The sequence below is a fragment of the Neocloeon triangulifer genome, unplaced genomic scaffold, assembly GCF_031216515.1.
Source record: "Neocloeon triangulifer isolate White Clay Creek 2 clone unplaced genomic scaffold, ASM3121651v1 ptg000022l, whole genome shotgun sequence".
Lineage (NCBI taxonomy): Eukaryota > Metazoa > Arthropoda > Insecta > Ephemeroptera > Baetidae > Neocloeon > Neocloeon triangulifer.
The window spans coordinates 6,664,622-6,908,414 of NW_026775562.1; the positions used below are offsets into that span (position 1 = coordinate 6,664,622).

The following is a 243,793-nucleotide window of genomic DNA, read 5'->3' on the forward strand; positions in this document are numbered from 1 at the left end:
AAGTAAAACACGTATATTAATTTTGCAGAAATATCGTGAAAGAGTCCAAAGGTCCAGTGACGAGACTATGCAAATATGTGACTTTTAAATACCTTTTTTGATTTACGACGGAAATTATTTTACTGCTTATATTACACACTAATGATTGTTGATGTTGGTTGGAGACTTGAATGTCCTTCGGTCGTTGATTTGAAATTTGAATTTACACACATAGAGTTAAGTTTTGACGATACTGTTGTTTGCGATACTTTTCAAATTCCATTAAATATTATATATATCCCCAAAACTGCGATAAACACAGAGAGCTTGTTTTGAAGTTTCCAACTTAAAAATGATGTTTGATGGGTTCAATTTTTGCCTGCGCCTTTCTGTACACACATATATTATTAAGGGGCTAAATCAATTTAGCTCGGGAGTGTTTTTTGGAGCACACGAAAATGAAAGAAAAAAAAATCATGTCCGCATAAAGCAGGCAACACTGCAAATTTTAGTGTTTAAAAATAAAATGTAAATTTTTGCCAAACAAATTCCGGACCCAAATAAAAAACTTTTTTGCAGTTTCAAAAATTCAAAAGTGTATATTATTTTTATCCTTCAAGGCTTCAATTTGATATATAAATAAATGAAAAAGTTTTGCATGTAGTTGGCTCCGGTCAAATAAACAGGGTATTGACTATTGAGGCGATTTGAGCTGCGTTTTTTTTTAATTCAACGCAAATAATCGAAACTTTTTGGGATTGCACGATTTTTTATCATTAAGGTTAGATTGGGTTATATTGTGTAAACTTAATGAAAGCATAAAAAGCTTGAAAAAAATATTAACGTTTTAGTAGTTAATAACGTGCTGTAAGCAAAGAGAGAACGTATGTTTTGGCGCCAATGGGAGCGGCGACGCCTGCGCCCTCCGCGGCAAAAGCATCGATCTTCGATTTCAAGAACGGAAGGAAAACGAAACGTCAGATTTTTTGGACCAGCCTCACCAGCCGACGGGTTCGGCCTTCGGACGGGCTTTCAGCACTCGTCCGAACTCGTACACCCCGAAAAAGTTGTAATCGGCAGTTGGAATTAATTGGCCTTCATGCCAATCACGAAGCATCGGTTGTTCTGCCTGGGGGTGGAGTTTGTTTGAGGAACGACGAGAGCAACACGGCGAAGAGATCGAAGCGGAAGGAAGGGCTCTTGCTCGGCCCTTGCTCGGATTGCGGACGCTTTTCCGGACACCCTCGACCTTCTGCTGATGAACTCTCAAAAGGTGCCAATACCTGAAATTCTGCCAAAACCACGAGTGACCTACATTCGCGGAGAAGGCATCGCCTCTTCAGCGCTCTCGTAATAATTCGCACTGAACCATTTACTTTGGGAATATAGAGTTAATTTTTTTGCGTAATTATGTACTGGGTGGCAGTCGATTCCCTTATCTCTGTTTAGTACACAGCTGGGGGAGTCGAGCGGAAAAAGGAAGGGATGAACTCTGACGAAAAATATAATCACTGGCGCATTTTTTCACAAGGAAATTCCAATTTTTATAATTTATTATTCAATTTCTGTGTATATAAAAATTTTATTTTTTGATATTGTATTAATATACATTTTTTTTTTATTAATTTTTCTTCCATTCCGTTGGTAATTTGGTGCTCGAATAGTGAGGAAATTCTAAGTGTGCCAATTAATTGAATTGAATCAAGGTCACAAGCAAAACGAGCGCAATTACAAGTCCTCTGCATTCTTTTGCAGGCAAATTAGGACTAAAAAATGAAGAAGCTGTTCTCCAAGTTGGACAGCCGGGCCGACGGTTCAGCCAAAGAGCCTCAGTCGTACGTGGGCAAGGTGTTCACCGTGGGCAAACACTCGGTGACCGTCGAGGACGTGCTGGCCGAGGGAGGATTTGCCGTCGTCTTCCTCTGCAAGGGCCCCTCCAGCTCCAAATACGCCCTCAAAAGGCTCTACGTCAACAATGAGATTGACCTCAACGTTGCCAAACGTGAAATTCAAATTGCTGTAAGCTATTTTTTTTTTTAATAATCTCAATAATTTAACCCAATGTTTGTTATATTTTTTATTTGCAGAGCAACCTGAGTGGGCACAAAAATATCATTGGATTCATCGACTCGAGTGTGACCCACACAGGCAACGGAGTGTACGAAGTCCTTATCCTGATGCCCTACTGCCGCACCCACGTGCTCCAAATGATGAACCAGCGGCTGCAGACTGGCTTCAGCGAACTCGAAGTTCTCCAAATATTCTGTGATGTTGTTGAAGCCATTTCCAGGCTCCACCACTGTCAAACCCCAATCATTCACAGAGATTTAAAGGTACAAAGTTTTAACACTTTTTCACTATTAAGTTTGAACTTTTAACAAATCTTTTTACTTTTAGGTTGAAAATATATTGCTGGATGAGCATGGCCACTTTGTCCTCTGTGACTTTGGCTCGTCCACCGGCAAGGTGCTGAGCCCAGTTGTCCACGGGGTGACGGACGTCGAGGAGGAAATAAAAAAGTACACAACTCTTTCGTATCGAGCGCCTGAAATGGTTGACCTTTACTCAGGGCAGCCGATCACAACCAAGGCAGACATTTGGGCGCTCGGTTGTCTACTTTACAAGCTGTGCTTTTTCTCGTTGCCGTTTGGCGAGAGTACTCTGGCCATCCAGAGCGGCCACTTCACCATTCCAGACCACTCGAGATACTCCAGAGGACTTCACTGTTTAATTAGTAATGCCTGAATTATTCAAGTTTTTCACCACAGAGAGTGCAATTTTGACCTGTTTGCAGAGTATATGCTAGAGTCCGATCAGGATAAGCGACCAGACATATTCCAAGTAGCTCACGTAGCGTTCCTGCTTTTGGGCAAAGACTGCCCAGTGCAAAATCTTTATGTACGTAGCTTTAAATTATTTTTACCCTTTTTGGAATTTCTCAAGTATGTTTGGGAATAAATTCTCAATTTCAATTTTTGAGATCATATTATAATTTACAAACAGCGTCACTTTAATTTGAATCAAAAAATTTGAACTTTTCTTATGTCCATTTTTTGCATACAAAATTGCCCTTTTGCAGAAAGTAGCTCCTATTGATGTCGAAAAGCTTCCTTGCCCGGAGAGAGAGTCTGAGGTGAAGAGCGCCTTAGGCAAAGTACCAAAGAGTGTGCCTGTGCAGCCGGTGGTGGAGGGCACCAGTGTGACACCTAGACAGCGGCCCAAAGGTGGTCAGCAGGTCAACGTGGGCGCCTTGCCAATTCCACCTCCGCAGCAGAGCTCTCGTCGGCAGCTGGTGCAGCCGCCAGCTGTGCAGCCCAACTTTTTCGCGGAACCTCCTGTTGATTTCCAACACCAGCATCCTGCAGCCGCTCCTTGCAGTAAATTGGTGCAGCCGGCCGAGAGCATCGTCGACGAGGCTTCCTTGGGCGCCAACACTAACCAAGCTTTTGAGGATCTCTTTGCATCACCAGGTTATTTTTTTCTTCATTTCCATAATTGGATTTCACAAGTCACTTGAAGAAAACGCTCTTTTCTAAATACATTTTCATGTCACATTTATAAATATGGAAAGTTAGTTTTACTTAAAAGTGTAGTAGAATTTATAAATTATTTCATAATTGGAAAAGTTGAAGACATCATTTTTTTTGTAGTTATTTTACTTTCGAATATTAAAAATTATTTCAATTTCAGAATTTCCGGATCCCTTTAAGGAAGGCGTTGAAAAATTAGAGGAGGTCAGCAACTTTCCTGTTTTCCAGCCACCAATCAAGCAGCCAAGTACCCAAAACTTATCCAGTAGCGATTCTCCTCCGCAGCCTTGTAACTTAACTGTGTCAAAGGGACACCGCAGGAATGTCAGTGATACTTCAGCTTTCAACAAGTATGCTTATGAACATGGAATTCAAAATTTTTAATTTGTTTTGGTTCCCAGAGTATTTAATTGCGACTCAAGTCAGTTCCCGACAGTCTTCGACATGGCTCCCATGAAAACCCTGTCCGGCTCAAACCTCCCGTCTGGCGAATATTGTGATAACAAAGAGACCGTTGGCTCCACGCAGAGTTTGAATTCGGGAGGCAACTCGCTGACAACCTCGGTTGCCGGGTGGAACCCATTTGGGACGTCGCCCTTTTCGCCCTTGTCAAGCGGGGATTTTGACCAACAACTTCCTAAGGGCTCGAATAGTGGTAGTTTTTTTTTTTTTTTGAAAATAGCAAGACCAATCCAATTGGCTTTTTAGGTATTAATATGAGAAGTCAAGAAAGCCTAGTCATGAGCCATGAGATACCTGACGACCCATTTATTTGTGCGCCATTTAGTATGCCAGGTGTGTAATTAGAATAATGCAAAATTAAGAAAACTAGTAAAATGATCAATAATTGGCAGATAAATTAAAAAAGAGAGGTGCATCTTTAGAATCTTCCGAAATTAGTGGTTTTCCACCACCAAGCTCAAGCAATACAGGTAAAGCAATTTTGTTTCGAATGTTCCAAAATTTTCTTATCAATTTGCGTTTTATTTTCAGCTCGGCGGCTCTTGTCTGCGTCAGGCTCCACGCGAACCACAAACCAATGAACGTGAAAAACATATATACCAAATTCCAGCGATATTCTTTAAATAATGGCACTTATTATATTTAGTTGCTGTGCAACGCAGGCTGATGATATATAAACTATGTTCCAGTTAACCAAATAAAGCCTAATGATATATGCATAACTCTTTTCACTTTAGTACTTCCTAAATTTAAGGTTGAAAAATATAAATGCAGTTCATTAGCTGCACAAACTCCAAAATTTATTCAATTGATGAACACAAAATTGTTTTAGGTGTGATGAAAATATAAATTTACTCCAGCAAATATTTATGTACAGTCCAATTTATTCATGCGCATTGATCAGCATGCTGGGAAAGTTCTGCAGGAAATAGAACATCAAATAAATAAGTTAATCAAAGGCAGAATCTTAATTTACCTCTCAAAATATTCATTAGGCTCGGCCAGTTTGTGTCGCACTAAGAATGTAGATATTATTGCTGCCACTTTGTCTGGCGTGTCTTCATGAACAGTGTGGCCACAGTGGGACAGGACTTGCATTTGGAACTTGCCTGTTTTATTTTATGTAAGAAAAAAGTTTTATATATTAATATAAAAAAATAAATACCTTGCATCTGTCCGACAGTCAGTTCCTTGTCAAGCCTGTCAATTCCAGCTAAAAGGAGCATTTTGGGCACAGGCAGGTTGAGGAACTTTTGAGACAGCCCCTGGAACCATCCTGGCCAATAGTTTTCAGTCTTTCGGAGATCTATGCGCCATGTAAACTCATTTTGCTGAAACATTTATTAATTAAAACATGAATATCTTAGAATTAAAATAAAACCTCTTTGGGAGGAATAGGCGCTGGAGGTTGAAAACCCTGATCTTTTGGATTTTCCAGCTCCTCGTCTTCCTCTTCCAAGAGAGCAGTTGTGGCTCCTTGGCCTGTCAAACCGGTGCTTTGACTTGCTTCATTTATAAAGCCAACTCCAACCTGGCCTGACTTAATGCTTTTCAGCTGTCCTGGCACAGAAACTTGGGCGGACTCGCAGTTTCGAATTTGCCCGCTGCGTACACTGAAGATTCAAGAATAGAAAATTGGGGCAAAAATAAAAATTGCAATCTCAAACCTCCACTCGATGGCGTTTTCAAGAGAGCTGAAGGTCGATGGTCTGCTGCGGAGGAAGCTCTGCATAGAGGCAAGTGCATCCATTGCAGTGCCCTCCACCACGTCGATGACCACCACTCCAACCAGGTTGGCAATCAGCTCGAGGTGGGCTGCATGCACAGCGATGGCGCCGCCCATGGAGTGACCCATCAACAACACAGGCTCTGTGCGCTCCTTGAAAAGGTGCTCAAGCACCTTGCCAACATCCCTAGCCAGAGTATCGGCCGACAGGTCATCGTCATTTGAGGTCACTGTCTCACCGTGACCTCGAAGGTCGATTGCCACTACTTCACAGTGTACCATGCTTGTTACGTGTTTCTAAAAAGTTAAAATTTACCAACTAAGTGAAATATTTTTAAATAAAAATTGTATCTATAAAAAAACAAAAAAAAATTATTTATACGTACCGCAAATAAAGACCATGTAAGGCCAGAAAAACCACCGCCGTGCAACAGACACAAAATCGGATTTCCAACTTCGCCGGCTGTGTAGGCGCAGAAGGTGTCTGTGTCAGACACTTTGACTTGGTGCTTTTTCTCAAAGTACAAGTCCCAGGATGCAGGCGTATAGTCTCGAGACTTTCGGCTAGCCATCCTGAAGTAAAACAATTAATTAATATAAATCTGAAAGGTTCAGTATCTGATAAATTCTCACCTAGGGTACGACAAACCAGTGGGCGGCAGTCGAGACTTCAAAACAGATTTTTGCAAATTTGACATGCCGAAAACCTTTTCCCGTCAAACTGTAATCCCTGATTAGGCCTGAAATTACAAATTTAATTACATTTATGTGTTTATGGAGCTTATATGATATTATATTCACGTATTCGAACCAAGTTAAGAAGATTTTTATGTATGTATTTTTCTTTTTCCACCGTGCTGTCAGTTGCTCATTTTACCCCCCCGTCTGATGAAAGTAAAATTCCAATCTTGGCGCACAGGCGAAACCATAAAAATCAACGATTCGATTGACACACAGTCAAGTAGATTGATCACATCTTTTTCTAATGAACACTAATCTCGATCTGAAAATTTGATTGCTAAGTGCAAATTAAGATTTGAGTTTTTATTTTGTGACAACAGAAACAGAAGATAGCACACAACTGAGAGGGGCGTGGTAGAATCAGAAATCAGAAGCTCCCCCACCGCCCCACACAAGGAGCTTTTTCACAAACTCATGAGACCTCATTATTGCGATAAGCATTGCATGACCTTGTAACGTTATTCTTATGATCAAGGTCAATGTCAATTCGTGCTATAATGAGGTCCGAATATTGACAAAAACACTATATTTGTGCTTTGAAAATATACTGAATTTTATATTTCTTATTGGAATTTACAAAATCAAGGTCATTTATCATACTTAGGAATCTCAGTGATAGGTTTACAGTCGAGGAATGACCATAATTTTGGAAATTTTGAAAAAAAGACCTTGAAAATATATAGCAAAAATATTAAATCAATCCTCTAATAATTATGAGGACAAAATAAACCAGTAAAGTCCAAATTTTGACAAAAACACTATATTTGCGCTTTGAAAATATACTGAATTTTATATTTCTTATTGGGATTTACAAAATCAAGGTCATTTATCATACTTAGGAATCTCAGTGATAGGTTTACAGTCGAGGAATGACCATAATTTTGGAAATTTTGAAAAAAAGACCATGAAAATATAATGCAAAAATATTAAATCAATCCTCTAATAATTATGAGGACAAAATAAACCAGTAAAGTCCAAATTTTGACAAAAACACTATATTTGCGCTTTGAAAATATACTGAATTTTATATTTCTTATTGGGATTTACAAAATCAAGGTCATTTATCATTCTTAGGAATCTCAGTGATAGGTTTACAGTCGAGGAATGACCATAATTTTGGAAATTTTGAAAAAAAGACCTTGAAATTATATAGCAAAAATATTAAATCAATCCTAATAATTATGAGGACAAAATAAACCAGTAAAGTCCAAATTTTGACAAAAACACTATATTTGCGCTTTGAAAATATACTGAATTTTATATTTCTTATTGGGATTTACAAAATCAAGGTCACTTATCATGCTTAGGAATCTCGGTGATAGGTTTACAGTCGAGGAATGACCATAATTTTGGAAATTTTGAAAAAAAGACCTTGAAAATATATAGCAAAAATATTATTTCTCTCCTAATAATTATGAGGACAAAATAAACCAGTAAAGTCCAAATTTTGACAAAAACACTATATTTGCGCTTAGAAAATATACTGAATTTTATATTTCTTATTGGGATTTACAAAATCAAGGTCATCTATCATACTTAGGAATCTCAGTGATGGGTTTACAGTCGAGGAATGACCATAATTTTGGAAATTTTGAAAAAAAGACCTTGAAAATATATAGCAAAAATATTATTTCTCTCCTAATAATTATGAGGACAAAATAAACCAGTAAAGTCCAAATTTTGACAAAAACACTATATTGGCGCTTAGAAAATATACTGAATTTTATATTTCTTATTGGGATTTACAAAATCAAGGTCATCTATCATACTTAGGAATCTCGGTGATAGGTTTACAGTCGAGGAATGACCATAATTTTGGAAATTTTGAAAAAAAGACCTTGGAAACATATAGCAAAAATATATTATTTCAATCCCTAATAATTATGAGGACAAATGACCTTGATTTTGTAAATCCCAATAAGAAATATAATATTCAGTATATTTTCAAAGCGCAAATATAGTGTTTTTCTTCAATATTCGGACTTTTCTGGTTTGTTTTTTCCTCATATTTATTAGAATAGAAATAATATTTTTGCTATATATTTTCTAGGTCTTTTTTTCAATATTTCCAAAATTATGGTCATTCCTCGACTGTAAACCTATCACCGAGATTCCTAAGCATGAAAAGTGACCTTGTTTTTCTAAATCCCAATAAGAAATATAAAATTCAGTATATTTTCAAAGCGCAAATATAGCTTTTTTGTCAAAATTTGGACTTTACTGGTTTATTTTGTCCTCATAATTATTAGGATTGATTTATAATTTTTGCTATATAATTTCAAGGTCTTTTTTTCAAAATTTCCAAAATTATGGTCATTCCTCGACTGTAAACCTATCACTGAGATTCCTAAGTATGATAAATTACCTTGATTTTGTAAATTCAAATAAGAAATATAAAATTCAGTATATTTTCAAATCGCAAATATAGTGTTTTTGTCAATTTTCGGACTATTCTGGTTTGTTTTTTCCTCATATTTATTAGAATCGAAATAATTTTTTTGCTCATGCTTTTTTTATGGTCATTTCTTTACTGTACGAGAATTTTGCTACTTTTGTCTTTAGTCCTCCTCCAATCTAGAGCTTGAAATATAGCAAATCATTTATCATACTTAGGAATCTCCTGCACAACACCGAGGAGCCGCCGCAGCCAAGCAATTTCATCAGCGGCCTGCATCGCAATGGCCACGCCGCGGCCACGGCCGCCTCCACTCAAACCGGTCAAAAAACTCCTCAGGTACACGCCGCGGGCACCAAAGCGGCCGGGGACTCGGCAAAAGCCCCTCAAAATACCAAAACTACTCTAGAGTGTTACGCAAAACCAAACACAATGCAACAGTTGCCACGCCTCCTTTTTTTAAATTGTGAACCAAATTTTCCCTTGTCCCATATTGTTTGTAATTTGAAAATGCAACATTCTGTCCTAACGAAAGATTCTCAGACCCAAACGGACCCTTTTGAAGCCTCTCAATCCTCCACGATGGCATCTGGCGGAAGGATGACGACTCCTGGCGGCAGGATGACGACTCCTGGCGGCAGGATGACCGTAAATGGCGACAGAAACATCATCATATTCAACAACCAAGGCTCCATCTCGAACAGCAACCACCAGTTTTCCATCTGGTACATCATTCTTGCTGTTGTTCTTGCGATCGTCATGTTGAGCAACGGTATTAATCATTAATTAATTTTATCACAAAATCTAATTATTTTATTTGCCAAACAGCTGGCACATCATCTTGTTCGTTGGATGTGAAGGGTCTACACTTGAATGATCGTTTCTCTTGGACCGAGATGCTGGGGAGCCGTGCAAGCTTGGTGGACTTCCTAACGCCGGGTGCGAACTTTAACTTGAGAAAATATCCCGACTTGGCGCGCTTCACTTTTCCGCTCACCCTTGCTCCGTTCTCGCTCTTTGGACATACCAATCGTTACGTTTGTTAATGAGATTAATTGATTATTGTATAAACTCTCCACTTTAATCGTTAATAATTGTTCTTTGATTCTAAAATTAATAATATAAAGCAGACAATCATCTTCACAGTATTAATTTCAAGGCTTTTTAATGAGACGGGTGGGTTGGGTGTTTTCATTATTCTGCCTGAATTAGAGCGAATTAAATTTATTCATTTAATTAATTGAATGTAATCTTGTTTGACGAAAAAGTTTTCTGCGTCAAGCTTGGGCATTTTAAGATCTGCCCCCTTTTCTGTGTAAAATTTTCTTTCCCTCCTTTGTGTTTTAATATTTAGTATTACTTTTGCTGAAATCCTTTTTGTCGCGAGTTTTTTTTCTCATTTATCTCTCGTTTTATTTGTTTCCCCCGCTAACAGTAATATAAAAAGTATCGTGCGCCTCAGGGAATTTCGCCGCCGCGTCTTCTCGTTTGCATTCCTCCGAGGATCTCTCCTCTTCCCTCTATACTTGAGCCGCGCGCTGTCATTGTAATCTGGCTAAGCGCTCCTCTTTGTACCACAACGACTCACCGCGAATCATAATTCACCACCGCAGAGAAGCAGAACAACTCTCGGGGTAAAAAAAAATACAAACCTCCCGTTTTATGGCAGATATAAATTAAACTGACAAGTACTGATAATGGGTTTTAGGGGAGCGAGAAATGGAAAATTGGAATAGATTGCAGTCATTTTTATCTTAACCAGTTTAAATAGGAATTTTTTTTTTAAATTTGCAATGGGCGTAATTATGTATAAAATCTCAGCAACGAAAATATATATCGTTTTGTCTCATTTATTTGATTGCTTTATTACTTTTTCATTCATATTGCATCGCATACAAAAGTATACTGTAAAAATATTCTGATTTATATAGAAATAAAATTATTTTTGACACGAGAATTTAAATTTTTATTAAGGAATTAGGGAAAATTTATAATAAAATGCTCAAATAAGCTGGCGCATCTGCTGTGCATGGACTGGCCTACGTCATAAGTCATTAATGAAATGTATTTTTTTTTTAATTCTTATACTGAAGTTTGTATATGGATAAGAAAATTATTTATTGATTAAATTTTAAATTCAACGATAAAAAATTTTAATGTTTGATTTTGATACCTGCAAACTCGCTTCATATAGATGATGAATTTTCATGGCAAATTTTCAGCCGATTTTGTTGCAATTCAAAGAACTGATCGAGTACGTGGAAAATTGTTGAACCACAACTTTCTACATCAATTATTTTTCTTATGTGAATGTCTTTTGAAAAATTTACGAGTCATGAAAAGACAATTTTTTCAATATGGAGAAAATATTCAATGTTTACGAAATGTTAAATATTATTTTAGATTTTGTTGTTAGTCATAAAAATAGGATTATGTTTTGCTGCAATAGTGAACATTTTCCGAGGGCTTTCAATGAGAGAGGGTGGAAATCCCGCCGCCGCTGTTGGCGACCAATATCCGCGCGACGGGAGCTGCGGTGGAATCAAGTCGGCGCGGGAGGTGAAGCGGTACCAGGCCAATAGAGACAAAGAGCATAACTGTGTTGTCGGCAGAGAAATTTTACACCCGGTTTTATTATGCAGTCGCAAAAAGTTTCGAGCGAGAGAGACAGAGAGGAGCGAAATGAACTGGTTTGTTTGCGACTCGCTCTCCGGCTTTTACGAGCCACCCACTTTAATAGGAGGCGCGCGAAACTCTCTCTCGAATGCAGAGACGACGCGGCGCCGTAATGAAAATGCGCCGCGGCGACACAGAAAACACGTTAGTATATATGCATTGATTTAGCCTCGCCGTGTTTTCGCTTGTTAGCAAATTTATTACCAGAGGCGGCCGACAACACTAACAATAAGCAGTCCGTAAAGTAAAGCTCATGCGAAATGTGCAGCGAGCGCGACTGAACCGAATGGAGCTAATTTTTGTCCCTGCAGAATTAATTGTTAGATACTTCATGACATTAACATTTATTTTTTATTTTCAATGTATATTATGTTAGTAAATAGCAACCTTAGCTAAAAATAATATAACATGAATGTAAGTATCGGACTTCTAAAATCTTTCAACAATAACAAAAATCACTCTAAATATTTTGTCCTGATGCATATGGAACCGATTTTTTTAATGAAAGCTCAATTTTGTAAGCATATTTCGTCTTTTTTGATACAAAATTGTTAAAAGATATCCTTGAGTGACACAAAATTGGCTAAAAAAAAAAAAAATAGAACGGCAATAGCAAGCAATAATTATGCATTAAGTCAACCGAGCCACAAATTTGACCAAGGTGGATGTCTTTTTTTGAGAGAAGAAGCAGACAGCTTTTTCTCGAAAACGCACACTGTGCCTGGCGACAATCGACATTCGGCGCTCCTGTGGAAGGCGGCGCCGGGCGCTAATCACCCAATAAAGATCACCTCTCCTGATCAATCCATCTGCCAGCTCATTATTAGTTAGCAAGTAGCGCTGTACACATGAATTTTTAATTTTAATATTCAGATTTTATTTTAATGTGGTTATCATTTTGCTGATTTTTTTTTTTTGTATTATTTTCTTGCTCATTAAATAGGGTAGCAGACTGAGACCGAAACTGATAGAGCAACTTGTTTTTTTTTTTTTTTTTTTTTTTTTTTTAATAGAAACAATTTTTCAACATGGATGAAACCAGTTTTCTTCACTTGCATTATCGCCTCTCCTCAAGTGCCCATTTCTGCATTTTCATTGTTTAATTGATTCATTTTCTATTTTTCTATTCAGATACATTAAAATGCATCAAATCAATAGGTGAACTAAAAATGAGATAGTTTGAAAAATTTACCAAAGAAAACATTTTTTTGTTATTTAATCTTCTCAGTCGATACCAAAAATTTAAATCAGAAAAAGCGAAGAAACAAGCTAAAACGCTAGACCTCAGAAGAGGCTTAGCCGCCGCGTAATTATTATTTTGTATTTATTCTTTACGTCGCCACGATGTAATTACGATTGCGACGCGCCCTATTTGCAACATAAAAATAATATTATAGCTGAAATTTTCCTGGTCAGGTATTAGCCCTTATTTGAGAATTGCTCTTGTGCTCCACCGTTGAAAGCCACACCTAGTCGGTTCATCGGCACGTTTACGACGGCGGCGCCTGTTGTGTGTGCGGCGACGAATGAGGCTGCCGCCTGCCATATAATGATATTGATTCTCGAGAACACGCAATATTGCTCGCCGAGAGAGCAGATAAAAGAAGAACCAGAGAGTGCAGTGAGAGGAGGGTGACAAAATCAAAAGAAACTATAGCGGCGGCCGATTGGGTAACTAACCTGCTGGGTGAGCGTAAAACGCACCTTGTCACCCGAGAGACGCAAATTACAGGTTAATTTGGGTGGAAAATAAATTGGCTAAGTCGTCTCTTTAGACGATTCTATCATCAGATCAATTTTTTTAATTGTAAATTCAAAATATAATATAATAACAAAAATGTATTAAATTATTATTTATTATGTATTTTTTTTTTAAATTTTAGATTGGACCAAATAAACTTATTAAAAAGAAAAATGCTTTAACCAATGCAGTTTTATAGTTTGATTTTGATTTTTTTTTTGTTCGTCTCAGGAAAAAATAAATAAAATCAGAAATACGAGGTTTTAAATTTCGTGAATCGCGATCATTTTATAATTCTAAAGCACACAATTGCTTTTGTTTTAAAAGTAAAAGTTTCATAAGAACAAATTAAACGGACAGAAATAGTCAGTCCATCATTACAGCATCACTGTTTTGCTGTTGGGTAAAAATTGGTCTTAGGTAGGCAACCTGCGCGACGCGTTTCCTGAGCGTGTTGCATAAGCTATTCTGTGCTCGAATTTTATTTTGACAAAATAACGATTTCCAGCAGCAAGGCAAACAAAAACGCCCTCTCCTTAAAAGACCTCAAGCGGCACCTGACTGACTGTCTGGCGAATTAATCAAGACCCTCCGCGCACTGCACTTTCATGCTCGACCAGCAGCTTTTAATTTTGTCAAAAAAGCAATCAGCCAAATGAAAAGGCCACAACAGCGGCGCGCAGCAGCCGGGGAAATCTAATCTGCGATGCACTTTGCATTCGACATCATACGCGGCACTACTTATTATATGCGTGTGTGTTCTTTGTGAAAGCAGCGGGAAATGATTAAAATCCACTCTCCCCCCATTACCACCACGACTTATATAAGTAATGGGTCGATTATTACCGACCCCTCTCTCGCTTGTTATTCAACATCCCTCAGAGCGGCAAATAATAATGGATCTGGGGTCATCTCGCGTCTTCACCCCGGCCCCCCTTTGCTTGATTACTCTCTCTCTCCGCTAGAAACGAAGAGAGGCTCAAACTTGATCAATTTCGAGTGCGTGATTAGTGATTTGCTATTCGGTCGTGGTGGTGGGAAATTGTTCGACAAATTAGAAACAGGAAAATTAGTGCGCATATCCGGATATTAACACGTGCCACCTTTTGTTTGTGGAAATACTTAAAAGTTGTGCGGAAATCTTCGCGCCGCTCTTCCGGCCGAGCCTTTGAGTGAGCGCTCTATCAATCAGAGGAGGAAAAATCAGAATTTATGGCACAATCAAAAGGCTTCTCCGAGAGTGATTTCAAAAGCAAAACGCCCTCGCACTTGCCACTTGAATGATTACATTGCGGTTCTGAAAATTATTTTTCAAATGAAAAAATAATATTGCCTCATGTTCGCTTTCCATTCTTTCAGGTTTCTACTATTTTTTCAAGTCCCCATTATTGCTATATCTAAGTATTTTTTTTTCTTTTAAATTTGGATTTAAATTTACTTTTGCCATTTATAAAAAATCTTCAATTCATAGGCCTGCTCGATTTCTATATTTGACTAATTTATCTCACCTAGTTTACTGTTAGACATGTTTTATGTGTATATTTTTTCCGCCAACAGTAAATCACCCATTGCACATATTTGGAAAGTTGGGGGCGAGAGTAACAACAATATTAGTGCAATTGAGTCGTCAGGGAGCAACATTAAAAAAGCAGCAGCACTCACTCCGCCATCCCTCTCTTGTCCCTTGACGCCAAAGCAGATTTCTAGCCAGGGCCATATGGCGCGCGCGAATAAATGCATTCATTCATTTTATTATCGCGGCTGCCGGGATATTAGGAGAGAGATATTTGATACTCGCACAGGCACTTTTGTGGGGTCGTGCTCTGATGAGCTTGCTCTTCTCCCGCTAAGGCATTACAATTCACCATTTGAAGAGATCAGACTCTATTTAAAAATCGGGATTGCAATTTGTCATTCTGCAGCAGCTTCAGTGGTCTAGAAAATCTAAATGAAAAAGAAATTACGAGTTGGAACAAGTGGAAATAAAATTTAAAATTAACGTAGAATTTCCTACCACTGTTTTTTAGTGATTTGAATTTAAAATCGGCTTTTCCTCGATGGGTTTTTCTGAGTTTTTTATTGTTTCAGAAAAACAATATCCTGCTCTACATGTTTCGGCTGCGGGCTGCAGCCATAATTCATGAGCTGTGAAAACATTTTGACAAAAATTAGTACAGAAATAAATCTTTTTTCAAAAATTATTCTTCTTTCAAATTGACAATTTTCTGAGAAAAATTGTCAATTTGAAAGAAAAAATTTTGTGAAGAGATGTAAATTTAAATAATTTTTCACAGAAAATTGTCAATTTGAAAGAAAAATAATTTTTGAAAAAAGATTTATTTTTGAACTAAGAACTAATTTTTGTTAAAATGTTTTCACAGCTCATGAATTATGGCTGCAGCCCGCAGCCGAAACATGTAGAGCAGGATATTGTTTTTCTGAAACAATAAAAAAACAGAAAAACCCATCGAGGAAAAGCCGATTTCAAATTCAAATCACCATGAATCAACCCTCGATCGTGAAATTCTACCACAAAACTATTTTTTTACTTTGTTGGATATTTCAATATTAATTAAATAAAAGTATTTGCATAAATACAATAAAATCCACTTTACAGTTTTATTATTTGTCTCAGTCTAAAAAATTCTCAATTCATCATTGAAAATTACTTGATGTTTGGTTAGAAAATTCGGTTTGTAAACCAACGCTACATGCTATTTACGAAAGAAGAACTAGTTAGATGCAAAAATTAATCAACTTTTATGTTACATTCTGTATAACTGACATCTGTACCAGTAAATATGTATTTTGAAAATTATTATTCCTGTATTTAATAACTTGCATATTTATAAATAACAGCCTAGGTCTTGAAAAAATAATTATTTATTAATTTAAAAAAACTTACTATGTTTTTGTCTTAAATTTGTTTTTCCTCTTCAATAAATAAATGCAGAAAACTTTCTGAAAATGTTTAATTTGGCTGTATTTGTGTGTATTTTTTTTTTTTTAATTTATATTTGAAGTCACCAATTCCTATTTGACAAGATCGAGATAAAAGAATAAATAACGGAAAACGGAGCACAAGAGGAAACAAGATCGATTTCAATCGGGAATTAAATGAACGCACTTGAGCCCGAGACCGGATCTGGGCGGATAAGAAGAGAATGGAACACAGAGAGCTTCTTTGCTGTGCGGGGCCGGCTATCTAAAGTTAATAGCCTCGCTGTTGTTAATTCAGCGCAGAGAAAGAGACCAACTGTGTGCGGAGAGAGAGAGAGAGCGCGGGCGACGTTTATTGCCGGGCAGAAGCCCTCTTTGCGCTTACGTGCCAATCATTGGGCCAGAAAAAGCTTTTCCGTGGGTGGAGTTGGCCGAGTCCATCGGGAGAGATTAGACCGGCAATGGCTTTTACAAAAGTAGCATCCAGAGTGCACTTCCAGAGGCCCGTGCTAATATTTCAGGGGATCGACCAACGGCCCCCCAGCTGCCCGTCGGAAAAAAGCAGTCGGCCGATTAACGCCTGAAAATCTCTCTTGCAGCTTTACGACGAAAAAATCAAGAGGAGGAGATAGAGGCCCAGCAAATTTGCACTCGCTCGTAAAACTGTCTGTTCTCCGCTCCGTTTCAGTTCTAGCGGCCCGATAAATTCTGCAGGGCGTGTTCGCCGAGAGAAATGTACTTTCAAGAGGAAAAGAGGGAAAATGGAAGAGAGAAAGAAAAAGAAAAGCCTGAATGATGTTGATTGCACGCAATTTGAAGGAAAAGTGAGAGGGGAAGTCAAATGAAAATAGGGATGAAGAGGTTGAGGCTCAATTTCCCGATGCAAGCAAAAGAATAAAGGTGTATAATTTGTTTTTATGACTGGCATGAAACACGGAGTCTAATCTTGTGGAAATAATTGAGAATCTCTTCTGAAAATTTTCTCTATTCTAATCCTCTTAAGTAAAATGTAATTTTCTCACATGGCAAAAAAAAATTCAAAATCGGATTTAGAAAATATTTCTTAATTATAGCCATGATACTTACAATATTGGTGGATAAAACGGGACCAATTCAAATCTTCCAATGAAAGAAACAATGATTTTAATTGTTTTCACTTTACTTGAGGATGTGCAGGGAGAATCAGTGTCTCCAAATATTGACAGATTTAATTTATTTGTTTTCCAAAGATCGCTGCAAATATTTATCTATATTGAATTGTATTGTATTTTAATTAAATTTCTATACAAAAATACAAATCCTCAATTTTGATTTAAATTACCTTTGCAGCAAACGCTTAAATAATTTAAGCAATATTTCATAAGGATAATCGTTATGTAAAAAAATTGAAATATTAATATGGTGATTTATTATTTAATAAAATTCCAAAATGACAATTATTTTAGAAAAATGACCAAATTAAAAAATTACACAAAAGGAACCACAATTTTTTGAGGAGGCACTTTTTATAAATTGCGATGTAGAAAATAGTAATAATAAAAAAGCCGATTTTAAATTCTAATCACCAAAAAAAAAACTGTTTAAATTCGGTGCTGTCAAATGGAAGGTAACATGTGATAAACACATAAAACGCAAACGTGCATACAAGTCAGGGGAGGTATATCGTCAATAGAGGAGGGCGGCCGGAAGATTTCTCGTTAATTAATTGATAAAGGCGTTTTTGTGAGCTGACCACACGCGTCGCTCACTCGCACGCACCCACTAATTGATATTGAGTCTGGATAAAATAATTACCGCCGGTCAAAATAGCCCCCAGGTGCGGCAGATGCACTCGTCGTTATACTTAATATGTGAAAAAAAAATTACGCGGAGAGATGGGGTGATAAGGTGGTCGCGTGTGCGGCGGATGCAAGAAGAAGTGGCCACTCATTATCGAATTGACGGCTCGATGACCACGCGTGGTCATTACCGAGTCATCTGCTGCGTTTTGTTTGTTTATGTTGTACACGCAGTGATGTGTCCGACATCTGATCTGACGATCGAGCCGTCAGATTTCCGAGAGACAAAAAACACAACACACGCCAGAAGAGTTGACCTCGAACGTTGTAACAAGAGCCAAATTATCCTTATACTTGCTGCGTAAAATTTGACCTTCTTATCATATTCCCATTTCCTTGAGAGTTTTTCTAAAGTTTACGAGACCAATTTTTATTATGTTGATGAAAGCTAAAGAGCATAATCTGGAATTAAATAAAATTGTTCAATTCAATTCGTTTATTCTCTCACAACAGGTCAAAAACAGGTTATTTGGAAATCCACATTGGGAGAGAAAAAAAATTTGCTAGTAAAAAAGGACAAAACTCCATAAAAAATAAACTGTTATTCATTTAATTTTCTGCAAGTCTATAAAAAAAAATTGACAATTGTATTTTATTTTTGATTGAAATCAAACCAAATAAATTAGTTTATTCTTGTTGACGCTGACTGCACGCGAATATGACTTAGCAAAACTTATTTTTGTGGTAGAATTTCACGATCGAGGGTTAATTCATGGGGATTTGAATTTAAAAATCGGCATTTCCTTGATGGGTTTTTGTGAGTTGTTTATTGTTTCAGAAAAACAATATCCTGCTCTACATGTTTCGGCTGCGGGCTGCAGCCATAATTCATGAGCTGGGAAAACATTTTGACAAAAATTAGATATTGTTTTTCTGAAACAATAAACAACTCACAAAAACCCATCGAAGAAAAGCCGATTTTTAAATTCAAATCACCATAGCAAAACTTAGTTTAATAATGTTCAAATTCGCTATAAGAAGGGGAGAAAATATTCATATTTTTTTTCCGCGGGGGTGCAAATTTGCGTGGGCGCAACTTGACGAAATTCGGCCGCACCGGCACGCCCTGCCAATTAAGGAGCGCGCGAGTAATAAAATATAAAAAGGACGGATGTTATCAAACAGCGGCGGCGCGTGCATGTTTATTTAATGCGTGCTCGCGGATCGAGTGCGAGAGCGGCTGTTGATTATTTTGTTATTAGCGAGCATTACGATGTGACGAGGGGGACCACCCCGCGCGCGGCTCTCCCCCCAGAACTTCGAGTGCGGGCGCATGGCTTTCTTCCGTATACGCGCAAAGACCAACAGTTGCTGCGCCAAGAGGCAAACAAAATCATGCACGAGCGACCATTTAGTCAGGGGTCAGTGAGAATCGAATTAGCATTTGACAACAACATATTTGTGGTGTCTCACAAATACACACACACACGCACACACAACACAACACGCCACTTCCTCTGCAGATTGCTATCGCAAATGATTTCACGCATTAATTGTTCCCTCATTTTTTTTAGCTGTAATTTTTTTATTTCAATGAGAGCATGTAATTTAAATTGATTTCGAGGAAAATCGAAGGCGTGCTCTTTTCAATTCTTCTTGATACGAATAGAAGGGGGAAGAGGTTGTTGACGAGAGCATTTAAGTAAGCCCATATAAGCTGCTTATTTTATAAACTAAAGTTTCGAATTTCGCGCTGCTGCAGAAGTGGTTCGTCTCGCACGCACGTCTTTTGATATTGGATTACCTGCGTCGAAAACCACGCAGGAGGGATGAAATTATGTATATTTTCTAAAATAAGATCAGAAAAATCTATTCCAGTTATCTTTGTTATTTATTAAGTTTTTTCTCACACATAATTTTGTTTGTGACTTATTAAATTCTCCATTTATGTTACAAACATGAAGTCCAACGGAATCGATGCAGCACAAGGTAATTTTTAATTTCTATATGCGCTCAGGGTATTGTACGTACATTATATGGCGTATTTACAAGGAATCATATAGTTACAATTACTGCGTACATATTTTCGATGCCAAAAATATTTTTCATAATTTCTTTGAAATAAATTTTTTTAAGAGTGACAGGCAAATAAAAGAATTTGAAGTACATCTTTTCTACGTTTTGTATTTGTTATACATTCTGAGCTTACTTAGCGGATTGAAACGGCTGAGCTTATTTTCGTCCTTAATTCCTAATTTAATAATTTATAAGAATTGATTTAGCAGTTTTGCGTTCTTATACACAATACTTTTAATTTTGTATAACTTTAAATGACACAAAAAACATTTCGCGCAGCATCTCACTTATCTATACAGAGCAAGGAATGTTTGTTCTGTCAAGTGCTTGCCAATAACGCAATTTGATAATCACAGAATATTTTGCAAAAACTTATTTGAGGTTCATTTTTTTTTGTTATTCATTTTAATAATGATATATTTGCCCCAAACATTGGGATTTCTGTACAATAAGAAATCTTGCCTTTTTGTCTAATCAGAGCTGATTGTGAGAAGAATACAATTTGTCAGAATTTCGCAGTGTTTTTTGATTAAGTCAGTCTACCTGTTTGCAAAACTTTCAAATATGGGATTCCTTCGGAATGAAATCGGTCAATTTCTCTTATATTTTGAGGTAGTTTATAATTGTGTTAATTGCAAGAAATGCGAATAGGCGGAATGAAAAACAATCATAACAATAGAGGACCTTGATACCTTTTTTTTATAAAAAACAATTTTATACTGAATTGAGTGGAAATGTTAAAAAAAAAATAATAATGACATAGCAAACTTATAGTGGTACGTTTCAGTGAATTAAATTTTTTAAATTAAATCAAAGTTTATCTTAAAAATGTTTTAATATTTATACTTAAAAAAGATTGAGCTTTTGAAAGAACTTGACATTATTTATTATATTTTATTCTAAATAAAATATATCCACTTTCATCATTTTTGTTTGTGAGGGATAAAAAAAATATTCTGGATTAGAATAATTGAAGAACAAAAATCGATCTGCATTGTGGAGATTAATAGTGAAATCTACAATTTTTTATCTTGTAAAATATGAAAAACAGATCATAAAGGAATAATTCTAAAGGTATCAAGCCTTTTTGGTGAATTAAAAACAAAATCGTGGTGGCCGCTTTTGAGTGACGAGAAGAGCAACAAACCTCAACGAACACATTGCACAACACTTTTGAGAAACAGAATCGCGTCCTTTTCTTTTCAACATGGCGCACACACATAGTCACTTTTTATTTGTCTCAACCGTCCAATAAATTATTCATTTGTTCGTCCTACGGTCGAGATCGAGTGATGGCTAGACGAGTCCAGAGAGGGTGGCCGGAGGGGGTGGGGCCCGACTCACTGGACTAGATGAGCCGAAGGCGGCCGCCGCGGCCGCGGCCGCTTGGTGTTGGTGGTGGTAGTAGAGGGCAGGGTAGGCGGCGGCACCGGGTGGCGGCCCGTCGGCGCCCGACGACGCGGACGCCCCCGAGCCGCCCTCGTGATACAGGATGGGCACCCTGACCAGCCGCTGCGCCGCGTGAGCCATGTTGGCCGCCTCGAGCTCAGCGGCCAGCTGCCGCTTCCACTTGTTCCGACGGTTTTGGAACCAAATTTTGACCTGCGTCTCTGTCAGGTGCAACGAGGCCGCCAGTCCGGCCCTCTCCGAACTTGACAGGTACCGTTTCATGTCAAATGTCGACTCTAGCTGGAAAACCTGTAGACAAAAATGACAAAAAATTGTTAATTTATTTTAATGCTTTGACGTGCTTGACGAGCGCGCCCAAAAGGTGGATTTTTCCTGACATTTTGAGCAAGAATGCGGTCTCCAATAAAAATTCAATTTTTTTTTAAATTTCTTAAAAAAAATACACAGCAGTTTTAGGCACATTAGAGATGAGGGGTATTTGGATGTGTGGGCCGAGTTTTAAGTGGAAAAAAAACACGGACTGTATAGTTGCAAATGAATGAGTAATCATCTTCTACAGTAAATATTTCAAACGTCTACATATAATCTTGAGCCCTGGAAACAAGCTTTTGCTCACAAAAGAAAGCGCCAAAAAAGAAGCACAACGCTTATTGCGCTCACAAGCTCTAAAATATTAATTATTAATTATTCCTCCTTCTTCTGGCAACAAAAATTTAAAATCTTTCCCGTTTGAAATAATTTGAATTAAAAAAATCAAATTATCAACATCGTAAGTGTTGATATTCAATCAAGAGGGGAAAACTTTTCATATGTTGAAATTTTAATATTTTTTATTTCAAAGTTTGGTAAAAAAATTAAAAATTCAAATGTATATTATGTGATTAAAAATCCCGCAAACCAATTGGCGTTGTATCGCGTTACCTGTGATCTTGAAAAGACAGTGCGCGTCTTCTTCTTTCTCTTATTTTGGCCGGCGGTGCTTCCGCCACTGGAGGTGCTGCTCGGTCTGGCAGGTTTGTTCTTGTTTTCGTCCTGCTTGGGACTCTGCATGAGCAGCGGGTGATGTCCGTGGTGAGGTAGGGGCGAGGGCAGAGGTCGGGGCGACGGTGCCCCTGGCGACAGCACCACACTCGAGTGCATAGAGCCGCTGGGCGAGGGAACGTCTTCGTTTCTGTTTACGCCGCCTGGAGAACTGGGGGCACTTTGGCTTTCGCTTCCTGCGAACATGGAATACCAATCTTAAAATTGGCAAAATAACAGAGGTTTAGAAGAATAGCTATTGATTTTTTTTATCGAGGAAACATGGTAATGAAATTTAAAATAAATTAATTAATTGTGGTGTGAAAAATAAATTATAGCCAAAGCAATAAACTATTCATCGATTTCTTAATTAAATAGCATATAATTATTTATATAAAAAAAACTTTCGGAGGATCATTGTCAAATGTGGTGTATTATAATTTTTGAGTAATATTCTCAATTATCTAATTTGCACTTTATGAAATTTTAGTCCTATTATTTGATTAGGTTTGTAGTTTTATTTAATAAAGAGCGTCAAACGATTTTGCAGCATGAATATAAGAAGCTGTTTTCCAGTCACAGTGTTAAAGAATCGTTTGTTCAGCACAGTGGCAAATGAGCCCAATTTAGGCCGATCGGCTTTCAAGTCGCGCAATGAGGAAATAGCTTCGGTCGTGTGTTTTGCGAGGCTTCTAAGGTTTCCCGTTTACGTTTTATGCAATGTTAAGTGCTTCTCTTGCCAACGATTTTCTTTTCCCCGACTGCGACAGCGTATATACTACAGATAACAAACAATATTTCATATCATTCGGACCAAAGATGCTGCGAGCGAATGGAAATTGGCTGCACCGCACCCCTGGCACCGTCCAATCATGTGCATCCATTCTAGTGCGGGGTGAGATTTCGTCGGAGGAGCATATTTGCCCAGAAAAGGCGCAGACGCGGTGTATTATTCTCTCTCTCTCTCCAGTCGGCTCTCGAAATAAAATCAATTCTTAACAAGCGCAATATCGCTCTCCGCCGGCAACTTCCCCTTTCAACTGCTTCTTTTATTTGTCTGCTGCTATTGAGCGGTGGCCCCCGGTACGCTCGGCCAAGCAATACAGTCGGAAAATTACCTGTGGGGCTGGGTCGGTCGCTGTGCGCCACGACGGCCGCGGCCGCCGCGTTCAGGGCGGCCACGGCGGCCGGAGAACGCTGCACCCAAGAGGAGTACCACGAGTTGGCGGGGTGTTTGCTCTCGGGGTAGATTGAAGTGAGGAATGAGCTCCGTCCAGCGACGGCCAACGCCCCTAAATGGGACATAAGGCCTAATCTGAAACACAAGTCCAAACAATTCAGGTTTCGCACTGTGGTAAAATGGTAAAAATAAATACTCAGAAAATATATTCTGCCTCGATTCAATGAAAATTGCATTAATTTTGCGTGCACAATTAATATTTAATGAAACCTCATGGCTTTATTCTGCAATTCAATACTCTGGGAACCAAATTTTCAATGTGGCTAGAAAAAATATCATTGGCTGAAATAAAAAAAGAAGCATATGTATCTATACCAATTTTACAATATTTCACATTAAGCACGTCATGAAAATTTAATTAATATCTTAAATATCAGAAGAAAAAAACACTTATTAAAAAACTCGTGAGATTTTTTTACCGCCGGCAATGCTTTTGATAATTTGAGTTAGTCTTCCTGCACAACACATCTGTCAAGAAATTGCCTAGTTCAAACCAATTCAGGCAAGAAAGTTTCATGCATCAAAAAACTAGTGAAATTGATTACTTTGGAATTTGTTTTAAACACCTTGAAAAATTAATGCAATAAATAAATCCAGTCTATACGCCTCTGTAAACCCACACTTTGAAAAAAGATCGCTACCCTTAAGCTGAAAGCTATGCTAAATTTTTTTTCAACATATTAATAATTCCTTTAATTCTTGTATTAGTCAGCGAGCAGCGCGTTTGCTCATGAAATAGGGTTGTAGACTGTGACCGAAACTGGTAGAGCCGTTTGTTTTTGAATAAAAACATTTTTTTGCAACGAGGAAAAGCCCGATATCTTCATTTCCAATTCTTTTAATATTTATAATAATTGTGCTGTCAAGTTTCTATATGACAAATATTTTTCTTCTAATAAAAAAAGAAAGTCAATTTAAGGCTGACGTTGATCGCCTCAGAAGTGAACTGCGTGTCTTAAGATTTCGCATCAGGAGTCCAAAGTTTTGCGTGAAACAATTGTGAAGGGGCGAACAAAGTTTCCTTGCGAGTTGGCAGCGGCTTTTTTCTTTCTCCACGTCGCGGTGGCGGCGACGATCCAATCGATGCTGCAGAGAAGTCTTTTTCGCTCTCTCGCTTGCTTGAGTAGGTCGTTTTACAAGGAACATGACACCTCCCCCAGCCCACCCTCTTAACTTAAAAGCAAGCGACCGAGAATGCATCCCCTCCGTCTTCACCGACGAAAAGACCAACTTGGAGAAAGAGAAGAGTCTCTTCTGTTCCAAGTCGCTAAGATTATCTGCATATAAACTGCTCCGCGCTAATGCGATCTTTTTAACTCGGAAAACGGTTTTAAATTGGCAAGGGGAGAATAAACAACCCTGATCATATTTTACAAAAATAAAATCAGGAGTAAAAAAAAAAGTGCGTCAAATAAAAATTGTTGTTTGTACACAACATTTGTAATACAACAAGTCATTAATTCGACGTTGAAAATGAATAAGTAAATTATGCAAACAAAATATTAATATATCACATATTGATCAATAGACATTATATTAATTCATAATTAAAATTTCAGAGAGCACACAAAAATCAGGAGAGAGGAAATATACTCCAGCAGAATTAAATGGATTTCCAGAGGATAAATATATAATTTCTTGATTCCTAAAAATTCTCAAATCAGAGCACTTGAGGCAACAAAATAGTGATTTAATAAAATCGATTATTCTTAAATTTTAAGTTGACAACAACCTTTTTAGTTTTTACCAGTTAATTTTATTGTTGTAATTGGAAATCTCCATGCAAATACTCTGTATATCTGTATTAAAAACCATTGAAACTTCGATCATTTTTATAATATTTAATCCTTTTTTGCATGGAAAATAATCTGCCATTGTTGTCGGCGGTCGTCTGGGGAGTTGAACAGGCGACGCCTGGCGCTTGCTTCATTGCGCGCGGGAGGAGGAGTGCGCGGTGCAGGAATAATTAATTTTGATCGCGGGGGCGCCGTCGGCGCAGAAAGAGAGAGGGAGAGAAAGAGCAGAGAAAGCGGCTGTGAGAGAGAGCGGCGGATAAAATCAATACTCGTTGGCGGCGGCGGCGGCGGACGGACACGGAACGCTCCTTGTGCAAAAATGCTGCCGCGCCGCCGACCAATATCATCGCTCCCCCTCCCGCCCCTGATTTAAATCTGTTGGTGCTGGACACGACAAGGGAGCACAACAGACCAAAAAGGTCACTAACAAAATTTGTGGTGCAAAACGAAGAATTTCATAAAATATTTTTAGTTTCAATGTTTCACACAAAAACTTCAACTATATACAAATATATTTGAAGAAGTGGACACTCAAGGATATAATCATGGAAATGAAGAGATCAGACTTTTTCCTTGTTGCAGTTAATGTTTTTTATTCAAGAACAAATTATTTTATTACTATGTATTCCACGATCAGCGCGTTTGCTAATGAAATAGGGTCGCAGACTTTGACCGAAACTGGTCGAGTCATTTGTTTTTGAATAAGAAACAAATTAAGCAACGAGGAAAAAGCCCGATCTCTTCATTTCCTATATAAAAATAATATGTATTTTAATATTATTATTCCTTCACTTTGAATGTGTCATTAGTGATATTACATATGATGTCTCTGTCATTGCATCGTAAAATATTTATTCTAATTTTTCAAACAAAGACGACGAAAGAAGGAAATGGAATTAATATTCTGTTGCAAAAAAATGTTCTTTGACACGCACGAGCATTTTTTTTTTTTTAATTCTATATGACAGATAATTTTTTTACATTATGTCCACGATGTACACGAAAGAAAAATATTTTTTTGAATCTGAATTTATAAAATTAATTAATAAAATCGTCTCGGGTAGTCCTTTCGGACTGTGCTATTCTTTTTTGATGCACCAGAATTCTACCCAATTATTCAAGTCAATATGAACAAATTATGTAAAAATTTAAAATTCTTATTTTCGGGTCGGAAAGAGCAAAAGAATGAACTGAACCGCAAAAATCTGTTTGCAAAATCGCTTCTCTCAGTCTATACGCTGCGGGTAGGTAATAGGCGCAACCAAATCTTTGGCGAGAGGGTGGTTGTTATTTGCTGAATTTTGGTTAATCAAGGGAGAGCGCCGGTAAACGAGGGTGGAGGGAAGAGTGCACGCTTGGGGGTGTATCGGTGGAAAATGATCCCATGCAGAGAGTTTCCCCGTTCAAGCCTTTATCGGCGGCCGGCGGAAAACTAAGTGGGCCGTGTTTTCCACTCGAGCTGCATCTCAGGTGGATGAGTCATTAGGCCTCGTCTTGTTCCATTAATCGTGAGCGCGCGTCCGCAAAAGGACGAGCGAATCTCTCTTGGGTCGGTTAGTGATGGATTTTGTTTCCCTTCGATAGAGGAGGGAATTCGTCTGCTCCACACAATATGGAGAGGGACCTGCTTGTCCGCGCTCGGTTTTGATTTCGTCGAAAATCGAAAATGCACTTAAGCTAAGGGGCTGAAACTACACCCTTGGCTGCTGGGGTGGATGCTGAGCTGTTTGTTACATGACGAGCGCCATTTTTATATAAGACGGGGGAACACTACATCAGGAGTTTCAGAAAATAACTGCAGATTTCTGGAAATTTAGTGTAATGAAAACTCATATAAAATTTTGTTATTGTTTTTAAATTAATTAATTAACTCTGAAATATTTTTGGTGCTAAAAATTTGAGATTCAAATTAAATCAAAAAGAAGAACGAGGCCATTTGGATTAATTATTTTATACAACGTAAAAATATCAGCTCATTATTATGCATAGTTAATGACATGATACATGACAAATTATTAAGTTGCAAATTAGGTTTATTGGTGTACCACAAGGCAATCTCTCCCTATATAACGAGATACATCATCCAGATATTCAAAATTATAAATGAAAACTACAAACAAAATTGGAGTTAGAAAAAAATACACATTTTCTAGAAAAAAAATTAATGCATATAAAATTTACTCTATTTTTAGAAAATAAAAAATTTGAAATCCAAATTTCATTACTTTATTTTGTGCATTGTTATTTACTAGGTGAACGGTCTTAAATTTTAATCTACAACAAGTTAAATTTATTCATAAAATATGGCATCATGCTGGGCGCTCAAAAAGCTCTCGACTCTGCGGCCACACCTAGCGCGGATGTTTGTGGCCTCCAGTGATGCAAGGGGTGTAATATTATTTAAGTGCGCACACCCGCCGCTGGCATTTTAGAGTCTATGTTTTCCCACGAGTAACGAGATAATTTAAAATTAAATAAATGAAATTTAGCTTTAAGTCAAATTTAATTTAAATCGACCAGAAAAAGAAAAAAAAATCATTTAAAAATAAATTTCATTTTTTGGAGAATTTTTTTACCCTTCTTGGCACTTATTGAGTTGAAAATAACTTTCAATAAATCATTTTATCTTCGGTGTTTGAGTGATAATTACGTGAAACTTTGTGTGGAATAAAGTAAGTAATCTTTCAAGTCAAAAAATTATATTTCTTTACAGCCAAATTTTTTATTTGCACTCACCAGTTTTTGTTAGGGATTTCTAATAAAATTCTTGCTTTCTATGTTGTTTGTTGGGGCGGTTTGTGTTGGCCCCTTTTTTTGCAGGTTCTAATTACATGGCAAAGCTGCTTTCGGTGCAACTAGCGAGTTGATAAAATACACTTTGTCAAAAAGAAGCGCAGAGCGAGAGAGAGAGACGCGGAGGCAGAAATTTCGCCTTGAGGTTTCGCCATTGTGGCGCAAAACGAGAAAGAAATAAGGGAGAGAGCAGTTGATTGAAAAGCTCGCTGGTGACAACCTAGCAGAGAAGCAGTTCTGTTAACAATCGTGGCCACTGAAAGCGAGCAATCTTTCTCTCTCTCATAAAAATCTCTCTCTCTCTCTTTTAATTTTTCCTTTTGGAAAGAGTGAGCGAGCGAGGACCATTTCTATAACATAATGAAGAGCGGCGGGAGGAAAGTAATAAAAATTTTGATGACTGATGCTTTGCTGGCGAGACTCCTTTGTTTCCGCGTTTAATTCAAACCCTTCTTTCTTCCCCCGGCCGCGAAATAAGCTGCTGTATGCGATTTTATTTAAACTTGTATAAAAGGAGGCATTTCTCCCCCATTATTTAAAATTTTTCAAAACAAAATGCGGAAAAGGACAGCCAGAACGAACAGCAGGTTTATTTTTAATTATCCTTCCTGTCACTGCTTATATTTTTATTATTATTGTGAATGTACTCCGCGGAGTAGAAATATTAAAAAAAAAAAATATATACACAGACATAACTTTTTTATACTTTTACACAATGTTCTTCCACCACAACTCGATGTCTCATCCGTGCAAAAAAAAAATTATATATATCGTTCCCATTTTCTCTCTGCATTGTGTGCTGCGACATTTCGAGGCTTTGTGCAAGATTTCGCGGAAAAGCGCCGCCGTTATTATTGAGTTTCCATGCATGCAAATGATAATAAAACAGGGAAGCTCATTCGTTATTGCGCCGTCGCACCGGATGTATCGGAGTTTTCCAGAGGAAAATCGCGCAGACCTAAGAGCAAAAACTGCCAGACGTGTTGACGTGTCACCCTCAAATTCTGCTATTCTTTCCCATTAGGCAAGCTATTATTGTCTTTTGTAGAGAATAAGAAAATATAAAAGCAGACGAGAATCAAAAGAATGGAAGTGGCATATATTTTAACATAAGAAATTAGCTAGTTAATTAAATAAATGGCTCTAGTTATTATTTATTGTTCTCGGATCGGTCAATACAAAAATTTTAAATTGGAAAAAAGAGAAGAGTAAATTTTTTCAATATATTTAACTTGTCTTGTCAGTGTTTTTTTTATGTATTGACTATTCACGTTAATCCTGTTGCGGTGAAGTTTGCATAACACAATAAACAATCAATAATTTCGCATGAAAAAATAAGCTTCTGGCTTCTGATACAATATGTATTATCTCTGCTATTTTTTCTGCCATTATAGGAATTAATTAATTGTTTTAGTATTTTCTTTTGGAATCGCTAATCAGTGCGGAATTTTCTTCCACCACGCTATTCAGATTTATGGCTTCCAAAAATGTTGTTCGATTCCTTGTGTTTCAAAAATAATTATAATATGACTTATATTTTTATTTTGCTTATTGGCTAGTTTAACTCCTACGACCTTAGCAAGTAGAAGAAACATTTTTCTTTTCAAATTGGGCCTGTGAAAAAAAATTTTCTACCAGTTTCAGTCACGGTTTGCGACACTATTTCATGAGCAAACGCGCTGCTCGGCTGACAATTTACAAGAATATATTTCATACATTAATTAAAATTGTATCGCAGAAGCTTTTCATTACCCCAAATTTCTCCTTTAATTTGAATGGAATTGCAAATAAAAAAACACGTGATTCTTGTACCGACTTTCATATTCCTAGAAAATTAGGCTTTCCGTTGGTCATACAAGTAGCATTGAAAGATAGCGGATTTTGCCATAATCCATTGACATAAGCAACTGCTTGACCTCTCTGACCAACGGTAATCCTATTGTGGCTATACGGGCACCTAAATTTTATTTTATTTTATTTTGCTTTTTCCTCATTCTAATTTGATGATGCAAGGATTCAAGAAGAAAACCATAACTGAATTGTGATTGTCCAAACCGCGAAGAAAAAAATTGAAAATTATAAGTTATGATTTTCGAATTTCCTACTTTTGAATAATGAAAAAAAGCTATTATTTAGTAGTAATAATTTGTTTAATTATTTTTATAAATTAATAAATTGTGATTTATAATACGGAATAAATATTATCTGAATCTGAACAAGAAAAATATTAATTTCTTTATTATATAATGAAGTAATTAAATTAATTTTATAATTCTTATTATTTATTCTTCTGTCCATACAAAAAATTTGAAAAAGAGAAGAAAAGGATTTACAACTAGCAGATGTCTGCTAAAACGCCCGACAAATTCAAATTGATTCAAACTCGAGGTGGATTTGGATTTCAAGAAAAATTTAAACCTTAACGACATATATACGTGTTATGGTCAAAATTTTAATAATTTCAATCGCATATCAAGAGTCACTTATCAATAAAAAAAAAATCCGCTCCCGCGGTATAATAGAGATTGCAGCGCATAATGTTGTGAAGCGTTTTTCGAGCAGTGATATCTATCGAGCGGCGCAAACGCGCCGGCTAAAAAAGCTTTTGCACGAAAGCCAGTCAGCCGCAGGCTTGTGATTTTTCATCTATACCAAAGCGAAAGGGTTTTATTTTTATATTTATCTTGCCGTTGTGAGCGTATTTAACAAAAGCCGCTTGCTGATATTCCAGCGCGATTTCTAGATTATTTTTAATTTTTAACCATCGGAAATATGATACATATGGATTTTGGCACGTAAAATATGCATGTGATAACTTTTGCAGAGATAAAATAGCAATAACATGTTCACCAAGGCACTAATCAAAATCCCCTTAGAAAAACAAATCACTTTTTGTTCTGATAAATGCACCCCTATGGCTTCCTAATTCCCAATTCACCTCCTTAATTTGAAATAAACAACAACGCAAAAGTCCATAAGTGCACTGGTGAGCTAAACTTTTGTGTTTTTTTTTTTCAATCAATATTTCATAGAAAACTTTGCAATATAAAAAACCAAACGAATGATAATAGATTGAACTTACTTTGAAATGATTCATGCGACCATATAGAAATTATTATTTCTAAACCTCCTGTCACAGATTTTAAAACGTTCTCAGAAATAATCAAATGAAATTTTGATCCAATATTTGATATTCTTCTTCTGCTCCAATTGGTAGTATTCATATTTAATTTAACAGAAACTAGAGGCGGCGCCTTTTCTTGTCCAAAAACATTTCCCTCCCAAAAATTGTTATCTCAATTTTTCTTTGTGATCTGTGCATATAACATGTATGTAATATTTGTCGGACAAGAATAAACAACAATAATAATAAAAACTCCGCGCTCGGACCAAATGCGCAAATAAAAAATCATCTCTGATTCGGATTATGATACAAGTTAGACAGAATTGAATAGGCAGAGCAATGTGATTGGCCGGATTATGAGAGAAATGCCGATATCCAATATCGACGACATGCAAATTTGTAATACGGTATATAATAGCAAGAGAATTTCCCTATTCGCGCACAACTTACAACGCCGAGTGACACCCGAGAGAAGCCGCGGGCGTTGCGGGGTTTCTGTTAAAAACGACACAAGCACACGAAATATAATTGGGGATGAGAAGCCCCAGAAGAGATTGACCTGCGAGAGCAATATCAACATTTTAGCTCTCCCTTGTCACGGCCGGTTAAGAAGTAAGCACGTCTAAGGCTTATTTTAAGTGTGCATGTTACACACTCGTCGCACCAATTTGTGCTGCACACTAAATGTACACCCCTTCCAACCAGGCGAGACAGTGTGGAAAAAACACAAGGATTTATTGCTGCTATAGCAATTTGAAATGCTTCTCTTAATGCCTGAAAAGCTGCCATTTAAATCGATCCAGCAATTCCAATCAGAATAACTCAAAGTTTTGGTTGTTGTTGAATTACTTTGATCAAAATTTTTGGTTTTAAAGAAATAAAGGTACACAAACCTGGAAAGCATTGCGGGGTCGGCGTGCAAATGGGCCGCAGGATGCGGCGAGAGGGGCAGCGGTGCCCTGAGGACCCCCGAGGCCAGGCCCTTGGGTTGCCCTTTGGAGTCAGCGCGGCTGAGGATGCTGGAGATGGAGAAAGAGGTGAACGCGGCCGCCGACGAGACGGGACACGACGACGTCTTGTCGGCGGGGCCGGTGTCGGCGCCGTCGGCGTCGCCCAGCTGCAGCACTTCCGCCTGAGAATCCATCGGCAGCAAACTACAAACTGATCGCCGCTGCATGCGTCTTCCATGCTGCGGAGAACCACCCTGTGCCGTTCAACCCCCTCCCCCCACCCGTCACCGCAGTACCGGTTTTTCTTTTTCCGAAACGGTGAAAGCGGTTTACACGCAGAGGCAGGTGACAGTGTCAATTATTTGCCAAGAGACGACCCGCGCCGGGGATTTTGCGCTTATAATGAGCGATTGTCCCACACGACACAGGAAAATTAAATCTACTACAGCAAAAACAAATAATAAATTTAATCTTAATTTCAAACAATATTTTTTTTATATAATCCACATTTATTCAATTCTAATTTCATTGAATAATTTTTCAAAAATTAATGTAACCTTAATTCAAACCGCTTTTTTATTATTGTTCTTTATGTACTTATACATAAAAATTTGTCAAATTAATTTTCCGTCAATTCTTTAATAGCGAAAAATTGCCAAAGAATTATTTAACATCATTAATGCGAGAAAATAATTGTTCTACATTTTCTCATTAATGGGCTGAGAAATTGAAAATAAAATCATTGCAAACATTGTTGAATACCATTCAATTTAGTAATTTTTTCTATCAATTTTGTCTATATTTTGAGAAATTCCAAAGATTATTAGCATATATTTTTGTAGCTTCTGAGCATTATATAATTTGCTCATTTTAATTTTTAACAAAATTGTTTATTCCATTCCTTTATATGATTATTATTCTTTGATCACTGGTCCTTTAGTCACAATTCAATCCACTCAACTTGGAGATATCAATTACCGGTTGAAGGATCAGTTCGCAGCACAAGGAAATAGGCAGCGTGCAATTTGGAGGACGTAATCGAGGAAACATTTCGTAATGTCATTATCGAGCAACAGTTACGACAGAGAGCCTTTTAAGCCGACAAAGTAATAGTCCCTATTAGAGCTCGATCCCGGTTCATTTCGCTGGAAAAAAAGAACCGGTTGTTCCGTTCGGTGGCTCTTACCCTCGGCGGACAGGGCGTCGCCCCTCGGTGCCACACGATTTTGGCCCTTGGCCAAAGGGGTCGGTAGGACGGGAAGGGCGCAACGCGATCGGGCCGCTGGTCGTTGATTGGCCGCGGGGAGCACCGGGGGTGGAGAGCGGCGGAACAACCCCAAATGTGCTTAAGAGTTTTCCATTATGATGGTTGGACGGGGGTGCAAAAAGCAATTTGGTCGCGCTTGTAAACGCGAGCGGCATATTTTCCCTGCGCTTCTTCTTTTAAACTATAACGCCGCTCTTAATGGGGCCCATCCTATCTCTCTCTCGCTCTCTCTCTCTGCGTGCAAACAATAATTACCTTCTACACAGCAGACTACGTCCCTGTGCTGCGTTTACATTATATAACACACACTCACCACTCCCAAACTCATTTTCATCCCCTTTTGTGTATTTTTTTTCTGCGCCCATGCCGCACGTTTAAGGCAAAGTTCTCCCCGGCGAGAGATAGCTTGCTGGAGGAAGTTCTTGCTACGGCTGATGGAAATAAATCCTCTGCCTGCCGCCTCCGAAATTGGGATTTATATCTAATCGGTCGTTTTTCACACAGAAACACTGCTTTTGCTACACTCACTGGAGGAGGAAAATTTCAGTTCCTTTTTATCACAGGGAAATTTTTTGGATTTCAAGAAATAATAGAGTAACTCAAATTGTGATTAGCACTCAATTAAGGTTTGAGGCTTATTTTGCTAAAAAAATTATTGGTGTAAAGATTTTTTTTTTTATTTAAAAAGATATATATTGTTTTGATAATAATAAGGACTGCTTAATATTTTTTTTTTTGTTCTGTGTCTTTGAGTTTTTTGATGTATTTACTCGCTCTTGTAAATTTATAATGTTCAATTTATGGATGATGTACTTGGGCAGAGAATTCCCGGTGATAAACGAAATTTGCAACTAAAATTAAGTAGATAACACAATTATTATTCAAAGGAATAAATAGCTACATCCTTCTTTGTATTTCGATCTTAAATTGCTAAAAATTGTTTTTCTCCAAACACAGCTACCACAATTACATTTCATTTGAATTTTTTGGCACATTAATAGTACAAAAGAGACCGGAAAATTTATCTCCCAATTTTTGGGAGGTTTTAAAAAGTGAAGATAAATATACTTGTAGGACCCATATTTTTTATATTATTAAATTGATATTAAACAAATTGACAAGGACGCTAGGCCCGCATTTCATTTCTTTATCGCTGTTTTCCACTTTTCTTTATTAGGATTTTGCCTTTTCATGAAAAATAAAATTGTGCAATTGCATTAAATTAAGTCTATCTAATTTCATGTAGAGGTGTCAATTATTTTAATAATATTTTTGAGGCTTAAACTAAAATCAAATGCATACATTTAAAATGAGAAATGGTGCAGAAAATATAGATAGATACATAAAACATTGTTTTTTAAGTTATTATTCGGCTCCACGATATGTATTGTACAAGTCCATTTTTGACGTGTCGCAAAATTTCAACTGATTGTATATTCAAATAAATTTTGATTCAATAGTTGATTGGACTGGAAATGCTTTGGACGTCAAACAACAAACGCCGCACACGTTCGATGGTTAAACCACAGAATCCGTTGCCCTCCCCATAAAACGCAATTGCCAAAAATAAATTGGAATTGATCGTCGACTCTTGCGCGCGACAATTGCGTCGCTCTCCTTGCCGGCAAAATATTATTGACCACAAAAGCGGAGCCACTCATCCGCAGTAGCAACACATGCGCGCGGGCCGCACAAAGCATTAATTATCGCTTGCACGCAGCCAGCCAACCAGCAACGCAGTATCGTTTAATTAAAAAAATCGTCCTGCGTATTTTCCGTGAGCGGTACCGAATCGGCAATAACCCTACAAGGGAGATGTAAAAAAATTTACAGTATGAAACCAGCTTTTAAAAAATGTTGAAAGAGCCAATTTTCGTTATTCAACTCAATTTATGACATTTTTAATGCGTTGACTTTATTTTATCCCGTGAAATTCTCACTGCAAATAAAAAAAACTGTAGTTTTGCAATTCGCATAAATTGCTGCGTTCAAGATAAAATTTCATTTATTATTTATCAATTAAATTTTTATATTATGGTTCCACAATTTTTCTTGATGTGTTGCACGTTGCATTTGTTTCTTAATATTTCAATACAGTGCTAATTAAATTTCTTTGATAAAGGAATTGCTAAAACAGATGAACCACCACTAGCCAAGATAAATAATAATATTCAAACTCCCGCGATCAAAAATACCGAAAAATACCTTATATATCCGCCGCAGTGAGTCGCAAGTAAGTTTATTGTTTATTCTTCTTAAATTAAGTCGTACATGAATCAAAGAAAATAAATAATAATATTTATCATTTCACAAATTAAGAATTATTTTATCCATTCAGTGTGTGCACAGATTTTAAATAAGCACATAAAATGATTTTTAGGTTGACCTTTTTAGGCACATTTTATCAAGGATTTTGCAGGGAATGAAAGTAATATTCAATATCTTTGTGTAGGAATAATAAAAATAAAATACAAAATTTTCTCTTTGAGTACGAGTGTGCTTACGATTGAAGATGAATCCGAAAGAAAGATCTATTTATACTTTTGGTTTGCACAAAAGGAGCAATAAAGCAATCAGATGGTATCTCTGCTGAGCGAGTTGACAAATCGCAGCGAGTTGCTCTTTTTGAACGAATTGATCAGTTACGATATCGGTCGGCACGCGTGATGTTTGCACCACGTTCAATTGGAGGAGAAGCATGTATTGAACTGTACAGAAAATTATTTTCGCGCTAGAGTGGCGCAGCTTGAAAAATATATGGCAAGAGATTCCAGCTTCAAGCTGGACGCAATGAAGCCTACCCAAACTGTTGCCGCTGATCCGATAAGGCCCGGTGCTGGAGAAGGGGAATTATTATTTATCCCCATCGGTCCAGCGATTAATCTGGGCCGACAACAACCATAGTGTGCCGCCGCACAAAGGCACTAATCCGTCTTGTCGTGCGGAAAAAAGATGAGAGGACACATGAGCACCTTCCTTTTTTCTGATAAAAGAAGCGGCCAGCTCCCTTGTGTCCGATTTCAAAATATATATATATTTATTGCGTGAATTTGTAGATTTTGGTCCTGCCGGCGCCGCCGGTCTGCTCATCACAATTGTGCGCGCGGAATAAGCGGCTCTTAACGGCGGCGGCCAACAAGAAAGAAGGAAAAAAGATTCTTCTATTCTCATCGGCGGTTGCATTTGTGCTCACGAAGAACAGATATACACTTACGAGCAGGTCCACTGCACTTTTCTTCTGTAGCATAATTTTCAATAGATTTGAAAATCGTCAAATATTTATTATTATAAATTAACAATATTTACAGTTACATGGCGGTATTGGAAAAACAAGAATTAGCATATTTAAATTAAATATATTTTGGTGTCCGCAGTGCTTATTTTTTTCAAGTTATAAAAATAACAAAAAAATGATATAATTATATAGAGCTCATAATAAAATAATAAAATCCATAATGGAAATGAAGATATCGGGGTTTTTCCATTATCATCTCCTCGAGTGTCAACTTTTTCAAACAAATATCCATAATATCCGTAAAAAAATTGAATTGAATTGACAAAATATCATAGCTACCCGCACAAAATTAAAGAGATTTGCAATAATGTTTCCATTTTTCTCTCTGATTTTCTTTGGAAATCAAGAAATATTTAACAGTTTTTTTTCCAACGAACTCTATTTTAGAATTGAAACAAGTTGTCAAGATAAAAAAAAGAAAAAACGTTACAAGCCAATTTCATGTCTATGAACGATACATGATAGCGTTCCTGCAGGAGTTAACAAATAATTTTTTTCCGTCCGCGGCACAAAACTCGTTCTGCCTGCCAAGAAATTGACTGAAATCTTTTGAACTAACTGCACTGCTGGGCGTCCAAAAGGCGAACAGCTTGCATTCAATTGACAGGAACAAATCGTACAATTTCCACGCGATACAATATTTCTTTCCACTGTGTTCGTGCACTCCGGGTGTTTGTGTTGGATTGAGATGCAAAGGAGGGCAGCGGGCGGTGAAACTCATACCCCTTTTTGCTTGTTTTTGTACCACCCAGCGCTGAATGGGCCTTTTATGGAGAAATGTGCAGCTTGATTTCCCATTATTCCAATACAAGCGCACAGTTGGATTCTTTTTATCCGGAGCACAATTGAAGCAAAGTGAAAGAAAAACGTCGTCAAGTTTAGTGATGGGAATTTTATTCTGCTCTGTATGTGCGAGTTTATTTTTTTATGTGAATGTTTTTGTGACAGAGGTGAAATTGAATTGAATCGAGAGGTTTGTCACATTAGGGCGGCTTGTCAACAAAAGGCGGCGGCGGCGGCTCCCATACAAGCAGCATCTCTACCACTATTAGGAAATAGATTTATTTGAGATGCGCTCTCTTGATGTTTTATTGTATTTATTGTCACAAGAGAAGTTTGTACATTCGCGGTTTCGTCTTGAAGCACTCGTTGTGACACACGAGATTCTTATTTATTTCTCCCTCTTCCGTTAGAGCGGTGTTACATAAAAGAACAATCACAGGAAGTTTTTGAAATTCAAGGCGATTACACAAATTGGCTAATAAAAATTGTCAAAGGAAACAATAAATCCAGAAAATCAATATTTATGAAATATAATTTAAAAAAATTTCATCTTAACCCGCCTCAAATTGTAGTCGGCTTTTTCATTAAAATCGTATCAATTAAGGCAAATTAGGACATTTAAAAATCAATATCAATTCAACGGAGCCTTCATTATGAGGAAAATTAGTTCAATCATAGCGGAGACAAGATAAATAATTAAAATCAAAAAATTTATTGAAAGTATGTGTGTTTATTTGTCGATTTTGAAAAGCATCTGCAAACAACATCATCAAAATATGGTCGATGGAATAAAAATTGCAAACAATTGGAAAAAAAACTAAGCGCGGCAGATCAAAATGCTGCAAATCGATGCGAGATAAATTTTCCCACAAACAAAGTTTCTTTTGTCGTCGTGGCTGCGCTGAGAGGAGTGCGTGCGCGCGCGTGCAACAATGTGCTTGGTGGAGTAGGTGATTAATGCGAGCGGAAAATCAATTGTTGCGCCACTTTTCGTGCAGTGTGTGTAAGCGAAATATTATGTTCCAAATAATAATTCATGGGAGCACTTTTTCTTCTCAGTCGGAAATTATTAGATCAAGAGCTAGGGGGCTCCGTTGCGTTGCAAATAAAATAATAAACGTGCTGGCCTTTTGAATGGGTAATGGGGGTTGATGTTTGCTACCCCCCAGCGAGAAAATCTCATCCCGGCGTTTTGTGTTACTCGATGCGCCTGAAAAGACGAGTAATTGATAATGATATGTGCTCTCCTATAAGCAGCCAGCTTTTCATTATTATTTGTGTGTATCAAAGTTAAGGGGCGCGTACGTTTTTCATTCTGGCGCACAAAAAGTAACCAGAGCGGCACAATACACAGGCTTTTTAATTTGTGTTTGTCGAGAGCGTGCGGATAATGAGATGAGAGCTCCGTTCGAGGGCTCTCCAATTTGCCGTCTAAACTTGCAACAAATATATATAAGTGAGTTTGTCGAAAAGCGAAACAGCATCATTATTATTTCCACAGCAAATATAAAGACCGCTAAAGGAAACAGGAAAGTTATATTTTAAATTAGAGAAATGCAGAGGTAATCAGGAACGAGAGAGAAATGTTTATTTTTCTTGTCCAATTTGACGTGAATGATAAATGATGCTGTGAAGTGTATGAAATATATGTATGATGAATGAGTGTCAATTTGAAAACAAATTTCTTTCAATGTTGGAAGAGATCAAGAAATAAACTTTGATTGTTTTATAGAGGTATACAATCATTTAAATATAATTTTGACACCTTATATTGGAGTGATCAGCAAACTTAAAGGCGTCTCCCATATGTTTACTAGGCTGAAATATAAAGTTTCGGACGATATTCTGTGCCTTCTCTGTACATTCTCGAGTGTATTAAATTTCTAGTGCAAAACCGCAGGCTTTTTCAAATAAAGTTATAACGAAGATATGAGGAGGGTAACTCGATACAATCAAGCAAATATCTGTGGCAACGATCTGATTAATTGTGAAGGAAATTAAGCTTAAGAAATCGGTTGAAAATCCCGAGTTTATGATACCAAGAAACTTAAATGCCTTATTACCTATATTATTGAAAATCCTCGAAAGTGACGAGGTCCTTGTAAAGGAGGTTAAATCTGTTGTACAATTTTATGACCTGAACGAGTTTTATCGTTTCAATAATGTTCTGTACTATGACTTATTTTAAAAAGTGTTTGATACTATAAGCAATGCTTAACAAATTTTAATACAATGAATACTTGTAATAAAAATAAATAAAAAGATTCGTAAAAATAAATTTTTAATTAAATTGGCTTATCTTGCCAAAAAGGTAGAGCTATGATTAAAAAATCAACCGAATTCGGTTAGAAACTTCCTTGCTAAAATTTTTCAGATGCATTTTTTGGACAAAACGGCCTATATTAATTTTGGTAAAGCAGATTCAAAATTAAAAAATAAAAGACTTTTCCAAAATTTATGACGAGTTATTATAACATTTTGCTCTCACAAAGAGCTGGGAGAGGAATTTATTGAACAAAGAGCACAACATATTTGGAGTGGATTTTGAATAGCCCTGAGGGGGCTTGAGCAGCAGGCGGGTAAGGCGGTACAGCTACGCGGCGCGCATGGCCGGGCAATCATAACACATGATAATTACATAATAGTCCGCTCATTACTCAAGCGCTGTAATCCAACTTTGCGGATTAATCACCTCTGAGCTCGGCAGCGGTGCCTCCCCTCTCGGCAGCACCCTCCTTTGCCGTAGCCGCCGATTATCATTGTTATTTGCTCGCTAATTGATGCGCCGCGCAAACGCTGCATCCGACTTGCCGACGTGCAATTTAATCCGCCGCGTGTAATTCGCCAGCAACAGAATAATCACCTCCTTTCCCACTATCTACCTGCGCACCAATTATAAGTATAGGAAATTAAAGGATGGATCGAAATTTACCTTAAAAAAAAAACTATCGCGATGAAATTTTTTATAATTGAATTAAGTTGGAACTCTCTTTGCAAGTTAAGAATATTTTAAGACAAGCGCTTGTACTATTTAAAAAATATTTCAAATATTATTTGACTGGAAGTGTGTCCGTCTCATTTTTTAATATAAACAAATTATGTTGCAAATAATGTTTATTGGTGTACACGAGATACATCATCCAAATATTCAAAATTATTATATTATTGTTTTTTTTTTATTATTATTATTTTTTTAGGGTCAGGCCATGACAAAGTCTTGTCGGCCTGTGCCCTTTATTGGTGGTACAGAAGGCACCACCCAATTAATTTTTATTTTTTTATTTTTGGGTTTTTATTGTGTCGCATTCACCGCGGCGGCCATATCTCTTTTGACGTGAGGCGTTTTAACAGATCTCCTCTAGTTGTGTCTGAGAAACAATTTTGGCTCAAGGTTCTATTTTTTGTATTATTTGTATTTTTTGTAATGAATTAAGTATAAAATAGAATAAACAATAATAATAATTTTATAGAAATTACACGGCAATGGATTTTGCTTTGAAATCGCTAAAGTTTGATTCAGCACATAAATATCTTGGCGGCAGCAAGTATAGCATAACTTTGTACTTGTGAAGTGCGCACAAAATAATTCAGACTCTTTCTAATAAATTTTAATTTATTTTTATTTTTAGAGTTATCTAAATCTCTTCTCTTGACTAAAAGAATGTTATCTTTTTTCCAATTTCACATTTGAATAAAACGAGATAATTGAACTGGAACTATATGTTGATTCATCCCCCTCTAGGTCTTCGTGTTATCTTGTCTCATTTAAAAGCAGGAGTGTTGATTAAATAAAAAGTAATGAAGGTGGAGTTTGCTGCAAATCCCTCGGCAATTAATGCACTCAAAGCTCCTCCTATCGTTCTTCTCTCTTTCAACTTTACGCTCACTTCTGTTTGTCGTTGGACGAGAGAAGCGCGGCGTGAAAAAATGATGGCCGTGTGGAAAGGGTCTTTTAAGATAAATGGAAAGAGAGTGGCGTGTCTGCTACTGGAAACACTGGAAAGAAATATTATTCAGAGCAGCAGAAGGTTTATCACCGTGTGATCTTCCTCCTTTTGCAAGGTAGCTCTGCTCTCTCTCTCTCTCGAATTCCTTTTGAGTCAGTCGGTCTCGTCATATATGCTGCTTTTTAATATGTTTGCGAGTAAGTGCTGTGCTCTTGCTCTCTCAGCGCTCTCTCTTGCACAAAAAGCATCTTCAAACATATCAAATCTAAAATGTAAGCCGTAGAGTGGAGAGAGAAAGAAAGATCCCCGCCGAGAATCTCTCTCGAGGCACCACCCAATCTTGTTAAATTGATGAAAAGAAGATGCGAGCTGCCCACTCGTTTCCTAGACATTTGCCACGTGGAACCACCTAGGGAGTGCAGTTTGGCATTGCATAAACTGGACCTTTCTAACAAAGATTTTTTTTTCTTTTCAAAAGTGCAAAGTCAATTCATTTTGCATGCTTCATTTTTTCCTCTAGATTAATATTTTTTCATTGTTATTTTTCTCTAAACAAACGTTATATTGCAATAATCAGGGCCTTTTCTTGTCCAAAATCATTTTTCCTCCCAAAAATTGTTTTTTCAATTTGCTTTTCGATATTGCCATAACATTTATGTAAAATCTTCGGACGAGAATAAGCAATAATAATAAAGGCTAATTCCAAACTTTAATTAATATCCAATAATTTGCGCCGTCCAAAATCATTTTCTGTTTCAAATAAATAAATAAATGAGGATGAGACTTAATTTAACAGCACAAAAAGCCCTCAAATAAGGATCTCGCAAATATTTAATCACCTCCCAGAGAGAGTGAGAACAATCAATGATATCAATGATAAGAATAATAATTATATCAAGCTGCTGAGAAAAGTTTTTTGACAATGTTTTATGGCATGCATGAGTTAATGCTGTGTAAACTTGAATATTATTATTATGTTAGGGTACTGACTTATTCTAATTAAAGATCGCTGTAAACATTTTGATCTAATGCGGATTAAATGTCTTGACTTGATATCAGAAAAATCGGTGCGTTTGAAACTCAAATTAGTTTAAGAGGAAATGGCTCACAAGTTTGAATCGTTTCATTAGTCATTTTTGTTTAATAATTAATCAATCATTTATAAAAATAATTATAATTTTATTTGTAAACGCTACTAAAAAAGTACATTTTTGTTTCAAATATCACAATAGCGAAAATCGTGAGCCGATGCTGCTGTGCATATTTTTGAATCGTTTCAAATTACACACGCATTAATTATTGTTGCTGGCTGATGAGGCAAGAGAACATTATCCGCTTCGCTGGAAATAAAACTTTGTTTCCCCGCTGCCGTGTTTTTGCTGTGCGGCCAGATGGAAAAATTCTGCGGCAATATTTTCAAATTTAACCATCATTTGCTCCCCCCACAGCATTTGATGGCGCCGGCCGAAAAGTATATATTTTATCTCCTTGGCAGTGGGAGGAGGTGTGGGGGACGAAGGAGAGTTTTAGCCCCGAGCTAGGAGCAAAAGAGAGAGTTTTGCCTCTTTTCTTAAAAGAGAGAGAGAGAGAGGTGGCTTGCTTTCAGCAGCAACGTCTTGGGTGTATCTTTAATTTGATGCAAGGCGGCTCAAAACATGATGCTCGTCAAAAAGTTAAACTTGTATTCCCGCACCACAAACCTGCTGCCGCCGCCGCCGCTTTTATGAAGAGAGAGAGAGAATTTTACTGGGGAGGAAGACGAGAGAGCGAGAGAGGATCGCCGCCTTTTAAAAAGTAACTCCTCTCTTGCAACTATTTGAAAAGCAGCAGTATTCAATGGCGGGCTGGCGAAGAGTAAAAGCAGCAGCTTCTTCAGCTTCTTCTTTGCAGCTAGATTTATACATTATAAATGGAGACGAGAAGAGAGAGGGAGCGGCAGAAAGGAGAGATTACTATAAGTAGTTTGTCGGCTAACGAAATCTTATCATATACCAGCCAGCGCCGACGTCACGGTTTAAAACGTCAAAAGCTGTTTTCTTTCCGCTAAAATGCATTCAAATTTTAATTTAAAAAAATTAGTAAAGACAAATCAAAGTTTTAAGCGAGTCTACTAGTTAAATTTCTTCTGTTTTAAATAAATATAAATGTTTTTGAAATTATTAGCACTTGTTGAGTTTACTTGATAGCCCAATCAATAATAATATATCTTCCAGGGATGCTGTATGATAAAACCAATTTCCACCTTATTCCGTTTAAAACTAAATATGTCGCGACCCTTTGAGTACAAAAGGAGTGCGTCGACCAGAAATAATCCGGATCTGGTCCTTTTCGCCTTTCCATACTCGGTGTGCGATTTTTATGGCAAAGATTATTTCCCCCAATGGTTGCAGCGATTTACTTTGTAAATTATAATAAAGAGAGCGAGAATGAAAAAGCTGCACCCCAGCTGCGAGCAGATTGGGGAGCAGCATGATTGAAAAAAGCGACCCCCGTGCTTTTATCAGCCAACCTAGATGATTCCTCTTTCTCTCTCGCTCTGAATACAGCATAGGGAGTGTCAAATGCCATGGGAGCTCTTTTAACTACTCTTGTAGGAAATGAATTTTCTGGATTAAAACTCACACAGCCAAATCACGGCGGGGTCTGCTGCTGGTAATAGTCATTTAGTTGGCTGCTTCTTTTCACTACAACACAGCTCTATTTTATAGCTTCGCGGCTAACACGGCTTTCGCATTAGCATCCATGCACCGCAAATGACTTTCCACCCGCTAAGTGCGATTCCGCATGAGACGATTCTCTAGCTCTTCTGAAAACGGAGATTTTCATTTTTCGAAAAACAGATGATAAATTTTGGTTAATTTGGACTCGGACTCTGAGAGCTTTTTAGTAATGGGAATTTATTAGAGAAGGCTCTTTGGATCTGTCGTTATCACGAAAATGGAAAATAGAGCTTTCATAAATAAGCAGAGCTCAATAAAACAGCTTTAGTCAAAAAGGTCAATTTTTCTAATTCAAGCTCGTCTTCCATGACTTTTTGCTATAATTACAGATAGTTTTCACTGGCAAAATTATCGACCTATGTTGCAATTCAGACAGCACTTTTAAAACGCCGTGTCCCCACGTAATATCAAGTCAAGTCATTTATTTAAATAAATATTAACTTTTGTCGACTTTCATTTGCAAATCCAATTCTATAATAATTAATTTTTTTTCAAGATTTCTGATTGCACACTTCATGTTGGAAACTTACAGCAGCTAATAGCTTTTTCTGTGAAAACTGCTGCCGCGGCGCTCGCACTTACCTATTTATTTATACACTTTAATTTGCGGCAGAGTTTAATGTTTTTTACGATTATTATACGCGGTGGCAGGCTGGAGGGTGAAAAATCCTTCCGCCTGCTGCTGCGAGAGAGCTGCACAGCACTTTCTCATTAAATGGCTTTTAGCACTGACTAACTACTATCTCTTGCCCTGTAATAGTTGTAAAACTGGCAACGGTCTCTCTCTCTCTCTCTCTCTCTCTCTCTCTCTCTCTCTCTCTCTCTCTCTCTCTCACACACACACACACACACACTCTCCAGAGACACACGAGCCATTAGCTTAACAAAAAGTGCCCTCACCCTCCCTCCTCCCGTGGATAGGATAACCGGCTGACCGCACGGCCATCTTCCAGCTATTGTCCCGGCCTAAGTGCAAATAATTATCCACCGTCCGGACTTATCAAGCTAATTATAATCACTTGCCCCTCTCTTCCTAATTGCCAGCGGGCCTAATCCCCACTTACAAAACATTAGTAGTACGGAGATTTCCCAAACAAACTTGGTTTATTGCAGGCTGAGGATCTACCCAATAAAAAGAAGGAGAGAGAAAAAGTGGTATAAGAAGTATAATTATTTTAATTTTCAATATGTCATGTTAATTAAATACTTTTTAATTGAACTGTAAAAGAAAAAAAAATAAGTGTCAAAAGTCAAAATCATTAAGCTATTTTATTGATTAATTTATTATTAGAAAACCTGGTTTTCAAAAATATTTATAGAGGAATATATATTTTTTTAGTGTTCTAAACAAGAATAATTCAAATAATATAAGTTTATGCGAACTATGCAACCCGCGTGTGGCTGAGAGAGCGCGGGTTGCCTACTTTGGACGTCTGCAGGCGCTGGGCCGATTGAGCACGGAGCAAACAAAGGCGCTCTCCGAATTAATCCGGCGGCGCGCAGTTTTCCAATTGTCTGTCTTCTCTCTGTCCGTGTGTGTGTATGTTTGTTGTGTGAGTGCTGCTGGTGGGTTGGAAGGGTGTATTACATCAGGTCAGGTGCTGATGTCAGAGATGGAAAAGCATTAAGCTGAGCAAGAGAGAGAAAGAGTCAGGTCACAAGGGATCATCTAATGGAGCGTACAAAAGCGATATCCCCTCTCTCGCGCCAAGCCAAAGCAAGAGAGCCCAAAAGTGAGATGAAGACAAAAAGCAGCAGTCTGTAGTCAGCAAATATAGCCGACAAGAGTTAGCAACGTCGCTAATGTCCTCGTAATCCTTTTCTATTGACTGCTTTCTGGTGGATTTTCTTTCAAAAAAGAGTGCAAGCAAAAGACACGCTGCTTGTATTTTGCTCACCAGGATTGCCTCTCGATAAAATGTAATTTTATCAAGATTTGTTTATTTCGTTCAGCATTGTATACCACATACAATTTATTTTCAACAAAAATTATATATTAAAAAAGATTCCGTTTATTTAGTTCCACTGATTCATTTCTCACATGTCGGATTATTTTCATTAAAAGAATACAAAAAATGTAATTTTGTTTTTAAGTTACCACTCAAAGTAGATTTAATGAAGAATTGAAACTGGGCATTAGCTATTTGAAAAGATAATTATGAAAGGACAGCTGACCTCAAAGGCGACCTGCTCCAGCCTGGAAGTACTTGAAAAACCTTCAGATTACTTGTATCCATGCTAAGTAAATATTAATAGGGAGGAAGTCGTTATATGAATTTCTCCAATTTTTGTATAAAAAATAAAAAATTTCATTAGTTTTGTTTTCATAAATAGCTCATCCTTAATATTTAGCCTGGACGCAGTAAGTACCAGCAGACAGCCTTATGGGTTCAGTTGTCATTTTATTATTTTTCTTCTATTTTAACCAGGTTACAATGTTTTTTTTTCTCAATATCAGAAAGAAGTGAACATTTATTTTCTGATTTACAAAGAGAAAATTTCGTTTTCCTGCTTCTCTTAATTATTGAGCACGCATATGTATGTGTGTTTTAGGCGAAACTCAAATTGATGGGTACATTAAATTTTTTCCATGCATGCTATTCACAAATAAAAAGGAGCGGCCAGCGAGCATTTTTAATAAACGCGCTTGTACTCTTTTTCTCTCTCTTGCTCGCTCGCCTGTTCGTTGGTTGAAAGTTTACACTGACTGCAACAAAATGTTGATGATGATAGTTCTCTCTCTCTCTCTCCCTCTCTCTTTTATTTTGCACTCAAAGCCGTGCCTTTGATCATGTGAATGGCGCTCGCTCAGCATCTTTTATTATTATTATTATTGTGTGCCGCAGAAAAAAGCAGCAGCCGAGCGAGAAAAAAAATATTTATGCCCTTACACAGAATGCACCACGTTAAAGGCGTGCGAGTGAGTTGAAAAGAGTGAAATGAAAAATGTTTTTCATGCAACGCAACTCGCTCGCTCCTCTTGATGATCAAATGAAAATGCCGCGCCCAAACAAAGGCAACACGCTCGTAAGTGTCAATGGCGAATCATCTCTGTCGTTGCTGCTTCCGATTCATTCCCGAGTCCTACGCAATTTAGTAAAGTAAATAATATTCTAAATTACAAAGTTTGATAAAAACGGCTGTATTCGTTTATCCTTCTTGAAAACTGGTTTTCATAAAAAAAAAAATAATAATTAATAATGGCTTTTCCAGTTTCGGTCACGGTCTGCGACCCTATTTGAGCAAACGCGCTGCTCGTCAACCAAAGCTGTTGAAGTACAAAATCACAAAATTTCGAAAGTTATATAGATTTTTATGATATATTCGATTTTGGTTAAATCACAATGTTTTTTTTTTATGTTTAGTTGTGGGTGTTTTTGATTCTGGTGACGTGGTCGTGTCTGACAATGAGGCGTAAAACCGCAGGGCAGACGTGTTTGATGTTGCAATTACCAGCAGCTCAGTCTCTCCGCGTGCTGGCGGAGTGAGAGCGGGCGGGGGTTGTTAGCTCCATTTGGCGGGGCACGTCCCTTGGGAGGCCGAGAGCTGCCGGCTGCGGAGGGATTGATGGATGCGAGATGACATTATCGTATCACGACGCTTGCATCACAAGCAGCCAGGTTGTGTTGCTTTTGGATTGTTTGCAACTCGGTAGCAAGTCAATTTGCCGGCTCGCTGCCTGCCAATATTGTCTCCCGCCGACTCCGGTTAATGCCTCATAAGACCCTCCTTTTTGCTTACACGCTCACAGCAGGTTGCCCACTGAAATCGTCTCACTCGCACCCTTAAATCTCGATGTCAGGCCAATTTTGCAGCTCGCTAACCTTATTTATAATATAAATCAAATAAATCCAAAATCCAGACACACATTTTGTAGCACTGAATGAACAACAAACAACAGACTCTAATAAGCACTGGCACAAATTAAAAGTAATTATTTAAAAATGGATTTTTTTAATTAGCTTCTTGAACTTCATCGCGAACCGCGAGTTGCCATATTCAAGAAAAAAATTAATCTGATTGTTAGAACCTTCAAACCTTGATTCTGGTTCTGTATCAAAATGAAATTTAGTTTAAAAAAAATGCAGATTTTTGCGGAAAACCTGAAACTTGCTGTTATGTTATTGTAAAATATTATGTTCACTGTTTCCGTTACATTACCTACTGGCCATTTTCTGCCTCTCATCCCCGACCATATTATTGAATCTGAATTGAAAAGATCTTATATAATCTCTTCTGGGTAAGAAGAAGAAAAATATATTGAATGTATTATGATGAAAATTTTTATAAGTTAATATTCCCAGTGCCCCTTTTGAGTTTCGCCTAGTCAAAAATATCTTTGCGATGCTAAGTGCCCCTTAATGGATGAGATGCTCGAGATTGTTTTTGCGCCCGCGGGATTAGCAAATTGTTGATGGTCTGCAGCTAGCAGAGTATAACAAGCGCAGCGGAGAGTAAGTAATACACCGTCGTCGGAGCGCGCGTGTGTGCATGAAATATTCCCGCGAGGCACGTGTTCGGTAAATGCCTAAGTAAGAGTCCCAGCTCTCTCAGAGAGAGAAGATATAATTAACGAGCAGCAACTCCGCAGTGCTGCTGTTTAAACGTGCGCCACTCCTTCTGCTCCACCGCACCAACAACTTGTGCGTCAAGAGTTAATTTGCTTCATTAAGATAATACCAGGCCGACAAATGTATGCGACTTTGCTAAGTTAGCTCCACCGCGATGCTTCGCGTCTGAGTACATAAACAACGAAACTAAAGAATTGTTTCGAAATAGAAATTCCTTTCCATCAGCGCGGACTTGGTTTTTTATATAGCTAAAAATAAATATTTTATATAAAAAGTTTCAAAACATTTCTTTAAAGTAAAAAAAAATTTAATAACAATATGTTTCCAGGTGATAAAATTTACTTTATATGCAATCATTTTTATTTTTGAACAGCAGATTTTATTATTCAGAAGTTTTAAATGAAAAAAATGAAACTATTCATCCTCTGTCACCGCACTCACAAAATCTTTTTTTTCATTTGTGTATGAATTAGAGTGTTTGACGGGACTCGGTCCCGACGGGTTTCCCGCAGGACCGGCACCGTTTTCTTAAAGAGCAGCGGGAACGGGACGGGACCGGGAAATTAAAGTTAGTTGCAAAGACAAACCAGTTTTCAATTCCCCGTTCTGTCAAATGAATTATAATTTTCAAGCCAAGTCGAAATTAAAAGTTTTTGAATAGCATTTTTACAATCGCAAAATCCTTTTCGCACTTTCTTTAAAAAAAATATAAATAATCATTTATAAATTAAGAAATCAAGACAATATTTAGAAAGATATAAAATAAGCAACCCGCAGTACATACGAGTAGTGCTATTTGCATACCACGAAAATTGGGTGATAAATAACTGATTGCAGGAATCGGGACTCGGGACGGGTCCGGGAATTTCGTTTTAGGTACTCCCGGGAACGGGACCAGCCGCGGGAAATTTTTTGAAGAAAATTCGGGAAAATTTTCAAAAATTGGTCCCGTCAAACACTCTAATGTGAATGATCTCAATTCGTTTATTCTCTCACAACAGAGGTCATTTGGAACTCAACAACAATTGAAGAAACTGGTATGAAAATTATCGAGCATAAATGTAACATTTATTTAAATGAGATGCAAAGGAAAGCAACTTAGGAAAGCATAGTAAATTTGATTTAAATGGAATGCTAACACTCGAGGTAGATTTCAATTAGATTTAATTCAATATTAGAGCTTGAGAATGAATTCAATATGTTTTTGCTCTGGAGCACGGAAAATCACACAGCAAGTTCGCTATATTTGGGAGTAAACGATCAGATGTTCTGATAATAATTTTTGGCTTTTTCGCTTTTTAACGTGTTTTCCTACAAAAGTAACTGGAGCTCACAGGTAGAATTATTTAGTGCATTTCTCCCTCATAGGGGCAGGCAGAGGGGACAAAAGAATTAACTTAATAATTCCCCCGGCTATGTATTCGTCGGCCAGCCGCAGTTCATACCGGGAAAGGAGCATCGGGCTGTAATGGCCGGCCGGTGATAAATTAAAAACCTTTTTTCCACTTTCCCTCCCCACAAAACCGAGCAAATACACATCACACGTCCGTGTAAATTTGACCAGCGACCGGTGGAGAGGAGGGGGAGGAGAGGGCGAGAAGCCGCAGCAGAGAGAGAGAGCGGCAGGTTTGGTCCCTAGGGCCCCAGAAGCATCAGCCAACTTTAAATGAAACAAAGGGAAAAGTTAAAATGGAATTGTGCTCGCCGAGCATCATCTTCGCGTGTTTGTAGTGGGTATTTTTTTTCCTCACTGTGAGCCACAGCCAAACGGCCGCCTCTTTCTCTGTGTGACGTGCTGGAACATAACGCCGCCCTTATTCTGCTGCAAATGTGACGCGCGCCGACCGTTTTTCTGGCCGTAAAACCTTGCAATTTATGGCGCTGCTTCTCTCCAAAATGCCGCTGCTTGCAATCCTCGGAAAAGCCATTCCGCCAAGACATCAAATAAACTAAACCTTAACCCTTCTCACCATATAAAAATCCAAATTCAAAACAATACGGGCCATCTTCAATACCATAAAAAATAAAATTCTGTGTGTCGATTGGAAAAAGTTTTTCTTTCCCGTTTGAGGGATTATTAGAGAACTCGGTTCAGGTATGCATTACTTGTTGGTGGGGTGGAGTTATGAAAGTAAATGAGGCTGCCGTGGATATCACAAATTCAAATGGTGCGCCAAGATTTCAATATAAAATGCGTTTTGAATTACAAATTTTCTTGGGTTCTGAGAATCCCTGTTGAAACAATAATATTTGAGCAGCTGAATATTTTAGCTTCGGGGCATTGTATTATAATAATAAACTTGTAAATCACCAGCACCAAAATATTGTACTTTACAACAATTTCTAACGTTGTGTTAAACCTCTTGAATTTAATTAAAAAACAGCCCAGAATAATCATGATAATTTTCATAATATGTGAAGTGATAAATGTGATGATACACACATAAACCTTATCAAAATCTAAATGAGAATTATCATTATTCAGGTGTGGACGATCACGGTGTAGACCTTTCTTATGGCGCCTATTAATTTTTTTCTTTAGCATAAAAATATGACTTGCTACATTTATTAAAATTAATTTTTATTTATAAAAAAAAATTATATTTATTAGTAAAGTAGGCTAAACCAACATCAAGCTAGTTTAAGAAATATAATTAGACGATTAAATTTAAACGCACCATTATTGAAGAGAAATTTATATTTAAGAAAACACCCTTTATCATGTAAGAATAAATACCCAATAATAAATGATTAATTAAAATCACCATTTCGGTTCAAATGGACTAATATTCTGACTCCTAACGAAATGGAAATTTGTTATAAACAAATAACTAAGAAATAAAAATGTCAGAAATTGAATCAAACTTTTTTAATGGGATTGTATATATCATAATTATTTGAATACAGTGCAAATAATCTTAAAATCTTATAGTTTATCAGCAAGGATGGACGCGATCTCAAATTTTTGCGATTGCGATCTTGAAAATTAAAAATTGTGCGATTGCGATTGCGATCGCGATCAAAAACGTTGCGATCATTTGCGATCAAATATATTTTTTAAAAATAAATTTCCGAACGTTTTTTTATCAATTCTGGTTTCAGAACGAGGAGTCCGAACAAAAATGAACTCCGTAAATGAAAAGCCTTAGTTTAAGAAATTTTTCTGTCAAATTACCTGAAATTGACATTTTTCTTCCAGATTTAGCATTAAATTTGCCCACATTAAGCATACAAATTTTTCTTTCCTCGATCGCAAAAAGATCGCAAATGATCGCCTGCGATCAACCACCTTTTGCGATTGCGATCGCGATCATCTTTTCAAAAATTGGTGCGATTGCGATCGCAATCAGATCGCGGATCGCAGATCGCTTTTGCGATTTTGTCCATCCTTGTTTATCAGAAAAAGTACAAATGAGTAAAATACAATAAATACATCCCTGATGCAGACTTAAATTGTGGGACATTTCCAGCACAAAAGGAAAACTTAAGTCCCTTGCGACTCGAGACAAAAGGGAATTGAGGCCAAGCTAAAGAGGTCGATGTGCAGTTAAAACAATTCGATATAAGAGACAAAATATTATGCAAAATTTCTGAAATGAATTAGAATTTTGTTTGTTAAAGGAGAACGTGGCAAAAAATATATATTATATATTATTAGTTGTTTAAACTTTATGTTTTAGCATGAAGACCGACGCAGCTCTGCAGACAGCTCTTCAATGCAAATAAGTACGCATGCAACACATACTAACCCGTGGTACGTGACATGATCAAGCAAATGTGCAATTAGTCAAAACACTAAATATTCATCTAGTCGCCAACAGACATCCCATTAGTTCTGCAGGTGTTAATTATGACCAATAAATTTTCGCATTTCCCCATATCCCTCTCTAGTTCCTGAATATACCTGCAGTATGTGTAAATGGATCTCATATAAATGGTTGATACATCTCTCATGTCTCTCTTATGATTTTAATAATTTATTTTGCATAAATATTATTATAATCAATTCCATAATTCATTTTGATTATTAACTTTATATTAATTATTTTCACGATTTGTGACGATTATATTTCAAAATATGCTGCATGATTTACCATGTCTTCATAAAATTGGAACCGAAATTTACGAGTTGTAGTTTCAATATATACCGCATTTCGTAAATGTCTCTAGCGTGCAGAGTCTGAACTGGCTGTAGTTTGGCAGCTGGTCAATTAACTCAAATATAAGTTGGAAGTCCGCACATTCACATAACTTTTGTAGCAATTTAGCTTCTCTAAATGATTTTAAAATTTCAAAATAATGAACAGTGTTAATAATAAAACTGGCGATACACAATTCCATCAAATCGTTCGTCAAGGCTTGGAGGAAACAAGGTTATATCACTTTAAATATCGTTATTATTTATATTGTGGAAATATTTTTCAAGCAAATGTTATTATTATTATTATGTAAAAGTAACAAGAAGAATTTAAGTTAATTATTTTGAATAATGTCAGAATGAAATTTACGCTCATTTGTTAATATTTTCTGACAATTTCAGAATATTTTGCGAAAGCTCTGAATTCACCAAATCAATTTTGGAAGTGAGCAACAATTTAAAACAGAGGCCACTGCACATTGCTGTGGCCTCACAGGACAATGCTCTTGTGCTTTATCTTCTCCAGAAAGGTTGTGTATATTTTTCATTTAATATATACATTTATAAAATGACCCTATATGAAGAGTCATTGCAGAAACTTTTTTACTTACAATCAGTTTTCATTAAGGAGCTGAAGTGGATTCCTTCAAAAAAGGAGACTGGACTTCCCTGATGGTCTCCTGTACCTTATCAGGCCCTAAAGCACACCTGACCACAAAAATCCTCCTTGATGCTGGCGCCAATGCCGAGCTCAAGAACAAAGATGGTTGGACAGCACTGCACCTGGCCAGCAAAACCGGACAGCCGGACACAGTCCAACTCCTAGTCAATCATTGTCCAAGTCTCGTCTTGATTGCTTCTAAAAACGGACGCCTTCCCCTCCATATAGCAGCTCTGAACTGCCACCTTGCTGTTGTTAGGGTGTTAATCAAGGCTGGTGGGACGGACACTGTCCTCTCGCATGACGTTTGCGGTACCACACCTGTCCTGGACGCAGCTACTGGAGGAAATACGGAGATGCTTAAATTTTTCTCAAGTCTCACAGACTTAAAGTGGCACAGAGACAAAAGAGGGTTTGATTGCCTGCACAAAGCAGCACAGACTGGAAATGTTGACATTTTAAAGTTTCTAGTCAGAGAAAATTTTGCTTTGGAAACCGAAACGCTTGATGGATTTTCTGCAATCATGCTTGCCGCTATGGAGAATAAAACAGGATTTGTGCGGGAAATAATTAAATATGGAGCAGCTCACAATACGTCTTCTCGAGACAGTAATACAGATTTGCTTAAAGCGATTAATTTTTCTAAAGGATGATTTATAATTTCCAGTTTTTTCTTTAAGAAGAGGACTTGGGAAAGAAGAACTTATAAGATTGTTTGCCGAGGTTAGGGGAGAATTGTTTTATGTGTAATTTGTCCTTCACAATTAAATTTGTTATCATATTTGCATTCCTTAATGATATTTTCAGATAATATACTGAGCCATACACATGATGAAGATCATTTTTCTGGGAAATTGCAGGTTTTTTCAGTTGTTACTTCGTCTGGCTGTTGCTCTCATTTGTTTTTCAATCTCAAAACGCCGATGATCAGCTCTCTCCAAAAAGTCTTGTCGTTCCAAATATCTACGGAAAAAGCATAATGAAATGCTATAATTCATAATTTTGTTAAAAACTTTTTTAACTTGGCTGGACTTGTACTATTTGAAGAGTAAAATAATAATAATTTGCAAATTGTACCCTTGCTTGCCGCGATTATGGGTTTGGATTTCCTCGGCCAGACCCTCCTTGCTCTTGAAGTTCTGCCAGTCAAGCTTCGATTTTTCCAAAGTGCTGAGTTTGGTGCCTTTGCCCTTTAATTGGGACATAAGTCCAGCCAAACCGCCTCCGCGGCTTCTATGTGCCCCAAAGGTTGGAGGTGCTTGACCACTTGACTGCTGCATTGGCTTCAGGGTAGATGTTCCAGTCAAACTAAATTTAAAAGTTGCATATTCCAGAAATAAAGTTCACATCTCCACTTACACATGCGTTTCTCCGGCAAACTCGTATATTTTTTGTTGCTCTTCTTTCTTGCTGCTATCACCGAGGGGCTTCTCTTCCATACTTTTGAAAGCTGCGTCTTTTTCTTCTTCAGGCTTTTTGACCTCATTGACACCATTACAGAATAATGCACCAGTGTCCTTCTTAAATGCAGCCCAAATATCATCAGCCTTTTTTTTCACCTCCTCTTCGCTCGCTACCTTCACAGCCTTATTCTCCCCAGGATCCTCAGCCACCGTTGTTTTTGCCCTTTTCCTTGACCTTCTAAAATATTTTAGCAAAATTTTTAACAGCCTAAAGAATTCAAGATTAAACTGACCTTGACTTGCTCTTTGATTTGCGCTTTACCCCTGCGTTTTCCTCGCAGTCTGAAAGTGCATTGCTTTCATCCTCATTTTCAGAGCCAGACTCTTCTTCTGAGAGCTCTTGATACTCTCCTGAAATCAACACATAACAATGTTGTGCGCAGGGTTAAAAAATCATGAATCTAACCCTCTGGAACATAATCCTCGTCGTTGCTGCTATCACTGTCCATCTCTTTGTTCTCCTCCGGATTCGACATTGTAGCGTTTCAACGAGACTGAAGGAAAATTCGCTAATTACATACAATTACATAATGTGCTTTGGACTCCAGACGAATTTATAAAAATGGGTAAAAATTACATACATACTTATCTCTTCTTAGATCAAAAAGTAGGTCTTCGAGCGAGCTCACGGGCAACCCTCAACTCTGTCTACGCTGGACACGCTGATCTACCTACGGCTGTCTGCTGTTCTTCTCTCTCTTTCCTCAACTTTTATTTACTTTATTTTGCCGGAAACGCAAAGAATCCTTACAGTGATATACGTGTAAATAGTCGTCTCTCGCTGTTCCATACAGCCAATCAACCCCATCTTCTGCCACTTTGGCCAAGCTCCTCTCTTGGCTGTTGTGTTTGCCACCGCTAGGTGGCCAGGTGATGTTATTTTTCTGGTGCTGTTTGAAGCAGTTTTGGACTTTGGACTGTTTGGAGTGTTGCTTGACTTGCTTGTTGCCTGTTCAGTACAGCAAAACAACGTTTCAGTCAAAATTTAATTAAACTCCAGTGTAAAGTGTATAAACAACGCTTGAAATATTTTTTCAAAATTTGATTGGGAAAGATTCAGAACGCAATTTAATTTTCCCGCTACATCTGATACCATTATTAGCGATTTAAAGTTTACATAACTCTTAGGTAAACAGTTGAAAGTTTGTTTTTAATCCGTAGCATAGACTCAATTTGTTGCTGTTACATATTCAGAGATGAGATCTCCCTCAAGAAAATCTTCCTCTTCATCGCACCATCACAAAAAAATTAAAAGGGAAAGAAGTCGCTCTGCATCATCGTCAGGTTCAGACACCAGAACAAAACACAACCGCAGAAGTGATAAGGACAGAGATGAATCCAGAAGAAGAGAACGAAACCGTGACGAATACAGATCCAGGTATTATCATAAACTGAAATTTCCCTCTGAAATTTTTAATGAAGCTTAAATTTCAGACCCGTCCGAGACGACAGAAGAGACAGGACTGAAGGTAGTGATTCTAGGAGGGGAAGGGGTCGCGGAGGCTTTCGAGGGGGTCGAGGTGGATTCCAAGGTCGTAAAAGGCATGGTGCCGAAGAAGATAATTTTGAATGGGGCAAGAGTGCTCACAGAGAGGAGAAGCCAAAAGAGCAGGTGGATAAAGAGCAGCCCAACTTCGGTCTGTCTGGCAAACTGACGGAAGCCACCAACATGGTCAACGGAGTTGTGGTCAAGTACTCTGAGCCCCCAGAGGCAAGAAAGTCGACCAGGCGGTGGCGATTTTATGTCTTCAAGGGTGACGAGACCCTGCCAACCCTTTACATTCACAGGCAAAGCGCCTATCTTATAGGTTTGTTTAAATTTCTTAAACTTTTATCACAAATAATTAAATTAGAGTTTGCCTTACTGAAAAGTAATTGTGAAATATGTTAAACTTACAAACTACTGAATTAAATCACAAAAAGATCAAATAGTTAATTAAAATTATTTCTAATCTGCATGAAATCCTTTTCATATTTTATAGGAAAGGACAGAAGAGTGGCGGATATCAGACTGGATCACCCCTCAATATCTGCCCAGCATGCAGCCCTGCAGTATCGTCTTGTGAGCATAAAATCAGAAGATGGTGTGAAATCCTTCAAGGCCATAAGACCATACATAATCGACCTTGAATCTTCAAACGGAACTTTTTTGAACAACAAGAAAATCGACCCAAAAAGGTATGTGGAACTGAAAGAAAAGGATGTGCTTAAGTTTGGGTTTAGTTCTCGAGAATATGTGGTGCTTCATGAGCACAGTCAGGGTGACGAAGAGAGCGGGGATGAAATTGTTGACGATGGGCCTAATGCTTAATTCAATTAATAAACTACATGTACCTTGTCTTTATCTAATTAAATTTTTATTTGATCTGAATAGAAAAAATTTCATAAAATGGCAGATGCAAAAAAAATCTGCCATTTTCGGACTAATAATATCTTGTTTATTTAAATTAATTCACAATACAGAAATATCAAAGTTAGACATTATGGACATGCATATTTTGACATAGTTTTCTAATAAATAATTAACTTTAAACATAATGTGCATAAGAATTTTCTTGAATAAAAATAACGTCTAAAGCTATAGAATTTTAAATCATAATCAACTTACCGAAATAATAATTATAATAATAAATAAAAAAATAAAATATATATAATTGCGCATGTCTTAACATCTCATAATTATACTCTCTACATTTTCTGTTAGAAATTCTTTTTGTACATTTGTCTTAAGATTGTTTGCTGCAATCAAGGCCGAGTTACATCACTGGGGTCAATGCAAACGTCACCGGGTCAATCGCTCTATTTTCACTTCCTCGATCCAATCTCTCGCAATCTGCAGCAGCATGCAGACTGTTAAGAACTCTCTGCTCCTTTTATCGTTATTCAACTTGTCTTGCTTGGCTCAGAAATGCCCATCAAATTGCACCTGTCCAGAGCATCCCGAGGACCTCTTCCTATTGGTCTGTCCGGGACTAAACGGACTCATTCTTCCCAACCACACCCTGCAGCTCGACTGTCTGCCAGACTTTGACCCTCAACGGGTACCTTCTCTTCTTCCGTCAGCGCCAGAAGTGTCCCTAACCAACTGTCCGCCTGACGTTTTTGTCTCATCCAACACCAAGAGTCTTTTCATCCGCAACATCTCCTTGCCTGTTTCAAGGGTCAGACTTGGAGAATGGACAAACTTGGAAAAGTTAGACATTTCCAACAACCATCTTGAAATTTTGCCATCTAGGCTCCTCAATGGGCTGAACGGTCTGCGACAACTGGACCTTTCAAGGTGCCATCTGTATTTTATCTACCCTTCCTGCTTCAAAGACTTTGCTCTGTTAAAGGTATTTTTATGGGTTTTTTTTCCACCTTCAAAAAATATACTGAGTTTGTGATTTTAATGCTGCAAATGATATATTTTTTTTACATTTTGCAAATATTTATTGAATAATGTAGAACTCATGAAGAAAATCTACTTTGTCCTTGTTGAAAAAAAAAATGATTTTTTAAACAAACAGCTCTATGCCTGTTTTGATCACGGATTGTGGCCCTATTTCATTCACATTCACACTTTTATAAGTCAGTGAACAGTGCGTTTGCTTATGATATAGGGTCGGTCGTACACCCCGTGACAAAATTAAAAGAGTCGTTTGTTTTAGAACATAGAAAATTCTTCACCCAGGCCAAAGCCTGTTTTCTTCACTCTATATTTCCAATTTCTTATTTTTCTCCAAATTCTTTTCAACCAGGAACTTTACCTGGAGGATAACAGTCTGACTGAAATTGAGGAAAACCAGTTCCAAGAACTTTCCGCCCTATGGCTACTTCACCTTTGGGGCAACCGTATTTCCAAACTCACCAACGCTTCTTTTTTCGGTTTGGGAGAGCTACGCCACCTCGACTTGTCCCACAACCGTATTCATGCCATCTCCTCAGACGTGTTGGCTCCTCTGATCAAACTGAAGCACCTGGATCTGTCCAACAACCGTTTCCAAGTGCTCCCTGGTGACCTTTTGCGGTACAACATTCATTTAGAGGTCTTCAAATTTGAAAGTAACTTCAAAGGATCTCTCTTCAATCCAGACGCAGAGTGGCTTCAGTCCATCGAGCTTCCTCAGGGACTGTTGTCAGATCTTCGAAAACTCAAAAGGGTGTCATTTGCAGACTCTGCTGTGGCTTTCGTCCCGCGATTTCTGCTCCGAGGATCGGAAAGCTTGACCCACTTAGACCTGAGGGGCAACAGACTATCTACCATTCCTAAGTTTTTCCTCCAAGACGTCCAAAACCTGAAATGGCTTGACCTTAGTCACAACAATTTGGAAAACTTGACGGACGACTTTCTGTCCAGAACATCCTCATCTTTGGAGTATCTTAACCTTAGCAGCAACAGTTTAGCAACAATGCCCAAAGGTTCATTTTATGAGTTTGTTTACCATTTGGACGTCCGGCACAACCAGCTAGACAGAATACCGTCAGAAATAGTTGAGCAGTTACGAAAAAATTTGAATTTAAGGGAGTTTTACTTTGTGACAAATAACTTATGGAACTGTGAATTCATTAATACGAAAGAGCTCTTTCGAATTATTACCCAGATTGTAGAGAAGGGTGTCGCGTCTGATTACAAAAATAGATGTCCAGAGTAAAACTGCGCAGTGCAAGCTGCCATTATGGAAAATTTTTAAGAGCCGTGACTGACAGTCTGTGAGATGCAGTTTAAATTAATTTAAAAACTTTCAAAGTGAAAAAGAACAAAATTTTTTAAGAACTATTATAGAAATTTTATTTTGATTAAAAAATTTTATGCAATCTCTTTTAAGAACAAAAAGTCAACACATTATTATATAAAATAATAAAAAATATATAATTGAAATATTTTTCCTTACATTTTATTGCTTTCTCAATTTTTTTCCAAAAAGCCTCTTAAGAAAGTGTATGTGATTCTTCTCTACAATTGCTGTAGTTTCATTTATAACTTTTTGATTATTTGTATTATGTATCTTGATTTGGGTAGACACTGCCTTAATTGTGGTGCACAAATCAACTTCATTTGCAACTATTAATTGATTCCTTTTGACATTAAGAAATAGGTTTGAGATTGCAATTCAATTCTCAATTGAAAATAGTAATGTATCTATTCAATATTTTTTCTCTTTATTGGATGTACATAAACCATGCAGGTGCAATTGTAATATCAAAATTCAAGTTTAATACAAAATTATCACTTTTGCTTGTAGCTTGTTTTGTGACCATTAGCCCAAAAGCCACCTGCGCGTTCGTTTCTCTTTCTTGCTTTGAGTTTTTTGCTAACCTCAGCGCTTCTGACGCTGACTAAATTCATCATGTGGTGGTTCATCAGTTTGGCCTCCACGTTAATTGCTTTCTCTCTTTTCGCAAGAGTGCCCGATTTTAAATTGTTTCCGGGAAAATTTTGCGTCTCGCTTCGCCTCACTGTGACAGGTGTTTTCTGTTTGTCTTTGTTTTGGAGTTTTTGCTGGTGATTGAAAAACAAGTTTTGCGGATTTGGTTTTTCCGCCTCAAGACTTGGGTCATCTTTGGTTTCACTGAATGTCGCTTTTTTCCACTTTTCTAAGGCGGCCGTATTTGCAGTCCTTTTATTAACGTCTAAATATGTCTTCAAAGTCTCAGCAATTTCGTCATCCTTCCCTTTCTTTTGCAACTCTCCAATTCTTGACAACAGCCACATTTCCAAGTGCTGTTTGCCGTGACCCTGGATGTCTAGTTTATTTTTCAGCGATCGCAAAACTTCTTTCAAGAGTGCATCCTTGGTCGCCGCTGTTGTGTCTTCTAGCTGATTCAACGAATTTTTCTCTTCTGCCAATGAGCAGTGGCTTTGCTTTACAAGCCAGAGGCCCGTTACTAAAATACTAGAAAATTGTTAAAATGAATGTTAAAGAAAAAAATTTAAAAAATGATCTCACCACAGCAGCCGCATTAACCTTAGCGATTTGGCTTTCAAATAATAAGTTTCGCAAGTTCAGCACTTCATTATATACAACACAAAACTGTATCTCGCTGAAAGGCAGTTGGCACAGAGTACAGAGTTTGCTTGATTCAACACGGATTGTTTAGGAATTTCCAGCTGCTTATTTTTGATTATTTATTACTGATAATAAAAAAAAGATTGAAGATATGCTAGAATCACAAATGATCCCAAATTATTTAAAGTTTAGAAAGAAAAAACATTATTTATAACATGATTAAATAAAAAAAAAATGATAAATTCCTTTATATTTTTTTGATTTGTTTATTGCATTAGTTCACACTAATTAATAGCCGTAAATATGTTAGAATTTATTTTATTAATAATTAATTGTTTGCAAATATACACAATTTCTAGATACAATGTACAATACTAATTTTGCTTAAATTGCGGTGAGGGTGACTCTCTGATTTTCTCAGCACAACTCCAAATGAATTGTCCACCTTTTGATTTGCCACTTTTTGACCCGTATCGCGCGCTCGATCAGGTCTTGTATTATTCTTTAAAACGACTTCCAGCTACGGTGGATAATTTTACGAATGTTAACTCTTGCCTTTTCTTCTTTGCTCTTCTTAATATTCGTTGGTGCGATTTTCTTGTCTGATGGAAATTGTCTAGGGCTGACTTGAGTTTTACCATGCCGCAGGAATTCCCTCCACTTCTGAAGCAAATTCCTTGTGTGCTCCAGGTCCTCCAGTTTGACAGTGACCTCCGCCTGGGGCATCGGATTTACGCTTAATTCAACTTGTTTTGACTCGTCATTTTTCTTGACCTCCGCAGATGTTTTATCTAAACGACTATTTTTATTTCTCAGCTCTTCGCCCTTTGAGCCTTTGCGTTTACCTCCCTTGAAAACGCTTTTCAAGCGATTTGTAAAAAGTTCTGAATTCTTTGGCGCTTTATCTTTGTTTGGGCGTCCTAATCGCTTATTTTCCTTGATTTTATCACTTTTATCCTCTCTATATTTCCTCCCTTTGAATTTTTTCTTTTTCGAGCCCTTTTCCTTCTTGTCCTCACGATTTCCCTTTTGGTTCCTTATTATTACCTCTTCTCGATTTCGCGATTTTGTGGGAGTTTCCATTTCCGATAAGTAATCTGGTCTTATGACCTTTTCATTTTGCCCCTTCCGCAGCACTTTCTTCCAATGTTGTACGCTATTTTTCCTGCCTTGATTAGGCAAAATCGCCATGGACGGCTTGACCTTTGTGAGAGCTTCTTCCTGTTCCCTCAAATTTTGACTTTCCATTTTCAACTCTTGGACCTCAACCGTCTTTGATTTGTTAGCCCTGGTTTCTCTTGAGTCAGAGGACCATTGGGCGTCCTTCTCATGAGACCTGTGACCACCCTTCAGGTGGTTCAAATACGCTTCAAGCTGCTTTTCCACCCAACTGTCCCAAGATTCAGAATTCTCCTGTGACAAAACTTTCATCAGCTCTTCTGAGTTGGAGCTCTCATCATTTTGGTCATCGTTCTTCAAATTGTTGGCCAAGGTCTTCATATCCCAATTTTCTGGGTCGTCATCCACATAATTGACCACCTTTGGGTCATCGTCGTCCCCGTCCTCCTCAGCGATAAAAAGCTCATCACCATCTTTGTCAATTATCCCTTTGGATTGGAGGTAACTCAGGTACTCGTTATTCAACCCATAATCCCATTCCTGCTCTTTTTCGAAGTTGTTGGCAGCGTTTTGTTTATGCTTGTTGATGTTTGACGCGCTAGAATCGTTTTCCGGAAGGAGACTGTCCGGAATCATTTGCACCACCAATGGCTCTGGAGCTGCTGGATTGAAGGGCTTTTCGGTGCTTGAAATATCTAGCACTTGGAAGGGTGGTTTTGTGTAAAACTTCTCATTCGTTTTCGAGCTTTTACTTTCAGAAGTAAAGCTGTTGTTATTCAGATGGGAAACTTCACGTATTTGGTGATCCTCTGAAGTTATTGAAAAGGTGTCCTGAAATTCTTGCAAAGTTGGAAATTCTTCATTTTGGGCGACTAACCCTTGCGCTAAGATCAGTGTTGCAATTAGTAATCTGAAATATAAAATTTATTTTAATTTGAGAGCTGATTAGAATATTTTAAATTAGAAATTTTCCTTTAGAAAAATAATTAATTAGATTACTTAGATTCGCGATTATAAATATATAAATTTTTAAAAATATAATACACTTTTCTATTTGAATTGAATTCAGCTTGTATTTCTCCAAACATGTCAAAAAATTTAATTATAAAAATTTCTTGGGAGAAAAATAGGCACAGTGCTAGTGAACAACTCACTGAAACTCATAATCAAGCATTTACCGGGAGGCGATAAATACCTGAATATTTGCCGCACTGCAGCCCAAACTACAAAAAGATATTTTGAAAATAAAATACTATAGTAGGTAATTAAAAAATATATAAATAATTTATCAAGTAAATCTTTTATAAAAATAGTTTGCTTTACTTACTCCAATTTGGTCATTTTAACTGCAGTCAGAACGACGCATCCACAACCACCATTCTACTGGAAGCTCAACGCAACTCGAATAACTTAATTTTCATTGAGTTTGTTTTTGGCGGAAGCTTACTTCTAGCTATCTTAATCTCCAAGATAAAAAAAGCTGAATAAGTAAATTATTTCTTAGATACACACTTGTGTTTGCTATTTGAAGGTTATCTTTTAGTTATTTAGTTTCACTTATAGTTAGCCATTTTTTATTCCAGTTGCAGGTGCTTGGGCTGCTTTCAGTATCACACCTTAAGTCTATAATGATTGATGAAAATAATAATTAGGATTGTATTAATAAAATTCTTTACTTTCACTTTTTATGACAAAAATTTATTTAAAATTTCTGCGGCGTCACAGTTGACTATAATAAGTAGAAAATAAAATTTAGAACAATGAATTTGTCTAATGATCAACAAGTTAAAATCAAGAAAAAGTAACAACAAAATGAGAAAATTAACTCTGTGTGCAGTCTTGTGTGATGCACCTGCCGATGCTACTCATTCCTCAAAAGACTATCAAGAGTGGGCAGTCTGGAAAATGCCTACTTTTTCTGCAAAATTTCCAAGAAATGAGCTGAGACTGATCCCTTCAGAAGGCAGAGGAGAAGTTGAGTGGTAAACATTGAAAAAGAGGCTCTGCACTGCTTTCAACTTTTCTTTCCTCCTAAAATGAACCAATTAATATTTAAAAAATTTAAATTATGATAAATCTAACGTCTGAGGAATTTCTCCGTAAGTTAAGCAGCTGTCATTCTCAATTACAGTAATGCTCGACTGTGTCATGTCTTCTGAAGCTTTGTAAGAAGTAGTAGTGCTAGAATTTATAATTTCATTGTTTTTAGATCCATTAGTAACATAAAAGAGACTTATTTAGTCACCTGTTTTTAAGATATAAGACCGAATCAGACACTCCACAGGAGTTTGAGCCTCGCATACTCCCTTGGTCAGATATGATTTGCCAGCTAAATTGAATAAAATGATAATTCAAAGAACGTTTGAAAAGTTTTGATAGGAACCTTCCAGCAAACGAGCCATTTGAGTCATGCCGATGTCTAAATCTGTCTTTTGGCACTGCAACGGGACTGGATTGGGCTTCTGAAACGCGTGGACTACTCCGCTGGTTGGGACTAGAGGACAATAATTCAGAGTTTTGATCTTCAAAATGTTTTGATTCCATCGACATCACAGCTGAAGCCCACATACTTTCACTTATTTGTCCAGAACCTCTGGGGAAATTTGAGAAATATTGAAAATTTAATTTTCTTACACTTAATTTTTTTTACGCTATCTGAGAATGTTCCATGTACCCAGGCAAACTGCTGTACAAAACTTGATGGTCCTCACTTTTATTAGAGCTCAAACTACTTGAAACCGATCCTTCTTGTGGGTACAAAATCTTTTCAACTTCTAATTCTTCAAAATCAGTAACTGAAGAAGATTCCGACTCATGTCTAGCAGAAATGCTCACCATTGGTGACCTCTTCCTTGGTCTTTAAATTTTTAAATTTAAACATTAAAATTTTCCATCATGAAAATTATTTAACCTGTGGAGACTGAATTCATTCTCGGCAAGGTGTGTGAGAAAGTGGAAGCAGAAAAATAGAATTTCCTCTCCTCGGCTCAGTCTGTCAGCTAAGTGGTGGCCAAAGAGCATCCAATCATATGCTAGGCTGAGGTAGAGGATGTCTGCTGCCGACAAAGACTGGTGCACAAGGTTGTCGGCCCACAACGACAGTCTAAGCAAACTGATGAACAGCGGCGTCCGGTCCCACCCACTGATGCAGTGCACCAACAGGCCACTTTTGGCCTCATGGATGTACGATAAAATCAGCAACATGTAGTTTTTTGTCAGCTCAGTCAAATCCCATTTCTGAAAATAGTAGATTAGATTAGATTAGATTAGATCAAAATTTATTGCATTAGACATATATAGTACATCTCCAATTTGCCTTTACAACAAGTCTGTATAATAATAATAATTAGGTTTTATCAATCAACTAAATACAACATCAAGTGAATGAGGGAGCTCGCACGCCATTAGTTATTCGGCGGGGGTGGGCAAGCCTTTTCAGACTTCAGTCTCATCCACTATGTTGTAACTTTGATGAATATATCAAGGATATCAAGAAATTTGAGGAAAATTTAGTTTTTTTGGTAATGATTTTTAGTCTCTTTCATGACAAAGTTAATTTTGGATTAAAATTTTAAACTCCAATATTATATTAACTATGACACATAAATTTTTATATGAATCTAACCTGATATTGACTCCAATCTATACGAAGATGAGATATTTGTTCGTCTTCAGGAATGTAGAGTCCAGTGTCCACCTGCGGGTGACTCCAATCATACAGAAGGCCATCACTAGAGTGATTGTTTTCCCGGAAGTCCTTGAAAAACTCACAACCAGGGTAAGGAAGTGCAAGAATTCTGAAGTCGTTATAGCGGTTCTCTTTGTCAACCTTCTCTGATGAAGTGACACTGTTGAAACATTGCCAGTGGTAATGAAAAAACAATCGAAAATTCTTCTGAGCCTTACTAAACTCCAAATTTGATTTTCTTCTTCTCAACCATGAAGTCAATGATGGTGCCGATGCTGAGCATTTTCAGCAGCTTAATGTCCTTGTTGCGAACCTTGTCAAACAACTGCCACTCACCCCCTCGGAGAGAGGCATCGATCTCCGACTCCTCATCCAAATCGTCATCCTCCAAATTCAGACTTTGCTGGGGGGGTGATGGAGGCGCCTGGTTGTTGCCCATGGAGGAGAACAAGAAGCTGAATCCTGACCGACCATAAAGCTCCGGACCTCCTGAAAGGGTTGCTGACCTGCACAATTTTTTTGTATTTAAAATTATATTTATTAACTTTTCAATCAAATACCTGCAAATGTGCTTTCCACGGTAAAGAATGACGGGCACTGGAAATCTAGACCTGCAACGAGCAAATCTGGCCTTGGAAATGACCTCCCTCATCTTTCCTGAGTCTAGGGTGCTTTCATAAATAGTGCATGGCTGATGATCGATGCCAGAGTTCTGCTTCTCACCCTCTAGGACAATCAGGTGGCTTGGATATCGGTTGCTCAGGTCACCAGAAGAGTTATCAATAGTCTTGAGGTGAGTTATTGGAATTATTATTATTTTATTTACAATTCAAAATTTAGGTATTTTTAAATGTAAACTGAGACTTTTACCAGTGGAAAAAATTAACTAATTTACTTACCGAATACTCATAATCCAGGGATATTAGCTGAAGACATTTTTTCATAGCATCGTTGGCCTATAAAAAAAATATAATATGTAATGTAATAGTAAATTTCAACCTTCTAATTTTCTTCCCTCCAAAAATAGATTATGTATGTATCAAAATTAGCAACACAAAATACTAAGTGTCCCATGAAGTTCAACTAAATATTTTTCTTTATTTCACAATAACAAGTCTTAAATAACTCACAGTTGGATGAGTTTCTTTGGCCTTATACGTGTAAGTGGAAAAATAGCGCAGCAGCTGCTGCAGATCTCTTAAAGAAGTCTTGCCGCTTTCCATTTTTAGCTCAGCTTTGACCGATCACGAGCAAAAGAATTACCGTCCAAGGCATTTTGTAAATTCCTAATGGACCGCAAGATCTATTGCGGAAACTCGAATTTCAAAGGAAAGTCGCAGATATATTTGTCGATGAGACCTTCTGTTGTGCCACACACTACTACTGCTGACGCTGACCAAAACAAAATAAAGGGAAGTTAAATATATACGGGATACGATAAATCGAACGTCAAGTTCGCCATGTTTGAAAAGTTAGAGCAGGCGTAGGCAATATTTTAAATTTGGCGGGAAAAACTTAAGAAAAATGGGCGTGCGTCTTATCCTTTGCTTCATTAAGAATTTGTTGTTGTTGCGCAGTTTAATTTCGAAATCATTTTTTAAAAAAAGGGTATTTTTAGCCTCATGAAATTACAAAAAATTATAGTACTTAGATTACACGTTGTTGAGCATTCAATGGAATTCAAAAAAAGAAGCGTTTTTGTGTCATTATAAAACGCACAAATATTTGCCTCAACATTTGTGCAAATAGCAACCGCTCCGGCCTCCGTAGTGATGCTGGAGATGCGATCTCCGTGTGCGGCGCAGCATCAGATCAACGACACCTCCTGGTAGAGAGGAAAGCGTGGGCAGATAGATTTGACAGCTGCTGTGGCATGGCAACGCAGCATTCATTGTGGGTAGAGATGATCGAGTCAAGTCTAAGAACTCATGGTTGTGATTTGATATAAAGACGTAGAACTCATCACACTCTGTACTTGGACTTGGATTGTTTGTGCCAAATTCATCTCGTCCTCTGTACCTTCACCGCCCACGCCGAGAACGGGTTCATTTGGTAAGGATTCGATGATTTCAACCGAGAATTCTCATTCATATTTTTGGTTGGTGTGTTTTTGTGAAAAACTAATTGCGTCACGGTTTCGCGTGCTTACTAACTTTTAATAATAATTGTATTTACAATTTATGATTATTATCTTCTTCCAATTAAAATTATCCATATTTTATACAAACTTAAATTTTAGCATCTTTGTGGAAAATTATGCATTAGGTATTTTTTTTTTTAGATTATGTATTTTAACAAAAGAAGTCGCGAGTAAAATTATATTTATGATATTTATATTAAAAATCGCACGGCAAGCCAAGATGAAGAACATCAAAAGTTAATATTCGTATTTAACTTCTGTTTCAATACACGGATTTACCGTGGTAGACGTGTTTCTTTTGTCACTTCTTTCTTGGAGTTTTTTAGCTGAATATCTGCGACATAAAATAAATATAAAAGTTGCAATTGCAATGAGAAATGTGCAACTCTTTAACAGCCTCTCTAATATATAAATCAATCCATTGTTTTTAACTCATTTAATTTTCCTTGACCTTGACGGTACGTGCGGGGTATCTTCATTGTAAAATAAAAAAATAAATGAAAAATTGTTTGGTGCCTTCTGCAGCACTGATAAAGGGCACAGGCCGACAAGACTTTGTTTTGGCCTACCCTATAAAAGTTAAATTTTTAGAAAAAAAAAACATCTCATATAAAAGTTTTATGTGAATTTACTTATTTTCCCCAACTTGGAAACATGAAAATTATTATTATTTGAAATATTTGGATGATTTTTTAAGTGAAAATTTTAAGAAGTAAAAAAACTTATTTTACAAAAATTTAAAATAACAGATTGACATTAATTGTTTGCTTTTATGATGCTCGTGAAATAAGAGCTACAACAACAAAGACAAATGAGTGTAAATATAATTATGTCATTTTCAACTTTTTGTATCAGTTGATTGCATTTGTTGTCAAATATCCTAATTATTATTATTCTTTCGCTTTTATTTTGTCAATTAGTGATGCCATATAATGTCTCCGTCGTTAGTCGTAACCCACTTATTTAGGTCAAATGAAATGAAGGATAGACAAGTTCTTAACTAGAAATCGCCAAATGTTCAAAAATTATAGTGACCCTGGTATAATTGATAACCGAAAAGTTACACAAAATAATCAAAATAATGTTAGTCGGGAAGACCTTGTTGAAGTCTCAAGTAGACTGGCAATATCTGCAGAGAGCCCTGCTGCAATGATACCGAGAATTTTCAATGCATTACCAAAAAATATCAAAATTTGTAATAATGATGATGATCTTGTAATGAAGGTGAAAATATATGTGCTGGAAAACCAGTTTTATGACATGGGCGAATTTTTTGCTCTAAATAATTATTCTTTTGACTTGTTTTGCAAAAGCTTTATACGGTAAAATGTATAAGTTAGCTTATATCAAAATTAAATAAACTTGAACTTGAGAATAAGATCAAAAGATATAAACATATTAATAAATACACATTATTATCAATCATAAAAAAATTCATTTTGATTAAGAAAAAAAAGAATCAATTTTTGGAAATATTTTGTAAGAATTTGTAATGTTTTTTTTTATACAGTCAAAGGAATTATACCAAAAAGTCAGGAAATTTAAATATGCAAATAAATTTTTAAAAATTTTTGTCTTAGGTTGCAAAAGTTAAAAAAAAATTGCTCTCATAATTTTACATTATTAGAAAACTTTTTCCATCTCCATATGGAGCAAAAAAAAATCTATGAAATTGCAAATTTTTTTCAATAGAGATTTCGCGCATCGAAGGACAGAGCGCATCCTCAGCCAGTCTCTTGATCTCTCGCTCCTCTCTCTCTCTGTGTCAGTTGGTTGTGGGCAGAAAGATCTGTTCTATTTTCTGCTTGTTCTAATTTTAAAAGCGCGTGTTTGTCTGTGTGTCGGTATAGGTGGGTCGTCGGGCCCATCCGCTTGCAAGTCAGCGGTGCTGCTGGTCTCGGTCGGCCGCAGGACTATGGACTGCCATGTCCGGTAGCGACTTGAGGTCAGTGTCGAGGTCGGTGCGCGAGAAGCCGGACCTGCCCGCCACTGCCGATGACCTGCTGCTTGGCGCCGCGGCGGCGCCGCTGCCCAGGCACGCGCGTCGCTCTAAGGGCGCGCGCCTCCGCCAATTAACGGACAGGCTGCGACACAACTCGGTCGAGGAGGTCGAACTGCCCCCACGACCCCTGCCGGACACCCTACTCGACACTTTGCTGCCACTGCCGCCTCTTGGATTCCTCCAGATTGCCAACGAGTCGCCTCCAAACAGCACTGCCGCCTCTGAATCTCTTGTAAGTTCTAAAATCATAAAATGTATAATGTCCAAAATTCTCAGTAACTAATTTTTAGAATAGTGAGCTTCGTTTATCAGATTCGGATCTAAAATGAGAAACAAAAGTAACCATTTTTGATATATTCATTCATATTTTTTACTTGTTTTGTACTATGTTGCAAATGGCCATAGGGTGCGTCGCAATGAGTAATTACATCGTGGTGACCCCTCATAAGTCAATAAAGATCAATAATAATAATTAATAACTGAGCGTGTAAATTATTTTTTGTGCAAAAAAAAAATTTTGTGTTCAAAATCTAGAGCGGTCTAGATTAAAGTCATTGCAGTTTTTATCTTGAAGACTTAACCTTTTTTTAAAAAAAGTTTAATTTTGTCCATATCTATTATCATTTAATTAATTATCTTGGTATTTAAAACCGTTGAAAACTATCAGACATCTAGTCTTCAAATCACAAAAAATTAAAATTTGAATCATATTTCTTATTTGCCAATTTTATTTTCATTATTAAATTCCAATTCAATTTTTTCATGTATGACTTGAGTAGAATAAACAAACATTATTATTATTATTATTCTTTATTGACTTATGAGACGGCGCCACGGTGTAGTTACGCAACGCGCCCCATTTGCAACATAGTACAGAAAAGAAAGAATAACTGAAGAGAAAAACAATATTACATTGAATCCATATACTCAAAAAACTCTTCTCTATCATAAAACTTATGCACATTGATGCATATAAACAAAACGCCTCAAGCAAGCTTAAAAAAATTTATGCCGAGGCTCCAAACGAATCGAAACAGGTAACTTGTTATACAAAGCAGACATGCAAGTCACAAGGTTTTGGTTTGAAATTAACAATACCTGGGCTGGATTATACAAATCGCTCTTAGCCCTTTTTTGATAATCGTGGACTTCGCTTGTCTTATTAAAGTAATGCAGATATTTGCGGACAAATTTTCAAGATTCAAAGAGATAAATGGAAAATACTGGCAGAAAATCAAATCGAGCGAAAAGCTCAAGTTTGGAGTAAAATGTATGTGCAGACACAAAATCCTTCTACAATCTCACAAACTGATCATACCTCAATCCGAATAGCAACCGGCAGTCGGTTATACAAACGGGACATGCCTTGAAATGTTTTCATAGAATGAACTCTGGATAACATAAGATTATAATGGAATGGAATAGAATATATTCTTTTATTTCATTATTAAACTATCAACGCATTGACAAATTTTGAAATTTTTCCCCCAAAATAATTTTTGACCTGTTGTGAGAGAATAAACAAATTGAATAAATGCGTCAAACTTAATCCTGTTAATTAACCATTCTTTTGGATAGACGGAGGAACTGCAGCCGCCAGTCCAGGCGCAGAATGCCGACTCACTTTCCGAGGGCGAGACCGACAGCAGCGTGTGCAGCAGCACCATCCCTGCCCAGCAGTTATCTCGGCGCTACAACAAGCGGCCCCTGCGCGGCCCCTACGGCCAAATCCTCGAGGCTGAGATGAAGAGGGCCTCTCCCGCCCCCAGCAAGGTGGACAGCGAGCTAGGCTTTCTGCAAAGTAGTCTTCCAGATGCGATGCGGCCCCCTACTAGTCTTGGTGCCAGCAGCACCTCTGTCGCCTCTTCGTCAGTGCTGAGCAACATTGAGGGCGGCCACGTCCACCAGCGCGCCGCCTCTAGTCCCTGTCAGATGGTCGGCCTGGAGGAACAGGTCAATATCAGGGTGAGTGAAAAACATAAAAAATATTTTATTATTCAATTTGTGCCCCCACTGGAATTAACGCTTTTCACTTGAATGATTTACTACATAATCAATTTATTTGTTTGTATATTTTGCAAGTTCTTGTCAAATAAAATTTTCATATTATAATTCGTTAACTAACAGTAGGATGGGTAGGACAGGTAAAATGGTTATTGTTAAGAGAGAGTGCCGTCTAGCACGACGCGTTTCTCAGCAAATGTGCCAGTCTGCTTGCTGTGGTGAGAAATGCAAAATGCGCATCTATGCACTTCCATCGATCGTATATAATTATCTGGAATTTTCTGTATATATTTGCTGAAATGAGTTTAAAATTGCTGAATTATATTCCAGGATACAAGAACACATGTTGTATACGAGTTATATGAAACTGAGAAATACTATGTTGAAGCTCTGAGAACCCTAATTATGGTAAAATTTGATTTTGAGACTTCTAAATTACACCAAAAACTTACCATTTTGTTTTCCCAGAACTATATGGTACCTTTGAAAGACTCGGAGAACCTAATTGAGCCTGGCCTTGTCGATGAAATTTTTTTCCAAATCCCTAGCATTTTGCATTACCACGAAATCTTCCTTGATGACCTGCAGAATAAATTGGACAACTGGGACTGGCGACAGAGAATTGGAGACATCTTTCTGGATGTAACATTTTCTTAAACTCTAGTTTTTAAATTTTAATAGTAAAATTTTAGTTTTCTCAAAAACAAGTTGTGGAGTGCTACACAGAATTCATAAATAACTGGCAAAGAGCCAAGTCCCTGGTTAAAAGCACCTCACAGACAAAACCAGCATTTGGTAATTTTCTGGAGGCTGTGTCCCGCGAGCACAAGGGCAAGTTGACCTTTGACGCGCTCCTGATTATGCCTGTCCAAAGAATCCCAAGATACGAGCTCCTCATCCAGGTATTTTTTTGGGTTTATATTTTGAGCTTGCTGGTTTTTATTTTTTATTTTGCACATCTCTTTCTCACTTGAAGGCCCTTTTGAAGCACACGAGTAGTTCGCACCCTGATTACTCCTACTTAGTTTCTGCACAAAGAGCCATCCATGCACTTGCCGTAACCATTAACTGCAAAGGGAGAGCATCTTGCAATGAGGATGAAAGTAGACTTAGCATAAAAGAAATAGAGAACTTTCTCGATGGATGTGATATTTTCCCTGCGCCTGATCGAACTTTTCTAAGGTCTGTTTTAAGAAACACTGGAAAGAAAAATATTGTTTTTTAATAATTTAATATTCAGGCATGATCTTGTCACTGTGAAAGTTGGAGACAGTGCAAAAGAAAGAATGGTGTTCCTATTTTCTGACCTCATGGTAGTGGCCGGTATTAAAAGACGAGGTGGTCCTGTGCGAAAAACATCCTCGTAAGGAAGAATTAACTTGTGAAGTTTTATTTTATGAACTTTTTATCAGGAATAGCTTGAGCAGCAACTCATCAAGCATTTTGGAGTGCAACAAGTTTAAAGTATTGATGAAAATTCCCCTTTCCGATGTTGATTTTGCTAGAGGTAGAGAAAAAAAGTATTAAAATTTTTATATATGCTAGTTATCTTTCTTTGACACACAGCGCATGATGAAGCTGCAAAATTAATTATGCACGAGATAACAGAAATTAAAGAGGACACTGAAACGGTGAATAGGATTATTGATCTTGCCAGTCGCCTTCACTGCAGCAACCCTCGGCTTGAGGAAATTTTGCATGAAATGCAAGTAAACCTTTCGAGGAAGTTGCTAGACAAGCAGCTTGAGGAGAACGGCTTTCACTGCCTTGCCTTGAATGTTTCCTCTCAGTACGAAACAGGTGCAACTTATATTACTTATAATTAAAATTTTGTTTTTAGGCTGGAAAGTATTATGTTAATGTTTGAAGCTCTTGAGCAGAAAGAAGCATGGGAGAACATCCTAAGTGAAGCTAAACAAAAAATGGGTCAGTTTTCCTATTATTTTTGATTTTCTTATTTTAAATTTGTACAAATTAAATTTTTTTAGATCAAAAATTCTCTCCACAATTTCTGTACCCAGTCACAATCAGGAAAACTAGGTCAGGTCTGCAGTTTACTTGTGCGTCCGCAACAGCTAATTCAGAGCGCAATTATCATGGAAGGTAATTTGTTAAACCCTATCGCTTTGCATAATTATTTTTTGTTTTAATTTAGGGATATGTGGATATGCAATAGTGATGGCTATGTAGGGCAAGTATGTGTCCTTCATTTGGCAGACGAGCCAAAAGTTTTGTCCACCAACGAGGTATGTGAATCAAGAATTTTGTGCATGGCTGCTGCTCCACCGTACTTATGCAGGTAAATTTTGTAATTTAGGGATTGTGATAACTGATAAAATATTATTTTATTTTTAAAATTTTTGTATTGATTGAAAAGAATATAAACAACAAAAATAATAAATGTTTAAAATTAGGTCTGCTTATATGGAGGATCATTTTGAAGAGTACCGAGAACCAAATAGTTACAGTGACTTGATCAACGATGCCAGTAATGAATCCACAATGTGGCTGGGAACGGAAGATGGAAACATCCTAGTGTATGGATGTAGAAACGTGTGGCAGTGCAAAATGAAAATGAATCTTGGATTTACTGTGTTCTCCATTATGTACAAAAATTAACTCTTAACCAAATATGTAAATTTGAACCAATTCAAATTTCAAGGTACCTGGACAACAGGGTTTATGCTTCTCTTGCCAATGGAAGTATTGTTATCTATACAAGAAATTCAAGTGATTTTTTATTCGATATGTAAGAAGCTTTTAACACAATTTAATGCTAGGTACTCGCTGGGATTGGGCAGACCCACTGTACTTGCCAGTGAGCAGTCCTGCTGTACCAGTAACAAAAATGGTCCAAGTTGGTAACGGGGCATTTATCTGGTGTGCTTGTAACAACATTGTGTACATTTTAAATACAAAGTCTCTGCAGGTTGAAGTATGGAATTATGAAATCTTGATTGGAAGTTTTTTTAATTCTGCTAATTTTCTTGCAGAGCAAGTTGTGCATGGGCTTCAGAAGCGAAAAGTCGATTAACTGCATTTCATGTGCTGCAAGTGCAGTATGGATTTCACTGCAAAACTCCTCTATCGTAAGACTGTACAATGGACTGAGCATGGAGTTGCTTAGTGAAATCAACGTTGCCCAAAATGTCACAGCCATGCTGAAAAGTAAAATATGAGAACCAAAATTTATCAGACCAAATACAGTATATAATTTTAGCAGGTTGTGATGACATTATCAGGCAACACAAAGCAGCATGTCTACGGGTCACTGCCCTAGTAGCGCACCAGGACCTACTTTGGGTAGGAACCAGTGCTGGTGTCATCCTAAAAATCAAAACGCCCAGTGTTACTTCAACCACCAGCAAACTAGCAAAACCACCTCTTGTTAAAGGTATTTTTGTATTTAGTTTTTTTTATATGATATGTATATTGATGTCTATATTCCATTATAATTTTTGCTCCTTTATAGGAATTAGCAGGGGCCACACGGGGCATGTTCGATTTTTGACCACCGTCGAGGTAGATTACCCTTCAGAAAGTGCTAGTCAAGGCAAGAGAGCTATATTGGTGATATCGGGTGGTGATGGTTACGAAGACTTCAGGTGTTCTAATGTGTCTGAACTGTCTGGAAGAGAAGATTCGACAAACCACCTACTAGTGTGGAGACTCTGATTGTTTATACAAATTGGCTCTTTTTTTAAAAGGAAAATATTTTATGACTAGCTGAAATTTGTCATGGATAAAAATAATTATACTGTTTTTGTCCTGCTTGGTTCGATCTTTAGTCCTGTATAATATTTTTTTTTAACATTTTAACATGCTCGTTTTTTTGAAGAGCATTAAAAAGCACAGAAGTTTTGCTCTCTAAATTATTTATACAGCCTTTATATTGGTGTTATTTTCATAATAAGAAATAAAATTTATTTATTGACAGAATTACACTTTTGCAAAATATACTTTTGGGATATTGATTGTTTAATTTAGTTCTCCTTTCGTGAGCTATAACATAAACAATGAATGAAGAGACACAAAATTCACTTTCGTTAATTTAATATTTTAAAAAAGAACCTGAGAATTTAATTCATTAAATGCATCGGAGGTATTTAGAATCTTAAGATTATTACAAGCATAGTGGAGCATATAGTGGATTCAGATTCATTCAGCATGGTGGGTGCGTGAGGAAAGAAATATTTGCGCACATGCAGGCAAGTAGTGTCCAACGTGGGGCTTAAGAGTTAAATTATTTATAATAATGACGTATATTTCCTTTTTGCAATTTAATCTTTTATTAATTATAAATTAACTGTTATCAGCAACCGGTTCTGGTTTAAAATCACTACTTCTCTGTTCCGGCATATAGTCAATGATTCTCCTCAAGGAATGCCGTATGTAACACCGTTGCTTATAGTATATTCTCAGGGCACCTTTGACACCAACAAAAATTAGCCCACCCTGCAAGAAAGCCAATTGAAACTTCATTTTACAACAAATTTAAAATAAAATCCTTACCAAAATTGTCCGCTGGACATTGGAAGAGGTTGATTCAATAAGGAGTTTGCCACAGAGAGTAGCGGCTGTGGGTAGGATGAGGGCGCTACAAAGAATGCGAGTCGAAGACACGGGGTCGCTGAGCTGCGGCAGCTCGACACTCTGCCTCGTCTCCTCTGGTTGACAGTACCTGAAGGATGGAAGCAGATAGCCAAGGACCGGCAGGGAGTGTACCTGGCGCCGCACAAATTGCAGGAGGTATTCTTCCCAGTGGATCAGTTTTGAGAGGATTAGTACCAGCGGAATGGAGGGCAGACCCACCAGCAACGTCAAAGGGTCCGCCGTCTCCATGAAGAACACGCCCTCCTTTTTGCCCATCACCTGAAATTAACAAAAAATTATTTTAATGTTCAGAGCTAATTTAAAAAATTAAATTTTCTTTCCCTAATATTTTTTTAGCTACCTGCAGAACTGTGACAGCTCCATAAGATGCTGCTGTCCAATAAAGTGACCCAAGGACAATTCCGGCGGTGACAAACGGACTGACACGGATCATAACATTGTCAGCTGTGTTCATGAGCATTTCAATAAAACCTGCAGACAATAAAAAAGTTGCAAATTTTGCTTTTACAACCAACATCAATCAAAATTTCTTTGATTTAATAAAATGCAATGTAAAAATTTTATGCACCTTTTATATGTTTGAAAAACATAAATTTTTCATAACTTTTTAGTTGAGACCAGTTATAATTTAGGAATTATAAATTTTCAAAATAAATGATGAATGACCTGGTTCAGGAAAGACTATGTGATAAATAGTGCCACACTGAGGACAAGGCACTTTGCTGAAACAGTCCCCTTTCTGCTTTTCGTCAATCCACCTCTGGATGCACATCTGGTGCACCCACTTGGTAGTGCCTCTACATTTGCAAGGTTGCACCCAGGACGCCAAAAGGTCCTCCTCGTCCGACGCATAGCACACCCAACAGTAACGAGCTCTGAAAGTAAAAATGTCATATAATAGATCATGGTTGTATTGATTAAATGACTCTTTTTACTTGTCAATGTCTTTGTCTAAAGCACCATTCTCCGTGGGCTTAGTGAAATTTTCCTCAGAGGTGCTTGTCATCCCAATTTTGTCCAATGTGCACTAAAAACAATATTGATTGATTGGATTGTGATAATAAAAAGTTATAATTATTTCATAAATGCAATCCACTATGTAATATTTTATACGTAATATATGTATTTATAGTTATAAAGCTCAAAGAAAATTTATTATGTTACATATAATTATGTCTTCTGCCAACTGAAATCAATTGTTGACAGTTTTTGGGTCGAAGGTCCTTGAGGCAACTTCAAAATGATCGTGTCGTTCAGAACTCACCAATTCTCACTCAGATTGGTTTTACGTTAAAACTTGCCTTCAAATTCGTCTGCTTCAATTTTTTGACTTGCACCAAAAACGCTCTGAACTCAAATTCTCAAATTTTCAAACAGATCACGAGAGCCATTATTATATTTATGTTTCCATAAAAAATATCAAGGAGTAAGGCCTTGGAGTAAGGGTTAGGACGCAATACAATGATTCTTGATGATTCTGATTTCTGAAATTGTTTTCTTCTTGGTTTTCTTGCTGTTCGGTTGGCCATAATTCTGTGGCACTGCGCTTGGCACTGCGCATGTTTTTTGCAGTTGCGGTGATTATGTTATGTTGGTCCACTGTAAGAGGCCGGCCATGAGCGCATGCGCCATGATAATGTTATGGAAGTCGGAAGATGAAGATGGAAGCCGGTCCTGCAGGGCGACGCACGTTGCACGTTGTTTTGGCTTGACTAAACAACTATAATTGTGGAATTATAGTAATTTTAACGGATTTTAAATGATTCAGTCGAACTGATAAACTAATTACCTTAATTTTTTCAGATTAGGTGCTATATTTTGAGTGAAGAGTCGTAACTAATTCAGAAAGGACGAAAAGAGACAATTGTTTGGCCCCCATCATGGCAAACCGGCACCAACTGAGCAACATTTTTTTGACGTAATTCAAACGATTTCACTACCTCGTGAATGTAAAGGTTCGTTTGTGAAAATTACCATTTGTAATAGATTAAAATTAACTGAAATTTATCCACTGATTTAGCAGAGAGATGGATCTGGAACTCGACTTTGATTTCATGTCCTTCGACAATAGTTCGGCGTCTGCAGAGGAATTGCAGAATGACGCCCAAAATGAGATACTCATGGGCTACCCTTTGTATGTAACCCTTTTGAATAACTTAGGTTATATGAAGCAGTCACTACTGAAAAGGAAGTATGTCTTGATTTTCATACATGTTTGACCAGCGTAACTAATAAAGTTACTTGATTACAGCAAAGTTATTAGAAAGCTCCAATCTTCAAAACAAGTTGTTTCAAGTCAGTTGGAGAAGACTAAAGCAGATCTAATAGTGGCGCAATCAGATGTTGAACGCTTTGTTGATGTAATCAATCTTTGTCTTTTATTTTTGAAGTACATGCTAAATGTATTATTTTCTATTCCAGAATATGCAGTTGTTAATAGAGACTCACAATAACGAGGTAGAAAAGCTGAAAAACATGGTTGCAGACAGCGAATTTCAAAAGCAGCAACTTTCTTTTCGTCTGGAAGGTGATTGATTGAATTAAAATTTTTTAAACATTCTAAACATAAAAAATGGAAAAAGGCTTTTTTGTCCTTGTTAATTTTTTTTTTTTTTTTTTTTTTTTTGTAAATAATTGCAGCTTTACTGGTTAAAGTTTGTGATTCTATTTATGTAAAGATCTAAACTGCAACAGCTGTTTTTTTTTACAAATCATTTTTCAACAAAGGGAAACACTAATTGTAATTGTATAATTATAGAAATTGTAACTAAAGTCTACATTATTTATTATTACAGAAATTACCCAAGCAAACCGAAGTGAAGTGAAACCAAAACTCAAGGCTAACAACGTCTCAGTTAAACTTCCAAAGCTCAAAGCCGTCAAACAAAACTACGCTACAGTATCTTGTCAGACAGATTTGTGCAACTCCAAAACATCCAAGGATTTCAGTGTCCAGACAGACTTGTACAACTCCTCCGAAACATCCAAAGATGTCAGTGTCCAGACAGACCTTGAGCTGGAAGGGTGCCCACGGAGCGTTGCCAACTCTGAACTGGGCGACTACAGATTTTTACACCAACTTGAATCGCCCATTTCAATGGTGTCGGACAACGGGGATTTTGAGACTGTCTCCACCATTTGGAGTGAAGTTCCAGAAGTAGCATATTCGCATTCAACTGTGCAGACTCCAGCTCAGTGTCTTCCCTTTTCTGAGGTTACAGAAACTGGAAATAGTCCTGAAGATCTGGCTGAGGATAACCATCAAGCCATTGTAGAAGCTCAAACTGAAACAAGTCGGAAAGAACTCCAGAATAGCATGTTTGATGCTATTGAAGAAAATGAAAATTTGCAAGCTGCTTGTAGCGTGCCATTTATCGACCAATGTCTTACAACAGATATTTGTCGGAATTTAGCCTCTGAAACGCCATTGGAAAACCACCATATGTCTGAACTGAGAGTTAGTGATGAAAATGTTTTGGGAATACAAAGAAATCAGCGAATTCCTCAAGCAAGTAATGTACCTGATCAACGGGAAGCTCTGGAAATCCCAATCACCTTGCAAGCAATTTCTCCAGATATTTCAGATAAACCTTTAGAAGACCTTGAAAGATCCCTTTCTCCTCAACTAGACAAATGTGAAGCATGGCCTAGAACTTCAGAGAAGGGTGAAACAACTGCATTAGAGGGAAAATCTTTGGAGGAAAGCACAAGTTTAATATCATCCAAGAAAAAAGTGACTAAAATCGTCTCTCGTGCTCTTTCAAAAAAATCAATGCTGCTGGCAAGTTTGTTTGACACACCTGATGAGGAGGATTATCAAGCTGAAGAAAATATCCCTTCTATTGTAGAAGGGACAAGTCAAGATTATTGCAAGTCCTCGAGGCCTGCAGCACATTTAGCATCCTTATCAAGGACAATTGAGCCTTTCTATGATAAACCAAATGCCACTTTGGAGGAAGAGGAGAAGGAGATGGAACTTATCCTGAGTGAAATGAGCTCTCTGCCTCCGCTTATTCAACCTCTCTCGCCAGTAGTACACAAATTGAAAAGAAAGGCACTGTTGACTATGGATCACGGGGAAGAAAAAATTGCAAAATTTGAGGAAGATTTTCACTTAGAGCTGTTAGACGAAAAGTTGCAAAAAATTATTAGCAACCCCCTATCTCCTCTGCAGACGTTTGATTATACGGAAGGTGAAACTCAAGAGCCCAAAGATAATGGTTTTCAGGTAACTGAGTGCCAGGAGAGAATGAATGTTGAAAAATCAGAAGAAACAGAAGGAATTTTAAACTTCAGGAAATCTGTTCTTTCGGGATCTTATGGTTGGTATAATTGATGTTTTTTAGTCCACGAAGCTATATTTTATTTCATGCTTTAGATCTCGGTCATAAAATATACAAAGGCCACATTTCTTGCTTAAGTGTCAGCACGGAACATTTTTGCAAGGGAATGCTAGATGACTTATTTTACAATGCTAAAATCATGTCTGTGGAAGTGACACCGGAAATCCTCTCGAGGTAACATACTATGTCTTCTCTTTTTTAAATTGTCATTATAATCACTATTGTGTTCAACAAAATTAAAAATATCTTAATTACAACAATAAAATAATGGAGCAACCAATTGATAATTTCATTTTTCAGAGCTTTTATCATAGGGGTAGCAAAGGAGCGATGGACCCCTTTGATCAAGGACAAACCACCCTTCCCTCTGACTTTGTATGAGAGGAGATCCATTTTCGTCATTAAACACCTGGAGGATAGTCAAGAACGCTGGGCCAATTTGGGAGTAACCGTCATCAAAGAGGCTATCAAAGTGCTACTCTCCCTAAGAAGACCTAAAATTTTACGTGCGCAGAAAGATGAAAAGGTATGAACACATATATATTTTGAAAATTGAACTAAAGAATCTTATCTTAATTTACATGTGGCCATTAGTATATTAATCATTTTTAAACTCTGGCATCCTAATGAGCAGAACAAATAGAAAATATTCATGCCAGCTCGTTTAGTAGACTCTATTTCACCAAGTGGCACAAACGAGGAGCAATTAAATTCTTAGTTATAATTTTTTTTTTAAACTTTTCCCTCAAATATTTGATATTTCTTTTACAGATTCCATTAAATATTTTTTATTGTTTTGAATGTGTTAGCTAAAGTATGAAATGTATTATTTGTTTCAGTCACTTTTGTCATCGCTAACAAGACTGATCTCGGCTCTCTCAATGCTAGCCAAGGAGCCACACTATGCTAAGGGTCTTTTGCACTACAGCTGCCTCTACCTGCCCAACCAGTTTCCCACCATTTACAAAACTCTATTCACCACTTGGCCTAAACTGCTTAAAGCAGGACAAGACAAGCTCTTGATTGACTATCTATGGCACTGCAGCCCAAAGGAGTCTCGACTTGAACTGCAGGAACTCCTAAAGTCTTTGCTTGGCAAAAACTTTGTACCATCAGACCATTTTGATATCTCTAGTTTAAATGGTATTGTTTAGAAAACCAAGTAAATTAAAACCAAACTGTCACATTGTTGATTCTTACAGATTTGACGCTGTTGAAGCCAAGATGACCATCAGCAAAATGTTGCAAAGTCCTTCATTTTGATTAAAAATTTGCTATCTGAAAAGAAGATTAAAAAAGAAACAGTTTGATTTAAAAAGAAAACACCTATAGGTATTTATCGGGAGTTAGAGTTTAGGAGGAGATCAGGGAAAAAACTAATTTACATGGAATTATATTGGAATAGATTGATGCTGAAATGAAGACTGTGTTTGACTGCATTTGGACGTTTCAAAGGTAGATTTTGCACGCATTTTCTTATTGCATGCACCTCTAAACCATTTTATCATTATTATTTTAAATTTCATTATTTTTCAACCTGTTCTTGTTGGATTTGAAACAAAATGAATTTGTTAGGAAGCAAAACAGAATAGAGATTTTATACCTCGGTGCTTTTTGTCTGCTGCCTGTGAGCGCGCCGAATAAAATTCCTATTAACTTGATAATTTATGCGGCCCATTGAAGACAAAAGAGAGATTTTGCTCCCCCTTTCTATAGCAGTGCAGTGAATTTCCCTCTCTGGCTGGCGCGCGCCACTCTCATCCATCGATTTGTTTGTAGATTTATTTTATCTTAATAGGATTGCCCAAGTACTTCATTACCATCTGAATGGGGATTTCGTCATTTTCAATTAAAGTTGAATCATACAGCAGCACGGCTGCAGCTCTGGAAAGAGAGGCGCGAGAATTCCTTCCGCTTGTGCTCTCGCTTTTGTAGAGCCGAGCTGCTCCTCCTTCCCTTTTTTTAAACACCCAATTTATTTTCTCACACACGGCTGCCTTCGTATTATAACTACCATTCATTTGAATACATACATAATTGTGAATCTTAAAAATTACTGGATTCCTTTTTCAAGCTGGCGAACATTTCCGTTTGCGCATAGCATATCCATTACAAGCGTGAATTGTGTTCATCATTTGGGCGCTCGTGTACTAAATTGATGAAAGAATTTGAGCTAAACCTTTGATGGCAAATTTAGTGATCCAAAATCCGTCACAATTTTGAATTAAAAATCTGAAGAAAAAGCACAAACTAATTTCCGTGAAATTTAATTAATTTTCTCGTTTCTTAAGAAAATGACACAAAAGCAACTGCAAGCTCTGTTTTAGTGACGATTACTACAAGTAACCTTACTTTTTCAGTATACATGATCCACTCTCATATTTTCCTAGAATAAAATTGCAAATTACATCTTTGGCCATTTTTCTACATTTAACAGAATCATCCGGGATACAAGTTCTCTTTGAAAAGCGATACTTCCCGTACGTTCTTTGACTAATTTTCGCCGCACATTTTGGTATATTAAGTTCCTCACACACAAAGAGCTATTCCGCCGGTCGGAAGACTTTCGAGGGGTGCGCTTATTAAGCGGCGGCCGCTTTTCTCGATGATGCGAAACTGCCAGGGGGAAGAGCGGCAGCGGCGGCTGTGAGTCGTCGGTTGATTCAATATTAATAGAGAACGCGGTGCAACTTCAAAGGCGCCGCGGGCCTCAGCAGGTTAACTGCAAACAGAGCCGCCTCCTTATGCTCACAATCAACAACCGCGTCTGCCGCTAATTAACTAATAACTCCAATTATTTTTAATGAGCTTGAAATGGGCCCGATTCTCTCATCCGACTCCCGGCAGCAGGTACAAACAACATCCACCCGCCGCGCGCTTCCCACAGAAGGAAACACGTGTTTCTTTTTGCTGTTGGCGACCGACCGCTGCTCTCTTGCGTGTCAATTAGGCCGGCAAGAAATTAAAATGTGACACTTACAGGCCGATAGAAGGATGAGCATAAAGAAGCAGCAGAAATTTTTTTACACAGCAGGAAAGAAATGTTGAATTGTCAAAAAAATTAAATTCACAAGATATAATTATTTATTTTTCTAGTTTTATTCGTTTGTCTAATTACTAAAGTCAAGATATTTTTTAACAAATTAAAAGACCCTGACTAAAACTTGTAGAGCTGTCTTATTTTTGAATAAAAACAAAATAATTTTTACAATGAGCAAAAAGCCCGATCTCTACACTTCCTTGTTTGTTTGTAATGTTTGTATAGTAGGCTGACGTAAAATTTTTTAATTTTTTTCTTGTAGTCATGTGAAAATATGAGAGGCTTGTGGTTGATCGGATTTGAGGTTTTCATTTTTGCTGTTTAAATTTGCCAGGAAATTATGCGTTCAAGTTTATTTTCATTGGAGCTGTGCAGAGGTGAATTAGCATACATGGATGCGCTCAACAATTTTGCGCTCGCGATCAAATCGAAAGTCTTGCGCTCACGCTTCGCGCTCAAAAATATTGTTTCCTCAAGAATAACTAGAAAAATTGACTAATTAGACAATTTTTTTGGCCTGACCCAAAAAAATAAAAAAAATAAAAAAAAAAAATATTTATTTAGATGGGTTTTTTTTTATCAATTGAAAATGATAAACTTGAACTTAAATTTTCCAAAATTGGGATCAGTTTCAATGCTTTTTTTCGTATAAAAAAACTGTTTTTCGTTACAATTTTTGATGAAATTTTGGAATTTATACTTTTGGTTTGAGCGCAAAATGAGCGCTGCGCTCTGCGCTCACGATTTTGAAAATCGTGCAATCGCGCTCATAAGCGCAAATTGCTCTCTGCCCATGTATGTGGATTATTAACGTATTTTTAATGGTTTTTCTTGGTACATGACTGGGATTTTGAGCCCTTTGTGAAATTTAACAATAAAAATCGGTGCTAGAATTCCTGCTAATCACAAAGTGGAAAAGCAGCAAATCTGTATGTATTTTACGTTTTTATTCTCAAAGCCGCAAATCTAACATGGGTTATTGGGTTGATAGCGACAAAAGTTTCGCTTTCTAGTGCGGTAATGAGCTCAGTTTGGAGCAATTAATTACGAATTGCGTGCCCGAGTAGGTGCAAAAACATTTTGTTACGGCGCGCTAATTATAACGAGCAGGAGAGACGCGCGGCGGCGGGAATAATAAGCAACCAGGGTCATCGGCGCGTGTAATATCATCGCAGTGAGAAAGAGAGAACTAATTACGGCCGTACTTTGAATGGGCCTCATGATAAATTCAGCACATTGGTGCAGCTCTGCAAATTACCAGCCAGCGATCTTAGGGGCGCCAAGTGCAAAGGGTTATTTCAAAAGTTTGGCGCAATACATAGCAAAGTTCGTCACCAGCTTAGCAGCTTGTTAAGCTGCCTCTGTAAAAGGGTTGTAAAATTCACCCCTTACGTGCTGGAAAATGGGGCTAGGTGAGCAACTTTTGCCGCTTGTTTTCCTTTAGGGAAATTAAGGAAAGCGCTCTAGAAAGCTTCAATTTTAAGGAGAGTCATTAAAGAATAATAATTTTTGCAAATTTTGTTGAGGGCAGTTTCATTATGTAATTATTAATTGATTAATTAATATTAATCATTTGTTTGGAAATATAATGAAATAATTTTAATATGTATGGAATTTTTAGCTTATAAAAAAATTAAGAGATACACTTAAATTAAAAAAGGGCCTTAGAGGCTCCTTATTGGCATAGTCAAATCAAGTTTTGCAACAATGAAGGTCAAACATTTTGGATAATCGCAAAACTTGGCTCTGATTTGTGTAAAGACTTGATTTGACTATGTCAATAAGGAGTCCTTAAGGGAGTAAATGAATTTAATTACCTTATATTGCTATCTCAGGAAGAACAGTGAATTGAAAAGTTGGTGTATTGTTAAAAAAACTAATATTTTTTGGTTCAATTTTTATTCAAATTTTCTTCTTCTCATTTTCCAAAGAGTCCACTCAAAAGACCGCCACCAGACCCACCGGTGATCGCCGATGTGTCGGACGTGTACCCAGTGGGACAGGTTGATCCTAAAACGGTGATGGTTGATCCCAAGGAGGGCAAGTTGATGTTGAGTGGAGGCAAGGTTGGCAGGGTGGGAATGGTGGGGACCCCGCCGCCTAAGAGCGAGTCGGCCGCGTTGCCAATCGCCCCTAACAAACCCGTGTCCACAGGGGGCAGGGTCGGCAAGGTCGGGAGTGACAGGTCAAGGCCTGATGAGGACTTCGTGCACTTGGTCGTCGTTACATTCTGCTTGCGGCCATTAACGCAGCGATAAAAGCCGCAGCAATTTATAACAAATGCCCTGCGTGACCTGTGCTTCTCCTCATCTATCAAATGAAGATTTTAATATCATTAATGCTCTGATTAATAAAAGAAAAATGAAAAAGTGGTCCATTTTTAATCACAACTTATTACAGACCAAATTCATTTATGGATTAGAAATTTACAGTAGATTTTCTCAATTGTAATTGGCAATAATACATAAAATATTTCTTATCATTCCTAAAACAGCGGTTAATATTAAATTTGTATTTTGAATAATATGATAGATTTAATTTAATTAATTTTGGAAAATATACTTGGCTGAAAAAATGACACAGGAATGGCGCTGCCGATGAATCTTGTCGCAGTTTGGACCAAACCAACATTCCCGTTGTTTGATTTCACATTATTTGGCAGGCTGTTAGCCATTTTACCACTTGTAAAAAGTATCTGAAATTTTACTTCGTTATTTTTTCAAAATACATTTCCAACTTCTCACCACAAATGCGACCAATGAAGTTTTCACAAACGCCGACATTTCTATGCAGTGTACTGTTGGCGACTCGAATCAATTTTATCTATAACTCAATTCCACTTTCCAATAATAATAATCAATCAGTTCCAAAAAATTTGACTCGAGAATCAAAACTGAATTCGCAGGAATTGGCAATGAGTGCTCATTTTGTGAGCATCCGGTGGTGGAAATTGTGTTGCATGACCTTTCTATTTCCTGGCAGCCGGGCAGATCAATTTTTCCCGTCGCGCTCTTTTTTTTCGCTTGCAAATAACATGGCGAAGAGGTGTCGGAGAGCAGGCGTCAAGCACTTGTGCCGAAAGTGGCACTTTTAAGCCGGCTGCGAAGGTGCAGGCAACGTTTTAGGGAGCGCCGCCGCGGCCGGATTAAGAGTTTTGGCTTTGTGTGTACACATCTCTCGTATTGGGATCGATAGCGAGAGTATATGTGGAGATTTCACAGAGAAGCACTTAGCTGCTGGGAACTTGCATGCATGCATATTTGAGTCGCGCATCACAACACGCGACGTTCCCACCGCCTAAGCAGTGAGGGGGCGCGCGGAATTGCATGTTTGCGAGTGAATAAAAATGTCAAAATAAATATTTGCCTCTACACAGACTACCTAAAATCACATCACAGCCCATTCTTTTTTCTAAGAAAATTATTGAAAGAGCTAGCAAAATTATAAATCAAATACAGAACTTCAAAATCGTCCCAAGCAAAATTCAAGAGTATTATTTTTTCTGAAGTCAATAAAGAGCAATCAATAAAATTATTTATTTACTTAAATATAATAAATTTGATAACTTGAATGAGCACGTGCAAGTACAACTGGCCATTCGACGTAGAACATGTTCTTGAGGTGAAAAACGAGCTCACAGTTTCAAATATTACTTTATTGATATCTGCCCTAATATCTCATTCATATACATTAAAAATTTGATTACAACAAGAGCGAGAAAATTAGACCAGAGATTAATTAGTACAATTTTTCCATGAAATTAAATAATTTAAACATTTGATGTTTGTTTTTTCGACCGTGGGGAAATTTTCCCGTGAAAAATGCTAATTTGTGTGTAAAAAAGTTGAATTTTTTTTAATTGCATCAATCAGATTGGGAGGGAATTAATAAATAAAAGGAATTTTACCATTTCTCAACTTTCAGGCAAAATTAAGCCTGATTTTGGTATACTTGCATTAAAGTTAAAATGAAATGGAGTAAAAGGTAAGTTGGGGTAAGAAAGTGCCACCGCAGCGACTGTTTAAAGATTTTTGGTCTGTGGCTGAGGAGGCGGAAAGACGACTTGTGTAGGTTTGCAGGAAGTGTGAGCCTGGCAATTTTTCCAACCGCTCGACACTCGGTGTACGATCAATTTTCTCCTTGTTGCCGTAACCACCAAAAACTTGGAAAAGTAGCGGTTGTGGACGCAAAAGGGTCGCGCCTTCTATGCACTTACATAAATTCACAAGCGGCCTTACACAAAGGTCATGCAGTTTTTTCTCAGTGTGTATATAAAGAACAATAAATTCATATTTTGAAATATTTATTGTCTTGGTTTCAGTAGAAAAATAAAACATATTCTTGCCGCTTTTTGCTTGAAAGTAATAGTTTATTTGGTGGAGATAATTTTCTTCTCAAATAAATTAAAAATTAAAATTAAAGAAGAACTTAAAATTGGATATAACAACAATCGTTATAAATTTTCTTATATCATTTTTAATGAATTAGTATTTTTCCTTATATTCACTGTGCAGCCTACGCTCAGTAAATGTTTACACGCCAACAAGATTTTTGTTGTTAATATTTTGAAACAATGGAAACATATTTGTCATATTTGATGATGTGATTTGAATTAATAAATTACGCTCTGACCAGCAACAATTACGCTGAGTTTTCAAGCGACCGGTTTCTGTTTGATGCAGGGGTGCAGCAGGTCCCTTGGAGTTTCGGATGCCGTCGAAAATAAGGGACCGTAACGAGCGACCCCTTACACGCACTTTTACCATAGTCGCACATATGTTGGGCAATTTATGCTGATATGTGTGAGAGTAACAAGACGCGCGCATCAATTATTGCCGAGCAATTTATTTGCTCGTTTTATTGCACGTTGTGTTCACTTTTAGCTGTGGGGGAAGCAAGAGTGCTCGCAGCTCATTACGACTCGGCGGCTCTCGTAATTGCTTATTAATTTTGCACGCTTCCTTTATCACAAAGGAGTGTGCGGGCAGCGATTAATCATAACTCGCATCTCGCGAGAGCCGCGAATTAACGAGCAGAATTCATTGTCAGCGCAACAGAGAGATGCACCCTCTTGGGTATATGAAGAGAAGTGCTGGTGAAATTTGAAATTGAGCTCTCGGAGGAGTTGTCTTGCACGGTTACAAACATAAATCACAGTTTAACACAAATATTCATTATTTTTCTTGTCAGTTGGAACACTTCGGAGAGAATGAGTATGGAAAATAGAACAATATAATTTGCAAGTTGAAATGAAATTCAGTAATCTGGAAAATTTCTTCGTTCCGTTTAGATGAAATAACATTAACAATAATTTCTGTAATGCATTAATCAAGGTCTTCTAAAAAAAGCACTTGCAGATCTGAAAATTTTGCGGTTCTTCATTATTATTGATATTTATTGACTTATGAGGCGTCACCACGATGTATAATGACTCACTGCGACGCGCCCCATTTGAAACATATAGAACAAAATAAGTTTCATGAATAATTAATAGAAGATTAATTTAGAAGATTTTCCTTCTTTTACAAACTTTTCTCTCTCTATCTCTATCTCCCTATTCAGTGCTTATTTCAAAATCTAAACAACTGTGCCCAGCTTAATTTCAGAATCGCATTTGAATGAATTCCTTTTTGGACGCAAATCGCCTTTCCACGCGCGGTCCAAAACTCGGTCTCTTTCTACCAAACAATGCTTATATGGTGCGTTATTTGCGTGTGGGCGAATGGTGGACGGACGGATTGCTGCTGCAACAATGAAATGTGCGAAACACACGCCAGTTAAAATAACAAGATAAGTGAGTGGAGGGGACGAAAAATAGAGAGCATTGCCAATGCACCCCTAATCTGTCCTTAAGAGATAATACGCATAGAATACTCTCACACAGCTAGAGTGTGTCTCACTTGATGGCGAATGCAATAGGGCTATTCACAAGAGAGCTTGTTGTAAATGTTCTGTCAGAAGTGTCAGATCGCAGCGAAAGATGATTCAGACGTTAATTTCGGAGCCAACTCATAACTAGCTTCTTATGCTGCAAATTATCTAAACAGATTAAAATTTGGTTTATAACGCAACAGAAACAAGAAGGACCCAACCCAGAACTGAATTCCTCTCGAAACTCGGCTCCAGTTCAGCGAGTAGGTTTAAGTTGGAAACACTTTAATTGCTTTCAAATTAAGTTTATGAGTTTTAGTAAGTTGTTTACTAGAGCTGGCTGCCAATTCTCTCCCAATGTGATTTTTCAATTTTTGTTTGACTTGTTGCGAGAGAATAAATGAATTGAATTGAAAATTTAAATGGTGGCCGCCATCATTGAAGGAAAATCCTTTCTTCGCACAAAACAGTGCAAACTCTTCTTCAGAGGGGGCGCGGATAAAAATTTGTTCTTTTACAGCATCTTAAATTAAATTTCATTAAATCGATTTAGTTGCAAATTATTTATTTTTTATTTCTTCTGTATTTGGAAGTTTTCCTTGAGTTAGTAGCCCTAAAGCATCTTTTCGGAGACGCCAGCCGCTTTCAAGGGCCATTGCGACAGCGGAATAATCCTTTCGCCTCTGCTCTTTGCGAGACAATGTGTCCGTTGTGTTTCGGTATGAGGAGTATTTACGTTATGAGAGCCGGAGCGCGTGTGTGGTCACAGCAGAGCTTCATGCTAATTGCAAAACGCCGTTCGTCTCCGACTGCCACTCACCGCAGTTCTCACGACCACTTTAATCCGACACGCGTGACTTCTCTTTATATCATTGTATACTTTTTGCGTAGCCGAAATTTTGGCCGAAAGTCCAAAATGAAATATGAACGAGAGGTGCCACAGGATGATAATCATTTGACCGGCTGGTGCATGAAATAATAATCACACCGGCCACCCCTATGAGCTGATAATCTCCCCCTCCCTCTCATTTTCCGCAGCACCTCGCTGCTTATTTTATGAAAGAGAGACACGGTTGTCATGGCTACGCAACGAGCGTGTGGCGAATCTTAGCAAACCCGCCATGTTGGTTGCCTTGCTTGCTGCTTTTTACCGCCACCGCCACTTTCGTCCAGCCACTTTTTCCTTTTCATTTCCCTGCCTGCCGTGTCAGCTTAAAAAGTAATGAGAGCCCGATTTAATGGTGGTGTTCTCCAGGGGGATCAAATTTGTAAGTGCTGCAAAAATAGGCAATTTGAACGATATCCTTAAGCAATGAATTCTTCAATTGGATTCCGCTGTTAAAAAAGAAAATGAATTGTTGTTCACCAATGTGATACGCATTTAATCTGAGACCATATCAGATATCACGTTCCAACCCTATAATTTTAGTAATTTTATTAAAAAGGAGAAAAAAAAATTGTGGAGAGAGGGTTGACTTCAATCAATCATAAATATTTTTATAAAAATTTAAAGATGATAAGTATTCTTATTTTTTTTTTAATTTTGATTATCACATGTTTTATTATTGTTTATTCTATTCAAAGTCAATATGAACAGCAAATTAAACGATCAGAAATTGTAACTAGCAGAGGTCTGCTAAAACACCGGACATCAAAAGAGAACCCATAATTTTCATTTTTCATTTCACAAAAGTTAAAACAGAAATCAAAATTAACTTGTTAAATATATATTGTGCCACGATTATGGAATCACTTACCACTTGAATTGAGAAGTTTGCAAAGAAAATGTGAAGTTAAATACAAAATAAAAAGATTATACTTGTCGATGAACTGAATTACACACACACGCTTATATGTAATAGATTGTGCATAATATTTTGTTAAAAAACTGCCGAGCAAATGTGCTTGTCAGTTAACATGAGCCTATAAGCTTTTTAGCTTGGCTGGACTTGTACCATTCGAACAATAAATATCTCTTTCAAATAAAAAAATAATAATTATTATTATTATTATTTATTCTTCTCGGTCATAACAAGAAATTTTTAATTGGTAAAGAAGGGAAGAAAGGATTAACATTTAGTAGCACTGCTAAAACGCCCACACTATCGAAAAAAGAATGATAATAAAAATTAGAAAAATTATGTTTCAAAATTAAATTTCTCTTTTGATTATTGTGAATTCTAATGAATATTAAATATCGATGAAATATTTATCTCAATATTTTATTTTGAGTAAATAAATTCACCTCAGAGATCAATATTTGTGTTGAAATTCCAGTGATAATTTCTTTGATAATGTCATTTTTTTAACTACCACGGCGACCGCAATTTTCTGATTGATTGGTTTATTTTTTCTGCATTCAAAATTCGTCGAATTTCAGGCGTTTTAGCAAACCTCTGCTAAATCTGCTGAGCGTAGTTCCAACTTAATTACGGCGTGACAAAATCCAAACAAAAAATAATTTCATGGGTTTTTTTAATTATTAACGTTTTTTTGTTTTTTTTTCATGTTATTTAAATGAAAAGATGGCGTGATTGGCGGAAATGGGGAAAACTAACCAACAGCTTTGCGCTTTTTTTTCGTCATGCAAAATTCAAAGCAGCGATTTTCCAATTATGAGCGTGCGGGAAAACCTTTCATTTCCTTTCATTTCCCTCCAGAGGACAATTTTTCCGCGGGCAACGTTTGCATAGAACAAAACGGCGCCGCTCTGAAATATGCATGCGGCAAAACTGCACACGTCTTTTGGCCCGCGATTCCGAATCTGCAGCAGGGCAAGGGGGATTTTAGCAATTAAATGAAAAAAAGAGAGGGCTGCTTTTTCTCTATAGCAGCAGCAGGCGGGGCGTAAAAAAGCTGGCCGGCGCGTTTCTCAACAGCCACTAAATTATGCAACACGCTGTACATTGGTTCAATTACGTGGCTCCCCCCAAGGGCCGCCGCCGCTTGCCTGCGAACACCTCGCGCCAGCTGAATTCCACTCTCGAAACATTGCTTTTGCAACATTTATTAAACTCGCTCGCTCCTTTTTCATTCGCCAGATCGCTCTTTCCTCGCCTCGGCTGGCAATCTGGCAAATTAATGGCCAAACAGGAATCATTTTTGCCTCCAATCGCTCCAGGCCAAATTTCGGCTCTCCAGCAAATACACCTTTGCAAGTTTACCATTATAAGATTTGTATTTTGACCAAGCCCGGTGGCTCAGTGGTTAGAATGCTTGCATTTTAATCAGTGGGTTCCTTGGCCATCATGGGATCAATGATCAGCCTGAGGCTCTTTTCGGGAGAAAAAGTCTCTGGTATGCGAATCTTTGATAACATTTCGACTGACACGTCGGGAATTTGGGAGGTATGGCGCAAGCTGTACCGACTCGCACTCGGAGGTTTGCCACGTTTCCTCCGTGCCACAAGCTGGAAGAACTCAGCTTGTGTGACGAATGCCTGCGTTTCATTCCAAGTCCTTCGTGGCAAGGCCGGGTCAAGGGGTAAGGTCTCAAGGGGGGTGGGGGGCCCATGCGAGCACCACCAAATCTACTAGAAAGCCCCTGAACAAGGGTCAGGTTGGTTGGGAAGCACAAATGTGCTAAGGGTGCTCGACTTCGGCAAGAGACCGACCCAATAAGCTCACGGGTGCCATAAGCAAAAATAAAATATTTTGTTCCAACAATAATTTTAAATCACATATTATGCCCCTGACTGATTTTAAAGTTTATATTGTACACATGTCAATCAACAATCTAAGTGTATTAAACATTTTTGGAATCCAAATATTGACTAGAAAATACGGCGCCTGCACGTTTTGAAGGTAGGCAACCCGCCGGACGTGTATATTATACTAGTTGCATACTCAGTAAGTATGCTCAGAAATTTTAATGTGAGTATTACTCACATTAAAATTTCTGGCGTAATCCAGATCGAATTTCATCTATCTAACCTGAAACTTTTAAGAAATTAAGCTGGTGATAAGCACTGATAAGATTGAGTCAGATATTTTCTTATAAATTTTTTTTCTCCTGTCCGTTATTTTTTCCATTGTAGACGTAGACACGTTTAGATCAATTTTAAACGTTTCGCTAAATTCAAAAATATTGTGATGCAAGCTTCGCGCATCCGAAGTTTGAATCGGTAGAGGGGGAAATAACACCCAAAGTTAAAATTTCAAATTTTCTTCCAATAATGGTAATAATTTACTGCCATTGTTTCTGGAACTTGTTTTGAATATTTAAGATCAAAAGGGGAAAAAAATTTTAAATCACTATGATGTATGTCCATTTTTTTCTTCTCATATATAAAATCGCTTTTTTCCCTTAGCATTATTTTTTATTTTCTTCTTAAATTGCTTTTTTGTCCAACACATTCTGGCATAGCAACAATAAAATTTTTAAATATTAATTGATGACATGATATGATTAAAAAGTCAATAATTCAGCATCCAAGGTTTTAGAGCACAATCGTATTCTTTTGGTCGTTAGAATTAATTTGTTGACGGTGGATAAGGCGGCTCGGGAATCTCGCTTAACCCTCCTCAACCCTCGGCACTTTGCTCTGTGGCCTGGCTCTCCAAGGAGCGCCGAGGAAATAAGAGCTCGCGCGCGCACACACACAATCATTATTGTTGGTTTCTCATCAGTGTTTGTTGAAACAATCGCACTCTGGTGTAATAACTGCGTCATTTGGCGCCGCCTGATAAACATAATAGCCAGTGCGCCCTCCTTCCCGCTCTCGTTTTGGCCAAATTGCCTTTTTTGTTAGCGGAGATTTGCTAAAGCGTCTCTCCTTCTTTCTTTTCCTTTCTCCTCCTTATTCGTTTCCATGTCCCCGATTTATCTCCATCTCGGATTCCTCTAATAAATCGAATTCGCCTTTTATCTCTCGTCGGATCGGTCTCTCCATAAATACTTTTATAATAGAACTGCCACTTGCTCGTCCTGTTACTTATCCGACCAGCTTAAGAGCTCTTGCTTTAAATTGATTCTAAATTAAGCGAATTGGCTTTTGTGCGTCGGTTTGTTTTATCTATTGGAGGCATTACTTCCGCTCAAACTTGCACGTTATAATCAATTGTAATAAATTTTCAGTACAAATGCTACATATTATTAATATCATTTTCACAATAAAAACTAAAGTTATTAATATTATTGATCTTTATTGACATATATTTTATAACAAAGTTTAGTTTTTATGCTAAAAACATTGCTTTTTTTCTTTAAATCACTCCAATAATTGCAGTAATCTCTCAGCTTCCCATGTGATGTAATATTCATAATTATTTACTTGCAATAATTTACCACTCAAACAGTTCTTCCGCATTTTTTACAAGCATTAATTCTGTTTAAATCTATATTGCTTTACGTCCGCACAGCGTATTAGTTAAACAATAATTTCTAACATAAGCCACAAATTTCAAACTCGTAGTGATGATCTATGAAGCTTTGGTGCATGCTTTTGGGAACAAATATCCGTAGAACGAGGAGTGAAATCACCAACTGCTGGAAGAAAGTTATAATTTGACAGACCAAAAATTTGCTACATCAGCCCCGCTGAAGCACTTCTTTTATTCCAGCACAAATAATGAAGTGGAGGATGGGGGAGAACTAGTTTTGCTAAAAAGGTACAAATTTTTAAAGTAAAAGGCACGGAGTTGCGAGAGAGAGTGCCCCCTGCAGCAGTAAACTCCTGCCAACCGATTTAATTCTAAGAACCCAAGCAATAAAAAAAGGAGCGCAAGCAAGTGTGAAAATGCATGGGTAAAAAAGGGAAGAAGAAGCAGAAGAAGGCGGAGGGTTTTAAAAAATGCATTAGACGAGAGAGCGAATAAAACAGCAGCTGGGACGGGAAGGTGGGTGTGCGAGGGAGGCCCTCTAATGGTGTTTGGACTTTTAACTACCCACCTTTCAACAAGCAAAGAAGACGCCGCTTATTGCGTCCTGTATAAATACACACTCAAATAATTCGCTCTCACGGCGCTTTGGAAAAAAGAAAGAAGCAGAAAATAAGAGAAGTGTCACTAATGCTCTTCCATAATTTATTTACTTTCGCTCTGGCTGCGCTCGCAATCCTAAAAAAAGGCTTCCTTCTCCAACAAATGGAAAAATATGATCCAATAAAAATTTCCCTACAAGCAAATTTCAATAAAACAAGAAATTCAAACTAAATAGTTTTTCCCATGCCCTAAGCAACAGCTAGGGTTCTCTCTAAATTGTAATTTAAATCTTTAAATGTTCTAAAGACTTATGCAAATTAATGTTCATGTCTTATAGAACTGATATAAAATTAAATTGAGAATCATTACAAAGTCACTGATGTTATGATATTTGTTACTATTCAATAAAAAAATATTACTTAAATATTGATGGGCCATAAAATAACTAATGCACTCCTTTAAGCGCGGTTCTATGATCCTTGTCTCATAATTAAAGGGGTGAATTTTTTTTCTTATTATTTTTGGTAAAAATATTGATACTTGTTGGCTTGCCGAGATACCTTTTTATTTCTTTACTTCTCTTTTTGCGTGTTTGTCAGAGAGTAATAAACAATAATAATAAAGAACTCGACTTGCCACACAATTTGGAGACTAAATCTTGGCATCAAATCTGATAAAGAGCTGTCAAGGGTTGCGGCAGCGCTGGGAAAGATGCGATAACGAAAGCCAATTATATCGTCATTAAGCTCGCGCATCGCTCGACGTGTTTCATTCCAACCATCCATCAATTTCGCCGCCGCTGCCGCGACTGGGGTGGTTTTGCGCCCCTCCGCCGATAATCAGCAGTGCAGCTATAGTGAGTTTCAATTTATACTTGGCCAACCGCAGCGCAAACAAGCACACGTGTGTTTTCCTAAAGATAAATTAAAGCAAAATAAAATGAGCTGCTGGTCGCGCGATGGATTGGTGAGGGACTGTGCAGGGACGGAATACCCACGGGGTTGTTTCTTCGCAAACAAGGTCATTTACTTTAATATTGATGTAAATGCGTTTGGGCCGCCGGCAGCTTTTTAAGCTTTTATTCGCGGCGCCTAAAGTGCTGTCGTCGAGTCGAGAGGGTTTTGATCCCCTACCCCCACCCTGCAACCCTCGGCGGGGCCCCAATCAAGCGTCTATTTCCATTTACTCTCTCTCTTTCTCTGCGCATAGCCAATATTTGCGACTTCTGGTTTCTCATCGCAAATATGTAAACTGCATTGTTTATATTTCAGCGTGCAAATCAAATTAGTTCGTCATAAGCCGCATATTTTCATTAGCTTGACAAAGAGTCCTTTATTTTCCGGCCACATACACACGTTATGAAACTTGATCCCTTTCCCTTAGGGGGCACTCAATGAAAGTAGATTCTATAAAAAGCAGGACATTTCTTGAACAATCACTGTTGGCCCTTTAAAAATTTATCAAAAAAGCAAGTTTAAAAGATAAATTGTGGGTTCTCTTTGGTGTCTCTTTTGATATTGGGCTAATTGATACACACTTTGAGCTGATTTTTTTCCATTTTTTAATTTTTCTTGTGTCCTGTTTAGACATTTTTGATTAAAATGATATCAACCTACTTGTAAATTAAGAATAATAGGACTCGCAACTTCTGCAAGTCTTTGACTGAGTAACATTAAACCAACAAATACGTATTAGGCTGAAAATATTTGCCAGAATATTTCGGCAAAGGATTTCTTACCAATTAAGTTATTGCTCCTTTTGATCACTGCTTTTGCCTTCTTCTGTTCGCCTCTTTACGCATGTGTGCTTGGATGAGTCTTCCTTCCGTCTCTCTCGACAAAAAAACTTCCTGCTCGGCATTGACAGGCAGTTAGGCATAATTCTTTCCACGCGTGCCTCCAAATTGACAATTTGGAGCAGTTTGGTGTGGGTCTAAAAGGCCTCAGTGAGACGGAAAATTGAAGCCAGCCAGCCAGGTCCTTAACAAGAGAGCAAATGCGAGAGGGGCGCCGTGGAATAAAATAAAACCGGAGAGCTTTACACCCATAAGTAATTTAATTCAAATCGAGTTGGATGCGTTGATTACTTCAATATTTAAACAGCAATCAGGAAAGAAGAGTATAGTGGAGCAGGGTTGGCCGACGGAAATTTCTGTATGAATCATTTGCTTGCTTTTATTTATTTACAACTCGTATGTTGACACTAGGAAGCTTGTTGCTCCTGGGACTTGGCCGGCGAAGGGGGTAGTTTGGCCGGGGTGCAGAGTGCCGACCAGATGTCGCGGCAACTTGGCTCTCTTCTCCAAAGGGGGCTGTTGCCTCCCCGCGGAGAGCGATACAGAGTCTAGAGAGAAAGCGACGGATATGATTGCTCTTGTTTATGTCTATTATGAGCACTTTAAACACATTTAAAAGGAGCAGTCCCCAGGGAAACTAACTAGAACAATGCATAGAAAGCACTTGCAATATTATTTAGAAAAAAAGAAAATTCGGACACATACAATTTTCTTTACTGGCGCAACTTTCCAGTACTCATGATCACCTAAAACATCTTAATACAATTCCTAGTACTATAAATTTTTGCTATCTGAAAAATTATGTCTTGCACGCATCAATAAAATCTACGTTTCTCCTCACATTATATCTGAACGGTGAATAAATAAAATAGATTTGGACTGCGTAATGAAATCAGTCTTCACTGCAGAGCTTTCGAACTCTGATTGACTTGAGCTGGATTAAAGGAAAACAGAAATTCAACAGTATTATGGCCTGAATGCAATTATACATCATCTGAGAGTGTACAAAAGAAGCAGTTGATTGGATTGATGCCTCGCAGAGGAATTAGTTAACGAGTCGGGACGGAAGCGGGCGGATAATAAAAGAGATTATAGGGAGGAAAGCGGCATAAATTGTTTGTGACCATAAAGGCGAGAAATTAAAAACAGCATCCCTCTGCAGAAAAGAAAGGAGAGGGTCTCTGCTTTGGTAGCCGCACGTGTGTGACACCCATCGTGTGTCCCCGCCGCCGAATTATATGCTATTAATGACACTGACTATAACGAATCCAGCAGGGACTTGTTGTTCTCCTCCTCTCCGGGGACCACATCATCGAATTTGAGACCCTCGCTCTCTCTCTCTCGTTCCGGGCCTGGGGGATTAAATGCCATTTTATACGCTGCTTTGTGGACAAGGCAAGCATGTCGACAGTCGCGCAGGTTGCCTCCTTTGTAATTGGTGGTGGGTGTCCAATTTAATGCGAGAAATGATATCATTTGATAGAGGGACCGTAATGCAGCATTAAATTACAAATATTTTTTTTTTAATAACCAGTTTATAAGCTTCATACACTTTGTATATTTTGAAAACTTAAGGGATCTCAACCGAAACGAAGAATTATGAGCATTTTTTACTTTCATAGGTTAAATTTTTTGGCACAATTTTAGAGCACTTCACCATTAACTGATGAACCATTGAACTGATTTATGGAATCTGGTAACTGTAAATATAGCTTTTTTTAATTTATTATTATATTATTATTGTTTATTTTTCCATTAAACAATTTGTTTTTTACGAAAAAGGCTTTGAAATAACTACCAAGATAAAATAGACTCCATCAGCCGCAATGAGCCTCAATGGAATCTATCATCAAAAATAATTAAAATATTTTGCTGTACTGCAAATTTAAATTTATTCTTTTGATATCCATTTTTAAGATATAAAGGTGAAATTCACCGTTCAAAGCATTTGGTCAGTTGCATATTTTTCACATTGGGAGAAATCTGGAGCTGTGATTCACTGCACAAAACGATCAGATGTCTATAATGTAATCAGGGGAGGCATTAGCGCATTATTTGGATGGGGTCGGTGGCGCACGACTGAAATTAGTTATAGTCTCGCGCGCGCGTGTCACGTTACACTCTTGAAAATCATCCCGCTTATTTCGGTCGGAAAAATTCCAATTTTTCTCCCGCCGCTAGTAGTGCTAGTTGGGCAGATTCAATTTCAAGCCCTTGTGATTTCACCCACGCTCTTTAATTGACTCCCTCCAGCCGCTCTGCTTCTCTTCCCTCACTCTCAGTCACTGCCCGGCTAACCCTCTGCTGTTTTCATTATTACAAGCGTCATTAGGCCTAACAGCGAACGCAGCCGCCGAGAACAACACAAAAATTATCGTCCTCCCTTTTCCGAACTAAATCTCTCCAGACCCCTATTAAATAAATCTGTGCTTTTTTTGTATGAGAGTGAAAGTTTTCTTAAGTTTGCCTATTATGCAAAGTAAACAAGTTATTGTGTTGCTTAGTAAATGAGTTTAGTAATTATGGACGAAACTGGAGAGTTAGCTCTGATTATAATTTATTCCCCTAGCTGCTTTGCAGTGAGAACGTTCTTGATTGGAGGTGGCGCTCAATGAGAGAGGCCGCCGTTGTTCTTTGAAACTCCACCCTGCGCGCTCTTTACTTTTTAAGTGTTCTATTAATTGAATGGAAAGCCGGCCGGCCGGTTGCCAGCAGACTTACTTAACTACCTATAAAGTGGAGTAAAGCAATTATACGGCAAGCTCTCTTTTCTCCCTCCTAGCAGACGCTCTCTTTGACTTATAAACGAGACCGAAACTTTATGCGTAAAACAAACATCTTATTTCTTGGAGAGAGTGCTTAATTTTGACCTTTTTCCTATTATTACATAATTGACTCAAAATCTGAATCAATACATGAAAACTTAGTCGATCGAGGCTCACTGCGGCGGATGGGTTCTTTTTGATCTCAGAAGTTTTAGCTGTATTTTTTCTTCAAATTTGTTTTTCAACAATTGAATGTAAAAAACAATGTAACAATTTTGTCAAATAAACAAAAATAATATGCCTGTGATACAGACTTTATATGTATTATATTTATCCAGGCGTAAAATGCTTTATATCAATTTAAAGATCCTCTCCGGTCTTGCTCTTTATTCTGAAAGATTGCTAAATTTCGAGTATATCTTGTGAAAACACTATTTGAAAATTCCAAACCGTTGCGTCTCAATCAAAAGAAAACCTAAAAACGAGTGATTCGCGCGAAAAACGTGTGAGAATTGAGTAGCCAATCAGATCCATCAGTTAGGTTTTCTTTTGATTGAGACGCAACGGTTTGGAATTTTCAAATAGTGTTTTCACAAGATAAATTCGAAATTTAGCAATCTTTCAGAATAAAGACCAATATAAATGACCGGAGTGGATCTTTAAGAAAAGTACAACCACCCCAATAATTATTTATTCTTTATTCATTGGTAATCGTCAAACAACGCGAACATAAAAATGACATCAACATCATTATACAAATTATCACAGTTCAACTCAGTTCAATTCAATAAAAGGAATTGGATTTTTATCTGAATTGAGATTAAGGAGATGCTTTAGCGAAAATTCAAACTTTAAAACTCGTTCAGGTCATAAAATAGATGTTTCTAGATAGATTTCTTTAATTTAATTTCCTCCACAATCAGATCGTTGCCACAGATATTTGCTTGATTATACCGAGTTACCCTCCTCGATTGAAGATTGATAAATCGGGTATTGACTTTTTTAAAAGAAAAAATTAAATTCAAAATATTTTTAACAAAAATTTATTAAGACAATGTTATTATTATTTAAGCTGCTTGTTCTTTTTAACGGTACAAAGCTGACAGCAAAAGGTTGTTGCGGCGACGTTCTGGGCGGAAATTGAGCTCGGTGTCCAGTTGAGCTGGCGTACGAATGGGGCGATGCTATCTGGCTAAACATTAACCGCAAAATGGCGCTTATATAATGCGCACCTTGGGACACAATTAACTGGTGTGTGTGTGTGTGCGAGAGGACGGGGATCGGCGCTATTGCTCTCTCGCTTATCAGCTCCACACCCTCTGTCCGCCTTCAAAGCTCATTACGCGCCGCCCCGTTATGAATGCCGGCAGCAAAAGCAATTGCTCCGCAAATTGCTGCTGCTGGAACTCGGCGTTGTGTAGCTTTACGAGCTTCACTCTGCGTCGTAAAAAATAATTGCCTACAGTAAAAATGAGAGCACTAATGATCATTTATGCATGCACAGCCATCCACGCACTCGCCCGCGTTGCAATTTCGCGAAAAATTATCCGATTGCCACTCGTTTTCCACATTCAAATATAAAAATGAAAAAGCCAACCTTACACCCCCCCAAATACACAAACGTGACACGTGACTTCAATTTGCATAAAAAAATCCTTTAGTATTTTTTTCTTTTACAAACATGATAGTAATACCAATCGATAGGAAAATTTAATAAGCTTTAAAAACCTCATCTAAGTCCCTTTTGGTTCCAAAAAGTTCAAATGCGTTTGAACAAAAGTCGACTTTTTGTCATTTTTTTCATTTATTTTAAGCTCTAGCCCATTAGGAAAAAAATATTTCAAACAAAACTTGTAGAAAATTTAATTTTGCACACTATGTATTTTACATTTTTATCAAAATCCAAAGCGATAAAAGTTATAAATGCAGAAATGATGAAAAATGAGGTTGCTCAATTTTGATCTTGCGTGTGAAAATCAAACATGGGTCTAGAAGGCTCAAAATCACCTAAGGTGTTGACCATAGAATGGATGCATCGTGCCAATTTATATAGACATTTCCTCTCAGCCGTTCAATTTAGAGAATTTGAAATGTGGCATTCTAATTCTTTATTAATTTATCATCAGAAACTAATTTTGTTATAGAATAATTCAATGTAAATAATTTTAAGCGTATCAAAATTGAACAGCTCAGAGCCGTTTTGTCTTTTAATGAAAACAATGTTTTGCAACGAGGAAAAGCCCGATCTCTTCAAGTGTCGATTTCTTCGATACGGGCCCAACACCAAGCAACCTAGTACGCCACTATGAACCCAAAACTTGAATTTGCGTTTCTAGGATTTCAATTTATATGTTTAAATTTAGTGTTTTTCAATTTTGATGATTTATTTTTTATTTTTCTTGCTCATCAAATAGGGTCACAATTTGTAATCGTAACTGGTGATTTTTCTATTAACAATATTAACAACGAGGAAACGCCCGATCTCTTCATTTCCAATAACATTGATGGCAAACTTTTTATCATTTTCTAGACTACGGATGCTCAGATTATAGTATCACAGTTTACCAAACCAATTAAATAAATAAATGATTATAATAATTATAACAGAAACTACTCCGTCATTGGATGGCGTCTTTATATTGAAAAAGAATTCACATTGAATGTGGATTGTGTCCTATTTTTTAATAAGTAATTAGACCCAAGTAACAATTATTTATCACTCGCCTGGCTAATCAAAGGTGTATATCAACTCTTGATCTTTAATGCCAATTAATTTCAAAACCTGCTCCTGCTGTCTTTTGCAAATAGAAGACACTGTAATTGGGTACTTTATTAGCCGGTCTCGCGTCGCGCGATTAATGTTCACATTAATAATAGACGCACACATACAATCAGTGATTGCCGGGGAGGAGAGGAAAGAAAGAGAGTGGCAGCTGCATTAATTTGAAATGCAAGAGAGCTGCCTAATCTGGCGCTAAAGCGGAACCGGTGTCAGCGGCAGCCCCTGGGACACCAGATTGATAACTGCAGCGTGTTGGCGAAGAAGAGCAGAGAGAAAGTGGGTGGGTCGCACAAATGGATCTCTCTCTCTCTCTCCACCACACAACAAAGAACTATTAAGCTTATCAGGCGGAAATTACCGACTCTGGGGACTCGCTCCATCCGTCGCAGTAAACGATTGAACACACACTTCGCCGGAGAGAGAATCGCTCTCAGCCGCTATATTTACTACTCTTTTTGTTTGCTCAATTAGAATGTTTCCTGCGTCTTTATAAGACTCAACAAATATAATCTGCCGCCCTGTTTTATGCTAAAAGGAATTATTAATTATTATATTTTTTTTTAACCCAAAAGAAAGTAAAATGCCACTGGAATTCAGATTCCAGAATACGAAGAAATTAATTCAATAGAATTTAAAACTGTATTATTTGATTAAAATAAGTTTGCTTAGTTCTGAATTGTTCTCTGTAAGTTTTGGAGTGTTTTCAAAGAGATTTTAAATGTTCCAATTGGCACTATTAAAATTATTGCAAGGGTTTTCAATTTCAATCAAATTTTCAATCCATTATCAGATGATTACACCAATAACGTTTTATTTTCGTTTTTGCTTGTTATTTACAACATTAAGTTTCCGCAGTTTTACACACATGAACAATTTATTTTATTTATTCATCACACAACGTTGTTTGTATTCTTAATATTTTCGTCCGCTCTAAAAAAAGTGGTGCACATTTCCCGACGTATGAGGTATTTTGTCCAATTTTAATTTTATTAATACAAAAATTTACGGGCCATCTATATGTACAAGTAAATGATTGTGTAAATCAACAAAAGATTTAAATTTTATAACTGTTGGTCCTTTGGGTTGATGAAACAAGCGTCCGTCTCACTTTTTATTTCTGCATATTTACAAAGACAATGAGAGGTTTTTTTCTTGCTTAGCCTTTACCAAATAAAGCACTGGCGAGGAGAGCAGAATCGTTTTGAACTCTAAATCAGGTTTTGCTCTTAAATTTCGTGGAACAAATTTTTTTCAAACAATGTATATCTATATAACACGAGGTTAAGTTTATAGTTAAAAACAGGAAATAAAGTAAATAATTTTGGGCACTCGTCCAGTCTTCCATAAAATATAAATGGCGAGATTATCCTAATTTGAAAATAAAAGTTTTCATTGGAAAATTTCAACGTGAATTACCTAATACTTATATTTTTTGGAAAGTTTGAAGCATACATAAACTTTTTTAGAAGAATCAAGGGTTGATTCATGGTGTTTTGGAATTAAAATCGGCTTCGCAACTCTGAAATATTTTTTCCGCGAAGTAAATACACGAGGAAATCAAAATTCAAAACAATGTATTCTTTTAATTCTTAAGAATTTTAGCTTATCTCTGCTAGTTGCGATGAACTGAGAAAAATAAAATATAATAATCAGATATATTTGCAGTCGATCAAACTGGAAACTAAGGAAGTATTTAAAACTTAACTGTCAATAATTTGCCAACCAATCACGTCACTTTAACTTTGATAAAAAAAATAATTATGCATTTTTAAAAAATGATAAAGTTTGAAATTAGCATTTTGTCTTTTTTTTCTACTGAACTTTCTTTTCAATTTTGTATTTCTTATGCAATTCAACTAAATCAATTCCCACAAGTGACGTTTTGATCCTGTGCCTCGCCGGGCGCCTGTAAGTGATTAATATTTCTTCTATACAGAAAAGAACCTCTCAAAATTTCCGGTGCTGTCTCTTCTCGGCAGAATTTGTAATTTTAGATCACAATCACAGTTACAATGAATTTCAAGTATCCTCTTTCTGGGCTTAACGAAAACAGTTTTTCCGCACGCACTTTTAATTGATCCTTCATCACGTGGATGGTCCAAGGGAGGGATGTCCAGCGAGGAAATAGGGGTACTGTGAATAAGTGGTGGGATAGTGTCCCGCGTAGAGAAGACTTGAGTAGGCGCCGCTGCTCGAGTAGGCTAGTCCCGCGGCGCCGGAGGCCGCGGAGGCGGACGACGGGGGCGGCACGGTGGGACTGTTTACGTCCATACCCGGATTTTGCTTTTTCCACTTTGTCCTGCGGTTCTGGAACCAAATTTTGACCTGCGTCTCGGTCAGGCTGAGGGACAGCGCTAGGTTGAGTCTCTCGCAAACTGACAGGTAGCGCGTCGTCTTGAACTTGTTCTCCAGGGCAACCAACTGCTCGTATGTAAAAGCCGTTCGTGCCCGGCGCGGTTTTCCGCCCCCGACTGACTTGGAGCCACCTCCGCCACCTTCCCCGCTGCCGCAACTCCCACTTTTCGGCTTTTTCCTGTGGAACTTGCCTTCGTCGCCCTGGAGGCTCTCATCGTCGCTCGCCGCCTCCCGCGTCGCGTCCTCGTCCGCTGAAGTCGCACCCTCTTTACCTGCACAAACAAAAAGCATACAATTTTCTTATTAGATTGCCATGAAATATCCACAAATTATCACATTTCATATTTATCCATTCTGACATACACGAAAATTCCAAAAACCTTATTTTTAAATCAAGATTTTAACTGGACCAAATAATGGACTTTTGGAGGGTAAAAAGTTTTTCTTCTACTTCCTCCTTATTATTATTATTATTATTATTATTATTATTATTATTATTATTATTATTATTATTTTTATAATGAAGCAACTGAAATAACAAACTTGAAACTTATCAGTTTAAATTGACAGTCGTGATCCAACTCATTGTTTATGGCGTCCATCTATAAATAGTGGACATAATAGATTTGGATAATTTCAAGCCACCAGTGATTTAAACCCTTATTGGTAAATAGATTTATTTAATTTTGAGAAAAAATTGACTAATAACAGACGGAAATCCGACTAAAATAGTTCGCTATTTTAAGGTTTCAAACGGACTATTGAGCGGATTTATAATCAAGTTCATAAAATTATGGCTGTTTTCTCCGACGCTGCTTAATACCTAATTAATTTAATCTCATTAATAATTTCATTGAAATTCTTAGCTGCTTGATTGTATTAAAAATATGAATTTAAGAAAATAGTCAAATAAATAATAGAAGGTGAAGTGACCTTCGGTTTGGTGCAAAAATAATGGAAAAAAATTTTAAAAAGCAATACTGACGGTTATTGGACATCCTAACCTAACCGAATTTTCTTGTAAACGAACTCGGACTTAGCTCATATTAGTTGTTCATTTTATTGGATCATTTCATTATATTTTTCTCCAAACATGGCAGCGATAGATTTTAATAAAAATTAAATGAAAATTAAAATTTTTTTAATAAAAACAACTTTTGCAACGAGGAAAAAGCCCGAATTTCTTCATTTCCATGATCATATCCTCGAGTGTAGACTTCTTCAAACAAATTAAATGAACTATTCGAAATATCTGGTGTTTTAATTGCAAGCCCCGCAATAGCTTTAACTATTAATGTGCGTGATTTATTTTTCACCCCTAAAATCGCAATCGCTTTTCGAAGCGGAAGGCAAACGAAATTTTAGAATTTTCCTGCAATTAAAGGATTTGCGGTGACGATTTGATGAAGTAGCTTGGTGGTGTAGACAAGAGGCAATAAAGCCTTACAATAATAATCATCATCTCTTGCGAGAAGGAGAATGGGGGTGTCAAATTACAAGCTTGGTTTGTTCTGGCGGCGCTGCCGCTCGGAGGTTTTTCGAGCTTTGAGCACAACGCATTACCTCCATCATCCCCATTTATTGCAGTTAACAGGGGTTGGCTGGCTGCCGGGGTGGTGGTGGAAGAACAAGCACACCCCCGCAGCTGCCTGTTTGCTGTCAATCGGGATGTGTTGCGGTTGCGCGCTGCATAAACTTATCGCGCGCGCACGCACTAATTAACCGCCGGCAGCAGTACCCCGTTCTAATTTGCCAGGCAATTGTACTAAGTGTTTTAATTCGCTCTTCCGCGTGAATAATTTCAACCCCGACGAGCGCCTTCTCATTACCAGCAGACGCACACTTGAACACACACTTATTATGCATACCAAAGGCAAAGACGTGCGAGCCCAAAATTGCTCACTCAGTCATTCACTTTAACGACGAGTCTGTAAGAAAATTAACTCCGTGTTGAGCAAAATCGCATTCCTTCTCTCTACATGATTTTCACACAATTACTTGCTTTTTATCAACAACTATCAATAAACGTTTTGCAAATTATAATGATGAATATTTTAGTTTCTTAATAAAAACAAGGAGGAAAATTCCGATCTCTTCACTTCCACGATCAACTCCTCAAGTGTCAATTTCTTGAAACAAACGTAAAATATATTTGTGGACACTTTTGTGACTCTATTTTGGATTTTGGCATTAATATTCTATTTACTACTATTATTATTATTCTTCTAGGTGGATACAAAAAATTATGAAATTTGAAAATGAGAAAAACGGCTTATAACTAGCAGATATTCGCTAAAACGCCCGCATCAAAAGAGACGCCGTGGTAGACCCACACTATATAAATGAACAATCAATTTAGCATGAGCTAGGTTAGGCTTTTGAATCGTCCTCTTTATATTTGAATATTGTTTATTACACTAAATTATTGCAAATTAAAGGTAATAAATTTTCAGTTTTTCATGCCAAAATACTTGGAAGTGAAGAACTCTGGCTTTTCCTCGTTGTAAAAAAGTTGTTTTTATTCAAAAACAAAACAGCTCTACCTGTTTTTACAAAGGTCTCCGTTCATAAGCAAGAATTTTTTTAATTAAAAACATTTTAGTATAATTTCAGTATAATCCATTTAAAATTGAATCGTATCAGAAATAGTTAACCATAAGTTATAACTTTTTGTGCCGTTTTTGAAATGAAAAATTTGAATGCTCATAAGGGGTATGCAACACGTTTATCAAAAGCGTTGCGCAGGCTGCATACCTCCATCAAATCAAGAGGCGCAAGCAAGAAAAGTTTATATTATTTCAAAGTAAATTAATAGACATTTTTTTCCAAAAATTTTATATTCTTAAACTATTCAATTTACCCACTCGAGTCTTGAACTTCTGACTTTCTAGTCCAATTCAATTCATTCATTTCTCTCCAAATATAATAATTCAATTAACCGTGAAAAATTGGTTGGGAGAAAAATAGGCACACAGTGTTAGTGAACAAGTCACTGAAACTCATATAACCGCGTATTTACCAGGAGGCGATAAATACCCGACTGATCGCCGCACTGCAGCTTAAACTTCGTAAAAAAAAATAGTGAGAAAGTTTCTAATTTTTTTTTTTTTTTCGAAAAATGACACTGTTCATGTTCATTTAGACAATTGTGAATTTAATTTCGGAAAATGTACTAAAAAAATTCTCCCATCCCTAAAAATGTTCAAAATATTATGTGCAATAACAAAAAATAAATTTTTAAATTACCCAATATTTGAAACAAATACTTTGTCCAAGCAAATAAAAAAGAGGGGACTATGAATTTTGATAAGAAAGAAATTGGCTGTGGGAAACAAATTCCACATAATTTAACTTTGTTTTTAGACTCGGTTTATGCTCTGTTGCTATAAATTATAAGTGGGTATATTTAAAATCACAGGTTAAGACTTACTCTGGCTAAAAACTCTCGACCAGCAAAGAGCACTGGGGGGAAAGAGAGAGAGAGAGAGAGAGAGAGAGAGACCACCCACCAACTCTGCTCTCTCACTCAACGTGATCGTCTGTTTGGACATCTAAACAAATAGCAAACGAGTTGTTAAATTAATTATAATGGAGATTGCCGCAAGCAAGCAGAGTGAGTGAGTGAGGGGCTGTGCGGCCTGCTACTATCGATTACATGCAGATGAATTAATTTGCCAAGCGTGTGGTGAATGTTTACTCAAGGGCCTTGCTGCAAACCGCACGCGGCGCCCTTTTCTCCGCGCGATCTCTCTCTCTCTCTCTCTTGCTGTTTGTGCAATCGCAGTAATGGAGGACATACATTACGCTTATTAGAGACCATCCAGCATCCGCACACCAAACACACACCGAGGTCCGCAGAGACCCAACCGACCGCCTCCGCAACCCCAATTAATTCACCACTCCCCCCTTCCTGCTGCTTCCCTTTTTTCCACTCGCTCTAGCTCGCTTTGCAGCCAATTCACCGCGTTTTATTGATTCCGGATATTTATTGACGCTTGTTAATCACCTGTGAATTTAGTGCCGGCGGATTCACTGGATGCAACAGGATGTCTGAATGAATCAAACCAAATGATAAACCTATTTATTTATTAAATGGGAAAAAATTGGTTTTCTTTGCAAATATTATATAGCATTTTTTCGTCCCACTTTTTTACTTATAACAATAAATTTATTGAAGGGTTTGAAATTTTTAAAGCGTCACTAAATTTTAAATTATTCTCACAAAACCAAGCAAGATTTACCGCGGCCGAAATCCTTTATAGCCAGGCGTTTTATAATAGCATGAATATCTGCTAACTCTCTACTGTTTTTACATTTTAAATATGTATTTTGTATCGACCAGAGAGAAAAATAATTTAAAGAAAAATTAAAGCCAGTTTCTTCTTTGCAAGTCAATTTAATTAAGTGGCCGTCTGTGCTGGCGGCAATTAAATAATAAAAGGGTTGAGTGAGTGACTGACGGTGTCTCAAGTCTGAAAATAGCGTCTAATTTCTTTCATGCTCGTTGACTCATCTGCCTACTCTTGATTTTTTCTCTCGCACGCCCGAGTAAAAAATGTCAAACGAGCGAAACGTTTGTTTTTGCTGAGCCTCGCGCAGAGCCACAAATTAGGGAAGCGAGCGGCCATTTAAACGTGAACACATGGTCGTCAATCATCTATTCAAAGCACGGTTATTTTCTAGTTGGGCATTTCAATTAGTGCTGGCCGACACATAAATTATTCCGCGCGCCTCTCAAAGGGCCGTACAGCAAATTAAAAACACGCCACAGCTCTTCTACAAATCCTTATGATCTTTCGTCTTCCAACCGGCTACTAATAAAAGAAAAGCGTTTGATAACTTACAAATCATGAAATTATCATTAAAAAAATCATTAAAAAATTGAACTTCTTTTGAATGATCTTTTGATCAATTTTATGACAAGAAAAATTGAATTTATTATAAAAAAAATTTTGTTTTGACCTAGAAGAACAAATAATCATATTGATTAATTGAATGAGTAAACTGCTTATGCGATGAAGACTAATGAGTCAATAAAGATCGATAGCTCTCAAAATTAAAAAAAAGAGGAGTTTGCAAACAGAGTTATAAATTTTGAAAAATTAAAATATTATTTCGTGTATTTGTCCACAATTTTACAATCACAATACTAATGTTTTATGGTAATATTATTTATTGCTCCCTGTGCACACATGCACACAAAACAATGCCTATTTAACAAAAATTAAGAAATTGGGAGAGAATGAAGGGTTTACAACTCTGCTGAAACGCCCGCAATCAAAAGAACTCGGCCCGCACGCGGATGAAGTTTTTATGAAAATTAATTTCAAATCGCCTGTATAGACGTAGAGATGACGTGGAAGTATTTTTGATTTCTAATTAGCTACATATATCTTGGAAATGAAAAAATCAGGCTGTTCCCCGTTGTAAAATTTTTTTATGCAAGTTTCGGTCACGGTCTGCAAACGCACTGCTTGCTGATTAAAACAAAAATCTTATATCATAACCTAATGTTTGAAGAAGTTGACACTTGAGGAGATGATCATGGAAATGAAGATATCGGGCTTTTCCTCGTTGCAAAAAATTTGTTTGTTTTTGAATAAAAACAATTTTTTGCAACGAGGAAAAGCCCGATATCTTCATTTCCATAACCTAATGTATCAAAAATAAATATCAATAATTTTTTTGGTACAAAGATTTAAAGGTAATTCTGGCATTTTCTTTGAAATATATGGCTAAAAATTGCTTTTATGTTTGATATATTTTAGGTTGAGGAACATGTGGAACAAAATATATTTTGTAAAACTACGTATGGAGTGGTTTATTTCCGTGGTGTGTTCGGTCAGAGGGTCCATAACCATGGTGGTGCAAACGCGCAGGAGTATATATGCAGCGAGTCCTCAAAGCTAGTTGGCGGTCTGACAAATTGCCCTCTTAGTTTTAGTGCTGAGATGAAGAAGTGTCGCTGAGAGATATACGACACTCGCCGCTCTTATATTTTTGAACATCCTTCATTGACTAACGGCGGCGCGCGCACCAGAAATGAGTGAGCGCGCTGCAGAGAACTCACCTGCATAACATTTCAAGCCCTTTCTCTTCGCTCGTTAAAACTGTAAATTGAAATTATTAAACAGTCTATTGTGATCCAACGATGTTACACAGACTTTAGGGCTGCATCAACTGTCGTTTTTGCATTTTAATTTTCTATATTCTATTCGGCTCTTGGCCGTGCACATTCGCAGCACAATTTCCTAGTTCTGGTGGTAATTAGCTCGCTCACACTATAACTCGCACCACTCTGTCTCTATTAATAATAATAGGTGTCGATGTTGGCGGGCGAATAATGCGGTGTGTGTTGGACAAGCGCGATGATGACGTGTTTATTATGATACGCGAGCACACAATGGGCGCTTTGTGTTAGCGCTGCTACTTAGTGCAGTGAGCTCATTTTCACGCACGTTCAAACGCACAATGCCAGATAAACTCTGTTCCAGGCGTGAAATCCAAATTAACCCCTCAACCCGCAAAATTCAAACAAAAAATGAAATTATATACAAAAAGGCAATTTTAAGAATTTTTCAAATGATGAATTGCATTTCCATTGGCCTATGATTTCCTATTGTTTGTGAAAGAAGTTGTGCGACTCTGGCATTGTAAAAACGGTCATTCTAAACCTGTAAGTATGTACAGTCCCCACAAATTATGATCGTGAGAAATTGGAATCATCTTTCAGAACATATCAAAAGCAATCAAAAGCATTTTAATGGTTTAAGAAGGAAACTAAAGTTATATTCCACGATCAAATGTTCTATGACGCGCCTAGTTTTGTTACTGTTTGTTTTGGCATCTGAATATTGAATCATTTACTTTTGCTGTATTTTTTCCTTTCAAAAAAAAGGAATAAATAAAAATGATTTTGTATTAAACGCTTTTGCGTACAACTGGGGTGCAATGCAATCACCCTTAACACGAGATCCTACAAATCAAAAAATCTTTAGAATAATTCAGTATAAAATACAATGATAAGGAAATTTTAATATTAATCGTGACGTATTTGAACAGAACAACAATAATATTGGTTTGTTTGAAGAAATTGACACTCGAGGAGTTGATCATGAAAATGAAGAGATTGGGCTTTACCATGGAATTGGGATTACAAATTTATTTATTCGTTTATTGTTCTGAAAAAAATTAACTTAAAAATTGGGTAGCGTTGGTGCCTTCCTGCACTTCTAATAAAGGGCACTGGCCAACAAGACCGCACCCTAAAGAAGTAAAAAAAAAAATTATAATAATATTAAAATAAACTTTTGCAGCTCGCTCCCCGCTATTATAATACTTCTTTTCCAAACACGCACTACAGACTTTAAATTTAACACCATCAACGTCACCGACGAACAAGAATTTGAATTAGAAAGCAGACCAAAACTAAAAAATTTGCTTGCACATATATTCAAATTAAATATTCGACGTCTCATTTAGCTAATGTGGCACGATTTGTTGGCATTTTTTTTTTTGCGTAACAAGCGCGCGCTGATGAAATCGGCTAATGGGGAGAGGTATATTTGCCCAAGTTATTAATTGCCAGCGGCTATGAATTAATTAAAACTGTTGCCTTTCACAACCAAGCCAATTATGCACGATGCATTCAATATTGAAAAAATTGCAAATCTGCGCTTGTTCTACATACAAAAATTGTTGTAGGATTTTGGACAGCTGGGCCAGCAGGCAGGACGAAAAAAGACACATTTCCGCACCATCCTCTTGGACTGGGGCAAGGCTTTTGACTCCGTCCCCCATGATCTACTGCTGTCCAAACGCGTCCATTATAGTATATCGGCGATATTGAAGTGGACGAGGAGTGTGTTGACTGACCGCAGCCAGTTTCACGTGTATGGAGGGAAAAAATCAGAATCTGAAAGTGTCCTTGCTCTCCGGAGTTATCCAGGGCAACGTCCTCAGGGCGCTGCTGTTCAATATAAAGCCAACCGCCCGCCAACATCCACTTTCATTATGCAAACAACGCCACCTGCTAGCGTGAAATTCGGACACCTTCGGATGCCGCTCTGCAGCAGGTGGACCTGGGCAGTGTCTGATTGAGGTGCGCAACAACGCCCTGATGAAGTGTCACGTGGTGGACTTTTGACGCTCGGACACAAGATTGGCGAATCAACCCTCGAGTATGTCAGCGACAAGTGCCCAAATCATGCGGTGGAATAAACACCGGACACATCGCGTGCGGCAAAGCGTCAAGAGTGCTTTTGTTCGCGGCGCGCTGCAATGCACGGCGCCGCACTTATAAAACAAACAAAAAAAACTAGAGATCAGACACTGGTGAACCTTCTCCTGTTCTACCCCAGCTTGGTACTCATCCACTCCAGCTCGGCAATTAGGTATAATTTGGAAAAAATTATTTTCAAATTGGGCCTCTAGTTTTAGTAAGTTGTTTAGAATGTAATCTTCTCTTTCGTACTTGTGCGCTGAGATAAATATAGAGTAAAATAATTCACTTCATAATAGTTATGCTTTTTTCTCACGTTCATTTAATAATATGAATGCTTCAGTTTTACTTGACAAGTAATTTAATAATATCTAAAATATATTCTTGCACTGCACAGCCAGTATATAAAATCAAAAAGTCAAAATAATCGCGATTCAAAATTGTATATACATAAGTTTTTGAAATTTAAATTCGTCTCTCTTCAGCGTGAATTTAATCATTTAATTTCTTATTACTGGCGATCGTTAGTTCATTAGACTGGAAATTTTAATAAATTATATTTTTAATATTTAAATAAATTATTAAAGATAATGTCCAAAAATTTACGAGCGCCAATTTTTTTGAATTTATATTCAACTAACCTAGATCACTGCAGGACAAGTCATCCTCCTGGGGTCCGAGGGGCTTCCAGCAGAGGGCGCGTCCGGTGAACTTTGTGGGGTCGAGGATGTTCTCGACAGAGAAGGTGAGTCTTCCAGAGGAGGACGAGGGTGGTTTGTTGAGGGAGGAGGGCGGCGAGGCGCGCAGGTCGTCATCGTCGTCGGAGCGACACCGACTCAGGTCCATGGCGTCCTCGTCGTCAACGTCGTGTCCGACGTCCAGCACCTCGTCCGAGTCGCCGTCCGAGCTGCAGTCGTCGTTGAGACGGGGCCACTGCAGGGGCTCCTTGTTGCCCTCGGGCGGAAAACAGGCCATCAGCACCCTCGGGCACACGAGCCGTTGCATCCCTCAAAGGGCCGCACACACACTGCCTGAGCCACCGACGGTGGCACCCACCGTCGGGGCGGCCATCAAGGGGCGGGGCCCCTCTCGGACAGGGCACCCATTGGACGGGGGCGGGGCCAATGCGATTGCCCTCTCTTTCTAGCTAGCTGGCAGCCTTAATTAAATTATTATAACACACCACCGCGATCTCTCTCTCTCTCTCTCTCTCTCTCTCTCTCTCTCTCTCTCTCTCTCTCTCTCTCTCTCTCTCTCTCTCTCTCGCACCCCACCCTCTCCACTTTGTATAATTCGCTACCCCTCTTGGTCGGCTTCAGATACGCGGCTAAATGATGTGCAAATATATTAACAGTGGGAGCGGGTTTGAGCATATCGATCCCATAACCAAAAAATGTAGTGAACCCACCGTGCTCCTTCCACTTGCAGGCCCCTGAAGCACCGACTTATCTCATTTGGACAGGCCTTGACTGGACACCGCACAACCCCATCCACTTTACTTTGCAATTTTTTGCAGTCTTTTAAAATACCGCCTTGCTGGGTGGATTTCAACGTTTTTCTGCAATTTTTCCTTGCTTTCATTTCTGGGAGAATTATAAATCTTTTTAATTTTTTTTTTTGCCATCTTCATATGTTTTAAAATAATATATGTACGCTATGTACTTATTTTAAAAGGGATCTGATGTATAGCCCCACAATACACCCCACATTTAGAAAAAATTCAAAGTGCGTTTTCAATTCGTTTATTCTCTCACAACAAGTCAAATATTATTTTGGGGGTAAAATTACATTGAAGAGAGAATTGGCAGCCAGCCCTAGTAAACAACTTACTAAAACTCATAAACTCAATTTCAAAGCAAAAGTGTTTCCAAATTAAATCTACTTGCCGAGCTGGAGCCGAAAAGAGGAAATTTTAAACAACAGTCAAATATTCTTTACATGCAATTTTAAACTAAAGAACCGTACAATTTTTTAACGCAGTTGGCAGGGAATTCCACTGATTTGCAATTCGAAAAGAAAAACTTTGTCGCCCGAGCTCTGCGGAAGACGATTTTAAAAATTAATATTTAAATAATAATATTACTTCTTTTCCTTTTTTAGGGTTCAGGTCAAGACAAAATCTTGTCGGCCTGTGCCCTTTATTAGTGGTGCAGATTATTGCAGGCATATAATTATCCTGATTTCTTATATGATGATCCACTCGGTGACGACAAACAAAGTTGACTTAAACAGAGAATTTCAATTTGTTTTTTTTTTTCATTTTCATAATATTGAATATTGTTATGCGCTTTCTTCACAAATCAAGTTTCAAATAGTAGAATAATCAGCATAATACAAAAAAAAAATTGATATAGATGAGTGAGAAAAAAATTATCCAAAATGTGAAGAAACGGTAAAGCTGAGAGGAGGGGTTCTCGCCGAGATGGGGCGCAAGCTATTTTCAATTTTTACAATCACATCAAGAAAACATATCACTAGAACAGAGCACGTGAGATTTTCGTACAAAATGGTACACTTATATGTGCAGTACAATCTTTCAGGGAAGGCGGTAGGTCGGTCTTATTTTTGATAATTTAATGTGAGAGGTGAATTGAATTTTTAATATAGAGAATAAATTGCCTATGCTGGAATTGGCGCTAGTTCATTCATATAACTTGACTCCGCTCGTAGTTTTGATATAATGTTTGCATTCTTTTCATTTGTATTTCTTGAAGATTAAATCATGATGGGATTTAATTTATGAGAATTTTCAATGCAGTTCACAATTTACAATTTCTTTCCTAATTAAAATATTCAGTAAAATATGCGATTCCAAGGAATAAGGTTATTTTTATATACGTGTATGGCCGCATTTTTTAATTCTTAATATGAATGAATTTAATAATTAAATAAAAAGTGGGTTTGTTTCACATTAAGAATAAATGATGACATAAAATAATGTAAGCCAAGCTTGAGGAAATCTCAGAACAAGCGTGTTTATTTTTTTCTGATTACAGTAGATTAGCTCCGCTTGAATTAATTTATTCACCTTGAATGAGTGGACGAGAGGGAGTCAATAAATCTCAACACGTTTAACGCCATAAAATGTGTTTAGGAGCAACTCAGTTTTTTCAGCTATTGTACGGCATGTCGATTCATTATCGGTCGATGGGAAGGACTATCTTCCTCTCCGACACAAACGTTCTTTTTATATATTTATTTATTTTTTTGCCAACCGTGTGGGAATCGCTTGATTTGGCGCGATACCCATTCTAGCGCTTCGGATGCAATTAGAAAGAAAAAAAAAGGGAGGCGGCGCATTGTCTGCGCAAATAAGGTGCCCATTTCATGCGTGTTAGGCCGCGCGGTTCATTGTGTGAACCGTCGTGTAATAACACCAGCACAATAAACGTGTAAATGAGAAAGAGCAAGCGACGAGTTTTGCCTATTGGAGCACGTAATGAGTTGAAAAAGTGGTCGAGGGGATTCGTCAATCGGCCGTGAGAGCGGTACAAAAAACTACACAGACAGGTGCTGCGGTGGGAACTAATCAAATTACTTTTCATTGTGTCCCATTATCAAATTATTTTCCGGCTTATAAAAAAGCCAGAAAAGAGAGCGCAACCGTTCAGTTCTCTGATCAGATCTAACTTTGATGCGTAATTTTGTGCTCCACAAACTATTGTATAGTTTTTTTTAAATCATCTTCCGCCTAAACTTATCAAAAACATTACAAGATACCCACTGATTAAGAAGGAATATGAAATAATTAATACTCTATTAACATGTTCTACGACGCGCATGATTATTTTCCGTGTAAATTTATGTGAATATTGATATATAGATTATTGTGTACGTATTCTCATGGAATCTGAATGCATGTTTCAAATTTAAAACTTGTTAGAAAAAGAAAAATAAAAGCAATGAAGACTGCCGACCCGGTACTTAAATAATAATTTCGCTGCAATCTGGTGGCATGGGAGAGGATTAAAGCTTTGGCCGCAATCAATCACTCACTATGTAATTAGAGAGTGTAAATTTAACTCTGAGTGAGTCTAGCTCGGTGTGTTATTTTAAGCAAGAAATGAGTTGAGAGAAAAGAGTGACGTTGGTGAAGCTTATTAACTTCTGAAGTGCACAAAGTATTTTTCTATCAAGAAATTTAATATTCGACCAAAGAGAGTAGCTATACTCCCAAATTAGATTAGAGATTTTATAATTCTTCATAGTCCCTTTTTTAATTTTTATATTCATTAACAAACTTTTTTTAATCTATCAATTTACTGTTAAAAATACACTTTTCACTCTCATTGTCAAAACCCTGTGGCAACGAGACTTATATATAAGCAATAAATCAAATCGAAAATTCTGAGCCGAAAGCCAATTAATTTTCAGCCTGAGTCATTCTGTCAAACTCTGAGAAGGGCAAAAAATTAGGGGCTAACAAGAATTTTAATTGCTTGCTCTCACACTCACGGCGCACAATTTAGTAGTGCGGGCAGCTCATTAAGAAGTATAGAGCGCGGGCTAAATAACCAATTAGCCCGAGTTAGCGCAGCACGGCGGTTCTCCTCCGGGAGGGGGTGCTTTGAGGGGGAGGTTTTTCAACACACACTCGTACATAATTAGACACCGGGCTTTCACCGCTACAAATAAGCAGTTAAGCACGCTAAGGAGCGCTAACAAATTGCAACAATTATAAACTCGCGTAAGAGAGTGCGAGAGAAAATTAAGAGCGGCTCCCTCTAAGTTGCTTGTGCATGTTTATAGAAAGAAATTCTCCCAGAAAACTCGTTATCTCAAGCCTAAAAGGTGTAAACGAAAGAGACATCAAACTAAGAACTTATTTCTCGTAAATGAAAAAGTTCTCCAACTGATAATTTCTATATTTCACTTAAAATCATCAAAATTTTGCACAGATTCGTACAAAATCTGTGCGTGTATTAAAACTTTAATGGAATCATCATTATTAATCTTCACACATCAAGTCAATGCTTATTTATTTATTATCCATTCAAGGGAGACAATGTTATCGTAAAATAGCATTTCACAAATTCAGGCCGGAAGATAATTAATTGAATGCAAATATTTGCAGTTGAGTTAAACTAATAAAAATGTGAGGCATCTTTCTTTGAAATTTTAACTGGATTTTAGATTTTTTTTCTCTTTTAAGTTTCTGTCATATCAAGTTATTTTCTGTTCCTCAGTCCCGAAAGGACTCCCCCTGAACTTCCATGTCTCTCTTTCTCCGCTTATCTTTCACGCCGCTTGCTACGCGACAGCTAATTTGCTTTTTGAAAACGTCTGGCATAGAAAGATTAGGTGCAAGGGAGCAAACGACGACAATTTTCCCAACATTCTCCCATGATGACAGACATTCTTGTGCGCATCTTTTCAATATTTTTCTGATTATAATGAGCCCTTTTCTTTTTTACGTCTGCGTCGCGCTCGTCTTAATGAGAGGCAAAGAAGGTTTCAATTAAAAAGTCGCTAATTACCAGTTTCCAGCAACGAAATGAAAGAAATCGGTCAAGTGGAAAATTAATCGACTGCGAGAATGCCAATTATAAATTTTTCATGGGGCAGAGCAAATGGATATCATTAATTAGTTTGCACATTAATTGTTTTGGAAAAAATGGAGACCCTTTGATAAATTTGTTATTTAATTTGTTTTGAAATCAATAGCAGAGATTCCTGCTGCTGTCATGTTGCCTCTAGAGCATTTAATGCACTATTATCTAGTTGTAATGAGCTATATAGTAAAGAAGGTAGCAGGTGAAAGCACCTGTGCTGGGAAATCAGTTTTACAACATGATGATTTTTTCACACTTGCATCTAATGACACTATATGAGTCTGGTTAAATCCTAAAATCAAAATTAAAATTATTTGAAATTGAGCTGAGGGTTGATTCATGGTGATTTGAATTTAAAATCGGCTTTTCCTCGATGGATTTTTGAACGGTGTTTATTGTTTAAGAAAAATTGTCATTGCCGCGGTACCTATAAAGGTAAAAATATTTATAAACAATTTTAGTACATGAAGCGGAATCAAGTTGTGAAATTGCCAAATTTACGGAAATTTCAGATCAACTCAATCATTTCCAATTGCCGATGGTTTTTTTTATATGGATGGAAAATTAATTTTTTTTGTAAATAAAATTTTCTAAAATAAACGGCTTTTCCTCTTTGAAGAATATCATGGTTTTATTAAAAAGCCCCATAGATGGGTACGCTCAACAATTTTGCGCTCGCGCTCAAATTTTTTAAAAGTCTTGCGCTCACACTTTGCGCTCAAAAATATTTTTTTCCCTTAGAAAAAGTGCGACTTATTAGAAAAATTTTGTATACAAAAAAACCCATCGGAAATTGGAAATGATTAAGGAACTGAAATTTCCAAAATTTTGAAGGTTTTCATTTAAAAACACTATTTCTGGTTACAATTTTTGATCAAACATGGGAATTTCTAACATATTGTTTTGGAGCGCTAACGAGCGCTGCGCTCAGCGACCAATGCGCTCGCGCTCACAATTTTGACAATCTCGTGCGATCGCGCTCAGAGTGCAGAGCGTAGAGCGCGCTCTGCCCAACTATGAAAAGCTCTTACCTCTTCCAGTCACGGTCAAAAAATTAAAAATTGTAGAATCAGTTTCGTGAACTTTTATTTCCAGGATATTATTATTGTTATTATTATTATTATTGATATTTACTACTATTCAATTTCAATTTTAGTATGATTTAAGCCGACTTACACAGTGTTACAATTTTTTCATACGCATATTTCGTTCCGTTGATATGGTGACTTTGTTGAACATTGTAAAAAATCTGAAGTCAAAAGCAGTTTCAGACAATCTTAACTTAATAGTCCTGCTGCACTCATTTGAGTACATTCAGGACAAGCTTTTGAATATTATTAATAGTGCAATTGCAGAAGGAATTTGTCCAAATTGCTGGAAAAAAATCAATGGTGGAACCGATTCCTATATAAGGTCAAATGTCCTAAAGCGCCCCAGGATTTCTGTCCAATTAATATTTTAAATATAATTATATTAAATCAAAATCAAATCATAATGTTTTTTTATGTCTATTGGTTTATTGGGTTTATTGTTCAAACTTGAAAAGAGTAAAATTTTTGGACGAAAAGGCTCCAATTCCAGGAAAGTAAAATAAAAACCTGCCGCAGCGAGTCTCTGTTGAAATAGTTTTCTTTCAATGAAAAAGTCATCATATTTTGTGTAAAAATAAAGAATTATTACCACATAAGTTCTAGAGATAATTTTATTTGCGAAAATTGCGGAGAGAGGATTCATTTCTATCACTTCTTTGACTGTTTAAAGAATGATCTTAATCTTAAGCTTAACAAAAACATTGTAAATAACGAATACTCCCTCTTGCCGTTTGTTTATTTTTTTATCTTTAAATAGTAGCACACCCAACGGTGTACAATGATAAATACTTTCATTTCAATGAAAAAAAGCTCATTTCAAAATCATTCGATCCACATAAAAAACTAGAGAAAATTTTAGTCAAATTATATTAGAGCACGACTAGCACGAGTGACGCACGTGTTGCATAACTAACAAATCTCGCAGGGGCTTGATTTCGTGGAAGACGTGTTGGTGCATGCAACTTTGATCGGGCGTACTTTGGTGCTTGCTGGTAATAATGAGTGCGTGTGAAATATTAAAGAGGCCGGAACAAGGAGCCGTTTTACGACTTGCCACTCTGCCGATCTAATATTCCATAAACACACCAGCAGAGAGCGAGAGAGCATAGTGAGTTGACTACGGCTGCTGCCTCGCCAGCCGTGCTGGGGTAGTTTGATTAATCGAGCCTCAAGCCGCATAAATAATTTCAGACCTGTTTTGCTCTCTTATTCAAGAGCAGTTGGAACGTGTGCATGAGGGGAGCAGAAAAGGAAAAGAACGAAAATCATCATCAGCACCATTCGTGCTCTGCTTACTCATGCCTTCAGTAAAAGTGAAAACTTCTTTAAAATAGAAGATAACATTATCAGAAAGCAAAACCATGCCTGGATTTTTGCTCGACAACAACGGAAAGCGGAGATACAGCTGTTTAATAATTTCAAAAATCCGAATTTACTGTCCCGCAAAACACCTAACTTGAGACCACCTACTCACAGGCTATCATCCAATTTCCAACAACCACCTATGCTCTATGCTATCAAGCACTCAGGTCAGATTGATTTGGAATTGGCTTAAAATACACTTTATATCCTTTATTTGTATCCATTTTTTATTTTTACTTTGAGATATTTTCTCACATAAAATTCTAGCGCATTACGAAATTTCTTAAAATAGTTATTATTATTAGCGTTCCTGTGTTTCAATTAAAAATCTTGTAATTCATTATTTCTCATTCAACAATCTATTTTTATTAACAGTTTTAGAACAAACATAAATTGAAATTGGCCACTTGTATTGTATTTAGTTGTATGGATACAATATATTTAGAAGCAAAACAATTTTTATGATCGGTTACATTAGCCGAAAGGAGTAAAATCGCAGCGATTTGTGCAGATCATTCAAACAGAAAATAAGGCTCATCATAAAAATAGCTCTGCAGAGTTCTTTAAAATACATATCGGTTTCTCTATAATCCCACTAAACGGCATAAAATACTATTTGTGTCATTTTTATATACATTTGCTTTGATTATTTTAATTTTATTGATCTCTCAAGCAATAAAAGTATTCGATATTTCTCTCAATAAAATCAAATTTGAAATTTTAGTCTCTCGACATTCACATTGAGTGCATAAATATTAACATCTAATTGGGGCATATTCAGTGACGGCCTTAGAAGTCTTAAAATAAATTTTTAATGACCCTAAAGCTGAACTAACAATTTTTGGAAACAGTTTACACAAAGGAACTTAGGGGGAGGTGACTCTAAATTGATAACCCATATTTCCCTGCCGACATAATTTTTTTCCTTCAAAATTAAGAATTTTTATGAAAAAACCCCGCTTTAACATAGTGGGTTAATTCATTGAGATACACTTCCAGAATTTGCAATGCACGCAATAATTCTCCCACATGAGTTACATAGTGTCTACGCGTGTTTAGATCCTCCAAGCTCCGGACAGCGAAATCATCTCATTTCAAGGGGTTGTGTTGTGGTTTATACATCCTGTGTAGACATTTCGCAATTATATTTAACTCGAATGGAAATTGGAATAATTTAAATGAGCCAATAAAAAAAGTAATAAAATCACATTAAAATTGAGTAATTGCACAAATCTGACGGTGTATCTCAGTTTCAAATCCCTACTTCAACTTTTTTGAAGTCTCTATCAAAATTTAACAAATAAAAACAGCCGCCACTGCAAAACGTCATTTTCTTCTTTACAAGTGTATTTTGTTAAAAGCTTTTTATTCAGAGCCTGCTGTTAATACTTTCAACCGTTTGAACATAGTTTGTATAGAGGTTTAGCATAACTTTTTTGTTTTTGTTTAAGGAACATCAGTTTTAAGTTAAAAATAATTTAAGCAAACTGCCATAACATAATTTTGTTTCCTCACACTTTGACCAGATTTATGTAGGGTCTTAAAAACTTAACACAAAAATACCATCTACAAAGCAGGAGAATGTTTGCTATCAACGCATAAATCTACACAGATTTATGATAAATAAGAATAATGCCGAGGTCACAGAACAAAATAAACTCAGCACTTTTCCAACAGTGAATTAGGAATCACAAAGAATGAAGGGGCTCTTCACTAAAATTACATCATATCCAACTAGTGATTTATAAGCGTAGCCGCTTGGCAGACTTGTGTTAGAGCAGCACATTGTAGTGCCGGTCGTCTTCGGCTATCAAAATGATGGTTGGCCTGTTTGTTGTGCTTTCGTCTGTTGAGAAGCAGCACACAAAGTCCTCGGTGCCAAAGGAATTTGGCCGAACCACTTTGATGGAGGTGCCTAGCGTGTGGCTCAGCAGAAACATTTCCACCTTTAATGATCAAAAATTTTAGTTCACTTACAAAATGAAAGTTCAAAAAAATTAATCCAAAAATTTAAATTTGTAAAAAATATTGTCAAAAACTTGTAGGGTTTTTGACTTGAGCAAAACAATTATTTTATTATTATTAATATTTTTTTGTACAAATGATAACAAAATATCCTGGAAATTAATAAGATAAAATTGCAAATATTTCTTAAAAAAAAAAAATTACCTGCTCTAGTCCACCGCTGTCACCAACAACCTGCAGATGATTCTTTGTGAAGTCTTGAGGCGTCTCGGAAGTATCCCGAGCAAACATAAGAATGGCGAAAAGCGGTAGTTCATCAGTTGTGGTGACGTTGTGTTTGTGGATCTGCAAGGCAGCTGCCAGCATGTGCAACTTAACAGCCTCCAGAATGTGCAGGTCCAGACTTGGACTCGTGTTCAGCATGTGCACCAGGAGGCTTTCTCGATTCGAAGACTCACTCATTAGTTTTGCCTACAATTATTGTCAAGTAAAATATATTTTAAATTATTGCATGATGAAATATTTACAAGATTATCAAGGCTCTCAAGACATTTCTTTATTCCGTGGAGGACATCGGTGCCTCTGTATGGCAACCGACCTGCAAATTGCCACTCCTGGATCCAAGGACTACCATGGTTGATGGCCTTGGTGAGGGCAGTGAAGGTTGCGTCACCGCTTGGCACAGGCAGATCCATCACAAGGCATTGAAAGAGGGCTGCTCGCAAAGCACAGTAGTTATCACCGCGAATGCGACGGATGTATTGCGTCCCCAACACTCCTGGCACCTCTGAGTAGCCCTGAAATTTTAACAAATAACTTTCTAATAAATACAATTCTAAGTATTCAAACTTAAAACCTTTAACAGGGTATTTTTTTTTTAATTAATATAATGATTATTATCCTTTATTGATGTATGGAGTGATACTGCGATACAATACACTGGGCAGGCCATGAGGCCACCCATCTGCAATGTAGTTTGGGGAAAAAAGCAACTCGATAAACAAAGTCTGTAAAACATCCAAAACTCTCCTGAAGAGAAAAAAAGGACAAAAAAAACAGGGTTTTTTTCATATGGTGAGCTTATTAGGCTATTGGGTCGGTCTCTTGCCGAAGTCGAGCACCCTTAGCACATTTGTGCTTCCCAACCAACCTGACCCTTGTTCGGGGGCTTACAAGTAGATTTGGTGGTGCTCGCACCCCCCCCCCCCCCCTTGAGACCTTACCCCTTGACCCGGCCTTGCCATGAAGGACTTGGAATGAAACGCAGGCATTCAGATTCTCCATACAAGCTGAGTTCTTCCAGCTTGTGGCTAGGAGGAAACGTGGCAAACCTCCGAGTGCGAGTCGGTACAGCTTGCGCCATACCTCCCAAATTCCCGACGTGTCAGCCGAAATGTTATCAATGATTCGCATACCAGAGACTATTTGTTTCCAAAAAGAGCCTCAGGCTGAGCATTGATCCCATGATGGCCAAGAAACCCACTGATTAGAATGCAAGCATTCTAACCACTGGGCCACAGGGCTTGGTGAAAAAACAGTGTACATATCAACACTGTACGAATTTTACAAAATCAAATATTAATTACATCTGGCGGATGCAATCAAGCCATTTATCATCAGACTAACAAACTTATAAACAGAATGACACCCAATCTATGATGATATTTTAATCTTTATTGATTTAAAAAAACATGCTTACTTTAAGCATCCTTTGGGCTGTTGGTGTGTTTCCGTGCCATTCTCTGAGAGCATACTGCAGTATTTGCTCCTTTTCACAGATGTTCATTTGCATGGGGGGGTTGGCATCTGAAGGAGTGGGCAGTTCTGAAGTAGGGGTCAAAAAGGCTTCCGATTCTGGAGTCACTTGCTCGCTGGTTTTGGCACTGCTTAGCCACCTGTAAGTTGTTTATTAAAATTTAGATAGTCCAACATATATGAGAATTATGAGGAATAAGGAATAATCCAATTTCGAGAGAGGATCAATATATTTGATACACATGAATATTTTTAATTAATATCAAATACCCTCTAGACATAAGCGACGTTTCACTTGGCGTTCTGTGACTTTGGGTCTCAGATGCTGTGTCCCACTCCATAAATCCAGACTCTTCTGAGCTCCATTGCAAAAGGTTTGGTGGTTGTAAATTCAGCAGTTTAAGCTCTGGCTTTTTGCTCTCACTGGTAGCCAACAGCAAGCTGTTCCAAGAAAATGATGTTTTAAATAATTGCTTTATCATAATTTTTGTCAAATAAATAACAACAATAATAATCAATAATAATTTTCTTGATTTCGCAAACTCACTTTTCTGTGATATTGTCATTATTGTCAGAAGAAATGATTCCAATGTCCTGCTGGTTGCTCAGTTCAGCCTCTAAGTCCATCTCAAGGGTGTCGACACAACTCAATATTTCTGGCGCTTCTGTCTGCTCGTCGAACAAGGGTTGATCCAAGTCTTCGTTGTCCCACTCTAGGTTAGCCATTAGCTCGTCTTCCTCGCTGAATGCAGAGCCCAAGGACACATGCTGTTCTTGCTGTTGAAAGAAGGAATTGTATGAACTTTAGTTGTCTAAAACAAATTTGTGCCAAAAATACTCACACTTGGCAAGTATCCCCTGGGGAAATGCATTGGCGTAGCCATCATGGGTGACTCAAGTTGCTTCACCTGCTCACTTCCCTGACTGAAGTTTATCAGAGCCATGTCTGACAACTCCGAGGAAATGCTCTTATTTATGCAGGTGAGGCTGTAGAGCCCCGTGAAACATGCCCGCCGCTCAAATTCTTGGTGCGGAGCTTCGGTCATCAGGCTTGACATCCCTGGCACGTTTCGATTGCACTTGATGGTCTCAAAGTCTTCATCCATCATCAGGCAGTTGTTTTTTAGCTGGTCGATTTCCTAATATTTTGTCATGAACCAAAAATTGTATGTTCTATCATATAATATAACGTAAACATCATAATTAATTTTGAACGCGTGAGTGCATTGGTCCTGAGTGCTCCATTGCTCATTTTGCGCAAATTTTAAGCTAAAAAGTTTTTTCTTCAAGTATTTATAAAAATTCCTTTTATCTTTGCCATTGAATTTAAAGTTTTTGGCTAAACAAATCAGGCAAAGTTTTAAAATACCAATGAGGTTTTTTTTTAATTTCAATACAATTTCAATTAAATTACTGAATAATAATTTAAAAACACAAAATTAAGCGGTAAATAAATTAAACATGCTCCAAAAGAAAAGATTTGTGTGCATTGCAATTTTTTTCTTCTAAATCTAATTTTGTCTGAGGTGCTGCATCAATTGTGTCAACATTTTTTTATTGAAGTGAAGAAAACAGGCTTTGTCCTTCTTAAGAAAAATTGTTTTTAATTCAAATAAATGCCAAGGCTTTGTTTCGGAATAAAAAAAAGCAATTTTCTCAACAAGCAAAAAGCCCGTTTTCTTCACTTCCATGACTCTCTCCTCAAGTGCTAAATATTAAAAAAAAAAAAAAAAAAATAGATCGTTTTAGATAAAATAATGATAGTTTGAGTCACAGCGTGAGCACTGATTGCAAGTCGCAAGGTTTTGTAAAACTAAATGACAGCGCAGAATCATTGATCGCACTTCCCACCCTTGTAAATATATAGAATACATTCTAGCATTTTATTTTGAGATCAAGTCTAACCTGTTGAAGTTTCTCCAAACAAGCAACTGTGGCTGAATCTTCGGTTTCTTTGACGCTCCACTCGATGCTATATTCTGAGCAGGTGCTATCAAAAGAGCCCTCTCTGGGGAAGCGTGGCTGGCAGTGCTTTTCAAAGTTGCAGGAGAAAGAGTCGACGGTAAAGTCTCTTGGCATCGACTGATAGTAAGAGTATCCAACATCAAGGCCGCTGCTTTCTGCGCCGTCAGGTGCCATTCGTTCGCTGCAGTTCCAGTAGCTTCGAGCTTTTTTTAGGTTGGGCTGCTGGTTATCCTCACCCTTGCAAGGGGTCACCGGCCAACTCGCACCTTTCTTTTGAACCTGTAATTTTCAAAATCTCAATTTTCAAGTTCATCTGTATATATTGAATAAACTTATGAAATATTATGAATATTATGAACGCACTGTAGGTTTGGAAAATTGGGACATTGAGCCTTTAATGCGAGAAAGGAGCCAGCCTTTGTTGGCCACTTCCCTGGTGTGCGTTTGGCTACCCTTGCGGCCGCCCCAGATGCCACGGAACCCACCGCTCCTGGAGCGTTTGTACATCGCTCGCCGCTCTTGAATGTGCGGCTCAGAGTAGAAGCTCTCGTCCTAAATGAAGAGAATTAATAAAGAAATGAAACAGGAAAAATGATTTCAAGTTTTAAGCTAACCTCTGACTGTGATAAGGACACAGAATTGCTCCTGTCTGCGTAATCGCTGTCATCACAAGATGTGCTCGGACCAAAATAGTTGGTCTGAAATTGAAACAATACTTCATTTCAATTCTAATTTCATCCAAAATTTCTTGGAACAAATGAAAACAATCAATTGTTTGTGAAACTTGCGAGTAAAATAGGCACTATTTATTTATTCTCCATTCAATACAATCCTGTGTCATGATAGTGAACAAAGCCAAGAATTTACCGAGACACAAGAGGCATAAGAGCAATATAAAACTGAAAACAAGTGACTCCTATGAAGCTTTAATTCAGGAATAATAATGCAATTTGTTTCATAAAATCCATTTAAAGTATTATTTTTCAATTAAAAAAATAAAAATTGCATTATCTTTATTAAAAACTGAAAAGGCGCAATTCCATTGCTTATTTGTTCCTTATAAAAATGAGCTAAATCGATTTTTTAATTTCACTCACTTGTATAGATCCATAAGAAGCGTCCTCTCCATTGCCGAGAAGCTTTCGTCGAGACTGGTAGAGATTTTTCAGTTTGTGACCAGTTGCTGAGAAGATGTTCCTCTTATTAAGTTTGGGCGAATCTGGCGGATTCTTTGGCCAGTAGTAGTGATAGAGTTTGTAGCACACGAATCCTCCAACGCCCAGGAAGAAAAAGATGCTTGTCGCTTTCACTGAAATATTAATCAAAGCGAAATTAGCAATAATTTCATAATCACATTAAGGAATTACTATGTGAGGCTTGTTCATTTGAGCAAGCAGAAATATACTGAGAAAAATGGTCAAGGAAGTACTAGTTTATTGGGCGTGCGAAATTTGTCATTGGATATTCAACACGCACTGAATGCGCAAGATGGATTTATATTTATAGTATTTATACCAATGACAAACGGAGAGAAAATAACATGAGATAGAATGTTAAGGCTGCATAAACTTTCAAGGTTTATCTTTGATGAAACTTAAAATTTAAATCAACTTGAAATCAATTTTAAAACTATACTAAGCTTTGTGTTAATTTTTATTTTTGCACGCTCAAATTCACAAACATTCATTTATTCAATTCATTCATTCTCTTGCAACACGTCCTTATTTATTATCATTTGCATGAAAAAAAACAACTATAGCCAAAATACACGCGTACGTGCCATGCAGCAGGTATAATCTCGGGAGAATTGTTTGCAGTATATGGCTCTATTTGCTCGGTGCAAAATCTCGCCACTTGATTTGAGTCATTGTGACGCGACAGATTTCGCCAGGAGTTGAGTGCAATGCAGCACGTACGCAACCCGGGAATAATATAACGACTACAAAGATTTGTTGTAAAACACATGGTCGCATATTTAAGCGAAATATTATGGAACAACACTCTGCATAGTATTCGAATGCGTAGGAGAATGAAAATATGCATGGCAGATTCAACAGTAGCTTCATGTCTTAAAACATTTTTTCCCTGCAGATTATTTTTTTCTTGTAATAACTAAGCTGCCAATGAGTTGGATTGCACTGGCTGCAACTTAAAAATACTTTGGAAAAGAAAAAAACTATCCTCAATCCTCAATAAATCATAGCAAATAAGAAACGACTTAAATTAAATCAAAGGTAGGAAATTTACTTTTTTTTTGTAAAAAGGTAGGGTAGATGCAAAATTTTGAAGGTGTATACAAGAATGAAGAATTTTTGATAATTTTATTTTTCGTGAAGAAAATCAATAATATTGGCAGGTCATTTTAGGTATGAACCCAGGCAGAATTAGCAGCGTTTCATATGTTTGCAGATTTGATTTTTCTTGACCTGGAAATTTCCACCTCCTTTCTCAAAATTGCCATCTAAAAAAATCTATAAAAAAAATCATTTTTTGTCGTAGTTTTCTAATCAGACCCCTGTGTAAGCTTTCCATAGCGACTGCCATTTATAGCATGAAAATTTATGGCTCTCGTCCCCCTTTAATAGTTTATTAATTTATCATAACAAATTTGACAAAATGAAAAACACAAAAAAACGCACCAATACACAATTTAAACACATTTTGAGGGAGCACGAAGCACAAAAACACTGTAACTCGACTTCTAATTTGTATTAAAAAATTATTTAGAAATTTTAATTCCTGAAATTCACCATTCACCTATTTTCATGCTTCCTCTGATAAATATATTTCAGGCAAATGCATAATGTTGTTCTGATAAATAATTTTCAGACGAAGCAAAAGATTTCTGTCTTTTTTTCTGATCAATAAAGGGGTTCCCAAATTTCTCCAATAACTTAGGGCAAAAATATTCATGAATATTCTAAAAATTTCGTTTTATTTTAAAGTAAAAAATAACTAAAAATAATCACTGTTGCTCACTGCTCAGTCCCCTAAAATTATGATCCCAAGAATTTTCAATCACCTTCCCGAACGAATAAAAAACATTGATAGTTATTAAGTGTTTAAGAAGGAATAGGAATTAATATTCTATGACAAAATGTTCTATGACGTGCATGAATATTTTTTACGTAATTTTTTGTGAACTGTATTTTAAATTTGGTAAGCTGTATTATAGTGACCAATTCCAAAGATTATTTTTGAACATTTGTTGATCTATACAGAATAAAATATTATCTTAATCTGAATAGTTAATTTTCATGGTTTAAAAGAGGGAAATTTCAAATATTTGTATTTCAAACTTAAAATACAAAATATTACAATATTGATCTTTTTCATGAAGCTCTGATTTAAAAATTTAAAATACCAGCCACGAGAGTAAAAAAAAAATTTTTTTTGAGGCTTATCTCAAGAGCAAAAATACATAACTTGTAAATTTCTGTAAATATGTTTAAATTTCTTTAACTCTTTTTCCTATCTTCCTTTGACCCAATTGTAAATGGGTGAATTACGTCTGAGTGCACTATTTTTGTAATATCACACCATAAGGCAATAAAAGATAAAAGAGTTGCAATAATAATTATTTTTGCGTTCATATTTCCTTTTTATGGAAATGCTGGAAATAAATACAGTTTTTATTTAATTTTAATATAAATAGGGACTTCCGATGATACTGCATGTTCAATACAAGAGCGAGTGCGCAGAGTTCTTGTCAGGCTGGGGGAAAACGGAGGATAAAAATTGACCCTTGTTGGTGAACAGCGCCGATCGATAATATGGAGAGAAACTTGTTTCGTACTGCTCAAAAATCTTACTATACCTTTATTTACCCCCCGCTTAGAAACTTGCAATAAAATCGATGATTTAAATCAAATGTGTTAAATAAAAAATGTAAGATTTGATCTCGATATACGCGAATAGACAATTACATCAGTTGCTAAATTAGGATGAAAGGAGAAAAGTTATGAGGGGAACCCTCGGAGAGCGCACACGCACTAGATAATCTTTCGAACTTTACAAATATACACCAAATTTGGTTTTTGAGACATCTGTTATTTCTGTAAATAATTTCCAAAACTTGTTTGCAGACGTCAATGAAGTTGTGCCACCTTTTGCACACATGCAAAAAACTCATCACTTTATAAGTGCGGGTGTTTTTGTTTTTCAATTTATAAATCTATAAATTTACTTTAATTCGCACCGCAGAAAAAAATAACTAGAGCTAGATTTGCATTTGCATTTGCAATTTTTATTTATATATATTTTTTTTAATTATTAAAGAAAATAAACGGACCTGATTCAAAAACGAGGGCCCAGTTGTCGGAGAGTCTGCAGAATTCGAGTCCGAGAGCGCTGACAAGGGCGAGCCAGTTGGAATCAAGAGCTGGCGTTGAGCTGAAGGCACAGTTGGCGAGCACGTCGGCAGTCGGGAAGCCTCCGATCAGCGCGACCTGCTCGTGTCTGCAGTAGATGGAAAAGTGCATGCAGCAGTCCTGCGGGTACACGTTCAGGGTGACCATCTCCGGAGGCTGCCCTCCGCAGCCGCACAGGACGGTGCGGCTCCACATGCACCACTACTTTAAGCAGCACCACAATTGCTGGTCACCTCATTTGGTATGGTCGAATATCACATCACGTTCTTTTGGTGGACCACCCTCGATCTTTGAGTTGCCCTTTCGCTCACGCTGTTTCTTGTTATCGATGGGTCAGAGGGGTGGTCTGGACGGTCCGGTCCAAGAAATGTGAAGGAAGGAGGAAGGAGAAAAAAGCGACGATTCTCCATATAATCGGTCCCGCAAGCGGTTAAACCGGTATCGAAAAACGGAAGGATGGCAACGTTGGAGGGTAGGAGATGTGGTGGGGGGGATACGTAAGTGTTAGGAGCGACACAAGACTGTAAAATGTGTCTTTTTTTGCTGTTAATGCTGGCGGACAGGTGGAGCAAAGCGTAGTAATAATTGAATGGATTACCCGGGAGAGTATAAGATTGAAGTGAAGAATTGTCAATTGGGATTGTGGAACTAAAAGTGCGCTGATATAGTTTAAATGAACATGTGAGAAAGATTTGTTGAGTCTTAAAATACGAAAAGACTTTTTGTACTACTGCAGTTTTTTCTATGAGTCTTTTCCAATCTTGTATTTATATTTGTATTTATTTTTAAATGCCAATATATAGTAATCTTAAGTTGTATTTAATTATTTTTAAAACCAGACCCCAGCAGAAGATATCGGCTGACACAAACTATTTTGATTTTCTGAAAAGGTGTTGTAAGCATTAGGTCCCAAACTTGCAAACCTGCAAGTTTGGTGTCCTGCCCACGAAATTTAATTTTTTTTATCTGCATTAATTTAATTACTTTTTAATTTTAAGCAGAGTAGTTTGGTATAAGAATGAAGATGCCAAATAATAAAATAAAATATCATTTTACTGAAAAATTCCAAAAATCAAAAGATCTTTTCCTAGCAGGACACCAAACTTGCGCGCCGCAACTTTAGTGTCCTGCGTAAGATATTTAATTTTTCCCCATCAAAACGTATTTAATATTTTTTTATTTCAAGCCGATTAATTAGGAATAACTACGAGGGTGCCAAAAATTATTAAAAAGTGATGAATTTGAAAAAATCCAAAATCCAAGTGACGTTTCTGAGTAGGACACCAAAATTGCGCGCCGCAATTTTAGTGTCCTGTGTAAGATATTTAATTTTTCCCCATCAAAACGTATTTAATATTTTTTTATTTCAAGCCGATTAATTAGGAATAACTACGAGGGTGCCAAAAATTATTAAAAAGTGATGAATTTGAAAAAATCCAAAATCCAAGTGACGTTTCTGAGTAGGACACCAAAATTGCGCGCCGCAATTTTAGTGTCCTGTGTAAGATATTTATTTTTTTCCATCAAAATTTATTTAATAATTTTTTGCTTATTAGCCGATTTATTAGGAATAACGAATAACTAAGAGGGTGCTAAAAAAATTATAAAAGTAATGAAATTGAAAAAAAAAACTAAAATTCAAGTGGCGTTTCCAAAATTGCGCGCCGCAATTTTAGTGTCCTAGCTGCGTAAGATATTTAATTTTTCCCACTAAATCATCATGCATTACTTTTATAATTTTTTTTTGGCACTCTCTTAGTTATTTCTAATTAATCGGCTTAAAATAAAAAAATTATTAAGGAAATGAAGAGATCGGGCTTTTCCTCGTTGCAGAAAAATTGTTTTTATTCAAAAACAAATGGCTCTACCAGTTTCGGTCACGGTCTGCGACCCTATTTCATGAGCAAGAAAAAATACAAAAAATCAGCAAATTGAAAAAACACCACATTTTAAATAAAAAATTAAATTCTTAAAAACTAACAAATTCAGGTACCAACCTATTTCATGAGCAAACGCGCTGCTCGCTGACTAATACAAGAATGAGCTAGCTAAAGACAGATTGATTGGGGGAGGTGATCTTTATTGGGTGATTAGCGCGCGGCGCGGCCGACCACGGGGGCGCCGAATGACGTCGGGCACATTATGCGTTTTCGAGAAAAAGCTGTTTGCTTCCTCTCTCAAAAAGGACATCCACCTTTGATCGAATTGGTGGCTCGGTTGGCTTATTACATTATTACCGCATGCCATTGCCATTGCTTCCAGCACTTTTCTTTTTTTTTGGTGAGCCATGCACTGGTAGAGCCATTTGTTTTTGAATAAAAACAATCTTTCTGCAACGAGGAAAAGCCCGATCTCTTCATTTCCATGATCATCTCCTCGAGTGTCAACTTCTTCAAAAAAATTATTAAGTTAACTTTGATGGGAAAAATTAAATATCTTACACAGGACACTGAAATTGCGGCACGCAATTTTGGTGTCCTACTCAGAAACTTCACTTGAATTTTTGATTTCTTAAAATTCATCACTTTTTAATAATTTTTGGCACCCTCTTAGTTATTCCTAATTAATCGGCTTGAAATAAAAAAAATATTACATTCATTTTTGATGGGAAAATTAAATATCTTGCGCAGGACACTAAAGTTGCGGCGCGCAAGTTTGGTGTCCGTCTAAGAAGGTATGCTTTATTTTGGAAAAATTAAAAGTTTAATTCATTATAAAATAAGGCACCTTCTTTTTTTATCCGAGTCACTCTGCTTGAAATAAATTAATTAAATAATAAATTAATTAATTTTGGGCCGAAATAGTGTTTCATATTTGGCAGGACACCAATTCTGCGCGCTGCAAGATTGGTGTCCTGCCTTCGATAAGTAATGTTTTGCGGTTCAATTAATTGAAAATAATTCTATTTAGCTCTGATGAATTAGAAATTGGTTTAGGGTAGCCAAAAAAATTCAAAAGATAATTCTTTTGAAAACAAATCCAATAAATACGTTTCGTTTCCAACTAGGACACCAAACTTGCGCAAGTTTGGTGTCCTAGTTTGAAACGAAACGTATTTATCATATTTTTTCCAAAAAAATTATCTTTTGATTCTATATTGGCTACCCTACACTAATTTCTAATTAATCAGAGCGAAATAGAATTTTTTTCAATTAATTTAGCCGCAAAACATTACTTATCGAAGGCAGGACACAAAACTTGTAGCGCGCAAGTTTAGAGTGTCCGCATCGGAATAACCTTGCAACCTTGCTCTTTTTTGTAATATAAATTTATTTTACTTGATTATTTTTTTCTAGAATAGTATAATAAGGAATTTTTATCCATCATCTTGGGCACGTGCAGGCACGTGAAAATAAAATTTTTATTTCCCATATTTTACTGCACGAGAAGAACACCAAGCTGTAGGCTGCCGTTTACTGTTGGTGTTGGTAGTCGCAATTGGTTTTGGAGAGTAGTGGGAGCTTTGCAGCGTTGCCATTCAAGCGGTTTGTGACCGGTTATACCGAAGAGCGCGGGACCGATTTCAAGGATTACCAAAAGCGACGCCCACCTCTGAAAACTCCGCTGAAATCAAGCGCGCAAGCGCGCTGTGTCATAATATATTTATTCGAACTTGCCATAATCGAGGTGGCAGCACTGGGCAGCTCGCACAGAATTTTTAAATTTCGCGCTTCGCTCGTGAGAGGACCGCTTTAATTCAGTCGATTCAGTCCCTTGATTCAGTCCTTATTGGTATTTTTTGAAAACGCAGGAGGAGGAAACAAAAGGGGGGCGAGGTCGCCGAGGTCAAGGAGCCCAAGGAGGCCGAGGTGCCCGAGTCATGGCGTAAATTATTCTCCTGAAAGTCCTGAACGCGACAATAGGTGCTGGAAATCGCTGCCTAGTCCTGGCCCGGTCTGGTGGTGGGGACGTGTACGGACGGAGGGGTCGAAGCGACAAGTTTGCTGGATTAGACCAAAACCAGCGAACGGAGTTGCATTGCTTCCCCTCTCACCGCGCACTGCCTTCCCCCCACTAATTTACAAACATTGTCAATATTGTCTTTTTGCCGGGTATCTAAATCCAGCAAACGTTGTCGCGGTCGTGAGAATCGTGCGAGTTGCTTCAGATGCTTGAAGATTGTGATGGCTGTTTAACGGTGCATGTTGATGAGCAAAAATCGTAAACAAGTCGCCGAAAGAAGCCGGCTCTCGAGGTAATTCGTAATTGGCGAAAGTGAACAAGTTCGATCGGTCTCTGAACCACTCGGACGCAGTTTACCCGCACACCGGCCATCATCGGCTGTTGCAATGTTAGCGAAAAATAACGCACTGCACATTGTGTTATGTATTTGCAGGTAGAAAGAAAAGAAAAAATTCAAGCAGCGCACACACTTTGGCTCGCCATGGAGGGCTGCGAATTGAAAACGACGACAGAGGAGACGACCATGGTCACAGGGGTGACCGTCCAGGAGGTTGGCCCCAATGGCAACCTCATGCCTAAGTTCAACACCCCAGTCGACGTTTCCATTTCGTACGACCCCGAAGGAGCCAGCATAAAAGTCACCCGAGGTTGGATTTTGCTCTATCGATTTTGTCATCGTAAGGCTCATAAAATTTTGTTAATAATAATAATGGGTTTCAGGACCCGACAGGGTTGAGATAATGGAATTCCCGGTCACCTCGGAGGTGGAGTGCTGCAGAATGGGAGATCGGGGTTACCTCTTCAGGCTGGACATCGAGACTATTTTATTTGTTTTCCGTGACGAAAAGGGTCAGTGCCTCCATGATAACCCTCAATTTTTCAAATTTAACTTGTTTAAATTCAGATGCCAGGGCTTTTCACGACAGAGTTGCTAAGGTAAAAGCAAACAATGTAACCATCTCTGTGTTCAAAGAAAGAACAGATGAGTCATCAGCATCCCAGTACTTCCAAGTATAGTATTATTTTCTAGGAAACACAGGATATTAAATTAATCTTTTCCAAAGTTCTACGGCTACCTGTCTCAACAGCAAAACATGATGCAGGACTATGTGCGCACCAGCACTTACCAGAGGGCCTTCCTTGTTAATGAAGTCGACTTCAAGGACAAGGTGGTCTTGGATGTTGGGGCTGGCTCAGGCATTCTCTCCTTTTTCGCAGTGCAGGCCGGTGCTAAGAAGGTCTACGCCGTTGAGGCCAGCTCTATGGCTCTGCACGCAAAGGTGTTTAACAACACTAATAACTTTTTTGAAAAGATTTTACTTTGATTAATGATTATCACCTCTGAAAGCTTCCGCAGTGGAAGTTATGCATTTGAAAACTGAATAAGCATAAAAAAAATTCGCATAACTGCTAGAATAGTAACAATGTAAGAAAAAGATCTATCAGATTGTCATTAATGTAATATATATTATTTATATTTCCCTTCTTAATCTTGGAACATTCTTTAAATTTAAAAATGATATGATCATAAAAAAATTTAAATCTATCCTTCTAATCTATTTAAGTTTGGATCCATGATCCATTGAAAACTTAACATTATATTTTGGTTTTATTTCTTATGCATTGTTCATCACTAATAAAGTTTGGTCATTTTACAGGCTGTTGTTGAAGCAAACAAATTGTCAGACGTGATTGAAGTGCGAGCAGGAAAAATAGAAGAGCTAGAGATTCCGGAATTTGTTGATGTGATAATTTCGGAGCCAATGGGCTATATGCTTTACAACGAGCGCATGTTGGAGACATATTTGCACGCCAAGAAGTGGCTCAAGCCTGGCGGACACATGTACCCAAGCAGGGGTGATCTCCACATTGCGCCCTTCACCGACGACTCGCTCTACATGGAGCACTTTGCGAAAGCCAACTTCTGGTTAGTAAAATTTAGATAATTATCACCCACTTAGGAATCTTATTAGAGACCACTTCGTGCAGATTGAATTAAATTGATTTGATTTTTCTTTCCCGCATCACTGCTGAGTCATAAATAAGTTTGAGTAAAAGAACAAAAAAATTACAAATTTGAATAAAAACCTATTGGATTTTAAATTAAATCCATTATTTCCCGCAATAATTCATACAAGAACTGAAAAAGTCACATTTAAAGAGAATTAGCCACCAGCTTTATGTAACACTTACCAAAAAAAATGTGTTTGTTTTGTTTTTCCCTGTGAATATGTGAATAGAGTCATCCTGTGATCTGCATGTACCATTATACACTTAAAAATCCTAACTCACCAAAACTCTACTCAGAAAATTACTAATATATACCACTAAAAAAATTAACAACATCTAAAATAGATGATTATTCTTTCTCTTTTATTGTGTTTATTGAAGTCATGAATTAACATTAAAAATTAACGAATCGAAAAAAAAATATAATTTAAAAAAATGATTCATGTTTTACTTATGGAAATAAATTCGAGGAAGTGAAAAATTATTGACGTTCCAGATTATATTATAATTTTTAAATAACCTAAAAGTAATTTGTTTCATTTCCAAATAAAGGTACCAACAAAACTTTCATGGAGTGGATCTGAGCAGCTTGCGCAAGGCAGCCATGAAAGAGTACTTCCGCCAGCCCATTGTCGACACTTTCGACTTTAGAATTTGCATGGCTAAGTCAGTGCGGCACATACTTGATTTCAAGACTGCAGACGAAAAAGATCTCCACAAAATAGGTCCTATCAAAATTGTAGATTTTTGTCCGTCTTTAATAAAATTTATTTTGATCAGAGGTTCCACTGGAGTTCCACCTGCTCCAGTCCGGGACAGTCCACGGCCTTGCTTTCTGGTTTGATGTTGCCTTTGGAGGTTCTGCGCAAACCGTGTGGCTCTCTACTGCACCTACCGAGCCCCTGACTCATTGGTACCAGGTTCGCTGCCTCCTTGAAACACCCATATTTGTCAAGCAAGGACAACTTCTCACCGGACGAGTTTTGCTTCTTGCCAATAAAAGGTTTGCACTACTTATTTAGTCTTCATTAGACACTTCAAAATAACTTCCAATGCCGGAAATGCATAAATGTAATTAAAGCATTTTCAATTAATTTAATTATTATTTATTTCCGTGCTTGCATTTTACGTCAAAGATTTCAACTTTGAAAAAAAAAGTGATATAAATTTACCGTAATCTTTTAAATCAAACCAAATTATTGTAAGCCACAAATAAGGGGGTGGGAGAGACTTCAAATGTGCGTAAGTGACAACCAATTTAACGCAGAGAATCTCAAAGGCTAGCATGTGGAATTTGATGAAATAGCTTTCCTCTTGTGTGGAATTTTTTTTACAGGATACATTGCCTTTAAACTAAATTTAAATAGTGTCACACTTCCTCTCCCACGCGGATTTTTTTGTGGCCAAAAATAAGTTCGGAGGATGTTTTTTTTTTCCTTTTTTAAGTCATATATTATTATAGGCAAAGTTATGACGTGGTGATTGAGCTATGTGTGGAAGGCACCGGTATCCGCTCAGCCAACACTCTGGACCTAAAAAATCCCTTCTTCCGGTACACGGGTCAGGCGCCCCAACCCCCAGTTGGTTCAAATCAGTCTTCTCCAAGTGAAAACATTTGGTCGCAGCTAGATGCCCAGGGAGCACGACAAGGTTGGCAACCTTATGAAGATGAATTTTCCCTTTTCGATTGAAAAATTTTCCAGCCGTCAACATGGTCAACGGAATCATGGTGAATGGTCTAGGTGACGTTTCGATGGACGCCTCCCACCAGCAGAACAACATCATCAACACGTCTTATCTCCATCCAGGCTCCATTCCCAGCACAGGTCGCCAACGCGTTTCACAAGGGACGGCTACGTCAACTCACCAGTCACAGCTTATTGGCGGCGGAATCGCGCCTACTTTATTTACCACTTCGGTAAAAAATTTAATGATTATTCCTCAGGGATATGTCTTTAAAATTGGAGCTGGAATTTTTTTTGGTCAAACTTATTACGTACCTGCCATTTTTAATTTATGTCAATCATAATTTTCTTAAATTAGTATTTATCTTATTTTCGCATCTCAAGAGTTTTGCACGTCTCTCTCTTAAAATTCTGTTTATAATTCTTCTAATGAACTACAAAAGTCTTCAGAAATTTTTTCATTAGTTATTTTCAAGTCTCCAATCAGTAGCAATAACAAAATTCATCTTTCAAAAGAGAAAGAAAAAAACTATCTGTGGAAGGTTTATGTTGATTTGCATACACACGAAGGTTCTAATATTATTTTTATTCTAGCAAACGCCAAGTATGGGTATGGGCTCAACTGCAGCAGGCTTGGCAGCGGCGTATCCCATGACCAACATGTTAATTGGCGACTACACAGCCCACCAGGCAGCCAATGTGCTGATACCTGATTTCACTGGCGTCGGTCGAGACGGCATGCAGCAGCTGGTCACTGGTTACCGGCAATAGTTTTTTAGACATAATTAATTCTCCTCCCTGATCGCTTTCACTCGATCGTGGGCCATGCAATTCCGTAACGAGCAGCTCGCCATGCTCTTTGATTGTACGCAAGGCAATATGATACCTATGTATTTATGGAAGAATTTGCACACCTTGGAAATCCGAAGCAGCAACCTGTAAATACTTTCGGAAGCCAACGTGTCTTTATGTACTCAGAAATTTTTTGTGTCACTATTGGGTACAGCTCAACTGTGTTGATTTATTGTTGCTTCAAGACCTATGAGGGTTTCCAGATATCATGATTTTGACCTTTTTTCATTCGTCAACCAAATTTATTGTGTCAGGCGCCATATTGGAATGCTGGTCTTAAGAAATAAATTATTTTCAACGTGTGGTTAATTTAAAATTATCTATCTAAAAATTTGACTGGAAACCTGTCGGAACATTTTAGTGCTAAGGATTTAATAATTTGACTTCGATATGAAATTTCTCATTTTATGTTTGCAACGGAGTTAATAAAGTTATTAAGAACCTAGATCCTGGTAAACCACCTCTGAGACTAGTATTTTTGTAGGATTCCACTTATTGTTAGCAACCAGTACAATAGTTTGCTCATTCCCCTCCCCCATCATGTCTTTTTTTCAAACAAAATAAGGGATCTCGTTTTGTTCTTAAACATCAACTGTAGCACTTTGATAAAAAAATTCCCAGACCATGTTAACTTCAATTAAGTAAATAAAGAATGAAAATAAGTAAAAGTTGAGTTTAATCTTAATTTTCCTAGAAAATGTGAGAATAATGAGAAAATGAATGCCACTGAAAATCTTGATTTGAAAAGCTGTTTATTATGCAACACTATTTGGTAATCACTAACATAATTTATTAAATGACAACCAAGAGACATACTTGAACTATATTTGTGTCCTCTCTCTCTCCTGCATTTGTGGACCACTAACAATAATAACGACTTGCAGTTTGGCAGTCTCTAGATAATTGAAATAAATAACGTTTGCTCTTGTTCAAATATATAAAACGATTCTTTTACAATCAAATTTTTTTCTCTGGCAAACTAACAGTTTGTGATAAATTTTCAGTACTTAACAAGAAAATTATCTACATAATTCCAAATGTAAATATCAGCCTATAATGCAGCACAATAGATTTAACTAAAGCTGTAGTTTCATTTTCAAAAATATTCAGTGGCACCTGAGATGAGAAAGCTAATATTTTTTTCAAACCAGAAGGTTTACAACTTCTAACAGTAAAATGCACGTCTATCTGTTGCCGTAAGCTGGTGCCACTGATCTAACGCACAATTCTATTTTCTATAGAGGGTTTCAATTATATAATTGATGCTGTCAAAGCACCTTATCCAGAATTTGGTAAAACTCAAATTTTGGTAAATTTCCCTCCGCTGACTCATTCTAAATATCATCCTTAAATCACAGAGTTTAATAATTTGAGCTGCCCTGATTTTGCTAACAAGCAATGGTTGACTTCTGGCCAAATCTACTCGACTTGGCCAGAAGTCTCCTCGTGCTACATGGAACACTGAACTATGTCCGAGTCAGGCAGCCTCCTGTGTTCCCTTCCATCTTGCAAACTTAATTTTCTATCTTCGTTGGAGGACTCAATTGGCTTTAAAATTGACTCTAGACCAATTTCTTCAATTTTGTCTACCAACCGAATATTAGCAATCTCCTGTGAATTTCAAAAGTTAATAATTTGAAAAATACATATTTGTGGTAATCAATATTACTTTGCCAGTTGACTTCTTGTGACTTTTGTGATAGGACCCATCCAGCTTCCTCCTGAAGAATTCGGCACCACTTGCAAAGAAACCTTCAAAATCAGTTTGTAAAATTTAAGACAATTTTTTTTTCTTTTTTAATTTACCCATTTGATACAATCCTGATACAGGGGACGATGGTCTCTCGGGACTATTGCAGGGTGTAGTGCATGTTGAAGCATCTGGAGAGTCTACAGCTGCTGTGATTCCCCGCTCATTCAACAGCTTGGCCAATCCAAGGGAGGTCGAGAAGGTGGATGTCGAGTTTCTTCTGCTCAACAAGCTCGGGTTCGAAGGAGTCAAGGTCTCCAGTATTGGTGCTCCAGCAGACATTTGCAGTCCAGAATAACTTTAAATAAATAGAGGTCTAAATGTCTTTTAAAATTATTGATGATTCCTTTGAAAAATGGAAGAAAATTTATTTCCTGATTACATTTATGGTAATCTCACCTTGAAGTGACTTGGGTGTGGTCTTCTGGGTGCATCACAGTTGAATTTGTGTAAGTGTAAGTCATTCCTGTCGACTCAAACTGCTTTCCAAGACATAGACTCTAAAATATTAAAATTTTGAATTTGCACAAATTCCAATCTTGCAAATAAGTACCTCGTCCAGGTCGTCCTCTTCAAGATCATCCAGGGTGTATCTTGTTAGGACACCACTGCTGGTGGTTGACTGGCCTCTTGCAATCACTCTAGGTCTCTCGTCCAGCGAGGAGCCTAAGCTGGGTCTAGCGAGCTGCGACCAGTGGTGCAGGGTCATGCTGCCCTCAATGGGCTTCACAATCTGCAGCTTCTCCGGAAGCTTCCACGAAGTGTTGGTCAGGTGACTGCTTCCGGTGGACATGATTGAGTCGGGCGTTCGGCACATCAGTTGGTAACTTTCACTTGAAAATGAATCTCCTATGAAAATGATAAAAGTTATAAAACTATATTTAAATAACATGTGGACAAAAGCAATACCATCGATGTCCACTAGCCCCATTCTTTGACGTTTGAGCAAAACATCCTGTGCAGTAATATTTCCTAAGGCTACCTTGAAGTCAAGTGACCCTGGTTGCCCTGGAATACCCAGTTGAGGTGCAGATATTCTATCCAAAAGAAAATTATATAGATTTAATTATACATATGAAAGGCAAATAACACTGACCCCATCTCCTCAGACAAAGAGACTTCAGAGCTTCTGAGGCTCAGAATGTCAGACACGGGTTCATGGGCCATTGGAGGCGCAGGCCAAGATGACCCAGATGAAGGACCTGAAATTCCCAAGGACATTTTGGGGCCACTGGACGAGGTTGAAGTAAGCATTGTAGAAGAGTTATGGTTGAACATGTGACTGGCAGGACTGTGGCTCTTAGTGCTGGCGTTGGAGGCGGCTCTGGAGGCGGAACGGACCGTTTCAAAGACTCTTCTGTAGCTTGGACTGAGAAATTTGTCAATAAAAATACAAAGATAAAAAAATTTCATTTCCTTACACTTGGGGTTTTCCAACGCTGATACCAGAATCAAGACTGGAGTCAGAAACCAACGAGGTCACCAATTCGGCACCGAGGTTGGAACTGAGACTACTGGAGTTTAGATAATTGCCTTGGAATCCTTCACCAGCCCCTAGTCTTGCAGTAGGAAGCTGCTTTTTCCTCATTTTCCGGATCTGGTCTTGCGCCTCATTCAATAAGCCAAGAACCTAAAAATTTTATATTAATTTTTGCTTCCTAACGTCTTTTTAATGTTGTTGTTTATTCTTCTGTCAAATACAGAAATAATAATGTATACCTGAGCGTACTGTTCCTTCAACTCCAAGATTTCAGCACAAAGCAAGTCCTGTGTTTGTTTAGTGGTGGCTACCTGCTGGGCTAGAAAAGTGTTGTCATTGGTTAGTTCGGAGTTGGATTCCTTAAGACTGGCCAGTCTGGCTTGGAGAGATCTAATTTCTTCATGCTGCACCCTGTTTTCCTCTTTGTACTTAGCGTTGTCCTCTGCGAGATTGCTTCTCTCCCTGTTCACAGAAGCTGAATGAAAGCAAAATGAAAATTAGAAAATTTTTGTGAAATTTTATTATTAACATGTAATTTATTTTCTTAATACGCTAATTAATTTTATTGATTATTTACTTAATTGTGTGGTGATATCATCAAGCAGCTGCTTTTCCTTTTCTTCAACAACTGCAGTTTCGTTGGCAATCTGGGTGGCCTCAGCTTTCAAAAGGGTGTTTTGCACCTCCAAAGTGGCCACCTTCCTTTGAAGGAGGTCCACTGAAATGGACTTTGTTGCAGTCGGCGTGTCTAGAAATAAAATTAAGTCGGTGTTATAAATTTTGTGATTCAATTCAATGCAATTTGAAATAATTTTTTTTTAAATTTGGTTCTTGTGTATCTAATTCTCTTCTAAATGCACGGTGTAAAACCATATAAAAACCTGATTTAAAAAACAAACTGTACTGGGGTCTGATGTAGGATCATCTTCTGCAGCTATGATGGCCAATAGTTCTGCTTTGCTGTGCAGCTCATGTTGGGTTTGCACCAACTGGTCATGCTGCTCTTTGAGCTGCACTTCAAGGGCGGCAACCTGTGCCTCTAACTGGTTGTTGTGGGCTAAAAGCTCTTGGCCTATCCTAGCAGTCAACTCCAAGTCTTTCTCTTTCTGCAATATTTTTATTTTGTAATATAAATTGTCAAAAAAAAAAAAAAAAAAAAAATGTTTTACCTCTTCGAGGAGTCTGGTGACAGCCTCTGGGTCATTGTAAGTCTTCGTCATTTGAGACAGCCTTTTCCCACTCAGCACTGCAACACAATAAAGGTGGGTGGTACGTTACAAGAGAATTGGAAAAGAGTTTGCGGTTGTTCAAGGTGTATTGAGTGAGAAAAGCGGAAGGGAGAAGGGACAGCTTAGGCTGAAAGATCAAACCAAATTTTTGAAACAAATATGAGAGTTTCAAGATTTTATATTTTCAGGTTTTGCATATGATAAGCCGCTCCTTGCCCACTGCAGAGAATTGTTATTTTTGTATGAAAAGTATTAAAATTCCAAGCCGGTCCACCAATTCCATAACACTTTCCGACAGTGATAAGACCCCTTTGGATTGCATAAGCGCGAGGTGCAACTTCAAAAAGCGAGGCGGGAGGTCGATCGATACCTTGTTCTTTTTGTTCGTATTGGGCTAAATACAAAATTCTAAACAAGAATAGAGCACGCTGGAAGCAAAATGGGATCAGAAGTGACCGGTTTGGGCTCGGGACAGCGTCCGGCGCTCCTCGGACGGACTCCCGAGAAGCCAGCAGTGTTTTCGCATTCCAGCTGTTCGACTCCAAAAGACTCCAACACTAGCAAAAGGGTTACCCTCTCTACTTTTGAGACTGGCGTTCACTGCACTGAGGCCTCTACGCTGCTATTGCGCAGTCGGCTCCTTTCTTGCTTCAGCTGTCCCGAGGGCATTCAATTGCTCCGTTGACCGGTCTGGCAACCACACTCCAATTTCATTTTTTTTTCCCGGTTTATGCACCTTTTGAGAGTTAATCGAGTTTATCCAGTTGTTCCTCTCATTACATTAAGAAAAGAGTAAGGTGGTTCCTTTCCCAAGAGGGGCAAACAATAAAAAAAAATAAAAAAATATGAAGCCCTCGTATACTTCAGATAATGAGAACTTAGTCAGAATAATAAAGAGTTTTAGTAAGTTATTTACTAGCGCTGGCTGCCAATCCTCTACCAATTTAATTTTCTTTTCATATTGACTTTTTGTGAAAGTAAACAAATCAAATTGAAATATTTGCAATCATATATATAATATTGTTTTAAAGATAAAATAATTTAAAAATATAACTTAATAAATGAATATTGATTCCGCATTTTTATCTTGACGCAAAAAGTGTTTGCTAAGCATATATGTTCATCAAGTGAAGTAAGTTTGGTTGGTCGCGGCAGCGAGTTACGAGTTGTTATCTTGTGGAATGCAGAACCGATCGATGCACACCGACTATTTCAGAAATCACTCACGACGCAATTTAGCGTCGAGGTGTGGTTTTCGGACCAACAAATCCACTGTCAGAAATAATTGATTGAAAAATTGCAAGAGAGAGGCGATGAAAAATGTGAATTCTTATCTCTTGATAATTACCAGAGCCTCGCAAACCATTAAAAATTATTGCTCTAATCCTCCGATTATGTAATGTTTTTAATACTTTCGTCAATGAACAATGAGATTCTTTTACTTTCAAAATCGTTTTTCAGTATATGAACCTGGTATGAACCATATTTTCAATGTCCCTTTTTGTGAGTAATAATAACTTTATCAAAGTATAGTAGTTAACCGTAAATAAATAAATTAATATCATAATAATAATGATAGACTTAACTTCATCGAAAACATTTTAAACCTCGTTGCAAAGAAAAAGTAAAGGACAACAAGGTTCACCCTGTTTCAATTTTTTCATGAAATCCACCTCGAGTGCGTTACCATTCAATTTAAAATTTCATTGATTTTAATGTTAATGAGCGCAAATAGAATAGAAATTAACCTTTTTTTAAATTGCACTTTTATTAAACAAAGTTAAGCTTTCCATATACCCATGCACATATACCTAGTGATTTTAATTTGTGAAAGTCCCATCCCATTCTTAAACATTTCTGTTCAACCAACTGACGCAAAATTTAAATTTGTTCTAGATAAAAACTCTTGAAAAAGATTGTGCACCAAGCAATAAAAATAAAAATTAAAAATATTCTTGTCTAACAGAACAACAATAAAATTGAAAAGACGCGACTACTTTAAAACATGTTAAATGGACATTTTAGGCACCATATTTATTTTTTTAATGGACAGGTTAAATTTGTGCATAAAAAAAGAATGGAGCTTCTGCAGACAAAGCATTCCTGTGGGAACGTAACAAACACACTTCCAAGTGGCTTAGAAATTTTTAAAAGGTCGTTTCAAGCCGTCAGAATAAAACGTTTACTCATAATTATCTCGACTAATAACGAAAAATAAGTGGCGCGATAACTTGCTATCAAGAACATTCAACCAATCAACGCATAAAAATTCCCTCAAATTTAATTAAAAATCGTTTAGTCTGACTGAAAATAGAAAAAAAAATTAGAATTCAAATTTAAATTAACTTAAGCTGTTGTTTTCTTTGATGATTTTATCGGCAAATTTTCTTATAACTTAAATGGCCAAAATTCATCTTATTCTTTGTTATTCTTATATACCTCCAATAAAAAATTGCACAAAATTACAAGGTTTTGAATTATTAGTATTATGTAGGACTGCTACATCAAAACTTATACTTCCTGATAGGAAAAAATATTGAAATAAACTATAATTTGGCACCTTGGTTTAGCCTTATGCTGATAAATCTCAGGTACAACTCTCGGTCCTTGTCTCTAGCCACGTGAAAAATAATGTCTGTCGGCAGTTGTCCATGGCCTTCGAGAGTGGCCTGCTGCTCCCCGGAGCACCCCTGCTGGTGCATCTCTTTCGTTCTACATCACACGATCCAGACAACTGGAATCCCTCCCAAGGCACACCACAACCAGGTCCCAACACGGCACAATAATCCATCTGATAATATGTCTTATCACAAAGCACTCTCTGCTTTTCGAATTAGGCACTGAGGACGAAAGCAAAATGCGGCCACTCCTCTCTCCAGGCTATTTTGGGCACCCCTTTGACACCAACTGAAACACGCGGGCAGACAAATGGTTCCCGCTCGCGCCTCGTCCCAACTTGGTGCTAATGCGCCTCATGACTCCATCATTTCCTCCTTTGTCAGCGTGTGACAATCCTCATTAAGTTTTTCCACATTTGCTAATTTGAAATTCAAATATGCATTTCACTCCTCAACAACATTAAATTTTAAACAAATTTACGTGCATCTGAACGGATAATTATTTAACAAATATAAAAAATAAATATCCTAATGGATCTATAAAACTAACTAAACCAATTTGGTAATTCCAGCTTTACTGTAACGGTTTATATTATCAATAACAATTTTGAGTATAATAAATTATGGTTTGTGAAATGGAGTAAATTTAAAAACTTGCCAATGATGATTATTCTGGATTATTTGAAAGTCAAAAATAGCTTTTAATAAAATAAAATCAATAAATATTAACAATTTCAAGTAGCAAAATGGGCAAAAAAATCGATTTGAAATCCCCCCCCCCCCCCTTCCTCCGTCTGCATAAACTCAATGTGTAATAAAATTAGGCCCCAAGGACGTCTGAACAAAACTGAATCAATAAAAACCAATTCTGTGGGGCTCACATGACTCCGAAGGGGTTTTTGACAAAACCGAGGAGAGAGGAGTAGTGCCGTTGCCGACCTGCAGGATGTAACCTTCATTCATTCTCTAAAGACAAACACCAACTGGACAAATATGCACTTTGCTAATTATCAGGCCACCTGCTGGTGCTCACTAGAAATTGACCCGCGGTGCGGCGCTTCGGTTCATTGAGAGAAAAAAGGAAAAAAATGAACCAGCCAGCTGACTGCTTTCTCTTGATCGATTTGGGTTGGGCTTTCTATGCTAAATGGAAGGTTTTTTTTAGCTATATTGTCTTCCAAAATTTTGATCTCTTTCATTTTTCTACTAGATTTTTGAAAAATGTACAAAAATACAAATTAAATTAAGTAAGCGCAAGAGATGATTTTGCAAACTAAAAATTTTAAATTATGTCTATTAAAATTTTAATTATTCCCATAAAATTTTTCATTCTTACAATCGAGGTTGATTTCATGAAAAATTGAAAACCGTTTTTCAATTTTTCATAAACATTTCCTTTGCAAAATTATTTTTGCATTCTCCATGTTTAAAACAAAAGTTGCATGAAAATGCTACACACACCCTGACAGATGATTATCGATAATATTTCAAATAAAAATTATTGGTGTGTAACACAAAACTCTGTGTGTCTGTGGAAGATTTTGCACCCGGCAAATAGAACCTTAAATCTTCCACAAACATGCTAATAATAATTATTGTCACTCACCCATATAATTGAGTGTTTCTCTTGCTATGTCTGGGCTGAATTTCACATCCCAGGACTGGTCCGGAAGAGCCGGATGAGGAACATACCAGTCCTCATGCTCGTAGCCTTCAATCGAGAAAAAAAAACAATTTGTCTGAAAGTTAGGAAACTGAAAACACAAGCTAAATTTACAAGATATTTACCAGTAAATTGAGTCAAACTGTCAGCTCGAAGTTTGTAGTAGGGAATGGCTTCTTGTACCAAACTGATCACTTCAATTTCAGGCAAATTGTTTGAGCTGCACAAATCTAAAAAAAAAAAAATGATTAGTTGTTATTATTTTAGAAATTTCGAATTTTTTCTTACCAGTAATTGTACTGGCATCCCTAATGTTTCTCATTGATGATGACATAACTGCAGCTGGTAAATTTCTTCGGGAAAAGTTTGGTGCTTATTGGTGAACATGACTGTGGTTGTGCGAAAATCGCATACCTGACAGTTAAAAAGGTCCAGAGTCGAGAATCTGATTCTGCAAAACAAAACTACTTATTATTTTTCTGTAGAGAAATATTACATCATAAAAACCAGGTGACAGGCACACCATTCCATTATTTAAATTTTATAATTTTAAAAAAGTAAGTACCAATTACCAATCATGACAAATTTTAAAAACTTACTCAAGTTTGAAAATTTCTGGCATAGCAGATATATTTACTGCTCCGAGTACGTTTATCAAAGTTTTGTTAAGGGGGGACGATGGAGACAGTAGAAGTGATCAATATCTTCAGCTCTCTACCACGCTTCTTTACAGATACATTTTACAGGTATGTTTATATTTTACGAAATAAAATATTATGTAGACAGACCGCGCTATCTCTTTCTTGTTCAAACAAAATTCAAAATTAGACTGAGCTGGCTGCTCGTCTCGCACTGTTATGTACTCAACAAGGCGCGCGATGGGAAAAAATAGAGCATGTACTAAAGGGTAGATGCACACACTATATTGTTGATACATAAAACCCAAAGCAAGAGGGAAAAAGCGCATGTTTGACGACGGGATCAAAACGAAAGAGAAAACGAAAACTGTGTGTTATTTACTTCTTACATTCCTGGGGCTCCTGGGCAAATCTTTTCGGCTACGGCTACACGCCGACTGCAGCCTGCTGGACAGTCCGCGTACGTATCGTCAGATTTTCTTAATGTAGTTCTCGCGGTCCTTGCTCAAGTCAAGAAGGACCAACGGACGGTCGACGCTTGAGGTTTTGGGGTCGTATCCGTTTCAAGTCCTAAGTACACAGCAAGTCGGTGCCAGCTGAGGCGCTCCTTGTGATATGCGCACGCGCCAGTGTTGAGATTCAAAGGAGTTATTTCATTCAGCAATTTCGTTCAATAGTTATGTATTAATTTTTTTTCAAATCTAAATTTTTTCCATTTATTTGGAATACAATTAATGAAATGATATTTAATCATTTTCAATTGTTATTATTAATTTAAATTTCACTTAAAATTAAAAAATCCCCTGCTTAGCAGCACAAGCAACAAATCGTGAAAGCACAAAATTTGCAGCGAGTAGCGAGTACGTGATTACGAACATCAGATCTTTGACAAAAGAGCTCAAATAAAAATTGTAAACAACACATATTATGTAGTTGGTTATTATTTATTTTATGCATTTCAGAGTTGAACATAATGCATTATAAATATCATAAATATGATTACTTCGTGGTTTTTATTTCCTGTTATATTCAATGCATATTAAATTCATAGGACTTTTAATAGAGATCTCCAACTAACCAGATTTGCACTAGTCTCAATTATTCATATTGCGTTTAAAACTATGGTTGGTTTAAACTCCATAACTTTTGACCTAATAATTTCCATTTTTAGGAAGCACATAACTATAGTCCAAAACTAACAATTCGTGGGGGCAAGTTAAAAAATTTAAAATTTGCTTATTAGCGACTGCTCAATGTTAAAAAGGCGATTTTTATGAATTGCAGCAACAAGCAACAGTTCAAAAAAGCATTTCTAATAGACACGAAATTTATAGCAAAAAATTGTGACCAGAGAATAGCTTAAACCGCACAGAGTATCTTTATTCTAAAAGTTCTGCATATTAATTTTAAGATTTTCTTCAGTGGTAACAACTCTAATACAACACACTACACACTTTAGGGACTCAAAAGGACTTAACCTTAGCAAAACATCTCTTTTATGTGATTAGACACCCCTCTTTAAAATGAGCTGTACAAGACTTCAGGGATCGCAGTGATAAATTATTACTTTCAACTTATTCAAAAATAAAACATGAAAAATGTTATTTCAACTGAATTCGATATGAATTTTAGTTCTGCTGAAAGAAATTGGCAGCTGATAATAAATAAAGCAAAATTAAGGCACTAAAAATGATTGCACTGTGACAAAATCACACCCTGCTGAGGGCTGAAATCAATGAGGTTGCTTTGTCTTCACAGTAGGACTCATGCCCGACCAAAGGAAAGAACTTTGGCATCACCGAGCCTCCTCAGGCACTGCGGAGGCTGCAGGGCCAGGAGAGGCTGTCGACCCGCTCAAATTTGACTGACCCGACGCATCCTTGCAGACCATCCTGGTCATCTCTCGCAATGGCTCCAACTCTTTTTCTCCGATCAATTTGAACTCTTGCACAAAATAAAAGAAGTGCTTGTAGCAAGTGTTCACATGAGGTTCCTTATTTAAGTGTTATTTAGTGAGAGAAAAATATAATTTTAAATTCTTACTGCTCCAATTGCAACAATCCTGTCAAAGTGGTGTATGTAAACATGAACAAAGACCCGGAAAAGTCGCGTGAGAATTTTCTTGCATGTACTAAGAAAATTTTTGGGAAATGGCACACCTAAAAAATTTTTTCAGTATGATTGTTTTGTAATTATAAAAGTATAAAATATTAAAGGCTCACTTGTGGTAACAGGAAATAAGGACTCGTCATTAATGTGCATTTCAATCCAGTCCATCAGAAGGGCCACGTATTGCGGGGCTGGAAGCGCCGTCGGCTTTTTGTACTTGTTCCCGTCAGCCCACAAATACTCGTATCTAGGCCCTCCAGACATGGTAGGACAAGTCTCAGCCGTGCACTGGTCGCTCACTGTCCCGTAGATTAGGTTAATGCGGTTGAAAAAGTCCACAACTGAAAAATTATTGGTCATTTTTTTATTATTTGCTGAAATTTATATTTACCGTGGACTGCCATCCAGTCATTGGCATCTTCCCCAGGTGGAAGTTGCACAGCCGTCCGCAGGTTAATACCTGAGCTCAGCGAAGCCTGGGCTTGCTTGTGCAAAGAATAGCGCAGAGTTCCTGGCTGGAACTTTTTCTTAGGTCGAAAGGTCTGCAAAGAGTATCAAATCAATTTACCTTCAACAAATATAAATTTTCAATTTTATTCTAAAAGCAGATTGAATTTAAGACAACATATTGTGTTGAATCAGGCCTAGTTTTTAAAAGCGTCTCTTACATCATGTACCTTTCCTTTCTGGAAGAAATCCACAAAACCGCTAAGAGCCATCGCTGTTTTTTTTTTTACTTGAATGTGTAAGAAAGGTCCATTAAAATGCCAATTCTGAAACATTTAACAATTTAATTTAATTGCTTCCTGCTTATAGTGGTATGTGTTGGAAAAAGTTTTTTATCACCGTATATTATTATTATAATAATATACAATCACGATTTGGACAATTTGCAAATTTTGAAGGAACAAATCTTGCTACATATTCTGAGATGTTATTAGTAGTCTTGAAAAAAAAAACAAACACAAAACGAACCGGCGAATAATATTACTACAGCAGATTAATTTCCTGCACGTTATCATCTTTTAACCAAACTTCCGCTTAGCTCCACAAAAACTCTTACGTCAGCTGCTAGAATATGATAAAAAATGTGAAATAATTTTACTTTATTACAAAATGCAATAATATAATTGCAACATGAATGATTTAAGGTATATAATAGATTAATTATATGATTTTTCTGATGATTGGATGAGGATGAAATCGTTCATTTCAAACAAAAATTACATAAAATATAAGAGGATCTCTCGAATCAGCTTTTTTAATATATCATAATGTATTTTATTACTCTACGAATAAATACATACGAAGATGAATGAATCGAATTAAAGACAAACATTCACTGTGGTAAAAAAAATTGAGGTGATTATTTAATTTTCGTTGTGAAAACATCCCACGATTAGATTTGACGGAAATAATTTTGCTCAGGACTCACGATAAATGTTTCCAGAAGTAGAGGAGTTTTAGGAGAAAAATCTTCCGAAATGGACTGGGATTCGAAAACAACAAGCATACAGCCTTTTGTTTAACAAAATCAACAATCAGCTCGGAAATTAAAAGACTGCTTTCCAAATAATTCACTATTCAGTGCCAGAGTTTCAGAGACTTCCTTAGCAAGCAATAAGACCTTAACAAGCGAGCAAGTTGTGTGTTTTTGTTTTTCGCTTGTTTTGTCCGCGGTCCACGCCCATCGTTTGGATTTGGAGCAACGTGGAGGCGTGGCAGTCTTAAACTTTAACTGATTTTACGTGTAAATTGTCTTTTCTTGGTTCCGTAATTCCCGTATTCAACAAAATCAACCAGATCTCTGGGAGTACCTCTTATAGCGCTGCAGTCGCGTGGCTCGACCTATAGCGTTGATACGCGACACGCCGACAGCCAATCAGAGATCTTCGACCGTAGCGGTGGAGTCAAATTCGTTGTGTTGTTACTTCTGTTGATCATTGGTAATTTTGTTGGTTGCTGGCCGTGCGGTTAGCCGTGCGGTGTGTTCCATGTGTGCCGCCGTAGCTTTCTCTGTAGCCATCGGATCGGAGAGGCCGTCGCATTAATTTAACGTGATTCCCTATACTTTTCCAGTGTTTTGAATTCCTTCTTTAACGAGATAATTCTTAATAGTGTTGTTCAAGAATACGAGCTGAGAAATCATGGCTATTTCCCCTCAAATTCTTAGCATTTTGGTTGCCATAGTGGTCATCATCCTCACAGCTGGTAACACAAATTTCTATATGTATAATAATTTCTGTTTTTATTTAAATTCCATAAGTTATTAAAATTTATAAAAAAAAAAATGAAAATGGGCATCTGCCTAAAATGTTAAATTTATGATATTCCTATTCCCCCTTGCGTTTCAAATTCTAACCTGACACATAGTAATAAATTCCTGAATTTAATTTAAATATTTTACATTTAAGCGCTTGTATTTTGGCAACGAAGACGTGCATCCAGATCTGGAATTCTCATGGTCGGTCTCAACGATAGCGGAAAGACGCTCCTGTTCAGCCACCTAGTCCACAACAAGTTTGTCGACACCTATACTTCCGTCAAGGAAAACATTGGAGATTTTGCCAACAACAAGGTTTAGAGAAAGATTTTGTAGATTAAAATATAAAACTGAAATTGTATGTACAGGCTACTCTCAAAATCATTGATATCCCTGGTCACGAAAGAGTGAGAGGAAAATTTTTCGACCAACACAAACAAAATGCCCGAGGAATTGCCTTCATTGTTGACTCCTCCACTTTGCAATCCAACATCAGAGATGTGGCTGAGTAAGGATATTTTTTTTTTATGAAATTACAAAAATATTCATGCTAATAATTTCAGGTACTTGTACAGCCTACTGACTGATCAAGTTGTTGCATCCTCCTCGCCGTGGTTTCTGATTGTTTGTAACAAGCAGGACCAGACCATGGCCAAGGGCAGCAGTGCAGTGAAGAAGTTGTTGGAAAAGGAACTGTAAGTTTCTTTTTCTTTATTATTCATTTTGAAAAACTTTGAATTAATTAAATAATTTAGGAATACCTTACGCAAGACGAAACATAACCGGCTGGCCAATTTAGACAACTCTGCAGAAAAAGTTATCTCTTTGGGTGGAGAGGATAAAGATTTTGAATTTGAGCAGCTCAACAAAATTAGAGTCAACTTTGCCGAAACATCTCTCTTCAATTCAGCTTCGAAAGACTCTATTGATTATAAGCAAGTAGAAATTTGGCTGGAAAACATTGCTGGTTAATTATATTGTAAGTTTTTTGCAAAATTAAAAACTTTTATTCAAGTCTTTGTCTACATCAATAATATTAGACATAATAGTCTTCTACGTCTAACAATACTTTGAAATATGCATCAAAAGAACACAAATCTAGATTAATCTATGGTGATTAATGGATATTTTTCATAAAATGCCTGTCAATATCATACCGTGAGTGTTTCCTGTGCTGCAATTATTGCTAAAGCTTTTGAATGCAAGCAAATTTGTTAAAAAAATTCTCTTTACATCTAGAAAAATAAAAAGGCCATCCATCAAATTACATTTAATTTGTAAAAAATCTTATTTTAGTCTAATCAGTTCGACAAGGTGTGTCTGCGGCCTAAAATGACCTCTTGGTTGTGCTCATATTGTTTGTACAAGGCGTCCAAATTTGAGTTTGCATCCAATACAAGCACAGGCGCTGGAGCTTTGGCCGGAGTACCATGCAGCAGCCAGTTATCATGTGCTTCATGAACCCTCTGCAAGTACTCCAAGGACACTGACAGTTCCTCTTTTCTAGATCGCTGTAGAAGTCGTTGGTACACTGTGTTCGGATTTGTCCTCAGGTAGACTGAAGAAGTTAAGAGTAAATCACATTTCTTACTTCTAAAGAGCAGGAGAGTTTTGCTAAACTTTGAATAAAAAATTTTTAAACTTGCCAATTAGGTCTAGTCCAATGTCTGTGTTGTTGCTGATCCACGAGTACCACTTGTCAAAGATAGCATACTCTACACCAGACAGCAATCCCTCTTTATATGCCATTTCTCCAAAACAAAACCTTAAGATTGAAAGTTATAGTTAGTTTTGAAAACAATTGGAAATTCAAAAGTACCTGTTGTTCTGGACACACCTCTCGAAAATTTGTACCCTTTTTTTTGAGTCGGAAGTCTGGATGTTCACCCTGCTGAGTTGTACCATATGTTGGAATGTTAAGTTCCATTTCTGTAAATCGCAATACAGAAGGTCAAGGACATTGTGACCCTGCACATCTCTCCAAGTGTCCAACGGTTCCTGTATTAAAAGTGTTATTTCGATTTGACCACTACAATTAAAAATTTCTTACAAGATAAGTTTCTACGGCTGCAAATCGTTGGAAATACGAAAGAAAGGTTGATTTTCCACTGCCTATGTTTCCTTCCACAGAGACCCTGTAAGGTCGGGGTGCACTGTAGCTGTTCCTGCCTTTGTACATGACCTTTGAATTACAAATCAAGTACGGTGCCCAAGAAGAAACTGGAAGAGAAGAATGCTTCCGCTCTCTACTTATTAGTGCAGTAACGGCCGAACCGGCGAGCCTGAAATTTATATAATATGAATATTGTTAAAAAATTAAATCATTGAACTTCTATAGAGATAAGTAATGATAAAAAACAGCAATAATTAATAAATCCTGTATATTACTTGCGCATTTTGCATTGATAAAATGAGTAAAAATTTGCAAATTGAGTGGATTTTATTATAATACAGATGAAAGAATAATTTTGGCGGGATTTTTTGTTTGTAAAAAATGGTATTATACAAAAAAAACCAACAAACTTTGGAAAATAAATAATTGAAAATACCTTTTTAAGGCGACGTTCTTCTGTATGCTGGTAAGCATCAGTGCATATTGACGTTAAAACACTTTCCTTTGACGGCAAAAAAAGCGCAATAATTCCATTCAATTCTAGCAGTAATCCGTCCGCGCAGCTTCTATAATTATCCAATCTCCTCTAAACAAGGGTATTATAGAAAATGCTATTTACACTGTTGTTTACACTCACTGGTGTATTTCGGCTGTCGCAATTGGTGTTCGTTGTTCGTTAATTCCATATCCCAACAAGTCAATCCGGTCGATTTAATGTTTTATTTTAGATAAATACACGAATTTAATTATTTCATTGCATTATCAAATATTAATCGATTCTCTTTTCGCGAGTAAGTTTAGCGGAAATTTTCGAAAGTTTGGTCAAAATCGTTATCTCCACGTTATATTTTGTTTATGTATTTTAGCTCGGCTTAAACCAAGGAGGGCTGAATATAGGGATTGTATTGTACCTCCTTGGGCTTCTTGGAAAATGCCCTCAAAGGAGCTCCTTGCTGCGGGTGCGCTCATCGCTCCGTGATTCTTATTGGCTTGAGGCGAGCAAGAAGGGACAGGGTAGGTGAGAAGGGATGGCCGCGGTCACAACAACACTAGTTCGGCTCTTTAGGCATTCGGCAGGGTGCAGGTTGACACCTACACGATGTCTAACCACCTCGACCTTGCGAGGTCACTGGAAAGCTCTCCGGCCGTCGCTGGCTATTATCTTAAGTGCCGGCGCCACCTTTTTCGCCGCCAAAACCTACCATGAACTTACCACAGTTCACGCTCTGAAGCAAAGAAGGGTGAGTAATAATTATTTTCATTTGTATATTTATATTTTCTATATACTTAATGTTATATGTAAATATTGTAGAAAGACGAGGAGCTAGCCAAAGCAGTCAAGTTGACCTCCAGGGAAAGACGGTTTATCAAGTTCTCGTCGGTTGAGTACAACAGTCAGCTTTACATGACTCCACAGGACTTTCTCGACAGTGTCGTCGAAAGTGAGCCTAGACGTAAGAAAATTTAGGAAATACGTAGCGTCAACATAGTTTCAATAATTATATATTATGTTATATTAAAATATTCAGCTCGTCTTAAGAGAAGAGTTTTGACAGAAAAAGAATTAGAGGCGTTTCGAAGCAGCACACCACCCTTAAAGAAAGGGTCAAGTCACATGTTCCGAAATTTAAGAGACAAAGGAATAATCTCTTACACCGAGTACCTGTTTCTTCTCTCCATTTTAACAAGTAAAGCTTCAGCTGAATTTTTTATTGCCTCGTGTAAATTGACTATTCTATTGATTTTTCGCAGAGCCCAAAACTGGTTTTCGGATTGCTTTTAACATGTTCGACACTGATGGAAATGAGCGAGTTGACAAAACTGAATTTCTAGTCGTGAGTTAATGTTTTTTCGTCTAAAAACTTCATATATTATCCTCACATACATATTTAATTTATCTAGCTGTTAGTAGATAAGGATGGACTTTAGTGCACTTTAATTTTATTATTTTATGAATCAAGATGTATTTGAACACTGTAGATCCGGGGAATTTTGGCTGGCACAATTTCTGATTTGATGCTGGAGTTCAGGGACGATCCCAATACAAGGCATGCTGTGAGTTTCTCTTGCCACCAAATGCAAAAATGAGCTCTTTGCTGGCTGGGTCACATATGCACAGTTTTGTATTGTAGCACTTAATTTTCAGCTGAAGGGATTGATTTCCGAGCACGCACTCAAGGGGGTCGTTAAACGACAACCCTTAACTAGAGTAAGTCAGGTTGTGGACCGCAGTGTGTTATACCCTTAATAGCCTGCTTCGTGTTTGCCTTTATTTTATAATTCATTAACAACATCTGTTTAATTTGCTTGCTCAATAATTTCCAGTGGAAATGAAGAGAAACTGAATTAAAATGCATTATTCTTGATATGTTTATTTTTCTACTTTTAAAAACTGGAATATGCCGAATTCTTAAATCTTCTCAATTTCATCTGACCAAAAATTAAATTCTTTAATACTTTGCACTTCTAATCTGTATTGTATTATTTTGCCATTTTTATTCTAAATTTAATGAAGTTATCAAATTTTTAAATTTTTGGAACATTTCCCTTGTGAGAATATTTAAAATTTCAGCTTTTTGTAAATAGCGCAAACCGCTGATGAACAATATTGTGATGCTTATGCCTTCGTGTGACTCAACTGAAATTTTCAGATTTGTACCTTCTGTTCATTAAACCAGTTAGCAAACAAATATTCCTGCTTTCAATAATTAAGATCATATTTTTTAGATGGAAAACATCTTCAGCCACACTTGGCGTGACAAGCGCGGACTTGGGGCGGATGGAGAGGAAGAGCCGGAGGGAGTTTCAAAGAATCCGCTAGATCAGTTTGTAGATGACGAACAAGGTCTGCAGCGGCGCCACGCTGTTGATACAACACTGCTTCTCCATTTTTTTGGCCGTAAGGGCTCTGACGATCTCCAGTACGAAGGATTCCAAAAGTAGTAATAATGTTATTTCAGATTTTTTCAAATTTATATTTTATTTTATCTTACAGATTCATGGAAAACCTGCAAACAGAGGTTCTTGAGTTGGAATTCCACGAATTCTCAAAGGGTCTCAATACAATTTCAGAAGTCGATTTTGCCAGAATCCTTTTGAGATACACATATTTAAGTGCAGACCAGTAAGAATTAAAATAATAATTTGAATATTGAAGAAATGGGCACTTGATTGTCCTTGTTGAAAAAATGATTTTCGTTTAAAAAGTAAACGGCTCTACCACTTAAAGTTGCAGTCTGCAACCGTGTTTCATATAGGAAAGATAAAATGCCAATTAAATCTTAAAAATTGAAAAACTACATGATCAAAACTGATAAAGCCGTTTTTTTCTAAATATTTTTTATCAACAATGTCAAAGCCTGTTTTCTTTCATAATAATTTTAACGGTTTCAACTGTGTCATGTGAAATAAACTTTTATTCATTTAAGGTATGACATGTATCTGGATCGGCTCCTTGACCGAATTAAACTCGAGCAGGGAATTTCCTTCAATGAATTTAAAGTCTTTTGTCAGTTCTTAAACAACTTAGAGGATTTTAGTATTGCCATGCGCATGTACACGCTAGCCGACCATCCGATTTCTCAAGGTACTTTCTATTGGAGACTAGATTATTGTTTATAATTATCTCCATGCATTATTTTTATAATTAAAATATTTCAAGATGAATTTCATCGAGCCGTTAAGCTCTGTACTGGAACAAGTCTGAGTCGGCACCTGGTTCACACCGTCTTCCAGATTTTTGACGAAGATGGGGATGGCCAGCTAAGTTACAGAGAGTTCATTGCCATAATGAAGGACAGACTCCACAGAGGCTTCAAGGTATTGTTAAAAATCAATTGTTTTTATCACAAATTCTAATCTCAATCAGTCCCTGGGCTTAATCGTGAAAAAATTTACAAACATTCTCAGTGAGACAAAGATGTAGTGAGAAAAGGACAAAATTTAAGCTAAATTTAAAGATCAATAATTAAATTATCACAAATTAGCCAGCCATAAACTACCGACTCCTTCTCCCACCCATACCTGACCAATTTATTCATAAAGAACTGCAAACTTCTAGATCGCAATCCTGAATTTGAAAATTGTGCAATCGACCAATCTTGATCTCAAAATGTTGCAATCTTTTGCGATATTATTAATATTTATTATTAATTTAAAAAAACAAGAAAATTTATCCATCAAATGACCTGAAATTGACAGTTTTTCTTCCGGATTTAGCGTTTAATGCTTCCTTAATTAAAATTTCTTACTGTAATCTCATGTGATCAGTCGACTTCCTTTTTCGATCGCAATAAATTTTTTTTTAAATAGTGCTTTTGCGTTTGTAATCGCAATCAGATTGCAAGCCATTTTTTTTATCTTGTCTAAAATTTCTTCTAAAATCATCTCATCTCTTGAGTTTTATTTATTATTTATTATTATTATTTTCAACATCAAGATGAGTAAGTACGCACGACACCTATACCTATCTATAATTCCTTTTCCACATTTTTGCAATATGTTGCAAATTCAATTACTAGTTAATATTATTATTAGTTATTCTTCTTTGTCGATACAAAAAATTTAAAAATGAAAAGAAAGATGTCTGCTATATAAATCGCTTGATATGAAAAGAGACTCGGCAGCCTATCAAGAAATAAAGAACAATCAGAAACACTTTAAAATTGCTGTCAAAAATGCTGCTTGCAATGGGAGGAAAAATTTCTTGAAGGACAGACTTTGAAAGCAGGTGGCAGTTCATTCTAGGACTTGATGAAAATGAATTAAATGTCATTTTTTTTTCTTCAAAATTTTACTTTTTAAAGTAAAGTGGAACAAATTTGTGTTGCAAAATTGCAAATTATGTTTTATTTTACTTAATGAAATGAGTAGATAATAAATCAATTCAACGTTTTTCTACAGTCGTACACGAAAAATGAGGGATGGGATGCTTTCAAGTCTTGTGTGAAGCAAGAAATGAAGTATGTGATGTGAAGATGCCCACCAGTGACACCAGGTGCTTTCATTATTGGTATTGTTTCCTTTTAACGCTTCTATTTATTTATTTGCCACGGAGTGCCATTTTATTTTAAGTTGAAATACCTTTGGTCTGATAATTTAATCCAAGAAGTTTATTTTCGGGAAAATTGAAACCGGGCAAACCTCATTGCCTAGAAAAAATAAATAATAAATAAAAAAAACTTGGGAACAACTGACCACAAAGGGTGACATGCTGTCTGCTGGTACATTCAAAACCTAGGCTTTTGTTTTGTTATGTCCAAATTAAAAACTAAGGATTCATCAAAAAATTAAAAATAAAATGGGGAGAATTTAATTTTATTGAAAAAAATAAATGCAGTAAATTAATCAAACATTTTTTCTTTGCGACGAGCAACGAGGTTTTCCCAGTTTTTATTTTACATGAAATCCACCTCGAGTGTTACCATTCAAGTTTATTTTCTGCTGCAATTTTACTGTCATAAATTTTAATGTATAATATAATAATAATCAAACATGAACAAGCAGTAATGATAGGAAAATATCAAAAATACAATTTTGATAATTGAAACATTTTAATCTAAGAAAAAAAATATGAAGGGTGTGTGAAGTGAAAGTTATAGGTTGCCGTTTTATTGTTGTTTATTCTTCACAAATCAAGTCAAATGAGAAAAAAAATACAAAATGTGAAGAAACGGCAACACCTCTGGCAAACAAGTTGCCAAAACGCGGGGCCTCGAGAGTGGTCCGCGCCGAGATGGGCCGCAAGCTAATTTTCACTTATCACAAAAAATAATCACTAAAATTGCTGCTGCCACACGAAATATTTGCACAGGGGGGAAAATTTTTTTACAGCTAAGTCTTAGGGCTGGTGGCAGGTTGTTCCAAGGCTTAACAACGCGAAAGGAGAAACTGTCGAAGCCAAGGTCGGTGCGCGCAGAGGGCTGCTGGAGGCGGGGGTACTTGGGGTCGTCGCAACGAAGATTGTGCCCTTCGGTGATGCGCGCCTTTGCGTTTTAGTCGGTGGTGCCGCTCTCGCACTTTTTGAAAAAAAGCAGGTTGTACCTGAGCTGCTGCTGGATGGATAGCATTTTTTGCTGCTCCGGCGGGGGGATGTGGCGCCCGTGAATGAAGTGCAGCGCCCTATTCTGCACTCGCTCCAACTACTCCACGTTTGTCTTTGTGCCGTACAGCAGGTGCGGCCTTACAAGAGCGAGGTAAGCAACCCGCTTGATGCGCGGGGTGCACCCACGTAGGTTTTGGGCCGCAGAGCCGAGAATTTGCGCCGCTTTTTTCTTCTTGAAGTTGCAACGAACGTTCCAACGTAGATCACGCAAGATGTGCACACCCAACAGGCGCTCCGTAAACGAGTACGGAATCGCACTGCCGCCGATAACATAGACCGGCTGCAGGGAGGTTTGCGCGCGTGTGATGTCCATGGCCTTACGTTTCTTGGGGTTCAGCAGCATTCCATTGTTGACGCACCACAGGTCGACAAAGGGCCTCAATATCTTTTTCAATGACGGCAAAAAGGGTGCAGTCGTCAGCGTACTGAACAATATTCGTTTGGACGTTGGTCAAAAGCAGCGGCCCTAAAACGCTGCCCTGTATAACACAAGAACTGACCTCACACGGTTTGGACCGCGCACCGTTGCAGCAGTCGCTCATGGGGCACCCTGTCAAAGGCCTTACTCCAGTCTAAGAAAACTGCGTGGACGTGGACGCCGCTCTTGGCGTCAAGTGCAAAAGCGCGGAAGCCGTGTTGTGAGTTTGAGATGACTTCGGAGCTCTCAAAGTGGTTTGTCAGTTTATCACGCACAAATTTTTCAAGTTTGTTTTCCGTCGAGAGATGTTATACTAATTGGCCGGTAATTTTTAAAGTCTTTTTTGTTGCCGTCCTTAGAAATGGGTGTCACGTAGGCGGATTTCCAGTCAGTTGGGAGCTCACCTGAGCTCAGGGAGAAGTTGTAGATGTGCGTGAGACTAGGGCTAAGGGCGCGGGCACAATTTTTTTTATTTGATTTTGATGAGACATTGTTTCATTAGCAGGAAAGGTACAGCAGCAATTTCCAAGTGGAATGCGCACACTTTTCAATGGTACTTAAAGTAATCGATTAATCATGTGATTCCTGTGTTTTGTTGTTGAGATTTTTCGTCATAAATTTAGTCAAGAAATGAGAGAGAAATCAACAATTATTAAATTAAATAATATAATATCATACACTTTAGCGCACAAATGTACATCAAAACTTGCACTTCTTACCAATAATGTAATTTGATAATTCTAAAAGGAAGTTAAATTAAACAATTAAGGGAGATTTTACTTGGATTCACTCTTTGTTTGGCACAGTTTTTTCAAAATCCAGGTATAACTTTCCTTGAATCTGAAATTGATATTACACTTAACTGACTTAAAAAAACCAAAACAAACTTCTAATATACTACCATCTAGTCTAAAAAATTGTTGGTGGAAATTTCAACTTAAGGATATGATCATTGAAGTGAAGAAATCGGGCTTTTCCATGTTGAAAAAAATTGTTAGTTAAGTTGGAAATATGACCAAAAACTATTACTATATAACAATGTATTTTCGGGGTTTTGATACAAAAACTTCGTTTTATTGTATATCCCACTTGGGAAAGGCACTAGTGGCAATTGTCTAGCCTGCTAAATCCAAAGGTTGATAACACGCAGTATTTCATTTTCGGGCCGATAATACAGTTGACCTTGGATCCACTGGTTGTATAATATTCAAAATATAAAATATAATGTTAACAAAACACCACAATGCCACTAAATTTCCATATCGATTGTTGACTTATATTTAGACTTGACTACTAATAAATTGTTGACTTGATTTTTTTGTTTTCTTTATCAAAATCAAAGACACTTAAGTATTTCAACGTTCATAATGTAATTTTATTCACTGTAATTATTCAACCAATAATAACTCAATTTTGATACCAATTATTATTATTGTTATTGATATTTATTGGCTTATGAGACATAAATAGTTTATACAATCAATCAAGCTGAACAAAGAACAGTATCTCTGAAATACAATAGAATGGAATGACTTTGGATAATAATGATAACAAGATATAAGAACATGAAAGCGCAAATCAGACATCTTTGGCTCTATTCATTGACTAGACGAAAAATAAAGTTCTCCAAAGTCTGTCACTTCAGTAACGACTAACGATTTGGGTTTTAAGATAATTCTAGGGGCTCAGGTGGGAAGTCATATTATTTTTCAAACGAAAACTTTTTTTCTAATTAATTTTGACATCAGTTACTTTTTTACATAGTTAAATAATATATTCAATAAAAGCTGTTTAAATTTTAGTTACAGTTAAAAATAAACGTAGGAAAAATGTTAATATTCAATTTTTTAATTGAAGAAATAGTACTTCACATTTGTGTTAAATGGACTCTTAATTATTATACACAAATTTTAACAAATAAAAGCTGAGAAAAGATTTTTCTCTGTTTCACAAATATATTTTTAGAAAATCTAGAGAGGATGTCTATTTCTTTTTCATCAGATGTATACCTAGTTTCCATGATCACAGGTATGTACGATTGATAATATCATATTATCTTAAACTTTATGCCTGTTGCATCAAACTGCGTTCACCTTACAGTTTTTGGTTTTTTCAGCATTTTTCTAAAAATATGCAAATGGTTTACCGGCATACAATTTTCTCAATATGCAGATCAAAGATAAACTGATATGTGATATCGTCAGCAGATTATTGTAACATTTAGCTATTATAGTGCTTATCGGTATATCTGGCGCTTTAGCAAAAATGTAACTTTTCCAACAGTCCTTGCTTTGTCAATAAAGTTTTCTTGGAAAAGGAACAGGCGATAGAGAGAAAGTACTTTCAAGGCTAAAATTTGTGCATCATATTCGAGGAAAATTATATTTAAAAAATAAAATTTCCCACGCGATGGTATAGTTTTTTAATCTTCTGTATGTGTATAATCCGCCCTGTTGCTTTCAATTGCCTTGGGAAAATATTTTGAACTGAAAAATGGATCTCTCAAAACATTAATAAAAATAAATCTCTCGGCCACTATTCCATGTCACATAACGCGTTTTCGTCCATTAAGGACAACAAAGACTAATGAACGCAACTTTGAAAAGTAGATTAGTTAATATATTAGCAAATAAATCAAAAACATAGGAAGAAATCCAGTGTTACCTGCGCCGTCCATGTGTGTTGCGATAAGAAATGGCGAATGGGCGGCGCAGAAAAATATTTAACACATTTGAGTTTTTTCAACAAACTACATTGCAAATTAGTTGCCTGCTCCACAGTATTGTATCGCAGTATCACACCATAAGTCAATAAAAGGATAATAATAATGGATCCATTTTTCACTTCATAATTTTTCCTAAGGCAATTAATTTAAAGAAACCGCACGGATTACTCCCAGAAAGTTAAACAATTAATAGCAATATTTTTTGGTTTAAATACTTCAACGCTCTCTAAGAAGGCCCTAGTCAAATTAAAAAATAAAAACTACGAAATAAGACTACAGTGGATTCCTAGTCACACCAAAATCCACGGAAACGAGCTTGCAGACGCCCTCGCCAAAATGGGATCTAAAAAGCGCCCTCCTAAATCAAATGGAATCACCCTTGACGCAGCTAAGGAGAAAATTAAAACCAAGAGAAGAGCCGCAGTCGAATAAAAGCATGACCTCCAGAGCAGGCAAAAGCCCTGGAGGGAGCAGGTGGTTAAAGGCCCAGACAAACACTGGCCCAGCTCAGACTGTCTACTGAACATGATGGCCTGCAGTGCTCACTATTTAAACAAATTCAGCATTACAAAAGAACCAGCAACATGTAAATTATGCAAAGCAGATGTGCAAGACAGGGCACACATTTTTAACTGTGGGCACAGACTGTGCCGTCCTTTTAAACCAAAATCTGAGCAGGACAGATATTAAATCCTAACTTTACTGGCTTGCTCGACAAATGAATAGCTGAAAAGCTCAAACATTTGGCATAAAAAAGAATAACCCTCTCTAACCATTGATTTACTATTCAAATTATGGTACATGTCTCTAAAACTTCATTTCAAGCCATTTCGTTTACAAAATATGAAAACTTCACCTCCTGCATTAATGCAAATTTTAATTTTTAGTTAGGGATTGTTATATTGGAAGCTCATACGTTGGTTCATAGTTGTCATTGGACTGCGCTAAGAGGAACCTGAGAGTGAAATTTTTGGCATCTACTATTATTTCTACTTGAAAACAAAATTTTTGCCTTTTTTCAATTCACAGGTTTCAAAACGTTTAAGTGGATCACATTACAGAGGAAGATGACACTGTGATTAAATTGGACCATATGATTTTTCTCTCACTGGCAGTATTATTTACACCAGAAGAATTAAGAGACACGAGTGTCTTTGGTCTCATTTAGACATTTAAACTGTGGCAACATCAACGCAGTTAAAGAAATTTTGGTCAAATTTTTTTAACTATATATACATAGTTTTCGGCGGTTTGTTAACAAGTACAAAATAGACACACTAACATACTGTATATAATTAACAAAAAACAGATTACATAATGACACACCTAAGAATCTAATTAGTCTTCAAATTATCAGAGCGCCGGTTTTTTCGAAAACTACCTACCAGAGAGGCTACTTTACTTTTGATTGGGCTACGACTACCGTCGGAGGTCTTGAGTTTTTGGAAACGTCGCTGCTTTTTGTTGTGCGATTTTTCTGTCGCCAGCACGCAGTCTAGACTGCCAGATGACAAAACGCCTTCCTGTGGGGTCGTTGAACCTCCTCTGGCACCGTCCGAGCTGAACTGCTTGTTTAATTCTGAGGATGATGAAGACTTTCGTCGTGTGCCAGGTTTCTTGACGTCTTTCTCCGGACATTTGTCACGAAAGAAGCGCAGCTTTGAGAAAAACGATTGCTTTCTGCACTTTGGTTCATCCTCCGAGGGAGACACTTTGACAGAGGTCCCCATGCTTCCCTGGAATCAGATCATCAACTTCAACTCTTTGCATTTTACTCAATTTCAAATATTCTTTATTTTTTGAAGCATTAATTTGCAGTAGCAATAACACTTTTTAAAGATACATTACATTGCATAATTCAAACGGTATAAAATTCGTTTTAAGTCATAGTAAGAATTGGTGTTGAAGTACAAAAGTTTTTATTTCCTTCACAAGTTCTTCATGCGCAAAATACTTTTCGAGGGTTAAATTTTCAGGTTTTTCGGCATCGCATTTAAAATTCTTGGGATCATTTAATTAGGGAATTTTGTGTGGAGTAGAATGAGGTACTTTGTGACTACCATTTTTTTATTTTTTATTTTTAGTCAAGTTAGTTGGTTAGTTTTAAATATAAACATGCTGAAATAATTTATGTTCAAAATATTCTAAAATCCACGTAAAATTTTTTTGCAATAGGAGAGGCTCTTTAAATTGTTTAAAATTTTACCTTCCTAAGAGAAGTTACGGTGTGCTCTGTGGAGATTTTGAATTTCAGCGTCTTTTCACAAATGTCAACCTCTGTGACCTCAGCAGCGGCGTCAGCCTCCTCTATCATGCTGATCTGACGCAGTAGCTCGCTATTAGAATGAATGCTGACTCGACCCTGTCTCGAATTGCTGTCCACCGAGACGGACCTCCTTTTGGTTTCGCTTGGAGACGAGGCCTGATCCGTCAGTGGACTGTTGTCCGCGGACAACTGAAGATCCAAGCTGCGTCTCTCGCGTGCCGCCTCATTCAGCCGCCGGTAGTAATCCAAGGCAATATTAACCGGCTTAATTATCATATCCTAAACAAAACAACATTAGCTGGCCAACACTAAAATAATTTACGCACGTGTAGCTCAGGCAGGAGATTAGCCAATGCTTCAAAAAGTGGCAGCAGGACCAGCCCAATGAAGCTGCACTGCGACGATGGCTTGGTCACTTTATCCCTGTCCATAAAAGGCGTGACTGGCAGTCCTTCAAGTTTCTCTTTGTCACTCTGCGTGAAAAATTCCTGAATGGCAAAATAAATTCTTGGTGAATTTGGTGCACTATATGTAATATCTACACACCATAAGCCAATAAAAGAGTTGCAATAATAAATTATACTTCCATTTGGGGGGGGGGGGGGTAGTTTTATTTTGCTGTATTCAATACTAATTTTACTGAGAATTATTGTAGTAGAGGTTCTACAGAGGAAAGTTTTTATCACGATTTACCCACCCAATTTTCACCAGGATTCAAGATTTTTTATTTCATTAAGCATTATAACATTGGCATGACAAAAAAACTTTTTAAATTTAGTCACAATACATAATTGCATTATTCAAACGATAAAATTCGTGATGTCATAAAATTGATGCTCTCTAATACAAAGATTTTCACTTCTTTTACAAGAACCTCGTCATTTTCTAGGATTTTCAAAGATATCGGATAGACATTGAATATTCTAGGTATCATGAAATCTGGGTTTTCTACTGGTTTTTTCAGCTTGATTGATTTCTCTCACATCTAGGTCATTACAACATACATTATTTTGGTTATATCTCGTAACTCTCATTGTATCAACAGTATCACAATATTTCTGATAAAATTTCTTGATAAAGTCCAAAGTCGAACTCTATTAATTGTAAAGACAAATTGGTGATGTATTACACATGTCTAATGCAATAAATTTTGATCTATTTTCAACAATTAATATTGAAAATATAAAAGATTATTATTTCTAGTAACTTCCTTGATAGATTCATTATACTTTTGAAGAGGAATTTTTGTATGGAGGTTGTAAAATTTTTTGGTCACAAATCCTACTTTAAGTCCTTTTATTTAAGCAATATCAAATTATCTCTTTCCAAAAAATAAATTATATTTACCTGCAAGAGCCTGTCTAACCAGGGTTCTGCGACTTCCATTGGACGCGCTTCATTAGAGATATCAGCCACCTTTATAAGAACCATCGAAAGCTTTATGCGGAATTTAATTATTAGTTGTGAGAATGTGGAAAAGGAAAAGCTACCTTACCAAATTAGTGTGTGCAGTGTTGCTGAAGTCAAACACGGGTGTTATTTCTCGGAATTGCTCAAGTATCTCGTTGTGGCGCGCCATATCGGTGGCCAGAATGCATCGAATAATGCCCTCGCGCACCTGGCGGAAAAGCTCAAACGTGAAGCGTTTGAAAATATTGCACTCCGGCCGTGACAGGATTTGAAATGCGATTGAGCAATGGTGATTTTCTGTAGAGATGTGAAAACTAAATTAAAATTCTGTTGTGATGTGCAACTCATGTGCATGAATATTGGCCGTGCCAATTTTGATTGAAGCTTTTACATTATACAGAGGTTTTCGGTTTGTCGTTTAATACGGTGAATACCGCATTTATTATGAGAACTGCAATAAAAATTCCATACCTAATGGTGAGATATCATTATATCTAATGGCAAGCTCTGTACGTGCGTTGATCTGGTAAATGTTGTTGTAGCCAGGGTGGTCCAAGTCGTGGCAGATGCACGAGGTGATGAGCATTAGCGTCTCCAGGTCACCCATTCTCTTCTGAAGGCCTGCCGCCCATATTAATGCATACATCTGCAAAATAATCTTTCATTAGGTTGCTTAAATTAAAATTATTTATCACCATTTGTGCTACGCAGAATGAGTGTCGGAAGTTGTGGAAGGGCACATCATTATAGTTCTCATATACTTGGAAAAGGAAGGCTCTCAAGGTGCTGAGGTCCAAAGCGAAAGTGGACATCAGACCAAGGTCCAAGTACATTTGCTGCAGAAGCATAAGCAACTCTTCGTCCTCCCACTCGTAAATATTAAAATTCACTTGACGAAGTCTGTATTGAACGTCTTCCGAAACTGATATTTCACTAAAATTTAGCATTTATGTCAAATAATATAAAGGTACAAATGAATTAAAAAAATTTACCAAATTTTGACAAATTTGTGCCAGACAATAAGCCTCTCCTCTGCACCGCGACGTTCAAATCTATGTTGATTTGTTTGTTTAAGCGTAATCCAGTTGTGCTTTTCATTCTTTGTCAAGTGAGGCTCTTGGGAACCTATATTTTATATTTTATTTGTATAAAAGCATGTAGAATAAAGGAAATAAATTAATCGGGCTTTTTCCTCGATCGTTGCAGAAATTGTTTGTTCAAAAAAACAAAAAGGGTCGCAGACCGTGACCGAAACTGGTTGTTTTTTAATAAAAAATAATTTCTGCAAGGAGGAAAAAGCCCGATTCATTAATTTCCATGATAATCTCTCGAGGAGGGGGAAAATAACTTTTGAAAAAAAAGGGTGCAAAATTCTTCTAACAAATGTAGAATATAACTTATTTAAACTATTAATTAATAACATTTTTCCATCAAAAGGCAGAGGGTCAAAAATTTGTCACGTGGACTCACCAAGCAGTTGCTGGTCTTTGAAGTTTTCCAGCTTGAGTCGGAAAGTTTCCACTTGTTTACGCAGACTGGTAATGGCCTTCGAGACGTCCACGTTGTCCGGATTCAGCATTTGTTCCAGCTCACTGATTCTGAAAAGCGTCCACATATTTAATTCCCAAGATTTATATTTTTCCTGCGACACACAGCTCTGGCTCCCGAGGGAATTGGCATCCAATTATCCAAGAGATTTCTTTTAAATATTTTTCCAAGTCAAAAAGCCCCAAGGGGAATCAACACAAACTATTTCTTTTTGCAGCTCACAAAATTGAAAAGGTCAAATGTATTTTTTCGGCACGTTTTTTGTTTACAATAAATAAGTGCTTCTATCGAATATATAGGGGGAAATATTGGACGCGCGTGCGACATTCTCGGGGGGCGCCGATGATGTTATTGATGTCAAGGGAGAGAATTTCACTGCACAAATAAAAGGCAGGCAGGCCGGGGCCATTGAGAAGCCACACTATACTTGGTGAGAACACAGGAAATGTATTAGTTCCCGCGAGGCTGCTGCTCGCACACACAATAATGGATTTTTGTTCTCGCAGCCACCGCTGAGTTATTGGAACGGCTATGTATCATTTCATTCAGCATGATACTATAAATAAATCTTTAATTATTTTGCACATTTTCTACGCTTGGCCAACAAATTTTTGGATTTCTTTGCAGACAGTTTTTTTTAAACAAAGTAGTTGATTTCCAAAAATCTTTTTATTGTACCAGCAGGTGTGCTTGCTGCACCTATATAAGGCCTTACTGCGTTTGACACACGCTATTATTAGTAATTATTATAATATTTTTTTCAATTGTCTATACATCCCCTCTGCTAAAACTCAAGGGCCGATAACACACAAAATTAAATTAGTTTTAGGAAGTTTTCATTTTGGGAATTAAATTAAATTTCAAACATTATTTCATTCCGCTCCCAGTTTTTGTTAGAGATCCGTCAAAAAAATTTAGCTAAAAATGTAATTAAGTCCCCCCCCCCAAATACAAGGTATGCCTTTTTGTGAATATTGCTTTTATAAAAGCGTTTAAAAGTGTATATAACTCACCTATTGTTGAGCACGTCAAAATCGACGCACAATTCCCTGCGAATAATATCTGAAAACGTGAGAGATGAATTTGTCACATTATTTTAGCCTAATAGCATGAAACTTATTGCAACGAGTCGCCGTTATTGCTCCTACATTCATTTGTCCTAAAACCTAAAACTCTCCTTCATTTGTACTAAAGATAAAAATAATAATGAACAGTATCCTACATTTTCCATTTCATTGTTTTTCAATAAAAATGTCCTTAAACTAATTGTCCTGAAAATTAAAAATGGGGGAGGGGAGTGAAAGAGATTTTAGAAGGTATCTGAAGACTCAAAAAGTCTGTGCATCTTGATAATGTTGTGAGCTGACAATGAGCAGCGTTTGATACCATTTTTTTTTCAAAAATAAAATCTGCATTCATAACACCACAAGTCTTCGGCACAATCTTCTCAGCTATAGGCTATAGTAGGCAATAAGGACACATTTATCATCTGTGTATAGCTATAGCTTTTTAAAACCACCAATAAGTGTCAGTTTTGGAAAAGTTACATAGAGGCCTTTTGAAAATTGCCTCAAATAAAATTAAAAAATAATTTAGCTTCCGCATTTTTCATTTTTACTTTCTAAATTAAACAAGATTTAGGGAATATTATTTACAACAAATATTTTTCAGGCAAATGCATTTAGGGACAATGAAAAAATTTTTAGGACATATTTCAGTGAATATTTTAGTGCAAAGTTCACAAAACTTTTAGGATGAATGAAATCAGGAGCAATACGGGTCTCCCCTTGAAACATAGTGTAGGATAATTTGCTTTGGGATTTGCCGAGCATACCCACCATTGCAATTTGTCGCAATCACGTGCAGCTCATATGGCGAATCTGGTGAATTGGCGGGCAGATCTGGTGAAATATTGACTAGGTGGCCGGGGTTTGAGTATACTTTGAGAATTTCGCTGTTGTCAACTTCGGCCGCGGTGCGCAACATGTCTGAAAATAATTCTCCGCTATATTCAAAGATATCGACCCGAATACGAGCAGCTCTCTGTTTGTCAATTAGATTCAGTTGTGCGTATGTATGTCTCCTCCAAGTATGGCACATTATTTAGTCAAATTTCATTTCATTCTTCTACAAAAATAAAAACTAATTGTACGTTTTTAAAGCCAAAAATGGGGTGGTGTTCAAATTTCTCCGTCGCGGCAATCATCCATTACTTACGTATTCCATTTCGCATCTTAAATATGTAGTTCCACAAATTCGACAAACAAATAATACATATTTTATGTCTTTATAATATAAAAAATACACCAAAATAGCAAATATAAAATTTAATGTAAAACAACTACAAACCGAGAGCCACAAAATTAAAACTAAAATTCAAAAATGACCAAACGTTTTGGCTAAAGATAAAAATTTATTGTTTCCACTTTTTACCTATAAATTCAGGTTTTTGAATGGTGACTGGTATCCTTAGGACCTCGTCTTTGAGTCCGACTTTGAAATAAAAGTTCTTTTCTTGTTGAAAAATGCCACAAAAAGAGCATTGCTGCTGCTTTGAGTTGAGCAGAGGCTCCATCAGATTTCACGGCCCATCAGAATGAGTTTTTTCTGCAACACACCAATATAATTTTAAAATCATCGTAGTAAAATTTACAATTAATATTGATCTGTTTGACCTTTTGTGAGAGAATAAACAAATTTAATTGAACCTATCCCTCACTGGTTCATACAAAGAATAAAGAGTTAATTACCAAGAAAAAATAATGTGTAACCGGCAAAACCGTGGTAATTGTAAACGGTTAGTTTTTAATTTTTGAAGTCGTTGGCTCACTTAGCAAACGTTCCTGGAGTGAAGATATATATAACGGGCTGTTGTTAATTTTCTCCTTAAGAAAGTCATATTTGACATTAAAAATCAATTTTTTTCCACGAGAACACACGCCAGTTTTCTTCGTTCAAATTAGTTATTTTCATTACTCTTGGTAAGCGCAGGGCCTTTGGGACCTTCGGGCAGCCGGCAGATGACCTGCCGTTTGCTGCACTCGGCGAGCTAGGAAGTTGAACTGAGCGCTATGATGCGAACAGTTTTTTTGGCAGGTCTGTTCATTGTGGCGTACTTTCTGCTTCGTGTCTGGCCCATACCGATGAGGTCGAAATTGCTTGAAGAAATTGAAACTCTCGAGGAGGTGATCGTGGAAATTCAAAAGAAATGGTCAGATGCAACGGTTATTAAATTTGAACTATATCAGATCGATCAATCTATAAGAAAAGTGCTGGAAGCAATGGCAATGTCATGCGGTAATAATGTAATAAGCTAACCGGGCCAATAATTCGACCAAGGGTTTATGTCTTTTTTGAGGGAGGAAGCGCAGAAAGCTTTTTCTTGAAAGCGCATTGTGTGCCCGACGTCGTCATTCGGCGCCCCCGTGGTTGGCCGCGCGATAATTACCATAAATAAAGATCACCTCCTCCCAATCAATGTGTTTTAAATTACGTTTGAAAATTAATTTCTGTCACCGAATAATGATTTTTTTTTAATAATTATTCGTTTAAATGTTTCTCAAAAACCAAAATTAATATGCCATTATGAAAATCAAGAATTTTGTTTTACACATTTATTCCTATACCTCCAAAAATCTCTGAGGGAGATGATTCTTTGCAAAAATGGCGTTCAAAAATGAAATTTGCAATTTAATGACCTACCCAAAAGTTGTCAGCAAAAATGTTGTCGGGCGTAAAAATTACGTCTGGTATTGAAACATCATACATAATTTCTCAATAGGAGGAGAAAAGATATCCAATTTTTTTTTATCTTGAAACACATGATTTCTTGGAAAAGTGTCCCATATATTTTTATTTGAAAATTTGGTGAGCGAGGCCTCTTGACCACCCCAACAACATACTTAAAAATTGGAGTGACGTGTTTTCAAGAAAATTTTTAACATCTAACATAAAATCTTTCCGAATCGGGGTTCAGTGGAATTCCCTGCCTATTCTGCGTTAAAAAATTGTACGGTTCCTGAGTTTAAAATTATATAAAGAATATTTGACCCTTTGGCAAAAAATTTCCCCCTTACGGCTCCAGCTCGGAGAGTAGGTTTAATTTGGAAACACTTTTGCTTCCAAATTGGGCCTATTTGAGTTTTAGTAAGTTGTTTAAAACTTATAGAGCTGGCTGCCAATTCTCTCCCAATGTGACTTTTCCATTTTTTATATTGACACCGTTGCGAGAGAATAAATTAATTGAATTGAAATCTATCCTGGACCCACCGAAATCCAAAGCTCTTTGCGGCAGGTGGGGTCTTTTTTATCTCGGAAGTATTAGCAAAATTTTTGCTAGTTGGTGGTGCTGTTTTTTTCTCTATCCAAAAAGCCTATTTTTTATTTTTAAATAGTTTTTAATTATTATTATTCCTTCTCTTTAATAGTTTCATAAGTGATATTGTAATGTCTCTGTCGTAAAATCCACTTATTTACAACCGGTTCAAATGAAAGAAAGAATAAGATCAAACAAAAGAAACATATTTACAAGTTCTTTAAGTAATCTGGAAACTCAAGTTCAGAGTAAAATTTATTTTTATGTAAACAAAAGTGGACAGATAAATAAACACGAAATACTGTATATATAATTTGTTTTCTGAACAAGCCAGTCAGACTCTACTTCTTAATGAGACCAAATACTCATCTCACTAAAGCCTAAATTCTAAAGAAATATCAATTTTGGAAAATTATTTGACGTTCATGATACTCGTAAAGGGGAGGTATTTCCACTGGGGGGACGCAAGCCTAAAGGGTGATCGCCTCTCTCTCTCTCAACTCAATCAATCTGTCGCTTTAGCCAGCTCATAATTTTATTTTTGCTCATTATCATAGGTTGATATAATTTTAATTGTTAGTTCAAATAAGCTTTAATTGTTTTTGTAAAAAAAGTTTTTTTAAATTTAATATTTTGTATTTTTCTTGCCCATGAAATATATGACCAAAACTAGTAAAGAGCCGTTTTTGTGTTCGAGCATTTTTTTTTTTTTAGGGTCAGGCGAAGACAAAGTCTTGTCGGCCTGTGCCCTTTATTAGTGGTGCAGATGCAGAAGACACCACTCAATTTTTTATTATTATTATTTTTTTTTTTGGGTTCAACTTTATTTAAAAAATCATCAAGGAGAACCGAACCCGTTTTCTCTATTTCCATGATCGTCTTCTCAGGTGCCAATTTCTTCACTAAAATAAAGTTAGTTCTTCAACATTGATGAGAAAAAAAATCCCATCTCATAATTTTAATTTGAATGTCAAACGCAAGAATGGCCGGAGGAAGAAACACACCTCTGAGCCGCCGAGCGTCGAGAGATAAAACATAATAATAAAAGAGTTTTGCAAAACATACACGCGGCTGTTGGGTGTCATTGATTCGCTACTGTGTGTGTGTGTGTGTATTGTAAACGAGCTGCGCCCTATAACTGGGAGACAAATTTTTAATTCAACCCGGCACAATAAGGCATTCAAACATAAATTCAGCAGCAGCGCCCCTGCAGGACGAAAAAATCCCAAACATTAGCCTCTGCGGAGAATAAAAAATAAATAAAAGATTGGTTGAGTTATTACAGTAGCAGGCATAATAAATCAATCAGCATATATAGACAGGGTCAATTAACCTCGTTACGTACCGAGTGTGCTGCGCGTGCTAGTATACAGGGTTGGTGTTGCCAGAAGGGTTCGAGGTTCGACCCAGGTGAAATTTCAAGCTGATATTGCACACCTGCTCTCCCATCTGCAGTTCAATTCCAGCGAGAGAAAGACCTTGCGCCTTATTTTCAATCCCTAGGCAGCTGCATTGAACACTTTGGTCCGCGTCCGCACCGGCTCGAGTGAGCATGAGCACTGCTGGCAGGAGGCGCGACCCACAATCGCCGATCGGTACACCTCACACCTCAGTAACTTTCTGCAATCGGTTTTTCCTCCGATAAGCACCACCGCAAAAGAAACCGGCTTTCCTGACCGCAGAAAAATTGCCAATTAGCTTCAATTGCAATCATTACCATTAAACTGCTCTTTCAATGGGAAAATTGCAAAATAATTTCCCATTATTATAACGTTGAATCGTTTTTGTATTATGAGAAAAAAAAATAACTATTTATAATTAAGTCAAACTAAAGTTTCAACAGACTTTGTCGCTTGTTAGTCTCCGTATTCTGCCATGGGAAGAAGAATAAAGGGAACCTCCTCATGTTTCTCTGTATGATTTGCATCACAATATAAATTTAGGTTATGTTAAAGAGGAACACTCTGAAACTTTTTAAAGCCAACCTGTCACATTAGATTAATTCAATGTATTGATTTATTCACTCTCTTTTAACAATAAACTTAACATCACAAAAAAGTGCATACTACGTGAGAACTTGGATTCATTTAGGTTAAAATTGTTTTAATTAATCAAAAAGGCTTTAGATTTCAAAAATTATTTTAATCTGATATTGCTGCTTACAAAGGCAGGGAAGGCTAGAAATAAATTTTAACATAACTCTTTTTGTATCACCAATAAGAAAACTTAAACCAGGTTTACAATAATTTCAATTTCAATCCAATTTATTTTTCTCCAAACAAGTCAGTACAATCAATTGTGAAAAAATTGGTTGGGAGAAAAAAAAGGCACACAGTGCTAGTGAACAACTCACTGAAACTCATAACCGCGTATTTACCAAGAGGCGATAAATACCCGATTACTCGCCGCACTGCAGCCTAAACTACGTAAAAAACTACATAAAAAGAATATTGACATTTACTCAGAATTTTCAATGAAGCAACTCAAATAAATACAGAATAGTTCTAAAGTTAGTAATAATCTTGACAGTTAACAACATTGATACAGGATCCAGTGCGTCAAAGAAAGATATATCAACCCAAATAAGAATTCATGAAAAAGGAACTGACTAATAAGGTTGATAAATCCTTCAAAATGAACAAAAAAATATTTAAAATCCCCCTTTTAAATAATCATATAATTTTCTTTAGACCTTCTAGAGATTGACTATGAGTAGATTTTGCAGACAGAGGACGCCTGTCTCTGGCATATTGGGCACTGGCCTTTGGCAGCATAGACCTGCTTAGCACAGATGTAACAGGCACACAGGTGACCCTTCCTCGCATGGATGAACGCAGTGTTGGCTTCCTTCACCTCACAGAAAGCACACATTTTGATGCCATTGCCGCTGATTGTGCTGAAGGAAAATGGTCTGCCTTCCTCAACTGGCTCCTTTGACGCAGGCAATTCATTCAGGCGACAAATGGGGCCGTCCGCCACATCATCGTCAAAATCAGATGTTGTAAGTGAGAAGTTGGTCTCCTGTGACATGGGCGGAGTGTCCAACATGGTCGGAGAACACGAAGCAAGATACTCACTCACTTTAGTCCTAAAATCAACCTCCTCACTTTCCAACGCACTCCTAGAAATTGATTTAAAAACATTATTTCTTTTTGTTCAAGAAGTTGACAAAATAAAATAGTTCAAATTCAATTACCAAGAGGGATAAACAAGCTTTTTTTCCCAAAAATTAAATGAATCTGGAATTATTATTTGAGTGCCTTCTTTAGCCCTTGGAGAATGAATGAGGTGCACATGATGCACACACAGTCAGGTCAGGATAGGGTGGGTAGTTTTGTTTGGCTGTTTGTGATACATTGCTTTTAAATTTTTACTTCCATTTTTAATTTAAATTAATGTGAAAATTAAAAAACAAATGAACAACCTACCCACCCTTACCTGACCGTGTGTGCATCACCTGCATCTTATAAGTGTTGCAACAACAAGAAGAGTAATTGTACACAGCACCATACATTAACTCCATTGCTAACGAGTAGGTGACGCTGAGTGATACAATAATGTGTTACTTCGGTCGTAGAGGCCATAAAGATTAAATAAATAAATTACTTTCCACGCCTCTGTGATTTATCGCTAATTAAAATTAAATTAAGATTATTAAATTGAATGTGTCATTATTTTTTCTTTAAAATTTGAAATACCAAATGGAACAAAATGTTTATGGCAAATTTTGATTCGTTTGAGTAAAATTCTTCAAATACAGCAACAAGCAAATAATTTTTTTGAGTGTGGAATTTCATTACGATTTTTAGACTAAAAAAGAACAGTCAGTAAATTGTGTGACCTTTAATGCGTGTAAAACGTGATATTGCATTGTATCAGCACAATTCACTTGTTTGCAAAAAATTTAAAATTGATCAAAATAATCGTAATACTCTAGAGAATAAACCTTTTGATGGGCTAGAAATCTTTCAGCCGACCTGCAGCCGATGTACAAAATATGTGTCCTTATTTAAACTGCAATATCATGTACACGGAGCACGGAATAAATTATTAACTAATTTTTGCCTTGCCTTCTTTTTTCCATTTTATTTGGCTTGCAATCCTTCTCGATGGTCTTGAAGCTGCACTCCGATGATGTAGACTTGGCCATGACAGTCACCCTGGTCCTCTTCTTGATTTCCTTGACATCCAAAATATTCTTGAGAATGGCCTGCTGCTGTTCCTCTAGTGAATTAATCAGAGTGCTTTTCAATTCCTCCTTGACCTTTTTCCACAAAGTATAATTAGAATCCATTTTTTTTTCTAAATGAAGTGTCAAAATCACTTTTTTGGTAAGACATTCAGTCACTTGCTGCTCGGTGTGGGACTGCGCTAGTTTGTTACGGTGCAAGTTCTCTTTCAGTTGCTCCAAACGCTCATTCTCTGTCATGCTGGCGAACCGGCTTACTGACTCTGAGAATGAGCGCTCAATGCTGTCTGCTATTGGGTGTCCCTTCATTTGAGACAGGTCTGGAATGGATAAGTTTGGCGTTATTTGGATTTGGGGAGGGATGGTCAGGGATTCAAGGTTAGCCTCCTGTCGTTTTTTGTGGCCCTTCGGCCGAGGGGGAAACCACTTTTTCCTTACCTGTAAATAAAGAAGAAAAATAAGTAACTGAATTTTCTATTAAAAATTGTTGAAATATGTAGTTATTATTGTCATTGTTGCTGCTTATTTAATTTTTTGAATCACATTTAAAAAAAATCTGAATATAATTTTAAAGAATGGGGAGTAGGTGAAAAGGGGGCATTCAACATTGCTAAAACCACATTATATTTATTATTTATCCTACACAAAAGATTTAAATTGGAAAAATTTAGTTTAAATTAAAAAAAAACATCAACTGTCTAGTAATACTCAGTTTATGATTTAAAAAGATGTGACTGACATAGACGCATTGCTGGCTGAACGCTGCGTGGAAATATCGGCAGTCATACCCGGGTGCAGCTGCCGGCAGCGACAACCAAGTTCAGTCGCGAGGCATTTTCATACTGTGTCATCAAAATATGTAATAAACTGCCTCCCACAAGCACAAGTTATGAACCAGTGAGCCCGACAGTTTTCTGTGCAAGGCGTACTTGCGGCAAATATTTTTAATGTTACATGTTCTTCACTTTTTTACAGCCCTAGAGGCCAGGTAGGAGAGTCTGCTTGGTAGGAGTGTGAAATCCAGTGAAATCAATATTTAAAAAAAAAAGAATCAAATAAAATTCAGATAAGAGATAATTGCAAAAGAGTAGGTTACGCTGAGTGGTACAATTATGTAATACTATGTCGTAGAGGCAATAAAGATTGAATATGAATCAAGTAGCGTTTATAAAACCAGAAATGTTTTAATTTCCCAGCATTATAAATTTTATATCATAGGATATTTGAAATCACAATTTAAAGCTTCAAATTGGTACTTAGAAATAAAGTACTTACGGCAAAACAGTGTTGACAGTATCTGGGGATGGGCTGGTTTTTCTGCTTGCACCTGAGGCATGACCACTTGTCCTGGGGCTGCAGCTCAGGGTCAGAACTGTCACTTGAATCTGAGTCCGAGCTCGAGTCCGCGAAGTAGTCAATTGTGATGCCATCGGGCGCCACAGTGGCTATGACCAAGCCCTGCGTAAACATCTCAAAAATGTGAGTAAGGGTAGCGCAAATCTCATGTTGAGTCCCCTTCCAGCGGGTGTGCAGCCCGACCGGCCATCAACCAGTCGGACACCGCGCCTTCATTAGGGCCAATCTGCAGCTTTCTAGAGTTGAACACGCAGCCTCTCAGGCTTTGAGGGGCCGTCAAAGAGGCGCGCACTTAACAGTCAGTGTAGGAGGTCTCGAGCTACTGAGGGGAGAAATCAAGACGAATTGGGTCTGTTAGTCAACAGCTGCCCTCGGGAACTTATCAAATCAATTTTCCGGTCATAAGGCGCTGGAAAATATGCTTTTTTGCTTCCAATTATCGAGCTCTTTTAGGATAGATCAGTTTAATTTAGTAACCTAATTTAATTTATTGAAAGGCATTTTTTTCCTTTTAAGAAACTTTTACTTACCCCTAACAGCATTTTAAGGTTTAAGGTGATTCTTTTACAGTGGTTTGGCCCAAACTATAAATGCTGCAATGGATTCCAAATGATTCAGATTTTAAGAGCTGAACTATTGTGTGTTTATGTTTCAAGTATAAAAATGTTTTATTTTCGTCCCATTGCTTCTTTAAGGTAAAGTAAAGTCCGAAGGTCGAAAACGAGTAAAAATCCACGTTTTTCTACCTTCTTTTACTCGTAACTTTCAATTTTGCAAAGTGAATTATAATTTTCTGGATAGCTTTCGATTCGCAAGATGTTAAAGTATCAAAAAAAAAAAAAAAAAGAAAAAAAACTATCTCTTCTGTCATTTTGTCACCCTCAGATTCAGATAATATTTATTCCGTATAGATCAACATTTATGTACAGAAATAATCTCTGGAATACGTCACTGTAATACAGCTATATCTCAATACAGCTTAATAAATTTAAAATACATTTCAAATACAGTTCACACAATTTTACACACAAAATATTCATGCACGTCATAGAACATTTTGTCGTAGAATATTAATTCCAATTCCTTCTTAAACACTTGAGAAATAGCATTTATAAATGGCCCGTTAAAATTAAAAAAATTTGATTTCTCAGGAGTTATAAAATGACAGAAGTTATATAATTTTTTTTTGTATTTTTTGGATACTATAACATCTTGTGAATCAAAAGCTATCTAGAAAATTAGAGTCCATTTTGCAAAATGGAAAGTTACTCGTAAAAGAATGTAGAAAAACGTTGATTTTTACCCATTTTCGTCCTTCGAACATTACTTTGGCCCTCTGTAAGAAAGCGATGGGGCGAAAATAAAACATTTTTGTAGTTGAAACATAAACACACAATAGTTCAACTCTTATAATCTGAATCATTTGGAATCCATTGCAGCATTTCTAGTTTGGGCCAAAACCCCGCAGAAGAATCACCTTAAATCAGGAGCAAAAGCATTTAAAATAAGGTGAAATAGTTACCTATTGATTTATCTGGGTGCTACGACACGATCAAGACTACTTACTGACTGTCTTTCTGTGCGTTTGATTGAAAAATGCAGTTACTTGAGTCTACTACACAGTCTCTGCAGGGTTTGGCGAGCTCAGGAGAATGATCTCACTCTGAGTCTCACACTTAAAGTATATTTTCACCACTGACTTTAATAAGACAAACACAACAATCTTCTTCGAGTCAGGAAACTTTTTGCAAGTTTCAAATCAGTTGCTGCTGCACTTTTGACAGCTACTCAAAAAATTTAAACACCACCCTTATGAAAGAGGAAATTGTGAAAGAGCTTAACAAGGTACATTTTTAATATAGTGTAAAAATTGAAATTAAAAATTCAGACTAGGCAAGTTTGCTTAAAAAGGAATTTAAATTTCTACAATAAAGACCCCCAAGCCAAAAGAAAAAAATTAAGGGTGGTGTGTCAAAAGTTGATTCACTCGAAACACACCTCAACTGAAGAGCAGCTATCATCGTCTGAGGAGCAACTGAAAGGTTTGATTTCACTCTCAGAGTTCAGGGACGCGACTTCGTACTCAATGTCATGAGCTTGCCGCCATCGGCTCTCGCTGTCACTACTGTCGTGTACACTATCTGTGGGAGTACCCAAAAAGCCAGCAGTGACTAACCGCCCTTGTCCAAACTCAACTCGCAGTTAGACTGGCGGGGGCTGACCAACATATTAACTCTTTTACTTGGGCCCTCTACTAACCTTTCTGTTCAACATTTCAACATGATTTTATAAGTTATGACCCTAAATATTCATAAATGGCAGTCTTGGACAGAGAAACTAAGAACATGATTCTAAAATTTGATCGCAACCTTTGAAAATATGTCTGCAAGTGCTATTTTCAGTAATATTTGATTCAAATAACAAAAAATTTAGCAATGTCGTTACAAGACCTGTTTTTTATACTATTTAATTTAAATAACCATTGTCTTTGTCTCAAGAAATGAACACTTGAGGAGATGATCATGGAAATGAAGAGATCCGGCTTTTCCTCGTTACAAAAAAACAAGGAAAAGCCCGATCTATTCATTTCCATAAACCATTGTATTTATAAGTAATTTAACTTTGAATATTATTTGTTTCGATGCTTCCCTCACCATAGAAAAGCCGCAGGCAAATTCGTCTAATATGCATGAGGCGATGCAACCACCTGTTGCATGAGATTTGCCAACTTAACTTTTGTCTTCGTAAACAGTTGAGCAAACCATCAGACTGTGTGGTTCTCCGCCCGGTCAACCCCCGCTTGTGCACCCTAGAGGTTTCTTGTGCTCACCAGTGTCTCTCAGCTGAATGCTCCAAAGGCTCTCGTTCTTCAAACTGTCTGGCTCGTCGCTGTCAAATGGCTCCGACTCGCTCTCCAGCTTTATGTACCACCATCGCACATTCTCGTCTATGTCCCCTCTACGCTTGGCTGTGCAAGAAGGGTTACCACACCCTCCAATACAGTGACCATCTGAAATTGATAATTAATTATTTTCTTGTAAAAATGACTTATGCACATACCTTTTGATCTATGACGGCCTCTTTTCCTTCTGACAAGATCTGGCACCACTGCCAAACTGACTTTCGACATCTGCAAAAAAAATATAATAATAAGCTTAGAATTAACAGAGTAAGCTAAGCTACAGGGTTTTCGGGGGTGGTTTTCCCTTGTTGTAAGCGAGGAGGGTTAGTCAAATGCTTGCCTACCCCCGTCAAATTATCAATGGCTTGCGAGCTCCCTCAATCACTCGATTATTGAATGATAAATTTGAAATATTTTGGAGGTTTTCTTTATTTTGCTATTTTTATTGACATGATGTAAAGTCAAATTACATAATGTCTAATGCAGTAAATTTTGGTCTAATCTAATAATTTTATTTCATTTATGTAGTATCCATGGCGTGTGTTATTCATTTGAAAACAAAATATTTTTTATTCCCTTAAACAATTTATTCATAATTAATATGTTCCAACCCGATCTGAGAAAATTAAAATTAGTTTAATTTACTTAATTAAAAGGGATATCCGTGATATCGGCCAATGAGCTAGATAGGGACTTAAAAAAATCGCCACCGAGTAATACAAACAAATCGTTTTATAAAAAGACGATAATTTTTAAAAAATGGTCAAGCTCAATTATTACAAAAACTTTTCAGTTAAGAAACATTAACACATAAATTATAATATAATTTAGAATGAAGAAATACATAAATATGCAGGACTGCAATTTTGAATTTACTTAATGTAGAGAGGTAGCATAAGCCTGCGCCTTCAACCGCTTCCCTATTTTGTCGTACCTCTGGCCGATTTCACGTTGCTATGCGGATTTGCCGATGGATTCTCATGGGTTGGCAGTTCAGATTAATCTCTTAAGTCCTCCTCGTCGACAAATTACCTCTGGAAAGCGGATATTAATCCACAAATTATCACAGACCACGCGGCGAGTTCTGTGGGACGCCAAGCCGACGGCTGCCGAGGCTCTGCTCAGGCTCTGCTTTGCGAATTCTACGTAAGCCGAAGCCGCTTCTAAAAGCAGTTCTTAAGCTGCTCTCTGGCTCTGCGTCCGCTCCGCTCACTCATGTAACCAAGGATCTTTTAAGAAAGATCCTTGCATGTAACTTTTTAACAAACACCAAACCAGACTTATGTATTGCACCAAACCAAACACCTCAAAACATGTTCAGACTCGTTTGGCTCCACCCCTGATGCCCTGATGTAGAGATGTAGATGTACTAGATGTAGCGTGCGGGCCAGTTCAGTTGTGTTGTTTGCATCGGTTTGGCATAAGGATTGTTGTAGAATGGTATAGAATTACATACATGAATTGTGAATTGGATATGAAAGAGGGCGGAGTCTCCCTATCCCCACCATTGTTAAGCTCGTTTGGTGTGTTATCAAATGAGAGGGAAACAGAGAAATTGAACCAAAATTTAAATTTAGCGCCAAACGGTGTACCAATCAGAAACAGACATTCAAGAATTTTAAAAGAGGCGCGGCGAATCATTGATCATTTAATTCAAAACCAGAGTCGAATCAGTCAAAACAAAATGGCATCAAGAACTCCATGCAATAAGACCACAACAAGGACTCCGGCTTTTTTTTAGTGATTTTAGTTAGTCTATGGTTGATGGAGCTCAGGGTTGTGTGGTGACGGTGCCGACGTCGAATTTAAGTGGTTCTATTTGAAATCAATTTTTACATATCCATCACAATGCACAAAGCTTCTGTGGAAGAAAGTAAGAATCGCGGTTTTTCTTGAACACCTCTATGTACATACAATACAACACAACATTATATTATTAATCTTTATTTTATTGATTATATTTATGTATATTTTTCAGCTTTAAAACTCAAACGATTACATGTGGATCAATGGTCCATTCGTGAGCAACTTGCGCTGGCCTCGTCTGTCCTCAGGAGTGGTGACCAAAATTGGTATGTAAAACAATTATTTGTGTGCGTACATTTGCACATTCTTTAAGAATAATTAATTACCAACCTTAAATTTAAATCTACAGGGCCTCTGTAAGCAGGGCAATAAAACCATTTGGAGAAAAAGACAGGCCGAATGATTGGTTCTCTCAGAAAAATTGTGCCCTGCAATATGAGAAGTTGTTGGAAAATGTAGAGACACCAAAGAGACGTCGAGGGGACAAGGGCGAGGAATCAAAGCCCTTTACCCCTGGGGAGCTCATTGTAGAGAAACTAAGATCACGTTTGTTTTATTTTTAAATTATTTTTGCCATGAAATAATATACATCTTGATCAAACAGAAAGATTAGAGGAACTGCAAGCAACGATGGACACTATGAAGCAGCAGTATGCAAAAACAAAACAGGACTTGATGAAGTTAAGTGTAAACTGCAGTGAGGAGCAGTTGGACCAGATGATAGCTGAAATTGATGAGTATGATAATAATTTAAAATCAGCAGTGTTATGAAAAAATAAAAATAAATAAAAAAAGGGAAGGGAGGCAAGAAGAGGAAAAGAAGAAGCAGCACAAAATTTGGTTGAAAGAGCGAGAGGAAAAAATCAATGAAATACAACGAGCATGGAGACCAATGTCTTGTAATTTAACAAAAAAATCTGCTTGAAGTTAGAAAATAATTTAAAAATTTTTTAGTCATAAGAAAGAAGCCTTTGGAGACTAGCATTAGCAGTGATGCTGAATTGTCTCAGGACAGTGTTCTTAGCGAAGGCATTTCCATTGAGCAGCAAGCAGAAAACGCCTCTTTGGCAGACCAGAAACCAACAATATCAACTCCCACATCTCCCCTGCTCACCCATCTCCTCAAAAGTCCTGCTTCTGTTTCTCAGGTTTAATTTTTTTGCAGAATTTAAATATATAACTGGAAAAAATATTATTTATAGTCTTCTATTTTGCACTCTGCTATTATGGCCCAAAGACCTCCAACTATTGGAAGCTTGCTGGCCTCTTCGACCCCTGCCAGGAGAGAGGTGCCTCCCTTCATGCCAGGACTCTCAACATTTGTATCCGGTGTCCTTGCACCTGGAGAACACTCAGCAAGCACAAATTCACCTTCATCAGGTTGTGATACAATTATATTAAATGATTCCTACTGTTGTTATTATTTTCTAAGTTGCATAACAATGTGAGAAAACAATAATTATAGAAATCTCCTAATTTATTCAGGTGCTCCAACATTGTCCATGCTACTGGAACTTCCACCAAGTGTTCCTGGCACGCCTCTGCCTGAAATTGCAGCCTCTGGAGATTCAATTGGTCAATCCAGTGTGGACGAGCTGAAGCCTATGGCTGAAACTGAAAGCAGAACTCCTATTCCAGTCCTTCAATGTAAAATAAAAGTAAAAAACAATTTTCTTCAATTTATTCTCTTCTGTAGCCACTGCGGAGAGCAGCAAAGAATTTGAAGAGCAGTTGCAGAAGTTTGATCGGAATGCTGTAAGTTTTTTGTTAATGGTGCTTTATAGGCTTGCCCTTTAGATCCATGATACATTTGGTTTTAGATAATAATTGATTCATATAACATGAAGAATGATAATTCAAGGTATATTCATTGACTTGAGAGTTTCCAAGCTTAACCACTAGTGCCTCTGATAATATTTATTCCGTATAGATCAGAACGTTTATTTGAAAAGTGGCTTTTGTAGTATTTTTTCTATCTCTTGCACAAATATAAGACTGACTCAGATACAACAATCGTAAAGAAAAAATTTGATTTTGAAATCTTGCTGTGGTTGCTCAAACGTTCAAGTAATATAATATGTTATTGTTTGTCTTAATACCTAAAAATGGTCTTTCTTTAAATTTTATTTTAAATTGTTATTAACAGAGCTTTTAGGCTCTGATTTTTTTGATGCTCGACAATATTCTGTGCAAGTGATAGAAAAAGCAAAAATCAAGTAATAATTAATAAATATCTTTCAATAAAAAAAAAGTAGAAATGGATAATATTTACATGTCCGAAGAAGCACCGCAGGGCCGGGGTCTAAGGAACATGTATCTTTGATGCATGCAGAAAAATTAAGCTGGCCTATAATTCTTTCCCGAACCCATTATTATTATTTATTCTTCTCATTCATACAAAAAAAGAGAAGGAAATATTTGCAACTAACATCTGCTAAAATGGCAGATATCAAAAGAAATTTGTCGATAGGAATAAAAATGTTTCTTTATTGATCTAATTTAATATTTTCAGGTGGGCAACAGCCAAACAAATGTACTGGAGGAGTTGCCTCAAGATGTTGTCGAGTTGATAGAGGAGGTTGAGGAGGCGGCCGAAGCTAAGAAGCAGCAAAGCGAGTTGGGTCAGTTCTTCAAAGGCCAAATCGCTACTCAGACAAGTCTCGAAGTTCTGCCGAGTGTAGCAGTGCAGGAGGATAAAATTGCTCCCAAGGACGTGGAGCCAGAAAGCAAAAAGGAGGAGGAAGTACCTCAACAAATGGTATGTTTTTATTGAGTCATCAAGTTTGCCTTCTTTTCTTCAATTAAAACTCCCAAAAAAATATTTAAGATCAAGCAAGAAGAACTGGAGTTAGAGCCTCAAGATAACACTCCAAGTGAGCCTGCAAGTGAAGGGCCAAGCACAGAAACAGAATTGGCAGTTCCTGTTGCATTTGAGACAGAAACTGTTGCTGTAATTGAGCCAGAGGTTCCAATTGTTGTGACAAAGGAAGACCAGCAGGAAAAACATGTTGAAGTAAAAGAGGAGGCAATAACTAAAATTTTGCAATTCTTTTGTATTTATTTATGTACATTTTTCTAGATTTCTATGCCACCTGAAAAAACTACAAGGAAATCCGTATCTAAGGAATTAGAGCGAGAGAAAGAGTCGGAAATAGATGAGTCGTCTGATGATGACTACAAACCTCGTCCTGTCAATATTCTCACATATCCTGCCAGGACAAAGAGAAATCTTTTCAGGAAACAGCCAGTGTCCCAGTCTGCCCAAAGTGTGACTGACGAATCTATGCCAAACAGTCCAGTATCTGTGTAAGTTCATTTTTTATTATAAGAAATGTTTTTGATTTGGATCAATATTATGAAGCAGTGACGATGAAAAACTGAAGACATTTAAAAAAGCCATGTTATTGATATGGGACCGTATTGCTGCCCATAAAAATGCATCCATCTTCCTCAAGCCCATTACAAATGAGAATGTGGCAGGATACAGAAACGTCGTTTTAAGGTAAGGAGAAAGTAAAGAAACTGGATAGCTTACTTTTATATTAAAGAAAAGATTGACGCATGAGAATCAGCTATTCTCATTTGCTTTTTTTATGAATTTCATTTGTCATCTTTTAGTTTAAAATTCATATTTTCTAAATGGAAAATTTTTATACCATATATTTATTTTTGGTTACTTTAAATGTGATCAGGCCTATGGACTTGTCAACTATTAAGAAAAACATTGAGACTGGCAACATTACATCTGCTGATGGGCTTCAAAGGGATGTCGGACTTGTCTTCCTTAACGCAATTATGTACAATCCAAGCAACCACGACATCTCTAAAATGGCATTTGAAATGCAAAAAGATTGCCAGGAAGAGTTTCAAGTAAAAAAATAAATATCTTCTTAGCGTATCACAATCATTTTGAGACTTGAAAAGGTATATGCTGCTGCCCATGAGAGCAAATCTTACAAGCGAGAAACTAGGGAGGGCAGCAAGAGACATGATGCTTCTTTGGAAGACGCTGTTCCTCCTGCCAAAAAGATATTTGTCACCATCCACAGCGACTCGTCTGGTGAAGATAATTAAATCTGTATTAGTTTGGTAAAAATTAAATAAAATCTCACCATTTGTAAAAACATTCTTTGTATTTATATCAAATCATTAACTAGGTGTGCATGTAATTTTTAAAGAAATCCATAATTAGTTTTCCCAAATGCATTATTCTATTATACCATCAAGACTAATAGGGGCTGATCGCCGCGACAGCTTTCTCGATAAGCAGCAGCATGGTAAAATCGAGTGCGGCGATCAGCCTCATACTCTCTCAGTTGGAAGTGGGATGGGGAACTGAAAACGAGGGAAGCAGACAATTATTGGCAAACACAACACATAGATAAAGACCGACTATGGAATAGTAATGGAAAATTAAAAAGGGCACAGGCCGACAAGACCTTGTCTTGGCCTGACCCTTAAAAAAAATTAAAAAAGCGGACTACGGACCACAACTGAGAGAATGCCAAGGATCTTTCATTTAAGATAAAAGATCCTTGGAGAATGCGATGCGTCAAAACAAGTGAGAACTGCGACTGCGCAGCGCAGAGATAAGAGAATATAAACACAGGCAACACAGCCTCCACTTTTTGCTCCACCTTCTTACAAGTTTTTCATCGGAAATTAAATGATTATTGACCCATGATCGATTTGCATTGAACAATCCGGTTGTCCTTTTGCAATTATTCATTATACTTATTGAAACTTTAGGTTGTGAAAAATTCATTTAGACTGGTAACCTTTGTGTTTAGTCTCTTCATTTAATGGAACAACGAAATATCATTTTATTTTTAAATTGTGACACGTAAGATATGTAGATATATTATGTAGTACACACTTCAGTGCAGCATCTTATCCCAAGGCTATTTGTCTTTGAGGAAATTTAATATTTATACCTCTCAAACAATGGTAGTGCATCTGCTTACGTGTGTCATTTCCCTTGTCAGAGAAAAATTACTACGAAAAAGGTTTGTTGTGTGTTTGCATTTTATCACAGAAACAACAGAATAATATGACATAATAAAAAAATTTTTGCAGCTTTTAAATCGTCTCGTTGTGCCAAAAAGATGACTTTTGAATAACCAAGATGACAGGGTCAGACGAAGACTCCGCTCCTTTGGTTGGCGGCGCCTCGTCCAACATCGAGCGATCTAACATCAACATAAAGAAGAATGCTTTATTTTGGAAAAAGATCATCTCAGCGGTGTTCTACGGGGTAGCTTCCTTCATGATAACTGTTATCAACAAAACAGTCCTCACTACTTATAAGTAATTTTTGTTTAGGTTGCTTAAAATAATCTTGTTCACAAATTTTTTACTCTATAGATTTCCGTCTGTACAATTTTTGGGGCTGGGGCAGATGATTGCAACAGTGGTTGTTCTTTTTGTCGGAAAACGACTTCGAATTATTCAATTCCCTGATTTTGCCAGGGACACCTTCAGGAAGGTGGGTGCACTAGGCAAAGAAAATGAATATACAAAAATTTATAATGAAATATTTTAAGATATGGCCTCTACCTCTAATTTACATTGGAAACATGATATTTGGGCTTGCCGGGACCCAGCAGCTGAGGTATTACCAGATTTTATAGATTATCAACCTTTTGATCAATAATTATTGTCTTTCAGCCTTCCCATGTTCACTGTGTTGCGTCGATTTTCAATTTTAATGACCATGATTGCCGAGTTTTATATCCTTGGCATCAAGCCTAGTCTTGCCATTCAAGTTTCTGTGTACACCATGATCATTGGTGCCATTGTAGCCGCTAGGTCAGTACTTTTTTTATAAGTAAATACTTACATTTCCGATCTTCAATGCTTCTGAAATTATCCTTTTGCTTCTTATTTCTTTAAATTTGAAAATCCAGTTTTTAAATAAAAAATCTTATTTTTAAAATACAATTTAATTTGTGCCAAGGATGGACAAAATCGCATAAGTAATCTGCGATTGCAATTGCGATCTGATGGCAATCGGAATCGCACCATTTTTTTGAAAAGATGATCGCAATCCCAAAAGGTGGTCGATTGCAGGCGTTCATTTGCGATCTTATTGCAATCGCTTAAAGCAATTTTAATGCTTAATCCGGGAGAATTGAAGCTAAATCTTGAAGAAAAACTGTCAATTTCAGGTAATTGATAGAAAAAATTTTTAAATAGACAATAGACTTATCATTTACGAAATTTTGTTTGGACTCCTTGTTCTGATCTGACACCAAATTTGATTAAAAAACCGTTCGGAAATGTGTTTTTTCAAAAATATATTTGATCGCAAATAATCGCAAGGATTTTCATCGCAATCGCACGACTTTTCAATTTCAAGATCGCAATCGCAAAATTTGAGATCGCGTCCATCCTTGATATATATAAAAGCAATATTAAAATTTATGCAGTCACAGACTTTTTACATTTGAGCTCATGAATTAAATAATTTTTAATAAATATAAAATTAATTGTGTCTATTTTGGGCCAATGCTGTATGATTCATAAAGTAAATTTTATGTTTTTAGGGTAAATGTTGGCCTAAAAGTTCACTGTGGTAAAATCGTCTGGATAATTATTTTTGTAAAAAAATGATCATTACAGTATAAAAAGTATATTATGTATAATATTTTCAGCAATGACCTGGCATTCAACATGCAAGGCTACATTTTTGTGCTGCTCAACGACTTCTTCACAGCCACAAACGGTGTAATAATGAAGAAGAAACTGGACTCTAAAGAACTGGGCAAATATGGGCTTCTGTACTACAACGCCCTCTTCATGCTGGTGCCAACATTCCTCTTCTCGATCAAGAGTGGTGAGCTGCATGAAGCCCTGACATACCCTCACTGGTCGGATAGCCTCTTCCTTGCTCAGTTCCTGCTCTCCTGCGTCATGGGATTCATTCTGTCCTACACTGTGATCCTCTGCACCCAGCACAACTCTGCCCTTACTACCACCATCATCGGCTGCCTCAAGAATATTTGCATCACTTATCTGGGCATGGTCATTGGTGGTGACTATATTTTCTCAATTGTCAACTTCATGGGGCTCAACGTCAGGTAAATAAAAATCTCAAATATTATTCACCAAAATCTAGTATACAAAATGAGCGAGGAAAAACAAAATGTAAAGAAATAATGGCATCAGCTAGTGCAAACAAGTTGCTAAAACGCGGGTGAATCTGGTGCCTTTATTGCTCTTTCTGCAATGGGCTGGGTGACCCGTGAGGATATTAGCTCACAAACAGCTCTCGACAATGCCTTTGATAAAAATTTAATTTTTGCTAATATGCATCGTGCATATATTATACGGAATAAATATTATATGAATCTGTTGTTTGACACCCAACGCAAATTCTGCCTTTCAATAATGATGTACAAACTTGTTCCAGTGTGTTTGGAAGCCTCCTTTACACATATGTGACCTTCAAGCCCTCTCAGCCCTCGCAGCCACTCCAAAGGGTAATAGTTGCTTGATGAAGGTAAATTACAATGTTTTGGTCAAGCTGCTGTAGATTATTAAATATGTCTAAGTAAGAGTAAATAAATAATCTCATCACTCGACTGTACAAGAATAAGAATGATTCAGAGTCACACAATACTATTTTTTAAATTATGCAAGGATATGTTGCATTTACATAATACAAAAATAAAACTGTTGAAGTATTTAAAAAGAAAATAGCGTTCTGAATTGAATACTAAACCCTTCCAATCAATGGTTGTGTACACCTATGGGGGTGTATTTAAAATAATAATAAATGGAAAAATAAAATCATTCATCAATGATAGGAAATTTTTGCTTAGAATAAAAAATTATAATAACGAGAGTCACTACTGTATACTATTTAATGAAGTGAGCAAATTGTATTGGGGCAGAAAATTCCCACCCTGGTCGCGGACAGTTATCTAGATCACGACTCCAGCGTTCTCGCGATCGATCATGGTGTACTTAGCGCCCTTTTTCTATGATGCGGAGCTCCTGGAGCAGTTGACAGTTGTGTTGGACACGGCTCTAGCCAAAAATTCATAGGCTGGTATGTGCTCATGGACGACACATAGTTGAGGGGACTTAACATTTTCCACAGGTCCCAGAGCCTCCAGATGCGTCGACAGCTATGAGGTCCATCGTATTCCAAATTTCAACCTAGCGAGGCCATCAAGTCCAGTTCAATTCCAAATATTCCAATATTCGATTGTTAAAGTAGATGGAACCTCCTACAAAATGTTTTTCAAATCCTTCAAATATTAATGGAATACAATAAAACATACTCAATTTTTTTCAAATATGATTAAAAAAAGCATCATTTTCTAATTTTTAACTCATCCGAACGGAACAGTTTCAGTCGTTCGGACCCTATTCATAACTCAATAAAATTTTCTAAACGGCTTGTTCAAACATTTTGAAAATTTGTATTCGGATGCAAAATGACAAGGCGCATCTAATGGCTATCTCGGATTTTTTGTCCGGTTGCCTATTTTCAAGGGGCATAAAACTTTATATTTTGACCTTTGGTCAGGGTCAATGACCTTTGACCTAGAAACTTACTGACCATTGAGAAAAGATACCTTGGTTCATTAACTTCAACTTCCTTTCAAGGAAATTAAAAAATCTTCACCCAAATTAATTTGGCAGCAGTTTTAATAAACCCTTATGTTTCTCCGGTGGCCATATTGGATTTTGAAAAATGTGAAAAATTTTCATTACTTCAGAATTGTAGGAACCAAAGTATGAACTATCTTTTTATTTGATTATAGAAATCAATAAATTCCAAGCGCTCTAAAATTGGATTGATTTTCTCCGAAACGAGAAAAATGCAAAAAACCACGTTTTTTAATATTCAATTAAACTTTTCTCAAAATTTTATGGGGTGACCCCCAATTTTCTGGTGCCAAATCTGTAGCAGGGATATCAAGGAACATGTTGGTGGGTCACACACCTTTGCCAAAGTTAGTTTCATTTACTTAAAATGGGATTGAATGATTTTCATAAAAATTGTCCATTAGCAAACCATGTTAAATTCAAACGCGTTTTTCTCAAAAATTTATGGGGTGACCCCCAATTTTCTGGTTATCAAAATGATCCTTATGGCCTAAACTATCAGTTTCTGTGGAGGATATTGCTGCCCTTAGGTGGTACCATCCTCTTTAAATTCTAATAAAAATTTTCAATCACAATATTTTATTAAATAATCTTAACCCAAATCAAAACCGAGCCGTGAGGGAGCCGTGAGATCGGATTGTTCCTTCAAATTTTACGAATTTTACCTCATTGTTTTTCTTTGTGATATAAACAGCTATTTACATTCGCACAAATCTTTTGAATGTTTCAATCTCCTCTCAGTCGAATTGAAAATCAATGTTTATTTTTTGCCTGTTGCCAACTTAAAAATGTAATCCTCCAAACTTCAATTAATAAGTTTCAACTTTTTTAGTTAATAATTGTGCTAAAATATCAAAAATTATTTCCCCGCTCCTCCAGCGGAGAATTTTAATTTTGATTAATTTACAAATCTAGTCCCATTTTCTATTAATTTATGCTGCTGCTAAATTATTTTTTGTAAATTACAAAAATAATTATTAATTTTCACCTTCCCTGTTCTTTCACAATTATTTTTGCCACTTTTCCACGTTCGCAGACATTAGTTAGGCTCGGCGGCGCTGAAAATTACAGAAAATTCATTGCCTTCCCACTTTTCCCATCGTACTGCTTGATTTAATTATGAAATTGTCAAAAAAAGCGCGATTACTTGATTCTTTACAGCTCCAAAATATATAGCGACTTCTTCACCGCTATCTAAAAATATATATGCTTGTAAAAGTAATACATTCATTTTTTTTAAGCACTTAAGCAAAGTTTGGGATTTTTCTTTCTATCAACTGGATTTTTTTTTTATTAAATAATGACATTTATAAATAGATTTAATGTATGAAAGAAATAAAGAAGACAAACATTTACATTACAACATACTTTTTTTACTTTTTAGCTGGTTAGCAATAAGTTTTTTCACCTGCTAGTACATAAATTGAAAATTATTAGTTACAGGCTATTAGAGATTATATTTATGATAGGAGGTTGCTTAAGCATGTTTAAACTCCAGCTGCCGTCATCCCTTTTATAATCAGAAATTTTCCTTAAAATCAAATTGAGAGATGCATTATCCTATGGCATCCAAGGAAAGTATTGAACAAGTACTTCAATTGATGATATGAAATCATATATTATGTCAAATTGTGCCAAAATAAGAGTACATTACAAAATTTTGGGGCACAATAAAAATCAAATACATTAATTTAATTGAAAGCTAGTTAATATATGTGCTCAACAAATCTCAGTATAAAATGCTTTAAGAAATTGACATGATTATTACTTGACATAATGTGCAATCAAATTATTTTATTTGACGGTTCACATTCTACCCCATAAAATATACATAATTATTGTAAATTTATGGACAGATAAATACAAAAAAGAAACATCAATTGCCAACTTAAAATTGAATGAGTTCGGAATTGCAGAGTATTAGGGTTTGCAGGTTGAATTAACTGTCAGATCTTTTTCCAAATTGACCTCAGCAGATAGTCTCGAGTCTTGATTTCTGGCATTTTTTTATAACATTGCTACAATTTCAAGTCTAGTGATGAAAAATATAAATATGTGCTAATTATTACACGCAACTGCAATCCAATTTTGAGTAACAGCCACGAGGGCAACCAAAACAAGGTCATATTATGCCATTATGTCGTAACATATTGTAAAAAAAAAAATGTTAAATTAGAAACTGCAACAGTTAAAATTCAGATTCTCATCTTTATGGCATATTATGCCATTATGTTGTAGAGAATATTGTAAAAAAAGTTTAATTAGAAACTACAACAGTTTAAATTCAGATTATGATCCTTAACATGACATGTTAACACAATATTAAAATAGGGTATTTCAATCTAATGCTTAACAAAATAAAGAAATTTTGAAATTGAAGAAAACAATACAAACTGAGAGCTCTACACGGTTCGGTACTGGGCAGTGATTGAAGATGACAGGCAGCAAGCAATAATGATACCTAGAAGCTGCAATGATAATAATATTAATCAGCCAGTTTAATTCCCTTGAAATATAATTGATATATTTATAAATGGACTTAAAAGTGTTCAATTTAATTACCTCGAGGATGCCAACAATCAAGACGCTCATGAAGACGGGGTCTAATTTGCTAACTATGACCTCTAAACAGCCAGTTTTGAAGGCTGAAGATTCTTCGTCCCTGACATTGCAAGAACCATCAGCAGGGACAGCCTCACAGCAAGCATTGGGCAGAGTATCATTGTTGAAGATGTGCTGCCAGTCCTCAGGTCCATTGATTCCGCAACATTTTAACTGAAATTGAAACAAAACATTTATGAAACCAAATTAATTTTGTGAATGAAACTCCTGAGATAATGATAGCATGAGTATATAATAAATTACCCAATTTATTGAAAGAAATAGCTGACTATGGCAACTTTGTTAAAAGTGTTAAATATGCTGAAGTGCCAATTCTATGATATGTAATTCTGAATGCTTAAAATTGGCAGATTGAGACTCAGCTGCAGGGTTTTCGGGAGTGGTTTTCCCCCGCAGTATTTGAGGAGAGATAGCCAAATGCTTGCCCACCCCCACCAAATTATTAATGGCGCGCGAGTAACCTCAATCACTGACTTTAATGATCAAGATAATAGTATTTGATATTTTGTACCTAGAAATAAATAATGTCTTGTTGTAAAGACAATTTTAGGAGACGTATTACAATTGTCTAATGCAATACAATTTTATCTAATCTTATCCAAAAAAAAATTGCAAACAGAAATTATTCATAATAGCGCGAAAAAAGGAAATATGGATTGAGCTCTAAATTGCATAAGCAAGTTTAGACAAGTGCCATAAGCCTTTTTTTATCGATACCTTCCTTCACTAAAGGAGCACTAAAATACTACTTAGACACAGAATATGATGGCTTAAACATTATTATTAGAAAATTTGATTTTTTTTGCAGGTTGTTGGGAATGATTTTGAAATATGCCATATTTGTAATACTCACATCAGTTTGGATGACATCCCAGGTTTTGCGGACAATGCCGTCCTTGCTCTTGGGGTAGTCATAAAGAGTTAAGTTGAGGACATTGTTAATCTCAGCCTTGAAGTCGTCTTGCTTGTAGTAAGAGAATCCAACGACAGCTAGCTGCACCACCAGTACGATACTCAGAATCGTAGCAAACTAGTAAAAAAAATTATATGTTATTATTATATAATTCCAAGATAAATTATAAATATAGCAGGTTTTTAAACCTTGCCCAATCGTTACTGGGTGCAAGAGATTCTTTTTTTTTAAGACAATTGCAATTTTCAAGAAAAAACATATGTAGAAATTTGAATAGAGGCAAAGGTAAAACAGACCAAGTAGAGAAGACAGCTGCTTTCGTTGAGGGCACCACAACAACCTATGAAGGACAGCAGGAAAGCTACTCCTGCCACAGCAATGATGATCCACAAAGCCAAGGGTACAGGCACCTTTAGCGTTATATTATGCAGATCATATAGAGGCTGTACGTTGATTAGCGCCAGGGAACACACAATCAGCACGGCCAAGCTGCAGATCTGAGTAATTTAAATGATTAAAATATAAATGAATTGATTTGTTTTCCTTACAGCGACCACTAAATTGACGGTGAAGAGGATCAGTTTGTTGCATGAGTAGGTGCAGCTCATTTTGAACGGTTGATTTGGGCGCGGATTTAAAGCTGGGATGGAGTCGATGAGAACAGACTTAGCTGAAAGAAAAGTGATATGAGGAGGGACGGGTGTGTGTGCGTGTGAATAGAGAAGAGTCTGCTAATTAGAAATTAGAGGCTGGCGAGAGAAAGACAAAAATACTCCACGACAAAATACATACAATATGCGTCGGATGCGTCCTTCCGCTTACTCGAAACCGAACTCGTCGTCTCTTGTTACTTTAGCTCTAAACTTAAAGCTCCTGTACTCTGTGTCTGTGCTGCTTGTTTTTTTTTTTACTGTTTTGGTTGATGAGATGACGAATGTCAATTGACTCCCTTGAAGACTCCTTGCAAGGAGAAGGTGCAAGGAGGAAAGTGGATAAGTAAAATTGCTGCTCATTGGTGGGTTCAGCAGTTTTTGGAAAGCGCTGGAAAGAGACACCCGGCCAATCAAATTTCTTGCTCTATTAGTTTTGACCTCCTTGGTTATCCTTGGTTTTGACGAAGGAGGAAACTTGGTTGCTTGGTTGGAGGAAAGCTTATTGGAGGAAAGTTAGTAAACTAAACTTCTTGTGCTAGTTCTTTGTCTGCTTATTAGATCTCCTTCCTGCACACTCTTGTTTATTTTTGAGAGTTATGAGGTTGGTTTTGAGAGAGGTCACGGAGACACGGAGCACGGAGATCACTATTTATTTTCTGTGAAGACGATTCAGTCGAGACGTTGGACGAGATTTAAAGTATCTATACTAGTTGTTTTTTTACTGGTGACTGCCAGGAAACACTTTAAGAGGCTAATTAATTTTTAATTCTTGGTGAAAAGGATCTTTCATTTTCATTTTGATATGTACTTTACAAGTGTACATAAAAATCCTTGATCCTTGCTTGGTGACCACCTTCTTGGCAGACGTGATTGACGAATGTATCAACTTGATTTTTTGCTACCATATATGATACATACATACATATAATTTGTGCACCTATGCAATTTACCTACAATACAATAATGCATGCATATATTTCACATTTTTATAAATATACAATACCTTCCTGCATTTGCTTTCAGAAGTTGTAAGGTTGTTATCTTCTTGAGGAAGTCACCATGCCGAAACCACTTGCAGACCAGTCCCTAAATTCTTCAACATCCTCGGCAGACAAAACTGAAGTGGGGAGCGGCCAGCAGCCTATCGTCAAAATTGGTCACTACACTCTTGGAGCCACATTGGGCATTGGGACATTTGGAAAAGTCAAAAGTAAATAAAAATTGCTAATATTGCTCTAAGTAGTTTATGTATAGTTAAGATATCAAGGCCAATGAGGCCATCCTACAATTAATTATTATTGCTGTAAAATCTTCATATTTCATATATGTATTATTGCTTGCAGTCGGCGAGCACCAAGTGACAAAGCACAAGGTGGCAGTGAAAATCTTGAACAGGCAAAAAATTAAGAGTCTCTCAGTGGTGGGGAAAATACGGAGAGAGATCCAGAACTTGAAACTTTTCAGACACCCGCACATAATAAAATTGTAAGCGTATTATTTGAAATTCACCATCAATCTTATATCAAATCCTTAAGTTTATAAGTAAAAAAATTTAAATTTGGGAAAATTTACAGGTATCAAGTGATCAGCACTCCCACTGATATTTTTATGATTATGGAATACGTAGCTGGAGGTGAACTGTTTGATTACATAGTTAAGAAAGGAAAGGTGGGTTAAATATTGATTAGGAAGTTTATAAAATTTGTTTTAATATTATTATATCCAGTTGAAAGAACACGAGGCACGCAGATTCTTCCAGCAGATCATCTCAGGTGTAGATTACTGCCACCGGCATATGATAGTGCACCGTGACCTGAAGCCAGAGAACCTACTTCTTGATCACAACCACCACGTAAAAATTGCAGACTTTGGGTTAAGCAACATGATGATGGATGGCGAGTTCCTGAGGACGAGCTGTGGCTCTCCCAACTACGCCGCCCCAGAGGTCATATCGGGGAAGTTGTATGCAGGTCCTGAGGTGGACATTTGGTCCTGCGGGGTCATCTTATATGCCCTGCTCTGTGGAACACTGCCCTTTGACGATGAGCATGTCCAAAATCTCTTCCGAAAAATAAAATGTAAGATTATAAAAATATATTAAATTGTTTATCCTGAAAAATTCTATTCTAGCTGGTGTGTTTCCCATACCAGACTATTTAAATAAGTCGGTTGTTGGCCTACTTTGTCACATGATGCAAGTTGACCCCATGAAAAGAGCAACTATAGAGGACATCAAGTTCGGAATAAAATTTTAAAATTATTAAATAAATTTTAACACTGAAAGTTTAGAAAACACGAGTGGTTCCAAAAAGACCTGCCAGCCTACTTGTTCCCTTCGTCAGTTGACCAGGACTCGTCAGTCATTGACCTTGAAGCCATCAATGAAGTTTGTGAGGTGAGAAATCTCTTATTATGAAATTAAATAATTAAGATCATAATTAATTGCATTAAACATGTTGCTTTGTCCGTGGAATTTTGACTGTTTGCCGCAATGTTTTTTTTTATTGTTGTGTTGTCAAACTTCTGCGGACAGAGCTCTCCAATTTGACTTTGCAACAAGTCATTTAAAGTAGTTTACAGTTATTGACAGTCAAAAGTTTAAAAAAGAAAAAAAGAACACATTAAATTCAATTATTCTAATTGAATTTATTCTCCATTAATTGGTAACATCACATCGCAAAAAAAAAAATACACGGTACAAAAAAAAATCATGCATGGGTATACAAAATATAAACATACAAGACAAAAATGCATGTAGTAAATAATTTAGTATAATGCTGAAAATACATTGAAAAAATTATATTGCTTTTTAAATTTTTAAATTAATTTTGCGTGGCCCATTACGTTGAAAAAACCGTGAACTCCCTGCGACAAAGAATGAATGGCCACAGACAAACAGTCCATGTACGTGGAATCACATGGCAAGAAATATCAGAGACCTGCTTCAAAGTAAAAATAATTAGATGTCTCTCAAGAAGAAAATCATCAGGCAGCGACTCATGACAATTAGAACAGGCATATAATACATAATATACAAGCTCCAATCTCAATCAGCTCCGTGGCTAAACCTTTACATTTAAAAATAAAATCAAAAGACAAAAATTGCAAATATAATGAAAAAATTAATACTCCGACTTATTTGAAAAGTATGTTACCTTTGTAGTAATGATTAAAATAATATCAAATTTAGTATAATAATTGATGTGATTGAGTGGTGCCCGCTCATTTGTTTTAACTCTGCAGCAGGGCTGGACAAACATTTGACTATATCCCTCCTTGCGTAACTCCCCCAAAAACCCTGTAGCTGAGTCTCACTCTGTTCAATTCAGGCATTGAAATTTTTGTCCTCAGTTTCCATTCTTTTCATAGAATTGATACTTCACAATTTTAACAAAGTAGTCATGGTCTGTTGTGTTTTTTATTACCCCAGGTAATTTATTATATACTTGTGTGATCATTATCTCTGGACATTATACATTGAGCTTTGCCTTTCAAATGAATCTCCTCAATGTACTAATTATTGTCAAGTTATTTACTCTAATATTTTGTTTGATTTTTTAGAAATTTCAAGTGAAGGAGCAGGAAGTGCACAATGCTTTGCTGAATGGAGATCCACATGACCAATTGGCAATCGCTTACCATCTGATCATTGACAACAAACGAATTGCTGATGAGGCTGCTAAAGCAGAACTCAAAGATTTCTATGTTGCCAGCAGTCCACCACCTGTTTCTTTTAGCCCCAGTGAATTTGCTCAAAGTCCGTCTAGGCCTCACCCAGAGCGAATTGCTCGTAAGTTTTTTTTATTCATTTTCTGTGAAAATTGCATTAAAAATAATAATAATTTAGCGTTGAGAGAGCGTGTTTTGGCTTCAAGCGGTGGAGCATCTCTTGGGGCCACCTCTCACCTGACAGATCGACACCGCGCCCCTGTCAAGAGGGCCAAGTGGCATTTGGGTAAAAATAAGACAACTTTTGAAGCATATGGAACCAAATTCAATCACAATAAATTTCTGTATTTTTAGGAATCCGCTCGCAAAGCAAACCTCATGATATAATGGGCGAAGTCTACAGGGCAATGAAGGCTCTCGATTTTGTAAGTTTTGATTTTGAACCACTCTTATTCTTCTCCATCTAAACTTAAAACTCTCAGGAGTGGAAAGTGATAAATCCGTACTACGTCAGAGTCCGCCAGAAGAACAGGACCATGGATGACTATGTGTTAATGTCCTTGCAGCTTTATCAGGTTGACCCTAAGAGCTACCTGCTGGACTTTAAGAGTCTCAGCGGAGAGGAGCAAGATTTGAACGCTTCCACTGGTATGTAATATTTGAGCATTCAATGGAAAATATCCATATGGAACAAACAGATGCTGGATCTAATCTTTTTCAAATGCAGACCTGCTGTCGCCACAACAACAGGCTACTGGCCACCACACAATGGAGTTTTTCGAAATGTGTGCTGCACTCATCACACAGCTTGCACGATAATACCGTATATTGTTAAATAATCATACATATGCAGGGGTAGTACAAGGGTTGTTGATTTAGTCATTGGGTATTATATTATTGTAAAATTAAAATAATACAAGAAATTTATTGTAGGTCTTTAATTATTGTATTTTGTCAATAGTTCTGGGTTAGACATGAAATTAGAGGAAGCTCCTTCTTGCATCTCTCACTTTATTGTTTAAACATATTACTCTCGTGATAAAATTTCCCCACCTCTGATAACTGGCGATCTAATAATTCAAACCAAAATAAAACATTTTAATTTCTTCTTGTAAAGGCTAGCAATAATAAAATCTTTATATAATTCTCTAAAATTAAATGAAGTAAGTGTGTGACCTCTCTTATTCCTTATTCCCCTGATGAACCTATTTCACTTAACAACAGCAATTTAATATTTTTTTTTTTTATCAAGGTAAGGTGCTCGGTACAAAAATCAAGGAAAATAGAATGCATTTCATTTTTCTCAGAATATTGTTTCACTCATTCACAAGTAGTTGCATATTTTTTTCAAACTCGTACATAAATAATTTAACATACAAAAACTTATTTTTCCTTTAATAAATTTTTGGCCAATGAAGCAACAATAGAGGAAGAAAAAATATTGCAGTATCAGAAAATCACAGAACACTATACAGTTTTTCCTTCTTGATAAAAAATAATTAAAAAAAGAACATTGCGTGCGCGTGCACATGTGTGTATCAAACATACCCTATATGAATGTATTACACCATTGGAAATTCACTAAAGTAGCAGTGTGATATTTTAGAGATTTCATCGTTCCAGCACTTTTTAAGTACAAATTTATATAACCACTGACTGGTCTGTTCTGTTCACAATCCTCCTTGGATGGTAGCTTGAGAGTCGAAGGCCGACAGGCTGAGCGGGGGCGGACGCCCTAGATGAGTATTGGTGCGCAAAATATCTTCAGCGGCTGTGCAGTGTGGCCGAGGGCCAGGCTCTGGTGTGTATGTGAATGTCAGACCAGTTGCATAAATGATCCCATCATTTCTAACTAAGGTTACTGGAACCTAAACATATCACTTATTGAAAAACAATTTCTTTGAAAAGGAAAGTTAGGAGACTAAATGCACCAAAAATATGCACATTAAATATTTATTAATATAATCCATGGATACTCTAAAAACTTCAGAGCATAATTAGCCAATGTCGTGGAAAATAGTCTGATCTTCCCCTTCCACTATAAACATGTGATAGACGGTTGGGGCCCCACCCAGAGATCGGACAATTTTCCGTGACAATGATTAATTTAATTTTTGTGTCAATGATATGATATTTTAAGTTACCTGAGTTGGCTGTCGAACCCAGAGCCATTCACCACGGAAGGCGGAAATCTCAGGTACTACACACAACATGCTCTCCTGACACCTGTACATAGTCTCAGCCTCCACATCACCGAACCACACCTTCAGACTGGGTGTGAAGTTTTCGCCAGTCAGCTCAAGCATAGCCACATCTCCACCTCCGTTCAACTGTTTAAAGTCATTCAGAAAATCAGGAGGAAAAATGTCAAATTTTGACTCACATGAAGTGTTGATACAAGAGGGACTGGTGTGACGGGCGCCCTAACAGGACCCATCCCTTCATAGAACTGGTATTCAGCTTTGTCCGTGCTGATTATTGTCCATGAAGCACCATCATTTATCATTTCTTTATTTGGCTCCTTAGGGCATGGTGTTGCCTATAATAAATAAATTTTGCTAATTTAGAACAATTCATTTTACAAGAAATTTGAGAATGTACCTGGAATTGGATTATTCTTTCTTGAGACAAACACAGGTACATTCGTTCGGTGTCTTTCATGTAGAAGGCACATTTGTGCAGTTGCGAGACAGGGTCGTCAGCGTCCAGAAGGGCCATCTGCTTGTCCACTTTACGAATGATGAGGCGAGGCAGTGCCATGCCTGTGACGCTGCACACCAACTTCACAGTTGAGCCGTAATGGATGTAGCCATCTCTAACTGTGAATTCTTCCGACTCTGACTCATTGTCATCCACTAAAATCATAATTTAACAGTTCATACTTATAAGTAGTCAAAATAAACTCAATTAACTCAAACAACGTGAAAATATGTTTTTGAATACTATAATTATGGTGTTTAATAAATTTTCTATACATAAAATAAGCTCGATTGAGCCAATTCTTAGCATATAATGAAATCATAAAAAATTGGTATCTGGAAAAATGGGGAGAAATAGTATCACAATGCTAGCAGAAATCTGCTAAGACGCCGGATGTCAAAAGAGTCCAGATTTACTGATACCAAAAACACTTGCTATTTAATTGGATTCTAAAAAAAAATTGCAAAAAACCTGCAGGGGCTGGAGGAAATAGAAATATAATATAAATATTTCATAACCTTTGAACTATATATGGGATAATTATGTACTTACACAAGTGTATCGTGAAGGCGCCCCATTGGGTTGAGCTGGCGTGGAAGTTTCCGTTTTCGACGTGTAGATACCTAGTGCTGACAGTCTGAGATCTCAGTCGATTGAACAGAGCAACTTTGGTTCCGCTGGCTATACACACTGTGGATAAATTTCCTTCAGTGAAAAATTTAGTCGAGTCCTTTTTTAAAACTCACGATCTGCATTTTTGAGAGACTGCTTCTTCTTTGACGGCTTTGAGATAACCTTAATGCGTTTGCTATGAAAAACGCCAATGTCGTGACCATTGCCATAAAACATCTTGACCGAAAGCATGAAGTGCTTGCGCTTGTCGGAGTCGGAGATGAAGAGCGTCTTTGCCGCACAGTACTGCTTTCCATTCAGGTCTAGCTGCTGCATGTCCTGGTCTGAGTTGCCAATTCCGATGAAAGCGCACAACTGCGAACTCTGCTCGGACTCGCCAGACTTTAACATTTGCTCCTGCAGAAAAATTGAAAAATGTGTAACAAACATTTATAAGTAGCAGAGTCAAAATTAAAATAATTTCATTCTGGATTCATTTATATATTAAATAGTTTCAAGTGCGACATTTGATTTTGACGCGCGCGCACACATATATCCAGGGCGGGCAAGAGCTGAGAGGCGACAAAAACTGGCACCCCCGCCTCTAGCTGCCCCGGACCCATAATGAATAAAAGAAATAATTTAATATTACAAATAATTATTGCTAGAAAAAAATGAAAAAGAAAATGTTCCAGCCCTATACCTGTTTTATCCGCCATCCTTCACCAAAGAGGTAGATGCAGGGGGGTGGGCAGAAGAACCTTTTCTCATTGCCATATGACTTCTGCGCAACCTTGGCATGGAGAATGACAATGATCATGTCACTCCGCTCGCGCAGGTACCTTTTCATGGCATCGCGGGTTAGCCGCTGGTCCTTTGGTCTGCAGAACAAGGAACTGAAATTATTATCACTTTGCCTAGCTACTAATAAAAAATGTTGATGAAATTTTGCAATTCACACCTGAATCTCTCAATGGGAACAGGCGGAGAGGGGGTTGGGATGGGTGACGGCGGCGTCTGCATGCCGTGACCAGCTATAGATGACAGGTTGAAGTGGTGCGAGATGCCTGAGGCACTGGCGACCCCCGCCGCGTGTGGGTGCTCTCCATTCATCTTGTCCGGCGGGGTCAAAGACCCAAGTATCATCGATGAGCCAGAGTCTATAAATTAGAATTGTTTTCCAATTTATTTATATGTAAATCACAACTCTTGGACAATATAATGAAATTGTACGAAATCTTTATTATCAGATCTCTTTGTAATAATCAAGCTCACTTATGACTAAAATTAAAAGTTGCGAAATTTAACAAAAACATTCTCCACCAGTGCAAAAGTGATTTTCTTTCCACATTCCTATTCATGAAAATATTCTTTATTCTTTTAAATATTTTGATTTCCTATTGAACTAGAAGACATATATATATATTTTTTATAAATAAATTGAATTGAATGATATTATTTAAGATTTTTTTGGATTTTTAATATTTATGTTCATTCTCTTTTAAAATACATAAATATCAAATCTTTATAAATATCCACTATAATTTATCTATTTCAGATTAATAAAAAGTTTGTGAAGCAAAAATTGTACAAAGAAATAAATAAAATAAAATTAAAATAAATAAACACTCAATTGATAGCATAAAACGTACCTGTCGGATTTTCAACCGAGTCAGTCCAATAAGAGCTGCGGTGGTTGTGGGGAGAGTGTGGAGGCCAAGGTACAGCCCCTGCAACCAAGATTAATCGTTATAGCAATAGCACTGAAGATATTCACCGCGCATTTACATCTCCGAATTATTTATTGTATAATGTTATGCTTCTATAAGTGCTTTCTTTGTGTTCTGATGACTTGATGAGACATCACAAAATCTAAAAGCGTGCATAAAAGCAACAAGCGTGCTGCAAAAAAACCAGGGTTGACGAGCGAGCCATCTTTTTATTTACAGTAGCGCTTTTTGGTCACATAGTGGGCTCGAGCTCTGCATTTTTTTAAATTTTGGAGCTCGCGGTCCTGAGTTGCTCACGAGCCCGCGAATTTTCCCTCCAATAAATTCGCCTTAAATCTATAAATCTATGAAGGGATAGGGGTTGGGATAGGGAATGAAGTCAGGAAGGTGACTGATAACTGCTATCAGCTTAAGTTTGCTATACTCTCCCATCTCCCTTCTCTCGGGATGCAAAATTCGCTCGGCCTCACAATGTAAATTTTTCTGGGCTCGCACAAGCCCCAAGTGAATCTGGGCTCGCTCGTCAACCTTAAAAATAACCAACCTGTATAAAATAATAATTTCTCATTAATGAGCAATACAATCCACCTGTGCAGTGTGACAATCTGTGAAGAAAAATTTGCAAAAATAAAAATTGGTGCCGTAGTGCGGACGAAAAAAAATAATGATAAATGCGGAGGAATTCCTTACATCGAGGATATCCGTAGGGTTTCACCTCTGGAGACTGCCATTCTACAAGAAATTGATGAAAATGTTAAGTTTTGTTGGGTTTGCCGATTAAAATTTTCTAAGGATTAAATTGAAAAAGACAAAAAGTTTCATTGAATAAAAGCGTCCGAGCCTCATGAGAAAATCACCGCAGCGCTCAGAGAAGTTTTAGTGAAAATTTTTTAAAACGCAGCTTCAAATTACTTCTCACTTGGTCGCTGAAGACCATGTGACCCTCCACCCTTTCTATACAAAGTCAATGTGTATCATCAGCGTATTTCATAAATTACAATAAATAAAATAAAATGCATCTCCCGGCCCAGTGCACGCTTTTTTAATGATATAAAAAATTGCCTTTACTGCTGTGGCCGCGCGATATATGTTATATTATTATAGGTTCAAGATTAGTATTGCGTTATGCCGACATTAAGTGCACTGATTTTTCTTCCTTTATTATCCTCTGTGTATTTTTTTGTGGCTACAGAAAAAAGAGCATGCGTTCTATGTAATAATGGATAAAAATGTTCTCATATCATCTACTTTTACTGGAAGAAACAGCTTTAGATATTTTGCGGTTCAATCTTTTCTTTCTCGCTATGGTTGCTCGCGTGCTGTGCATCTCTATCGATCTCACAGACCACCGTGGGTAAAAGTCCAACTGTTACCCAACGCCATTTTGTTTTCTCACCGTTTGACAAGACGTGCGCACGTGTGCCCATCACTTTTTATTCCACCGAATTAAAATTTGAAATTATTATTTTATTATTATTGATCTATGATGAGACGAGACGTCACCACGATACATAGCTGCTTCCGCGTATCTCGTCTCTACATTATGATTTTTCTCTATGTTATCTTAAATTTCAATTTCATTATTATATTGTTGTTTATTCTCGTCCTAGAAATTCTAATGTTTCAATATTCTTTATTTTGTTAAGCATTAACTTGCAGTAGCAATAACACTTTTTAAAATAGTCAAGATAGAATGCATTATTCAAACGGTAAATTTCGTTTAAGTCATAGAATTGGTGTTGATGTATATACAAAATTGTTCACTTCCTACACTTTCACAAGTTCCTCGTCATTTTCGAGGGTTTTCAGGTTTTTCGGCAGCGCATTAAAAATTCTTGGGGGATCAAATAAGAATTTTTAATGCGCTGCCGGAAAACCTGAAAACCCTCAAAAATGACGAGGAATTTGTGAAGGAAGTGAAAACTTTTGTACTTCAACACCAATTAAACGAATTTTACCGTTTGAATAATGCATTCTATCTTGACTTATTTTAAAAAGTGTTATTGCTACTGCAAATAAATGCTTAACAAAATAAGGAATGTTTGAAATTTATTCCCAGATAGTTGTGCGTGTGTTTTTCTGTCTAATTAGTGTCTTTGTTTGTTTTGTGAAGTGTTAAAGTTTCAGGGCTATGTTTGCTCTGTTTACCCTGATTTTCCGGGTTTTAATTGCAATTTAGATTTTTTGTGACTCAAAAATTTATATTTTTGAGTCGTTTTTAAAAATTAATTTCTCAATTAAAAGTCCAAATTTTGGATTGCATGTTCCATTCTTTAAAGCCCAATTTTTTCTCGCACAGTTTCAGTAAAACCACGTAAAACCCTCTAAAAAATGGATAATTATTTCATTTACTCTCTCGCATCAATAATAACAAAACAATGAATGCTTGATTTTTTTTTCCAAATTTTCTACCCTTCTAGCAGCCAAAGATCAAGGGACAAAAACACAAATATCTCTTTTTGGATGTTAACTATGTTGATCTTGTACCCGAATAGGCCAGGAATATGGTGGGTTTGGGTTGTCGCGGTTGTCGGGAATTTCAAGGATGCGGAAGGTGATCGGCTGCGGCCTAGTTAAATCAGAACTATACCGGCATTTGTCTGGAAAAATCTAAAACCGTCGTAAAGAACAGCAATAGCCATGATAATTTGCAATTAAGTGTAATGCAATTTCTCCCAAATCTGCCTGTCGCAGTGTTCAAAATGCACTTCCCATGAAGTCTACATGGTTACCTCCAGCCAGAAATATAGCTTTTTCTCCCTACCTAAGCCAGGTTAGAACCGAAGACCTTTTTTAGATTATCAGCCGCAAGCACTAACCGCACTGCTGTGCCAAACAGTTAATAAAATTCTAAACTAAGATAAGATAGATATTAGATCGAAATTTACGTATGTATAATTACATAAATCTCCGATTCGCTTTTGCGAAAAATTAACAATAGAATATCAAGAGAAAAAATATAAAAAAATATATAAATGTAAAGTGTCTGAGGGTGTTCGCAGGCCTAAAATAATTCAGCGGGGGTGGGAAAGCATTTGAATAAACCTCCCCATGTACTACAGGGGACCATCATCCCCGAAAACCCTGTGGCAGTCTTACTCTGTTAAAACTTCAACATTCTGTACAACGCAAATATTCATTCATGTCACATAAAATTGATTTATCAACAATGTACATCTTCAACACTTATAACAATAACTAAGTTTCCAATGTCTGTTATGTCCCATAATCCCATAAGGACTCCTTATTGATATAGTGAAATCACGTCTTTATACATCAATAGTACGGTTAAAATTTTTCAATGTTTTTGAATAATTGATAAAGACTTGATTTGATTATGTCAATAAGGAGGCCTTAAATACCTTATGCAAACTATGATATACTCGTGCAATCATTATCTCTCTGGACTTTTTTCCAGAGGTGCTGCCGTTTCATCACAATTTTTATTTCTTTCGCGTTTTTTGGCTTCATTTGTAAACAAACAAGTTTATGATTCCGAATTATCAATAAGTATAGATTCAGTTTTTTTTTTATATAAATATTTAAATCTGAGCAAGTTATTGTTGCTTATTTTTTAGATGAATAGAGTGTAAACTATAATAAATTCTAATTTTATAAATATTTATTAAAACTTCAGGAAAAAAAAATTTGTCTGATATGCCGACATAGTACTGCAAACAAGATTTGTTTTCTATGAATCATCAGTACCAATCGTGTGACAGCATAGAAAGCACCGACTTATTCCATAGAGAAAGTACGCACTGAACTTGATAGACAAAGTTTATCTTGTAGAACCGTTTATCCGTGGAATTCCCTGTACCACTTATGCCAGAAATTTGTTTAGTTCCTCAGTTTAAAAATAATAACAATAAATAAAACTGCATATAAACGCGACTTTTTGATATTCTTTTGTCTCCAGCTCAGCAAGAAGGTTTAATTTCCTGTGTGACTTGATGCGAGAGAATAAATGATTTAAACTAACCATGTTCATAAAAAGAAAGAAAAATTTAGGGCAGCAGCAATAAATGAAATGAAATAAATTTGCAACGTTGAAAAACACTGTGCAGAAAATTTTGCGTGCAAAATACCAGGAGCGGGGGGGCCCGAGCCCTGAGGGATGTAGTGGCTGGACGGGTGGAGGGCGGCAGACTCGATGTACGGCATGGCGATGTGCTGGGACAGCGACGGTGATCTGGACTGCTGGTTGGCGGCCATGCACTGCTCTGGCGCGATTCAAACCATAACAAGGCGTCCGCAAGACTCGAATAAAGCATCCGCAACACCTGCACCGCTTCCCGCCGCACCTCGCGTACCAAGGGGGTGGGACGAGGCACCCCTGCTAGCACCCCTAGTGGCTGCCGCTGCAAGGGCAGGTTGTACTATTCTGGGCCTGCGCCGAACTTCACATATATGAAATTAATTTGTGTTTAGCCACACAAAAATTGAAGCCGACCAATTAAACTGTTATTTAAATTTCAGAAATTTTTATTCATTTTGTGGGTTAGAAGCGATTAAAAATTTATTAAAGAAATTTGGCACTTTAAGAGACGATCGTGGAATCGAATAAAAAGGGCTTTGTACTGGTTGAAAATTGTTTTTCATAAAAAAATAGCGGTTTCAACCGATACAAAGCTCGTTTTGTTTTTGCACTTCCAGAAAAATTTTGATTATTTAATCTTGTCCAAAAAATTTTTATTATTATATGAGGGCGATCCACAAGCCTTACCTGCGCCAGGCTAATGTAGCCCTCCATTCTAAGTAGATAGGGCCAAATTAAGGCTTTTGGATTGTTGCCTCGAAATTGCACACTTTTGAACCTGTACATGAAAACTCGATCAAATTTCTCACGCGTCTTCGCATCTCATGTCATCGCGTCTTTGCAAAATACTGATGGTGTATACCAATTTCTCCTTGTTAAATTAATTGCAAAAAAAAATGGCAAAACTTGAAAACATCGAGTTTAAATGAGAAATGTAATGTAAGGCCAAAGTCGGACCATGTTATGCCGGCTTGATTCTTGCTTCGCAACGGGGCGACTAGACTGAAACGCCTTTTACTCCTTTACTTTACATGCTGCTGTGGGGCGAACAGTCAGGAAATTACCGCCTTTTCCGATTATTTACTTTTGGCTACTAGTTTCAGGGAGTTGAGCATTTTCTTCCAAACTATTATTATTATTATTCTTGCCGTTGCCTCATTTGAATAAAAATATATGATTTTCATGTAATAGAAAATTTATTTACTAATTGTTAGGAGGCTTTAAAATTGAAAATATTAACTAAATCTCTAAAATCACATCATAATATAGTAACAATTAATAATAATTATTATTTCAGTGTGCAGAAATTTTAAAGAACTTTTTGCAAACAATTGAAATGTTATTATTATTTAAATACTGTTTATTTGTTAGTTATTTTTTATTCCACTCATCACTCATGTCACGGTAAAAATGCAAAAAAAAATCGGCAGAGAGATATCATACATAGGAGAGGTTTGCTGAAAACCTCAATATCAAAAGAGACGCGACTGCCGCAATGAACTTACACACAACACAATTAAAAAAAAAACTAAAAAAAAAAAAAAAACAGCAACATCAAAAACGCTCAAATAATATCCGCCAAAAATTTCATTAAATAACTGCTCTGGATGAACTCAAAACAAATCATCCCTTCTTGTGTGTTTGGGGATGAAACACGCTCCCCCCTTGCCGTTCGCTTGGCCTGCTCGCCTGCTAGACCGCCTGCGTGCTGAATGACGAACATGTGGTTTGGTTCACACAATGCTACACCACGTTGGTGCGCGATAAATCATCTTCAGCTGTCTGTGTGTACGAATAAACCCAATAGTACTGCGCAGCACGAAAATTTCTTCATGAGCAATTACAATTTATTCGTGTTGAAATAAAATGTTTCACTTTTCTCTGATGTTGTGCACATAAAACTTTTTTGCCGATAAATTCAAAGACCAAATTTGAAATAATATTCTCAAAATGAAAATATAAAAGCCCTGGAATAATCTGCCATCACTCGACAATCAATTCCCCCACACAGTGCAAGTAGTATTTCTGGCAGAAATTTTAATAACAATAATTTTGTGATTTTTTTAACGTGGGTTAATGGCGACCGTGTATTTTTATATGCTCGGAATTTTAGCAGCCCCCCGGCTTGTTGTGACACTGTTTATACTCATTTTCATATTTCCTCATTTTTTTTACATAATAAATAGAGTGGGCCGAGCAAATATGTTAATCTTGAATTAAACTTATATGCCCTTGTAAATTCAACTAGGCAATTTTTATTACTATTTTAGCGTGAGTTCACTTTGAGTTTCTTTTGATGTCGGGCGTTTTAGCAGACATATGCTAGTTGTAAACTCTTTTTTTCCAATTTAAAAGTTTTGTCTGTGTATAAATGACCTAGTGGTTAAGGATATTGCTCTCAAAAAGTCTGTAGAAACCCCTGATTCTATGATCCCAAGAATTTTTAATGCGCTGCCAAAAAATCTGAAAACCCTCGGAAATGACGAGGAACTTGTGAAGGAAGTGAAAACTTCTGTACTTCAACACCAATTTTATGACTTTAACGAGTTTCACCGTTTGAATAATGCTCTGTATCTTGACCTACTTTAAAAGGTGTTATTGCTACTGCAAATTAATGCTTGACAAAATTACGAATTTTTGAAATTGTACTGACTGAGAAGAATAAATGATAATAAATTAAATTTTCACATTAGAATTGAAAAAAAAAACATTGCCTTTCTAAACAATCTGTATTAGAAAAGGAATTGCTTGCAGTGAGGGTGAGGACGTTAAGCTTTTTTTCCATATTGAAAATCACCCCTTATCACTGAAAACAAAACCAGGGGGAGGCACAACAGCTGACACCTGTCAGCCCCGAGGTATTAGCATGAAAGCGTGCAGTGCGTCCAAAGCAAACACTTGCACTTCATTTGTACCCCTCCCATAATATATTATCGGCGGCTGCTCTATTAAATTCAAATAAGAAACAAATGTGTGCTACTCAATCAACAAGAATAGTTTTGGAGAATATAAGATATTAGCATGAAATTGTTTGTCTAATGCATGAAGCCCCCAATATCAATATTTTTTACTTACTTTATTTTTAAACTTTGTAATATTGCCATAATCTTTTGCACGAAAATTTATTAAAATAACTTCTTCATGCTTTATATTATTTAATTAATTGGCAAGCCATCCTCGGCTGCAGTAAGGCGAGTATTGAGGGCAGAGGCAAATTTCTTGTTTGTTTCAGTTCAATGATGTATGAGTTTCAGTGAGTTGTTCACTAGTAAGCCCGACGAGCGCCTCCTCGGCGTTCAAGTGTCCAAAGACCTGCGGTGGAGCAAAGACACGGACATCGCGCGCGGCAAAGCAGCAAAGGGGCTCTCGTTCGCGGCGCGCAATCTGCACGACTGTTCGCCGCGCGTGAAAAAGTTGACCTACCAGACGATGGTGAAACCGCTCCTGTTCTACGGCACCCCCGCGTGGCACCCCTCCTACAATACCAACATCAACAAATTCGAGCGAGTGCAAAAAAGAGCCCTCAGGTTTGTGTATGGGCGGCACATCCCTGATACGGCCGAACATGGGTTGCTGTCGGTGCAACAGCAGCTGAAGTTCAATGACTTGATGTTTTTCAAGAAATGTACCAGTGGCGAGACTGATATGGACGCAAAGGCGAGAATCACCACCGGCCGAGTGATGAGAAATAGTGGCGGCGAGAACCGTTTAATTCTCCCAAAAGTGCGCACAGAGCTCGGTCGACAAAGTTTTTCTTTCCAAATCGCGGATCATTGGTATTCCCTTCCTTCTGCGTTAAAAATTGTACGGTTTCTCAGTTTAAAATTGCATGTAAAGAATATCTGACTGTTGTTTAAAATTTCCCCTTTTCGGCTCCAGCTCGGCAAGTAGGTTTAATTCGGAAACACTTTTGCTTTCAAATTAAGTTTATGAGTTTTAGTAAGTTGTTTCCTAGGGCTGGCTGCCAATTCTCTCTTCAATGTAATTTTTCCCCCAAAATAATATTTGACCTGTTGTGAGAGAATAAACGAATTGAATTGAAAAAACTCACCAGCAGTGTCGAGCGATCCGTTGTGTTTGTACTGGTCGGCGCTACGGCGGTCTCGGCTGTACGAGTCAAGTGAATCTAACTGCCTCGGACTAGACAGGTCCACCGGGTGGGCCTCAGGGTAGCTTGGGGGCTGATCCTGCTGCGAGGAGGCCGCCGCTTCTTGTTGCTGGTCAGACCCGACCACACTTAGCTCTGTCATGGACTCAGCTCCATTTTGAGGGCCCGAATCCTCCTATTTAAATTACAAGATGAGCTTAATTTCACGTTTGTTGGCTGATTATTTATGGTACACGGGACCCAGTACGATTATTTTATTATTGACTGCGATAGTGCAAATTCATTACATTGTTTATTTAAAAATCTTGATGAAATATTGAATTTATAAATATCTGTTTTTGCACCTCTTTTATTGCCTCACACTTACCCTGTATCAAGACACCAGGCTTATTTTTGTCCTTGTTGAAAAATTGTCATTCTTTTTTATTTGAAAAAAAAAAAACTAAATGTCTTTAATAGTTTCACGGCTTGCGACCCTGTTTCATGAGCAAGAAAAAAAATTCAAGGGGAAAAAACACTTAAGCGAGTGCAAAAAAGAGCCCTCAGGTTTGTGCATGGGCGGCACATCCCAGACGCGGCCGAACAGGGGTTGCTGTCGGTGCAGCAGCAGCTTAAATTTAATGACGATGTTTTTCAAGAAATGTACCAGTGGCGAGACTTGTTGCGAGAGAATAAATGAATTGAATTGAATTAAATAAATTAATAATGTTCAGTAATAATGACATTGTGAGTTGTTTCAAGTACAAAGGAAATGGTGCTGAAATGAAGTAAACAACCACAGGGATGTTGGACTTTGCAATGCAAGGGCACAGGATGACCGACCGCGTGGCAAGAGGACGCAACAACAGGAAATATTTTGCCAATAAATATCCCGAGCGCAAGGAATCGGGGCCTCACTTCTGTTATCCTCTCAGTCAGTTACGTGGTGTTAACTATTTTTGTAATAGTGGCCACTTTATTTGTGTTGCCAATTTCACTTAAAATTAAAAGTAATTAAAGTGTAACTCAATCTTCTAGGGCAAAAGACTTTTGTTTTATTCAAAGAACTTACTGGCGAATCTATTGTTAAAAAGAATTAAATTACTTGAGAATTCAAAGAAAAGTAAAAAAATTTGACAATAAGAATTGACACTATGGTTAACTAAATTACTATTAATAAGTCTAGTCTTTCGAACTGTGCCTTAAGTTTGCTGCTCACTGCACAAGCATAATACATAATATGCTACATACATTTTTCATCCACTATTTTCATTTTCAATATACCTACCAAAATTGCGGTTCTATGCAATTTTTGAACAACATATTATTATTCTGCATAGTCCAATCAAAATATAACCATAAACAACAAAAATGAAACCAAAATTTTTTTTAATACAAAATTTAAATTTTTTTAAATTTTAGGGTCAGGCCAAGACAAAGTCTTGTCGGCCTGTGCCCTTTATTGGTGGTACAGAGGGCAGCACCCAATTAATTTTTTATTTTAATTTTGTTTTAACTACACAGACAGATTAACCATTTATTAAAACTAATGGTGAGTATAAGGCTTGTACCGCATTTTTATGTCTGACGTGAAAAAACTTATTTGCTTCAAATTATTATTTGTTCTTCTCGGTCAATCAAGGCCACGAAAAAGAAAAATGATCAAATCATAATAAAAGTGACTATATAGAAAAAATTTGCACAATGATTTTGTAACCAAAATTTCAAGCAAGCAAATTAATTTATTTACCTGCGCATAGTAGGCAGAGGCATGGTGCGAGGGGGCTGAAGGTGAGGGTGCGGCGGCGGCGTTGAATGGTGGCAACGATTCTGAAGCGCTTGAAGTAACCCCCGACCACGAGTCGTCGCCTCTCTGCTCGGAATAATTGGCGTAACTGTAGTGTCCCTGAAACATGTAAAGCACAAACTTTTAAAATTTTATTCACGAGAGATTTTTTATTATCAATTTGTTTATCAATTATTTTATTGATGTTGCATGGCAAAAGTGAGAATCCTACCAAAATAAAATAAAAAATAAATTAAAAAAATAGCTTCTCAACTTCCATTGATTCCATTGGAAAATTTGGCTGAAAAAATATTCATGTTGATGACCTTTTTCCATCTGTGTGCCACACAAAAAATTCTATAACTTCACAGGCCACTTTTGTGACCTGCTCACAGTTTGAGATACATGATCTGAAAGAACAAGCCAATATTTGTCACTGTATAGTCTGTATACATTTAGTTCTAACTCTAACAGAATAAATGTTATAAGCGATGAAAGCAAATTTTTCACTTAAAAATGCTTGGAATATTGAAATGAAGATATCCACGATCATCTTTCGAGTGTCAATTTCTTCAAACAAATGCTTGGAAAACCACGTATTTTGCCCTTTCGTCCGGAATATCTCTTGAATTAGACAGATTTTGTGCCCCATGCAACCAAAGTATGATACATTTGTTGGATTAAATAGTTGTTTTATTTTCTGACTATTCCAAAAACCACACGGGAAGGGAGGAGGATATTAATTTTTTTGCGTCAAACCAAAACAAAGTCTTGTCGGTTTGTGCCCTTCAATTAAATTTTATTATTGTTCTGTAAGACCAGAATTGACAAGAATATTAACTCTATAAGCCTTTAAACCATGTCAGGTCTAAAATTAAAATTTAGAGAAACAACCCTTGGCAAAGTATAAAAACGATATGATTAGCACGAAAAATTGTAATTGTCAAAACTGCTTACAAATAGATATTCATGGATGTCATTGAAGTAACGCTCATATTAAAAACCAATTTATTTTTAGTTAACCTGGTTTTAAGGGAAATTAAGCTCCTAAAAAATATGCAATTATAATATTCTATCTTCTTTGTACATCTTTGAGCGCATTAAATTTCTAATATGTCGCGCATAATTTGAAGTGGACTGACCAAATTAAGCCAAATTAAGTGGCTTTCAAATGTCGTCAAGTTTTTTGAAATTGCCGCACTAAAAGCCGAGATGATCAAACGAGGCCCTGGATACATGTAAACCATTATTTATTAAATATAATATTATGACTGTGCCTTCTCTATGCATACTCGAATGTATTAAATTTCTAGTGCGGAATCGTCACCTCTTTCAAAAATATAGTGACAGTGTTGATACGAGGCGGGTGACACGACATAATCAAACCAATCTGTGTATAAACGACCTAGTGGTAAGGGATATTGCCCTCAAAAAGAAAACCCTGATTATATGATCCCAAAAATTTAATGCGCTGCCAAAAAACCTGAAAACCCTCGAAAATGACGAGGAACTTGTGAAGGAAGTGAAAACTTTTGTACTTCAACACCAATTCTATGACTTAAACGAATTTTATCGTTTGAATAATGCTGTGTATTTTGACTTATTTTAAAAAGTGTTATTGCTACTGCATATTAATGCTTAACAAAATAAAGAATATTTGAAATTGAAATAGTGAAGGTTATTAAGCTGCAAAACTCTGTTGAAAATCCAGAGCTTATGATCCTAAGAATTTTCATTGCCTTGTTGAAATATTAAATAAAAAAAATCACGAGTTTCTTTTAAACGAAGTGAAATCTTTTGTAATACAGCATCATTTCTACGACTTATCGTTTGAATGATGTATTTTGACCTATTTTAAAAAGCGTTTGTTCCATATTGTAACTTAATAGTTAATAGTATGTGTTAATTAGTGACTTTTTTTAATTTTTTGAAAGGCGAAACGCGCGCATCATCTATTCAATTTTATATCACGCTCATAGCCCATGGAATGAGAAAAAGGCCGTGTGTGAACTTTGTATATCGCCACGAGGGCTTTCCTTGTGAGGAGCAGATGATTGTTCTCACGCAATTGAGAGGAACCGAATTACAATAATTTGTATATGTAAGTATCACGAGGCGCTGCCAAACTAGCTGGGCCTAAACGATCGTCGAGAGCTCTTTTCAGAAGCAATATAGACCCAAAATGTTTTTCAACGGCTACATACATTATTAGGATTTTGCAAACACAATCTAAAATTATTTTGAAGAAAGTTGTTTTTTCAACCTACAATTTTCACTAAATAATTTTAATAGTTTTATAAAATTTAAAATTTTACAAAGATTTAGTCTGAGTAGTGTATTGAGCGTATCTTTCTTCGTGGAGGTCAAGAGAAGATAAATTAAAATTGCTTTAGTGAAAATGGAAACTTGGAAAGAAGATTTTCTTCAAAATAATTTTCTTCAATGTTTATGTTGAACAAAAAATGAGAATTAATTTACGTATTATTTTTGTCTAAAATTCACAGTTCATGAATTATGACTGCAGCCCGCAGCTGACAAATGTAGAGCGGGATATTTTTTTCCGAAACAATTCATGACGCAAAAATCCCATCAAGGAAAAGCCGAATTTAATTTAAAAAAACTTTGAATCAACCCTCTATTGTCAAATTCTTCTGCTAAATAAATTAACGTGGGACTCACGTGGGAGATTTGAATGAATCTAGAAGCAGTAATTATTACTACTATTGTTGTGCACATATCATATTATTAATATTAAATTTTTTTTAAACAAATTAGCTGGGACAAATCAAGCCTATTTTCTATAATTCTCAATAAAAAATCCAAATTTGAAGTTTCGTCAAAGAACGTTTTAAATGGAACTGCCATTGCGAAAAATGAGGTTATTAACCAAAGTTTTCTTCGTGGTTAGCGGTTTATTCCCTCAATGAAGTAAAAATATACATAAACCCGGCTCATTTTTCCTCTGGTCAGATAAAATTTATTTTGAGTTTTATTTGGGGTTGCACGTCGAGAAGGGACCCAGAGTTGCCCAGAGCGGTGGTGCGCCGCGCGGCATGCATTTCTTCTTCTCATGATTGTGCGTCTTTGTAGGTTCCCACGGTGGCCCAAGACCTCTTCCCCTCAATATGGATATAGCTTTCTTCCGCCTGCCTGCCTGTCTGTTCATCTCTCTCGCTCTATCCCATAGGCCGACCTTCTCCAAAATATCCCCCAGCGATCGCCACAATTCCAAATAACAGCACCGACAGTGTGCATTTGATTCCAAATAAACACCTCCGCCTCATCGCAGCGCAGGTAAATCACGACCTGACAAATGCACGCGGCACTTTTTATTCTCTTCTCATCCACTCAGAGACCCAAAAAACTAAATAAAAAAACATCAGAGTCACAGAAAAAGCAATAAGTCTGATAAGTCTTCTTGATTTAAATTAAAATGATCTTTTTTTTAAATAATTTTACGACTTAATTTCAAAATTTATGTCTTTTTTCAAAATTGTATAATTGTGAGGTGCAATTATGACACGTGCATGAATATTTTTTGTGTAAAATTTTTTGAATTGTGTTTTAAATTTAGAAAGCTGTACTATAGGAATTTTAGCCGACAATTCCGTTTTCAATGGTTTTCAACAATTGAATGTGATGTAACAATTTGGACAAATAAACAGCATTAATAAGTTATGGGATAGAGTAATAATTACATTATAAATTATATGATCAAATGCAAAATCAAATTGAGCCGAATTCCGGCCAGTTTTAGTGCATCAAAGTATTTAATTTTTTTCTAGTCAAATATATATTTTCGAACAGGAATTCGCCGGCAGTACATATGAACACTGTGATCAGAAGATAATCTTTAAGTGCAAACAGGCAAATGTCCGCACGGCTGGATCTTCCGGCACAAAACATGCGGATGAGTGATGGAGAAAAATAATTCTATTTTGCCCAAATGGTTGGTCGGGCGTGGAGTTCACCGACTCGACAGAAGATAATTTCTAATTCAATCTTTAATGCTTTTACGACGTATGTATTACACAATTGTACCACTCGTTTGGAATGCTTTCAAATTAAGTTTATGAGTTTTAGTAAGTTGTTTACTAGGGCTGGCTGCCAATTCTCTCTTCAATGTAATTTTTCCCCCAAAATAATGACCTGCTGTGAGAGAATAAACGAATTGAATTGGAGTTAAAGAAGAATAGAAAAACGCAGAAATTTTTTAGCTTGGATTAAGTATTTTCCTGATAAATTAATTTTTATAGCATTTTCTTTTCAATGTGTTCATGTTCATACAATTATAAGAAATCTATGTTTTATTGTTCCATTTAATTTTACTCCTATGAAAAGGACACACAATAAAATAAGGATAACATTGCAGGTCGAAGAATGTGCATTTCATTTTGAAGAAAATTTGTGTATTATTGATCCTCTGTTCTTAAAAAAAATCTAACTTTTTTTGTCCCTAATTTAATACATGTGCATGCACATATTTTTCTTGACATCACATTAAAAAAGACTAAGGCAAAATTAGTTGTTTAAGGAGGTGTGATAATTACCCAGTTGGATCGACTTTCCATGACGACGGGCATCGTCGCTGCCGGGACTGCAGCAAGATCGGAGCAGAGCAGCTTAGTAGCTTTTGGCGCCAGCCCAGCGATCAACTACCAATATTCCCAACGCGATCCAGCAAGACTTGTCGCGACCCCTCCCTCCCTCTCCTTCAGCCCTCCACTGGAAGGGAAAAGCGATGAATTATTTCATCGCCCCCCCCACCCACCCCTGAAACCAAACCCCATGCAAACGATATTATGATTAAAAAAAAACCAATGTGCTTTGCGTCCTTTTATAATTTTTTGGTGAAAATGTGAAAACTTAGAGAAGATGCTAAGATTACTATTATATTCTTTACTATTCTCATCAATATATTTTTTATGGTATTATAAAAAAAACATCGTTAACCTTGGAAGTGAAGAATATTGGCTGTCCTCTTTGAAAAATTGTTTTTATTAAAAAAAAAAAAAAGCTCCACCAGTTTTGGCCGGCGACCCAATTTCATGTGCAAAAAATTTTTAGAATCTTACCAAAAAAAAAAACATTTTATGTATGAAGTAAAATGACTAAAGAGATTGTTTTTTTTCAATTTTGCTGATTTTATAAATTTTTTCCTGCTCATGAAATAGGGCGCAGACCAAAACTGGTAGAGCCGTTTGTTTTCTCAATAAAAAAAACAATCGCCCTCGATAGCAATTACTTCAATCGTTAATCTTGATTTATAATTATTATTAATATATTGATATTTATAACCTATTTAATGTGGCATTACAGTTATAGTTCAAAATTTGTGCACTGGTGTATAATAAAATGCTGAACATCTTTCCTGTGCATGGAGATTAAAAATTTTGTTCTTTAATATCTGGCAGCGTTTTTAAAATTTCATCAAAATTTAAATTTTGTGAACTTGACTCTTCCCGTAGTTTAGGCTGCTGCGGCGAGTAATGGGGTATTTATCACCTCTTTGGTAAATACTGTTCACTGTGTGCCTCTTTTTCTCCCAACCAATTTTTCACAATTGATTGTTCTGGCTTGTTTGTAATAAAATAAATGGATTGAATTGACGAATTGCAGCCAAATTAAGTGGCTTTCAAATGTCGTCATGTTTTTTTGAAATTGCCGCACTAAAAGCCGAGACGATTGAAATTTAAGAAAACACTATTTTTGCAAAATATTGCTTTTGGGCCCGCGTAAAAAAATGTTGGGATAATGTACTAACAATATACATTAGGTTGACCACCTACCTTAAGGGTATCTCCATGCCAAATTTCCAAAATCCAACTACCCTTGCCAAACACAGGTCAAATAGGTTTGGAAAAGGCCAGTGAGTTTATGGTAAGCTTTAATTTGAGGGGTATCTGTGCAGTTAGATTGTAGGATGGCCACTCACTGCTAAATAAATTTCGCATATCGCTCAAAACTTGAATTGAAAAATCTAAGAAAATCATCCGTTGAAATCCTTGAAGCATTTTGAGTCAACAAAACGAGCAACTTTCAAACCTCTCATCTCATGATTCAACTTTATCAGACGCCCCAAGAGAGATTTCTTTAATTTGTTGACCGTTGTAACTATTATTATTGTTTATTCTTCACAAATCAAGTCAATGAGAATACAATTAAAAAATGTGAAGAAACGGCAATACCTTTGGCAAACAAGTTGCCTCAGTAACACGCGATTTTGAAACTATGTTCGAATAAATCGCATTGTTCAATATAATACGACAAAATTGATCAAATTATAGAATTTATGCAGTTTTAAACATATTTCTCTCCACTTAAAAAAAAGCAAATAAAAAAAAATGAAACGTGCCATTTTAGTTTTTAAATATTTCGGCAGGACAAAGGGCATCTGTACTATATGGGAACTTTTTAAATCACCAAAGCACCACAAGCCGGAGTGTATATATACATTTATATATTTAATAAAATAATTAAATTCAAGTAGCAGGTCCGAGTAGCTCCTCTCTTCCCACACCAATCAATGTGTAGCTTCTCACCTGTTAACACACACCCTGCTCGGTCGCACCCCAGGCTTCCTTCCTGTGTGCAGTTATTTAACATTCATTATTTCATATTTGTCGTGAGCTGCTCGCTCGCGATACTTTTTTCTCACGGTAGCCTTCTGCTCCCTCCCCCTTTTTCTGTGGTCCTGGGCCCGCGCACAGCACCAGTGTAGTATGGGTGTCTGACTACTGTGGGAACCTCTGCCCCTTTTTATTGTCTTGCTGAAGTAATTTTTGGCCTCTGCCTCTCGCACATCTGATACAATTTCATTATTGCATAATTGAATTAATGAGTTTGTCTTGATAAGAAACACATTCTTCCCCTCTCTCCAACGCACTAGTTTTAAATGCCAAACACCTGACTCTGTCTTTCTCTGAGGGTAAACGTGAAACTGCGATTCACAAATTCCGATAAAGACACATCTGTTGCTTGCTATACCCATTCTGGTTTGCACACAAGCAGTTGTCAATGAATGAATTTTAAATTATATTATTTATTACATACAAAACTAACTTAAGCTAACAACTCAACTCAATTCAGTTAAATTTATATTTATACTTAACTAAATACCAATATATAATTATGTACGTGCACTATGCTTTTTTAGCATAATTGTTGACTCCATTCATTTTTACCTGCATTTTTTTTATTTTGATACTTTTTATGCAGATGCATGATTCCGCTTATTTTGAACAGCGTTATTTTTTAGGGATGTAATGCTAACATGAATGGAGAATAAAGAAAGATATACGACAAAACACATAATATATAAAATTCATAATACATCGATTCTAATGAGATGGTGCTTGCACGCCACATATTAAATTTTAAAGCAAAGAAGAGTTTTTTCAACTAAATGATACGTTGTAATATTTTTGTTGTATTTTACTCTCTATTTTCTACTTGTTTTGTACTATGTTGCAAATGGGGCGCGTCGCAATGAGTAATTACATCGTGGTGACGCCTCATACGTCAATAAAGATCAATAATAATAATTATGGAAATGAAGATTCGGGCTTTTCCTCGTTGCAAAAAAATTGTTTTTATTAAAAAACAAACGGCTCTACCAGTTTCGGTCACGGTCTGCGACCCTATTTCATGAGCAAGAAAAAATAATAATTATTCGCAAGCAATTGACCATACCTTGGATACTCTTATCTAACTAGCAAAACTCACCTGTGGCGGAGCAAGACTTGCTTGTCAAACCAATCAGACTGTTGCTGACTGCTCAGTCCCCTCACATTATGATCCCAAGAATTTTAAATCGTCTTCCCAAACTAATCAAAAAAATTGATAGTTATCAAGTGTTTAAGAAGGAATTGGAATTGATTTTCTACGACTAAATGTCCTGAATATTTTTTGTGTAAAATTTTGTGAACAAAATCAAACATTTTCGGTGCCGCAGCAAACTCCGTTGCGAATTATTACTATATTATAATTATGTTAACCCATGGCGCTGAGGGTAGGACCTCAAAGTTATTGTTCGTTAATTGAAAGATTTTTTTAATGCATAGAAGTTTTATTGTGAGTGAAAACCCCGCGGACTTGCGAAAATTTTTTATTTTCTTTTAACACAAATTTTCAGGCTGTATCATGATTCAAATGCATGTGTGATGGTTGTGATACCATGTTGTAAATGTGAATAAATAATTTAATAATAGTAAATATTTCAGAAAATAAAGTACGAAAAGCTTATTATAAAATTTACTTTAAAGTCATGTAAAAAAGTGCAGAGCGCGAGTGAGGAGTGCAATTTGCCTAACTATGATTGTTTGCATGGGACACGCGTGAGCGGCCGGTACACTATGGGAGTGACGCGACGCGAGCGAGCAATCAATAATGAAAAAAGCCCCAAGAGAATAAGTGAAAAAAAATTCTCACAAAATGACTTTGAGAAGGACGTTTGAGGACGCCCATATCATTATATCTGCTGCCAACGCATACGCTTTGCATAATCATAACAAAACATTCTATAGCTCATAATCAGTTTCCATTGGTCATTTTTGGCCATTCATTAATATCTCTACTTTGAATCCAATTTTATTAAAGAGAACTTAGTTAAAATAAAATTCCATAGGACTTTTCTCAAAATGATAAAAGAGCTGGCGGTCAATTAACTGACACTGAAAAATATGCGAGAGAGAAAAAAACTCCAACAATCTATTTTAATGTAAACAATGTAGTTGCAACAATGTGGACCCATGAAATAAACAAATATTAAAAAAATCTTAAAAAGGTCCTCGTTATTTTTATTTTTTATCTTTCCAAGCTGCATAAAAATAAAATTATTTGTATACCAAGCTCGATGCACAAATTGCTTTGCGATTGCGAAACGAAAGAAAAATTGCTGATGACTATAACCCAAATTACAATTACAAGTAATCAAAAGAAGAATTACTGGAATTAAGAGTCAGAAAATTAACTCGGCAAAACTCTACCATATTAACAGGCGCCAACCGCGGTCTCTATAAAATTGTTCCAATGTATCCGTGAAAACTAACTCGAAAGTTTCATCGGCATAATTAACCAGAAACAGTAAAAATTGGAGCGCAAATAAACTCATATCATGAACTGAGCCGATGAACGTAAAGGGTGAAATGATTCCCCCCTGCGGAGGACCCCACAACCTTTCCCTCTGAAAAAACATCAATTTTGCGGTCACCAGCCATTGCACGCAATTTCACCCTTTGCGTCCTACCGGTCAGTGCAGAGCGCAACCAGTCCAGAGCAACTCCGTGGACACCACAACGCTCAAATTTCTGCAACACGAGCGGAATACAAACGGTTCCAAACGCATTGGACAAATCATAAAATATGCCCAACGCCTTCTGCGTCCGCTCAAAAACCGCATGCAACTCACTAAGTGAAAAATTCAAATAGCGCCGACACAGTACATTTTGGACCGAGATAGGAATATTGGGCCAATTTCCCGATATCAAAAGAGACTCTGCCGGCGCGGTAAACCCACACTATCAAAGAAAAAAAGAACAATCACAAACAATTTAATAACTTTGAATCTTGATTAATTTAGGAACGTTCTTGTTTAAAGTTAAAAACTCTTATTTCACTATTTTTGTAAACTTGTGGTGGTAGAATAGCAAAAATTAAATTCTAGTTCCAATTTTTCTTCTTTGACCGTTAAAAATTAATAGTTATATTTTATCATTATTTATTTCTATCGTTCGATGTAAAAAATGTATGCAAAAAACTGGCTGTTAAACCTAGAGGCTAAAAATAAATTGAAAAGAACAAGCAAAAAATTTGTTTGAAGAAGTTGACACTCGAGGAGATGATCATGGAAATGAAGATTCGGGCTTTTTGCAACGAGGAAAAGCCCGAATCTTCATTTCCAAGCAAAAAATTGTATTTATTTATTACCCATTCACAGTAAATTTTTTTTTAAGAATTTTGTGGATATTTTGGATAAATCAAAGTAACTACTGTACTCGATCTCAAAACTGTGCATTGAAAAGTTGATACATTTAAATTAAATTTATTTTTCAGAATTACAATAACTCCAGGTGTATATGGTATTTTCCTGATTGGCAAGTTCTGCTCAAATTGCAAAACCGATACCATTGGGTTTCAATCATTCTAATATTTTTATAATGAAAGGACGTGCCTTTCGTAAAAAACCAAGACGGATTTTCTCGCCCATGAAGGAGTAAATCAATTACCACCTGCGATATGGTTTTCTGCGGTCTCTCTTATGATGTGCGCTTGAGAAGAAATAATCTTCGGGTGCAGGTGTCGGAGCGCATAACATCCAAAACGATGGGAACCCGCGTCTGCACACTTTCATTGTGTCAGATGGAAGAAAGAAATAAAAAAAAGAAATTGATCACGATCAAGGACAAATCGGTAGCCGCTGCAAGTGGCACTTAATAGATGAATTATCTGAGCTGACTCATTCGTGGTCCGCCGCGACGAATTTCAGTGAGATCGATCCCATGCACCCTATCAAACAATTCCACACCTGCATTTTATTTCAAACGAATTCTCCCGTGAAAAAATATTGCGATTTTAATTACCTTACAACAAGTCAAAATAAGAAGAAAATTATGGAAAATCGCATTAGGAGAAAATTGCAGCCAGTTCTATAAACCTAAACCCATAAACATAACACTATGTTTCAAAATTTTATAGATAGGGTAGGTAGATATTATCTAAGTATATTCCAGCCAAATTTGAAAACTCATCAGCTGGTGCTCATCTTAACTGACGAGCACATTTGCTCAGCAATTTTTTTTAACATATTATGCACAGTAAAAGCATGTATTGTCTGTGTATGTAATTCAGTTTGTCAACAAAAATAAATTTTTGATTTTGTATTTAACGTCAGTTTTCTTTGCCAACTTTTTAATTAAGTGGTAGATTTCATTATTGCGGAACAATATACTCGGAAGGCTTGATAGAAAAAAATTATTTTCCCTCATTGGTTGTATGTTGCATAATGTTGTTGCAACATTTTTGTATTATTGTGGTGAGAATCAAAATATTTAACATAAAATACATTAATTTTGAAGTTTATTTAGTTTTGATATAAGCTAAATTATTCATTTTACAGTATTATCTTTTCAAAAACTGATAAAAAAAAATTACTCTAATTATTCAGAGCGAAAACTTCGCCCGATATCGAAACATTTTTTTCTCTAAATTGGACCAAAAAGTTTTAGTACATTGTTTATTCTCCCCCAATTTGACTTCCTGTGTATTACTTGGTGCAAAAGAATAAATTAAATGAATAGTAATGAATGAATTTCTTAATTGCTTTTAAACAGACAACTAAGACTTAAGGACTCTTTTGACCAAGCAGTTAGAGACAAATAATGTCTTCTGACCAATTTAATTTTATTGCTGTTCTGTTAAACAAGAATATTAACTGCAGTACCAAAGCGCGCAAGCTGGAGATATTGCCTTTTTATCGAGATGAATTTTCATCAATAACACAAATCTTTCAAGCGATAAAAAGTATTTCATTCGGTTGGAAGCACGTGCAATCCCTTTTGTGCGGGCTCACGCGGCATAGGCAAAGACCATGGTCGTCGCGATCTTTACCAGAATAGAAGAGTCTTGTGAGAAAATTCTCACTCAATGGAGCATACTGGTCGCACGTACCATTATTATACCTCTGCAGGCTGCTATTCGTCGGTGCCGGCAATTCGCTTCATTGAGGTAGGCTGCACTTCGGTTTCATATTTTTATTCCATTCATGGCACTTCTTTTTGTACCAAAAATATGATAGTGTATTTTTACAAATAATTTATGAATTTTCTAGGAAACAAATTATTTTGATTCTCACACGTTTGAGGACTTTTAAAAAGGAGTCATTTACCATTAATTTGGACCCCAAAAATTTTTCGTGTCCAAAGTTAAATACTTTTTATTACAAGATGCATTTAAGTGAAAAAAAATTAAATTTACTTATCCATCTATGGGGGGAAAAGTTTAGAGAGAATACATGCTCACATGATTGTCCCAAAATTGGCTGCTACTGGACCTTAAAATAAAAATGACGCTGGGTGGCTCAATCACAGATTCGCGCCGCCTGTTGCGCTTTTTATGTGGGAATTGGGATGGATGCGCAGACAGAAAATAAAATAAAAGAAATAAATGTTTTGGAAAACCTCTGGCAGAATAATTTTTTTTCACCTTCCATTGTTTTGTTAAATCAGTTTTCTTAACTACTTTCCAGTATGGCTGAAATTTTTACGCAGTAAAAAAATTTGACCAGTTTCAATTAAACAAATTAAATAGCGTACTCCACAACGCTCAAATTTTTTTGCAACGCGAACGTAATAAAAGCTTCGAAAAGCGTTAGACAAATCGTAAAAAAAAAACCTAATGCTTTTTTCACCTCTCAAAAACAGCATACAACTTAGTGAACAATTCAAAAGGAGACAAAACTGTATGTGGTATTGTATTAGTGGTTTGTTGACCTGTGGACAAAGCTGTGCTGGCTACTAAAAATTAAATCATTGTCTAGGAACAATTAGCACAACGCAGAAGGAAGCAATTCTGCAAAACGTTGGAATTAGTAGCCAAACTAGAAATTGCCAAATCCAAGCGGTCATATTTCTTATAAATAGGAGTTGCTATTGCATGCCTCATTAAAGTTGGATATACACTGGTCAGAAAATATGCATTAATTAATTAATAACAATATTTTTTTTTAGGGTCAGGCCAAGACAAAGTCTTGTCGGCCTGTGCACTTTAATGGCGGTACAGAAGGCACCACCCAGTTATTTTATTTTTTCATGTCGGCCAAAGGTGCAGCAACGCTTGATATGCAACCAGCATCGCCAAAAAGCGGCACCTCATCCCAATCTGAAGGCTACTTAGGGGGTCAATTTACGCGTGGCAATCAGTCTAATGTATGTGAAAACGCTCTTATCGAAAATATTTGTAGACTGCAAATAACTGCAGAAAGTCCTTCTGTTTTGACCTGTTGTGAGAGAATAAACTAATTGAATTGAATTGTTATGGTACCTAGAATTTTTAATGCTCTGCCAAAAAGCATAAAGTGTTGTAATTGTAATGAAGAGTTACTGAATAAAGTGAAATTATAATCATCTTTAATGCCTTACCTATATCATTGAAAATCCTCGAAAATGACGAGGTCCTTGTAAAGGAGGTTAAATCTTTTGAATGCGATGGAAAAACAGTTCTATGACATGAGCGAACTCTTCGCTCCAAAAAATTTATACTATTCCCTTATTCAATTTATATTTCAAATATTCTTTATTTTGTTAAGCATAAATTTGCAGTAGCAATAACACTTTATAAAATAAGTCAAAATTATTCAAACGGTAAAATTTGTTTAAGTCATAGAATTGGCGTTCAAGTACAAAAGTTTTCACTTCCTTCACAAGTTCCTCGTAATTTTCGAGGGTTTTCAGGTTTTTCGGCAGCGAATTAAAAATTCCTGACAAGTTTTCCAATAGCTGTATACTTTGTATATGTTAGCTTATATCATAATAAACTTAAATTTTGAATTTGAAAATATAATTAAATTTAAAAAAAAAATTAAGAGATGTGGCTTTTATTTTGTCTGAATAATCACAAGAGGCTCTCGTTAATTTTGATATCAGATCCGGAGTGCGGGGGACCGGAAGGAGGACTTGGAAGGAATTTTCGCCACAATACCTGTGCAGAGCGCAAATCGTGGGAACTGGTGCGCGCGTTGCAGTACATACTTGCGTGCTTCTTCCACAAGAGGCAGCAAGGACCTTTACTTTTCCCAAAGTAATCATGCACACAAAGCAGTAGCAGCCAAACTACATTTTTTTTAATTGAAGACGCATTAAAATAATGACAAAGAAGAAGAATGCGCACAGAATTATAATCTCATTTAGAGTTGGCTAGGTTGTTGACTGCGTACGTTGTTGACCGAACGCGCTGAGTTGACTGAATGCATTTTGTCTACGAGCGCTTTGGTCTGAATGCATTCGGTCTAACACCGCTTGGCCCAAATGCATTTGGTCTGGACCAAACGCAATCCACAATGAAATCTCCTACTCTCAGCGCGTTCGGTCTAACAACTTGGTCCAAAAGCAATTTTATTTAAGAGCTGCCAACTTTTGCGCTATTTTTGGGTGATAAAACTACGTTCGAGCAGGTTCAGAAGGAAATAAGAGGTGCGCAGAAGAAAATGATAAAAATTCAATTTTTATGAGACGGCAAGTTTATTTTTTAATCTTCTTTGGCCTATACAGCAACCAATTAATTGATTAATTGGTCTTGTTTATTACGTTAAAACATATTGGGGGCGATTCCAAAAGGCTAACTTGGCCCAGGCTGAATTTAACCAGCCATTCAGTTTTGCTGGTGGGCTAAGTTGGCCCGGGGCCAAGTCAAGTTTAAATTATTAACTTTTGATTAAACGCCTTTTACGTGGAATTTTGTTCCGAGACGCGAGATACTGTGACAAAATCAGAGTAAAAAAGCTATAAAAATTCCTGTTGTGATAATAAAAAATATAAATTTATGGCGAAAATTTCCCAAAATTAACACTTTTAAAACCACCCCAACTGCAGGCACTTGTGCTATCGATAAAAAAAGAACTACTCTCAGCTGGCAGATTCCTGTTGAAGCTTTTGTCAAGGGTGCCTGTACCAGGAAATCACATTTTATTAAAGAAATTAAAAAATAATAATAAAAAAATATAAAATATTTGAAAAAAATTAATACCTGATGAAGTTCATAATCTGTAAAGATCACTTTCCTGGTTATGTTCTAAAACCACTGCGATAATTTTTCAACTAAAAATAGCGCAAAAGTTGGCAGCTCTTAAAAAAATTGCTTTTGGACCAAGTTGTTAGACCGATCGCGCTGACAATGAGAGTAGGAGATTTCATTGTGGATTGCGTTTGGTCCAGGCATTCGGGCCAAGCGGCGTTAGACTGAATGCATTCGGACCAAAGCAAGGTAAGCTATTGAGATGACACACGCCGATTTTGTTGAAATTTGGTATGCAACTTGCACTACCCTTGGGTGTTCTGGAATGGCTATCAAAAGTTGCCCAATTTCACAAGGGAGGGTAGTTTCCATTAAAACGCACGTTAAAAATGATCAAATGTAGGCAACAAAAGCGTCCTCTGTGTATTATGTTGCCTACATCTGATTTCTCCAATGTAATTCAAATTACATGGAGTTAAAATGGCAAAAATTAAACAAGGAAAATTGGGCAAAAATTAATGGCCGTTCTGGGGTACCAATGGAATCAAAGTGCGCTGTGTCCATGTATGGAAGAATTGCAATGAAAAATTATCTACCTTGTAATTGAAACCACATTTTTTAACTATGCAAAATTAGATCTTAATTACAAAAAATCTGCTTTAAATTTTAAAAAACAAAAGGACATTTTGGAAAATACTTGCCCAAACTCGCAATCGAGCATCATAGTAAATAGCCAATTATTATTAAGATTATTAAGTAGAGTAAGTAGAATTTGTTACCTAAATTTGTTCAGAAAACACAAACATGGATGTATGTGCGTTTAATTAAATAAATTCATTTTCGATTGAAGCCTCAGCTGTCCTTCACTGCGTTGATTACTCTCAAGAAGTGCCACGTTATTAGTGAAAGAGGAAAAGAATAATACAATATTGTAGATCGGATTTCATGTTGGGCTGACCGGCAGGCGAGTCATGCGAACAGGACAAGTGGAGCACAACTCTTGGTCGAGCCTTTCCTCCCAGTGATCGCATCTCACAATTTGGTGAGAAAAAATAGTAACTTGCCTTAGTATACATTTACTTTATCACTGTGTTAGAAATTGATCGTTCTAATTTAATTTTAAAATTCACATTTTTCACATTTGCGTTTGAGCTCCTTGTCGAAAGTAAGGTGGGTTTGGGTCGGGTGGAAGTTATAATAGTCAATAATGATTATGGACAAAGGCCGTTTTCTTCACTTGCAAAAATAAATAAACTGATAATTTTCAATGAGAAATAAAATTTGCGGCAATTTGTGTAATTTTTCTTTAAGTATTCCATTCGTGCAACATTTCTTATTTCTGATTAAGACATAAAGAGTCTATAGATTGCAGTATACATTATAACAACTAAATAGAACGCAGCACATATTGCAGTGACGTTTGTGTATGTCAGGCTGAGGTAAAACAGGAAGTTGAATTTGAATAACAATGAGTTAAATTTTAAAAGTTATTGGCTGCAATTGTCAATTCGTTTCCTGCTTTTCTTAAGAAAAAAAAGAAACTTGGAAGCGCCAGGCTAAAGTTTCATTACTTTTCATTTGCGATATGGTATGAAAAATGCTTGAAGAAAATTGCCAAACACTGGTGTGCAAGCATCTTCACGTGAAGTCTTTAACTAATATTGTTATCTAGTCACATTATATTATTTTTATTATAAGTTACTTAATATTTCCCAGACGTTTAAAAAACATGATGTTGTATATAATCATGTTTACTTGAAATACATAACTTGAGGCCTGTTGAGTCTTTGGCAACTCATTTTTAAGGAATTTTAAATCCTGCCTGTCTTGTCTGACCACGCCCTTGAATGTGTGAAATTTTACAAAAAATAATTTCAAATCATTTCCACAAAACTTTAAATCTTTGAAAAAACTTGCATGTCAAACCTAACAGATTGAACCCGACAGCGCATTCCCCTCAAATCATAATTGTTAGAATTTTTTATCGTCTTCCTGAAGTATCAATAACATAATTAGTTATTCCGTGTGGAGGAATCTGAAATAATCTTCTATAAGGCGCATAAATATGTTTTGTGTAAATATTTGTGAGTTTGTGTTTTATTTATTTGTATTAAAAAATATTAAAACGACTTTTTTAGTGGTTTTACGTATAGAATTTATCGTTTGATTGTGCAATGCATTCAAACTTATTTACAATAAACGTTTGATGCTTTTGTATATACCGATGCTTAAAAAAATAAGTATATCTTGAATTATTCTAAATTTGAATTTGATCAGGAGGATTCCACTGGTGACTAAAATAGACAAATGCTGCTATGCCGTAAGAAAAATTCATTACACTCCATTTATTTATTTTATTATTTAGATAAAGACCACGAGAGGCGACGATGGGACCGATTTGTTGTAACATTTCTAGAAGGTTTTTGGTTACTTAAAACTATTTAAACAAAATGGATGCCTATCGTTTTGAAAAGCGTTTTTTTTACAAATATTGCAGATTTTTTTCCGGAGTGATTTAGGAATGAAGCTTAAATCCAGCTTAAATCAGAAATTATTGTTTGAAAAATTTATTAAAATCAAACATTTCATATGGTTTTCACCAATTTCAAGGCATATTAATTGAAAAGGAGGACCATATTTTTTTTAAATTATCATTATTGATTCTTAGTCGATTGTTAATTCAATTTTTTTTTAGAAAAAAATGAATTTTTTTCATAAAATTGTAGATTAGCGTGGTATGTATGTTTCAAAAGAAAGACTAAGAAAGCAAAATATTATGGATGTTTAGGTGTTGTCCTACCAATCAAAAACGTATAAATTATTTAAGCTATACATTTACTTGCTTCAATGAAATGGATGAATAGTCAAATATAACAACCCTTATAATTATCTTTTTAGTTGGACAATTCTGCTTTTTTGAAATGTTTGATTCCTCAGTGGGACATACCTCGTGGGCCTGGACGTAGATATCGGCGACGGAAGGCAAGTGCGTGGACATGGGCGTTAGGGTCTGCAGAGAGGCACTGCTGTCGAGGGGATGGTGCTGGTGGTGCAGAGCCTGCAGGGGCATCAGGTGGTGGTGCTGGAGATGTTCGAGCGGCAAGCCTCCGCCAGGGGAGACGCCGGCGGCTGCATCGAAACTTGTGACCTCCAGCTTGGTGGCCGATTTTGAACTCGGAAAAATGCTTTTTCCTAGACACCGAAAAATTCAGAGCCGACAGCCCTGAGGTGCTACCAATTGCGAGCCACCGTGACGTAATTAAATTGTGCGCTCCACGAGCCGACAATCAAAACAGGAGACTCCTCCCCGTGCCTCCCACTTTTGCATTCTTCAATCAAAGTGTACCGCTTTAAAGGTGCAATCCGGAGCCGAGATATATAACGCCACGAAAGAATCTGGAACGATCAAACCAGATTTTTGGCACCACACAACCCTTAAATTGTCATTATTATTGTTTTAGATGTATGGCATTATGAAATGTAATCACAAAATTATAAAATATCCCCTGCGATCCACCCATTGACAATTTTGTCAGTTGAAATGAACAGCAGGGAAAAAGAAATTACTTATTTACAAGCAGTTTTTTGTAATTTGCAACTAATTTACATATTCCTCTTCAGTATGTCTGTAATGTGACACCATAAGGTAATTAAAAAGATGCAATATTTATTATTATTATTTACTCTTTTTGGCCGATCAGAAAATCACGTACAAAATGTTTTAAAATAAAGAGCATTATTATTTTTTATTTAGCTCAAGTCATACATAAAAAAAAAATTGAAATCGAAAAAATGAGCAGAAAGGACTTCTCATATCGCAGAGGTCTGCTAAAACGCACAACATCAAAAAAGACGCGGCTGTCGCGGTGAATCCAGGTTGAAGATGTTTGTTAAAAACCCAACATGAAAATTTATTCGTCCGCCGAGGAAAACCCAAACTATTGGAGAATGAAACGGTTAAAGAAGCTATGGATACGCATATTTATTATTAATATTATTAATAATTTTTTTTTTTTTGATCAAGCACATCAAAGTACAAAAAAATTACATACATACATAAAGAAAAAATTTTCGATATTAATATTATAATTATAAATAATATGTTATTTAATTTAAATTTATAAATTGTTAAAAAAAAATATTAATTAAAATTAATTTTGATTTTTAAAGTAATTAAAATTTTAATTGTTATCAAATTTCGCTTTTATAAATCTAAATATTGAAGAATTGTACTCTGATGAGGTATTTTCAATAAACTATAATTGCAACTCTTTCATTAGCTTATGGTGTGATATTACATAATAGTGCACGCAGACGTTATTCACCCATTTGCAATTGGGCCAAAAGAAAATAGATAAGAGTTAAGAAGTCAAACATATTTACATCAATTTACAAGTTCACCATGAAATATAATATGTATATGAGATATAATAATGTAATATCACTTATGACACAATAAAAGAGAAGGAATAAATCAAGAAACACTTTTGAACTAGTTAACAAGTTTAAATGAATTTACTGTTATCAGCCATCAAAAGACTATATTTTAATTCAATTCAATTCATTTTATTTTCTCCAAACAAGTCAAACAATCAATTGTGAAAAATTGATTGGGAGAAAAATAGGCACACAGTACTAGTGAACAACTCACTGAAACTCATAGCCGAGTATTTACCGATAGGCGATAAATACCCGACTACTCGCCGCACTGCAGCCTAAACTACGGGAAAAAAAGAACTCTTAAACGAGTTCTAAAGCACTGAATTATATAATTCATATTATAATGTGCAGTTTTGACAAGTAAAATTTCTCACGCTAAATTTAAAGTTTTTTCCCTTTGCAAGTAAGCATCGGATTTTTTTCTCTAGATTTTAATTTTGAATCTGAAATATTTTTAAGACTACTGTCTAACAGATTCAAGATTTATTTATTTTTTTAAGCATTATATACCACATAACATACAGATAGTAATAACTAATAACCGCTTCTTAAAATAAGTTAATATACATTGCATTAATCAAATGATGAAATTCGTTCAAGTCATAGAATTTGTGTTCTAATACAAATAACAATATGAATAAAATTTATAAATAACAATAAAATTAAATCGAATTTAGGGTCCAATGTATAGTGTCTGCTGGTTTTTAATGATCTCGTCCCATTGTTGAATATTTGTGTAATTTTTGTCATTGCCAATGACACAATAAAAGAGAAGGATTAATAATTAATAATATAGTTATTGGAGCCTTGAGAAACTCCGGAATTTACGCCAAAGTTCTCACTATTTTTGTTATTTACTAAAAAAAATATGCGTCCAGAGAGGAAATTGAGGAGCTGCAGGAAAGGGCCATCAAAACCTAACTATTTCAATGTTTTTGCTAATTTTTTTGCACATAAGAATGTCGAATGCCTTTTTTAAATCGATAAAAATAGGTATAACATGTTTTAATTGGCACTGTTTAATTCTCCTAAAAGTGCGAACAGCGCTCGGGCGACTAAGTTTTCTTTCCGAATCGCGAATTGAATTCACTGCCAGCGGTCTATTATAAAATTGTACGGTTCCATATTTTAAAATTGCATGTAAAGAGTTTCAGACTCTTTGATACATTTTCTCCCAGTCGGAGTTATTTGGAAACATTTTTGCTTTAAAATTGGGCCTATGAGTTTTAATAAAGTTGTTTACTAGGGCTAGCTGCCAATTCTTTCCCAATGTGACTTTCCTATTTCTGAAGAATAAATGAAATGAATTGCTCTCATTTTTATTGTTATATCCAAAATTAAGTGGATTAAGTATTAGACGCCTGTAATACAACTGGGGTGCAAAGTGCAGCCTTCTCAAAGCTCTTAACACAAAATCCTTCAGCCCTCGGCCCACTCACTTATTTGTGTAAATTAAAGTCCAGCGATAATGAGATTGCAAAATTAATATAACTATTGAAGGAAACTTAAAAGTGTTAAATTTATTATTTATTGTTGAAGTACCAGTTCTATGATGAACGAATACGGGAGATGTGAATTGGAATGCTTAAATTTAGCAGCGTGAGACCCCGCTGCAGGGTTTTTTTTTTTTTTTTTGGGGGGGGGGGGGGGTGGTTCCCTCTGCACTGCATGAGGAGGGATAGTAATATGCTTGCCCACCCCCGCCAAATTATTAACGGCGTGCGAATAACCTCAATCACACTGTTAAATGAATACATTCTTAATAAAATTTTGCCCTAGAATTAATGACTTGCTGTTAAGGCAAATTGGAGATGTATTACATATGTCTAATGCAATATATTTTTACCTAATATAATCTAACTTAAGCAAAGAATAACCCTTGACTCGCAGCCCTAGTATGATAAATTACTCAGGTTCCCTTGAAAAATATATATTCGCCGAGAGTGGGAATCGAACCCACAATTTAAGGGATGGAGGACAAGCACACACAACTTAGCCACTGAAGAGACGATAATAATATTCGGTTTGAGGAGCAAATTTAGTAGTCCAAAAATCAGTGCAGGTTTGCGTGCTGGTTGAGCAAAGATGGCATCTCAATTGGCACTCTCATTAAAAGTCACTGGCAATTAACAACAGGAGTTTTTCTCACGCCGCAAATTTCTCATCAGAGCTGCTGTGCTAGCAGAGGAGTTTAATTTTTTAATTTATCTTTCTCCTAATCACATAGCATTGTTGTTATCAGCGGCAGAGCAGTGGCAGTGCTCATTGTTGAGAGCCCAAAACACTACCCCGTTAGGAATATAATAGTGAGATTTTTCCCACACAACATCAGGCTCATTGTGTTCTGCCCTCGGATGAAGAAAAGCGGCAGACGACTATCTGTTTTTATTAAATTACTAATATTATTATTACATGAATCCCGCCATAAATGAATTGCTTGCCGTTTTAACTTGCACTATACATTCTTAATAATTTGACAGAGAAACCAAAACTATATTTTAAAATTTGTAATTGTACTCACCAATTTTAAGTTGAATTAAAGTAGGTTTGGCACAGCTGTGACTAGATCAGATTCCTGCAACAATTATAATATTTTTTTAATCAACATCCCTAAACAATTTTCAGAATTAAATAATTATTGAAAATATTTTGCATATATTGTGTTTCTGGGTGTTTCCACTCTTGAATTTTTTATACAATGTTACAAATAGGGCGCATAGCAACGGTTCAGATTCAAATATTAGGAGAATATTTAAAAAAATCAAATTTAAAAAAGTCACTTTTGAAAAACGTCATTAGTAAATGATTGTTATTCAATATTACAAGTAAAAGAATAGTTAAAACTCTGCATAAAAGAAGAAAATTCATTTTTGCCATAAAATACTGGCATTGATTCCGCATTTAGATCACAATATTTACAACGATCTTTAGAATAAGTCAGTACCTTAACATAAAATACTATTCAAATTTACACAGCAAGATACTCATGCATCATGCATGTCATAAAAAATTTCAGCAGCTTTTGTAAACAACTTTACATCAATTACTTTTAATCTTTCTGGGAGGTGGTTAAATATTTGTGAGATCCTTATTTCGGGACTTTGTGCTGTTAAATTAAGTCTCACTGGTTTAATAAACAAGTCCTCCTGCGTGACTGGATTATTTCTCGTATTATAATCCTCACTTTCCATACTTCTCACAAATGGTCCTGGATATTTTTTAGCAAATTTGACACACTCTAGTGCATACAGTGAAAACGCAGGAAGTATTTTATATCTCTTGAACAAGGGGTGGCATCATGATCTTACTAGTGTCAAAGACTTCCAGTAACGCCAACCAGCCATCGCTCTCAGGACCCTTTTCTGAGCAACAAAGACTTCATCAAAAGCAGGGGAACCACCCCAGATAATTGAATACAAAATATGACTTTGGACGTGTGCAAAATACACTGACCGTAAAATTGCTGGCAAAACTCTTTGCCTCAGTTAACAAACAAATAAGTAGTACTCCTTAACTTCAACATCACTTGCTTGACAAACGTGATGAGTTATACTAAAAAGAAACTTTGAAGAATAAAAATTGGCAAAGTGCAATGTTCAATGATCGCCAAGTGTTTACGAGATTTGCTTGTCACGAGTACCTCTACTTATTCTGTAAGAATAATAATTTCCATTCTCAGGCGACCATTGTGAATGCAAGCATTGCGGTAATAAATGCTCACAATATCATATTCTATAATGTAAAATGAGCGAAAACTAAGACTAAGAGAGGCTGCAAAAAATCAGAATTAACTGACTTTGTATTTTGTAATTTAACTATCGAAACGAGCTTGCTTAATTCAACTAATTATGGGAAGACAAATTAGCTTTAGACATCCGTTGTACATGCACCTAAGTAGTGTTCAATAAATACTCTATCTAATTTTTTAATCTTTACATATCTTTTAAGACAACTCTCTACTTATGTACCATTACCATTATTATTATCAAATTGTTACAAAAAATTTGAATTGAATAGATAATAATTTTTAAGGCACTACAGCAAGGAGTTTGGTAAAACTTTTGATTGTATGACGACGTATGATAAATAATTCAAATGTTGATAATTATAACATAATCTGCATAATACAATAATAAGTAAGGTATTTTAACTCCATAGCTAAATTAAGACTTTAAACTTGCATCGTCAACGAACATCCTGTGCACTATATCGCACACATTTCATTAATATAAAACTTTTGGAAACTTATGGAAGCATTTTGTTGAAGATATCTCACGACAGCTTATGTTAGTCATCAAATTCGTTAATTGTACGACCGTGTTCTCTGCCTTAAAAGACATCGATCGCACTTTTCACGATTATAAACCATGTATTCTACTAATAATAATATAATATAGTTGAGAATTTGAACCTGTGAATGATGAACTTTCAAATATACCTGCTGAAATTGCAAAATTCAATTCCGTAGCATTGATTGTGAGCTCAAACACGAAGCATCTTTGATTAGGTATTCTGTAATCAAAATCAAAACACAACACCACACCGGCTGGACCTGTTTTCCGATTATGTTTGTTAATCAAATCACTACCGGTTTCCAAAACAAGGAGTATCGAACTGCATTTTCAAGTAAGGCATTCGTGAATTAGTATCGGTTCTCGATAATCTATTCTTAAAAACCGGTTTGTAAATGAAACCTGAAAATTGAAGGTTTATAAATTTAAACTTAATTCAGATTCTGTTTAATTCGGATAGGTTCAAAAATGAATTTATTTTTAGTTTTAAATATTTTATTTGTCATTGAAGAGTCGGCCTCGGAAATATCGTGCTACCTCTCCTAACCATCGTTTGCGACTTGCGACGAGTATTGCGTCCTTCATTTGCGACTCTGCGACCCCTACCCAAGAAGCAAGAAGTTCTTGCCTCGGCCTGGTCTGCCTTTTCGTTTTCTACGTTGAGATGTACGCCATCTATTGACTGAAATCGGAACAACGTAAAATTAAATTTGCAGTAAGTATAATATACCAACCAACCTCCTCTTGTGATTTTGACAGTGCTTGCACGTTTGCAGCCGTTTTATATGACATTTATATCTAAATTTGTGCAGAATTCAATTATAAGCAGTGATTGCAAAAAGCTAACAAGAAACTTGCAGTAAAATATTTTTAAACTCTGAGAAGGGATTGAGAGGCCAAAAAGTAGGTCTCAAGCTGAGATTTTGGATTAATTTATTTATTTAAGTATGTCTCACGCCATATTATGCACTAGCAAATATCATTTAGAGGAAAATATCGGAATGAATAATGTAATTGTCAACCATATTAACTAAAAATTTTTACACACATGGGCAGAGTGCACTTTGCGCTCATTTCCTCTCTAACCCATAAATTTGGCTTTTTTCGTTTTTTCAATTTCAATTTGGTCATAAATTGCAACGAAAGACATATTTATTTATTTATAACTTCTAAATTATTCCCGATTCCGGTAATATAAGTTCAAGGAAATGAAGAGATCGGACTTTTTCCTCGTCGCAGAAAAATTGTTTTTTATTCTACAAAAACAAATGGCTCTATCAGTTTCGGTCACGGTCTGCGAACCTATTTCATGAGCAAGAAAAATACTAAAAATCAGCAAAATTTAAAAATACCACATTTATACATAAAAATTAATAATCTTAAAACTAACAAATTCAAGTACTAACAACCTATTTCATGAGCTGCTCGCTGAGTGAGAATGGGCTAGCTAAAGAAAGATTGATTGGGAGAGGTGAACTTTATTGGGTGATTAAAAAAAATTAGCGCGCCGCGCGGCCGGCCGCCGGGGCGCCGAATGACGTCGGGCGCATCATGCGCGTTTTCGAGAAAAAGCTGTCTATTACTTCCTCTCTCAAAAAAGACATCCACCTTTGATCGAATTGGTGGCTCAGTTGAAACAGGGTCGCAGACCGTACAACCGAAACAGGTTTTTTGAATAAAAAAAAAAATTTTTAATTTTTCTGCAACGAGGAAAAAGCCCGAGCTATTTCGAGTGTTAACTTCTTCAAATAAATATACGTTCAACTTAATAATTTCCAATTGTACGTGGTCTTTTTCTTTTTACACAAGAAGGGAAAAAATTATTTTTGAGCACTAAAGGGCGCAAGACTTTGAAAAAAATTTAGCGCGAGCGCAACATTTTTAAAATCTTGACCACGAACGCAAGCTTGTTGAAATTGTGAGAGACCACAACTTAATAATTATTAAATTTCATTGGTGGTTATCAAATTTAGTATAGGTATTTTATATTTTATTATTATTATTTTTTTATATATAGCATGGCATGAAGCTGATTGAAAGCGGCAGGGAAGCAAGTGGCCGTCGCACATCGGTTGCATCATTAAATAATAAATGAAGCCATCATACTGCCCCGCTTCTTTTGCCCATTCATCCATATGCAACGAGAGAGAAAAACGCGCAGAGATAAATTGAAAAGATTTACAGCACTTCCACGTCTTCCAACCTGCATCGGCGTTGAATGTCGAATCGAATCAAAATCCAAATTTAAGACTTGAGGAAATTGTGGCTGTCAACTCATGATATAAAAGAGGGCAGACAAGGAAACTCACAAATCCATCGGCAATACAATCAGCCAGCCTAGTTGACGGTTGAAAGTCTGGTATAAACCTATCAAGGCGGCCAAGAATTATTTCAAAGAAAAAAAAGCAAGTACGTGTTCGTGCTCGGCGTCGACGCCGCCAAAAGAGCACGACGTGTGCTGGGAGGCCTGGGAGCGGCCGGTGAGAAAACTATTAAACCACCGGATTAATTTTCCCTCAATTCCGTAAAATTTCAATTTTGAGAGCAGTCGCTGGAGAGGCACTTTATCAAAGGCTTTTGCCAAGTCAACAAAGATAAACAACAATAATGGCATGAACTTGGGTGGCACCTGAATTTGTATCGAGCGCAACAGTCCACTCCTCATTTCCTCAATTGTTTTTTTGTTTTTAGGATGAGGGTAATGTGCGAGCAGCAGGCCGTAGAGCTGCGCACTAAAAACCCGCTAAAAACCAGCTATAATGGTGTGAACGGCCCAACGTAGGTCGTCTTTCCCCATTCTGAACCCATCCCATCGACCCTTATCCTTCCTAGCAGGCCCCTAAATTGAGAATGTATTAAAAGAATTGCGTCGCGCCTGCTATAGAAGTTTCTGAGGTGATCGGGAAATAAAATCAGTTTCCTTTAAAAATTACACCTTAGACTACTCACATCGCGCCTTCTATAACATTACCTATACCGAGATTTCTATATTCGACTTTATTTACAGGTTGAACCGTTGAACGATTTTTTTGTTTACCAAGTAAGTATTTTTTAATATTTCAGATTTGATGCTCAAAAAATTATCAATAGCAAAACAGACGTAACTTTCATTTGCAGCCACCGTTTTATTTTATTTTCATTGTACTTATTTTAAATTTCGCTGAAAATTTTGGGGGTTTTGACATTCTTAATGCTGAAACATTGAAAATTTTTCATATCAGTAATGAGAGATGAACAATTGTGCGAGTTCTGCACCGCACTCTTTATAATTTCTGCACAAAAGCGTTCTTTCCTTCTCCCCTGCTTTTCATAAACAACAATTACGCCACGTGTGTTTTTGTATTGTACTCGCTTGGATTTGCAATGTCTTTTTTTCTGTCCGCCGACAGTGCATTTCAAAAAAGGATATCTTTTCTGCGCCATTAATTTTCCTGAAAGCAGCAGCGTCATCTCCTGCGAACGCCTCTTCACTTTTTGCTTGTCGCCTCTCTATTTAAAAAGCAACCACCTTCGTGATTAGAGAGTGCCACTCACACGATGGCATGGTAAATTCCCCCCTTGTTCCCTTGTTTAAAAGTAAAATAATAACTCTGAAATCAATTTTATTTTGGTTTTTACCAT

General features: G+C 36.8%; 30 protein-coding genes and 1 long non-coding RNA gene across 74 annotated transcripts in view; 13 read left to right on the top strand and 18 right to left on the bottom strand.

Annotated features, from left to right (window-relative positions):
• The window catches only part of LOC132204281 (tubby-related protein 4), a 6,532-nt gene extending 5,978 nt beyond the window's left edge, over positions 1-554 (top strand). For both annotated transcript variants that reach the window (XM_059632682.1, XM_059632683.1), the window contains exon 16: positions 1-554. This exon is cut by the window's left edge and continues 111 nt beyond it. In XM_059632682.1, the coding sequence (XP_059488665.1) occupies positions 1-6 (6 nt within the window). In that variant the 3' untranslated portion in view covers positions 7-554.
• A 353-nt stretch (positions 555-907) lies between these two features.
• Positions 908-4,684, top strand: LOC132204212 (AP2-associated protein kinase 1). 2 transcript variants are annotated; one of them, XM_059632569.1, is made up of 11 exons: positions 908-1,329; positions 1,735-1,998; positions 2,067-2,312; positions 2,377-2,713; positions 2,774-2,877; positions 3,059-3,449; positions 3,670-3,859; positions 3,911-4,164; positions 4,218-4,304; positions 4,364-4,441; positions 4,503-4,684. In XM_059632569.1, exons 2-11 carry the CDS (start codon positions 1,753-1,755, stop codon positions 4,550-4,552), a joined length of 1,983 nt encoding a protein of 660 aa, XP_059488552.1. In that variant the 5' UTR covers positions 908-1,329; positions 1,735-1,752; the 3' UTR covers positions 4,553-4,684. The 2 variants fall into 2 exon arrangements, with proteins under 2 accessions (XP_059488552.1, XP_059488550.1); XM_059632567.1 differs by having other exon boundaries at positions 908-1,252.
• Positions 4,685-4,749: 65 nt separating this feature from the next.
• LOC132204651 (protein phosphatase methylesterase 1) lies at positions 4,750-9,231 on the bottom strand. Of its 3 annotated transcripts, none has more exons than XM_059633276.1 (8): positions 9,048-9,231; positions 6,331-6,437; positions 6,084-6,270; positions 5,639-5,994; positions 5,353-5,584; positions 5,137-5,302; positions 4,948-5,080; positions 4,750-4,890 (listed from the first exon to the last, which is right to left on the bottom strand). In XM_059633276.1, exons 2-8 carry the CDS (start codon positions 6,393-6,395, stop codon positions 4,872-4,874), a joined length of 1,158 nt encoding a protein of 385 aa, XP_059489259.1. In that variant the 5' UTR covers positions 6,396-6,437; positions 9,048-9,231; the 3' UTR covers positions 4,750-4,871. The 3 variants fall into 3 exon arrangements, with proteins under 3 accessions (XP_059489259.1, XP_059489256.1, XP_059489258.1); XM_059633273.1 differs by lacking the exon at positions 9,048-9,231 and adding an exon at positions 6,509-6,800; XM_059633275.1 differs by lacking the exon at positions 9,048-9,231 and adding an exon at positions 6,499-6,800.
• Positions 9,232-21,000: 11,769 nt separating this feature from the next.
• Positions 21,001-32,571, bottom strand: LOC132204661 (homeobox protein Hmx). Its single transcript, XM_059633287.1, has 4 exons — positions 32,321-32,571; positions 23,593-23,789; positions 22,376-22,671; positions 21,001-21,742 (listed from the first exon to the last, which is right to left on the bottom strand). The coding sequence occupies exons 1-4, from the start codon at positions 32,569-32,571 to the stop codon at positions 21,341-21,343; spliced, it is 1,146 nt and encodes a 381-aa protein (XP_059489270.1). The 3' UTR covers positions 21,001-21,340.
• A 20,589-nt stretch (positions 32,572-53,160) lies between these two features.
• LOC132204670 (ankyrin repeat domain-containing protein 16-like) lies at positions 53,161-55,315 on the top strand. Of its 2 annotated transcripts, none has more exons than XM_059633298.1 (4): positions 53,161-53,333; positions 53,501-53,628; positions 53,727-54,368; positions 54,427-55,315. In XM_059633298.1, exons 1-4 carry the CDS (start codon positions 53,260-53,262, stop codon positions 54,507-54,509), a joined length of 927 nt encoding a protein of 308 aa, XP_059489281.1. In that variant the 5' UTR covers positions 53,161-53,259; the 3' UTR covers positions 54,510-55,315. The 2 variants fall into 2 exon arrangements, with proteins under 2 accessions (XP_059489281.1, XP_059489282.1); XM_059633299.1 differs by lacking the exon at positions 54,427-55,315 and having other exon boundaries at positions 53,727-54,171; positions 54,224-54,363.
• Positions 54,470-55,967, bottom strand: LOC132204674 (craniofacial development protein 1). Of its 5 annotated transcripts, none has more exons than XM_059633305.1 (6): positions 55,808-55,967; positions 55,629-55,716; positions 55,456-55,573; positions 55,119-55,400; positions 54,837-55,067; positions 54,470-54,722 (listed from the first exon to the last, which is right to left on the bottom strand). In XM_059633305.1, exons 2-6 carry the CDS (start codon positions 55,696-55,698, stop codon positions 54,626-54,628), a joined length of 798 nt encoding a protein of 265 aa, XP_059489288.1. In that variant the 5' UTR covers positions 55,699-55,716; positions 55,808-55,967; the 3' UTR covers positions 54,470-54,625. The 5 variants fall into 5 exon arrangements, with proteins under 5 accessions (XP_059489288.1, XP_059489292.1, XP_059489287.1 ...); XM_059633309.1 differs by having other exon boundaries at positions 55,119-55,397; positions 55,804-55,962; XM_059633304.1 differs by having other exon boundaries at positions 55,804-55,962.
• Positions 55,968-56,118: 151 nt separating this feature from the next.
• On the top strand, positions 56,119-57,764 carry LOC132204672 (smad nuclear interacting protein 1). Of its 3 annotated transcripts, none has more exons than XM_059633301.1 (4): positions 56,119-56,350; positions 56,411-56,600; positions 56,645-57,030; positions 57,205-57,764. In XM_059633301.1, the coding sequence occupies exons 2-4, from the start codon at positions 56,419-56,421 to the stop codon at positions 57,531-57,533; spliced, it is 897 nt and encodes a 298-aa protein (XP_059489284.1). In that variant the 5' UTR covers positions 56,119-56,350; positions 56,411-56,418; the 3' UTR covers positions 57,534-57,764. The 3 variants fall into 3 exon arrangements, with proteins under 3 accessions (XP_059489284.1, XP_059489285.1, XP_059489286.1); XM_059633302.1 differs by having other exon boundaries at positions 56,120-56,350; positions 56,417-56,600; XM_059633303.1 differs by having other exon boundaries at positions 56,124-56,350; positions 56,657-57,030; positions 57,205-57,745.
• Positions 57,765-57,914: 150 nt separating this feature from the next.
• Positions 57,915-61,429, top strand: LOC132204669 (insulin-like growth factor-binding protein complex acid labile subunit). The gene is made up of 2 exons (XM_059633297.1): positions 57,915-58,557; positions 58,963-61,429. The coding sequence occupies exons 1-2, from the start codon at positions 58,066-58,068 to the stop codon at positions 59,854-59,856; spliced, it is 1,386 nt and encodes a 461-aa protein (XP_059489280.1). The 5' UTR covers positions 57,915-58,065; the 3' UTR covers positions 59,857-61,429.
• Positions 60,133-61,308, bottom strand: LOC132204675 (uncharacterized). Its single transcript, XM_059633310.1, has 2 exons — positions 61,153-61,308; positions 60,133-61,098 (listed from the first exon to the last, which is right to left on the bottom strand). Exons 1-2 carry the CDS (start codon positions 61,164-61,166, stop codon positions 60,432-60,434), a joined length of 681 nt encoding a protein of 226 aa, XP_059489293.1. The 5' UTR covers positions 61,167-61,308; the 3' UTR covers positions 60,133-60,431.
• A 27-nt stretch (positions 61,430-61,456) lies between the features above and the next one.
• LOC132204668 (spliceosome-associated protein CWC27 homolog) lies at positions 61,457-63,791 on the bottom strand. The gene is made up of 2 exons (XM_059633296.1): positions 63,659-63,791; positions 61,457-63,241 (listed from the first exon to the last, which is right to left on the bottom strand). The coding sequence occupies exons 1-2, from the start codon at positions 63,670-63,672 to the stop codon at positions 61,717-61,719; spliced, it is 1,539 nt and encodes a 512-aa protein (XP_059489279.1). The 5' UTR covers positions 63,673-63,791; the 3' UTR covers positions 61,457-61,716.
• Positions 63,792-63,994: 203 nt separating this feature from the next.
• LOC132204667 (myotubularin-related protein 14) lies at positions 63,995-67,775 on the bottom strand. Its single transcript, XM_059633294.1, has 11 exons — positions 67,150-67,775; positions 66,919-66,975; positions 66,580-66,806; positions 66,238-66,525; positions 65,957-66,179; positions 65,243-65,568; positions 64,982-65,188; positions 64,715-64,924; positions 64,577-64,660; positions 64,414-64,512; positions 63,995-64,362 (listed from the first exon to the last, which is right to left on the bottom strand). Exons 1-11 carry the CDS (start codon positions 67,240-67,242, stop codon positions 64,215-64,217), a joined length of 1,962 nt encoding a protein of 653 aa, XP_059489277.1. The 5' UTR covers positions 67,243-67,775; the 3' UTR covers positions 63,995-64,214.
• On the top strand, positions 67,637-76,122 carry LOC132204666 (rho guanine nucleotide exchange factor 17). Of its 3 annotated transcripts, XM_059633292.1 has the most exons (20): positions 67,641-67,912; positions 67,970-68,071; positions 70,010-70,393; positions 71,740-72,126; positions 72,496-72,573; positions 72,634-72,807; positions 72,858-73,067; positions 73,142-73,347; positions 73,406-73,528; positions 73,578-73,672; positions 73,732-73,954; positions 74,006-74,091; positions 74,154-74,268; positions 74,321-74,464; positions 74,580-74,771; positions 74,828-74,895; positions 74,946-75,100; positions 75,159-75,333; positions 75,386-75,559; positions 75,638-76,122. In XM_059633292.1, exons 3-20 carry the CDS (start codon positions 70,085-70,087, stop codon positions 75,838-75,840), a joined length of 3,117 nt encoding a protein of 1,038 aa, XP_059489275.1. In that variant the 5' UTR covers positions 67,641-67,912; positions 67,970-68,071; positions 70,010-70,084; the 3' UTR covers positions 75,841-76,122. The 3 variants fall into 3 exon arrangements, with proteins under 3 accessions (XP_059489276.1, XP_059489275.1, XP_059489274.1); XM_059633293.1 differs by having other exon boundaries at positions 67,637-68,071; positions 75,389-75,559; XM_059633291.1 differs by having other exon boundaries at positions 67,641-68,071.
• A 308-nt stretch (positions 76,123-76,430) lies between these two features.
• Positions 76,431-78,284, bottom strand: LOC132204671 (E3 ubiquitin-protein ligase MARCHF5-like). Its single transcript, XM_059633300.1, has 6 exons — positions 78,081-78,284; positions 77,715-77,806; positions 77,446-77,654; positions 77,120-77,250; positions 76,678-77,037; positions 76,431-76,620 (listed from the first exon to the last, which is right to left on the bottom strand). Exons 2-6 carry the CDS (start codon positions 77,783-77,785, stop codon positions 76,468-76,470), a joined length of 924 nt encoding a protein of 307 aa, XP_059489283.1. The 5' UTR covers positions 77,786-77,806; positions 78,081-78,284; the 3' UTR covers positions 76,431-76,467.
• Positions 78,285-78,389: 105 nt separating this feature from the next.
• On the top strand, positions 78,390-82,462 carry LOC132204173 (uncharacterized). 2 transcript variants are annotated; one of them, XM_059632496.1, is made up of 10 exons: positions 78,390-78,518; positions 78,583-78,734; positions 78,800-78,970; positions 79,031-79,139; positions 79,201-79,306; positions 79,575-81,101; positions 81,158-81,296; positions 81,423-81,648; positions 81,962-82,265; positions 82,325-82,462. In XM_059632496.1, the coding sequence occupies exons 3-10, from the start codon at positions 78,807-78,809 to the stop codon at positions 82,348-82,350; spliced, it is 2,601 nt and encodes an 866-aa protein (XP_059488479.1). In that variant the 5' UTR covers positions 78,390-78,518; positions 78,583-78,734; positions 78,800-78,806; the 3' UTR covers positions 82,351-82,462. The 2 variants fall into 2 exon arrangements, with proteins under 2 accessions (XP_059488479.1, XP_059488481.1); XM_059632498.1 differs by having other exon boundaries at positions 78,803-78,970.
• Positions 82,463-86,080: 3,618 nt separating this feature from the next.
• Positions 86,081-86,992, bottom strand: LOC132204565 (uncharacterized). Its single transcript, XM_059633149.1, has 3 exons — positions 86,907-86,992; positions 86,725-86,857; positions 86,081-86,472 (listed from the first exon to the last, which is right to left on the bottom strand). The coding sequence occupies exons 1-3, from the start codon at positions 86,943-86,945 to the stop codon at positions 86,081-86,083; spliced, it is 564 nt and encodes a 187-aa protein (XP_059489132.1). The 5' UTR covers positions 86,946-86,992.
• An 18,151-nt stretch (positions 86,993-105,143) lies between these two features.
• LOC132204464 (homeobox protein slou) lies at positions 105,144-114,880 on the bottom strand. The gene is made up of 2 exons (XM_059632982.1): positions 114,514-114,880; positions 105,144-105,923 (listed from the first exon to the last, which is right to left on the bottom strand). The coding sequence occupies exons 1-2, from the start codon at positions 114,875-114,877 to the stop codon at positions 105,382-105,384; spliced, it is 906 nt and encodes a 301-aa protein (XP_059488965.1). The 5' UTR covers positions 114,878-114,880; the 3' UTR covers positions 105,144-105,381.
• A 7,956-nt stretch (positions 114,881-122,836) lies between these two features.
• LOC132204683 (uncharacterized) lies at positions 122,837-132,769 on the bottom strand. The gene is made up of 12 exons (XM_059633318.1): positions 131,854-132,769; positions 128,660-128,871; positions 128,177-128,260; positions 127,926-128,114; positions 127,503-127,841; positions 126,440-126,736; positions 126,145-126,374; positions 125,868-126,038; positions 125,542-125,737; positions 124,370-124,639; positions 124,047-124,313; positions 122,837-123,823 (listed from the first exon to the last, which is right to left on the bottom strand). Exons 1-12 carry the CDS (start codon positions 132,125-132,127, stop codon positions 123,650-123,652), a joined length of 2,703 nt encoding a protein of 900 aa, XP_059489301.1. The 5' UTR covers positions 132,128-132,769; the 3' UTR covers positions 122,837-123,649.
• Positions 132,770-135,555: 2,786 nt separating this feature from the next.
• LOC132204687 (histone-arginine methyltransferase CARMER) lies at positions 135,556-141,388 on the top strand. 2 transcript variants are annotated; one of them, XM_059633333.1, is made up of 12 exons: positions 135,556-135,795; positions 135,999-136,127; positions 136,269-136,482; positions 136,556-136,684; positions 136,740-136,846; positions 136,900-137,115; positions 137,494-137,762; positions 138,398-138,570; positions 138,626-138,848; positions 139,308-139,495; positions 139,549-139,763; positions 140,125-141,388. In XM_059633333.1, the coding sequence occupies exons 3-12, from the start codon at positions 136,317-136,319 to the stop codon at positions 140,299-140,301; spliced, it is 1,863 nt and encodes a 620-aa protein (XP_059489316.1). In that variant the 5' UTR covers positions 135,556-135,795; positions 135,999-136,127; positions 136,269-136,316; the 3' UTR covers positions 140,302-141,388. The 2 variants fall into 2 exon arrangements, with proteins under 2 accessions (XP_059489316.1, XP_059489315.1); XM_059633332.1 differs by lacking the exon at positions 135,556-135,795 and having other exon boundaries at positions 135,849-136,127.
• On the bottom strand, positions 141,116-150,341 carry LOC132204684 (trafficking kinesin-binding protein milt). 12 transcript variants are annotated; one of them, XM_059633322.1, is made up of 16 exons: positions 150,150-150,340; positions 149,411-149,573; positions 149,248-149,352; positions 149,066-149,170; positions 144,782-144,858; positions 144,517-144,718; positions 144,190-144,360; positions 143,852-144,087; positions 143,554-143,762; positions 143,229-143,501; positions 143,042-143,169; positions 142,686-142,981; positions 142,532-142,632; positions 142,189-142,430; positions 142,052-142,134; positions 141,116-141,993 (listed from the first exon to the last, which is right to left on the bottom strand). In XM_059633322.1, exons 2-16 carry the CDS (start codon positions 149,454-149,456, stop codon positions 141,832-141,834), a joined length of 2,436 nt encoding a protein of 811 aa, XP_059489305.1. In that variant the 5' UTR covers positions 149,457-149,573; positions 150,150-150,340; the 3' UTR covers positions 141,116-141,831. The 12 variants fall into 12 exon arrangements, with proteins under 12 accessions (XP_059489305.1, XP_059489306.1, XP_059489304.1 ...); XM_059633323.1 differs by having other exon boundaries at positions 149,411-149,586; XM_059633321.1 differs by having other exon boundaries at positions 150,143-150,340.
• A 1,030-nt stretch (positions 150,342-151,371) lies between these two features.
• LOC132204712 (MOB kinase activator-like 3) lies at positions 151,372-153,714 on the bottom strand. 4 transcript variants are annotated; one of them, XM_059633376.1, is made up of 6 exons: positions 153,687-153,714; positions 152,547-152,642; positions 152,261-152,411; positions 151,983-152,210; positions 151,804-151,919; positions 151,372-151,753 (listed from the first exon to the last, which is right to left on the bottom strand). In XM_059633376.1, exons 2-6 carry the CDS (start codon positions 152,586-152,588, stop codon positions 151,556-151,558), a joined length of 735 nt encoding a protein of 244 aa, XP_059489359.1. In that variant the 5' UTR covers positions 152,589-152,642; positions 153,687-153,714; the 3' UTR covers positions 151,372-151,555. The 4 variants fall into 4 exon arrangements, with proteins under 4 accessions (XP_059489359.1, XP_059489358.1, XP_059489357.1 ...); XM_059633375.1 differs by having other exon boundaries at positions 152,538-152,642; positions 153,687-153,706; XM_059633374.1 differs by lacking the exon at positions 153,687-153,714 and adding an exon at positions 153,305-153,531.
• Positions 153,715-153,770: 56 nt separating this feature from the next.
• Positions 153,771-155,146, top strand: LOC132204714 (signal recognition particle receptor subunit beta). 2 transcript variants are annotated; one of them, XM_059633378.1, is made up of 6 exons: positions 153,771-153,926; positions 153,988-154,080; positions 154,284-154,447; positions 154,501-154,640; positions 154,696-154,827; positions 154,888-155,146. In XM_059633378.1, the coding sequence occupies exons 2-6, from the start codon at positions 154,017-154,019 to the stop codon at positions 155,102-155,104; spliced, it is 717 nt and encodes a 238-aa protein (XP_059489361.1). In that variant the 5' UTR covers positions 153,771-153,926; positions 153,988-154,016; the 3' UTR covers positions 155,105-155,146. The 2 variants fall into 2 exon arrangements, with proteins under 2 accessions (XP_059489361.1, XP_059489362.1); XM_059633379.1 differs by having other exon boundaries at positions 153,840-154,080.
• Positions 154,978-157,113, bottom strand: LOC132204713 (thymidine kinase 2, mitochondrial-like). Its single transcript, XM_059633377.1, has 6 exons — positions 156,883-157,113; positions 156,682-156,831; positions 156,183-156,414; positions 155,952-156,130; positions 155,779-155,897; positions 154,978-155,690 (listed from the first exon to the last, which is right to left on the bottom strand). The coding sequence occupies exons 2-6, from the start codon at positions 156,717-156,719 to the stop codon at positions 155,434-155,436; spliced, it is 825 nt and encodes a 274-aa protein (XP_059489360.1). The 5' UTR covers positions 156,720-156,831; positions 156,883-157,113; the 3' UTR covers positions 154,978-155,433.
• Positions 156,886-164,079, top strand: LOC132204711 (calcium uptake protein 3, mitochondrial). Of its 3 annotated transcripts, XM_059633368.1 has the most exons (12): positions 156,886-157,036; positions 157,112-157,486; positions 157,558-157,699; positions 157,775-157,933; positions 157,998-158,080; positions 158,226-158,300; positions 158,392-158,454; positions 158,973-159,184; positions 159,241-159,369; positions 159,674-159,831; positions 159,907-160,064; positions 161,148-164,079. In XM_059633368.1, the coding sequence occupies exons 2-12, from the start codon at positions 157,274-157,276 to the stop codon at positions 161,217-161,219; spliced, it is 1,464 nt and encodes a 487-aa protein (XP_059489351.1). In that variant the 5' UTR covers positions 156,886-157,036; positions 157,112-157,273; the 3' UTR covers positions 161,220-164,079. The 3 variants fall into 3 exon arrangements, with proteins under 3 accessions (XP_059489351.1, XP_059489352.1, XP_059489355.1); XM_059633369.1 differs by lacking the exon at positions 158,392-158,454; XM_059633372.1 differs by lacking the exons at positions 158,226-158,300; positions 158,392-158,454.
• A 2,272-nt stretch (positions 164,080-166,351) lies between these two features.
• Positions 166,352-176,576, bottom strand: LOC132204710 (high affinity cGMP-specific 3',5'-cyclic phosphodiesterase 9A). The gene is made up of 13 exons (XM_059633367.1): positions 176,376-176,576; positions 173,149-173,322; positions 172,554-172,703; positions 171,729-171,777; positions 170,638-170,765; positions 170,160-170,292; positions 169,863-170,100; positions 169,639-169,813; positions 169,253-169,464; positions 169,105-169,194; positions 168,084-168,245; positions 167,698-168,036; positions 166,352-167,227 (listed from the first exon to the last, which is right to left on the bottom strand). The coding sequence occupies exons 2-13, from the start codon at positions 173,288-173,290 to the stop codon at positions 166,826-166,828; spliced, it is 2,220 nt and encodes a 739-aa protein (XP_059489350.1). The 5' UTR covers positions 173,291-173,322; positions 176,376-176,576; the 3' UTR covers positions 166,352-166,825.
• A 589-nt stretch (positions 176,577-177,165) lies between these two features.
• Positions 177,166-184,794, bottom strand: LOC132204797 (E3 ubiquitin-protein ligase Mdm2-like). Of its 3 annotated transcripts, none has more exons than XM_059633570.1 (8): positions 184,510-184,794; positions 183,636-183,705; positions 183,406-183,585; positions 182,574-182,716; positions 180,495-180,677; positions 179,355-179,657; positions 179,101-179,294; positions 177,166-178,151 (listed from the first exon to the last, which is right to left on the bottom strand). In XM_059633570.1, the coding sequence occupies exons 2-8, from the start codon at positions 183,703-183,705 to the stop codon at positions 177,737-177,739; spliced, it is 1,488 nt and encodes a 495-aa protein (XP_059489553.1). In that variant the 5' UTR covers positions 184,510-184,794; the 3' UTR covers positions 177,166-177,736. The 3 variants fall into 3 exon arrangements, with proteins under 3 accessions (XP_059489553.1, XP_059489552.1, XP_059489551.1); XM_059633569.1 differs by having other exon boundaries at positions 184,354-184,794; XM_059633568.1 differs by having other exon boundaries at positions 177,167-178,151; positions 184,412-184,793.
• Positions 184,795-185,146: 352 nt separating this feature from the next.
• On the top strand, positions 185,147-189,416 carry LOC132204796 (bromodomain-containing protein 8). Of its 3 annotated transcripts, none has more exons than XM_059633566.1 (15): positions 185,147-185,350; positions 185,456-185,549; positions 185,633-185,829; positions 185,888-186,020; positions 186,079-186,182; positions 186,238-186,431; positions 186,486-186,663; positions 186,769-186,930; positions 186,980-187,038; positions 187,796-188,041; positions 188,111-188,296; positions 188,363-188,589; positions 188,645-188,785; positions 188,976-189,153; positions 189,208-189,416. In XM_059633566.1, exons 1-15 carry the CDS (start codon positions 185,326-185,328, stop codon positions 189,355-189,357), a joined length of 2,274 nt encoding a protein of 757 aa, XP_059489549.1. In that variant the 5' UTR covers positions 185,147-185,325; the 3' UTR covers positions 189,358-189,416. The 3 variants fall into 3 exon arrangements, with proteins under 3 accessions (XP_059489549.1, XP_059489547.1, XP_059489548.1); XM_059633564.1 differs by having other exon boundaries at positions 185,148-185,350; positions 188,111-188,308; positions 189,208-189,415; XM_059633565.1 differs by having other exon boundaries at positions 185,148-185,350; positions 188,111-188,308; positions 188,648-188,785; positions 189,208-189,415.
• On the bottom strand, positions 188,974-189,845 carry LOC132204799 (uncharacterized). The gene is made up of 2 exons (XR_009442560.1): positions 189,772-189,845; positions 188,974-189,618 (listed from the first exon to the last, which is right to left on the bottom strand). It is a non-coding gene; the product is annotated as an uncharacterized LOC132204799 (long non-coding RNA).
• A 17-nt stretch (positions 189,846-189,862) lies between these two features.
• LOC132204798 (UDP-sugar transporter UST74c-like) lies at positions 189,863-192,977 on the top strand. Its single transcript, XM_059633571.1, has 8 exons — positions 189,863-190,126; positions 190,235-190,289; positions 190,360-190,590; positions 190,648-190,768; positions 190,827-190,894; positions 190,951-191,091; positions 191,937-192,362; positions 192,695-192,977. Exons 3-8 carry the CDS (start codon positions 190,409-190,411, stop codon positions 192,777-192,779), a joined length of 1,023 nt encoding a protein of 340 aa, XP_059489554.1. The 5' UTR covers positions 189,863-190,126; positions 190,235-190,289; positions 190,360-190,408; the 3' UTR covers positions 192,780-192,977.
• Positions 192,978-196,287: 3,310 nt separating this feature from the next.
• On the bottom strand, positions 196,288-199,200 carry LOC132204148 (CD63 antigen-like). 2 transcript variants are annotated; one of them, XM_059632459.1, is made up of 6 exons: positions 199,094-199,200; positions 197,986-198,107; positions 197,734-197,934; positions 197,378-197,554; positions 196,465-196,677; positions 196,288-196,370 (listed from the first exon to the last, which is right to left on the bottom strand). In XM_059632459.1, the coding sequence occupies exons 1-6, from the start codon at positions 199,101-199,103 to the stop codon at positions 196,305-196,307; spliced, it is 789 nt and encodes a 262-aa protein (XP_059488442.1). In that variant the 5' UTR covers positions 199,104-199,200; the 3' UTR covers positions 196,288-196,304. The 2 variants fall into 2 exon arrangements, with proteins under 2 accessions (XP_059488442.1, XP_059488443.1); XM_059632460.1 differs by lacking the exon at positions 199,094-199,200 and adding an exon at positions 198,230-198,388.
• LOC132204147 (5'-AMP-activated protein kinase catalytic subunit alpha-2) lies at positions 198,632-203,024 on the top strand. Of its 2 annotated transcripts, XM_059632458.1 has the most exons (12): positions 198,632-198,787; positions 199,114-199,300; positions 199,434-199,575; positions 199,665-199,758; positions 199,817-200,168; positions 200,221-200,326; positions 200,380-200,485; positions 201,652-201,880; positions 201,938-202,045; positions 202,114-202,184; positions 202,242-202,407; positions 202,487-203,024. In XM_059632458.1, the coding sequence occupies exons 2-12, from the start codon at positions 199,150-199,152 to the stop codon at positions 202,576-202,578; spliced, it is 1,617 nt and encodes a 538-aa protein (XP_059488441.1). In that variant the 5' UTR covers positions 198,632-198,787; positions 199,114-199,149; the 3' UTR covers positions 202,579-203,024. The 2 variants fall into 2 exon arrangements, with proteins under 2 accessions (XP_059488441.1, XP_059488440.1); XM_059632457.1 differs by having other exon boundaries at positions 201,652-202,045.
• On the bottom strand, positions 202,242-240,472 carry LOC132204146 (recombining binding protein suppressor of hairless-like). 6 transcript variants are annotated; one of them, XM_059632455.1, is made up of 14 exons: positions 240,319-240,472; positions 238,402-238,455; positions 216,678-216,833; positions 214,892-215,123; positions 207,492-207,533; positions 206,724-206,801; positions 206,033-206,231; positions 205,775-205,967; positions 205,206-205,488; positions 205,012-205,164; positions 204,361-204,614; positions 204,143-204,298; positions 203,904-204,089; positions 202,242-203,627 (listed from the first exon to the last, which is right to left on the bottom strand). In XM_059632455.1, exons 4-14 carry the CDS (start codon positions 215,088-215,090, stop codon positions 203,430-203,432), a joined length of 1,941 nt encoding a protein of 646 aa, XP_059488438.1. In that variant the 5' UTR covers positions 215,091-215,123; positions 216,678-216,833; positions 238,402-238,455; positions 240,319-240,472; the 3' UTR covers positions 202,242-203,429. The 6 variants fall into 6 exon arrangements, with proteins under 6 accessions (XP_059488438.1, XP_059488439.1, XP_059488434.1 ...); XM_059632456.1 differs by having other exon boundaries at positions 240,292-240,427; XM_059632451.1 differs by lacking the exons at positions 238,402-238,455; positions 240,319-240,472 and adding an exon at positions 234,388-234,682.
• Between the last annotated feature and the right edge of the window lie 3,321 nt (positions 240,473-243,793).

Excerpts from the sequence above, each read along its gene's own strand:
- LOC132204212 (XM_059632569.1), top strand. The coding sequence starts at position 1,753 with ATGAAGAAGCTGTTCTCCAAGTTGGACAGCCGGGCCGACGGTTCAGCC. Across the intron at positions 2,313-2,376 it reads TCATTCACAGAGATTTAAAG|GTTGAAAATATATTGCTGGA; the intron begins GTACAAAGTTTT and ends TTTTACTTTTAG. Across the intron at positions 2,714-2,773 it reads AGGACTTCACTGTTTAATTA|AGTATATGCTAGAGTCCGAT; the intron begins GTAATGCCTGAA and ends ACCTGTTTGCAG.
- LOC132204651 (XM_059633276.1), bottom strand. The coding sequence starts at position 6,395 with ATGTCAAATTTGCAAAAATCTGTTTTGAAGTCTCGACTGCCGCCCACT. Across the intron at positions 5,995-6,083 it reads TTACATGGTCTTTATTTGCG|AAACACGTAACAAGCATGGT; the intron begins GTACGTATAAAT and ends TTAACTTTTTAG. Across the intron at positions 5,585-5,638 it reads GAAAACGCCATCGAGTGGAG|TGTACGCAGCGGGCAAATTC; the intron begins GTTTGAGATTGC and ends TTGAATCTTCAG.
- LOC132204661 (XM_059633287.1), bottom strand. The coding sequence starts at position 32,571 with ATGGATTCTCAGGCGGAAGTGCTGCAGCTGGGCGACGCCGACGGCGCC. Across the intron at positions 23,790-32,320 it reads GACCCCGCAATGCTTTCCAG|ATTAGGCCTTATGTCCCATT; the intron begins GTTTGTGTACCT and ends CTTGTGTTTCAG. Across the intron at positions 22,672-23,592 it reads CGACCGACCCAGCCCCACAG|GAAGCGAAAGCCAAAGTGCC; the intron begins GTAATTTTCCGA and ends CCATGTTCGCAG.
- LOC132204670 (XM_059633298.1), top strand. The coding sequence starts at position 53,260 with ATGAACAGTGTTAATAATAAAACTGGCGATACACAATTCCATCAAATC. Across the intron at positions 53,334-53,500 it reads CAAGGCTTGGAGGAAACAAG|AATATTTTGCGAAAGCTCTG; the intron begins GTTATATCACTT and ends TGACAATTTCAG. Across the intron at positions 53,629-53,726 it reads GCTTTATCTTCTCCAGAAAG|GAGCTGAAGTGGATTCCTTC; the intron begins GTTGTGTATATT and ends GTTTTCATTAAG.
- LOC132204674 (XM_059633305.1), bottom strand. The coding sequence starts at position 55,698 with ATGTCGAATCCGGAGGAGAACAAAGAGATGGACAGTGATAGCAGCAAC. Across the intron at positions 55,401-55,455 it reads AAATCAAAGAGCAAGTCAAG|AAGGTCAAGGAAAAGGGCAA; the intron begins GTCAGTTTAATC and ends AAAATATTTTAG. Across the intron at positions 54,723-54,836 it reads CATAATCGCGGCAAGCAAGG|ATATTTGGAACGACAAGACT; the intron begins GTACAATTTGCA and ends CTTTTTCCGTAG.
- LOC132204672 (XM_059633301.1), top strand. The coding sequence starts at position 56,419 with ATGAGATCTCCCTCAAGAAAATCTTCCTCTTCATCGCACCATCACAAA. Across the intron at positions 56,601-56,644 it reads CGTGACGAATACAGATCCAG|CTTAAATTTCAGACCCGTCC; the intron begins GTATTATCATAA and ends TTTTTAATGAAG. Across the intron at positions 57,031-57,204 it reads GCAAAGCGCCTATCTTATAG|GAAAGGACAGAAGAGTGGCG; the intron begins GTTTGTTTAAAT and ends CATATTTTATAG.
- LOC132204669 (XM_059633297.1), top strand. The coding sequence starts at position 58,066 with ATGCAGACTGTTAAGAACTCTCTGCTCCTTTTATCGTTATTCAACTTG. Across the intron at positions 58,558-58,962 it reads AAGACTTTGCTCTGTTAAAG|GAACTTTACCTGGAGGATAA; the intron begins GTATTTTTATGG and ends CTTTTCAACCAG.
- LOC132204667 (XM_059633294.1), bottom strand. The coding sequence starts at position 67,242 with ATGGAAAGCGGCAAGACTTCTTTAAGAGATCTGCAGCAGCTGCTGCGC. Across the intron at positions 64,661-64,714 it reads AATGGCTCGTTTGCTGGAAG|CTGGCAAATCATATCTGACC; the intron begins GTTCCTATCAAA and ends TATTCAATTTAG. Across the intron at positions 64,513-64,576 it reads GTCTTATATCTTAAAAACAG|CACTACTACTTCTTACAAAG; the intron begins GTGACTAAATAA and ends TATAAATTCTAG.
- LOC132204666 (XM_059633291.1), top strand. The coding sequence starts at position 70,085 with ATGTCCGGTAGCGACTTGAGGTCAGTGTCGAGGTCGGTGCGCGAGAAG. Across the intron at positions 73,529-73,577 it reads CCTGTGCGAAAAACATCCTC|GAATAGCTTGAGCAGCAACT; the intron begins GTAAGGAAGAAT and ends ACTTTTTATCAG. Across the intron at positions 74,896-74,945 it reads TATCTATACAAGAAATTCAA|GTACTCGCTGGGATTGGGCA; the intron begins GTGATTTTTTAT and ends ATTTAATGCTAG.
- LOC132204671 (XM_059633300.1), bottom strand. The coding sequence starts at position 77,785 with ATGACAAGCACCTCTGAGGAAAATTTCACTAAGCCCACGGAGAATGGT. Across the intron at positions 77,655-77,714 it reads TTAGACAAAGACATTGACAA|AGCTCGTTACTGTTGGGTGT; the intron begins GTAAAAAGAGTC and ends TTTTACTTTCAG. Across the intron at positions 76,621-76,677 it reads ATGTCCAGCGGACAATTTTG|GGTGGGCTAATTTTTGTTGG; the intron begins GTAAGGATTTTA and ends GCTTTCTTGCAG.
- LOC132204173 (XM_059632496.1), top strand. The coding sequence starts at position 78,807 with ATGGATCTGGAACTCGACTTTGATTTCATGTCCTTCGACAATAGTTCG. Across the intron at positions 79,307-79,574 it reads ACTTTCTTTTCGTCTGGAAG|AAATTACCCAAGCAAACCGA; the intron begins GTGATTGATTGA and ends TTATTATTACAG. Across the intron at positions 81,649-81,961 it reads GTGCGCAGAAAGATGAAAAG|TCACTTTTGTCATCGCTAAC; the intron begins GTATGAACACAT and ends TATTTGTTTCAG.
- LOC132204565 (XM_059633149.1), bottom strand. The coding sequence starts at position 86,945 with ATGTCGGCGTTTGTGAAAACTTCATTGGTCGCATTTGTG. Across the intron at positions 86,858-86,906 it reads CTTCATTGGTCGCATTTGTG|ATACTTTTTACAAGTGGTAA; the intron begins GTGAGAAGTTGG and ends GTAAAATTTCAG. Across the intron at positions 86,473-86,724 it reads TGTGTCATTTTTTCAGCCAA|ATGAGGAGAAGCACAGGTCA; the intron begins GTATATTTTCCA and ends TTCATTTGATAG.
- LOC132204464 (XM_059632982.1), bottom strand. The coding sequence starts at position 114,877 with ATGCAACGGCTCGTGTGCCCGAGGGTGCTGATGGCCTGTTTTCCGCCC. Across the intron at positions 105,924-114,513 it reads CTTGTCCTGCAGTGATCTAG|GTAAAGAGGGTGCGACTTCA; the intron begins GTTAGTTGAATA and ends TTGTTTGTGCAG.
- LOC132204683 (XM_059633318.1), bottom strand. The coding sequence starts at position 132,127 with ATGTGGAGCCGCACCGTCCTGTGCGGCTGCGGAGGGCAGCCTCCGGAG. Across the intron at positions 127,842-127,925 it reads CCCAATTTTCCAAACCTACA|GTTCAAAAGAAAGGTGCGAG; the intron begins GTGCGTTCATAA and ends TGAAAATTACAG. Across the intron at positions 124,640-125,541 it reads CAGCCCAAAGGATGCTTAAA|GGCTACTCAGAGGTGCCAGG; the intron begins GTAAGCATGTTT and ends TTAAAATTTCAG.
- LOC132204687 (XM_059633333.1), top strand. The coding sequence starts at position 136,317 with ATGGAGGGCTGCGAATTGAAAACGACGACAGAGGAGACGACCATGGTC. Across the intron at positions 136,847-136,899 it reads CAGCATCCCAGTACTTCCAA|TTCTACGGCTACCTGTCTCA; the intron begins GTATAGTATTAT and ends TCTTTTCCAAAG. Across the intron at positions 139,764-140,124 it reads CTACTTTATTTACCACTTCG|CAAACGCCAAGTATGGGTAT; the intron begins GTAAAAAATTTA and ends TTTTTATTCTAG.
- LOC132204684 (XM_059633322.1), bottom strand. The coding sequence starts at position 149,456 with ATGTCATCATCAATGAGAAACATTAGGGATGCCAGTACAATTACTG. Across the intron at positions 144,719-144,781 it reads TCACCAGACTCCTCGAAGAG|AAAGAGAAAGACTTGGAGTT; the intron begins GTAAAACATTTT and ends AAAATATTGCAG. Across the intron at positions 143,170-143,228 it reads TCTTTGTCTGAGGAGATGGG|AATATCTGCACCTCAACTGG; the intron begins GTCAGTGTTATT and ends TCTTTTGGATAG.
- LOC132204712 (XM_059633373.1), bottom strand. The coding sequence starts at position 153,382 with ATGCTTGTTGTTTTCGAATCCCAGTCCATTTCGGAAGATTTTTCTCCT. Across the intron at positions 152,643-153,304 it reads TACTTCTGGAAACATTTATC|AATTGGCATTTTAATGGACC; the intron begins GTGAGTCCTGAG and ends TAAATGTTTCAG. Across the intron at positions 151,920-151,982 it reads CTTATTTCCTGTTACCACAA|GTGTGCCATTTCCCAAAAAT; the intron begins GTGAGCCTTTAA and ends AAAATTTTTTAG.
- LOC132204714 (XM_059633378.1), top strand. The coding sequence starts at position 154,017 with ATGGCTATTTCCCCTCAAATTCTTAGCATTTTGGTTGCCATAGTGGTC. Across the intron at positions 154,081-154,283 it reads GGTCATCATCCTCACAGCTG|CGCTTGTATTTTGGCAACGA; the intron begins GTAACACAAATT and ends TTTACATTTAAG. Across the intron at positions 154,828-154,887 it reads AAGTTGTTGGAAAAGGAACT|GAATACCTTACGCAAGACGA; the intron begins GTAAGTTTCTTT and ends TAAATAATTTAG.
- LOC132204713 (XM_059633377.1), bottom strand. The coding sequence starts at position 156,719 with ATGCTTACCAGCATACAGAAGAACGTCGCCTTAAAAAG. Across the intron at positions 155,898-155,951 it reads AGGTGTGTCCAGAACAACAG|GTTTTGTTTTGGAGAAATGG; the intron begins GTACTTTTGAAT and ends TTCAATCTTAAG. Across the intron at positions 155,691-155,778 it reads CATTGGACTAGACCTAATTG|TCTACCTGAGGACAAATCCG; the intron begins GCAAGTTTAAAA and ends TAACTTCTTCAG.
- LOC132204711 (XM_059633368.1), top strand. The coding sequence starts at position 157,274 with ATGGCCGCGGTCACAACAACACTAGTTCGGCTCTTTAGGCATTCGGCA. Across the intron at positions 157,700-157,774 it reads CGTCGAAAGTGAGCCTAGAC|CTCGTCTTAAGAGAAGAGTT; the intron begins GTAAGAAAATTT and ends TAAAATATTCAG. Across the intron at positions 160,065-161,147 it reads GACTCCACAGAGGCTTCAAG|TCGTACACGAAAAATGAGGG; the intron begins GTATTGTTAAAA and ends GTTTTTCTACAG.
- LOC132204710 (XM_059633367.1), bottom strand. The coding sequence starts at position 173,290 with ATGGAGCCTCTGCTCAACTCAAAGCAGCAGCAATGCTCTTTTTGTGGC. Across the intron at positions 171,778-172,553 it reads GATTGCGACAAATTGCAATG|ATATTATTCGCAGGGAATTG; the intron begins GTGGGTATGCTC and ends TCACGTTTTCAG. Across the intron at positions 169,814-169,862 it reads CATTCTGCGTAGCACAAATG|ATGTATGCATTAATATGGGC; the intron begins GTGATAAATAAT and ends ATTATTTTGCAG.
- LOC132204797 (XM_059633570.1), bottom strand. The coding sequence starts at position 183,705 with ATGTCGAAAGTCAGTTTGGCAGTGGTGCCAGATCTTGTCAGAAGGAAA. Across the intron at positions 183,586-183,635 it reads AGGCCGTCATAGATCAAAAG|ATGGTCACTGTATTGGAGGG; the intron begins GTATGTGCATAA and ends TATCAATTTCAG. Across the intron at positions 180,678-182,573 it reads ATAGCTGCTCTTCAGTTGAG|GGCTTGGTCATAGCCACTGT; the intron begins GTGTGTTTCGAG and ends ATGTTTACGCAG.
- LOC132204796 (XM_059633564.1), top strand. The coding sequence starts at position 185,326 with ATGCACAAAGCTTCTGTGGAAGAAA. Across the intron at positions 186,931-186,979 it reads TCCTATTCCAGTCCTTCAAT|CCACTGCGGAGAGCAGCAAA; the intron begins GTAAAATAAAAG and ends TCTCTTCTGTAG. Across the intron at positions 188,590-188,644 it reads CCAAACAGTCCAGTATCTGT|CAGTGACGATGAAAAACTGA; the intron begins GTAAGTTCATTT and ends AATATTATGAAG.
- LOC132204798 (XM_059633571.1), top strand. The coding sequence starts at position 190,409 with ATGACAGGGTCAGACGAAGACTCCGCTCCTTTGGTTGGCGGCGCCTCG. Across the intron at positions 190,769-190,826 it reads CCAGGGACACCTTCAGGAAG|ATATGGCCTCTACCTCTAAT; the intron begins GTGGGTGCACTA and ends AAATATTTTAAG. Across the intron at positions 191,092-191,936 it reads GGTGCCATTGTAGCCGCTAG|CAATGACCTGGCATTCAACA; the intron begins GTCAGTACTTTT and ends TAATATTTTCAG.
- LOC132204148 (XM_059632459.1), bottom strand. Across the intron at positions 197,555-197,733 it reads GCAGCTGTCTTCTCTACTTG|TTTGCTACGATTCTGAGTAT; the intron begins GTCTGTTTTACC and ends TTTTTTTACTAG. Across the intron at positions 196,678-197,377 it reads GGGATGTCATCCAAACTGAT|TTAAAATGTTGCGGAATCAA; the intron begins GTGAGTATTACA and ends TTTCAATTTCAG.
- LOC132204147 (XM_059632457.1), top strand. The coding sequence starts at position 199,150 with ATGCCGAAACCACTTGCAGACCAGTCCCTAAATTCTTCAACATCCTCG. Across the intron at positions 202,185-202,241 it reads CAATGAAGGCTCTCGATTTT|GAGTGGAAAGTGATAAATCC; the intron begins GTAAGTTTTGAT and ends TAAAACTCTCAG. Across the intron at positions 202,408-202,486 it reads AGATTTGAACGCTTCCACTG|ACCTGCTGTCGCCACAACAA; the intron begins GTATGTAATATT and ends TTTCAAATGCAG.
- LOC132204146 (XM_059632451.1), bottom strand. The coding sequence starts at position 234,510 with ATGCCCCTGCAGGCTCTGCACCACCAGCACCATCCCCTCGACAGCAGT. Across the intron at positions 207,534-214,891 it reads CGGATCGCTCGACACTGCTG|AATGGCAGTCTCCAGAGGTG; the intron begins GTGAGTTTTTTC and ends AATTTCTTGTAG. Across the intron at positions 205,968-206,032 it reads GTTCCCATTGAGAGATTCAG|TTCCTTGTTCTGCAGACCAA; the intron begins GTGTGAATTGCA and ends TAATAATTTCAG.